General features: G+C 44.2%; 10 protein-coding genes, 1 long non-coding RNA gene, 1 other non-coding gene and 3 pseudogenes across 21 annotated transcripts; 7 read left to right on the forward strand and 8 right to left on the reverse strand.

Moving 5' to 3' along the window:
* Positions 1 to 3,622: 3,622 nt before the first annotated feature.
* On the reverse strand, positions 3,623 to 4,774 carry LOC122699677 (protein mago nashi homolog). The gene has a single exon (XM_043911921.1). It carries the CDS (start codon positions 4,751 to 4,753, stop codon positions 4,307 to 4,309), a length of 447 nt encoding a protein of 148 aa, XP_043767856.1. The 5' UTR covers positions 4,754 to 4,774; the 3' UTR covers positions 3,623 to 4,306.
* Positions 4,775 to 13,133: 8,359 nt separating this feature from the next.
* On the forward strand, positions 13,134 to 18,797 carry PTPMT1 (protein tyrosine phosphatase mitochondrial 1). Of its 2 annotated transcripts, XM_043911999.1 has the most exons (4): positions 13,148 to 13,632; positions 13,747 to 13,827; positions 16,351 to 16,542; positions 18,462 to 18,797. In XM_043911999.1, exons 1-4 carry the CDS (start codon positions 13,255 to 13,257, stop codon positions 18,618 to 18,620), a joined length of 810 nt encoding a protein of 269 aa, XP_043767934.1. In that variant the 5' UTR covers positions 13,148 to 13,254; the 3' UTR covers positions 18,621 to 18,797. The 2 variants fall into 2 exon arrangements, with proteins under 2 accessions (XP_043767942.1, XP_043767934.1); XM_043912007.1 differs by lacking the exon at positions 16,351 to 16,542 and having other exon boundaries at positions 13,134 to 13,632.
* Positions 18,798 to 19,144: 347 nt separating this feature from the next.
* On the reverse strand, positions 19,145 to 23,982 carry KBTBD4 (kelch repeat and BTB domain containing 4). 3 transcript variants are annotated; one of them, XM_043911935.1, is made up of 4 exons: positions 23,746 to 23,982; positions 22,215 to 22,835; positions 21,187 to 21,293; positions 19,145 to 20,755 (listed from the first exon to the last, which is right to left on the reverse strand). In XM_043911935.1, the coding sequence occupies exons 1-4, from the start codon at positions 23,912 to 23,914 to the stop codon at positions 19,895 to 19,897; spliced, it is 1,758 nt and encodes a 585-aa protein (XP_043767870.1). In that variant the 5' UTR covers positions 23,915 to 23,982; the 3' UTR covers positions 19,145 to 19,894. The 3 variants fall into 3 exon arrangements, with proteins under 3 accessions (XP_043767870.1, XP_043767887.1, XP_043767879.1); XM_043911952.1 differs by having other exon boundaries at positions 23,666 to 23,786; XM_043911944.1 differs by having other exon boundaries at positions 23,616 to 23,754.
* NDUFS3 (NADH:ubiquinone oxidoreductase core subunit S3) lies at positions 23,913 to 28,755 on the forward strand. The gene is made up of 7 exons (XM_043916241.1): positions 23,913 to 23,979; positions 24,090 to 24,155; positions 25,476 to 25,573; positions 25,780 to 25,929; positions 27,042 to 27,167; positions 27,285 to 27,404; positions 28,588 to 28,755. The coding sequence occupies exons 1-7, from the start codon at positions 23,913 to 23,915 to the stop codon at positions 28,753 to 28,755; spliced, it is 795 nt and encodes a 264-aa protein (XP_043772176.1).
* A 10-nt stretch (positions 28,756 to 28,765) lies between these two features.
* Positions 28,766 to 32,258, forward strand: FAM180B (family with sequence similarity 180 member B). Of its 3 annotated transcripts, XM_043912019.1 has the most exons (3): positions 28,766 to 30,101; positions 30,892 to 30,962; positions 31,170 to 32,258. In XM_043912019.1, exons 1-3 carry the CDS (start codon positions 29,966 to 29,968, stop codon positions 31,563 to 31,565), a joined length of 603 nt encoding a protein of 200 aa, XP_043767954.1. In that variant the 5' UTR covers positions 28,766 to 29,965; the 3' UTR covers positions 31,566 to 32,258. The 3 variants fall into 3 exon arrangements, with proteins under 3 accessions (XP_043767954.1, XP_043767972.1, XP_043767963.1); XM_043912037.1 differs by lacking the exon at positions 30,892 to 30,962 and having other exon boundaries at positions 28,766 to 30,095; positions 31,105 to 32,258; XM_043912028.1 differs by lacking the exon at positions 30,892 to 30,962 and having other exon boundaries at positions 29,965 to 30,101.
* A 477-nt stretch (positions 32,259 to 32,735) lies between these two features.
* Positions 32,736 to 37,903, reverse strand: C1QTNF4 (C1q and TNF related 4). 3 transcript variants are annotated; one of them, XM_043911968.1, is made up of 3 exons: positions 37,201 to 37,900; positions 36,901 to 36,963; positions 32,736 to 33,880 (listed from the first exon to the last, which is right to left on the reverse strand). In XM_043911968.1, exon 3 carries the CDS (start codon positions 33,873 to 33,875, stop codon positions 32,895 to 32,897), a length of 981 nt encoding a protein of 326 aa, XP_043767903.1. In that variant the 5' UTR covers positions 33,876 to 33,880; positions 36,901 to 36,963; positions 37,201 to 37,900; the 3' UTR covers positions 32,736 to 32,894. The 3 variants fall into 3 exon arrangements, with proteins under 3 accessions (XP_043767903.1, XP_043767911.1, XP_043767920.1); XM_043911976.1 differs by having other exon boundaries at positions 36,901 to 36,967; XM_043911985.1 differs by lacking the exon at positions 36,901 to 36,963 and having other exon boundaries at positions 37,201 to 37,903.
* A 7,778-nt stretch (positions 37,904 to 45,681) lies between these two features.
* Positions 45,682 to 47,954, reverse strand: LOC122699731 (annotated as a pseudogene).
* Positions 47,955 to 57,194: 9,240 nt separating this feature from the next.
* Positions 57,195 to 74,327, reverse strand: MTCH2 (mitochondrial carrier 2). Its single transcript, XM_043912063.1, has 13 exons — positions 74,048 to 74,327; positions 71,597 to 71,681; positions 71,336 to 71,442; positions 67,541 to 67,567; positions 67,284 to 67,346; positions 65,724 to 65,781; positions 65,420 to 65,471; positions 65,015 to 65,074; positions 63,700 to 63,793; positions 62,699 to 62,746; positions 61,992 to 62,059; positions 60,508 to 60,583; positions 57,195 to 58,658 (listed from the first exon to the last, which is right to left on the reverse strand). The coding sequence occupies exons 1-13, from the start codon at positions 74,132 to 74,134 to the stop codon at positions 58,572 to 58,574; spliced, it is 912 nt and encodes a 303-aa protein (XP_043767998.1). The 5' UTR covers positions 74,135 to 74,327; the 3' UTR covers positions 57,195 to 58,571.
* A 19,492-nt stretch (positions 74,328 to 93,819) lies between these two features.
* Positions 93,820 to 123,164, reverse strand: AGBL2 (AGBL carboxypeptidase 2). 2 transcript variants are annotated; one of them, XM_043912086.1, is made up of 18 exons: positions 122,659 to 123,164; positions 122,363 to 122,498; positions 122,025 to 122,088; positions 120,822 to 120,956; positions 117,523 to 117,576; positions 116,387 to 116,572; positions 114,960 to 115,025; positions 110,790 to 110,943; positions 108,127 to 108,909; positions 106,479 to 106,635; positions 104,170 to 104,296; positions 103,306 to 103,406; positions 102,134 to 102,264; positions 100,380 to 100,446; positions 98,878 to 99,000; positions 97,905 to 98,009; positions 96,567 to 96,656; positions 93,820 to 94,579 (listed from the first exon to the last, which is right to left on the reverse strand). In XM_043912086.1, exons 2-18 carry the CDS (start codon positions 122,396 to 122,398, stop codon positions 94,406 to 94,408), a joined length of 2,553 nt encoding a protein of 850 aa, XP_043768021.1. In that variant the 5' UTR covers positions 122,399 to 122,498; positions 122,659 to 123,164; the 3' UTR covers positions 93,820 to 94,405. The 2 variants fall into 2 exon arrangements, with proteins under 2 accessions (XP_043768021.1, XP_043768012.1); XM_043912077.1 differs by having other exon boundaries at positions 114,960 to 115,067.
* LOC122699753 lies at positions 113,079 to 119,414 on the forward strand. Its single transcript, XR_006342668.1, has 3 exons — positions 113,079 to 113,353; positions 114,616 to 114,782; positions 118,956 to 119,414. It is a non-coding gene; the product is annotated as an uncharacterized LOC122699753 (long non-coding RNA).
* Positions 123,165 to 124,548: 1,384 nt separating the features above from the next.
* Positions 124,549 to 155,681, reverse strand: FNBP4 (formin binding protein 4). Of its 2 annotated transcripts, none has more exons than XM_043912119.1 (17): positions 155,353 to 155,681; positions 154,255 to 154,353; positions 151,200 to 151,336; positions 150,539 to 150,722; positions 149,796 to 149,943; positions 149,572 to 149,692; positions 148,044 to 148,379; positions 147,244 to 147,454; positions 143,791 to 143,915; positions 142,682 to 142,786; positions 141,355 to 141,488; positions 140,175 to 140,362; positions 134,998 to 135,311; positions 134,730 to 134,874; positions 133,996 to 134,342; positions 129,581 to 129,738; positions 124,549 to 125,630 (listed from the first exon to the last, which is right to left on the reverse strand). In XM_043912119.1, exons 1-17 carry the CDS (start codon positions 155,582 to 155,584, stop codon positions 125,579 to 125,581), a joined length of 3,036 nt encoding a protein of 1,011 aa, XP_043768054.1. In that variant the 5' UTR covers positions 155,585 to 155,681; the 3' UTR covers positions 124,549 to 125,578. The 2 variants fall into 2 exon arrangements, with proteins under 2 accessions (XP_043768054.1, XP_043768045.1); XM_043912110.1 differs by having other exon boundaries at positions 124,549 to 125,602; positions 155,353 to 155,679.
* A 10,869-nt stretch (positions 155,682 to 166,550) lies between these two features.
* Positions 166,551 to 209,625, reverse strand: NUP160 (nucleoporin 160). Its single transcript, XM_043912133.1, has 36 exons — positions 209,481 to 209,625; positions 209,099 to 209,210; positions 205,174 to 205,384; positions 204,416 to 204,638; positions 202,229 to 202,307; positions 201,811 to 201,925; positions 200,975 to 201,133; positions 193,318 to 193,395; positions 192,943 to 193,040; positions 190,455 to 190,539; positions 188,859 to 188,927; positions 187,136 to 187,219; positions 186,677 to 186,847; positions 185,642 to 185,741; positions 185,212 to 185,377; positions 184,625 to 184,752; positions 184,372 to 184,532; positions 182,697 to 182,830; positions 181,762 to 181,832; positions 180,722 to 180,881; positions 180,043 to 180,112; positions 179,354 to 179,452; positions 178,497 to 178,616; positions 177,941 to 178,036; positions 177,752 to 177,846; positions 177,558 to 177,654; positions 177,359 to 177,464; positions 174,459 to 174,619; positions 173,186 to 173,246; positions 172,260 to 172,370; positions 171,968 to 172,091; positions 170,955 to 171,056; positions 170,165 to 170,306; positions 168,893 to 169,018; positions 168,205 to 168,309; positions 166,551 to 167,521 (listed from the first exon to the last, which is right to left on the reverse strand). Exons 1-36 carry the CDS (start codon positions 209,578 to 209,580, stop codon positions 167,432 to 167,434), a joined length of 4,209 nt encoding a protein of 1,402 aa, XP_043768068.1. The 5' UTR covers positions 209,581 to 209,625; the 3' UTR covers positions 166,551 to 167,431.
* Positions 171,631 to 171,703, forward strand: TRNAM-CAU. The gene has a single exon. It is a non-coding gene; the product is annotated as a tRNA-Met (tRNA).
* On the forward strand, positions 192,296 to 192,608 carry LOC122681425 (annotated as a pseudogene).
* A 12,022-nt stretch (positions 209,626 to 221,647) lies between the features above and the next one.
* On the forward strand, positions 221,648 to 223,105 carry LOC122699770 (annotated as a pseudogene).
* Positions 223,106 to 285,416: the final 62,311 nt, after the last annotated feature.

The following is a 285,416-nucleotide window of genomic DNA, read 5'->3' on the forward strand; positions in this document are numbered from 1 at the left end:
TTGCAAAGAGTTGGACAGGACTTAGTGGACAACAGCAAATAATGCTGATATATGATCTTGTTAATAGTTTTATGTGTAACTTACTGAAAATATCTTCCATTTATAGACCATTACAGCTAATAGAAGGTTGTCATATGTTGCTGTTCTTCAGTTGCTCAGTCATATACACTACCACAATTATTTTTGTATTTGTCTCCCAGCTGCTGTAGATTGTAGAAACCTTTTAAGCAGAGAATCTTTTCCATTCTTTTGTACACCATTGAATCATCCAGATATCCTTTGTGTTTCACCTCCTCGCCTCCTTCAGGTCTTGACTTAAATGTCACCTTCTCAGTTGGGCCTTCCCTGACTACCCTATTTCAGAATACACACACATACACCCATGTTTCCAATCCCCCTTCCTGCTTTGTTCATAGTGATGCTTCCTAAGGCCCACTTGACTTCACCTTCCAGAATGTCTGACTCTAGTGAGTGATCACACCATCGTGATTTTCTGGGTCATGAAGATCATTTTTGTACAGTTTTTCTGTGTATTCTTGCCACCTCTTCTTAATATCTTCTCCTTCTGTTAGGTCCATACCATTTCTGTCCTTTATTGAGCCCATCGTTGCATGAAATATTCCTTTGATATCTCTAATTTTCTTCAAGAGATCTCTGGTCTTTCCCATTCTATTGTTTTTCTCTATTTCTTTGCACTGATTACTGAGGAAGACTTTCTTATCTCTCCTTGCTATTGTTTGGAACTCTGCATTCAAATGGGTATATCTTTTCTTTTCTCCTTTGCCTTTCACTTCTCTTCTTTTCACAGCTATTTGTAAGGCCTCCTCAGACAGCCATTTTGCTTTTTTGCATTTCTTTTTCTTGGGGATGGTCTTGATCCCTGTCTCCTATACAATGTCACAAACCTCCGTCCATAGTTCATCAGGCACTCTGTCTATCAGATCTAGTCCCTTAAATCTATTTCTCACTTCCACTGTATAGTCATAAGGGATTTGATTTAGGTCATACCTGAATGGTCTAGTGGTTTTCCCCACTATCTTCAATTTAAGTCTGAATTTGGCAATAAGGAGTTCATGATCTGAGCCACAGTCAGCTCCCAGTCTTGTTTTGCTGACTGTATAGAGCTTCTCCATTTTTGGCTGCAAAGATTATGATCTATCTGATTTCGGTGTTGACCATCTGGTGATGTCCATGGGTAGAGTCTTCTCTTGTGTTGTTGAAAGAGGGTGTTTGCTATGACCAGTGCGTTCTCTTGGCAAAACTCTATTAGCCTTTGCCCTGCTTCATTCTGTACTCCAAAGCCAAATTTGCCTGTTACTCCAGGTGTTTCTTGACTTCCTACTTTTACATTCCAGTCCCCTATAATGAAAAGGACATCTTTTGGGGTGTTAGTTCTAGAAGGTCTTGTAGGTCTTCATAGAACCGTTCAACTTCAGCTTCTTCAGCGTTACTGGTCAGGGCGCAGACTTGGATTACCATGATATGGGATGGTTTGCCTTGGAAATGAACAGAGATCATTCTGTCATTTTTGAGATTGCATCCAAGTACTGCATTTCGGACTCTTGTTGACCATGATTGCTACTCCATTTCTGCTATGGGATTCCTGCCCACAGTAGTAGATGTAATGGTCATCTGAGTTAAATTCACCCATTCCAGTCCATTTTAGTTCACTGATTCCTAGAATGTCAACATTCACTCTTGCCATCTCCTGTTTGACCACTTCCAATTTGCCTTGATTCATGGACCTAACATTCCAGGTTCCTATGCAATATTGCTCTTTACAGCATCGGACCTTGCTTCTATCACCAGTCACATCCACAACTGGGTATTGTTTTTGCTTTGGCTCCATCTCTTCATTCTTTCTGGAGTTATTTCTCCACTGATCTCCAGTAGCATATTGGGCACCTACCGACCTGCGGGTTCCTCTCTCAGTGTCCTATCTTTTTGCCTTCTCATACTTTTCATGGGTTTCTCAAGGCAAGAATACCGAAGTGGTTTGCCATTCCCTTCTCCAGTGGACCACATTCTCTCAGACCTCTCCACCATGACCCGTCCGTCTTGCATGGCCCTTCACAACATGGCTCATAGTTTCATTGAGTTAGACCAGGCTGTGGTCCATGTGATCAGATTGGTTAGTTTTCTGTGATTGTGGTTTTCAGTCTGTCTGCCCTCTGATGGAGAAGGATAAGAGGTTTATGGAAGCTTCCTGATGGGAGAGGGACTGAGGGGGAAACTGGGTCTTGTTCTGATGGGTGGGGTCATGCTCAGTAAATCTTTAATCCAATTTTCTGTTGATGGGTGTAGCTGTGTTCCCTCCCTGCTATTTACCTGGGGCCAAACTATGGTGGAGGCAATGAGGATAATGGTGACCTCCTTCAAAAGGCCCCATGCACACACTGCCACAGTCAGTGTCCCCCACCCTGCAACCGGCCACCGCCGACCCACGCCTCCGCTGGAGACTCCCAGACGCCCACAGGCAAGTCCGGGGCAGTCGCCTGTGGGGTCACTGCTCTTCTCTCCTGGGTCCTGGTGCACAAGGTTCTATTGTGCCCTCCAAGAGTCTATTTCCCAGTCCTGTGTATGTTCTGGCATCTCTATGGTGGGGTTAATGGCGACCTCCTCCAAGAAGGCTTATTCCATACCCAAGTCGGCTGCACCCAGAGCCCCTGTCCCTGCGGCAGACCACCGCTGACCTGGACCTCCGCAGGAGATGCTCCAACACCGTTCTGCCTCAGTCCCTGTGTGAACAAGGTTTGTTTGAGCCCTGTGAGCATCTCTGGTGGCGTCTACGGTAGCTTTCTCTACTTTCCTCTAGCGAGGGCTCCTCTCTAGTTGAGGTGCACAGGCTGCTCGTTGCGGGGGCTTCTTTTGTGCAGCTCAGGCTCTAGGCGAGCAGGCTTCAGTAGTTACAGCGCTCCGGCTCAGTCCCCTGAGGCATGTGGAATCTTCCCCGACCGGGGATCAAACCATCCTCCCCTGCATTGGCAGGTGGATTTTTCAACCACTCTGCTACCAGGGAAGCCCCTTTCAAGTCCTTTAATTTTAGTCATTCTGGGGCAAGTGGAGTGATATTTTATTGTGGTTTAATTTTTTTTCCCCTAATGGCTACATATATAATTCTTATTGACCATTTGGATACTTTTGTGTGTATGTGAATTGCCTATTCAATCTTTTTTCTCTCTCTCTCTTTGTTCTGCTTTTTGTTTTTTTTTTTTTTTGGTTTGGAGGAGTTCTTTACATATTTTAAATACAAGTTTCTTCTCAAATATATGGGCTTCCCAGGTGGCTCAGTGGTAAAGAATTGGCCTGTGATGCAGACACAGGAGACCTGGGTTCGATCCCTGGGTTGGGAAGATCCCCAGGAGACAGGAATGGCAACCCACTCCAGTATTCTTGCCTGGAGAATCCCATGGACGGAGGAGCCTGGTGGGCTACAGTCCAGGGGGTCGGCAAGAAGAGTCGGACTCAACTGAAGCGACTTGGCATGCATATATATATATATACAAACATGCATATATATATATATACACATGCATACACACACACACACACACACACACATATATATTTTTCCAGTCAGTGACTTGCCTTTTACTTTCCTAATGGTTTCTTTTTTTTTATAAATTTTTAGAGCCGAGAACTCATTTATTTCCCACAGATATACAAAATATGTGTATTGTGAAATATGGGAATAGGCGCATAATAAAAGATGTGTCTAACTTTGGATACTGACTTTACCTTTGTAACCCTGAGGAAATCACTGCTCACACAAAAACATTTAAATGTGAATAACCCCTAAGGAGTTTGTGACAAACATAAAAAATCCAAAAGCTTCTATAAACAACTTCTATGAGCACCAAAAAATTAAATTCCGTCAGGTGTGGCAGAAACAAGGGGAGATCTACAATTGCTTTTAAACAGATGGGAATCTGGCTACATGTTTCTACATAAAAGACCCTCTGTCACAGGATACACCTTCTAGAACAATTTTCATCTTTAAAATGAATCAGAGATCTGGCCTCCTGAAAGACCAAAAGCACTCTCCATCCAGGCTTTGATGTTTTATTGGAGCAAAATTTCAATAAAAGGTGGCTTTTATTTACAGAGTTTAATGTGTGCGGTGACTGCCCAATCCACTTGGACTCAAGTGAAGATAAGCATTAAGCCTGCTTAGATATTGTCTTCTTTTCAATTTGCATACAAAAGTTTGCTTCACATTCATAAAAACCCCAATATTATAAATGAACAAATCCTCCCTCACCCACCCCTTAATTAAATATAAACCCAGTTTCAAAAAACATATAGTTTAGATTGGTTTAATCTTGAAATGTAATCCAATAAGACTAAACACTAAACACTTCAGGTCCTGTACCAAATAGTAAAATACTCGAAGGCCTTCAGGATCCTTTGACTGATTGACATCAATAAGAGAACCCATTTTTGATGTGGTAAAAGAAATGTGCTCATCTGCAATTACAATTTCAAGCTCCTGTCGGCCAACCCTGTCAGGAGGAGGCCACAAAGCATCATCTTCTTTTGTAATTTCACTGTCATCAATAATTCTCTTCAGTTCTTCCATTACACGCTTGTGTACATAGGCCTCCTTTCTGATCATGACATCATTTTTATAATTGCTGTTGTTGGCACATCTAAGTTTTCCGTCCGGCCGAAACTCAAACTCCAGAAACTCATGTCCAAACTTGCCCTTGTGCCCTACGTAGTAACGCAGGTAGAAATCGCTGGCCATAGACATCTTTGTCCCCGAAAAGCCCGCCGAAGGCTAATGGTTTCTTTTGATGAACAGAAGTTTTAGATTTTAATGAGAACTTTTTATTGGTCTTTATTTAATGACTGGTGATTTCTGTGTTCTGTTGGAGAAATTTTTGTTCACCCAGGTCATGAAAACTTTATCCTTTATTGTTTTCAGTCTCTCACATATATATTTTGATCCATTTCTAATTTTTGTGTAGAGTATGGGATCTATTCTTTTCTTTTTCTTCCATGCAGACATCCAGTTGATTTGGCACCATTTGAAAAGACCATCTTTTCCTTACTGAGATTTGCAGTGAAGATGTTTTTTTCATTAACTTTCATATATTACTGGTAGGAATGAAAATTGATCCAACCACTTTGGAAGTCTGTTTGACTGTATCTACTAAAGTCAATGGGCTTCTCTTGTAGCTCAGCTGGTAAAAAATCCACCTGTAGTGCGGGAGACCTGGGTTTGATCCCTGGGTCGGGAAGATCCCCTGGAGAAGGGAAAGGCAACCCACTCCAGTATTCTGGCCTGGAGAATTCCATGGACTGTATGGTCCAAGGGGTCGCAAAGAGTCAGACAGGACTGATCAACTTTCACTAAACTCAAAGAGCTAAATGACTTTATACCCCATGACGTGGGCAGTTCTACTCCCAGTGCAAGTGAATACTTATTCTCACCAAAAAAAAAAAAAGGTTTGTAGTACCTTTTTTTTGTAGTAATAGCCCAAACTGGAAATGATAGATAAATGAAAAATAAATTATGGAATATACTTACAACAGGCTACTTATATAGCAATGAAAAGGAACAAACCACAACTGTATATAACAATATGGATGAACTGCACAGACATAAAATGGAGCAAAACAAATCATAAGAAAAGAGCATATATTGTATGAGTTTATTCAACTGAAATTTGAATATGGGCGAAAAAAAATAAGAAAAGTCAGAACAGTGGTTATCTTTGCTAGGGAGAAGGCACTGACTACTGATTGGAGGGAGCTCCAAGGAGTCTTCTAGAGTATTGGAATGTTTTATATCTTACTCTGGGTGGAGTTCACATGGGTGTGTAGATATGTAAAATTTATCAAGCCGTACACTTAGAATTTGTGCATGTTCTATGGCTAGGGAGGGTAATAACAAACCCATTAGACAGGCCGGCAAAAAAACACGCAGTGCAGAGGCACAATAGGAATAGTGACAAACGTGAGATGTTCAAACATAACTCACGAATAATTAAGGTATTCTAATTAAAACTGTGTATTTTTTTTACTGTCAGAATGGGAAACAAACTAAGTAATTTTTTTTAGAAAACTTCTTGGCCATATCCCAGGGCATGTAGGAATCTTAGTTTCCAAACAAGGACCAAACCCAAATCCTCTGCCATAGAAACTCAGAGTCTTAACCGCTGGACTGCCAGGGAAGTCCTCTAAATTAAATAATTAAATTTAGAAGGTTGTTAAAATTGTGGGGAAAAAAAACAACCATACAACAGGCACTCAATGTATACAGATATAGCAATGTTAGAAGAAAATTTAACAATAGTTATTAAAATTAAAAATAGTCTCTCAGGCATCCCTGGTGGCTCAGTGGTAAAGAATTCCCCCGCAGGGAAAACAGATTCAGTCCTTGATCCAGGAAGATCCCACATGCATCCAGACAAGTAAGCCCAGGCCACAACTACTGAGCCAGAGCTCTAGAGCCTGTGAGTAGCAATAAGAGAAAGCACTGCAGTGAGAAGCCTGAGCACCTAGAGAGTAGCCCCGCTTGCTGCCCCTGGACACGGCCTGCAAGCTGCCCTGAGGACCCAGCACAGCCATCAGTGCAGTTCAGTCGCTGGGTTGTGTCTGACTCTTCTGCTTCGCCAACTCCCAGAACTTACTCAAACCATGTCCATCGAGTCAGTGATGCCACCCAACCATCTCATCCTCTGTCGTCCCCTTCTCCTCCCGCCTTCAATCTTTTCCAGCATCAGGGTCTTTTCCAATGAGTCAGCTCTTTGCATCGGGTGGCCAAAGTATTGGAGTTTCAGCTTCAGCATCAGTCCTTCCAATGAATATTCAGGACTGATTTCCTTTGGGATTGACTGGTTGGATCTCCTTGCAGTCCAAGGTACTCTCAAGAGTCTTCTCCAACACCACAGCCATAAATATTAAAAAAAAAAAAAATTCAATATAGTTTTTTGCCCAAGCTAATTAAGGGCTGGGATTCACAACCCAAGGGATGAATGGATAAACAAAATGTGACCAGGCGCCTCTGTCCATGGGATTCTCCAGGCAAAAACACTGGAGTGGGTTGCTGTGCCCTCCTCCAGTGGATCTTCCTGACCCAAGGATCAAACCCAAACCTGTATTTCTTTTTTTTTCTGAACCTGTATTTCTTAAGTCTCCTGCATTGGCAGTCAGGCGCTTTACCACTAGTACCATCTGGGAAGCCTATATGTGTGTGTGTGTGTGTGAATACTATTCAGCATTGAAAAGGAAGGAAATTTTGACACCTGCTGCAGCACAGATGAAACTTGAGGGCATTATACTAGGTGAAATAAGTCTGTCACAAAAGGACAAATGCTATTTGACTCTACTTACATGAGGTACCTAGAGTACTCAAGGTCATACATAGAGACAGAAACTACAGTGGCGATTACCAAGAGCTGAGGGGAAGGAGACATGGGGAGTTTGTTCAATGGGTAAGGAGTTTCAGTTTAGGAAAATGAGAGAAGTTCTGGAAATGGATGGTGGTGATGGTTTAACAACAATGTGAATATAGTCAATGAACTGTACACTTAAAAATGGTTGAAATGGCATATTTTATAGTATGTATATTTGGTATAGTAAAAAGAAAAAAAAAGTTGGACTTCACATTGCAACTGAGTAATGCACCTACATTAGGATAGGTTAAGCTGTTGTAACAATTAGACCTAAAATAAATAGCTGAAACAAATTAGAAATTTATTTCTCTCTCCCTTCACAGATGAGAGCAGATATTCCCAGTTAGTGGGAGGATGCAGATAGGTGGCTTTTACTCTAAGTAGTTCTTAGTGACCCAGATTAATGGGGACTCTGCCACCTATAACTGGTTCCTGGCATGATGATTCTAGCCGTCATCACTGCTATTTCATCTCACAAGAAGAGAATAAGGGTATGGGAGAGATTTGTGGAGGATTTATGGACCAGATCTGCTGGTCCTCATCAGTGTATACATCACTGGTGCTCACCTTCCACTGGAGTTAGAAGCAAGTCCTGTATCACCTCTCATTCTAAGGGATATTGGGCATACGACTGCTCAGACATTGGGGGAAAAAAGTGAATAAAGTATTTTGGGGACTTTCCCTGGAGGTACAGTGGTTAAGACTCTGGGTTCCCAATGCAGTGGCGTGGGTTAATCCCTGGTCAGGTGAGATCTCAAATGCTACACCGCTCAGCCAAAAAAAAAAAGAATTTTGGTGGACAGTTTCTAAAAAGGAAAAAAAAAAAAATCCCTGGGGGAATATGCATATGAGAGTGGTTTTCTCTGGACCTGAGACTGCAGCAGACATTTACTTCTTATACTATGTAATTTTGAAGTGCTTGCGTTTTTTATAATAAGCATGTGTTACTATTGTAATCAGAAACTAAAAAGCAAATCCAGGGTGGAGAGAATTAAAAAAAAAAAATTTGACTACATAAAAGGTGAAACTACTTACTGATACATTCTTAATAAAAATGGAAACCAATCTAAATTTCCATCACAGGAGAATGGGGGGATAAATGATGGTATAATCATATAATGGATTATTAGTGAGCAGGAAAATTTAATGAATAGTACCTACACACAACAATGGGGTGGAATCTTTAATGAGAAAGTCATACAAGATTATCTGCTGGATTTATCATTCTCATTAAGCCCACATTTATGCGGTAAAAACCGTAGGTTTTATTTTGAAAACACTTTTTAAAAAGTAGCAAGGAGGGCATCATGAACCCCCAGAGAACATCATTTTGGGGCTTCTCTGGCGGCTCCGGGGTGAAGAATCCGCCTGCCAGCGCAGGAGACGTGTGTTTGATCCCTGGTCCAGAAGGATCCCAGGTGCCCTGAGGCAAGCGGGCCGGTGGGTCACATCTTCTGAGCCTGTGCTCTGAAGCTAGGGAGCCGCAGCTGCTGAAGCCGCTCGGGCCCATGCTCTGCAACAGAAGCCCGCACAGCACGCCTGGAGAGGGGCGCCCACTCACCACAACCAGAGAAAAGCCCGGGCAGCAGTGAAGACCCAGTACAGCCCAGAGTAAACGTAAACTAATACAGTTAAAAAGAACATGACTCCAATTCAACAAGGATTCATATTTTGCCATATTTGTCTAATCCGTCTTTTTTTCTTGGTGCAGTATTTTGAGGCAAATCCCACATATGTCGTCTATTTCTACTTAACTTTAGTAAGCATGTAGTCAATATATTTAGAGACATTTTCTTACATTGTAACAACACCATGATGACATCAACAAGTTAGCAGTCATTCTTTGGTATTATCTCAGTCCATAATTGATTGTCTCCTTATTTCAAAAAATGACTTTTAATAGCTGATTCGTTTGAATTAGGATCTAAACGGTTCAAGTGTTTACTTCTGGTTGTCTTGCCTCTAGGACTCCTAATCTGAGGTAGCTGCTCTCTCATTCTTTTTTTTTCTTTTAAATTTTCATTGGAGAATAGTTGATTTACAAACTTATATTAGTTTCAGGTATACAGCAAAGTGAGTCAGTTATACTCCCCTCTCCCTCCTTCTTTTTTCATGTTTTGACTTGTTGCAGAAACTGATTCAGTTGTCCCTGCCAAGTGTCCCAAATTCTGGATTTGTCTGTTGCTCGCCTGTGATGACCTTTCACTTACCCTTCTATCACCTAGGGCTTCCCTGATAGCTCAGTTGGTCAAGAATCTGCCTGCGATGCCGGAGACCCTGGTTCGATTCCTAGGTGGGGAAGATCCGCCTGGAGAAGGGATAGGCTACCCACTCCAGTACTCTTGGGCTTCACTTGTGGCTCAGCTAGTAAAGAATCTACCTGCAATTCGGGAGACCTGGGTTAGATCCCTGAGTTGGGAAGATCCCCTGGTGAGAGAAAGGCTACCCACTCCAGTATTCTGGCCTGGAGAATTCCATGGACTGTAGAGACCATGGGGTCGGAGTCAGACACGACTGAGCGAATTTCACTTTCACTTTTCTATCACGTGTGTGTGTGTGTGTGTGTGTGTGTGTGTGTGTGTGTGTGTGCACGTGTGCTCAGTCGTGTGTGTGTGTGTGTGTGTGTGTGTGCACGTGTGCTCAGTCGTGTCTGACTCTTTGCGATCCTATGGACTATAGCCCGCCAGGCTCCTCTGTCCATGGAATTCTCCAGGCAAGAACACTGGAGTGGGTCGCCATTACCTACTCGGGGAGATCTTTCCGATCCTGGGATCAAAGGAGAGTCTTTTGTGTCTCCCGCATTGTAGGCGGATTCTTCACCACCATGCAACCTGGGAAGGCCTTATCACCTCCATCTCCTCTAAATCAACTTTGCCCTAGAGGCCTGGTAAAAGTCAGGCTTGACTTTTTGGAGGTTGGTACTGTGAGCGTCACACTCACTGCATGACATCTGGAAATGTGATGTTCAGGTAGGTTGTTCTGATTTTAGCAATGCAGAGATTTATCTGTGGTTCAGGTAAATCAGCCTGATCCCTCCATGGTAAAGTTTCCTATCGTCACCTTATCTAATGCTTTTATACATTTGTGACCATTGACAGTATCAATTATTTCACTAGAAATTGCAAAATGCTGTCTTTCTAATCCTATCTTTCCTTCCACATTTATTGGCTGAAATGCACAATCCTGAGTTTCTAATTTCATTATTCCTTCCATATGTATTTACAGGAAGTCTGCTGTAAATAACTTTCCCTCACCAACTGGAAGTATTTGGTTACCCCAAAATACAGTTTATACAGGAAAGGCAAGAGAAGTCAGAAATCTTCATTGATATTGTCCACTGACATATCCTAAGTATTGGTATGTTGTTTGGAATATATAGGACACTCAGTAAATATTTTCTAATTGAACGGGAATCCATATATTGGAATATGATGTGCTTCTGAAAAGAATGAAGAAAATGTACATCTATCTGTATTGACATAATACTTATAAATAATGTTGAGTGTAAAAAGTGGGAGATAGAACAATAGGTATAGGATGAGTCAATTTTTATAAAATATATATATTCTCAATGTAGCAAAAATAGGATTAGTGGATGAATGTGATAAAACAAACAGTAAAATGCTAATTGTTGAGTTTGGATAGTGATTATATGAATTTTCCCTGTTGAATCTATTTAGTTTTTTGTTATGAAAATGTTCATCGCAAAATGTTAGAAAAAGATAAGTGTGTAAAAATCTGTATTTCTGAAGGGTGGGTTTGGGGATAAGGATGAAACTTTATATAGAGCAAAACTTCTAAACTATCTTTTGACACAGTAATTCCACTTTTAGGAACCTATCCTAATATAGTAATTCTAAATATTAAAAAAAGTAGAAAAAATTTTCATGTTGAAAATATTTTATAATAAAATGTGGAAATATCTTGAATAATAATAGAATGATCACATTATGGTATAGTAATTAGGTTCGTTATAAATGATAAAAATAATGTAGTAAATTGAACGTGCTTATAGGGACTTCCGTAGTTGTCCAGTGCTTAAGACTCCCGGCTTCCACTGCAGTGAGACATGGGCTCCATCTCTGGCCAAGGAAATAAGATCCTACACACCCCATGGCAGCAGCCAAAACAAACGAATGAACAAAGAAACATGGTGATACAAAATTTTACCAAAATGACACCAGTGATTTTTAAAATGGTGTACATAAATCACATAGCATTATTATATGACTCCAAAATTCCATGCTTGGATAGGTATCCAAAAAAATGAGAACATAAGTCCACAGAAAAACTTGTATAGAAACAGAAAGTAAATTAATAGTACCAAGACCTGGTCGGGTGAGGGAAAACAGGGAGTGATTATTCTAATGGGTATAGGGTTTCTTTGGGGGATGATGAAAGTATTCTAAAATTGATTGTGGGGATGGTTGTACAACTCTGCAAATATACTAAAAGCCATTGAACTGTACACTTTAAATGAATAAATTGTATGGTATGTGAATTATATCTCAATAAAACTGTTATAAAAAATGTTAATGATAGCACATGGAAAAGAAAGTTGGAAGGAAAAAATGTGTTTGAGGAGGTAGGGTTATGGGTGATTAAGTTCTGCTTTCCTCTCTGTTCCAGTGGTTATTCACATGTGTCATCTGTACAAGGAGATAAGCTGCTTTAAAAAGCACAAGATGCAGAGAAGGAAATGGCAACCCACTCCAGTATTCTCGCCTGGAGAATGCCAGGGAGAGAGGAGCCTGGTGGGCTACAGTCCCCGGGGTCGAAAATAGTGGGACAGGACTGAACGAGAAAAAAAAAAAAAGCACAAGATGTACTTTTCAGAGTGCTATTTTACTATAAATAATCAGTGTGACAGCTATTCCTCTTGCTTATTTGCAGGTTGTAGGTTTTATGTTTATCATAATATATTTTTTAACCCTCTATTTATTTAATTTTTGGTCTAGCCTATGCAAGGCTGTGGGATTTTATTTCCCTGACAGGGATGGAACCGGTGCTCCCTGCACCGGGAGCGCGGAGTCTTAACCACTAGATCGCCAGAAAAGTCCCTATGATAATATTTTTAATATTAATATATTTTCATAAATAGAACAGATATCACTTATATCTATTTTTCATTTTAAAAGACCCTGATGCTGGGAAAGATTGAAGGCAGGAGAAGGGGATGACAGAGGATGAGATGGTTGGATGTCATCACCGCCTCAATGGACATGAGTTTGAGTGGACTCCGGGAGTTGGTGAAGGACAGGGAGGCCTGGTGTGCTGCAGTCCATGGGGCCGCAAAGAGTCGGACACGACTGAGTGACTGAACTCAACTGATACCCATTTTTCACTATGTATATGTATACACACACACACATACTTACTGCAGTTTAGTTAGGAGGCGGAAGCCAGGAGTTCAGGCAGATGTGGGGATGGGGTGGGAAGGGCCGGACGAACCCAGGTCTCCTATCTGTCCAGGATCTGGCCCTTCTCCTTACTATCCCTTCGGCTCTCGACTCCCCTTGGCAGAGAGCCTCTTCCCGGTCCTGTCCCGCCCTCCGGTGGGGTCACCGTCCCCTCGCTCTGGCCGGTGGTTGGCGAAGGTGCCCCAGGCTCACTGGCCGGGGTCACAGTTCCACCCGCAGGGGTCAGGCCCCCCACCCCCTCCTGGAGTCACAGCCCCTCCCTCGGGAGGCGGGGGCTCAGTAGCCACAGGCCGGGGTCACAGTTCCCCACACGCGGTAGACTCACAATCTCGCGCCCACGGGACGGGCCCTCCCTCGGCCCGGGGCCCCCTTTCCCTCCCGGGAAGCCCGGGTCCCTCCCCCGGGCGGCCGGCGGCTCCTCCTCCCGAGCCATGGTGTGGGTCCCCGGGGGCCCCGGCGGTCCCGACGAGTCCCCGGGGGCCGGGCCCGAGGTCGCGACCCTCGAGAGGCCCGCGCTGGTCGCGTCCTCGCTGGCGGCCGCGGACGCCTCGCCGTCCCCCTGGCCCTGCCCGCGGCCGCCCGCCTCCTGCCCGGCGGTGGGCGGGTCGCCGCTGCGCCGCGCCGGCTGGGCCGGGATGGCGGCCGGCACGTTGCTGGAGGCCGGCCTGGCCCGGGTGCTCTACTACCCGACGCTGCTCTACACGGTGTTCCGCGGGAAGATGCCCGGCCGGGCGCACCGCGACTGGTACCACCGCATTGACTCCACCGTGCTGCTGGGCGCGCTGCCGCTGCGGAGCATGACGCGCCGGGTGAGCCGGGCCGGGCGGGGCCGGGCCGGGCCGCGGCGGGGCCTGCGCGCCCGGCGAGCGCCGCCCGGGCCTCGGCCGCCCGCCCCTGTCTGAGCCACCTCTTTGCCTCGGCAGCTGGTCCAGGACGAGAACGTGCGCGGGGTGATCACCATGAACGAGGAGTATGAGACGCGCTTCCTGTGCAACTCCTCCAAGGTGAGGCCCCGGCCCCGGCGCCCCGCCCGCCGCCCCTGTACCACTCCGGCGTCTGGGCGAGCCGGAGGAGGTCGAAGGGAGGCTGTGCTGTAGGTGACCTTGCCCCAGACACGGGCGTCCCAGGCTTTCTTTTTTTTTTTGCCTCCGATGAGCTGGTCCTGCGGCTGGACGGGATAGAAACTAATTTGTCAATTAGAAATTGATGTGAAAGGTATTTCACAGTAGAGTTGCCCAACTTTGATTACTCCTTTGTGCACACGTGTATTCTCGGTTTTGGTAACTCACATCAGTAACCAGAACTGAAAGGCAACGTTTCTTTTTTGGCTACGCCTCGCAGCCTGTGGGATATTAATTCCTCAATCAGGGATCAAACCTGCGACCCCTGCAGTTGGAAGGGCAGAGTCCTAACCATTGGACCGTGAGGGAAGTCCTGAAAGGCAACTTTTCTCTGGCTTGCTTTCATTCATTCAACACTTCATGGCACTAAGTATGGATCGGACACTGTTAAGATATTCAAGACGAAGGCCCTATAAACTGTAAAAAGGAAAGCCACCCCCAATCCCTGATAACTGTATCATAAAACTTTGTAAAAACTGCACAGAATTCATTTGGTTTTGATTTGAGAGAATTTCATTTATATGTTAGAGATGATAGGGGAACTCCAAAGCATGGTCTTAAATGAAGTTCAAGCCTAAAACCTAGTTTTCATTAGATGTGAGTGGTTTTTTTGTGGAACTCTTCATGATGGTTATTAGGTGTTGTCCTGTCTTTACACTGTTTGACGTCTATTAGCACTGCACAATTATCTTCCCTGTTTACTGTACTGATAGAGCCTAATGAACGTGCAGTTATTTCAAACCATAGATTTTTTTTTGAAATCTAAAAAAATAATTGACTTACATTTAAAATCTATTGATCAAAAAAAAAATCTATTGGTCAGTGATGAGATACATTTTTAAAGAATAGATAGCAGTTCCTTGGATTTCCCACAGAACTTTGCCACAGAACCTCAGGAGTTATTAGCCAAGATGTGTTATTGGCCTCAGTGTGGTCAGTCTTGTGGAGCAAGCCACAGAAAGTGCTTGGTCTCTGGGTGTGAGGCATCTAGATCTGCTATCTTATCCCACTAGCCTAGAGAAAAGAAATCTCCAAGGCAATGGTTTTGATATTTTAATATGGCTAAGCATTATCTAGCAGTAGTGGTGTTAGTCACTCAGTCATGCCCAACTCTTTGCAATCCCGTGGACTATAGCCCACTGGGCTCCTCTGTCCATGGAATTCTCCAGGCAAGAAGACTGGTGTGGTTTGCCGTTCCCTTCTCCAGGGGATTTTCCCGACTGGGGGGATTGAACCCCGGTATCCTGCATTGCCACCTGATGTGGAGAACTGACTCACTGGAAAAGACCCTGATGCTGGGAAAGATTGAAGGCGGGAGAAGGGGAAGACCCTGATGCTGGGAAAGATTGAAGGCGGGCTGAGAAGGGGATGACAGAGGATGAGTTGGTTGGATGGCATCACCGACTCGATGGACATAAGTTTGAGCAAGCTCCGGGAGTCGGTGATGGACAGGGAAGCCTGGCGTACTACAGTCCATGGGGTCGCAAAGAGTCGGACATGACTGAATGACTGAACTGAACTGACTGACTCCTGTATTGCAGCAGATTCATTACCGTCTGAGCCCCAGGGAAGCCCCAGGGAAGCATTATCTGACAGTCTGTTAAGACAACACATTCCTAGGTACAACCCCCCCGAGATTCTGACTCAGGAACTGTAAATTACGGCCCAAGAACTTGAATATATAGCAGGCTCCCCAAGTGTTTGATGTAATTGATGTGTAAACACATGCTGCCAGATTTTGCTGTTTTTGGTTAATTTTGTGAGCTGTATAACATATTGACCTTCATTCAGCTAAACAGATTAATAACAAGAAGTCTACCTGAGGTCTTAAAGCAAAAAAAAAAAAAAAAAGTTGCCCAGTTTGCCAGAGGCCTTATTTCTTCGGTTGGTTCTTTTCTTCCTTCTAGGCAATAATATTGCACTAACAAAAGTAGGTGCATTATTTTAATTTTAAAATAACTCTTATTTTCTACCACATATTCCTCTCCAAAAAAGTGGTAAAAAAGAGAAGACTTCTGGGCAGAGAAATAGAAGGCCTTGCAAAATGTAGTAGTCGAATCCTGCAGTGGATCACTGCACAAGTGCCACGGTCATGCAAAAAAACTGTTAGGCAGCTTTTGTAGATGAATTTTATACAGTTTGTATTTTGTCGATAAAGATTCAAATACTAAGAACACTTTAAATCTTGGACATAATTCTAACTCAGAAGCATTGTTGTTGTTTGATGAAAGACCATGTAAGTCAGTCATTTTAAAGACATTTCTGAAAGAAGTTTCTTTGTAGGCAAACAGTATACCGAATATATTACCTTTCTTGTTGCTTTGCTGTCTCGTGGGAGTCCATCTTCCTACCACTCACATCAGGCTTTTTTCATTTTCTTTTCTGTGCTGGTGGACCTGGCCCCAGGAGTGGAGGAAAGAGGGAGTGGAGCAGCTGTGGCTCAGCACGATAGACATGACAGGAGTCCCCACCCTGTCCAACCTCCAGAAAGGAGTCCAGTTTGCTCTCAAGTACCAGTCGCTAGGCCAGTCTGTCTACGTGCACTGTAAGGCCGGGCGTTCCAGGAGCGCCACCATGGTGGCCGCGTATCTGATTCAGGTAGGAAGGGGCTTTCTGGACTGGTGCCCCCCCCCACCCCCGCCCTTGTTGCTAAAAGCAATCTGATTTTTATTTTATTAAATTTTTATCTTGTGGTTGCACTGGGTCCTTGCTGCTGCCTGCAGGCTTTCTCTAGTTGCTGTGAGCGGGGACTGCTCCTCATTGAGGTGCACACGTTTCTCACTGTGGCGGCTTCTTTCTTATTGCAGAGTGCAGGCGCTGGGCCCTGCACACTGTGCTTGGGCTTCACAGATGGCGCTAGTGGTAAAGAACCCAGCGGCCAAAGCAGGAGACATTAAGAGACCTGGGTTCGATCCCTGGGTCGGGAAGATCCCGTGGAGAGAGAATGGCAACCCACTCCAGTATTCTTGCCTGGAGAACCCCATGGTCTGACCCAGGCCAGAGGAGCCTGGCGGGCTACAGTCCATGGGGTTGCAAAGAGTCGGAGGCGACTGAAGCGACTTAGCATGCATGCACAGGCACTAGGGCTCCGGGCTCTAGAGCGCAGGCTCAGTAGCTGTGGCTCTTGGGCTTCGTTGCTCTGCATCACATGGAATCTTCCCGAACGAGGGATCAAACCCATGTCCCCAGCATTGTCAGGTGGATTCTCAACCACTGTACCACCAAGAAGTCCCTCTTTTTACTTTTATTTTGGCTGTGCTGGGTCTACATTGTAGTTCATGAGCTTCTCTTGTTGCAGGGTGGGCTTAGTTGCCCTGCAGCACGTAGGATCTTAGTTCCCCAACTGAGAGTGTATCCACACTGCCTACATTGGAAGGTGGATTCTTTACCACTGGGCCACCAGGGAATGGACTGGTCCCCTGTACAGCAATCTCCAATCTCCTGGTGGACCTGGCTAGAAGGAGCTGTGTTCCCAATTTTAGGCCGTTGGGAGGTGGAAAACACCTGAAATTTGCTGACAGGCTGACCTCTGGCTTTGCCACCTGCCACCTGGGTGACCTTAGGCAAAAGTGGGTTACCCTCTCCAATGCTCAATTTCCTCAAACTAAATGTGTTACAAAACTCAAATAAGAACTATGTCAAACACTGACCTAGAGCAGGCACTCAAAAAATGGAATTGCCAAGGATGTAATACAAGCAAAAGGCTAGAAACATTTGTTATAAATGGCACGTCAGGAAATACAGTGCTGTAATAACAGTGCTGATCACAGCTCTAAACAGTGGCTCCAACAGAATCTTGCCTATCAATTTGTTAGGATTGGCGGCAGGGATGCTTTTAAAAATAAATGGCCTGGCCTTGTGTTACTGTGGCCTGGTGAATATATGATTTAACAATACTAAAGTTTTGGTCATCAGGAGTCTGTTTTGCTGGAAACTGGGGTGTCGGGAGATATTTTGGGCCAAGTGGGAATTGAACCAGCAGACTAAAAACCGACTTTCTTGGTTGAGTTCTAAACAAATAAGTATCTTGAGGGCACGAAGATAGCCCTCCTCGTCAAATTTTAAAAGTACTTTTTTCAAAATAAATAAATAAATAAAAATAAAGTACTTTTTTCTAGCCATGGTGACAAGTTATGACATCAATTGTGTACTCTTTCTAGGAAACTCTTGTAACCAACAGCCTAGCTCAGAGAGGGTATCTGGTAGGCCTAGGCCTGTGTGAATTTAGGACCTCAGCTTCCTGTGTTCAACCTCCTATTTCCAGAGTTTGGCAGAATAAGAATTAGGTAGAAAGACTGACTTGCGTCCCCCTCAACCCACCAGCCTGCTGCACAGAATAATGGGACTGACTGACTGAGGGGGCTAAAGTGTTCTCCCACTTAGAATATGTGGGTCATGGTTTTTGTTGTTGTTTTTTTTAAAGAAATACTGAGAGCCCTTGAGCACCGGTTATCAGGTCAAGGACCCCTTAAATACCTGCTCCTTCCTTTCTCTGACTTCCCAACCCTGCCCTTCAGGTGTACCACTGGACTCCAGAGGAGGCCATAAGAGCCATCACCAAGATCCGGTCCCACATCTACATCAGACCTGGCCAGCTGGAAGTTCTCAAAGAGTTCCACAAGGTGACCACTGCAGGGGCGGCCAAGAATGAGACTCATCACACGTCACTGACATGACGCACGTGGGTTAGGAAGAACGCAAAACAACGCTGCTTCCTACAGAATGAGAATGTTTAACAGGACCAAAGGGGCTGAAGCCCAGACTTGACATAATAGAAATGTGCTAAGTGATGGTTAGTTTTGCTCCCTTTGTCTTGTTTCATTTTCCTGAAATAACACTGTTGTGTGGCTAGATTTAGCGTGGCTTCTGTTCATGGGGCATGGGGAAATGGGACCGGGCTGAGGGCTTATAAGATCAAAGAAACCTGTCATGCACCTGATGTTGTGCCTAATATTTAGCTCCGTAACTCAAAGACATTGAACACTAGGAGAAGTGGAGAGAAATATCCAGCCCCGGCTCTTCCCCACTGTTGAAATCCTAATCCACTGGCCTTATGTGGCTGTCCTCACGTTTGGAGCAGTCATCCTGTCTGTAGCCAAGGACGCGTGGGATTCAATCAGTACTGCGACTTAGAGATGTGTGGGTATGTAGTCAGTTCCCCTGAGGAAGTCACCCCTTTAGAATTCAACACACACACATATCCCTTCAAAAACTTTTATTTGTATGAACAGTTCCTAGCTCTTGATTTATCTTAGAGCTTTTAAAAGAGTAGAGACCTTATATATTTGAGTTTGAAAAAAGTTTCTGCTATTAACCAGAAATAATCTTTTCTACTTCTTTCTGGCTTACTCCTTGGAATAAGCCAAAAATAAAACCAAAGTGTAAATTTTCTGATGGAGAGATGAAAAACAATAGACGGCACATCCTGAATTCTAGGGTAGACTCTTGCTGGTGAAGGACACCTTCAGTTTAGTCCATTTTTTCCAAGCAACACCTGAAGGAGAACTCTAACACCTAATTCTTTGTAGAATGACCAACGAGCCACTTTGCAGGCTACAGGAAAAAAGGGAGGCTGGGCATCTTTCCTTCTGTCCTGGGATCAGGGGTGCTCCTATTTAACATTCATTAGGTAGAGAGGGGAGGCTGTGCCTAGGGGTGGAGAAGAGGCTGGCTCTAAGCGATCTGTAGTGAGCGAGGCTCAAGATTACAAGGGGATGGCGAACAGGCTGGCCGACTCTCAGTTCTAGCAGCCAGCTGAGCAGCAGCAGTCTAAAAAGCCTCAGACAGAACACTCTTTTAGGAGTTCAGGGAAGGGCTGAGGCTGCCTTTCTAACATGTATCAAAAAGTAACATAATACCCGAGTGGGGGGGCCTCAGGGGACTTTGACTTTGGATGGGGAGGTGTAGGAGGGGGGGAGGGTAAATGCCAGCGGCTCCTGCCTCAACAGCCTTAGGCCAACACGAACTGCAAATTGGTCAGCAGCACCTTGATGCCTCTGGTGACAGTTACAGCCGAAGTGGCAGGGTCAAGCTTGTAGGTGTTGGCATCCCCCTTTTTATACCGGTCCCGGAACACATAGATGCTCCCGTGACAGCTGGCAATCTTCCAGAGGGATGGGGCAGAGCTCCAGGCCTCGGGAAGGCAGAGCCGGGTGAAGCTGTCCAGCAGGGGATTGTAGCACACCAGGGAGTCCCCTTCGGCCACGATGAACACCAGGTCCTTATGCACGGCCGCGTGCATGCGGCCCGCAAAGGGCAGCACGTAGGGCTTCACGTGGCACTTGTCTGTCTCTGTGTCAAAGCACTGGATGAGTCGGGATGGTTTGGTAAAGAAGTCCAGGTCATTCTCCTCCCCCCCCAGTAAGTAGATGATCCCGTTGAGGTTGGCACCAGCGGCCCCTGACACAGCCACCTCTAGCTGGGTTGTCTCAGTCCAGACGTTATCACCCACCCGATAATAGATTACTGCATTGGAGAGGGTATCCTGCAGTGTCTTGCCACCCAGGGAATATATGGCGTCTTTCCCAGGCACAGACACCAGGGTGTGCTGGAGTCGGTCTCGGGGCAAAGGCGCACACCACTCCCAGTCCACGGTGGCATTGTTGCACTTCCACATGCGCCGGGGGATGGACCCGCCCACCACGTACAAGTCTCCGCCATGCTTGCAGGCTGCTGTGATCTGGTGGCACAAGCTGTTTTGGCCACTTACACTGATGGAGTCATCTTCCGCACAGTGTAAGGACACAGCCAACGAGTGGGTACGAGATGACTCTTTCCCGATCAGGTAAATGTGTACATTCTCCCCAATTTCCTATTGGCGAAATTAAAGTTATAAATGGTATCTACCAGCTCGAGACTGAAGGCGCAGCTGAGATGCGTACTCGGATGGCCCCAGACCACACCCTCGTATCTTGCTCTGACCTACTCCCTTCTAGTTACTGTGACTCTCCTCTGATCACTGTCTTTCAGGCACCTTATGTCGGGACAGAAAACCTGTTACACTCATCCTTCCAGCTTTTTTTATAACTATGATGACTTGGTGCTTTGGTCATTAATGCAATGATGAAAGTAGTTCTCTCAAGGAGCTTTGGAGCCCGGAGGCTGCTGGCTTCTAGGCTCACATATGTAACCTCCACCCCAGCTCTTATCAACTTTAAGCCAGAGACTCAAAGAGGCCAAGCTGATAGATGGCTGGAATGCAGGGTTAGTATGGTGTCCCAACCCTAAAGAAATCTGCCTTACCTTCAAGCTAGTCCTGAGTGACTCTGAGAAAGCCTCTCTTTCTTCTTTATTAAAATTGATCCAGGCTTCTATTGCCTCTGTTGGGTTCTGGGAACATGGAACTCCATCTGCAAGAGTCAGAGGAAAGGTATGGTCAATGGCAGTCTGAGGATCCACAAGGGAAATTTAGAGCCAGTGGCTTTAAAAATGTGAATTTCTTTGTTAGACTATCACCATGTATATATGTACGTGTGTGTATGAGAAATTAACCTAAAATTGCCCTGCTTTTTTTCTTAATCAAAATGGATGACTTGATATTCTCCTATTTGCCATGGAAGCAATCTACTAGGCTACAATGCTCACGCTTGAAGTACAGTTATACCTCACCTGCAGGTTAGGATTGTTACCTAAAAGTTGGCCAGTCACTTGAGAAGCTTCTTATTTAGGTGTCTGACTCTTTGCAACCCTATGGACTGTAGCCTGCCAGGCTCCTCTGTCCATGGGATTTTCCAGGCAAGAATACTGGAGTGGGTTGCCATTTCATACTCCAGGGGATCTTCTCAACCCATGGATCAAATCGATGTCTCTTCTGTCTCCTGCATTGGTAGGTGGGTTTTTTTGTTTTTTTTTTTAACCACTGTGCCACCTGGGAAGCCCCTAACTATCTTGACTCACTGTCAATTTACTCAGGTAACCAGTCCCACAAATACATGCAAAGTATAGAATGGATGAGAACACTAATGCACAAGAGAGGTTAGAATATAAATGCAGGTAGCTCCTCACTACCTTTTTGGCTAAGGGCAGCCTTTTTTTTTTTTTAATTAGATATTTGCATATAATGTAAAATGCTGCTTTAGTTTCCTAATCTCTTCCTCTGGAAGGGACTCTGTCTCTAACTACTAAATGTCAACTCAATCTCTCTCAGAAGGTATCTAAGTAAATTCTTATCAAGAATAATAATGTAAACGAATGCCAGGAGCCTGAGGGTACCCTTGTCGTCACTGAACACCCGTGCGGCTGGGGCTGACGTCCCCCCTCCCTCTGCTTACCCGAGATGATGTCGGTGAGCAGATGGTGGGGCAAGTGAAGGAATTCCTCCGTGCTCTGCAGCTGGGCCAGGTGGGCCTTGGCGCAGTGCTTGGCAGCGGTGTAGAGCTCAGGATCGCTGTGCCGATCCGCCAGCCACATCACCTGAAGGCAGTTGCCCACCTGCACTGTGCGGGCCAGAAACCGAGAACATTCCTCAAAGAGAGATGTCAGCTGATACATGTCTGACACCTCATAAATCTCCTGCAGCTCCTCAGCCCGGAGTTTCACCGTCCCGTGGTAGATATAATCAACCAGGAGCTGGAAGACGGACTCGCTGACATCCTGCAGCACAATCACCCGGTTGTGGGCCTCCTTCAGGTTGGAAGTGAACATGGACCGGAAGAAGCAGCTCTGAGCCGAGAGGACCAATCGGTGGAGCTGAAACTCCCGGCCTTCCACGGAGATGGTGACATCAGCAAAGAGCTCTTCCTCCAAACACAGTTTCATGATGCCCTGAGCCACACGGCCTGAGTGTGACCTATCTTTGAAAGTGTAGTTCACAAAGTAGTTCTCGTCCATGGATGCTCCAGGTTCCTCTGGTGATTCCATGGTGGCAGCCAACTTCTCTCTCTGCCAGCTGTCTGTAAAAGAACACCACTTTGAGTAACTTAAGGAAGCCACAGTCTATGAATCTAACTGTCCAATTCAGGGAGAGAGAAGGGAAAAGTGAGGAGGGCACGGTCGGCCCAGATTAGCCTTAGTCCTGGCCCTGCTAATGACAACTCTGATGATCTCCCTGAACCAAAGCTGGGCTCATTCTCTCACAGTGACATCACATACCTAATAAAATCAAGATTTCCTACGCCAGGTATTTCCCTGAGAAAACACGGAAAACTCCTTTTCCATGATGTAACAAAAGGCTTGGTATTTAGGTCAACATAGAGAGCAAGGGACTGGAGGAGGCCTGTGACTTTAAAAAGCCCAACCAAACAACCCCTGGACGTAAAACTTGTGAGGCTCCGGGCAGCAGAATCCGACGAGAAGACCCCTAACGTCCTTGTAGCCAGGCTCCTCCTCCCTGGCGCAGGGAATCCAGACCTTACAATATGCGATTCAGCCTGGGACATCTCTCAACTCCCCATCTGCTCTTTTCTGAGCCTCTCCCTGGCACTTCCCTGCTCGCCCTAATGACTCCCCAAGGCTTCGTCCCAGAACGCGAGACGGAGCACGATCCGTCTCCGGCAAGGGGCCAGAGGCGGCCCATCGCCACGTGCAGTGTCCCCGCTCCACCTGGAGTCGCCCGGGAAACGGTCGCCAGGGAAACCGTTCTTCTCTTCCCCTCCCCCTAGCCTGGCCCGCCGGCCCTCAGCAAAAGCCTAGCTCAGGGAGCGAGGGAGGGGTGTGGAATGTGGAACCCAGACCTCTCGTCCCTTCCTCTCCTCTCATCCGACTGGTTCTTTAGGATCCTTGCCTTCTCTCCAGCCTCTGTCACACCAAGCTAGCGCCACATTCGCCTCACGGTCTCCCCACCTGCGGGCTTCGCTTTCTCACCTGCCTTCCCTCCTTTCATTCCGAAGCCCGGGACCCGGAACCTCTGCTTCTGGCCCTGCGTCCGCCAGGAAGAAGGTCTGATGCACACTTCCTCTTCCGGTCCGTGCCCTTGGGGGCTCCGTGTCCTAGGGGCCTGGCCTCGGCTGCCTGGTGTACATCCGGGAAACATGGCGGCGGCGGCGGCAGCTCGGGGCTGTTGGCAGAGGCTCGTGGGGTCCGCGGCGCTGGCCAGAGGTGACCAGTGGGCAGCTGGCTGAAGCCCGGGGCGGGAGCGGCGACGCGCCCAGCGCAGGGAGTCCCTGAGACCTCATCCTGCTCTTCGGTGTCTCTGTCTTCCCATGCAGTGGCCGGGAGACCCTCGGTGCTGTTGTTACCGGTGAGGCGGGAAAGCGCTGCGGCCGACACGCGCCGTGAGTATGTGCGAGCCCGGCCCTTCTCGGGACTGCAGGCGGGGCCGCGCTCATTCCCTTTGTCAGATGTTTGCCCTTGTCCTGGCCTGTCCTTCTCTGCGTCCTCCCGGCAAGCCTCTGCTTGTCCTTGGAGAGCTGACTGCAAGGGTCCTCCTTGTGTCTTGGGTCCTGTTACGGCCGTGTTGCCGCTTGTCCATTTCTGTCTCTGTCTCTGATTAAACTGTAAGCTCTTTAAAGTGAAAAGCATAAACTCTGGGCCTCTGAGCCCTATTATAATAGTAGCTTACGTTAATTGAGTGCTTACTGTATGCACGTCACTTTGCTAAGCGATTAATGAATGATCATAGTTCTCACAACAGTCTCAGGAGGTAGATAGTATTATGCTCTTCTACAGTAGAGTAGGAAACAGTTCAGAGAGGTTGACCAGGATCACAGCACTAGAAAGTGATAAAGCAGGCCTGCCTGCTGCCAAAGGCGGAGAAAAAAATTACTCTGCAGCCTACGATTTGTAGTTGCTCTCGTGATTCAGTGTTGCACGAATGAGTGTGTGGAGATAAGTTCCAGTCAACATAAGCCAACCGGGAGTCAGGAGACCTGACATTTCCCCCGTTCTGGGCCTGGGTTTCCTGGTCTGTGCCAAAAAAAAAGGTTTCAACTATATAATCTGTGAGGACTCTTCAGCCCTGAAGTTCTTAGTTTGAGAACTTGCTATGAGCCAGATGTTAAGGAGATACAGAGAATCATAAACATTCTAGTTCTCACACTTAAAGAGCTCCTGGTGTGGTAAGAGAACTGAGACCCATGCTGCTTTAGCAGAATTGCAGGCATTGAAAAGGAAGAATAAAAAAAAAAAAAAAAAAAAAGAAAAGGAAGTGGAGAAGGAAATAGCAACCCACTCCAGTGGAAAAGTCCATGGACAGAGGAGCCTGGTGGGCTGCAGTCCATGGGATTACATGACTGAGCATGTGTGCACAAGGGTGGAGGGAGATGGGCTGGTAGCAATAAACTGGTAGAACTTTAAAAAAAAAAAGAAAGAAAGAAAAGGAAGAACCATGGAGTAGTTTTGAGAAGAAGCAAACACCCCAGCTGCAGTAATAGGTGAGTCTCTGTGGATCGTGTAGGTAGCATTTTCCCAACGTTTTCATCACTTCCTGTTACGTGGAAGAGGAACTTTCTATCTTCACCTTTCTCAGGGTTCTAGAGGGAGCCCTGACTGGGGAACAGCACGCCTCACGAGCCCAGGACACTAAGCAGGGCTCAGTCTGCAGGGCTGACTGCTGCCTTCTACTTTCCTTTTCAAAATATGCCTTCTCCTTCCAGCCACTGTCAGACCGCGGAATGATGTGGCCCACAAGCAGCTCTCAGCTTTTGGAGAGTATGTGGCTGAAATCCTGCCCAAGTATGTCCAGCAAGTTCAGGTAATATTCATTACTGGTGTTTGGATTCAGATCAAGAAAGAGCCATATTCTCAGGGCATGTGGGAGTGGGTGGCCTGGAATCAAAGCACAGACTCCTCCATCCCAACTTGGCCTTCTCTCTCTGCCTTAAACCAGGAGATTCCAGCTGAAGTTGCCTGCTCCGTCTGTAGCTTTGTTCCCTCTCCCCTCCTGTTCTGTGTCGGCAGGTGTCCTGCTTCAATGAGTTAGAGATCTGTATCCATCCTGATGGGGTCGTCCCAGTGCTGACCTTCCTCAGGGATCACAGCAACGCACAGTTCAAATCCCTGGCTGACTTGACGGCGGTGGACATCCCCACCCGGCAGAACCGTTTTGAGGTCAGTCAGGAGATGTGAGGTTTGGAGTGTGAAGGAGGGAAAGGGGACAGAGGAGTTTCAGGGTGACAGCTGCCTCTGGGAGCCGTAGCCGCCTTAGTTTCAGTTCAGGTCAAACAAATACAACACAGCAGTGAAGGTGGGGCCTCTGAATCAGGCAGACCTTGAGTTTCAGTTGTAGCTTTGCCATTAATAAGCGGTGTGACTTCAAACATTTTGTTTGGTCTTTCTGAGCTTTAGTTTTTCTGATGTGCGAAATAAGTATTTTAAATAAGTGTGAAACCACCCATGGGGTGGCTGTGAGTATTCATTGAGATAGTTCAGGTAGATTGCTAGTACACAGTAACGTCTCAGTACATTTAGCTGTTGTTACTTACTCGTCACCTACTTTTTTGCCAGATCCTGGGATCGAGCGAGAAGTAACACCCAATACCTGCCCTCCAGAAGTGCCCCACACTCTAGTGAGGAAGGACACATAGAACAATTTACTGTTGGAGAAGGAAATGGCAACCCACTCCAGTGTTCTTGCCTGGGAAATCCATGGACAGAGGAGCCTGGGGAGCTGCAGTCCATGGGGTTGCAAGAGTCAGACACAACTTAGCAACTAAACCACCACAAAGTAGATACAGTGACTGTTACTTACCCTCCAGAAAAGCCTATGGAAACAAGAGATTCAACATACTGATGTATTTTTTAAAAAGTTTACTGTAATAGGATAATTCATGGGATGTTGTAAGAACATAGGAGGGGCACTTAGCCCAGTCTAGAAGGCTTTTATGAAGGGAGAGAGAAAGTTTGTGCTGCCTCTTGATGGATAATTAGGAGATCAGGTATTGGTCCTGTGGGGGGTGGGGTGGCGGGGAGGAGGAGTTGGGAGACATCCAGTAGTGTGAGCAAAGATAAGCATGCCGACAGGCTGAGCTATAGCGTGGCTTAGGCATTTGCAAGTGGTTGTGAGTAGTGGAGCATCTTGAGGTTTTGAGCTTCAGGACAGAAGGCAGGTTCACAGGGTGGAACTTTATCCCCTCATTATTATGGTCCCACTCAAGGACTTCTGTCCCAGACCCCTAAGCCTGTGGTCATCTTGGTCCTCTGGCTGCCTCCATTCTCCCTAGATTGTTTACAACCTGCTGTCTCTGCGCTTCAACTCGCGGATCCGTGTGAAGACCTATACGGATGAGCTGACGCCCATTGAGTCTTCTGTGTCTGTGTACAAGGCAGCCAACTGGTATGAGAGGGAGGTGAGTTACTGGACATGGTGGACCCTGCACCTGGGCCAGAGTTGCAAAACTGACTGGGTTCAGCGGATGCAGTGCAGCCCCTCACCCCTGTGATGGCCAGTTGCTTCCTTTTTCTAGATCTGGGACATGTTTGGAGTCTTCTTTGCTAACCACCCTGATCTAAGAAGAATCCTAACAGACTATGGCTTTGAGGGACATCCTTTCCGGAAAGACTTCCCCCTGTCTGGCTATGTTGAGGTAGGAGTCTTGGAAGTAGGCAGCAGGCTTGAGAGGGAGGGACTGGTAGGGATGTTGGGCAGGAATTATGGCCAGTGGATTGTGGTGGCTTAAGAGCATCAATACTGCATTCTATCCAAGCTCCACTCTGACACAGTTTTCTTATCTGCAAAATGGGAGCAAGAGTAGTACTTAACAATAGTAGATTTGCAGTAAACTAATTGGTGTGTTTAAAACTGGTGTATTGTAAATGCTCGACTGTTGTCACCCCTTATTTTAATGGTTTTAATGGTCATTTTAATGACCGAGGCAGATCTGAGGACACAGTTTGTCACCAAGATCTGAAAGTAGAATATCTTTTTACCCTGCTCTGGATCTCTTGAGAAGGCAAGACACTAAATGTCCAGCCCTTGAATTTCAGTGCTTTATTCACCACTGCTATTAACCATTGGAGGTTATTAGCAGGAGGTTATTAGCAAGAAGGTGGTTTATTGTATATATACATGGATGGTTTTGTAGCAAAGTAACTTTTTAGAAATGTTGAGATAGTGGCAATCGAGCCCTTTCTCTTTAGTATCCAGATGCTTCTGTTTTCTTAATATTTAGCATGGTCCCATTTGCAGCAGCTGATTGTCCTCACCTTATCCAACAGATTTCCCAGTAACAAGAAAAGTCATGCCAAGTTTACTGCCTTGCATCTTGGCAGTGATAATGCCAAGGCAACAGGGCCTTAACTTGAGTGCTTGTCAGCTTAGATTTATTCTTTTCAGCCACTGACTTGCTCCCTCATCTTGGTTAAATGCTTACCGTCAACTTAAAGGGTGTGTGGAGGGAATTCCCTGGCAGTCCAGTGGCTAGCATTCCATGCTTTCACTGCCATGGGCCTGGGTTCGATCCCTGGTCAGAGAACGAAGGTCCCACCAAAAGGAGTATGTGGGTAGGTGGGCAAGGTGTCTTCTGGTGGAAGAGGAGCTCAGAGCGCAGGATGTGGGGGTAATGGCAGAGCTTGAGGTAGAGGCCATTTGAGACGGTGGTTGGATTGTGACCTAGTGGGTGACGCAGATGAGGTTGGAGCCTTAAAAGAGGCTGGGACAGGAGTCAAGGACAGAGGAGTAAAGGGGCTGCAGAAGGCTTTGGGAAAGTGGGCCTTTCGTGGCTGTAAGAGGCTTTCCTCAGTGCTCACACCTGCCTTTTTCTTCTCCAGTTACGCTATGACGATGAGGTGAAGCGGGTGGTGGCCGAGCCGGTGGAGTTGGCTCAAGAGTTCCGCAAGTTTGATCTGAATAGCCCGTGGGAGACTTTCCCTGCCTATCGCCAGCCCCCTGAGAGTCTCAAGCTTGAAGCCGGAGACAAGAAACCTGAAACCAAGTAGTTTCAGGGCAAGCATGTGTATCCTAGAAAGCACCTTATCTGTAATTGAGTGTCCCTGTAAATAAAATCCTGCTAGACTCACCACTTTCTGCGTGCTTCCCGTAAGTAGAAGTGAAGCTTGGACTCGAGAGGAGGGAGGTGCAGGCAGGAGTTTTGCTGACTCCCTTAGAGAGACTCTTCCAAACCAGGAATCTGTTTCGATGGAGCTAAATACTGCAGTTGCAGACAGGGTGACTTGCACGCCTGGATATACTTCTGAGAGATCCTGGAACTGAAATGAAAGTTCTCACAGTTCATAGGGCTTAGGATGGGTGTGGCATGCCTCTCCTGAGAACTGGAGGCGTCTTGGCCACTGCTGGAGAAAGCCCCTTGTCACAGCAGACTGGTGGCAGCTGATGGGTCCAGGGGCCTGTGAAAATAGGGCAACCCCCACCTACCCTCATCCTATTCAAACCACCACAAGGTTCCAAGAGCCAACAGCCAGAAACAGGACAGGCTGCAGCCCGTTTTGAACCTTGTGTCCTGCAACCTGACCGCGTCGTGCCTGGGCTAAGGGAATTTTCCTGGACTCTGGTCTGAGCTGAGAATGTAAACAAGCAAAGGAGGGTCCCAGTCTGGGGCCAAAGACAATCAGGAGCTGCCGATCTGTTGCCAGGAAACTACTCCCCATTCCAGCCAGTCTGGGGTCTGCTCAGCCGCTGGCTGAGTGCCTGAGGGGGAAGAGTTCTCTGCCTGTCCAGGGGCCACTCAGCCAGCCCACCAGGCAGCTGGAAGATCAGGCTTTGCGGCTGTTGTTCTTGGCTACTGATGGGCTTTCTGGAGGCTGGGCCAGGCTGGACTGGACTGAGTGTCAGAGGCTAGACTCAGTTGCAGAGTGTTTTGGGGGTGAGGACAGATAGTGAGGTAGTCTTACTGCCTGGGGTCTCACCTACCTCTTTGGGAGGGCTAAGCCTGAGCTGTTTGCTACCAAATGCCTTTTTCCTATTAACTAAGCATCCCGCCCATCTGGGCAGGAATAGGCTTAGGGCCTGACAAGCTGGGAGCCAGGCTCCTACTGCCAACAACCATTCCACATTTCTCTGGGATGGAAAGAGCCCCTAGGAAGCCAGAGCCAGCCCCTCCCTGTTGAGCTCTGAAGACCGACACGCAAGGCAGGGAGCAGCTGGAGCAGTCTGCAGTGGAAAGTTGGAGCCCCAGTGCGTGCCAGGCGGATGGAGGTGCAGAGAGACGCTGGGGAGAAGACTCGGAGGACCTGGTGGGGCATGGCCGGGACAATGAAGTTCCTGGCTTGGCTGACGGTAGCCATTTGCCTCCTCCCTGGGGTGACTACAACCTACCACCGTGCAGGTACCCGGGCCTTGGGGTGGGTGGATGGGAGCTAAGGAAGGCTGCTGGCTGACGGCAGTCACACTTGGTCCTATCTAAGCCCAGTAGGGCTTAGAAACTGTGGGTGTGATAGCTGCCAGGCTGACCTGTGCTGTGGAGTGGGGGACGGAATGGTGTGGGCCTCCATCAGAACCAGAAAGGTCCAGGTGAAGTGAGGGTGGTTCGCCCTAGGTGCTCTCAACAGGCCTTGGGCTTATTCCGGCTGATGTACAAAGCTGGACCTCCTAACTTGCCCAGGGCTTAGGACAGACATTCCAAGGGTTAGGCAGCACCCCAGAGAGATGGAGCTGCAGCAGACACCCTGCTTTGCCTAGCCTTCTGTCTTGCACACAGTCACTTACTGAGGGTTGGGAAAGGACTAGGTCCTTCTCAAAGGGGTCTTCACCTTTGGGGAGGGTCACTGGCACTGTTTCAGGTCACGCTGTCCCCAGATGATGAGAGGGAGGGGTAATGGGAAGTGAAGTGTCTTGTGACTCGTTGGCCTGGAGCTCTTGGCCAGGAGAACTGCAGAAGTTCAAGGAGGAGTCCTGGACATTTGCCGAGGTGGTATCGGGGTTTGGGATGATGTCTGGGAGAGTGACTGTCACTGTGCGTGTGTGTAGGGGGAGGTGGACATGGGGTAGCATTCCTGTTCTTTTGTAGACAGAGGAACTTCTGGGCACCCCTACCAGGCAGCTCAGGGCCACTCTGGGGATGCTAGGGTGTTCAGGGTGGAGCCTGGCAGCGCCCTGACTCCTCTCTGCTGCCCCAGGGCAACCCATGGACAGCACCCGCGTGGGAGGTGGTCTGAAGGAGCCAGAGGCCCCGGAAGTGATGTTCGAGGTCTTTCCTCCAGCCTGGGACATGGGGGTGGGAGTATCCAGAGGTCCCTGAGCGCAGGGTTGGGAAGGGGGATGCCTCAAGCTAGGGCTGCTGGGGGAGGGGGCAACCCAGCATGGGTCCCACTGCCTGCTTGCAGCCCCAGCGCACTACTGCTCGCTGACCTGCTCCCTCGGCCCCAGCCCGCCCCTTACGTGGCTCCCCTTGCAGCTGCTCTGGGCGGGGCTGGAGCTGGATGTCATGGGGCAGCTGCACCTCCAGGACGAGGAACTGGCATCCACACGTCCAGGCCGCCGGCTCAGGCTCCTCCTGCAGCACCAGGTGCCCAAGGACTTGGAGGGCGCTGAGCAGCGGCTGCAGCAGCTCCAGGACCTGCGGAAGGGACCTCCTCTTAGCCCTTGGGACTTTGAACATCTGCTCCTCACAGGCGTGTCCTGTGTCTACCGGCTCCATGTGGCTAGCGAGGCCGAGGAGAAAGGCCGCTGGGCCCAGGTCTTCACCCTCCTGGCACAGGAAACACTCTGGGACCTGTGCAAGGGCTTCTGCCCCCAGGGCCAGCCCCCTTCTCTGGGCCCCTGGGCCTCCATTGCTGACTCCCTCCCCTAACCCTCCCCTTTTGCCTGCCATCCCTCCTTCCCCCTCTCCCCCCCACCCCCACCTGAGCCAGACCCACCTTTGGCAGGGGCTTCCATCTGGCACCTGGTTCTTCCCACTGTGTTTGGGTCTCTGGGCTTGGCTTGTACCCTGGACCCCAGCCTACCCCTCCCCCATCTTCTTCCCTGGGCCCAGGTTCTGGGTCCCGGACCCGCACGCCCAGACCTAAGGGCAGGACTTGCAGGCAGTGTGTGTGTGTGTGTGTGCTGGGGTCAGGGTTGAGAAGTGTGTTTAAGAAAGAGATGCTGAAACGGAAGCTCCCAAGCAAGGCCAGGTCAGACCCTCCAGCTCCTACTCCGGCAGCCCGAGAGAGGCTGAATCCCCAGGTAACTTCTAAGTGCCCAGGCTTATGTAGACACCTCTTTGAAACCCAACCGAGGCTCTGGGGGTCCCTAAGTTGCCCAGGTATCCCATCTGGGCTAGGAGAATAGACTGGACGTTTTTAGTTCAATCTGTTCAAACAATTGGGGGAAGTGGGTGGAAGAACATTATCTTTTGAGGGGCAGGGAAGTGAGAAATGTTTTTTTGGTCCATCTCAACAAGGCTCAGAGAACAGGGTGAGGCTGGGAGGAGACTGAGGCTGGCTGGAGTGGTCCTGACCCTGTGCTGTTCGTCCCATAAAATGTAATGTTCTGGTCTCCTGGAGCCCTGTGTCGTGTGTCAGATAAGTTTGTTAACCCCGACTCTGAGCAACCCCCCCTCCCCATCCTGGGAAGGCAGGAATCAGGGCAACCAGATACCCGCTGCTCTTCCCGTTTGCCACGCCCGTACTGGGAGCCAGAGTGTACCGTTTCCTTGAATCCCATATCCCCAGTGAGGCCGCGGGGTGTTGTCCCTTGTCACAAAAAAGGAACCAGATGGGCCTTAAAATTCACGCCGGAGTTCAACGGGGAAGAACTATAGGGACCGAGCGGAAACGGACATGAAGGGGACGCCCACGCGGAGTTAGACAAGCAGAGTCCAATCAAATTCTCACCTCCTCGCTCGCCCAGGGAGAATCCTGCCCTTTGCCTGCCGACCCCCCACCGGGGTGGTCCCTCTTTTCCCGCCCCGCCCGAAGACAACAGCGTCGGGCAACAGCGTCGTCGCAGTGAGGACAAAGCATAGCGCAGGACCCCGGCAGACAGGCGCCGGCGCAGGCCCACTTTATTGGCAGAGTCCGCCACGCGCGGCGGGCCGTCATGCTCGCGCCGGCGGGGCGTTCGGGCCGCGGGTCCGGGCTCAGCATGCATGCCCCCCACCCCACCCCACCCCACCCCGAGCGGCTCTCCGGGTCGGGGTTCAGAGCTCCGGCGGCCCAAGGCCCGGCGGGCCGGCGGGCGGGAGGTCGGGATACACCAGGAAGCCGGAGAAGGTGATGTACTTGCCGTGGTTGCTGTAGGCGCCGTAGCCGTCGCGGTCGTGGCTGAGCAGCCAGACGGCGTCGCCGCGCCGCAGCGCCAGCATCACGCTCTGGCTCTGCATCTCGCGGCGCCGCGACGCGCCGTCGTCGTAGATCATGGCCTGCACCTCGTCGCGGTTCTTCATCAGCTTCACCGACAGCGTCTTGCGCGGCAGCTTACCCAGCGTGAAGGAGAAGAAGTAGGCGCCGGGCAGGCGGCAGCGGAACACGCCGGCCGCCGCGTCGAAGTCGCCGCCGATGTTGACCAGCTCGGTGTCGAAGGCCAGCGGCCGGTGGCGCGGCCCGGGGCCCGCGTCCGAGCCCACCAGGCTGCGCGTGCGCGCCGCCGAGAAGGCCGAGCGCGGCTCCGCGGACGCGGGCGGGCCCCCGCGCGGGGGCGCGTCGGCGTCGGCGTACACCAGGTAGCCGCTGAAGGTGGCGCCGGGCGCGCCCAGCGCGTACCGCGGGGCGCCGTGCAGCCGCAGCCACACCGCGTCGCCGTAGTCGAGCTGCAGCATGGCGCTCTGGCTGGCGGCGCGGTGCGCGCCCGGCCGCCGCTGCTCGTCGAAGGCCAGCGCCTGCACCTCGTCGCGGTTGCGCACCAGCATCACGGACAGGCTCTTGTGCGGCGCCTTGCCCGCGGTGAAGGAGAAGAAGTAGGCGCCCGGCACGCGGCAGCGGAACTGGCCGGTGGCCGGGTCGAAGTCGCCGCCGACGTTCACGTACACCTTGTCGAAGGTCACCGCCATCTCCGACGTGCCCTCCAGCGGGGTGGTGCGTGCCGCCGAGAAGGCCGAGCGCAGCTCCGCGGACCCCGAGGCCGGGCCCGGGGCCCCGCAGGCCGCCGGGCTCAGCAGGCCCAGCAGCAGCAGCAGCAGCATGGCACCTGGGACGGGAGGCACGAGGGGGACGGAGACGAGGGTTGTGGAGGGGCGGCGGGGGGCCGGGTCCCCCTGCACAGCCCTGCCTTCATCCACAGCTCGGACTCCTGGTTTCCTGCACAGCAAGACTGGCTCAGAGGTTCTCACAACTTAAGTAGGCCTGGGTGTCACCTGGAGGGCCTGTTAAAACACACACTGTTGGCCCTCACCCCCGCCTCGCCTGGGATGTGCTGTGCTTAGTCACTCGGTTGTGTCCGACTCTCTGTGACCCGTGAACAGTAGCCCACCCGACTCCTCTGTTCATGGGATTCTCCTGGCAAGAATACTGGAGTGGGTTGGCATTTCCTTCTCCACTCGTCTAGGATGAGGTCTGAGAATTTCCATTCCATTCACAGGTTCCCAGGTAATGCAGAGATGCTGCTCTTCTAGGGACCACAGTTTGGGAATAATTAGATTAGATCAGTGACTTTTTCTTCTTCTTTTTTTGTAACCACCAAACCCCTTTGTGTGAAATTTCGCAGATACAAGTGGAAATGCTCTGGCTCAAGGGTCCTATAGCCCTGCTGGGTTTGCCACATCCCCTCCTCCTTGACAGCCAGGAGCCCTGGAAACACAGAAGGTGGTCAGGAGGTCCCAGGGTTATCTTCAGCTTTCGATTGGCTACATTTTCCTGGTCTGTTCCATGGCCGTTAGCCTCACTCAGGCACTGGCTGTCTGTACTGACACCTTCCTTGATGGCTGCTGTTTAATTCCCCATCTTGGCAGGAAATAGCTGCTCCCTGACCTGACTCATTGGAAAAGACCCTGATGCTGGGAAAGATTGAAGGCGGGAGGAGAAGGGGACGACAGAGGATGAGATGGTTGGATGGAATCACTGACTTAATGGACATGAGTTTGAGTAAGCTCCGGGAATTGGTGATGGACAGGGAAGCCTGGCGTGCTGCAGTCCATGGGGTTGCAAAGAGTAAGCGACTGAACTGAACTGACCCGTTTCCTGGCCTCTGACCCAGTCAAGGGTCAGCTCCCACAGTGGACCTCCGGAATCACCAGGGGCCCTCCTTGCCTTTTTCTGACCACCTTGAAGAGGTCAGAACAGTTGGGTTTTGAGGTAGTTCCCTCCCCCCACAAACTCAGAGAAGAGAAAGGGGCTCTTCTGGGCTTGGGGGTTGCTCCCTGAGGGGAAAGAGAGAGCCAGGGGCTGCTGGGGATACAGTGGGAGAGCGGTTCCAGTGGGCTTCAGCAGGTCTGTGAGGTCAGCAGCTCGGTTCCTCAGCAGGAGCAGCTGGGTGGACAAGACTGGCAGCTAAACCTGGGCTCAGGTCCTGGTGCTACTCCTCTGCATGCTGTGAAACCTTGGGCAGGTTCCTGAATGTCTCCAGGCACGGCCCCTTCTGTATAAACTGGGGGAGGATGTCTGCCTAACAGGCCTACTGAGGATGCTCTGAGATAGCAGGTGTGAGCACCTCTGTGGGATGGCAGTGCAGTCAGTTGATTTTGGGGGAAAACTGATCTGATCAAGTGTTTTTTTTAATCTAATTTTAAAAATTTATATTGGAGTATAGTTGAGGATCAAGTTCTTGACATTACGGGTTAAGGTTCAGTAACCCTTACCCCTGGAAGCTTGGTGAAGGCACTACTTGACTCAGAGGATCGTCTCTCAGAAGATAGGGAGATGCTTCCTCCGTAATGCTTCCCAGTAGGGCACAGGCTTTGGGGACTGAATTCCCCGAAGCCCTGTCGTGGAGGCAAAGCGGGAAAGAAACCGAGCTGGCAGCAGCCTCGGATGTGGGCTTCTGTAGGAAATGCCCTGGGCGTGCACCTTTGTGTCGCTTAGAGGTGCTGGGGGCTGCCAGGAGGACTGCCGGGCGCAGGTGCACAGACGCGCTGCCCTCGGCAAGGACGCCCCCCTGAAAGGAGGTGGGCACTGGAGTGCGGCCCGCATCCTGTTTGCCCAACTGTGTGGAACCGCTGCACCTGGGGAGACTGCCTTTTTCTGCTTCTCGGAAGACCCCCAAGTCCCTAGCCCAGCTGAACACTCTCCTTCCAGAGACAGTACCTTTTCTCATTCTTACAAAGGTGCCCCGTGGGCTAGCCAGTCCCCTTGATGAGGGCAGGGGTGCGGGGAGAGGGGCTCCCTGCAGCAGTGAAGATTACATCTCAGTACTCATCGCGGTCCCTTTCACAGGGCGCTTTGGACCTGTCTGGTGTCACAGCTAACCTGCAAGACGGGTGGGCCCTCTCCCGTTTTACAGGGGAGAAAGCTGAGGCCCAACCAGGGGAAGTGTTTTTGGCCCAAGGCCACCCATGGAGCCCTGACGCAAGCCTTGGACGGAGGTCTTTTGGCTCCAAATTCAGTGTGCTTTCCTCTCCACCCTTTCCTTCTAAACATAGACATGTCCAGCCAGCCTGTTATCTGCCTCAGTTTCCCTTTTTGCAAAAATAGGAGGGGAAAGAAGTGGAATGAGTCTTGGGATCTAGGGGTAAGGGGGAAGAAAGCATAAACCAACCAAAAAAACTAACGTTTTTGTCTCCTGGGAATATGGGAGCATCGCGGCTCTTCCTGACCCTGCGGCTCTCCTAGCGGGTCTTGCCCCGGGAGCAGCCGCCCACTGGACCCTCGGTAGTCTCCCTGCTGCGCCTGGGGCACCCTGCCAGCGCCGGCTGGCCCTCCTGTGTGTTCGGTACCCGGCTTCCTTTCTGCCCACTGCCCATTTCTCAGACCCCTAGGTCCCCATCCTCCCCTCAGCCCCCTGCCGGAGCAGGTCAGAGGTGAGAGGCTGTCAGGTGGGCGTCACAGCTCCAGGGAAGGAAATGGCTGTTCTGGCTTCGTGCAGGTGAGGCTCAAAACAATCATCTTCAAAGAGAAAAAAAAAACTAGGACACGGTGCGCTGGACAGAGCCCCGGAACCGACCGTGGAGGTGCAGCCATGCCAGGCTAGGGGGATTCCAGAGACCCCTCCCAGCGAACCCCACTCCCCAGACACCCCCTCCCTCAAGCTCTGCTCAAAGCGCCCTCTCCACCTACCTTGAAAGCCCCCCGGGCTCCCAAGAAGATGAGTCCCCCTTTCACGGAAGAAGCCAATTAATCCTTTCTCATTAAAAAAAAAAAAAAAAAACCCTCAGAAAATGGTACCTTAGACCCTCTCCCCCCCAGACCTCCCTTTATCCGTCCTTTCGGATGAAAAGCCCATGAGCCTCTTTCATGAAAGAAGCTCCCAGATCCTCCTTTTAGGGAGAAGAAAAAAAAAAAAAAAAAGGACTCAATTCCCGGCCCCCGCTTCCCAAGGAGAAAGCCTGGCTTCCCGCGCCCCAGAGCAGCCCTCACCTGGCTGGGGGCGGCGGTCGGTCGGGTTCGCTCCGAGCCCGCGATCGGGATGCGGGCGGGCGCCGGGCTGCGCACTGACCGCCCGCGCTGCGGCGGGGCCGGGCCTGGCGGGGGCGGCGGCGCCGGGGGCGGGCGGGGCGCGGGGACCCCGGGGTGGGCGCGGGGCGGCGAGGGAAAGAGGACTGCTGGAGAGCGAGCCGCCGGGCCCGCGCGGGGAGAGGCGGCGAGAGGCGGGCAGGGGGAGAGAGGGAGGGGCGCGCCGAGGACCGCGCGCCGAGAGCCGGGGCTCAGGGGCACCGCACGGAGGCCCCCCGCGCGGGCCGCGCGAGCGCCGGCCTCGCCCTCCTCCGTGACCGCCCTCGGGCTTCAGCCTCTGAGTGTGCAGAGCAGGTAGCAGGAATCCAAGTTAGCAGATGGGGAAACTGAGGCCGAGGCCGACACCCCACCCCCGCCCCCAGCCCCGGGGTGGCTTGGGACAGTCTAGAGACCAGCCTCCTCCCTGGTTGGAGGAGAGGGGGCTGGAGCGGGACGCGGAGACTGGACTAGCCTCGGGGCTGCAAGGGCAGCGGAAGGGGAGAGTTCGGTGGGGACAGACGTCCAGGCTCGGGGAGGTGGGGGGGGGGGGCGGTCTGCGGGAAGAGAAGGATAAATGGGTCAGTGCGGCCAGGAAAGGACGGCTTACAGTGCCCGCGCTTTCTTCCTCAGCTCCAAATCGGAAAAGGCCCGTGGTTGGTTAGGAAGGAAGGAGGAAGACCAAACCCCCAGGCATCAGAGGGTCAGCAAGGGGGGGGGGGGGGGGGCCCCCGGGGAGGGGGCGAGGAAGGAGGGTCCTTGTAGAATTGCCTTGTGGCGGAAAGGCTGCTTTCACAGCATCTGCAAGGAGGGAGGGGCTTGAGAAAGGCGATGGGAGGCCTCAAGGGGCCGGCATGAGGGACACTGACACCCCGCCTAGCTGGGCCCCGGTGGGCAGGACCCAGCAGGACCCCGGGGCTGGGAGCAGCTGTTGGCACTCACCGGGGCCCTTCCACAGCTTCCGCCCTGGCCTCTGAGCCCACCTCCAGGAGGTTGCAGTCCTCTCCTGAAGGCAGTGCTGGGCGTGACCTGCTAGCCACTGGGTAGAGCCTGGCGGAATGGATGGTGGTGAAGAGCCCCACTCCCAGAACAGAAACAGGAGCCCTCGGACTCAGGAGGCCCAAGTTCTAGTCCTGGCTCTGCCCCAGACTCTCTGTGGCCCCCCTGTGCTCTGGAGCTCTCCTCCTGCAACTGTCAGAACCTACAGGACCCCAGTTAATGTAACATGGGTTAGTCCCCATGAAGGTGTTGACAGTGATGATGAATTCATTAATATTCTCCAGGTGTTGAGGTAAAGATGAAGTGAATGGATATGTATCTGAACAGAAAGGAATGGATGGAGGCATTTCAGGCTGGGCATGGGGTATTTGGGGGAACACAGAATGAAGCATCTGTCTAGCCTTTCTATCCTTTGTCTCCTCACCAGCCTGTAAAGGTCTGGGAGGGGTGTGGGGAGAGGTTTAGGAGGGCTGGGGAAGACCTGAAGCCCATCTGTGGCAGCCACGACCCTTCTTAGGGCATCAGTACCTCTTCTGAACCAGGAGGTTGGGGTTGCCATCATGAAGGTGTGTTTTGAAGGTGTGATTCCGATGGTGGGAGGGCTGGGAAGAAGGCAGGACTCTAGAGGTGGAACAGCTAAGCCCAGTGGGGCTCTGTCTCAGGCTGAAAGCCATTTTGATGCTCCCTGGGTCCATAAAACATCTCACCAGAGGAGTCGGGGGGTTGGGGGTGGTGGTGGAGACAGGTGGCTGTGGCAGATGACAGGAGGGTTCAAGGGATGGGACAAGGTGGAGGCCACTGGCAAGGAGAGATGGAGGAGGAGGATGCCATGTACTAGCGGGCATCTAGGGGGTGGGGGTGCCCTGGAATGGAAGTTAGGGGGCAGCAGGATTCAGAGCAAACAGCCCCAGGGCTTGGCTGTAGTTCCTGCCTGCTCCAGCTTTGTCCTGGAACAAGTTGGAGCAACACAGTAATAATTTTCATAGCAAGTTCCTTTCACTGGGTGTTGCACATGCTACCAGTGCCCCTTCTCAAGCCCCCAGGTCTACGTGGAGGTCACCTGCTGGCAGCTCCTGAGCTTGCTCTGTGTCTCTCCTGAGGGATTCCCAGCTATGGAAGCGAGGGTGGGGCAGGCAAGAAGTGGAAAATTAACACCCTCCAGGGTAACCCTCAACAAGGAGGGTCCAGAGTTAGCAAACAAATCCTCTAGCTTTCAGTCCCCCGAAAGTGGGACAATCCTCAATTCCCAGGCGTGTTCCAGTCTCAGACTCCAGCAGAATGGACCGAAGTTGTCCATGGGGAAAACTTGCTTATCCCTGTAGGCTTTGCTTGCTTTTTTTCTTTTTTCTCTTTTGCTTGTTTTCCTCTTATCTCACTTCCCCACTTGCTCACCCTGCTCTGGGATCACCTCCTAAATAAACTACTTGTATCCAGATCTCTCAGGGTCAACTTTTGGGGGATCTCAAACTGAGACAATGAACCAAAACTGTTAAGTGCTTTTTCACTTCACCCACTGTCTTAAATATTTAATTCCTAGTTATCTATGACCATGCTGTGAGTGATGTGGGACCTTAGTTCCCCGACCAGGAATGAAACCCATCCCCTGCAATGGAAGCATGGAGTCTTAACCACTGGATCGCCAGGGAAATCCCCTTATTTACTTACTTCACATCCTCTGAAGTAGATGTCACCAGCCCAGTTTCACAAAGGAAGAGTAAAGAAGTCAGTGCACAGAGAGGATTCGAAGTCAGGTTGATCTAGCTCCAAAACCCAGTCCTTGACCACTACCCTCTGCAGCCTCCCTAATTCTTTGATCCTCTCGGGGCCTTATTTTTTCATCTGTAAAATGAGGAATGAGACTTGGAGTTTGAAGGGAGGCAATGTACCCAGTGCCTCCTGCACCTAGGCCTTGTCAGTGAGATGTAAGCAGAAATTATTAGGAAGGACTTCCCTTGTGGTCCAGTGGTTAAGACTGTGAGCTTCCATTGCAAGGGGGTGTGGATTAGATACCCAGTGGGGGAACTAAGATCCCCCATGCCTTATGGCTTGGCCAAAAAAAAATAACAACAAAAATTATTAGGAGAGAAAGTGGTTTAAAGGGACTGATGAGGCCCACTCTTTTTGCCCTCCCTCTTCCCTTTTCCCAGAGAAGGCAATGGCGCCCCACTCCAGTACTCCTGCCTGGAAAATCCCATGGAGGGAGGAGCCTGGTAGACTGCAGTCCATGGGGTTGCGAAGAGTCAGACGCGACTGAGCGACTTCACTCTCACTTTTCCCTTTCATGCATTGGAGAAGGAAATGGCAACCCACTCGTGTTCTTGCCTGGAGAATCCCAGGGATGGCATAGCCTGGTGGGCTGCCGTCTGTGGGGTCGCACAGAGTCGGACACGACTGGAGCGAATTAGCAGCAGCAGCTTCCCTTTTCCTGGGATGTATGCGTGAAAGCTGGAGCTCCAGGTGCCACATTGGGTCAGGAGACAACAATGAAATTTTCTGAAAGTGTTAATTAAATAGGGTACTCAGGAGGGAGCTGAGATCCTGCTTTCAAGGAGCTGATCATTTAGGGAGAGTGGCGGGATTTGGATATAAAGAACCACAATAGGTAAAAAGAGATCAGTACCAGGAGAGAGGTGCAGAAACACCACCTGGGGGAATCAGGGTGGTGTCACAGAAGTTATTTCTAAATGACGGTGAGGATTTTACATAGTGCTGATAGAGGAGTAAGGGAATGGGATCCAGTCTAAGTTAAAAGTTTGAACAAAGGTATGGAGGTAGCATAGATGTGCCAGTGTGGCTGGTTGAAGAGGGGTTTGTGAAGGAGACACTAGGGCAGATGAGGTGTGTGGGGCTTAAATGCTGAGCTAAGGAGCTCGGTTTAACCTGCAGCAGGAGGGAGAGAGCCCAGAGCAGTATATTAAGATTATTCCAGCCACAGAGTGAAAGGCAAGAGACAGAAGAGGCAGGGAGATCTGAAAGAATCTACCCCAAGTGTCCAGTCTGAACCATGCAGGGTTAGTAAGAAAGGAAAAGGGAAGAAACAGATGGAAGAGAGACTGAGAAGAACTGCAGAGACAGAGGGCACACACGCACCCAGGCTCACAATTTAATTAGCTTCTTGGTTTGCCGGTGGATTACAGCGGAATTAGCAGAGCTCAGAGTCGAGGGACCTTGCTGGGAGTTGAGGGGAAGCTAATGAGAAAGACAACAACAAGCCCCAGGGAGAAATGAAAGGGGAAGGATCATTAGCCAAGCAGAGAAGCTGGCAGGAGAAACAGATGTCAGGGCGCTGAGTCCCTGCCTCCCTGGGAGATTTCAGCCTTCCGGGGCAGCAGACGTTCAGAGCTCCCGGGCGGGCGGGCTGCTAGCCCCACTGCCTCTGGCTCCAACCCCTCTGAGCACTTAGTAAACAGCCGGGCAAGGGGGAGTTGGGAGTGGCTGTGAGGAGCAAGTTCTTAACTCTCTGTTGGCCCTTTTCCCAGAAGCAGATCCCTATGGGGAGGTCGAGGCCTACTCCTGACTAGATGTGGCAAATTCCATTTTCCAAAGATGCTGTGACGGCATCTCCCATCCCACCCTGTTCTTACACTGGGACCACGCCACTACCCTCTAAGAGGAGGAGTTGGGTTCACCCGTAAAAGGTGATGCTGCTTCTGTCTGGTGCTCTCCCTCTTGAAATTCATGCTTGGAATCCAGCCGTCATGATGTGAGAAAGCCCAGGCCGCATGGAAAGGCTGTGTGTGGATGTTGTGGCCAACAGCCCGAGGCAGGCCCAGTTACCTAATTTGCAGGGTCCAGCGCAAAATGGAAAGACGGGCTTTTTGTTCAAAAATTAAGAATTTAGGTGGTGATAACAGCCTTACACCAAGCCTAGAGGCTACGTGTGGGACTCTGTAGCTGTATAAAGCATCCCGTGAAGCTGGCCCTGGCCCCAGCTGAGGTTCCAGCATCCACTCTTTGCAGTACGAGGGCGGAAGCCTTCAAGATGACTCGGGGCCCAGTCACTGTCTGACGGCAGCTGCGGAAGAACTCCGAATGGGAACCACCTGGCTGACCCAGCGCACTTTCAGATCCACTAGGGACAGAGCTGACCGTTCTAAACCAGAAACTCTGGAGTTACTGCACAGCCTTAGATAGCTGGAACGCTGGGGGAACTAGAACGTGTCACAATCGGACTGAAGAGGCAGGACAGTGACTGCGTTTCTCTGCGAACCCAGGCGCCTTATCTGAGCTGTTGTTTCCCGTCCTTCTCGGCCCACGCTGGCAGGGGGGCTGGAGGCACAGGTGACCCACACCCCACCGAGGGCCCTCTCACTATGGAAGATGGTGGAGCGTTCTGAGTTGAGTTCTCGGTTTCTTGAGGTTAAAACCACTCCAACTTTTACAAGTTATTTCCTCTCCCTGGGTCTTGGTTTCTGTGGAGGTACACTGAAATGATTTCCTAATTTAGGGCATGTGAGTCTCTGGAGGGAAAACACGGAGGACCTGGTAACTAGAAGGTGAGGGCAAGTAAAGAAACGGGAGGAGTCAAAAGCGTTGACTCCACCTCTTTCGCTGGCACCTGGGAGGACACAAGGGGAGAGAGTTCAGCCTGCATCAGATGATGACTGGCTCCACTTTGGGCACTTAGATCACACTACCTTTCAGGGCTGGAAAATTGGGGGGGGGGTACTTACATAGTGTCATTAATTAGGTAGAGAATATAACTATGCAGGAATTGACTAGATGAACACCAAAATATTTAGTTATTTATGGTGGATTTAGGGATATTTTACTCTGTAAAATGTTTTCTATTTCCCAAATTTTCTACAATGAATATCTAGTCCTTTCACTTGAAAAGTAATTTAAAATATCAATAAAAATTTTAATTTCTTTCAAATGTATCCAAATACATATTGGAATTGGAATATTATAAAAGAGGGAGTTTAGAGAACACACATGATTTAATAAACTGTATGGCAATGACTAGGCAGCCATCTAGAAAGCTTTAAGTTGGATCCATACATCATATATGCATATATGTGAGCATGCTCAGTCATGTCCAACTCTTTGAGACCCCACGGACTGTAGCCCCCCAGGCTCCTCTGTCCATGGGATTTCCCAGGCAAGAATACTGGATTGCCATTTCCCTCTCCAGGAGATATTCCAATACATCATACCTGATACCAAAACAAATTCCAAATAAATCACATATTTAAATGTAAGAATGAAACAAAAAATGTACCAAAAAAAAATCAAGTCATATTAAAAAAAATTTCAGAGTGAAGTTTGAAGTATGACATAAAATCCAGAATTCATTAAAAAAAATATAAGCTTTTTACTATAGCTTAAAAGGAAAACATATTAACATAGCAAACTGCCAGAAGCAAAGTCAAGACAAACTACAAACTGGAAAATATATTTGTAATTCATAGCACAGAGAGCAAATTTCTTTAATATATAAGAGCTCTAAGAAAAGACAACTCAGTAGGAAAGTGGGTAAAGGGTATAGCAGTTAATAAAAAAGAAAATACAAGTAACTCAGAATAAGATGCCATCCTTTTTTTACCTTTCAGGTTATCTAAGATCAATAGGTTTATAACATATTCTGTTGGTGAGGAGGTGGAGAAACATTCATACCCTTTTAGTGGGATGGTCAACCGGTACCACTGGATAATTGGACATTATCTACCAAATTTTAAAATATGCATGACCTTCAACTCTTTGATTCTATTTCCTGAAAAGCTGTTATTCTGATATATACCCACATCTGAAATGACATGTTATTCAGAGCAGCATTGTTTGCAATAACAATAGAGGACCCATCCAATAATTTCTGAGACATAGAATACTAATAACTCTGTTTATAGAGGAATGAGGAGTCATTTTGCATACTGATATGAAATAATCTCTAAGATTTACTATTAAGTGGAAAAAACAAGGTGTACATTTGTTTTGAGGCGATTGGTATGTAGCTGAAATAAAGTCCGGTCAAGCTGTAGTCATTTGAAGTCTTTCAAAGATGCTTTATGCATCCCCTCCACAAATCATGGATTACAGCAGCTTCATTCTACATGTACCTTTTCTTTTCTCCCTCACATTCACTCCCCAGTCTAAAACATTATTATTCAACTCTTGGCTGTCTCTTTATTTTGGGCTTTCTACATGAGAGTCTTTCATCTCCTTTATGTCTTAGCTTGAGTATCACCAAATGAGATGATATTTCCTAACAACTTGTCTATAACCCAGTCCTAATCCCATCACCCCTAAAAAAAAAAAAAAAACAAAAACAGCAAACCACTTGCTATTTTCTGTTTATTCGTGGCATTTGTCATTTCTAACGTATCTTTCATCTATACACTCTAAAATATGACTTCCACATTAAATATTTGTTGAATGAATGCTGGTTAAGTCTTTTGCTCTAAAATCCTCATGTGTATTGTTTGAACATTTTATTTTGTTGCTGTCGTGTAAAATCTGAACTCTAGTACAGACTAGACTACTCATCAGGCTTTTTTTCCATAAGTCTGCTCCAGCTGTACTTGGCCCTCAAAGTCATACCTTGTTATAAATGGAGAGAAGACAGTTTCATGGAAGGAAATAATTTTACCTCTTTTGCTTTCCCAAAAGATGACCTCTTTTCTCCTCTGACTCAAATTTCCTAAAAATTTATTTTTTTTAATCCAGAACTCCATTTTTCCACTGACGCTTTCCTGAAAGAGTTCCCCTGAGTTTCCACTTAAACAAGAAGAGTTTAGGACCAATCCATTGCAATATATTGGAAAATGTTAAATGTTATGCATTTTGTATTCAAGACTTACTTGAGAATTGCTTTAAGTTCAGGTCACCATGCTGGAAGTGTTATAGCTATACTGTGAATTATTATAATAACTTTTTGTAATTCTAATGTATAAAGTAATAGTTTATTTTTTAATTTTTTTTATTTTTGAAATTTAAAGAAAAAATTTATTGAAGATCTGAAAAACAATTAACTTTTCCAGAAAACTGTAGCTACAGAATGCATTGTGTCTATCATGTTAAAACGTGCATTGGACACAAATACAAAAACCATGAAACAAGCCACCGTTCTTCAACAATCTGAGCAAAGATAAAATGCCTAAGGAACAACATGGATGGATGACTCGCAAAGGATGGGCTCTTTACTTTAAGCACCATAAAAAAAAAGGGGGAGCACAAATGGATGAGTGTTCAGTTACATACACTGAATTGAACCTTTGGCACTAGGAATCAGAGCATTCTGTCATATAGCATTAACACACATTATAAAAGTGCGCAGTGTCAAAGGAATAGAAACCACCAACGTTCAAAAGCAGCTTTGTCAACGAAGCAATAAAACACTCTACAGTATGTCTCTCTGTTGTCCATCACTGAATACACTGGTAGCAACTTTGAAATGAAAAAAAAGAAAGAAAAGGAGCTGTAACTCCTTTTATTTTCTCTGTTTAAAATCAAACAGAAAACAAACATCAATTTTGTTATACACGAACATTTCCAAAGTACATTGTTTGTACAAGAGAAGGACTAAGAAACAAAAAGGTGTTTACAGAGATCAAACATGGGTGGCTGCTCGCGCCTCACACGGCTTTCCGATGGTACTCAGGGGGAGCCACTCCATAATCACTGGCACTAAACAAAGTTGCAGAGTTCTTTGCCAGGTATTCTAGGAAATCATGAAGATAATTCAGTAATAAAGCAAGGCTCTTCTCATCCAGAGGCGTGTAGGCCAACATTGCTCCAATTCGTACAGTCTCAGGAGATGTGGCGCCCCGTACACCTGGGACATGGGTGCCTCAGGGTGGTCCGCAAGGATCTCAGCGTACTGTAGCCTCTCAAATTTGTAGAGCAGTTGAGTGCCCAACATCACATTGAAGTACTCCTTTATCCCGGCCACAACCTCACTGACTGCATACTCCTTATTATCTGTGTTTCCTCGTGATTTCTTGTAATTTGCATAATCCTCTAGGATGGAATCCACTTTCTTCTTGGCGGGAAGATAGAAGAGCTGTTTTTGCCGGGTAATTAAGTCCCCGTCATCAACAAGCCATGGCTTCAGTTCTTCAGGAATCTTGACTTCAACTCTGCTCATAAATGTTTCCTCATTTTCAACAGTAGGATCTATTCGAGCCCTCTTCTTGCGAGGAGGCTGAGGTGTTTCACTGATGCTGCCACCATCTCCATTTCCAGGTGTCTTTTGTTTGTTCTTTTTTGTTTTCACTTCAATATTTTTTTGCTGTAGCCCAGCAGTCTTCTTTCCAGGGGCAGCCCCTCGCATCTTCCCCTCTGCATGCTGCTCCTGATTGGCTTTTTGAAGTTCTCTCCGATTTTGTAAATTGGTATCCACATACTTGAGTACTCTGCTTTCCGGAACCCATTCATCCCAATTTTTATTCCAACCACTGTAACGGATGAAGTATTTGACCTGTTTATCCTTTACGGCAACTTCTACACACTTTGCTTCATACAGAAGAGGCCCATGGAAGCACAGCACTCTCTCACCCTCCCGGGATTTAGGCTTCGGGTCCTGTCGGCGCCATTTACAAAAGATTCACCGCTGCCGCCGCCTCCTTCTCCCGCCACCCCTGACTACCGACCCCTACTCTCTACCCCGCCCAGCTCCGCACCGCCAACTCTACATCCTGGGCCCGGTTTAAAGTAATAGTTTATTAGGCGAGAGAGATCCTTATGACCATTTCTGAGTATACATTGGGTCTATATCTTTGAGTAATGAATCGAACAGGTTTATGAATTATGAAATAAATATTGTTTTAAGGAAATAAAGTGTACAGTATGCTACCATTTCTATTTTTTTTTAAAGTATGCATTTGCTTTTTTTGTGCATAGAATACCTCTGAGAGAATCTTCTAGAAACCATTAATAGCAGTTGCCTCCAGGCAAGAGTAATGGTTGTAGGAGAAAGACATGCTTTTAACTGTTTCACCCTTTTGTACCTAAAATTTAAAAAGGTAGGGAGAACCACTATCTTTTTAAGCAGCTGCTGGGCTCCTGCTGGCTCCTATTCAATCTGAGGTCAGCTGAAAGCCCTCAGCCTTTTGCATATGCACCGTCAAGCCAAACTGCCTTCATCCTGTGCTAGCGCAGCTGATTTTTTAAAAATACATATAAACGCAGGTCTTTCCACTTCTTTCAAATTCACCCTGTTAGTTTCAGCCCATTGTTTCAAGATATTTTAGGGTCTTGATTCTGACATCCAAATATTAGCTTTTCCTCCCAATAGTGGTGCCATCTGCATTTCCAGTGTGACAGACACAATTAACCACTGAGCTGACCAGATGCAGAATCTAGAAGCATGAAATTTAAGGCTTCTCGGATTTACATCAGTTGAATAACCAACTTGAGGGGAGTAGCACACCGGTTAAATGGGCTAGAAGTCCACCAGACTGGGCAATCTAGGAGCAGTCACTGTTTTCCTGGTTGTCTCCTCAACTGAAAGACATTTGATGTCTAACTGGAAACAGGGTCCAGTCTGTCCAAGGAAATGTTCCTAGCGGCTTTCCAAATAAACAGTAACAAACTGGATTCCTGTTGGTATTACCTTGTTTTTGGTGAAGGTATCAATTCTTTTCATTTCTTGTTGTTCAGTCACTAAGTTGTGTCCGACTCTTTGCGACCCCATGGACTATAGCAAGTCAGGCTTCTTTGTCCTCCACTATATCCCAGAGTTTGCTCAAATTCATGTCCATTGAGTCAGTAATGCTGTCCAACCACCTCATCCTCTGCCACCCTCTTCTCCTTTTGCCTTCAGTCTTTCCCAGCATCAGGGTCTTTTCCAATGAGTCATCTCTTCACATCAGGAGGCCAAGGTATTGGAGCTTCAACGTCAGCATCAATCCTTCCAATGAATATTCAGGGTTGATTTCCTTTAGGATTGACTAGTTTGATCTCCTTGCTGTCCAAGGGACTCTCGAGAGCCTTCTACAGAACCACAACCCACAATTTAATTCTCTGGTGCTCAGTTTTCTTTATGGTCCAACTCTCACATCTATACATGACTACTGGAAAAACCATAGCTTTGACTATAACCACCTTTGTCAGCAAAGGGATGCCTCTGCTTTTTAATATATGTCTAAGTTTGTCATAGGTTTTCTTCCAAGGAGCGTCTTTTAATTTCATGACTGCAGTCACTGTCTGCAGTGATTCTGGAGCCCAAGGAAATAGTCTGTCACTGTTTCCATTTTTTCCCCATTTATTTGTCATAAGTGATGGGACTGGATGCCATGATCTGTTTTTTGAATGGTGAGTTTTCAGCCAGCTTTTTCACTCTCCTTTTTCATCTTCAACAAGAGGCTCTTTAGTTGCTCTTCATTTTCTTTTTCTAGGTGTTCTCAAACCCAGTTTAATTATATAAATCCAGTTCATTATATTCTAGAATAAGTTTAGGGATTCACCTGAAGTGTGTCACCTACAGTTTCCAGAATCTACCCTTTTCTCTTTTGTAACACCAGGACATTCACAGCCTTTGGGCACTGGGGGCCCTTTCCTTTCTGCATGGCTTTCTCATGTACATTGGCAAGGGCTCCAGGATCTTCTCTGCAAAAGTGTAAAACCTTGGAATTTGCAACTCATTTTTTTTTGGCTGCACCACACAGCATGTGGGATCTTAGTTCCATGAACAGGGAACTGAACCTGTGCCCCCTGTGTTGGGAGTGCGAAGTCCAAGCCACTGGACCACCAGGAGTCTTGCAACTTTGTTTTAAATGGGTGCCTAGGTTTCAGTCAGTTCAGGTCAGTCACTCAGTCGTGTCAGACTCTTTTCGACCCCATGAATCGCAGCACACCAGGCCTCCCTGTCCATCACAAACTCCTGGAGTTTACTCAAGTCCATGCCCATCGAGTTGGTGATGCCATCCAGCCACCTCATCTTCTGTCGTCCCCTTCTCCTCCTGCCCCCAATCCCTCCAAGCATCAGGGTCTTTTCCAATGAGTCAACTCTTCACATGAGGTGGCCAAAGTACTGGAGTTTCAGCTTCAGCATCAGTCCTTCCAATGAACACTCAGGACTTATCTCCTTCAGAATGGACTGGTTGGATCTCCTTGCAGTCCAAGGGACTCTCAAGTCTTCTCCAACACCACAGTTCAAAAGCATCAATTTTTCAGCGCTCAGCTTTCTTCACAGTCCAACATCCATACATGACCACTGGAAAACCATAGCCTTGACCAGACGGACCTTTGTTGGCAAAGTAATGTCTCTCTCTTTTTTTTTCTGTGATGTCTCTGCTTTTTAATATGCTATCTAGGTTGATCATAACTTTCCTTCCAAGGAGTAAGTGTCTTTTAATTTCATGGATGCAGTCACATCCGCAGTGATTTTGGAGCCCCCCAAAATAAAGTCTGACACTGTTTCCACTGTCTCCCCATCTATTTCCCATGAGGTGATGGGACCAGATACCATGATCTTAGTTTTCTGAATGTTAAGCTTTAAGCCAACTTTTTCATTCTCCTCTTTCACTTTCATCAAGAGGGATTTTAATTCCTCTTCACTTTCTGCCATAAGGGTGGTGTCATCTGCATATCTGAGGTTATTGCTATTTCTCCCAGCAATCTTGATTCCAGGCTGTGCTTCTTCCAGCCCAGCATGTCTCATGATGTACTCTGCATATAAGTTAAATAAGCATGGTGACAATATACAGCCTTGACGTACTTACTGTCTTTTCTCTGGAGTTTGTTTCCTCTACCCCACATTTTCTTGCCTCACTCCAGTTTAGAAATGCTCTTCTTCGATGAAGAGTGAAGAAAATCGGGGTTGAGTATTCTGCTTTCCAACAACTGCTAACCTGACATCTTCATCCCCATCCTCTCTTTATTCCTCTTTCTCTGAATGTAACCAAGAATGTCTTTTACTGTCTCCACTCTTTCAAGTCTCAGCTTGTCAAGGACTTCAACCTTCCTCCTCTTACACCTGCCTTTGGGTTTGTGAGCCTGTCAGGGAGCTCTCTGCACAGCTCTGCTGGTTTCTTTGGGTTTTCTCCTTTTCCTGTCCGAGGATTTTCTGCAGATGAAAGTGTTAGTCATTCAGTTGTGTCCGACTCTTTTCGACTCCATGGACTGCAGCCCGCCAGGCTCCTCTGTCCATGGGATTCTCCAGGCAAGAATACTGGCGTGGGTGGCCATGCCCTTCTCCAGGGGATCTTCCCCACCCCAGGGCCTGAACCTGGATCTCCTGCATTGCCGGCATTCCTTATCACCTGCACCATCAGCGAAGATGGGCTGTCCTCATTTTCTATTGCAGAGCCTCCTCTCTCTCTGGTGCCACATTCCATTTAAATCTCTGAACGTGAGATCCTAAGTTTTCTCTCCTTTTTTGGTATTATTTTTTATTCATTGTCTCACCCACTCATTCCACGGCCGACACGCGCCTCCTCCTTCCTTCACCTGTGCCGCGGATCCTGTGCCACTGGCAGCGCCCGGCGGCTCAGCAGGTAGCTGTGCAGGCCTGCGGCTGGGCGGGCGGAAGGGGGCTCCGGAGGGCTCACCTGTCAGTCTCACCTAGAGGCTCCTCCAGGCTGGCATTCTGCTGCGTGGAAAGCACGCAGGATTCGGAGTCAAGCGTACCCAGATCTGAATTCTAGCTCTGTCCCTTCCTAGCAAACTCTTTGTCTCTGAGTTTCCATTTTTCTCACTTGAATAATGGGGATATTATGGAGTTGATGGGTGACTGAGGTAACTACACACACACACCACACACCCCCAACCCCCACTAGGCTCCTGGTTTTCACAGCTGCCGTTCCTGGCGGACTGTGCCGCTTCCATCCCCTCTCTGGCCGAGCAGCAGCAGCGTGTGTCTGTGCCTGGTGAGCCCTCCTGTGATGACGAACACCCCCGTAACCCTTAGACCCTGGAGTCTGCAGATACGGAGGGCCGACTGTTCATGGATTCAGTGAGGCTGACTCAGATGTGGCCATCCCCGAGATGGGATGTAGAGCACTCCATCCCCGAGACATACCGAATGGAAGGGTTTACAGATGGAACTTCCCTAAGAGATCTTTACTCTGATATTACAAGCTCTACGACCACGTGAATGAAGCTGCCATCTATCACCTAGTTGCCGAGTGGAGTGAGCCTGTCTGAGGGAAACCAGGCAGAGGCGGGCCCCAGGGATACGGCCCGTGGGAGTCCTGAGGCCTTTGTTTGCCTCCAACAGATTAACCACTGGCCATTTTTGTTGTTTGAGCCAATAAATTTCTTTCCTTTTTTTATTGGCTGCACTGGAGCTATGTGGGATCTTAGTTCCCTGACCAAAGACTGAAACTGCACTCCTTGCATTGGACTCGAGGCATCTTCACCACTGGACTGCTGGGGAAGTATCTAAATCCCATCTCTTCACTAAGCCAGTTTGTTGGGCTTGTGAGTATGCAACCATTATATACAATGATATATATATATATATATATATATATATATATATATCTACATGGTTATAAAATCACAAGTTCTCTCTCATCATTTCATTTTACCTCCTTGTTTAAATCAGTTCCCCTATTTTTATGTAGAAAAACAGAACTCCGTATATGTGCATGGCATATTAGAAATTCTCCAGGCTTGCAGGCCCAGATCTGGATCCTGGCTTTGTCATTTATCAGCCTTGGGCAAACCAGTTAAACCTGAACTTCACTTTTCTATCAATAAAACGGGATTTTTTTTGTTTATATGGCTGCTTTATGGGTTGAAGCTAATGGATATATGGGCATATCATGTTGTAGGCCACCAATAAACGCTCTATTATTAGGTGGTAGGTAGGGCTTCCCTGATGGCTTCCCTCAGTGGTAAAGAACCTACCTGCCAATGCAGGAGACACAGGTTCAATCCCTGGGTCGGGAAGATCCCCTGGAGAAGGAAACGGCAACCCACTCCAGTATTCTTGCTTGGAGAATCCCATGGACAGAGGGGCCTGGTAGGCTACAGCCCGGGTTCACAAAAGTCGAACCCAACTTAGTGACTAAACCACCAGCACCACCTTACACCATCTCAACAGCTTTTACTCCGTACGGCTGTCTATAGGGGCACCTCTTTCCAGGCGACACTCTTAACCACCATGGTTTCCAAGTTGATCATGGCCTTGTCCAAGGAGAGTGCAGAAACTTTTGGGAAAAGATGAAAGATGAGGAGGTGGACAGGAATTTGAAAGCTCAAATAGTGGAGGAGAGATGAACTTAGCCTTTTTAAAAAACATTTGCAACTGCAGAACTCTACACCCACTTTCTATTTATAAATATCCTCATCTCCCGGCTTGGCTCCTCCTGCACAAGACTCCAGCGGAAGAGAGCAGACACGAAGAGCAGCTGCGAGCCAGGTACAAAGGCGCAGAGCAGAGGAGGCTGTAGGAGGAGAGGTGCCCGCCTGACGTGGGTCAGGTGCGGGAATTCAAGGATTCTGGGGCAGTGCGTCTTAGGAAAGTTACGTCACAAAGTCTTTGGTCCCTTGCCGAAAGCCTGCACAGGCAGAGGCACCTTTTCTCCATAACCGGATCACGCCACCGAGCTCCAGCTTTGCTGCCTACTGTCCCGCGCTGGTGGGGGGAAGACAAGCTAGAAGGCCGCCGCGGAGGTGACGCAGCGAGGCAGCGGGGACAAAGGGAAGGTGACAAACTCGAGGCACTTCTGAGAATCCAGCCCCGACTTCTGAGAAGAGGGAGGGTGGACGGGGCTCGGCGTCACCTCCAGGCTTTCAGCTTGGGAAACAGGGTGATCAGGAAGCGCGGAGTAAAGTCTGAGAACGCGAGCACCAGTGCGGGCTCATCAGGGAGATGGGCTGAAAGGTCATTGAATCTGAAGATCCTGAACAAACATTTACTGAGGACTGCGTGTTAGGGACTGTCCTGGGTACTTGCAATAGAGCAGAAAAACAGCACTGAAGAAATGTGAGGACTGTCAACGGAGATGCAATTCCACTTTCCCTCAACTCTCGGCCTTCACTAGTTCTGTGGCTTTGCCCAAATTATCTGTACTTGTACAATATCACCTTACCTTCTAAATCTTAAATAACCACAACAGCTACCACATTCCAAGTAGTTACTGTGACACTGGACTCAAATCTTTGCTCCTCTAGTAAGAGGAGCATTACCCTACCCTCATTTTAGACATGAGGAGCTGGAAGCTTAATACATTCAAATAACTAGTCCCAGGTCACAGGGCTGCTAAGTGACAGAGGTGGGAATTGCTCCCCTCTTGCCAACCTGCCCTCCAAGGACCAGCTCAAAGTCCACTCCTCCATGGAGCCTTCCCCGAGTTCCCCCCAACAGGATGTGAGCTTTTCCTCTTGTGGATCCCAGGGAGCTTGGTTTCAACTTCTAGCACATTCTGCCTGTCTGACAGGCATCACTACAAGTGTACCAGGGTTTGCTTTTCTTTGGCCTCAAAGAAAAAAAATGGAGTGTGGGACCTTAGTTCCCCGACCAGGGATCAAACCTGTGCCCCCTGCACTGGAAGCATGGAGTTTTAACCACTGGACTGGCAGGGAAATCCCAGGCCTTGGTTTTCTGCACATGGTTCTATTTAATCCTCCCAGCTTCCCTAGTCCTGAGGCTCTCGTCAGGAAGGCCAAGGGGGACACTGAGATTGACTGAACTCTCCACTGCCCCCGAGCAGGGCTTCGCACAGAGTGACTGAGGGCTGTATTTATGAACTCTCAGTGCGATCCCCTCAGGGGAGTAAGGGTGAGATGCTGGATTCCAGGAGGCGGGGAGCTGTCTGAGGTGAGGGGCGGCTCTGTCGTTTCCGTCTTCATCCTCCTCTTTCCCTTCCAGCCAGAGGACACTCACCAGCCTCTGGGGTGCCAGCAGGGCAGGGCCGCAGGCAGGACGGAAAGTCGGTGGGCACACTCCTTCTTGTCCTTATCTCACCTCTGGCTCTTCGTACTACTCAGGCTGGAAATAAAAACTGCAAAGCCTAATAGATTTTTCCGTGGAAATGTGACATTACCAGGAACAGTCAGTCCATTCTTCTGGCTGCCTGAGGGAGGCAAAAACTAGTGCTAGAAAAGGTTCTTGTCCCAGGGGGCTTCTTGGATGTGGGAGGTGAGCGGTTTGCTTCACTACTTACTCCCCCTCTCCGGCAGTTGGCAAGTCTTCAAAAACTCCTCCAGGTCACATTTTTGTTTCTCCCCCCTTTCCAAAGCACTGTTCTTCAGCCATTTTGGTGTGTGGTACTTAATCTGAATCTATTTGGAAACATTCTTTTTCGGGGTGGTAGTAAGTTGGTTCCAGAACAACTGCGGTTTTTAAGACAAAATCTGGCTAATTGATCCCAGACAGGAGACTGCGGCCTCGACTGCAGAGGAATCCACTTACGTGAGCAAGGCAAATGGGCTTTTCAACATTTCCTCTCACGACAGTGTGTTTGGAAGACCTGCCTCCCCAAGACAGCTTGGGAAGGCAGCAAAGAGGAGGAAGCTGACTCATATGGACAAAGTTGGTGGGAAGGGAAACAGTTGCTTTAGAAAATTAACTGCTGCTACTAGCCAAGATATTCTTCTGAAAAGATTTCTTTTTTTGGGGGGGGGGGTGTTGGTGGCAAGAGGACTTTTCATTTGCAACTCTCTCTAGGACAAAAATCAGAGCTCAAGATTCTGATTCTCTCAAGTCTGATGAGACAATAAAATGAGGGATCAATAGAGGGACAAAAAATGAGACTTTTCATTTGCAACTCTCTCTAGGACAAAAATCAGAGCTCAAGATTCTGATTCTCTCAAGTCTGATGAGACAATAAAATGAGGGATCAATAGAGGGACAAAAAATGAGATGTCATATATGACAACCTTAACCCTAAAAATAAAAAATCTCTCCAGAGGAGATAAGACACACATCTTTGTCTACATTCAAGAACAAACTTCTGAGGAATTCTCTGGCACTCCAGTGATTAGAACTCTGTGCTTTCACTGCCGAGGGTGCAGGTTTGATCCTTGGTTGGGGAACTAAGATCCCAGAGTTACATGGCTCCACCAAAACAAAAAACAAAACAAAAAAAAAAAAAAGAAAGAAAGAAAAAAAAAAAAACCACCCCAAAAGTCCAAAGATACAAATTACTATGGCACCTAGGGAGGCAGCATGAATAAACCCATTCAATAGGCAAGTATGTTCCAGAAGAATCCATTGAAGGAATTCCCTGGTGGTCCGGTTATGACTCCATGCTTTCACTGCTGATGGTCCAGGTTTAATCTCTAGTTACAGAACTAAGATCCCATGAGCCGAGGGGAAAAAAAAAAGAATCCAGTGAGGAGCTGACATGTAAATAAATCACTTTCAAAAACTGTTATCCTTCAAATGGAGTAGGAGTTCCAATACACTGAACCGATGTACTCATAGGAATAAATCTGTCCCATACAGTAAGTGTTCCATCTGTATAAATCCCAATAGCCTAGAAAAGTAACGGTCATCATTTCTATCTTCAGTTGCTTCACCTATTTATCATTCTGCAGAGGCAAAACACCAGGTCTCTTCTGAATGAAGACCATTTTACACTATTCTGCAGAAGGCTTTTTTCTTTGGTTCACTGATTTGACTAAAAGGGAGGGCACTTTTCCTCAGACGGATGAATCTCTTACCATGAGGTTCACTGGCTACTTTTTCTCAGCATTTCATTGCTTCTATGAAGCAGCAAACACACCTTGCAATTTGACTCAGGTTTGAATTTGGCTCTGAAACATACTAGCTATATAATTCTGAATAGCTCCTTGAGTCTCATTTTCTTTATTTCTAAAGTAGAGACACCTACTGTACCAATGATGATGAGAAGTCAAGCTTACAGGACAGGCGCGCCAGTCACTACCACTGTTCTCCTCGTTTCCCTTCTCTGCCACACATGGCAACTTAAACTGACCAAATTCATGCACTCTCACTTCACCAGCTACACTTTTCCTATAAAGCCCAGGGAGGCTGCTGTTTCAGTGGGCCTGTTTTAAAGGGATAAATATAATTTTTTCCGACAGATTTTCACATCAGAGAGAAGTGATGCCACTGCTGGGTAAGCCCTGAACTATGTGGGGTGTGGTCTCTCTTCTGTCAGTTTAGTTGGCAGTGTCATTACAAGCCTTGGGGGAGGAGAGTTTGAAGGCAAAGATCTTGTCCAGCTGGGAGGACTTAAGAGAGACTTCAGAAAGAGATGACCCTAGAACTGAATTTTACCATACAGGGAACACTTCAAAGGGGAGAGGGAAAGGACAACGTTTCCAGAGGAGGAAATCATAGCAAAACTACAGTATGTTCAGGTAACGTAAGAAGCTGGGATACAGGACTAGGTTTAAGTTTCTTTCATCCTGAAGTTGTCTGTATAGCCTGGTACTTTTAAAGCACCCAAAGTTCCAGGAAACCCCACATTCTCTCCTTCAGCCAAGCTTCAGTGACCAGCACACTCCCCAGAAGGAATATTTCCTGGCAGCTTAGCTCAGCCCTGCCAAGGCAAACCACCTGTACCAGTTTCACAAGTACAGCCTACAAGATAATCCTTATCTAGGTTTACAGGATTTACATGAGAGTCAGTTCATTGTTTCTTTTGGGTGTATCTTAAGAGTACCTACCTACCTGTATTTACTAGCCCTGGAATAAACTTCTGAATATGTTAACGGCTTATAAAATTTTCATGGAGGACCACAGATGTAGTCCTCTTGCCTGAAAAATCCCATGGACAGAGGAGCCGAGGGGGCTACAGTCCATGGGGTCACAGGGAGTTGGACACGACCGAACAAAAAGCAGAGGTGTAGTACCCTTATCGGATTTATAGCTTGGATGCAGTGAGATGGATCGGCCGGTACGTTGATTAATCCCAGGCCTCGGTGAAATTTTTCCACAGCCCAGCTTTCATAGGCAAAAACCGGAGCCTTGGCGCCCTCTGGAGGCAGACTGGTTCTCATAGTCAGACAAGCTTCCCAACTAGGCAGGTGTGTGTGAGGACAGAAGCCACAGGGTCATAAACATGGCAGTTTCCTAGATCATCTTTACTTGAAGATTTTTTTTTGGGAAAAAAAAGTAGGTAATGCAAAACATTTTAATATTAAAACAAATGCAGATAATATTGAATAGAATATAAAATTTACATTACTTTTTGAAACAAAGAGACATCAAAGACATTTCAAGGTAAGCTACTCACGAGCTTCAGGCTATATTCTTAAACTCGGGGTGTGGGGGTGAGGAGAGGAGACCCTGCATGCTCAGTCTAACACTGTGGATGCTGCTGCTTTGACGGGAAGTAGCGAATTCTTCTGAGAAACAGCAAATGAAGTGTTTACTCATTTGGCAACAACCCAGTGGATTATTTAAATAAGTAAAACCAAATGCTTTCTCATTTTAAGAGCATTTTAACCTGCTTGGAAAAGGCCTGAGTAAAATAAGAGCTTTATGTTTGAGTGGAAATTTATTTCCTTCTAAAATGATTTCCCCCCTACTATGAATGTTAACATGCCTAACTGAGGGTATGACATGCGAGCTGGTCAACAGTCAGACATGAGGTTACAAGTACACCTTCCAAGGGTGTCATGAGGAATGAAAAACAAACTACTCACCTTCTGCAATGACAAAATGCAAACAAAATAAAAAACTGAACAAAAGATTATATACAATTAGAACTGTATAATGATGTAATTTAGGGACTGTCAAGGCTAATGCTACAGTATTTGCTTTTCATATTTCATATGACATTAAGAATTTCTTTGAGGGGCGAAAAAGGAGCCATTACACCTCCTTTCCAAATCCTGCTTATTCTCTGTAACTGCCCTTTTTTCCTGTTGGCAACACAATTTACTGCTCTGCAATAACAGCGTGCAGCTTTTCCAGGGTAGGTTAGCTGTGCACTGTCCTTTCTTTGAGGTATGAGAAACAGTGTTAATTAAATGTGCTAAGAAGAATATGCTGGGAGGCAGATTCCAGTGGATGCTGCTGAGTTTTAAGGTCTACCAAAGAAAAGGTAGTTTATAACTTCCAGTATCATCTGCCTTATTCATTTTCTTAAGTTTTACAGAATTATTTCTCTTTGTTCATGGAACTGTACTCTCTTCATTTTACAAAGCCTTAAATTAAGACTCAAATCGCATGACAACTTGCCAGTACCTTTAGGTAAATGCAACTTCTTATTTTAAGTAAAATAACCTGGAGTAAAAATGTCCCATTTGAAGGGGAGTATCAGTAGTAAATCATGTGCTGGGAAAAAGAACAAAAAAGGCAGACACCAAACACCTCCATTTTCCCAAGATTAAATGATTATTAAAAAAGCGCGCCACACCGTATAGAAATCAACATTCTCTCCCATAATTCTGTGCGTCTGGGACTATAGAAATGTCACTGTCCCTGCCCCACATCTTCAAATTAACATTCTCAGGTCACAACAGTAAGTCTTCCCAAAAGGGACCTTCCGGAAAAACAAGCTATTTCCTCGGCTCATATTTCCCTGAAAGAAAAATAAAATAAATACAAATAAAATCTAGTGTGAAAATGAGGTCAGCTAGTCCAAAGCAGCAGAGACATCCAACTGGACATATTTCTGAGAAACAAAATGACGAAAATGACCAGACTATCACTATGGGGCAGCAATGTGCCATCTCTGACACAAGCTGAGCCTCTGTGGAACTAACTACCATTTTGACACGTGGATAAAGGCAAGTATTTCTCATCTATTTAGACAGATATTCCCAGTCCAGATTCTGGCTCTGCTATTTGCTAGTTAGCTGGGCTATCAAGTGCGTCAATTCATCAAGTGTCATGAACAGTCCTAACACGTAGTAAGCGCCAGCTTGTATTTGTATTTTTTTTTCTTGGCTGCATGCATGTGGAATCTTAGTTTCCTGATCAGGCTTGGAACCTGTGACCCTTGCAGTATAAGTGCGGAGTCAACCTCTGGACCACTGGGAAAGTCCCCATGTCAGCTTTTATTTGTTTTGAATGGAACGGTCAGATCTCTAGGAAGTACTTATAAAATCTTATAATTCAAGTAGTCATGTTATGAGTTTAATTGAGCACACTCTAAGTTAGACAGCCTGAACATAGATCCTGCTCTCCCAAATACAGGCTGTGTGATCGTGGGTTACACAACTGGCATTATTTAACTGTTCAAAGTCCCAGTTTCTTCATATGTGAGGTGGAATGGTAAAGTATAGTCTCTCTCCTCACTAGGTTATTTTGAGGGTTGCATGAGCTGAAACCTGGAGAACTCTCAGCATGAGGCCTCGTATACAGTGAATGATCAGTAAACATGTGCTGTTGTCTTAAGCACTTAAAGGATCAACTATAAAGTGTCTGATACCCTAATAATTTTCTATTTGGTTTCCTTCTATAGCAGCGGGTTGAATGTTCATGTTAGGTCTGTCTGGAAACCATCCAAGCGTCCTGGCCTGGGCTCCCAGAGGGGCTTGTCGGGCCCACTGAGCAAAAGCCCCCCAACTCAGGCCTTTGCATTCAGAGTTCAGGCTGGGAAGCCTGAGCCCAGGAACAAAGGCCTTTCTCATCGGTGTCACCAGCGCTATGAGAGCATGCAACAAAGAGCTTCCTCATACACTTCCCTCCACAGTCCTTTACAAAGTGCTTCCCACTCAAAAACAGCTTTCAACTGATGGCCACTTTAAGTGATTCCATGTTAAATTTAGCGCACAGCCACTCATCATTTTGGTTCCTATTAAAGCTCTGCCTAGACTGATCAAGAATTTTTGGTTAAAAAAATAAAAAATAAAAAAAGAATTTTTGGTTGGAGATGACCTACCCCATAGCAAAAAAAAAAAACAAAAAACACAATAAACTGGAATCTGGACACCGCATCCACTAATGTGACTATAGAAGTAAAAACAGCTCTGCTGACATCAGTGTGACAAATAATGTCGCAAACAAGCAACTATTTCTCAGCTTTTCTAAATATATTAGAAAGTATATTTCAGAATATATTCTGAAAAGTTACAAGAAGATGAGGTTGGAAAAAGTAATATGAAATCAAGGGCATCATTTTAATAACCAGAATAACTGACTGCCCAGGCCTTATTTATAATTTGAATGTAACCACTCAAATGGGTTCCAGATCACATCCAGGAATTCTTCCTTCTTCATTACCTCTCCTGATGATTTCTAAGCAGCATATTTTACAACTATGCCAGAGTGATATATGGACCACTGAAAAGGATATATTAACTGGTAACTAAAGGATAACTTACAAGAATTAACCTGGGATCCCAGAGACTTCTAAGAAAACAAGCAAAAACAAAACAAAACATGAGGGGAGAAGGAGGGAGGGAGGGAGGGAGAGAAAGAAGTACCTCTTTCTGTAGCAGGCACCAGCAGTCTATCCAAGAAGAATATATTGGGGCATAGGGAGGGCATCCACCAGCAAGCCTGAAATAGAGACAGAGATTAGTTACCGAAGTCAATATTTATAAAACCTTCTCTCAAGACCTCAATAGATCTTGGTCAAAATATTCTGCCTGGAAGGTTCCTTGAGAAGCAATTTTAGCAGTTCTGTAGAAACAAATTCTATTGGCACAGGGGAACGACTGAGAATCCAAAACAGATCCCACCTTCTTACATTTAGGTTTTGAATCAACACATAAAGAGAAACTTTATGTATTTTCTAAAACATCTAGACAGAAATTCTAGAACACAGTAATTATATGATTAAAGAGCATTTAAAACTATGTGGTGTTCAAAAGACTCCGAACATGACAATGGATGGTGGTGTGAAACTGTGGTGACTCCCTGCTCTCACTCAGGTGTAACTCCTGCCCACGTCTTCTCTGAAAGTTAGGCACTGAGTCGTGTCTGACTCTTTGTGACCCCATGGACTATAATCCACACCAGGCTCCTCTGTCCATGGGGTTCTCCAGGCAAGAATACTGGAGTGGGTTCCATTTCCTTCTCTAGGGGATCTTCTTGACTCAGGGATCAGACCCAGGGATCAAACCCAGGTCTCTCGCATTGCAGGTAGACTCTCCTGACTGAGCCACCAGGGAAGCCACTTCTCTAAAAAACTGCAAATAACAACAACACACTTAACTCATCCTTCAAGCCTGCTCTGGGCTACAAAGTGGCAGCCGATCCACAAATCACAAGACAAAGAGAATATGGCAACTGCTCAAAATGCTACACAGCTACCAATTTGATACCTTATTTGAAAACAGTGACATGTCTAATGGCATACTGTGAGGGTACCCTAGTGGAACAGAACTAAATCAAGAGGTTAAAACTTCTGTCCAGCCTGGTAGTCACCTGGCACCTGGAAATCAGTGGTGTCCACCCCCACCCGCGCCCCTCCTTCCCAGTCAATACATGAAAGGTCAAGAAACTTTCCATTTTCAACCAAATTTTCTACTTTTCTTACTTTAAAACACTTTTTCCATGAAGCCCTGATGAAAAACAGGTACAGGTTGTCATTCAATCCCTAACATACCTTTCATAACGTTCATAAGACAGGATAAGGATTTAGTATAAAGGAAAGATGTGAAAGTAATCTGATCATTATTCCACTATTTTCAGAAAAGAACCTAGACTACTGGGCAAGTACACACTATTTATAAGTACTTGAGAAATATTATTTGTACCCTTCTCTATTTCAAAACAGGATATGAAGAGACTGCTTATAATATAAATTGATGGCATTGCTGGTGTATGGGGCAGACAGAAAAAAATTAGGAAATCTATTCATAGCATCACCTGTACTGATCCTCACCAAATTTCTACCAGGACTGCTCTGCCTGTCAGGCATATAGGCAACCAACTACTAGGATAAGAAATGCAAGGCACTTACCCACAGTTGTTGACAGCCATAAGATTAGAGACAAGCACAAAGGGATAGGTCAACATACTGGCAAAAAACTGTAAAAGAGGGAAGAAACAGCTAAGTTATTAAATCATTCCTAGTCTCTCCCATTTTTCTCCTTCCTCACGCTCAGTCCTAGCGCCACCGTGCTCAAACATGCCAACACTGCTTTTGCTTTCTCTGTATCCCAGGTTAAGACTAAATTACACACTTTTGGGTCTGGAGATATTTCTCCCCTTACCATGCAACCTTTTAACCAACGGTCAGAAGACTCTTACTCTGTGACTGAGCCTCATTCAAATGCAACTGAACTTCAACATTTAAAACTAAGTACAATAAGCATTTCAAAACAGCCCTGAAGAAAACAAGAAAACATAAATATCTTTCCAAACACAATGGAAGCTACTTCAAAAGTCAACCACTAGAAGACTCCACACGATCGAAGAGACTGACGTTTTCAGCATCCGTTCAGCAGGACACAGGAGGAAGCAGGGGCAGGTCTGTGCTGAGAAACGCCCACTGACCCCCATGAAAGGGGACCAGCACCAAATGATGTGGGCTTGTTACTACTGTCACTGTGATGCAGGGATTCTGGGTTATTCACACCTCTGACCAAAAAACAGTAATGACACGTTCCAAATTTCAAAGAAAACAAAACTACTGCTAAAAGGTTAAAAGAATGTTTAAAAACTTACTCCTGTGACAGCTTGGGAATAACTCTTCATTTCATTCATGGTGGAAACCTATAATAGGAAGAAAGCCTTTATCAGAACAAGTGAGAAAATTAAGCTGATATTAAGATCTAATTATCCCAAAATCAAAACAGTCTATTTCTCAATTCAAGTTCTTTGACAACCTGAAAATTAATTTACAGGATGAAAACATAAAAGACTGGCTAGGAGCATAAAAAGGCAGTGGTCAAAATGATCACCCTGACTCAACATTAATAGGCAAGTTCATATAAGACTAGGAGGCTAAAAAAAAAAAGAAAAGTCTAGGATGGCTTCTAGGTACTAGAAAAAAAAGCACCAGGAAGTGAGATTGGGAACCTTTTCCCATGTCCTAGAAATACAACCCCCGGAAACCACGTTGATGGTACTCTGAGGGCCAAATCACTCCTTCTGTGTACACCCAGCTGCGTCCCAGATGCTGTGGGGAAGATCAGTCTCTATATTCAAGTAACCAAGCGCATGGATTTTTGGTCCTACCTCTGGCCTGGGTGTGTTCTCGTTTCCACCATGCTATGGAACTCTCTTGTGTTCAAAGAGGTCTACAGCTGCTGAGGCTGCAGAAACATGACTTTTAGGGAAAGCTTATTCTCACCCCACCCCGGCCCAGGCTGAAGTTTCCAGAAATCCCAATATAAGAGTCCCCTTAGCACTTCCAATTAGATGAAACACCTGAATATACGATAGAACTATCCTGCTTCATGGTGTCCTCTAACATTAGGTATCAATAAAGAAGCGATCTCCTTGTAGACTCTTACGCTCACCCTGCCACACCCTTTCCAGGTGCCTCTCTCTGTGGTAAACATCGTAGATCATTCCATTAGCCTTCAAAAATCGAACTGTTAATATTTAGCTGTATAATGGGGAGTCTCATTTAACCAACTGCCATCTTACTGTAAAGCTAACCTAGCTGCCAGGTGGGCACTGGGAAGTCAGCACCAGTGCATCTCATCAAGAGCCCAACCTACCCCACTATCCAGTGCATAGGTATTGACGAGGTAGGCCAGCGAGTTACAGAGCCACAAGGAAATGATGTCACCGAGGAGGCGAGGAATGAGGCCCCTGCGTGAAGAAACAATGAGAAGAAGAACCAAGAGATGTGACCGGTTGAAGGATGTTTCACTCATTTATATTTATTTATATAAATCATATAATTACTTATCCTTCAATTAAAAAATAAATAAATAAAAGATTTTAAAACATTCTAGAGAACTAAAAGGAACCGAATACCAGAACATAACCAGTTCATTCTAATTAATATAACTGTTCTTTACCAGCAGAGCCACCAGGGAAGCCCAGTCTAATTAATACAACTGTTCTTGAGGCTAATCTCTAATGACTTGTATTCTCATTTTTAAAATGAGAACTTTAAAGCCTACATACCTCTAAGCTGTGGCCAATGGCTCAACTTACTATTAATAACTATAATCAGGGAGGCAAATAATTTGCCTACTTCAGAGAAGAGACTTAAGTATGATTATTGCTAGACTACTTGATATCCAAATTTGGCCATGCAAAAGATGAGAAAAATGGCAAAATGAAAATGGCCCAAACATGGACACAGGTGAGAGGCATCAGAAAACACACTTCCGGCCTAGGTAAGCTAGGCGAGGCGGTGTGGAACGATGGGACAAATGTTACCTCACAGACTGAAGACCAAGGATTAAATGCCACTTCTACCACTTATCAGCAAATGAACTTCCCAGAGCATCAGTTTTGTTTTTTTTTAATCTCTAAAATGAGAATAACAATAGCTATCCTGTCTATTGCCCAGAATATTTATGATACTCAAGCAAAAACCAACGATGTAGAAACACTAAAAATTAAAAAAGACCACTTAGTTAATGACGCAGTTTTTGTCATTAACAGAACTAAGGTAGTAGCCTAAGTTCTTCTAAAGTAAATTCAAGGGAAAGAACACAGTACACAAACATACTCTGAGGATAAGAAAGATACCTATTAGATAGCTTTCCACTTTTCCAAACTGAACTTTCCTCATTTTATCAACTATATAGCAACCGAGAACTTACCATGAGGGTAGAAACTTGGAATGAATTTATTTATTAAAAAAACCTCTCCTTTCAACCATTTCAGATGTGCAGAGCAAAAGTTTGAGATCTCTTACAAGACCATTTAAGTCAGAGGGGCCTAAACAGAGTTTAACAGGAAATAAACCCAGAGAGTACATTTTCCCTGAGGCTGAAACAAGGAGTCATGTCCTCCTCCTCGTTAAAGCTTCCTACTCACACAAAAATCACACCCACAAATCAGTAATTTACTCACGCAAAAAATCCAAGGATGCCCTCTTCCCGATAGATGGTTGCTATGGAGTCGCAAAGCCCACTAGGTTTAGGAGGAGGAAAGGTGAAGTGCATTCAGGTTACAAGGTTCAGTTACCACCCTGGACAAGGCAAAATTTACACCCCACCCCTCCCCTTTCTGCCTCCCTCATTCCTCAAAGACAGATGAACCCAGAAACACAAGGGGAGGTACTGCTATCTCAGGGTGTAGTCACATGGAGTCAGGGCGAATTCTGGCTTCAGTGGGGTGTGTGTGTGTGTATGTGTGTGTGTAGGTCAAATGATATAAGATATATAAATCTGCTTTGCAACCTCTAAGGCATCACAGACATGTAAAATATTTGGCATCAACAGATCTCCTTGAAGACTTGAAAACAGAAATACTTACCAGTACTTGGATTCTCTGCCAATGAATTGTACCATAGATCTCAGAGTGATCACTAAAGAATACAGAGGAAAGAGTTTTAAGCTACATCCAGATAAATTTTAATAGCCCTGAAAAAAAAAGAAGTTTTGCCCATCTACAGACACTTTTGGTATCTGGATAAACTGGATAAAAACCAAAACAAGCAAACCAAAAACACACAGGCAAGACACTTTAGTGAACTCTCATGTCAACCTATGGAAGTAGACAGGAGATCATGATACAGAGAGAGAAAAAATCGAATTTCAGTTGTCCACTGCAAACCTACCATGGAAGGGATGTGTGATGAGAGTCGCAGCAGAACGAGCCATCATCTCCCGAGTTGTCTAGAAACAATCAACACACACACTTGTGAAACCTGAATATGTGCCACTTAGATTCCTGCGAGAGGTCACGCGGGCGGACACCGTAGAGTGCCAGTGCTCCGGAGACACAGCACTCCTGCCCTTCCCAGAGTCAGCATGAGTAGCCCGAAGAGGATGCAGTACGACACGGTATCATTCCAGCACAGCTTTCACTCAGGGATTTCAACGTTATGTCTCAAAATTTCTCGGTAAAGCAGATTTCTATCATCATCTCGAAGAACAACAAAAGCAAAGAAACCGGGAAAGGGATGTCCCTGGTGGTCTGGGCTTGAAACGCAGGAGGGGTGGTGACCTAGCTGGGATGAACTGTGAGGACTGTATGCAGATCATTAAGTGGCCCTCTCACTGTGAGTGATCTCAGAGACTCTGATATCTACACTGGGCAAATGTCAGGCTCTATTTAATCTACACCGACATCTTGAGGACAGCAGAACAACTTTGGTTTGGTTTGTCGACCACAACCCTATAACTAACTGCGCAGTATCCTGCAGCTCCTATGTTTATCTCAGTTTATCTTTCTTATCCAGGATTCTGTAAAGAGGTTAGTAAAAAAAATTCAATCACAATACATGGAGGTACGTTGTAAATATAGAAGGTCTGCCATTCATTTTTGCACTTAGTTAAGAGATCCCTCACCTCTACTCTAATGGTAGTTCTAAGAGCCACAGGATGAACTAAATGAAGTTAAGAAAATATAAAACATATTTATCTCTGTGCTCCTTGCTCAGTCGCTGCTCAGTCGTGTCCGACTCTTTGTGACCCCAGGGACTGTAGCCCAGCAGGCTCCTCTGTCCATGGTGTTTCCCAGGCAAGAATACTGGAGTGGGTTGCCATCTCCTTCTCCAGGGGATCTTCCCGACTCAGGGACTGAACCGGGTCTCTTGAGGCTCCTGCACCAGAGGGGGGTTCTCTACCACTGTGCCATCCAGAAAGTCATGATACATGTTTCTGAAGGCAGCTTTTACTGAAAATCATGACCTTACTATAGACAATTAGATAATGTCAAGACTAAGAAATAAAAAAGAGTATTATTAAGTTAGGTATGCAACCAACTCCAATGGCAGAAGACAGGGGTGGGAAAAGAATGATGAGGGTATTTCAAAGTCAGAATGATGCTGTAAAAGCATTTCTAGATATACAATGTCCAACACACGCAGGACCTCGGCTACTATATTACTATATGTTAACACTTTCAGGCCAGAGATTTTCAACTCTTATAAGAAGTTTCAATAGAAACCTCTTCAATATTAAAGATGAAATGAGTGGGCAAAATATGTTTCCTTGAAATGCATCAACTCCAAACAGCAAGCAATGCTTTTTTCTCTCTTTCTATTCTGCATGCAGTAAAGCCCATATTAAATCGAAGGTTTAATTTCCCTTGGAACACTGAACATACAGGCCTGATGATCCTGATTCCATAACTGCCACTCCGCTCTGATTTAGACAGATCATAATCATCTCACCTCCTTGATAACCCGGTCAAAGGAAGATGAAACTTCTTTCTGTACATTTCCAGATCCTGACTCCTGGAAATCAAAATGAAAGATCACTATCGTGATGGTTTTCAACAGAACTGGTCAAACCGGTGGCCACCCTGTATAAAAACAATCTCCACGATGAAAGGAAAGCTGACTGCTTGTCCCTTTTCCTAAAGAGGACAAAGAGCAGCAGAAGCTCGCAGGGAAAATGGGCTCAAGCATACACATTGGCTTCAACATACCTCAGCCTTGTCACACTCCTGGTAATGCTACAAAGGAAGAGAAAAGAAAAGAATGATTAGGTCTATCACAGTGTCACTGAGACAGGACATAAAAGGAAAGCCCTATTGATCGGCAGAAATTAAAATGGTTGATTTTTGGGGGGGCGGGGGCTGTAAATTTACCATTAACTTCTACTTCTAATTAACACTTGGAAATATTAACATTAACACAAGTGTCTTTAAGACGATCCTGTTAAAAAAAAAAAAAGACGATCCTGTTGCTAAGTTTAACACACTGATTGGGCAACTCATAAAAAAACTCATATTTAAGAGAAGAAAAAGAAGGGACTTCCCAGGTGGTCCAGTGGTTAGGACTCCACGCTCCCAGTACAGGACCCGGGTCCTGATCAGGGAACTAGATCCTCCCGCTCCAACTAAGAGCTCGCATGCTGCAAGTAAAAGATCCCACATGCCGCACCTAAGACTAGGTGCAGCCGAATAAATTAAATAAATATTTATTTATTTATTTTTTACTTATTTATTTTTTAAACAAATATTTAAAAAGAAGAAAAAGGAAAACAAAACTCCAAGAACATTATTTACTGAACACACACTAACAAAATAAACTGGTAAAAACAGTGCTTCCCAGGCAGTGTTAGTAGTAAAGAACCTGCCTGTCAATTCAGAAGCCCTAAGAGACACAGGTTTGATCCCTGAGTCAGGAAGATCCACTGGAGGAGGGCATGGCAACCCACTCCCAATATTCTTGCCTGGAGAATCTCACGGACAGAGGTGTCTGACAGGCTACAGTCCACGGGGTCGCAAAGAATCACAAACAACTGAAACAACTTAGCACACAGTCTGAGGACTAAGGCCACGGAAAAACTCAGGTGCAATACCAAATTAGGGCAAGATGCTTTCCTTCCCTGTACAAAGAACAGAGAATGGGCACTAAGTCCGAATAGCTAAACCTGCCTCACTTTTCCTTTTGAATTTGACTGTTTCTGAGCCAAACAAGAGAGAAGATGCTCTCTCAACTCTGGCAAAGATACATGAAACTGCCAGAGCTTAGGCTGCATTGGAAGAGGAAATATTATTTGTGGGAAACAGAAGATGGGCTAGGTGAAATATAAGAACCAGACAACTGACTTCCTAGACATAATGAGGTTTAAAAAATAGACACTCGTCTTTTGCAAAAAGAACTGCATTTCTTAAGAAGAAAATCAGAGGGAAGAGAACAAACATCACAAAGTGAAATGATGGTTTTTGGCCAAATTCCAGATCTTTGGCCAGAAATTAATTCTAACAGTTTCAGGCATCTTTAAAAATTCTCATTTCTAGACTTAGGTTTTCACTGTTAATAAAATTTTCAACCGTCTCTTCTACATTATCCTGAACAGATTTCAATGTAACTCTTGTTCAGATAAACAGAACTCTTTCTAACAGAGTCTGAAACAGCTCCGTCAACCCTAAACTGGTCTTTCTTCTCGACCGTGTAAACTGCTTTGGTTCTAAGTGTAGCACCAAGACCCTGTTCTGTTCACTTGGCCCCGTGTGAACACATACTCTGGGTACCTGGCTACCTCTTAATCTAACTTTTCCTTTACATAAAGGAACTTGAGTAATTCAAGAGTAATTACAAGAATAATTCCACTCTTGCTCTAAGTCTACACATTAACCTCTTTGAACTAGATGACAACTGTTTTCCCACGTGAAAACTTCCCTGGAGGTCCAGTGGTGAAGACTCTGAGCTTCCACTCCAAGAGGCATGGGTTTTTCCTGGTTGGAGAACTAAGATTCCACATGGTGTCTGAAGCACAGATTAAAAAAAAAAATCTAAACCTCACTTAGGTAACAGCAACACTTTCACTGCGCCAGACAGTGGTGTGGCTGGAAAACAGAGGAGTAATCCACCAAAAATATCAGCCCATTAACACTCCATCACTCTGACCCACGTCAAAGTCACTCAGCTGTGTCCGACTCTTTGCGACTCCATGGATTATGCAGTGCATGGAATTCTCCAGGCCAGAACACTGGAATACCATTTTGGGTGACCCTGACACATTGGCCACCCAAAATAGTGGCTCATCAGTCCACAGGCATGATCACAAGAGTAAGTATAATGAATAACAAAACCGCTTCCACAAGAGGAACTGACTGGAAAACCTCTCCAAATCAATTCAACAAAGTCTGAAGAGAATTTAAAACCCAAGCTAATCAGCATGAAACTGTTCAACAAAATCTTGATTTGCTCATCAAACGATAACACATTTTTATCCAGTAGAACTGGGGAACCGTTAAAGCCTACTTTAAAAAGTGCATGGAGGACTGTACTGAGTACTGCTTGAAATAAACAGTTTGTAAATATTTGGAATTGAACACATCTGATATATAGGTTGAAACTACTACATAGATTTGGTTAGCAAATACTGCTACACTTTTAAGAACTAGAGCACAGAAGGTAATATATCTTTGGCGCCAGTGGGAGACGGAATAATGAACAAGAAAACCTATTAATTTTATATTCTCAACCCTACTCATACTGAACAACCTTCCCACGAACTGTTCTAAATGGTACAGAATTTGTATGTACAACATCTCTACAAATATACCAAGAGGCAACTCTGCCGACCTACACTGTAACTGGTGCAACTGAAACAAGTACAGTCAAAGGATTTAAAGCTAAAAGAAGCCAGTAAAACAAAAGGGTAACTATGAAAGAAATATAATCGTGATGTTTTTAAAAACACTTTATGAAACAACTCAAACACACAGAAAAATTAAGGAAACGATTCATTACCTCTGCAGCACCTTCTAAGCTTAAACAGATGTTAACATTTCGACCTTTCTGCTTAAAATTTCTTGCCTTTGTAAAATAAACTGCCACAGATACAGCTAAAGTTCCACCCTTCATTTCCTTCCCTCTTCTCAAAAGTAACCATTACCCTTGTAGTCAATGCACACACTTGGGTGAGGTTTTCTTTAAAAACAAACATTCAAATTTGCGCACTATAACACAAAAAGAAAGAGTGCACAAAATACAAATGCACAGTGGAATAAATAATTAAATGGCAAATATCCACATAGCCATGGTCCAGATCAGGGAAAATCATTCCATTACCCTCGTATCCCACACATGGTCTCCCTTCCTCTTCCCATAAACAAACACTATCCTGACTTTAACATTTATCTTGTTAAGTTTAAAAAAAAAAGTTTGTCACAGAAAATGTTTTACTAGGAGTAACACTAGGAATAAGAGGAAAATAAAATCAGAAATGTATGTTTTAACCAGTTTCCTTCGTCTTTTGAAGAAATAAGATGAGTTATGCATGAATGCTTAGTCTTTAAGTCAAGTTTGACTGCAACCCCATGGACTGCAGCCCACCAGGCTCCTCTGTCCATGGGATTCTCCAGGCAAGAATACTGGCGTGGGTTGCCATTTCCTTCTCCAGGGGATCTTCCCGACCCAGGGATTGAACCTGAGGCTCCTGTCCCATCTCCCCCATTGCGCGCAGATTCTTTACTAATGAAGGAAGCCCCAAATAAGCTATTCAGGAGCTCAAATAAGTGCATTTAATTTCTACTCAGAACACCTGGTCCAGAGGAAGCTTGTGTAGATCAAAATCAATTATTTCATTTTAGTCAAATTCTCCTTGCTTCCCAGGAAAGAATTAAGAATGAGTATTTCAAGTACATGTTTTTCAAGAGGAAGAAAGGCCATGGATATAAATATATCTTTGCAATTGCTCTTAATCTGTAGGACAAACTGTAGTTAAAAGTAATCTAAATCTATGGGAAGATGGATTTTCTTATTACCTGTAAAACTTTACCATGGACCACAGTTCCAAGGACGCCTGAACACAGTCTTGGAGTTAAGCCTGTGAACAATCCACGCTTCCCATCAATGCTCGCAATGTGCTGAGCTAAGAACACAAATCAGAGATTTACACTCTAGCTCAAAGAAATGGTCACACAGAAATTTCAAGAAAACATGCTTTCTATACATTTTTTTCAGTGACTCCTGCCTATCACGCTTGCCAATGTCATCCAATTCTAAATAAATCAAAAGACACTCACCATAACAAAAGAGACCAGGAAGTTGACAGACTTGCCGCCCAAAAATATTTCGTCCTACTGTTGGAGCAAGAGGCTCATATCCCACCTTTGAAAATAAGAGGATATATCAATACTAGGCGACATTCCTAGGAATGCCTGGGTTGCAAGGTCTTGAATAAAGAACAAATTTAGAATTACAATTTTTAACACAAGTTAAAATGCAGTGTGTGTTTTCCAAGACAGTAATGAAGTTATCACCCCTGTTCTTGTTTTTTGTCTTGTTTTGTTTTAAATTTTGGCACTTGGTTAAGACTGGTTTCAATAAACTGCAAGTTTTCTTTTGGTTCACATTCTACAAAAAAAAACCATGTAGCTGAGATAGACTAGTATTAAACTGAAAACAGAATAAGGGGATTTTTGTGTTAAGAAAGCTACAGTTTACTGAGGATGCACGAAAGTATTTTCTAAAGAAAATCTAGCATTTTTTTTTTTTTTTTAATATTTGGACAAAGTGAGATGACTAAGCCAGTGTCAACTTCATATTTGGCTAGCAAGACAAACCACTCAAAGGCAAACGCAGATACAGCTTGATAATTCATTTGGGAAACAATTATAAACTAAGTCTGTATTAAAGGAGCAGACAGTCATGAAAAATCTAATGAAGGCCATTTTAGAGTTAATTTCATCATGTTATCTCTACAATATGTTTAGTCTTTAGTGCCAAAGAGATCCTCGAGTGAATGAATGCTGTTGGACATGGTCTTGACTCTCTATTGCTGTGATTCTCAACCTGTTCAATTGAAGAACTCCAGAAAGGCTCACAGTGCAACTATTTTTAAAACTGAGTATTTGGGAATTTCACCAAAACCCCTGAGACACTTGGCAACACAAGGATGTTGTGCAATCAGGATTAAGGAGTTTCTGAGGCAACAGTTCTGATTGTCACTAGAAAACCCTGCCTCCTGGATAATGACTGAGTAATGGGCTTATACCAGATTTATGGCAAAATGCTTTCATCTCAGATACTACCTAGCTAAAAATGTGCCAACTCTGTTTTAGATGTCAGAGTACATTTCAAAAATTTGTTCTTTTTGTATTTTTTGGCCACATTATGCAGCTTGTGGGGATCTTAGTTCCCTGAGCAGGGACTGAACCTCGGCCCTTGGCAGTGAAAGCGTGGACCTCCAGGGAATTCCTTTTGTTCTTAATTAAAAAAAAAAAAATTTATTTACTTGGCTGTGCCAGGTCTCAGCAGTAGCACTCGGCAATCTTTGTTGTGGCATGCAGGATCTAGCTGCCTGATCAGGGATTCCCCAAGTGGGTCGGGTGGGGGTCTCCAAGACTTAGCCACTGGATCACCAGGGAAGTCCCACTGTTCTTAATTTAAATAACTCATTTTACAATGGTTTTTATTTACAGGTTCTGAATCCTCATGGGTCAACATGTTGTATGAATGAGTATCATAAACTGAAAAATAAGAAATGGGGACTTCCCTAGTGTCATGCCTATTTTTGACAGAACGGTGGGTGGTGGGGACAGGGCTTCTATCCTTGGTACCATGCATGATGTAATGACCTCAACACTCAACAAAGTTTCAAAAATTAAAGACCTGTCCAGGGAAATCTAGAAAGGCAATTGAAAACACTATCATCAGTTAAAACCTGGCATACCTGCCTGTGAATAGAAAATACCCCTTAAGAATTATTTCACAGAAGATTAGAAACTAATATATATACTTAAAACTCTCTAACAAAACTTTCAGCTGAACTGATGTCCAGCTCTGACAGATGGGATTTTCACTGTCATGAGCCACATGGGCTGCTGCTGGAGAGCGCTCAGTGCATCCTTCCGAAATTTGACTCAGCAACCACTTGATTATCACTTCTGAATGAGCTCCTTGTATTTCTCTGGGTATCTGGTGCTAAAATCTCGGAACAGAAAAGCAGCAATAATAGTAGCAAAAAAAAAAAAAAGAAGAGGAAGAAGAAGAAGAGGAAACAAAAGCTAACAAAACGTAGGCTCCCCTTAAATCTCAAATTTGTCTTTAACAGATTTCACATCTTGCGTTTGGGCGCGGGGGACAAGAGAAGAACATTCATTTCAGAGGAGCGGAGGGGGTAAAGGTTGGGAAGACCTTGGCGGCGCCCGGCCAGGATCGACCTCGGGGAAGAGAAAACAAAGTTCACAGGAGCCAGCGGGCAGGGCAAGGCAGGGCGGCAGTTGGGCTACCGGGAAAGGAGCGGGCCTCACGGCTCGGCTGGAAGGCGAGACTTCGGAAAGGCCCACGGGTAGTGGGAGCTCCGCGGACGACGGAGTCGTCCCTGCGGGGAAGGAAGGGGCGAGCAGCAAAGAAGGAGCAGCAGCATCTCAGGAGACTGAAGGCCCGGAAGGCTGGAGCCGGTCCTCAGGCGCCCTGGGCAGCGGCCACCCAACAGGGCGCCGAACGGGGGAGGGAATGGCGACAACTCATACCTGGATGAGCACCTTCACGTACATGAGCGGCTGGGACAGGATGGTGAGACCGGAGCCCAGGAGCACCTGACTGGCCGCGTCCGCCATGATGGCACCCGCGGACGGACAGACAGACCGAGCCACCAAGCGACCGAGCCGGTCCCGGGTCACGTGCCAGGGCCGCCGGCTTCACTGGCCCGCCCGCGGCGCGCGCGCACGCACGCCCCGGCGCGCGCGTCCCCGCCCACCGCCCCGCCCTCAGAAACGGCAGGCGCTCGCGAGCCGGCGCAGACGTCGGGGCGGGGCTTACGGCCCGGGCGCACGCGTCCTGTGCTGGGATTCCCCCGCCCTCCACTAGGAACAGGCCATTTCTCCTGCGCTTGCGCATGCAGAGAGCTTCCGGGTGAGAAGAATGGGCGTGGCAATGGGGCCTGACCCTGTCGGCCAAAGCAAGGTCAGATGAATGAAAGGAATTGTAACTGGGTTCTTCGATGCTCTTGCCTCTGCACTTGAGCTTTGGGGATCAGCAATGTAAGGTCCAAAGAATATTCAGCGTCAGAATCATAAATAATCTCAGTTCAGTTCAGTCGCTCAGTCGTGTCCGACTCTGCAACCCCATGGACTGCAGCACGCCAGGCTTCCCTGTCCATCGCCAACTCCCAGAGTTTACTCAAACTCATGTCCATCGCGTCGGTGATGCCATCCAACCATCCCATCCTCTGTCGTCCCCTTCTCCTCCTGCCTTCAATCTTTCCCAACATCAGGGTCTTTTCCAGTGAGTCAGTTCTTTGCATCAGGTGGCCAAAGTATTGGCGTTTCAGTTTCCGCATCAGTCCTTCCAATGAATATTCAGGACTTTAGGATGGACTGGTTGGATCTCCTTGCTTGCAGTCCAAGGGACTCTCAAGAGTCTTCTCCAACACCACAGTTCAAAAGCATCAATTCTTCAGGGCTTAGCTTTCTTTATAGTCCAACTATAAATAAACAATCTAATGACCAGCAAAACCTAGAGGAGTTTGAATAATGAACCCATCAGGGGGTTGCTATTCATGTACTCATTCATTCAATGTTAACTTCTCCGAAAGGCCTTCTCTGACCTTTATTTAAATTTAACACCCCCCGCCCTTTATTCCTACCACAGCATGTTGTAATACTTATACTTATCTGGAATTTATCTTTTAATCTCCTCCACCAGAATATAGACCCCCAGTGAGTTCAGGAGCCACGACAGTTTTTGATCCTTGTCTAGCATTTCACATATGAAATGCTCAATAAATATTTATTGTATAAACGAACAATTACTTCAGTGACTACCAGGCCACAGGTTATTAGGGGAAAAAAGAAAAACAGCATTGCCCTCAACCTTTCAGTCCCAGCTCACACTTTCTAAATCAAACAACACTTAGAACCTGGCACAGAGAAGGAAGAGGAGACTTGAATTTCAGTCGTGGTTCTCCTTTGTATCAAAATGATTGGAAGGTCATTTTATCTTCTTCTATTTTCAATTTTTGTATCTAAATCTAAAACTACTACCTGCCTCTCAGGATTATTATGGAGACTTAAATGAAATTGTGCATAGGATAAGATTTTTAAAAACTGTATATTGAAATCCAAATGTTAGTTTTAATTAATACTGTTCTGTACTCAGCACGGTGCGAGGGAGGCAGTTTACAGAGTGGGAGGGAGAATGGACTTGGAAACCTACGGTCCAAATTTCACCTCCACCAATTATTAACTGTGTGACCTTAGGCTGATCACATGATGTCTCTGAACCTTAGAAAAATGAGTATAGTATTATCTACTTCATTCCGTTGTTGTGAGAACTGAATGAAATGACATGCCTACACAACTTGGCACATGAAAATATAATATCAAATTGTGATTTTTTGAGTTGTAACACACAAGTTGATTCTAATTAAATCCAGAAACTGTTTCAACATCAAAACAATTAGTGTCTTAACAACATTGTCTAACCAGAGGACGTTTGATGTCTAACGGTAGAGACCATTTAGCAAGAGGACTTTTTTTCGGATTTTCTTGAAGTGTAGTTGATGTACAGTATTATATGTTACAAGTGTACAACATGGTGATTCACAACTTTTAAAGGTTGTACTTTCTGGTTTCCCTGGTAGCTCAGCTGGTAAAGAATCTACCTGCAATGTGGGAGACATGGGTTCGATCCCTGGCTTGGGAAGATCCCCTGGAGAAGGGAATGGCAACCCACTCCAGTATTCTTGCCTGGAGAATTCCATGGACAGAGGAGCCTGGCAGGCTACAGTCCATGGGGTCACAAAGAGTCGGACATGACTGAGCAACTTTCACTTTTCACTTTCATACTTTATTTGTATGAATAGTTATTGGGCTAGGCAAGCTTTTTGGCCAGCCCAATATTATAAAATATTAGCTCTATTCCCTGTGTTGTACAATATATCCTTATAGTTTACTTATTTTATACATAAAAGTTTGTACCCTTAGACCCCTGCCCCTACTTTGCCCCTACCCCCATCGAGTGGACTCTTCATTCATGGATTTGTGCGTTAGTGGTGCCAAGAATGCATGTTTGCCTCAATGATGTCTGTGGGCACTAAGAGGTACAGAGACTCTTGCAAGAGTGTGAGTGTGTGGTTGAGTAGGGCTGGTGCGGGCTGCTCCACCATGTTCTCCAATGGTGTAGGGTAGAAGCCACCCATGAAATTTTGGGAAGAACCTGTAGAGAGGGAACTAAAGTCAGTGGCATAAATAAGAGAAGTGCAAAAGTAGACAGCTGAGCTGCCGTATACAGCTCCCCAAGCTGTGCACTGCACGACTCCAAAGAGTGCCGTTCTCAAGGACTATGATTTAAATGAGTGGTGTTGGACTTGCCCAGGGGTTCAGTGGTTAAGACCCCACACTTCCAATGCAAGGGGTGCAAGGTTCAATCCCTGGTCGGGGAACTAAGATCCCACATGCTGGAGGGTGCAGTCAAAAAGTAAGATAAATAAATAAAATAAGTAAATAAATGGTGTTCCCAATACAGTTCAATATGGTGACCATATTTGGTGACCCGTATTCAGGTGGTGAGAGGAAAAAGTGAAAGGAGGCAGAGATAATTGGGAAAGGAACAGACCTAGAACAGAAAAGAGTCACTGAAGTCAAAGGTTTGGAAAAGAAAGGAAGTGAGTCATGTCAAAAGCTGCTGAGAGATCTGTAATAATAATGAATGAAAACCAGAGAAAGATTTGGGAATTTGCCGGGTAAAAGACTCCTGGGGTGGAAGGCAGTTTGAGAGCGATCAGAACTCCGGTCCCTTTTTTCCCATTTTCCACATCCGCTTCTTCCACTTCGCTAGTTGACAATCTTGAGCGAGTCATTTAAACACTTTGTTTAAGTCGGGGTGAATAAACCCTCCTGCGCTGGCTCACTGTGATAAATTTCAAAAGCTACCTGGCATTTCCCTATTCCCCCTCTCTTTTTTTCCCTAGCCTTTATCACCTTCTAAAGAATTACATAATTAATTTTAAAACTTGTCCCTTCCCACCAGATACTAACACATGAGCTCTTCTAGGAGGGCAGGGATCTTGTTGTCTTCTTTGTTCACTGCCCCACTCTCAGTGCCAGGCACACAGGTATTCAGGAAGTGTTCGTCAGAATAATTATTCCAGTGGAAACCTCTGGAATTTACTGGACAGTGAGTGTGTCAGTTTCCTTCCCACTGGATCACCAGGGAATTCTCTCTGTTGGCTTTTCAATGGGGAACAGACAGTAAATGGGAAGCCCACTTGACTAGGAGTCAGAAACCCAGAAGTGCTGACCTTATTAATAACATTTCTTTTATGACCTTGGGTGCATGCCCTTTGCCAGGCTTGAGTTCTCCCATCTGACAAAACCAGGAGGCTGAGGAGCTCCAGTATTCCACGCAGGTGAAGATCTCTGAATCCGTAGGACTTTGGCAGAAGACGAGTCCTGGGCTTATGAGAGGGTGAACAGGACAGCAGAGATGCCATCCTGCTTCTTTCCCAAGACTACCCTCACCTGCAGGAATGGCTTTCCAGCCCTACTCCTCCCCCTTCAAAGAGGAACCATCCTCTCCCCGAAGCTGATCTTGCTCTCTCTCCAGCACTGACACAGTCAGAGAAAGACAAGAGGGGGGTCTTTTTCTATGCCTCTCTTTTTGGAGAAAGAAAACTTTCCCCAGATTCCTTCCCTGGTAGACTGCTCATAAATCACTGGGCAGAAGTGGGTCACCTGCCACCTGCTGACCCAGTGGTTGGCTGGGACCAGTGATTCTCAACAAGTGTTGATTTTTGTCCCCTGGGGGATATTTGGCAATATCTGGACACAGCAATAGTGCAGCTGTTGAGAAATCTTGGCTTAGTCTAAGGTGTGTTATTCTTTTAAATTCTCTTAGATTCAATTTGATAATATTTTATTTGGGATTTTAGAATTTGATACAATTGATACTCACAAGTGTGGTTTGTCTGTAATTTTCTTTGTGTGTGCTGGTATCGTCATTTGGCATCAATGTTATACAATATAGTATTTTTTTTTAAGGTATTCTTTTTTAGGGCTTCCCTTATGGCTCAGTCAGTAAAGAATCTGCCTGCAGCTCGGGTAGACCTGGGTTCGATCCCTGGATTGGGATGATCCCCTGGAGGAGGGCACGGCAACTCACTCCAGTATTCTTGCCTGGAGAATCCCCACGGAGAGAAGAGCCTGGTGGGCTACAGTCCATGGGGTCGCAAAAGAGTTGGACACAACTGAATACTAAGCACACACACAGCACACATTCTTCTTTAATCCTCTACAACATTTAGAATAACAATTCTTAAAGTTTTCGTAGAGTAACCCCATGAAACTCTCTGGACTTGGTGCATTTGTTTTTGGGGTGGGGGGAGTTGCTTTCTGACAACATTCCTTATTTCTTTTAAAGTACTTTGTTCTAATTTTCCATCTCGTTTGATAATTTGTATTGTCTAGAAAATTATTTCATCCATGTTTTCAAATTCAATCACATGGAGCTAAGCAAAGTAGCCTCTTATGATTCTTTTTTTTTTTCAGTTCCTACACCTTTTTTCCTTTTCATATTCTTTTCCATTATGGTTTATTATAGGATACTGAATATAATTCCCTGTGCTATACAACAGGATCTTGTTGTTTATCCATCCTAAATGTAATATTTTGCATCTGTTGTTCCCTAACTCCCAACCCAACCTTTCCTTATTCCCCCTCCCCTGGCAACCATGGGTCAGTTCTCTAGGTCAGCAAGTCTGTTTCTATTTCACATAGAAGTCCATCTGTGTATGATTTCTTCTCAGTATATGCAGAATCTGTGGTTATTTCCCATTGGAACCATCGTTTCTTTGGTGCCTTTATATGCGCTCTCTCTCTTTTTTTTTTTCCTGATTAGGTTTTCCAACATTTTAATTCTTTCATTGCTCTTTTTTTTTTTCTCCCAAATGATCAGTATACTCTTGGAAAATCTCAGTAAGGGCAAATGAAAGCTCTTGAGACTGGCAGATAAATAGAAAAACAAAATTTTTTAAAAATGTTTATTTGGCTGCACCAGATCTTAGTTATGGCATGTGGGATCTAATCCCCTGACTAGGGATTGAACCTGGGCCCCCTGCATCGGGAATGTGAGTCTTAGCCACCGGATCACCAGGGAAGTCCAAAAACAAAAGTTTTAATACAGGAGACAGAAAAGCTAGAAAGAAGAGAGTGCTATCAGCTTGCTAGAATCAGAGCCCATACGCGCAACTCAGAAAGACAGAAGACCATATAGCAGAGTGAGTGGCACTTAGAATTCTTCTCACGGCAAAGAGAGAAAAAATGTTTCTGCAGCCTACCTACTACTTGGGCTTGCTTTAGAGATGACCAACATGGCTATTTTTAGAGCCAAGCTTGCCTGTATACAGGCTTTTCTTGTGTAAGAATATGCATTTTGTCCTCTACTGTTTTGCCCGTCCTTGGCCACTGGTGCTAGTAAGGCTCATGAAATTAAGGAAACACGCTGAACTCCCTGCCAGGTTATGAGGGTTCGTTACAGTTCAACCAGCTCTCAGACATATAGACTGCTTTCTGTTGGTCTCCCAATTAATCATGTTTATTACTAACTGCAGTAATTCCTTCCATCTGCTTTCTTTGACTTCATTTAGTTGTTCTAATTCTTTCAGTTAGATGCTGTGTTCATTGTCTACTGCTACCATTATGAATCACCACAGATTTGGTGGCTTAAAATGATAGTTTGTTATCTGACAGTTCTGCAGGTCAGAAGTCCAGTAGGAGTGGCGGATATCAGCTCTGGGTCCCACAAGGTTGAAATCAAGTCATTGACCCACTGGGTCCTTATCTAGAAGCTCTCGGGGAGAAGTTACTTCCAGGCTCATTCAGGTTGTTGGCAGAATTCAAATTCAGTTCCACATGGTCATAGGACTGAGGTTCAATTTCCTTGTTCACTGTTGGCCAAGGGTTTGTCTGAGCTTCTGGAGACTGCTAACATTCCCTGACTTCATCTTCATAAACTGGCAATGATGGATCCAATCTTTCTCATCCTTCAAAAATCTCTGGTCTCCTGACTACTAGGGTTTCCCTGGTGGCTCAGATGGTAAAGAATTTGCCTGCAGTGCAGGAGACTTGGGTTCCATCCCTGAGTCTGGAAATTCCCTGGAGAAGGGAATGGCAACCCACTCCAGTATTCTTACCTGGAGAATTCCATGGACAGGGGAGCCTGTGGGGCTGCAGTTGATGGGGTCACAAAGAATTGGACACCTGAGTGACCAACACTTCCACTTTCTGTCTACTGATCTCTTCTGCCTCTTATTCTACCCCATCTCTCTGATGAAGTCTTCTTTTTTCCTCTTCTAATTTAAGATTTCATGTGATTATACTTGACCTACCTGGATAATCTGGCATAACCTCCCTATTTTAATGTCAGCTGATTAATAACCTTAATTCCATCTGCAAAACCCTTTTATAGCAGTACCTAGATTAGTGTTTGATTAAATAAGCAGAAGATGGGGATCTTGGGGGAGACTTTTTCTTTGGGCCACATGGCATGTGGGATCTTGGTTCCTTCGACCAGGGATCAAACCTGTTCTGCCTGGAATGGAAGCGCAGAGTCTTAACGACTGAACTGCCAGGGAAGTACCACTGGAGACCTTTAGAATTCTGCCTACTATGCATTGTTACCCTTGCTTCATTCATTGTTACCTTTTGTGTTCATTACCGTAAGAATTTAAGTGCGAATTTCCTTTCGAACACTGCTTTAGCTCACATATTCTAATACGTCCTTCAGTAGTTAGAAATTTTGGTTTTGATGATTTTTTGACAAAAGATTTGCTTGAGAGGAATGTTTGATATCTGAATGGCCGATCTAATTCACGGATTGAAATTTTCTTTTAATAGACAAATTAGCCAATTTACATTTCTTGATACGACAAATACTTTTGGTCATAGTTATATTATTATGTTTTATAATTTTTTTCAATATTAAAAAAGTGTTTACAACTTTAAAAATAGGTTTTTTGGATAGCTTCAAAATAAACTTTTACTATATGAACTATTTTTGAGTGTGCATAGGTATATTTGAAAGGTTCTGTTGTATGCACATGAAATAAATTTATATTCATTGTTTTCCCTTCTCCATCTCCATTATCTTTCTTACTTCTAGATCCCATATAATTGTATTCTTGTATTTCACAATATACAATATATATACAATATAACACAATTGTATTATTGTGTTCACACATAGTACCCCTAGTGTTCATATTTATATCTTTAAATATACTTAGCACTTGATTTATCAACTTTACATTTCTTTTTATGAAATCAGCATCATCACAGTACTTTTCACGTTTACTCCTTCTCTCTCAACTATTATTATAAATATAATTAACATATTGCTAGGTTTGGGAATTCCCTGACAGTCCAGTAGTTAGGACTCTGCGCTTTCACTCCTGGGGGCACAGGTTCAGTCCCTGGTCGGGGGACTAAGATTCCACCAGCCGTTTGGCCAAAAACATATTGCTAGGTTTATAATATTTTCATTCCATTTTATAATAAAAGGCATTCACATTTTTTAAAGTCGCAAGATTAGAATAAAATAAAATGGCTTTTATATTCTCTATGAGTTCTTTTGGTGACGTTGTCTCTATTCATCTCTTGGTTGACTCAAGTTCATTTTCTAGTAGATTTTTCAAAAAAGGAGTATGGAAAATATATTATATATATTTATTATATATGCATATTAAATAATACATATTAAAATTTTAATCTTTCTGCCTGGATGCCTTACTTTCACCTTGAATTTCAATAACTTCACTAAGGCATGCCTAATTTTTGTTGTTGTCATTAATTTTTCTGAGAGAAGGTATGATCTTTCACTATGCAGATTTTTTAATACTGGTAGATCGATTCAATTATGTCTTTTTAAAAATAATTTAAAACTATGTTTTGAAAGTAGGTTATAAAGCAGTGTGTAGAATATGATCTTATTTAACAAAAAACCATTTTTACAAAAGATTTGAAAAGATTAAAAATAATTTGTTAACTATGATCATCTCTGGGTGACAGTGATATTGTGTTTTTATTTCCTTATTATTGCTTAACTGATTCCTTAATTATCTGTAATAAACCTATATTTTTTTACAGTAATAAAAGGCATAAAGGGGACTACCCTAGTGATGCAGCGGCTGAGACTCTGCGCTCTCAATGCAGGAGGCCAGGGTTTGATCCCTGGTCAGGAAACTAGATCCCACAGGCCACAGTGAAGATCCCATATGCTGCAACTAAGACCTAAAGCAGCCCAGTAAATAAACATTTTTCTTAAAAAAAGGCATGAAGGGAAATCCTCTCCAGGGCTTTTGGGAAGGCTTTCCTAGCCATCACCAGTGATGTCAAGTGGGCAGCAAGTGCTCGTGACATAACATGATGAGAAGGGCACTTCGCCTCTATGGCATTCTTTCTAAAAACCCATGAAAGTGAAAGTCTCTCAGTCCTGTCCGACTCTGTGCCACCCCGTGGACTGTATAGTCCACAGAATTCTCCAGACCAGAATACTGGAGTGGGTAGCCTTTCCCTTCTCCAGGGGATCTTCCCAACCAGGGATCGAACCCAGGTCTCCTGCACTGCATGTGGATTCTTTACCAACTGAGCCACTGGGGAAGCCCAAGAATACTGGAGCGGGTAGCCTATCCCTTCTCCAGGGCATCTTCCAGACCCAGGAATTGAACCAGGATCTCCTGAATTGCAGGCGGATTCTTTATCATGTAAGCTACCAGGGAACCCAAAAACCGATAACCCCAATCAAATTATAAGAAAAACTTTAGACCAGCCCAACTGGAGGAACCATTCTACAAAACACCTAACTGGTATTCTTCAAAACTGTCAAAATCATGAAAAATAAGGAAAGACTGGAAAAGGATCACAGACCAGAGGAGACTGTGGAGATAGGGCAGAGAAAAGCAATGCAATGTCTGGATTGTATTCTGGAATAGGAAAAGGACATTAAAGCAAAAACTGGTGAAATTACAGTGAAGTCTGGAGTTCAGGTCATAGCAACGTACCAGTATTTTGTTGGTTGTAATGTACGGTAGCATTAGGGGTACTGGAACCGAGTGAGGGGTTGTAAGGGAACTCTACAGTTGTGACTTTTCTGTAATTAAAAATTAGTCCAAAATAAAACGGTTATTTTAGGACTTTTCTGGTGGTCCAGTGGTTAAGTATCTTCCTGCCAAAGCAGGGAACCCAGTTTCAATCCCTGGGCTAGGAAGATTCCACGTGCTATGAGGCAAATAAGCCCTGCCCACCACGACTACTGAGGCCACGCTCTAGAGCCCTCAAGCCACAACTAGAGCGCAGCCCCCGCTCGCTGCAGCTAGAGAAAGCCCGCACGCAGCAACAAAGAGCTCAGGTCAGCTCAGTTCAGTCGCCCAGTCGTGTCTGACTCTGCGACCCCATGGACTGCAGCACGCCAGGCTTCCCTGTCCATCAGCAACTCCCGGGAGCTCACTCAAACTCGTGTCCGTTGAGTTGGTGGTGCCATCCAACCATCTCATCCTCTGTCATCCCCTTCTCCCGCCTTCAATCTTTCCCAGCATCAGGGTCTTTTCCAATGAGTCAGCTCTTCACATCAGGTAGCCAAAGAATTGGAGTTTCAGCTTCAGCATCAGTTCCTTCCAATGAATATTCGGGACTGATCTCCTTTAGGATGGACTGGTTGGATCTCCTTGTTGTCCAAGGGACTCTCAAGAGTCTTCTCCAGCACCACAGTTCAAAAGCATCAATTATTTGTTGCTCAGCTAATGCAGCTGAAAATAAATAGGCAAATTAAAAAAAAATTTTTAAAGAAAAAGAAAGACATCCAGGGACAGAGGTTCTTTCACTGGGTGTTTTTGGAACTGGGGGTTTGCCTGGATTTGCTATAGCCACACAGCTATAGGGCAGAGTTAACTTGAGAACAAAGTTGTCACCAAAGGTGACAGATGGAAGATGCTAGGGCCTGGGTCTTTGATGGTGCCAGTGAGCTGCTGAATAAATCAAGCACTCCTGGAGCTGCCTGACATCTAGACTGACTGTATGAAGTAATACTGTTTTGTTTGAAATTTGTTTTTCCTCCTGTGGGCTGTGGTTGAAATCATTGTAGTTGGGAAAGGCAGCTGAGTAAACAAATTGGTACAGTGAGGTGTTTCAGGTGCAGAGGTCAGAGTCTCTAGGAGGTGAAGGAAGAACTGGCAAGTTCTGCCTTCGAAACAGCATCAAAACAGTTTCGCAGGGTAAGTTACTATTTGACTTGGTCTTGAAAGGTGACAGGTGTTTGCTAAGTAATGAGGTGAGGGCATGGTATGCAGGGATCTGGGAGGGGCAGTTAATGTTCCTAGAGAATCACAGGGAGGCTGATGGGGCAGAAGGGCCATATCAGAGATGGACCCCTGCAAGGAGGACCACCATGATCAGACGGCCTTGTATTGAGTTCATCTTAGCCACTCTGCCAAAGTTTGGATGGGAGACCAGGTTTAACAGTGGAGACACTTTGAACCCATGCATACATCCTGCTCCTCATATTTCCTTCTAAATTTAGCCTCCATTGATGATTCTTGCCTGATCCATTTTCCTACGGTGGTTGTGAAACGTTGGTCCCATTTCCAGCACTCCATCTGCACTCACTGGTTGACTCTTGGCATTCATTCTGTTGGGTTGGTCAAAAAGGTCATTCAGGTTTTTCCGTAAGATATGGAAAAACTTGAACAAACTTTTTGGCAACCCAATACTTTCTTTCTCTTCTCTCTCTCTCCCTTTCTCGTTAATATGAAATCATTGATTCCTGATTTTTCTAATGGGTTATTATTTATAAATGTCCTTAATCATTTTGGTACCTAATATCCCCACACAACAAACTGTGGAAAATTCTTAGAGAGATGGGAATACCAGACCACCCTACCTGCCTCCTGAGAAACCTGTATGCAGGTCAAGAAGCAACAGTTAGAACCTTTGGACTGGTTCAAAATTGCAAAAGGAGTATGCTAAGGTAGTATATTGTCACCCTATTTATTTAACTTATATGCAGAGCACATCAAGTGAAATGCCAGGCTGGGTGAATCTTGAGCTGGAATCAAGACTGCTAGGAGAAATATTAACAACCTCAGATATGCAGATGACACCACTCTAATGGTACAAAGTGAAGAGGAAATAAAGAACCTTTTGATGAGGGTGAAAGAGGAGAGTGAAAAAGCTGGCTTAAAACTCAACATTCAAAAAACCTAAGATCATGGCATCTGGTCCCATCACTTCATGGCAAATAGATGGGGAAAAAAGTGGAAACATTGACAGACTTTCTTTTCTTGGGCTCCAAAATCACTGCAGACAGTGAATGCAGCCAGTAAATTAAGACTTTTGTTCCTCAGAAGAAAAGCTATGACAAACCTAGACAGCATATTAAAAAACAAAGATATCACTTTGCCAACAAAGGTCCTTATAGTCAAAGCTGTGTATGGAGAGTTGGACCATAAACAAGTCTGGGTGCCAAAGAATTGATGTTTTCAAATTGTGGGGCTGGAGAAGACTCTTGAGAGTCCCTTGGACTGCAAGGAGATCCAGCTAGTCAATCCTAAAGGAAATCAGTCCTGAATATTCATTGGAAGGACTGATACTGAAGTTGAAGCTCCAATAATTTAGCCATCTGATGTGAAGAGCTGACTCATTGGAAAAAAACGTGATGCTGGGAAAGATTGGGGGCAAAAGGAGAAGAGGGCAGCGGAAGATGAGATGGTTAGATAGCATCACTGACTCAATGGCCATGAATTTGAGCAAACTCTGGGAGATAGTGAAGGACAGGGAAGCCTGGCGTGCTGCAGTCCATGTGATTGCAGAGTTGGACACGACTTACAGACTGGACACCGCTACCACCACCTAATAACCCAGATTTGGCTGGTGGCAGCCTCTTCAAGCTGGCGCCTTTCTCTTGTGAAATGCTTCCTAATATTACTAATTTTTTAAGTGCTGTCTTACGTTTTGGCATAACAAAATGTTCTAGGCTGCTCATCTCGTATTTGTGATGTACTAGCCCCTGGAATCAGCCATTTCTCTAATGAACCCTGATTCCTATAAGTGCGAAATGGTATGGAAGAACAAATCTCAGTGCAAAATACGCTTATTGCTAACGAGGTGTGTTTGGTTTTGGACCCTCCTAGCAGACACAGCTGAATATATATACATGTGAATATACATACCCATACGTATTTTAGAAATCATGAATGCACACTGATATCTCCAATTCCAATCCATTTCCACAAGGTTTTTTTTTTTTATCTGTTTGTTTCCTTCCATTAAATATTTGTATGTTTCTTCTTCCAGAGTAAAAACTCTGACTCTTAAAGTATCAACACATTTATTGATTGGCCCAATCACATAATATATCAAAAACAGTTTCAGAACCATTTTGCCAGTACGAGTACATAGACAAACCTGCAAAAAGGGTTCACAATTCCTTTGCCGTTTTCTCCCTACCCCCCGCCCTCCAGCACTTAGCTTCTTAACCACTTCTTTCTAACAAGATTGTTTGCGACGGAGCTTCCCTGGTGACTAAGGTCGCAAGGAACCTGCCTGCCAATGCAGGAGAAGCGAGTTGGATCCCTGATCTGGGAAGATCCCACAGGCTGCGGAGCAACTAAGCCCGGGAGCCAGAGCTACTGAGCCCGTGGTCTAGAGCCCCGAGCCCCAAGTGCTGCGGCCCGAGCACCGAGAGCCTGTGCTCCACAAAGCAGCCACCACCGTGAGAAGACCACGCGCGGCAGCTCGAGAGGGGCCCCCGCTCTCTGCAGCTGGGGAAAAGCCTGCAGAGCAGTGAAGACCCAGCGCGGTCAAATAATAGCATTTTTAAAAAATTCCTTTAGAAAAAAGATTGTTTGCTGGAAGGGGGCAGGGCACTTGAGGAAAGGGAGGAGGTGTGAAATAGCCACGGAGGAGGAAGGGAAAGAGCTCTTCAGTTTCCGAGGCTGGAGGAGACCCATGAGCAGGGGCCCCGGTGCACTCGATGCCATTCTTCCTGCACCATTTTGGCAGCCTGGGTGTAGGAGCAGAGAAGACAGATGGCCGGTGCGGGCAGGGGGGTGGAGCTGGAAGGAGCCAAAGCTGGGGACCTCCCAGCTGGATGTGCAGAAGGACGGAGGGTGAGGAGTCAGGTGCGCTGGCAAGAGAGTGGTTGACGTAATGCACCCTGGGCTCTGGGCTGCATGGGGAAGGAAGAGAAGCAGAGAGAGTGAGAGAGAGAGGGAGAGAGAGAGAGAGAGAGAGAGGAAGGGCAGTGGCTGAGAAAGTGTTTACTGACTTCTGATCACTGAATCCAATGGCTCAGGGGACTTGTGGGAAAGCCGGCTTGTGCCAGACTTGGTGGGGACAGGATGGGAGGGGATCTACTTAGAGCAACCAAGATCTTTGTTTCCCCAAGGACCAGAGGCCGTTGAGAGAGGGTCTAGCTGGCCCAGGCCAAAGAGGGATGTTGTTTCAGGCACCTTACTACAACCCCTGATCAACAGCTGGGCGAAGTATTCAAACCATCATGATTTTGTAAAATATGAAGTTACTTTAGGGATCATTTCACTTGGACCGTCACTTCACTTTTCAGGTCAGAGAACGAAGGTCCAGAGATGTTAAGCAATGGTACTCCCTCAGCCCCGAGCCTGGGTGGGACTCAAACCCAGGTATCTGAAATTTCAGTTAGCGGCTCTTTCTAACCCATGACAACATTCTAGAGCTACAGCAGAACATCTTAGTGGCGGTCTGTTCCCACCTGGGCTTGGAGCACAGGAATGGAGTCTGACACATCACTGCCCTCTCTGGGCTTCCTCAGTCACTGCTCACTGCATTCTTTCTGATCAAAGAGTCTGGGGGAAGAGACTGTGTCTTAGGGGAGGACCACCAACAGGAAGCTGGGATTTTCATGGAGCATTATTTCTTTCTATATTCTGAAGGGTCTTCCTTTCTTTTGACCCTTCCAAAGCAAGAATTACTCTGGACACATGGTGCACACTTTGTCAGTAGGGCTTTGTCTACAAACATACTAATTGAATAATGCCTTTCTGAATCTAATTTCCCAAGAAAGCTTGTTTCTCAGAGACCGCACGACTCAGCTGCACCAAGTCAAGGTGAAACACACTTAAAGGGGAAAATAAATTCCAAGCTTCTTTTTAGCTGATCAGGTGGCATCAAGGTGAGGAAAAGGGGTAAAGTTGTCAGACCTCGGGAGGCATTCAGAGATGAGCTCATCTTCCCCAGGAAGATTCCACTAGGAATGGATGGAGATATCACTGGTGGGATGCAGTTCAGTTAGGCCAAGCCAGGCCATACAGGTTTATCTTCATTATTTACAAAGGCCAGAGGGGGCTTTGCAGCTTCAAAGGCATCCTGTGCAGAAGGTGCAAGTCTCTGCACTCTGGAAATGTTGCTGCTCTTCTAGGTAATTAAGACAGAGCTAGTCTGAGAGAGCAGCCTGGAAAACCAGAAGTTAGCAGTTCTATTTCCACAAAGCAGAGCCTTTTGTGTGACATTTTTGCCAATAGCTGGGGTCCAACCTGCTGACAGTAGGGACTTCCCTGCTGCTCCAGGGGTTAAGACTCTGTGCTTCCACTGCAGGGGGCGCGGGCTCAATCCCTGGTTGGGGAACTAAGATTCCACATGCTGCACAGCCAGAAAAAAATAAAAAATTTGGTGACAACATCGTTAAACCAGTGATCAAGGGTGGTTTCAGAGTGACTGGGTGCCAGAATTCTCAAATTCTTGCACTATATTTGGGCCACACCACACGGCTTACAGGATCACAGTTCCCCCATGAGGAATCACACTCGGACCCTAGCAGTGAGAACTCCAAGTCCTAACCACTGAGCCACCAGGGAATTCCCAAGTCCTTGTTCTTTAAAAGTGACAAATGGAAAAAACACCTAGAATTCTTGCTTTCAAGGGAACTCATGTCTATACAGAGTTGCAGTGTTTAATGGTCCATCAAGAACCCTCTAGAGAGTAGAGTAATGGTTACTGTGATAACCTCACCTCATGAGACTTCTCCCAATGTTGTCACATCTCAAAAACAGAAAAGGGGTACGCTGCCATCAGATGGTAACAGGAGCTCAGCTGTAACCACATGGTCCAAAAAGTGAGGCTTCGAAAGAAAACCTGTTCACCTGAAATCCATTTTAAATCTTAAAAAAACTACTTGTTACTGACTATGCATTCAGTTTACAAAGAAAAAGTATACTCAAAAAGCATGAAATAACAAAAAAGAAAACCAAGTATAAAGCACATTATTATTTTTCCCCATATCCTTCACCTTTGTTTACAACTGTCCAGCGCAGGCTTTTTTTCCCTCCTTTTTTTTAAATTGGAGGATCACTCCTTTATGTTCAGTAAAGTCGATCTTGTTCTCTGACCCAACTAAAATGCTGTTTTTCAACTTTTCTCTCATTTCATTCTCAAGGTGCATTCTTAAGAGGTCAAGATGCTTTGAGGTGCTTCTCCTGCACCCTGAGACTTACCATGTTCACACAGAATTAATCACCGGCTTGTCATTTCGCACTTTCTCCCCAGAGTCATCTCTCCCAGCTTCCTATCAAAAGTGGAAGGAGAAACGACAGGCACGGAGGCTGGGCTGCTGCAGCACGTACATTCCCTGGGGGGCACTTTTTCTTAATCTAAGCAGGAAGATTTGCCCCTCTTTTCTAAAGAAAACAAGTAGCTGCTCCTTTCCGGAGCCGACTGTGGGCTAGGCGGGGCCCAGCACTGAACTGCCATGGTCCTTGGACAATTATTGGATGTGGAAGCTGTGCCTGGATGACATCGGGATTCTCTCCTTTTTGCTGGTTTGGTATCTTAGCAGCCAAACCACAGCTCTCAGGAAGCTTTTCACTCTCAAAAAGCACTTCTAAAAATCTGATCATGTATTCTGACTTTTTATTCCAAAAATATCATACGGGGGTGCTTTTCTAAAATTCAGTCAGTTCAATTCAGTTGCTCAGTCGTGTCCGACTCTTTGCGACTCCATGGACTGCAGCATGCCGGCATGCCCCACAGGGAATGTATATGCTGCAGAGAGACAGGCTTCCCCATCCATCACCAACTCCCAGAGCTTGCCCAAACTCATGTCCATCGAGTCGGTGATGCCATCCAACCATCTCATCCTCTGTCATCCCCTTCTCCTCCTCCTGCCTTCAATCTTTCCCAGCATTAGGGTCTTTTCTTATGAGTCAGTTCTGCACATCAGGTGGCCAAATATTGGAGCTTCAGCTTCAGCATCAGTACTTCCAATGAATATTCAGGACTGATTTCCTTTAGGATGGTCTGGTTTGATCTCCTTGTTGTCGAAGGGACTCTGAAGAGTCTTCTCCAACACTACAATTCAAAAGCATCAATTCTTCAGGGCTCAGCTTTCTTTATAGTCCAACTCTCACATCCATACATGACTAATGGAAAAACCAAAGCCTTGACTAGACAGACATCTGTTGGCAAAGTAATGTCTCTGCTTTTTAATATGCTGTCTAGGTTGGGTCATAGCTTTTCCTCCAAGGAGTAAGCGTCTTTTAATTTCATGGCTGCAGTCACCATCTGCAGTGGTTTGGGAGCCCCCCAAAATAAAGTCTCTCACTGTTTCCATTGTTTCCCCATCTATTTGCCATGAAGTGATAGGACCAGATGCCATGATCTTAATTTTCTGAATGTTGAGTTTTAAGCCAACTTTTTCAGTCTTCTCTTTCACTTTCATCAAGAGGCTCTTTTAGTTCTTCGCTTTCTGCCATAAGGGTGGTGTCATCTGAGTATCTTGAGTTTATTGATATTTCTCCCTGCAATCTTGATTCCAGCTTGTGCTATATATAAGTTAAACAAGCAGGGTGACAATATACAGCCTTGACGTATTCCTTTCTCAACTTGGAACCAGTCTGTTGTTCCATGTCTGGTTCTAACTGTTGCTTCTTGACCTGCATACAGATTTCTTAGGAGGCAGGTCAAGTGGTCTGGTATTCCCATCTCTTTCAGAATTTTCCACAGTTTGTTGTGATCCACACAGTCAAAGGCTTTGGTGTAGTCAATAAAGCAGAAGTAGATGTTTTTCTGGAACTCTTTTTTTTGATGATCCAATGGATGTTGGCAAATTTGATCTCTGGTTCCTCTGCCTTTTCTAAATCCAGCTCGAACATCCGGAAGTTCACGGTTCATGTACTGTTGAAGCCTGGCTCGGAGAATTTTGAGCATTACTTTGCTAGCATGTGAGATGAATGTAATTGTGCAGTAGCTTGAACATTCTTTGGCATTGCCTTTCTTTGGGATTGGAATGAAAACTGACCTTTTCCAGTCCCGTGGCCACTGCTGAGTTTTCCAAATTTGCTGGCATATTGAGTGCAGCACTTTCACAGTATCATCTTTTAGGATTTGAAATAGCTCAACTGGATTTCCATCACCTCCGCTAGCTTTGTTCATAGTGATGCTTCCTAAGGCCCACTTTACTTCACATTCCAGGATGTCTGACTCTAGGTGAGTGATCACACCATTGTGATTATCTGGGTCATGAAGATCTTTTTTGTACATTTCTTCTGTGTATTCTTGCCACCTCTTCTTAATATCTTCTGCTTCTGTTAGGTCCATACCACTTCTGTCCTTTATTGTGCCCATCTTTGCATGAAATGTTCCCTTGGTATCTCTAATTTTCTTGAAGAGATCTCTAGTGTTTCCCATTCTTTTGTTTTCCTCTATTTCTTTGCACTGATCACTGAGGAAGGCTTTCTTATCTTTCCTTGCTATTCTTTGGAACTCTGTATTCAGATCAGTATATCTTTCCTTTTCTCCTTTGCCTTTAGCTTCTCTTCTTTCCTCAGCTATTTGTAAGGCCTCCTCAGACAACCACTTTGCCTTTTTGCATTTCTTTTTCTTGGGAATGGTCTTGATTACTGCCTCCTGTACAATGTCATGAACCTCTGTCCATAGTTCTTCAGGCACTCTATTAGACCTAATCCCTAGAATTTATTTGTCACTTCCACAGTACAATTGTAAGAGATTTGATTTAGGTCATACTTGGAATGGTCTAGTGACTTTCCCTATTTTCTTCAATTTAAGTCTGAATTTGGCAATAAGGAGTTCATGATCTGAGCCACAGTCAGCTCCCGGTCTTGTTTTTGCTGACTGTACAGAGATTCCCCATCTTTGGCTGTATTGACCATCTGGTGATGTCCATGTGTAGAGTCGTCTAGAAATTAACTTTTAAAGTTAATTTCCTCCAATTTTTAGAGTTTTTTAAAAGTAATTTTTAAAGTTAATTTTATTTGTTCCAAGTAAAATCATCTGGAACAAAAACAAGTATTTCTGAACAACTTTCAAACAAGATTTGCCCTGAACAGTTTGTTTTGGGACTTGTCCTTTAATGATATCCTTTTAGGAACAAAAAGTGGGGTTTGTGGTGGGGTGATTTCTAGATAGAATGTTGACTAGTTGACTAATAGTTTCAGGGGGTAAGGTGTGGACTAGAAGAAGGCCATTTGCAAACTCCTATGTAAAAAGCAAGGGCAGATAGTCTGCCTAAAAACACATACACAGTGTGTGTGAGGGGTTTTGGGGAGGTGGGCAGTATATGGGAACTCTCGGTAGTAAAATCTTCAGTTTCTCTATAAACCTAGAACTGTTCTCAAAATAAAGTCGCCTGGACTTCCCTAGTGGTCCAGGGGTTAAGAGTCCACCTGCCAATGCAGGGGACGTGGGTTTGGTCCCTGGTCTGGGAAGTTTCCACGTGCCTCGGGACAACTACGCCCAGGTGCCACGACCACTGAGCCCGCGCACCCTAGAGCCCATGCTCCGCAGCAAGAGGAGCCCCCGCGATGAGAAGCCCATTGTCCCCACCAGAGAGCAGCCCCGGCTCTCTGCAACCGGGGACAGCCCACGCGCAGCAACAGAGACCCAGTGCCGCCAGCAATACACATGCAAATAAGTAACATAAGAGTCGACTGATTGAAACAGAAAGAAAGACACTGCCTCTGGGATTCTAACAAAATATGTTGCCACGTGGTTCTAATCTCTAGTCATCCAGGTAGTGGTGGTGGCTGAAAGGATTTAAAAGTGATAACACGAAACATACTAGGAAACTTTTAACCCAACATAAAAGGAAACAGGTAAAGTCAAAACAGGAAGCCTGGCATGAACTGGAGCGACCCTTCTTAACACGACTCCAGCACGTTGACATGACAGGCCGTAATTGGCAGATGGGGCTTGGTGCCCGCCAAGGACGGAAAATCTGAAGTATCTATTCACACAAGATTACGCAGTTAACCACCAATCAAAGGGAATAACTTGTGGGACAGAAAGAATTTTAATCAGTGGGTTAAAAAACTTACATAACCACGCTGAGCATAATATACGCAACACTGACTTCCAGGTAATAACATGAGTTTTTTCCTCTGTGTGGGAACACCTCACCCTGAACAAACCTGATATACCACAGCCTGACTGATCATTTGTCACTAGGAAGCTCTGACGCAAGACTTTTTATTTAATATAGCAAACTCCCAGAGTACGTTTAAAACAGTCTGCTCTTTTAAAGCTTCTTTGCACATAATTTTAAAGAGAATATATAAACTGAGGCATATCTGTGTTGTCGTTTCACGAGCACACATTTCAATTTCTTATAAGGGAAGCTTCTGGATACATCACAATAAAATTTCATTTCATGAAAAAATAATTAAAGTGGTGAGGTATGCATCCTGAGATCCTACGCACAGTGTAAGCTCCTGGGGTGAGGGTGGTGCATGATGGACACACAACACAGAATACAACCAGTGAATGAAGTTCCTGAGCACACAAATCCCTTCGTTACGAAAAGCGCCTAACCCAAAGCACAGCAAGGCAGAGCCTGTGTGGCCTGGCCCGGGCGCTCTACGGGTAGGTGTAGATGTGCAAGGATGGGTAAGCCACGGCGGTCCTGTGGCTCCCCTGTGTGCCAGGACATCTGCTCCTGGACCAGCTCGGCTTCACGGGTTGAGCTGGCTCTTGGCTGGGGTTGGTGCTTCTCTTTGGATCGCAAGATACTGTAAATCCTGGCTTCTCTTTCTGTGCAAACAAGACAGAAGAGTTGAATCACTTTGTGCTGCAGTTCCTAAAGTTATAGTTAGGACTGGGGCTGCTGTTACAAGGAGCGAGTGAGAGGCAGCTGCGTTTCTCCTCAAATACCAAAGTAGCCGACATTGTTACAGGGCAGAGGTGAATCAAGCATTCACCCTAGTCCCTGAGATGGCCAAAGAAAGGTGCACAGGTGATATCTTAATTGCTCCGAGAAGCTCAGGGATTGCATTTTATAAGCTGTTTAGAAACATAACACGAAGAAACAGAACCTGATTTACAAGGTTGGAGACTGCCCAGAGTTTGTAAACTCTTATCTGACATACCATGGAAGTTAAATGCCTACCTCTCTGTTACAGAAACATTAAACTAGAAATTTAAAGGACAATCAAGTAGAAGTCAAGGCTTGGGTGGCATTCAGCTACTCTACTGGGTTTAAATGATGTGTAAATCCCAATTTACATGTTACAGCCTAACCAGCCTGTTTCAGCAGAGGGATGCAGCTTCAGCCACCGATAGGCATCTTGCAGTGGATGCTGTGTGAGGAAAGGGGACAGTCATCACTTATCAGCGTGGCAGGACAGGATCCTCTGTGACTGGGCTTTATCTCCACCTCTGTTCCCACTGCTATGTTTCTGTGGTATCATGGTGGCTGGACTGTCTCCCTTGTTACCCCTCCTAGAGGATCATGGCCTTAAGGAGGGCTCATGTTATACAGTCCTCAGAGGGCCCCACATGGTTGGATCTTCATACGATACTGATGGGTAAATGCGAGCATCATTCTCAGAACCCGCAGGCAGCAGGCTTGAGAACATGGCAGCGATCTGACCTTGAGAAGCCATCCATTCTGTACCTATGTGTGTATGCATACTAAGTCCCTTCAGTCGTGTCTGACTCTGCAACCCTATGGACTTTAGCCCGTCAGGCTCCTCTGTCCATGGGATTCTCCAGGCAAGAATACTGGAGTGGGTTGCCATGGCCTCCTCCAGGGGATCTTCCTGACCCAGGGATCGAACCCGCATCTCTTATGTCTCTTGCGTTGGCAGGCGGATTCTTTACTGCCAGCGCCATCTAACTTCAGTAATCCAGTGGTCCCCAATTTTTGCTCCATCTGGACACATGTGAGCAGCACTTCCCCAGAGACACAGCCAGGGTTATTTGAAACCACTGTTCACCAGCTGTTTCTCCATTTTTTTCTCCTCCCTGTAAGGAAGAATGGGGCTTCCCTGGCGGCTCAGTAGTAAAGAACCCACCTGCCTATACAGGAGACATAGGTTCGATCCCTGGGTCAGGAAGATCCCCCAGGGTAGGAAATGGCAACCCACTCCAGTATTCTTGCCTGGGAAATCCCATGGACAGAGGAGCCTCGAGGGCTACAGTCCATGGGGTCACAAAAGAGTTCGGTACAACTTAGTGACTAAACAACGAGGAAAGAATACGCAGGTACAAATGAGCGAGAGAGATGTTATGACAGGGATAAATACGAATTCATTCAAACTTATTCTTTTAAAAAAGCGAATCATTCACAAACCTCTGTACCGGACGGTCACTGTAAGTGGATGTGAGACGCCCCTCACAACTGATGGTGGCGTTCCAATTTGTTAACATTTCCTGGGTTGAGAACCCTGCATTCACTACCACTTTTTACCTCAAGTGTTGCCGTGGAGTTACAAGATAATAGCTGCCTAACAAATGTTCACTGAAACAAGATGAAATTTGCCATGGCAAGTGTTCAGCCCTGGGTGAGCTTCCTCAGTCCTTGTGGCCTTGTGGGCTGTGCCCCGGGCTGCTCTGGTGTTTGTAGCCAGAGGAGGCAAACCACCTGAGATGCTCGCCTTAACAGAACAAGTCCACAAAGACGACGCTGTGTGGACTGTGGATCACCACCCCTCCTAATCATATAATACATTTGAAAAACAAATAAAATTAACTGTGGGCATATACATATACACACACACACATACATTAGGTGAAATACCTGTATTCTGCCTTTATTCTTAGTCAAAATCAAGGTGGTCCTATGTGTTGGGTCCAGGGCGGTGCTCTTGCCTCTTCTGTTTAGCTGGGACTAAAATAAAGGAACATATTCTCACTAAGTTTTCCACTTGGACAAGTGTGTGACTGTGTGAGACACACAGAGGACTTTTTAGCCATGCATGTTGATTCCTTACGGTACTCTCACTTTGAAAGAGAGGCAGAATGCAAATACAGTAATTCAAAGAAAAGAAGGAAACTAATACTCGCTGCATGCCTACTACGTGCTGGGCACGTCACACATGGCTTCACGTAGGACATTCCCGACACCCTCACGGTGTGGATACCACAACCCCGACGTGTTAGACGCAGGAGCGCAGCCCCGGGGTTAGGTCACCGCAGCGGATGGCGCCTGGGGCTGGGATGTGCCGGCAGGCAGCCCGCACAGCGTCTGCTCCCGCCGCTGCCACGCCGGCCGCTGAGGGCCGTCGGGTACTGGACGCCGGTGGCGTGCTCTGCCCGGGCTCCGCGCGGTCACGCTGCGGGACCTCCTTCTCTCACCCTCGCCCACGGGGCAGCGCTCCGCACAAGGACGGCCTCTGCACGCTCTTTGGCCACTACTGCACCCAAACCTAACTTACACACAGAAGAACCGAGGATTTCGTAGCCACGCTCCCAAGCACTAAAGAGGTGGTCGGATCTGTCCCTTCTGTTTCCTACCGCATCCGACCCTGGACGTTAACTTCCTGCTCGCTTGTTAAAACCCCCAGCAGACTCCAGGGTCCCTGAGGCAGGGAGGGTGTCTCGTTCAATGCTGCCCTCCCGGCGTTCAGTAGGTGGCCGGCAGGCAGTACAGCTTGTTGAATGGACGGATGGAGCGGCCCGCAGCCTGCTCTTATGATTTGGGTATAAAAGCCACAATTCACCAATGCGTGTATCAGACTTCAGTGGTGTCCAATCCAAGGCAGTGTCAGTGTCCCCACCAATGCTAACGTCCCCCTGCTCCCAGCTGCACCCTCAGGGTGACGGGGGCGATGCCATTCTTCACCCTGCGGGGCAGATGCACTAACTGGAAAAATCAGAGCAACTGCGTGACACAGACTAAGAACAGGACAGAACAGAGAGCCCAGGACGGAAGAGTTTTCAGGAAACAAAGTAAACATTTGAGGTGATGGGTGTGTCGCTCAACTAAATGGTGACAATCCTTTCTCAATGTATATATGCATGTTGTGTGCGTGCATGTGTGTGTATAAAATCACATTGTACACTTCATATTACCAAAAAAAGTTTGAATAACTTTTCTATGAGTGAGTTAAAAAAAAAAGTCAGGCAAAAATAATACCTTATTCAATCGTGGCTTTTCATTTTTTATCACTGAAGAACTGGCATTCTCTGAAGTTCTGAAAAAAGCAGGATGCTTTTGCAGAGAAGGAAATCCTGCCCTTTCCTAGAAGGATTGGAAAAAGAACAGTTTTCAGTTGCTCTGTTACAATTAATCTACTCACAACAGCCCCAATTCACCCAAGGGCAAATCTCCCGGCTCTGAAGGCATTTTCATCTTCAGAGGGCAGGGGGTGAGGCGTGGGTGTGGCTGTGAGGACGGAGGTACCCAAGTGACCCTGGCCGGCACCAGGCCTGACCTCTCACCACCCAGCCACTCGGGACTGGCTCTTGCCGCCACTTTTCCGTCACTGCCTCCTTCCTCTGCAAATCCAGACTTGGTGGGCTCCTGCACTTGCTGTGCTAGAGGCCAGCGGAAGGGCCAAGCTGAAATATGCTCAGGGATGTCAGAGGACCCAGGTCAGTCGTGTCCGACTCTTTGCGACCCCATGGCAGCACGCCAGGCCTCCTTGTCCATCACCAACTCCCAGAGTTTACTCAAACTCATGTCCATCGAGTCGGTGATGCCATCCAGCCATCTCATTCTCTGTCGTCCCCTTCTCCTCCTGCCCTCAATCTTTCCCAGCATCAGGGTCTTTTCAAATGAATCAGCCCTTCACATCAGGTGGCCAAAGTATTGGAGTTTCCGCTTCAGCATCAGTCCTTCCAATGAACACCCAGGACTGATCTCCTTTAGGATGGACTGGCTGGAACTCCTTGCAGTCCAAGGGAGTCTCAAGAGTCTTCTCCAACACTACAGTGCAAAAGCTTTTCCTTTTGAGGACCTGGGTAAGAGCTCTGAAACCCACATAGAAAACGCCCCTCTGTCCCATTTCCCATTCCCTTTCTGGTTTAGAGGAAACCTCAACTCTGTCCTGCACCCGCTGCGGCACGCTCTGACCAGACAGCAGACACAGGCAGCAGGGCCTTCTTACTGGGGCGTCTTCAGTTATCTCTGAGTCCGGCATCAAAGTATTTTTCTGATACTGTTTGTTTCGCTGTTTTCTCGACTTAAGTGGCTTTTTTTTCTTCTTATACATCATCTTCTTCTGATTCAACTATTTCAGAAAGTACAGAGAAATTAGCCATTGAGGGTTGCAGAGAGACATACACCCATAGGGAGCACTCTTTTCACACAATGCTCAAGACACCATTGCTGACCCGGTATGCGGGCCCTCACAGTGTGTTGAACTGTTGTTGGTTTGGAGAACCAAAAACCAGTTCAGTTACCTCATTACTAGAGACCCCTCCCCACTTAACGTACCTAAACCCCCTACTATAGATATACTGCCAAAGGGGCACCTATACCAATAACCAAGTATCTGTGATATAAATGTGAAAGCACTTAAGGTAATATACATCACTTAAGGTAATACTGGCGAGTACATAAGGTAATACTTAAGGTAATATATATCACTTAGGGTAATATATTACTTTAAAATTACTTTTTATTTTAAAAAAAAAACAAAAAAAATTACTTTTTATTTTAAAGTATTTTAAAATAAAATAAGTATTTATTTATTACTTATTATTAATATTACTTAATTACTTTATTAATATTAATTTAAAATTACTTTTTATTTTAAAGTATTTTAAAATAAAATAAAATAAAGTATTTTAAAATAAAATATTTTATTTAATATTTTAAAATTACTTTAAAATATTACTTAAGGTAATATATATCACTTAAGGCAATACTGGCGGGTACAGACGATACTGATTGAAGGCTGTAGGATCAGCTGATACAGTTTGTCTGTCACCACAAGGCAGCTTTAATAATTAAGCAAATGAAGCTTGGGACTAATTTTCCAGGTACCCATGGTGTGGTGAAGCTTATTCTGATGCTGCTGTAAATCTAGCTGAAGAAATTATAGGGTCTAGTCTGATATGGCTGGCTCATCTGACATAGCCTTAAATTCATCCTAGGATGAAGATCTTTCTTAATGCAACTAGGAAATCAAGTGCATAGTGAACCACAACAAATATTTTGCTGTCTCTAAAGCCCTTATAATATCTATGTAAAAAACAAAGTCTGTGAATAGACAGGGCAAAAATATCACTTACTATATAGAAATATAGAAAACTACCTAAGATCATGTAAACAAAAACACTTTTCAACACTTTTTAAAATGTGTGGGTCGTTTTTAACAACTTCTATCTCTTAACGTGGTTTTCACTTTAAGTTAAACATTTCCCCCTCACTTTTTGTTAATTTTGCAATATACCTGGAGCCCTCACATTTTTCCTCTCTAGGTTTTAAAGAAGAAAGTTACAAAGGACAGAAAGAAGGCCTCCAGGGCAGGGTAACCAGTTAGGATGCTATTGCTGTATTTTCTGCAGATCTTGGGATGGTTGAAAACTCCTCCAAACTGCTCAGGAGTGTCAGGCCTTTTTTTAGGCTGCTACTTCCTGGGTGTCAGAGGCTCTAAAATCTCACCTCACTTGCTATGTTCAGTAGGTGAGCAGGGAGGCCATCTGAGAGGGAGCTGTCAGAACCGCTGGTGCTGTTTCCAGAAGGAAAGGAAAAGGGAAAGATTTGTCATTAATGTCTAGGATGTGTAACACTGACCAGAACAGGGGCACGGGGTGAGGACACCTGGTCTGCTATTTGCCCGCAATGTGTATTTCAATTACTAAGAAATCAAGACAAGCCCATCCTTTCATTCATTGCAAACACCTCCAGCATGCCAGGCAGTGCATCAGGCACAGGAAACAGAGATGACCCGTGTGGCAAAATAAATACTGGCCAGATGGACAAAGCTGCCCTTGGCAGGGACTGTGAGAGGCTGTGGGATTCTCTGGGAGCAGCCCGAGAGAACAGCAGGGGGCTGTGGTTTGTCTGAAAGCGGCAGCTTTTTCCAGAGCGCACAACCTGTCTAGTCAGTACCAGCTCAGAGAGCAGGTATGTGACTAGTTACTCTTTAAGAATGGGTTGAAAATACAAATAGATACATTTAATAACAAAAGATCTGTAGGTCTCAGATTAGGAGCATTACTCTTAACGCCCCAAATCCCCCTTTGAAAGTTTCAGAGGAACTTTCTAGACTGATCTGAAGTCCCCCCCACCCGACCCCGCAAACCGTCCTCCCCCCATTTCTTCACAGGCTAGGATGGATGAGGACTCAGACACTCCATCCCTTCTCCCCTCATCCTGTCCTTGGTTGCTGTGCCGCGCTGTTTTCCCCTTTCCTGGGGTGTGGCTGGCGAGAACTGCAAGCTGTGCTCTGTGACACGTCCTCCGTATATGGAAAACGTCTCAGGCACAAAACTCAGACCTCCTGGGAAAAGGCCAGCATTCCCAGCCGGTTCGTGCTCCTCTCCCTCCCACCAGCGCACAACGAGGAGCCCTGCAGCAAAGCAGCGGAAGAAAGCCCTCGCTCCTCTCTTAATTCCCAGCTCCCTGTTCTCACAGCCTTTTCCAGTCTGAGCAGCAGCCTTTGAGGCCACTAGAGAATAGCCTCTGAAGTCCCTTTTGGAGATAACACAAAACATGAACAAAGGGGATAGAAGCGTTAGATGCGGTCGCCCCAGAAGATGTCTAAAACCAGGTGTGTGCACACAGACACAGCTCACACGGGGCTTGCACACGCAGCCCGCTGTTCTGTGTGATGCTGTGAATGAAGAGAGCCCCACGGAGGCTGGTGCTGAGGCTGACAGATTGGATTCAATAATTCTTCACTAAATCCATCAGGGTATCCCTGCTGAGCCTGTAGGGATGCAGTCAGGATGCTTTTGAGTCAGTCGCCACTGGGCCTGACGTGTAGCAGTTGATATGCAGGAGGCATTTTGTTTTTGAGGCTGAAAGTGAAGAGGCCTTGGTGCAGAGGAACTTGTGAGTCAGGCAGAGGCTCCCGGGAGAGTGGGAGAGGTGACACGGTGAACGGGACGCCCTTCCTGGCCTGATGGTCTGGTTTTTAAGGTTCCTAAAGAGACTTCTGGGAGACTGAGTTGGCAGAACTACTTTGGGGCCACAAATCAGGGCTCTCGAACCCTTTCCAGAGCCGAGAAGGGAGGCTAACAAAGATCAGGCACTTAATACCTAGTTGTTGAAAGAACAAAGTGTATCTAAGTGTGCCATGATTTTATTCAATACTTTGCCTCTGAGGTTCAAACCAACACAACAGAGCAAGCAAGACAATAATTTAAAAAAACAGAACCTCTCTGCTTTTTCTTTGAAATGAAGTTTGTTACCTGGATTCAACGTCAGACAAAGAGATGTCACTCCAGCTTCTTTCTAAATCCATATCTTGTCCAAGTTCCTTGAATTTCTTATGGATTTCCTGTTGTAAGAGCTCTTTAAGCTCTGCCAGACACTGCATGAACTATGGAATTGAAAAGAAATGCTATTCTTGATTATTCATTTATTTATTCATAAACTAAATCTGCTGAAAGGCACTTTGTTTATTTCTGGGGACATAAGGATGAGTAAACTGTAACCTCTGCTACTAAAGGCATGTTAACAATAAATTACATGAGTGGTGGGAACAGGCAGAAGCATTTTTAGGGAAGAATGTCAATGAACACTGCTTTAGCCATTCCCTTGGTTATAGTTAATAATAAACTTCTTGAACAATGCGAAGGTCGGATTTGCTTCATTTTTTTGAGTGGCAAAGAAGGAAAAGTTAGAATGGGGTTGTTCAGATTTTGGCCTCTGGCAAGTCTGATTTAAGAGGCCCTATGCTGAAGCCAAATTCTCCTTTATTTTTTTATTGAATCCAGAGTGGTGCATGTCACATGTTCCCAGGATGGACATTTCAGAGGGGGCATGAGAGATGAGTCAGGGACCATGAGTCCAGGCTCCCTTTTAAGAAGGTGAACAATAAAGGGAAATAGAAATAAGCTCCCGGAAAAACAAGGCCAAAGGAAGCCTCTGCTTGTGATTTAGGATGGGGGCAGCTTGAGAACATTTGCAGTTGGGAAGAAGAAGAAAAGGGAAAAAGAAAAAAAAAAACAGGCCCAGAAAAGAGAAGAGGTAATTAATAAGGCAAGACCTCAGGGAGACCACAGGGGAGGCTGGCCAGTGCAGCGAGGGCAGGGACAGTTCTGGAGAGGAGGAAGGACACCCGCTTTTCTGAAACAGGAGGGAGGGAAGCAGGCACTGGCGCCGCCGCAGAGAAACCCAGAGTGAGGGGGAGGTGGCTGCTCGGAAGGGGCGCGTGGCCCCCGCTCCCGAGGAGGCACGAGGTCGTACCGTCGGCTGGGAGCGTGCAGACTGGGGCTTTTCTTACTTTCTTTGATTATAAAAACTTCAGAAAAATATGAGGAGGAAAATAAAGATCACCTGTGACCCCAGTGGGCTGACTGTGGACCCGTGTGACGATGACCACAGTGACATCGCCACATGTCTGGAAGCCCATTTTTACCTTGGTTCGGTCAGGATCACAGAAGTCGAGGAGGGTGTCACAGACATGGTAACCCAGGGATTTCAGATCCTCAGTGGTAAAGTGAGTGTCTCTTTTACTGCCTGGGGACAAAAAAAACCCATAGGACTTCTTATTAAGTCTTCATGAGCAAATGCAAATCTAATTTATGAATATCTCATTAAAAACACCACCTCTGATTCTAGAACATTATGCTTCTGGTCAGGGTCTCTCTCATAGTCTATTTCAGGAGAGTCTTTGACAATGATCAAGTTCACAATCATGATGCCTAAATTACTGAGGTTTTACTTTGTGATAAGCACTAGGCCAAATGCTTTATGTACACGATCTCATTAGTACCTGTAATACAAGTACTAATATTACCGCCACTTAAAGGAAATTCAAAGGGCTTCCCAGGTGACTCAGTGGTAAAGAACCTGCAAGTCAAAGCAGGAGCCGCGGGAGACTTGGGCTTGATCCCTGCGTAGGGGAGATCCCCTGGAGGAGGAGATGGCAACCCACTCCACTATTCTTGTCTGGAGAATCCCATGGACAGAGGAGCCTGGCGGGCTACAGTCCACGCAGTCGCAGAGTCAGGCTGACTTGAGTGACTGAGCATGCACACGACGGAAACCCAGAGTCAGACCCGCCGTATCTCCAGGCCCCGAGCAACCACTGTGCTATCCTGCCCCGTCAGTATGATACTTCACACTCGTATTTTGGGTTCTCAAATTTAGCATTAAAGTGCAGACAAGAAAATCTTCTAGCTCAATTATCTCCCCAACATTCAACGGAATTTCACCTCGCCAGTGCTTGCCTTGGCTTCCTCTTGCCATAATGGCCCGTGATCTACGAAAGACAGCTTACCCAGGGTGGACCCGCCAAAAGTAGACTCCATGGTGTAGCTGTTTAGGATTCCCATCCGCCACATCACAACTCGTCCTGTTCCTTCTTTGCACTTTTGGACTTTAAAGTTACAACTGTGAAAAGAGAACTAAAGAGAAATCCAAACCCTCTGTTCATCATAAACTGGCAAATGTAAGATGTCTAAAATTAAAAAATAAATAAATAAATAAAATTCACTAATATGGTTAAAAAAAAAAAAGGAAGTATCTATTAGCTTCTAACATATGCTCCATAAAATACCAAGGGGTGTCATAGATATTACAGAGGAAAAAATGAGTTCTGCAGTCATGTTGGTCGGGGAGATGCAGGTTTAACCCAATTAAACAGGCCTTCTCTGCAGGACCTCTCATTTAACGTGTTATTGTGGACTGGGCCTCTCACTAGGGGAGAGAGTAGATTCTAATTTTCATGGCCTGTTAACTCTTCCTTTCCTTTCCCACCTTCCCCAGGGACATTCTGTAAGACCAGGGTTCTTTGAACAACCTGTTTGGGAATGCTGGCTTACTTTAGTATCCAAGGTACCAGCCAGCATGAGATTTATTTTCTACCTTCCCCACCTTCAACCCTTGGATCTAGAACCCTTATCCTCTATCTATGATTTGTGTATGCCTCACCCTATAACCTCTGCCCGGACTCGCCCCACCTCCTAACACTAATGTGGTCCTAGTTTGGAGTTCAATAGCCTCCATCGTATTTCATGATCACCCCCAACTCCTTCCTCATTTGGAATTTGTAAACATATATTGGGTTGGCCAAAGAGTTTGTTCAAGTTTTAGATACTGGGTTCTGGATGCAATTTCATTTGAAGAAAGAAAGAAATTCCTGGAAAAAATAGGAAGATTAAAAAAAGAAAAGAAAGAACGGAGGCAGGGAGGGAAACAGGGCAGAAGGAAGAAAAGCTTCCTTTTTCTTTTTTAACAAGTAAGTCACAGATATAAAATATCTGTCCTATTTATATTTTTTCCAGTCTCACTGCACAGCTTGTGGGATCTTAGTTCCCTGACCAGGGATTGAACCCAGGCTACAGCCGTGAAACAGCCAAGTCCTAAGCACTGGACCCCCAGGGGATTCCTTTGTCCTATATCTTTTTTGTTTGATTTCTTCAGGACTAATTATTTTTAAAGGGACGTTTTTATTCCTATTCGATTTATTTTGGCTGCACCAGGAAGCATGCAGGATCCTAGATCCTTGATCAGGGATCAAACCCTTGCCCCCTGCAGTGGAAGTGTGGACTTTCAACCACAAGACCACCAGGGAAGTCCCTGTCTCCTATCTTTATGTGAGAGAAATCTGCACTATCACTTAAATACTTTTCTAAACCCAATTTAGCTTCTTCTTTCCAACGCCAGTTACACTTTGTGACTCTACTGATGATGTTGAAAACCAACTTCTAAATCAGTGCAGATACAACTGTCACAGAGCTGTCACTCAACCAACTACTAAAGACTTTTAAGTTGTTTTTATTAGTCCTCTACTGTCTTAACAGTTATTTGTGATCTTGTATTACATAAATGTTTCTGTAGAGGCTCATATAACATGAGCGTTTTGTTTGTCTTTCAATCCCTTCTTCCACTGCCAGCCACAGGATGAAAGATGGCAGAGAATTCTACCTGTTAGGAGTTTGAACTTATACCCAGGGCAAAGCAGCCAATAGCAATTTTAAAAAAATCATCTTTATGGAGATATTATTCACATACCATACAATTCACACATTTAAAGTACACAATTCAGTGGCTTAAATATATTCACAGAGTTGTGCAACCATTACCACAACCTAAGTTTAGAATATTTTCATTTCCCCAAAGAGAAACCCAGGACCCATCATTAGCTGTCACTCCCCACGCGACCCTCTCTGCATCAGCCCTAAGCAATCAGTAACCCACCTTCTGTCTCTATGGATTTGCCTTTTCTGAGTATTTCCTAGGACAGAATCAGATAACATGTGGCCTTTTGTTTCTGGCTTCTTTCACTCAGCATAATGTGCTCAAGGTTCATCTGAGTCCTGGTGTTATCACTGCTCAGTTCTTTGTACTGCCAAATAACATCCCATTGTGTGGATATACTACATTTTATTTATCTTTTCATTGGACAATAAATAATACAGCGTCATTCTTAAAGCCACAATTTTCTAAAGTCTTGGAGTCCAGCTCTCTGGGATTTACCCAAGATAATGAAGAGCAACAAAGTGGCAAATCAGACATTGCATATATGAACGGATGAGTTATCCTTCTCCCTTAGTCAGTGGACAGGAAATTACCTTTCGTGCTTACCTTATCTGGTGCATTTTTGCTTAACATTAAAGGAAAGACTCGCTCATGAAGCCAGAACTGGCGATTGGTGTTATTGCAACCATACAGGAAGATGTTATTCTTCCGGCTGTGGCCATGGAAATCACAATACAAGAGAATCTCCCTTTCTTCAAGAAGTCTATGGGGGGTGCAAACAAAGGACCCAGTGGGTATACAAAGGCATGAGAATAGTCAAGGATCCCTTGGAGTCTCTTCCTTAAGCATGTCTGTTGATACTTTCCCTCCTAAGAAAATTTCAGCCCCTAATGACCTTCACAGGACCCCCAGCCCCATCTCAAACGACCCCCAGGCCCATCCCTGATGGAAACGTGCCTCCAGCACTCTCTGCCCTGCTAGCCACGGAAAGCAGAGATGGGTAGGCCTTATGAAGGAGAGGAGAAAATCCACTGAAAGAAAGCCGCCCCCCCCCGGTGCAGACCAGTGGAAAGAGGGAAACAGGCAGACAGGGGAAAGAACCAAAGACAGCCATGGTTTCTCACATTCCAGGGTTAGTTCCTCTAAGACTCAGCTCCTGTCTCTGGATGACCAGGACACCTACTCAATCTTCCAAACACAGTCACCTTCTCGGTGATGATGGTAACAATGCCACATCTTTCACATGCAGGGGACTGTGCTAAGTAGATAACATGCATTATCTCATTTAAGCCTCACAGTAACCACCCAAAGTGAAGCGAAGTTGCTCAGTCGTGTCCGACTCTTTGCGCCCCCGTGGACTGTAGCCTACCAGGCTCCTCCGTCCACGGGATTCTCCAGGCAAGAATACTGGAGTGGGTTACCATTTGCAGGTATCATTAGCCCCACTCTACAGACAAGAAAACTGAGGCTTCCGTGGTCACAGTAGTAAAACCAGGTCTCAGAGCCAGGCCTGCCCAACTCCAATATACACTCTGAGCCATTCTGCCTATCAACCCAAAGCTCTTCTCAGCCGTTCACAGATACGGCGAGAAGGTGCGTGAGTCCACATGTTCTTATGTGCTGCAACTTCAGGTCCAGTGAAACGGAAGCGCCTTTAAGGTGGGTGCTATTGTATCATTAGTCTTCAACTACTTTTACATTGGCTTAGAAAATGCAAATTGATTTATTATTCTTCCTTTCTAAGAGGATAACAAGGAGTTCAGACTCTGCAACCAGAGAACTCGCTGTATGACCTTGGGCAAGTTTCTCAGCTTTTCTGGGCCTTCACTTCCTCATCATATATAAAATGGTGACGTGGACTGTGCCCACCTCGCAGGGCGGACGTGAGATTAAACGGGTCAGGCGGGAAGCACTGAGGACACTGCCTGTTGTACACAAGAACTGACCAATGGTTAGGTACTATTATTATTATTACACAAGTCTCATCACGAAGACTTACGGACTCCCTGACTTTTGACCTTTTACATTCAATCATTTCACTTATAAGTGAAACACCTCTAGTGAAATACTGCATGTTTAGTTTCAATCCAAAGATAAGACATGATTTTAAAATGTGAAAACTACCAAACCCACATGGCTGCAAAGAGAACATTAAAGACTGTCCCCCAAACAATTCCTGCCTCCTGTGCCACCGGAAAAGATCGCACACATCAGATAGTGCTGACCGTGTAAGACCAACGGAGAGAAGCCTCACCTCTTGATCATATTCCTGGTGTGCCAGATGCAGGGGAAAGACTCCTTCAGAATGGTTTTATAATGCCGGTTCAAGTCCCTTCCAGCCAGCGAACACCGATAATTCCCCACGATCACTCCGTCTGGATTTAACATGGGGACCACTTTGAAGATAAAGATATCTCTGAGGAGCTGAGCATCTGGGGAGTTGCTCAGGATGAAGTCCAAAAAGCCTTTCATAATCCAGGAGCCGTTACTTTCCCCAGGGTGCACGCGGGCAGTCAAGACCACAGCTTTCTTCGCAGCTGCCTCTTGAGGGGTCCGGGCTGGGTTGGTGATGGTGAGCAGGTAGACGGTGTTTCCTGCGAGGCTCCTACATAAGGTCCGGACTTTGCAGAACTGAGATTTGATGGGGCTGTTTGCCACCGACAGGAGGAAGCACTGCAAGTCAGTGTACGTGTACGGGTAGAAGTGTGCAAAGAAGCAAGTGTCCTGGTCATGCGGAAACTGAACGGTCCACGTGAGACAGTAAGAGGGCTGCTGGCCGTCCCCCGGGGTGCTCCTGTAGTACTTGATCTCGTTCCCTTCTCTCCGCCAGCCAATGCTGTGGGTGCTGGCATCCAACTGGGAGTACATGAGCGGCTTCATCCCTACAGTGTAGAGGCTCTTGGGTTTCAGCAAGTTGACGATGGTGAAGCGATAGGTGACGTCTTTCCTGGTGTTCTGAACTCGAAAGTAAAACCACTGAGTGTGCTTGTTTGTGTAGAGGTCAGTTCTCAGGGTGAGTTCATACTCATAGGTGTTTCTGTAACAGAGAACACAGAAGCATCTCTCTGTAGCTCCACCCGCCCCTCAAAAAACAAATGCTGCTTTCTCCTGATAGAAACAGATCTTGCTACAACAGAAAAGCCTGCTGGAGCAAACATTTGTTTTCTATTCTCCCTCATTTTCCAATTCATGTATCAGGCGAGCAGGAACTTGGGGAAAGGAAACTCATTCGGAGAGGGACGGGAAGAGCCTCAAAGCTGACACCGCTGCACGGCATGCTGGGGAGCGCCGCGACCTCCCTGGTCTCTTTCAAGAGCGTCCAACAGCAGCTTCTAAGCACTTCAGCACCTCTCTCTGAAGTGCAGTGACCAGCAGTGAAGCCAGAGCCAGTGCTGGACGTTAGCTCCTTTCCGGATATCATCTCTGCGAAGAGACCTGCAAGGCCTCTGTGCTGTCTTTATATATCTGATCCTCACTTATTTAAAGGTGAGGGGACATTTTTGGAAAGCTTTCACCTTGGTGAACTTGCAGAAGACCACATACAAATGCCAGAGACCATGGAAAGATACTCATCCACAAGCATAACTCATGAAGTACGAACTAAAGGCTGTCCCTTCCGCCTCCCTCTCACTGGCATTCCAGAGCTGGGAAACAGGCACTCTCACATGCCGCTGATGGGGACTGAAATCATGCTAGGAGGACAACTGGACAAAACCTAGCATTATTGAAGTGATCAAACCCTGACCCAACCATTTCATGTCTAGGATTTGTCTCATACCACCACCAATATTTAAAAATGCGAATGCATAAGGGTATTCATTCATTAAGCCAAAAATTGTAAACATCTTCATTTCCCATCAGTTGGAGAAAAGCTGAATAAGGTACAGAGGATCCATACGATAGGACAATATGAGCTACTAAAAATAAGGAGATACATCTGTGGTATGGCCATAAGAAAACATTTAAAATTTATTAAGTGGAAAAAGCCAACATGCAAAACAGTATGTATTAAAAAAACCCAAACAGTATGCATACTGTTTTTTAAAACATGTAATCTGTATATATTACATCTATCCAGAGAGAAAAAAGTGAATGCATACACACAAAAATTAATACATATAAACAGTTGCTGCATCTGGGAGGTATGATTATAGGACTTCAACTTTTTATGTTAGGTATTTATTAAGGAGCTTCCTTGGTGGTTCAGCGGTAAAGAATCCACTTGCTAACATGAGAGATGTGGGTTTGATCCCTGGGTTGGGAAGATCCCTGAAGAAGGAAATGGCAACCCACTTCAGTCTTCTTGCCTGGAGAATCCCATGGACAGAGGAGCCTGGTGGGCTAGCAACTAAACAACAACATTTTTATTAAGACTGTAAAAAGTTAATGAACAGAAACCCTAATTAAATAGAATTGGGAGACCAGAACGGGGAGCTCTCAAGCCCTACAATGACAGTGGAGCCCAACAGGAAGAACTCTTCTTCCTGGTAAAGATGCAGCCAATGACAAGCTAGGAACCTCTTGTCGACTACAGCCTCCCGACTTCCTTCTCCTCTCAGTTAGACTGTTCTCCCTCCCTGCATTACAGGGCTTTCGTGGCTCCCTGTGGCTGCAGACCCCGAACTGCAGTTCTGTCGCTCTTGAATAAGGGCATGTTTGCTGGAGAAATATCTAACAGTCTATTTCAGGTCCATAAAGCAAATGTGAAATGTGCACTAATTTATTTTGGATAATTTTTTTTCCCCTGGAAGAAAACATGAGTCACAATTATTTCATTCGTCTTCATTGTCCTCACCATCATCTCTCATCACCTTTCTCTTTTACAAAAACACTCCTGACTCCTTAACATGACTCCTGAAGACACGTCTCAGTCACTTCCGTCCTCATCCCTTTGGGAAATTCCTCTCTGTTACTCACACTCTGACAGCCTTCTGCAGGTTCCCACTCTCAAACCTTGATTCAAACAGCAGAGTATTATCTTCTGGTCCTTGTAAGGAGACAGAGAGTTCCTTGATAATTCCCCGTTTGCCTCCCACTCTGGAACTGGTAAAATAGGAATCTTCGGTGGGCACTGTGGATGAGATAGATATATTCAGTCCAAGTTCCACTCAGAATCCATTTATCCAGTATATGTTTATTAAGCCCTTCTGTGTTCAGCACTATTCTAGTTTAACAACAAGGGGTATTTAAATAAGAAATTTCTATATTCTCAGTAGTCAATGGCTTTGCAAGTGAAGCAAGTAATTATTTAACATTCACAGACTTCATACAATCTTGCATCACTTGTATGGATAATTTCACTTTGCAATTATTTTTTATTATACTTGCATTATGTGTCAGATGTTAGCAATATCTACCAATCAACAAATGATTGACATCAACAAAGATCCTGACCACGGGGCAGGATAGATACATGCATTAAACAAATAGAAATACGTACAGGGCCTGCTTCTATAAGCAGGTACTTCATTAGTAGATATATTCACATTATGACTTTTGCTTCTATATGCAATCTTGTCACTGTGGAGACTTAGAGAGTAAGTAATTTGGATAACAAATGAAAGCAAAGGAGAAAGTGAGTATAAAATGGGAGTAAAAGCACGGAGGAAGTAAAAGCAGAGAAAGCAGCAAGAGTACATATAATCCATTTAAAGAGCTGGAGTTCCATGTTGTTCAATCTTTTCAAGGAACCATAATCAATGTACAGACCAGCAACCAGATGTCGTTAATATAGGGATTTCAATATTTTCTTGAGTCTCTTAGGTAACATTAAAAATGATCCAATTCATAGCCCACAGTAACATGTCTCAAAAACAAAACCTCTTTCTTATTTAACCCACAACATTCTTATAGCATATAGCATATATGCTTATGTATATATGTGTGTATATATATATATATATGCTTATATATATATATATGCTTATGTATATATGGTATATAGCATATACCATATATAGTCTTATAGCATATAGGACTCCTCACTCAACAAACCCCCAGATTCTCCCCAGAGCCCCATCTTCCCGGTTTTCAGTTTCCTCATTCCTCCAGTAGGGTGGGCTTAACTCCACTTGATGAGTCCAAAGGCAAGATCAAGACAGCTGCCACAAATACGTGTTAACAGGACAATCCACAAAAACTGTCGTATCAGGAGAAGGAGCTCTCAGCGCCAGGGTTTCTCCCTCTGTAGAAATACGTCTGGATAGAACCCATGAGGCAATGGGGATGCACGGTCATCTGGTTTACTGAAAATGACTACAAGGTCACCCACAGGTAAAACAGGCTCCACGGTAACACAGGCTTATGATACCAAGAATTTCTTGAGGTCCTAGGAGCGATACATCCCTTATTATTTATAACTCAAGTCATCTGATTTACAATCTCAGATTTTATTAAAAAAATTTTCTTTACGTGGACCATTTTTAAAGTCCTTATTGCATTTGTTACAGTATTTTTTTCTGTCTTCTGTTTTGGCTATGAGGCACGTGAGAGCTTAGCTTCCCAACCACAGATGGAACCTGCACGCCCTACGTTGGAAGGAAAGTCTCAACCCTGGACTGCCTCGGAAGTCCCCGATCTCAGATTTTAGTCTCCCACACTCTCCTCAGACGTTCCATAAGGTGGAGCTAGGTAGTTGCTTTATCTTTCCTACCTCACTGAATATAGTAAGTTTTGCCAAAACAGTGAGATGAGAGTCCAAAATCAAGGCAACTGGGAGCAGAGGGTGTATAACCACATCTCAGATGGACCCTCTCTGCTAAAAGCCGCTCATTTAATTTTTCTCATGGTAGGAATGTAGACCCATTGCAGCTTCCTCTTTCCTATCTCTTGCTGTTTCTTAACCCCCTCTCCGCGATTTTATTAACTGACATTCCATTTCTACTAATTACACTTGGTACATATTCCTCCTCTTAATAAAATTGACTTCTCTTCTGACCATTTCTATCTATTGATTCACAGTTCTTCAACATGACATCTCCTTTCTGCCTTCAAGGTTACGATTACCAGCTGCTTCACATCCTCCCCAGCACTTGTTACTGTCTCTACTGTCGTTACGGCTGTGTTAGTGAGTCTGAAGTTGATTCATCCTTTCCGTAAATATCTTTTTATCAATAAATATCCAATATCAGTAAAGGATATTGAACAGAGGGAATTCTCGACTTCCAGTTTTCAGAACGCTATCATGGAAGGTTGGATTTTGCCCAACGCTTTTTGTTGCGCTGACTGAGGCGACTGTGTAGCTTTTTTCCTCTTTGTTCTATCAATGAGGTTTGTCACACTGGTTTTCTATGTTGACCCACCCTCGGCTTCCTCTAACAAGTCTCTCCTGGTCACGGGGTACAGTCCCTTCAATATGCTGCTGAATTTGGTTTGCTGGTATTTGGTTGAGGATTTTTGCGTTTACATTCATGAGGAATACTGACCTATAGTTTTCTTGCGATGCCTTTGTCTGGCTTTGAATACTGGCTTCACAAGAAGAGGTAGGAAATGTTTCCCCTTCTTCTGTTTCCAAAGTTTTTGAAGAACTAGGGCTATTCCATCTTTAGATGTTCGGTACAATTCAAATACATCCTGTTAAGCCATCTGGGCCAGGGAATTCTGCCCAGGAAGACTCTGAATTAGTAATTCAGTTTCTTTGTTATAATCTATTTAGATTTATTTCTTCCTGAGTCAGTTTTGATAATACATGTTTTTTTCCCAGCAACTTTTCCTCTTCGTCTGTGTTAATTTGCTAGCTTAGCATTACCTTATAACTGTTTTGATCTCTGTAGAGTTGGTAGCTGTGTCCCCTTTCACTATTTTGATCATTTGTGTCTCCTCTCCTTTTTCCTTGGTTGGTCTGACTAAAGTTTTGTCAATTTTGTTGATGTTTCCAAAGAACCAACCCTTGGTTTGATTTCCTAACGTTACTTTTCTATGTCACTGACTTCCATTTTCCTCTTTATTATTTCCTTCCTTTTGCCCGCTTTAAAAAACTTCTTTATTTACTTATGGCTGTGCTGGACTTTTGCTGCCACACACAGGCTTTCTCCAGTTGCGGTCAGCAGGGGCTGCTCTTCCCTGCGGGGCGGGCTCCTCGCTGCAGTGGCTGCTCTCTGCAGGGCCTGGGCTCTAGACCACAGGCTCAGCAGTTGCGGCTCACAGGCTTAGTTATTCGGTGGCATGTGGGATCTTCCTGGACCGTCAAACCCATGTCCCCTGCATTGGTAGGCAGACTCTTAACCACTGGATCACCGGGGAAGTCCCCTTTGGCTCACTTTGGACATAGTTTGCTCTTATTTTTCTAACTTATTATTGTGGAGGCTTAGGTAATTGATTTGAAATCTTCCTTTTTTTTAAATACAGGCATTTAAAGTCGTTAACTGACCGTGCAGTGCTTTAGCTACATCTCATAAATTCTGATATGTGGTTTTATTTTCAATCAGTTCAAAATATTTTTGAACACTTATGTTCTTTAACCTGTGGGTTACTTAAGAGAAATGTGTTATTCAATTTGCAAATATTTTGTAGATTTCCCAGATTTCATTTTGCTGTTGATTTCTAATTTAATTTTGCTGTGGTCAGAGAATATATTTTGTATGACTTCAGTCCTTTTCAACACATTAAGACTCGCTTTATAACCTTATGTATGGTATATCCTGGGGAATTTACCAGGTACCCTTGAAAAGAATATGTATTTTGTTCTTGGGTACAGTGTCTAGCACATTTTTATAAAAGACATGAATTCTACCAATTAATGCAGGAAACTACAGCATAAGTGACAGTCATACACACATACTGCAAAGTACTCACTACAGTACAGGAGGTGGAGAAAAGACGAGCAATTCCCCAAAGATCCAACATCTGATTCTCAGGAAGAAGAACAACAGAGAAGAAGATATGAAATGGACTCAGAACTATTAAGAAAAGGTACTATCATTTTAAAAAAGTGACTAAATATTTAAAACTGATCAGTTATGAATTTCAGGGCTATCACTCAGTTTACCACTAAACTATGGATTTTTAAAAATCATTTTTATTATAGAAAATATGTTTATTGTAATTTGGTCATGATTAATTACTCACTGTTTGGTGTGATAACAATACCTGAATCTAACTGATAGACAATTGTGCCTTTTTCTTCTCCTACAATTTCTGGTATCTTTTCATTTCCTGTAGGTTGATAGAAATATTCTGGTTGAGGTGGAACCCATTCTGAAAGAAGGCATTGAAAAAGTATAAAATAAGAAATAATATAAAAGGTACTTTATTAGAACTGATATAATAATAGTGATCATTCAAATGGCTAGTCTGGTTGAATCAAATCAAATTCCAATCCTAAGTTTCCAGTGTGTTTGTAAATTAATCTTGCTTCTTTCTATAAAGACTATGGAGAAATTTTTAACAAAAAGCATAAACAACAGAAGTATAAGACTTAAAAATAAGCCAGAAAGTTGGTGCAACAACTCTATAAAATGTGTCCCTGAACTTCCAAGTCAGGACAATACGATCAGCTACATTTTTCTTAATACTATAAAGGAACAAGTATACCAATTTCTTCAGAGGAAACAAGGTTTTTTCATTAACACTCAGTTCTGAAAGATTTCTCATATGGGACTTGGGCAACTTCCTGCCATTTTAAGTACAGGAAGCCACTGATGAAAGCCAAGGGCATATAAAGACACAACTTAAATTCAACAATACATAAAAGAATCATACACCATGATCAGGTGAGATTTATTCCAGGGTTGCAAGGATGGTTCAACATTCACAAATCAGCCAATGTGATAAATCACAGTAACAAAATAAAGGATAAAAATCATATGATTATTTCAACATGTGAAGAAAACACATCTGAAGAAAATTCAACATCCTTTATGACAAAAATTCTCAGCAAAGGGGGTACAGACAGATCACCTCAAAATAATAAAAGCCATGAATGTCAAGCCCACAGCTAACATACTCAACAGTGAAAAGCTGAAAGCTTTTCCTTTAAGATCAGGAGCACAAGTATGCCTACTCTGACCACTTTATTCAACACAGTACTGGAAATCCTAGCCAGAGCAATCAGGCGAGAAAAAGAAATAAAAGCTCTTTAAATTGCAAAGGAAGAAGTAAAACTACCACTGACATATATTATATATAGAAAGCCCTAAAGACTCTATCAGAAAACTGTCAGAACTAATAACAAATTCAGAAAACTTGTTAGAACTATTAACAAATTTTGTATTTTGCAAAATACAAAATCAATACACAAAATTCCGTTGCATTTCTATACACGAATAATGAAAGAAAAATTAAGACAACATTCTCATTTACAACTGCATCAAAGAGTAAAATACCTATGGATAAATTTAAACATTAGTGTAACTTTTGACTTTAGGGAGTGTGGATCAGCTTCTCAGAGCTTAAACATTTCAGAGTGAGCTAACAGATAGTGAATCTGTCCTGCCTTGTACTTTAGTATGCATAGAACTTAAAACTATAATACAGAGTATCAGAACAGTAAGGCCATGACACTTCAGTCGCATTACCAATATGACGAATGCTCTCCTTGATGACCTCACATTCTATTGGCCACCTTGGAGCCTGGAGCAGCGCGTTTCCAGAGAAAAAAGCAAAGAGATCTTGGGGTTCTCTAAGGCGCGGGTTTACTTCGCCAGTGTCATCATAAAGAAGCTGTCTGCTCTTAACAAACGGTGAACTCAGCATAAGAGAATCTGCCAAAGGGAAAGGTAAAGGGTGAACAGTTTCCTTTCCCTTTTGAGGAACTTTTACTGCTCAACTGTAACAATTAAGGAATTTTAAGCCTTGTATTAAAATATCATTACAGATATGCAATCCTATGACATCTTTCTCCTTCAAAGAGATTTAGTTTAGGCTGACAACATCAAAATCATAAAATGTTGAGCTAAAATTCCCGTGTAGCTCTCAGTAAAGAATCTGCCTGCAGAGCAGGAGGCCCAGGTTTGATCCTTGGGTTGGGAAGATCCCCTGGAGAAGGAAGTGGCACCCCACTCCAGTGTCTTTGCCTGGAAAATCTCATGGACAGAGGAGCCTGGTGGGCTGCAGTCCATGGGGTCGCAAAGAGTCGGGCACGACAGAGCGACTAACGCTAACACTTAAGCTAAAATTCTGCTCTAGTCTATTAAGTACTTACATGTAAAGCTTTAGAGTAAGTCAGAAGAAACTGGTTTTTGTTTGTTTGTTTGTTTTGTTTTGCTTTTTAAATCAAAGTTAATGGGATGAAGACATTTCAACAGTGGGTTACAAATAAAAGTTACTTAATGTATGTTATTTTTGTCTAGAGAGAAGCAAAAAAAAAAAAAACCCAACTTTCAATTCGACCACCAGCATTTTAGGAAAAGAGGACATAAAACTTTAACAACTACAGTGTAACAATCTACAAATTAAATTTCAAATTCTTGCTATAACCATTCAAAGGACAGAGAGAGACTTAGGAAACAGAGGATGGAAAGAAGAGTAAGAAGGGGAAGAAGTGGGAGGAGAGCTCTTAGGAAATAAAGAAGAGGGAAAAAAGGGAGGAAGAGAAAGGTTTCAAGAAGAAAGGGCAGGGGAAGGAAAGGCTCCAGGGGTGGCAACTCCCAGCTCTGGCGGGGAGAGCAGGGAGAAGAGTTTCCGTTTTCTGGTGTGGAAGCACGTGCGATACCTCTGCTCATGGCTCCTATCTGTCTGTGCACAGTTGAGGGTAGACAGGTAGGCCCTAGAAAGAGGAAGGAAAAGGCCTGGTTTGTCCTACGGATCTTTCTTTCCTCTGTCCTTTTTCCCCTATCCCTTTCCATCCCCCCACCTTTGGGTCCCTGCATTTCTATGTCTAAACATTTCCCCCACTGTTTAATGGTGACAGTGCGGGGAGGCAACAAACATTTGAAAAGATGGTAAAGCTACTCAATCTCACTCAAAGAAATGTAAATCAAAATGACACGAAGATATCAGTTTTTTAGCTAATAGAGAGGAAAAACATTTACCTGTTTTACACTCACCCTGCCAAGGGTGTAAGTAAACAACTACCCTCAGAACTTGAGGACAAGGCAAATTTGGTGGAATCTTTCTGGACAGCAAATTTGGCAGTGTCCAGTAAGACTTAAAACACACTAACCCTTGATTCAGCAATCCCACTGCTAGGAATTACCTTACAGATTTTCTTACAAAAGCTCATCAGAATATATATGTAGAGATACTCCCTGCAGAAATGCTCAAATAGTAAAAACGTGCAAACAACCAAAGCATCCATCAAAAGGGAAGTTAAAATAACTATGACATATTAATGAGATGGAAAACTCATTAATAGGTATTATTTAATAGGTAGGTGCTCTCAAAAAGAATGAGGTAGATATTTTTTGTGCTCCTAGGGAAAGCGTCTATTATTAAAAAAAAAAAAAGCCAAAGTAAAGATAGTATAGAGGATCCTCTATGAGCAATCAGAAAGAAAAATATATAGATACTTGAGGGTATAATTTTTTTCCTGAAAAAAAATGATTACAGTAGTGGTTATATTAAGGGTGGGGCTGGGAGAGCTCTTAATTTCCTTTTGTGTTTTTTCTACCGTTTGAATTTTCTAACCTTTATGTATATTTTCTTTCTTTCTCTCCTTTCTTCCCTTCTTTTTCCCTTTTTGAAACAAGTATATTGTAACTCATTTCTTTTTTACTTCCTTTGTACTTTTCTGGTTTAAAAAACAACACAACAAAAGAAGAAAAAAGGAAGAAAAACAAAAAACAATAAATGCTCTGCTACAAAGACAAAGAAAAATATCTTCCTCACTCCAATGACCAAAATGGGGGTGGGGGTGGCAAGGTGTCAGGTTACCAATTCTACTCTAACTAAAATTCATTTGCATTGTTGTGTTACTTCTGTAGCTGGCTTTGCATTTTATGTTTTTTTTTGTTTTTTTTTTTTTACTATATTTAGACAGGCAACTGTTTTTACATATGAAGACAGGCAATTGTTTCTTATTAATGCTATTTCACGCATCAGTACATGGGACAGGAGGAAACCGAAGGTGGGTGGTTGGCTAGCTCCTGAGCCACCCCACCCTGACAGTCTTCTTTGCTCAACCATTGCCTTTCTACTCCCTGCCAGGAGCTCTGGGACACAGAATGGAAGAGCCTTCCGAGCAGAAGGATGAACAAAGATGTAAGATACATATTTGAACATGAAAATGGAACTGCTGCATCAGAGGTTAAGTACCGTCACATCTCCCTCCGATTGCCAAACTGCCATCCTAAAACAGTCCATCTGGGGCCTTCCTGGTGGCTCGGGTAAAGGATCCGCCTGGCAATGCAGGAGACACAGCTTCCGTCCCTGCTCTGGGGAGACCCCACACGCTGCAGAACAAGCAAGCCTGTGGGCCACAGCTGTTGAGCCAGGGCTCCGGAGCCCGCGAGCCACAGGGACGTAAGCCCTCCCGCCCTGGAGCCCACGCTCCGAAACAAGAGAAACCCCCACAGGGAGAGGCCCATGCACCGCAACTAGAGAGGAGCCCCCGCTTGCCGCAACTAGAGAAAAGCCCGTGCGGTGATGAAGATCCAGCACAGTCAAAAAAATAAATAATAATAAATAAAAATTTTAAAGCCTATCTATTCACAGTGTGGGAGGGTGTTCTACCATCTCCTGACCTCTACTAGGTATAATCATAAAAATATTTTTGCCCAAGTCTCATAATTTACAACATGATACTTTGACATACTGATTTGTATCTTTAATTAGGGGTGAAATTGAGCATCTTTTCACAAAGCTTCCTGACTGTGTTTGCTTCTCTATGAGCTCCTTGCTCATGTCCTTTGTCCATCTTTTCTATTTGGTCATCTTTTATATATTGATTTGTAAGAGTTATTTTGTTAAGGAAATTAATCCTTGGACATGCCTGTGTGCTCAGTCGTGTCCAACTCTGCAACCCTAGGACTGTAGCCCACCAGACTCCTGTGTCCATGGGATGTCCCAGGCAAGAATACTGCAGTGGGTTGCCATTTCCTCCTCTAGGGGATCTGACCCAGGGATCGAACCGGCATCTCCTGCGTCTCCTGCACTGCAGGCGGATTCTTGACCGCTGGCCACCAGGGGAGCCCACGTTGCATGTTGCATTGACTGCTTTTCTATGAACTCCTTGTCCGTTTTTCTATTTGGTCATCTTTTGCTTATTGACTTGCAAGTTATTTTGTTAAGGAAATTAATAATGGAACTTTTTTCTAAACATAAGGTTTTGCTGTAAAAATTATCAGTGTTCTATTTTATGGCTTTTGGGTCTTATATCATTCAAAGATTTTTAACTAGAAAAGGGATACAATCAGATTTGCACATAAACAGGAAAAAAAAAAAAACACCACTGTGTGGCAAGTGGATTGGAAGATGGCATCATGGAACCAGAGAGCAATGAGAAGGCTGTTTCAATAGTGAGATGATGGTGGCTGGGGTGCGGAAAGGGGCATGGGAGGAAGGACGTGCAGTAGAGGGAAGTGAATTGATGTTTGGTTGGATATGTATTGAGGGAGAAATTCAACTGCGTTCCTACCCTTGGATTCTAGAAAAAACTCGTGGAATCCCTGTAAAAAAGTTAGCTTGGATTGGTTCCCACCACTCCTATGCAAAGAGCCTCAACAAATATATCCATCAAAACTGCATGAAAAAAATCAACATGTTACTCTTGACCAAAGAGTTTTAACAAATTTTCCAACAATGTGGAGGAAGACTATGCAGAACACACAGTAGTTTAAACCTACAATCCAAAGCACATCTACAGAATATTTTTTTTGTTTTGTTGTTTTTCTTTTCATTTAAAAATTTTCTTTTTTTTTTTTTAAGATAGAACATTTCTGAGTGATGTCAGAAACAGTGTCCAAGGATGCTCCTCTGGCTTCTCCCATGCTAGGCCACGTTCTCCTCCACCCCGGGAGCAGCTGCTCAAGGCACCAGGGGTTCTAGGGCCATACGACACTGAGTGCTACTCACATAGATGCTTCTCCTTTTGCAAGCGGTCCGGTGTCAAATCCTCTCTTTTTCCAAAAGAGCCACTCAACAGGTATCGAGGATTATTCTTCCAAACATGCTGGTGCGTAGCAGAGTTTGGTAAACTGCCTCTCTGAGCTAAGAACAGGCAGTTTAGTGAAAGATGCTGAAGGCTAGTTCGTCACATCCAACATCGAGGTCAACAACCAAACAATTACTACTAGGAAACTTCCTTCTAGTCACCACCTGCCACACCACAGGCCTTTACAACCAATATAACCCATTTTCCAAAGAGGTTTCACGTTCCAACTTATGTGAGTTAAACATATAATTTTCTCCATTTCATGTTGAGGAGAAGACTGGAGAGGCATATGGTAAAGCAGAAAGGAAGGGCCAGGGGAGGCAGAAAGAAATCAGTACTTCTACGGCCGAGTCGGGGCAAGTCCTCGGAGTGGGAGTGAAGCACTCAGAACAAGAGATGCTTTGTCCTGAGGGCTCTGCTGAATCTGGCAACCTGGGAATTCGGCTTTCAACAAGTCAGTGATCACTTACCAAATGAAACAGGTAATAAGAAAGTTTAACAAGACAGAAATAAAATCAGTACAAAAACCTAAATTTTATTTCTAAATACCAAGAACAAAGTTAGAACATCAAAATTTTAAGATACCACTTATAAAAGCATACACATAAGCAGTTCCATGAAAACAATTTATAAATTTTATTGGAAGACATTAAGAAGGACCTAAGCGAATTAAGAGAATTAGAAAATACTATTAATAGATCGGAGAATGTGCTATTGGAAAATTCTCATTTCTTGTCAAGTTTGATCTATAGATTAAATGCAATCCCATTTATTTAAAAGCATCACATGCCAATTCTAAAATTAAATAAAAAGGTAAGGTTAGCCAAGACACTTCTGAAAACAACAATATGGGAGGACATTTCTTTCCAGATATCAAGACTATTTCAATGCCATGTCATGTCATTAAGAAAGGGTGGTACTGGTTCAAGGACAGACAGACAGACCTCTGTATAAATGGACACTCAACAGAAGTGACAGAGCATATCAGTGGGGAAAGGAAGTACTTTTCATTAACGCTGCTCAAAAAATTCGACATTAGTTTATCCAAGCACAACTCTAAGTTGACCCAACAATTTACTTCAATGACCCAGGAAAGGTGACGCTGGATCAGAACGAGATATTACCTTTATAGTAGCCATAGTACTGGAGATGATAGCGCATAAAGTCTTCATAGGGATCAGGAAGAGTCTGTGAAAGGACAGACCATCTCAATCAGGAAAATGTTTTCATAATAATCATTATTATAACAGCCTGCTATAAGAGTAATACTGACTCTTAACAAAGGTACACAAGCATGGTCTCAGAGGACGCCACACCTGAGAACTTCTAAAAACAAACCATGTGAAAGACATTTGTGCAAATTATTCTACCTTTGGGATCAAGATCTCTAGCCAGAAAAAGGTGCCACCAGAATATGCCTTCTGAGCTAGCACTGGGTTTCTGGAGAGGGGTGGGTACCGACCTCCTGCTTTAGCTCTGTTTCCAATGTTGGGAACATGTTACTTCTGCATGGTATGCTGAAGACCAGTCAGTGACACCCGCATCCAGCAACAGCCCCTGCCCAATTTCCAAAAGGGCAGTTGATTACATAGGAGGAGCTAAAATAAACCAGAGCAGGACAACTGGAGTCACCTATCGACAGTCACTCCCGTCCCCTCCCTCTGCTCCGCAGCTCCCACGCGGCACCGCTCCCTCTTCCCTGCCAACCCAACCTCTCATCAGTTAAACCAGGGCCCGCCATGAGGCCCGGGTGGGCACCTGAGGAATCTGGGAGGGCGGCCAGTCTTCCGACCTCCTCCTTCCGAGGCGCCAGGCCCCCTGTCGGCTCCATGCTTCTTCTCCGGGTTGAGGGGGATGCCCACCACCAGGACGCCGCTGGACAGTGAAAGAAAAGGGGAGGGGAGTCCGGCGGAGTCGTCTCGGGGCGGGTGGGAAAAGAAAGGTCAGGGGCTCCGAAAACGGAATTCAGGGTTTCGGGGTTTCCGAGTCACGGAGAAGGTGGTGGAGGGCAATTTCCCGGAGTCTAGGGATGGGGCGTAGAGATTTCCTGGGAGGCCAGAGGGAAGGGTGCCACCGCCTCGGCGCCCCGGACTGTCCGGGGCAATAGGGGTTGGGAGCGGAGCCGGCCGCGACAGAGGAGCCTGAGTGAGGCGGGGGGCTCACCACCCGCAGGCAGAGGCCCCGCCGCGCACCCGGCCGAGGACGCGCTCGCGGAGCTCTCGCCAAGCCACAGCTTTCGGCTGGGGCGCCGGTAGCCTAGCAACCGCGAGCCGGAAGCGGGAAGGCGGGGCGGCTTGGCGCTTCCGGGAGCGAGGCCCCGCCTCCGAGGAAGGGGGTGGGGAACCAGGGGAAAGTGGAAGACTGCAGTACCAAAGCTTTGTTGTTACACTTTTCATTACAGTATTGCAGCCCGGATTGTTACTTTGTTACTCTCTCATTACAGTATTGCAGCCCGAATTCTTACTCTTTTCACTGGAGTATTGCAGCCCGGATTCTGGGGATTAGAAATTGCGTTGATGGGGGCTTCCTTGGCGATCCTGGGAAGGAAATGGCAACCCACTCCAGCATTCTTGCCTATAGAATTCCATGGAGAGGAGCCTGGCATGCTGCAGTCCAATGGGGGCTCAAGAGTCAGACACGACTGAGCGACTAATACTTCCACTGTTCCTTTCCTTGGCGGTCCAGTGATTTATTTAATAAGAGACCGCGCTTACATTGCAGGGCACAGGTGGGATCCCTGGTCGGTAGCTAAGGCATGCTCCATGGGGCAGCCAAAAAGGAAGAAAAAAAAAAACCAAAAAGCTGTTTCTCAGCTCTAAGAAAACTGTTGGGTATTGCTCAAAGGGAGCTGCTTCTCCTCTTTCACCTTATATTTCCTCCATCCCATAGCTAGAATTGAAAAATTACCTTCTGCGTTGAAAAATACAAGAAAACAAAGTAAAACCCACACCTTGGCTTATCAAATTGTCAGATTCAAAAAAATGCTTCTGGTCTGGCAAGTTAGGGACAAAGACACTTAGTCCCTGTCAACAATTCCTAGAAATCTGGGCAACTGTTACGCAGTGAAAAGCAAAAGCTTTAATGACTAGTCAATAGCCCTTTTTTTCCAGAAATGTGCTCTATGCAAATGACAAGAAAAACAATTTATATACAAAATGGTCACCCCGATTTTTGTATAAATAAAAACCAACACACAAGTATACATGACACTGATTAGGCAGTTAGCTGCATATAAATATACTGGAATAAAATTTTAACTACTGTTGTCTTTGGTTAACTTTACAGGACTATGAGTATACAGGACTATGAGTATATGTAACTCTTGTAGCTAGTGAGAGTATAAAGCATCTTTTTTTCCAGAATATTAACCACATTTTGTCATTTCCAGGATTTAAGTAGGCTAAATACCAGCTAATATCATAGACCACAAGCTCCAAAACTTAAGTCACACTGTATTTTCTGGTACTAGAGTCCTGTTTTTCTAACTCCATCCTCCCACCCTGCAATGGGCTCAAGATCCTGACACTCTTCTGAGAGCTTCTTCAATGTCTGCCTTACACCATACCTGGTTAGAAAAAACGACTGATTTAAAGTCTTGGTGACATCTTCATGGAGTAACAGGAAAAACAGGAGCAAAAGGATAACCAATCAGAAGTATAAAAAAGGCTTTATTAGTGCATATATACAAATTTACAAGGTCAGAAACTGGAGAAATACAAACAGCTTTAAAACAATTTGCTTTTTCTTCAGTTTAAAGTGACTTTTACCTGATTGTGATACAATAGAAAGTACAGAACAGTAAACTGCTTTTTTAAATACTGGAATTTTATGGAGAATACATTCACATATAAATGGGAGGTGAACTTTGGACCAAGGTACAGCAATGGAGACACAGCAATACATACAGTGGCTCGTTACATTTACTTCCAAGTGTGAGGGGGAAGTCTCAAAGACAGGAACACTTGCTGCTGCTGCCATATACTGAAATTTATATGTCACCTAGTATGTGCAATGACTGAGCTATCTTTATCAGTTCTAGAATTTGTGAGAAATACTCTATAAATTTATAGAGTGTGGCTGTCTGTTAGCACGACATGAACGAGTTTGTATACCTCAGCACTTCGGGGGTGGCAGACTAAGAGGAAGAGGTCAGAAGGAAATTCCTATAATCCCAGTTAAGCAAGGTAGATAGAGCTGCCTTCATAATTGCACTTGTTCTGAAGAAGGTAATGAGAGAGAGAGCGCCACACTAGAACTACAAGAGGCTCTATTAGGCAGGAAAATCCTTCCCTTTTCATCAGTGAGTCCTCTACACAAGTGTCATTGAGCCACACATCCAGACTGATGAGGATAACGTACCTAACATGCTGAGTTTGCCAGTGTGAGAATACAGGCAGCCAGGTCAAATAGTTCAACCACCTTACCTTTTGGCAAAACAGAAAAACGACACTTCACAAATGTGGGAGTTTTGTATGCTCTTGCCCAGGAAATTCATATGCTCTCCCTCATAACATTTATAGTTTATTGACAACAGTAAAACTGGTTAAGACTCTGAACTGAACATTAAAAAAAAAAAAAACAACCAGTACACAGTAACAAAAAAGTAAAAAACTATGTGTTTGGAGCCATTTTTCGTCTCTTCAGTCTTGCTCGCCAATCTTCAGGAAGAGCTTCAAAATTAGCATTTCTCTCTGCCATGCCGCTGTGAAAACAATACACAGATTACGTCACTGAAAAAAAAAAAAGGATGGAACTGTTCATTTCCTAGCAAATAAAAACTAACTAAACCTGAAAATTGGATCTATCGTATCTATCTTCATGAAAAAGTTTCAAATTTCTCAGCTGAGTACCAGAATAGTTTTCATCAAATTTCTTAATTGATAGGTCAACCAAACACATACAAAATACTCTGCTCTACAGTTCTATTTATATGTAAGTGCATATTTATTTTTATGTCTCCCCAGTAACCATTAAAGCTACACTGAAGGAAAATAACACATGCTTGTAGAAGTATTTCTTGGCTCCAAGGAGTTAGGAGTCTTTATCCTAGATTTATTTACCTAACCTCTAAGAAGATATATTTAACCCTCAACATACCACCAGGGATGGGCAGACCTAATGTTTCTGAGATCCTCTTTTCATTAGTTCTAACTACCATTGATCTCTCACGGCTTATTCAAATTCAATGGTTTAAAAAACTGATTAAAACTCAAGATTCACCTGGCAGGCTACAGTCTATGGGGTAGTAAAAGAGTTGGACACGACTTAGGGATTAAACAACAACAATATGCGATCTGTTCATAGGTAAACCACATAGTACGCTATGATTTAAACAAAAAAACCAAACTCAAGATTCTTGGGAATTCCCTGGCTGTACAGTAGTCAGGACTCTCTGCACTTTCTGTGGAGGGCCCAGTCAGGAAACCAAGAGCCCGCCAGCTGTGCGGAGCAGCAAAAACAAAACAAAACTCAGATTCTATCTTGCAATAACCAAAATGAGTGCATGAGACCCTTTTATAAATCTAAAATAAGATAAATTACAAGATCTTTGTGACTTCCCATCATTTGAAATAGTTTGCTATTTCATCACTGTAGGAATTAATCATTAATCAATTCCCAGCAATACTAAAAAGGACTAAAATAGTAAGAAAACTCAAGAATAATGGAGTCATCTACACAGATGATACAAAAGTAAAACTAAATTAATACCATCCTGCAGTTTTCTTCCTGCGTTGCCCCAAATCATGTGCATCACCTTTCAAGGAAGTAAAGTCTGGAGACAACATCTTCATAGTCTCCTCCTGGACAGCCCCCAATATTATATAATTCAGATGAATACAGAGAGATAGCAGCACTGTACATTTAAATTGTGATGATAAAATTGACTGGATTAAAAAAAAAAAAAAAAACTGACTGGATAAGTAAAATCTCAGGCTATGAGTGTGAAGGAGACCATAATCTAGATGAATTTTCTTAAATTCAAGATTAATGAGTGAACAATATATAGGTCAAAAAGGAAATACAGTATTTGCGTTAAGTTTTCACGTTTTATGCTGCTGTAGGCTAAAACCAGTTGAGCTATTTCAAATCCTGAAAGATGATGCTGTGAAAGTGCTGCACTCAATATGCCAGCAAATTTGGAAAACTCAGCAGTGGCCACAGGATTGGAAAAGGTCAATTTTCATTCCAATCCCTAAGAAAGGCAATCCCAAAGTATGCTCAAACTACCGCACAATTGCACTCATCTCACATGCTAGCAAAGTAATGCTAAAAATTCTCCAAGCCAGGTTTCAGCAATATGTAAACAGTGAACTTCCAGATGTTCAAGTTGGTTTTAGAAAAGGCAGAGGAACCAGAGATCAAATTGCCAACATCCGCTGGATCATCGAAAAAGCAACAGAGTTCCAGAAAAACATCTATTTCTGCTTTATTGACTCTGCCAAAGCCTTTGACTGTGTGGATCACAATAAACTGTGAAAAACTCTGAAAGAGATGGGCATACCAGACCACCTGACCTGTCTCTTGAGAAACCTGTATGCAGGTCAGGAAGCAACAGAACTGGACATGAACCAACAGACTGGTTCCAAATAGGAAAAGGAGTACGTCAAGGCTATATATTGTCACCTGCTTGTTTAACTTACATGCGGAGTACATCATGAGAAATGCTGGGCTGGAAGAAGCACAAGCTGGAATCAAGATTGCCGGGAGAAACATCAATAACCTCAGATATGCAGATAACACCACCCTTATGGCAGAAAGTGAAGAGGAACTAAATAGCCTCTTGATGAAAGTGAAAGAGGAGAGTGAAAAAGTTGGCTTAAAGCTCAACATTCAGAAAACCAAGATCATGGCATCTGGTCCCATCACTTCATGGGAAACAGATGGGCAAACAGTGGAAGGAGTGTCAGACTTTATTTTTTGGGGCTCCAAAATCACTGCAGATGGTGACTGCATCCATGAAATTAAAAGATGCTTACTCCTTGGAAGGAAAGTTATTACCAACCTAGGTAGCATATTAAAAAGCAGAGACATTCCTTTGCCAACAAAGGTCCGTCTAGTCAAGGCTATGGTTTTTCCAGTGGTCATGTATGGATGTGAGTGTTGGACTATAAAGAAAGCTGAGCGCCGAAAAATTGATGCTTTTGAACTGTGGTGTTGGAGAAGACTCTTGAGAGTCCCTTGGACTGCAAGGAGATCCAACCAGTCCATCCTAAAGGAGATCAGTCCTGGGTGTTCACTGGAAGGACTGATGCTGAAGCTGAAACTCCGGTACTTTGGCCACCTCATGGGAAGAGTTGACTCACCGGAAAAGACCCTGATGCTGGGAGGGATTGGGGGCAGGAGGAGAAGGGGACGACAGAGGATGAGATGGCTGGATGGCATCACCGACTCGATGGACATGAGTTTGAGTAAGCTCCAGGAGTTGGTTTTGGACAGGGAGGCCCGGCGTGCTGCGATTCATGGGGTTGCAAAGAGTCAGACACAACTGAGCGACTGAACTGAACTGAAGCTAAAACTTATTTGATCAAGTTCATAAGCGGGACAAATGCTAAAAACATGTGTGCAGTGGCTAGAGAGAAACATATTTTAGGAACAAAAATTTCACTGGAAGACTATTCCAATTGGTGTTTATGGATCTAAAAATGAAAATGTTTTGAATTATGAAGCAAAGATGGCTATCGTCTCTCTCAATTTTTCTTTTTTTGCCACACAATGTGAGATCGTTCCATGACCAGGGACTGAACTTGGGCCCTCAGCAGTGAAGGTGCACAATCCTGAGCGCTGGGCTGCCAGGGAATTCCCTCAGACATTTCTGTAAGCACTGCATTTATGGGTGCTGCAAGTGCAAGCAGCAGAAGTAACGACACGCTGGGACCTGCCGGAGATGAGCCTGAAATCTGGTGTCATATCAGTATGCTCCAGGTGATGAACCTCAAGGGAGCAACTGGTCACACTAAAAAGAATGTTGCTCATTTCAGTGTGTGCACCTTCAAAACTCATGAAAACAAAGAATAAAAATTTAGGTCAGCTATATTTAAATTCTTATTAAAAGTTGGTCTCTTGGAGCGACATGGTAAATGGGGATGACTATTTTCCCCTGTGTGCTCAGGGTTAAGACAGTTCTTTGCCTAAGATGAACAGTTAGTGCCAAGTATTACAACTCTGATGTCTTTGAAAAAGGCTAGACTGTAATTTTTATAGGAAAAAAAAATTTCTATGAATTAAAAACTGCTTGGGCTAAGTCTGTAAAGAAATCAGGGCTATGACTTTAAGAACATGGGGGCTTCTGTGGTTGCTCAGTGATAAAGAATCTGCCTGCCAGTGCCAAAGATACAAGTTCAAATCCCTGATCTGGGAAAATCCCACATGCTGCAGAGCAACTAGGTCTGTGTGCACCGCTACTACTGAGCTGTGCTCTAGAACCCGGGAGCGGCAGCTCCTGAGACCTGTGTGCCCTGGAGCCGGTGCTCTGCAACAAGAGAACCCACCGCGAGGAGAAGCCCGTACACGACAACTAGACAACAGCCCCCGCGCTCCGCAACTAGAGAAAAGCTCCTGCAGCAGGGAGACCCAGCACGTGAAGAAATAAAACAGAAGCAACACTTCGAGAACACAGTGGTTCTGAAATCACAGCTACAAGCACCGCCACCTGCCCCATCTGAGACCTCGTTCCCTTTACCTGACCAGCTGCTGCTGTTTCCACTCTTCAATGCGCTTCTGTGCGGTGGATTCTCGGTCCTCTTCACTGGAACTAGAGTTTTCCTCCTCATCTAACTCACGCTGGATACTCTGCCACTTCTTTACCAGAGATGGCATTTTGGTTTTACTTTTCTTTGCCTGTAACAAAGGTTAAAGGTCAGAAGGAATATAATACATAAAACAAGAGAACAAGTCCCTCACATGAGATCAAGATCTCTTCCTTAGTTCTAAGGAGTACGTGAACTTCAAAATTAACCAAACACAAGTACCATTCTAAATTTTTGCCAAAAATAACTATAAATGGGATATTTTTTTCTTAAGAAAACAAAGAAACTATTTTAGTCAGAGGATAATTACAACATTGTGATGGTTTTCGCCATACGTCAACATGAACTGGCCACAGGTATACACGTGTCCCCTCCTTCTATAAATGGGGTATTTTATGAAATCAGGTCAGAAAAATCTTCTTTAGTCTCATTCCATGGAATTCAAAACTCTTGTTCTTATCTGCTCAGAATTACAATGTACCCTTTTATGAGTTTAAATGGATGTAGTGTTCGCATCAAGTGAAACAGTGCTGAGAAACAAATGATCAGCTTTCTGGAAAGAGCAAGAGAGTCAAACGCGACTACTAAATGTGAAAAAAGGCAAAGAGGAATATTAAAACATTAATTATCAGATCAGTTCTAAGAGAAGATACTACGTACAGTTCAGTTTTGTCCTATTAGCTTACCTTCAGTTTCTAAATTGCCTATAATAAACACAGAATCTCACAGTTAAGAAAAAAGCCTTGTGATATTTGATATATATATACAATATGGCTTGCTCTATCACTACCTTCAGAGTTCTGATCAATGGCACTCTAGCAAGATGCCTTCTCTGACCACACTACATGAAACACTACCGCCTCCCAAAGCCCACTCACTTTCAGTCCTCTGATACTTTTTTCTTCATTACATTTTTAAACGTTGAACATATATTTGCTTATCTGTTTCTACAACCCAGTTGCCCCCTACCCTCTCCAAGCCCACCAGAAAAGCTCCACAAAAGCAGAGATTTTGTTACTGAATATGAAGCTCTTGAGAGAAAACTTGACAGATAGTATGTATTCAAAATAAACCTAATATTTGTGATTAGTTCTCTGAATTTAGAGAAACATTATATTAGACACTGATAAGAACTAACTTTCACCCCTGTGTTTCTGAAGACTTGGCCGAGTCACACTCTAAGTATGACCAGCAGGCCCTCGAGTGGCCGGTACGAGGCAGTGCTGCACTCTTAGAGGTCTACGGACAGTGGCCCAAGCTGTTTTCCCAGCCTGCAGTTAGAACAAACACACTCCGTGATTAACCACCCCAAAGAGTTCGGAAAACAAGCTTAATCTTTTCAGTCTTTTAAAATTACTTGGCTCCCTGGATCAATACCCTATTCTGACTGTCAGTAACAGGTTTTTAACCTTCTGGGGAAATGCCCATGTAAAATGCTTAAGCCTTCTGCTCCACACACCTTCCCACATTCCATTCTGTTATTTCACCTGTAGTTCAATCTGACCCACTGCATACACACCCTTCCAGTAAGCTCCAAACACAACCTATTCTGGGTTAGAATGCAACCAACTGAGTAAAAAGTAGTAAGAATAATGGTCACTATGCATAGAGGGCTCACTGCAGTACAACCTCTCACCATATTTCTGCAACTATGATTAGAAACAACACAGACCTAGGTAAAGTCATTGTGGTTTCATTTTGACTTCCATACGATTTTGTAAATTCGAAGTGTATTTGATTCCTATCTGTCATGGGAAAGTAAGTTATGTTTTAGAAGTCAAGCATTCATTGTTTGTCATGTTCAAAACCATGGATCCAGAGTTGCACTGGCTGTTTGAACACATTTTTAATAGGGGAACCTTGTAGTCAGAGGAAAAGATTAAATGGCTAGAAGTCCTTTTTTTCTAGTAAACTGTACACAAAACCTCAGCAAAAAGATTGAAAAAATATATAGGTCTCAGATATTCTTGAAATCAGGTATTTCAAGTAAGTACATATCTTGCATTTTAAAAAATGGCCTGTAACACCAAAGAGATTCTGAATCACTGCTTTCAAATAAGTCCATAAAAATGACATGTTAACGCAGAATACCAGATTTTCGAAACTATTATTAAGGGACTTCCCTGATGGTCCAGTGGTTGGGAATCTGCTGTGCAATGCAGGGGACACAGGTTTGATCCCACATGCTGTGGAGCAACTGGGCCTGCGTGCCACAACTACTGATCTCACGCGCCACAATGGAGACCTCATGTGCCGCAACTGAGGCCAACGCAGCCAGACAAGTAAGGAAACATATTTTTTAAAAGCTATTATTTATATGACCGTAAGAGCATGACTGTCTAAAAAAATTACTTGAATGGAGGTAGAGATGATTCTCTCTCTTGGAAGATGGAAGGATGAGCGGTAAGGAAGGCTTCACAAGAGAAATGATTCCTGAGCACTGAACATTCTAACCTTGATTATGTAAAGAATGAACAGTAGTGGGACTGGTAAACAAAGACAAGACTTGTAGGTGGTCAACAGTATGCTGGCTTGGGAGAACTGCATGTGGTACAGTTAGTTGGACAACAATCTATTCAAGACATTACCCTGTCACTGTTGATTTTTTATAACACTTCATTTTCAGATAATTTCTGGAACCATGGTACCAGCTTGGACAAGTGAGTCAATCCAGAAATACTCTATTTTTTGTGTAAGTCAAACTTCTTCAAGAAGGTCCCTTGGGACCATGTAAAGCAAAGAATTTGCCCCACTGACCCCTGGAGCAAAAGACGACAGCTGAGACAGTGGAGCAGCAGCACGGGGAAGGAAAAAGCTGATGAGAAAGTTTCTTTAGGTGATTTAGGGGATTCAGAGGGTCCGTGAGGGTGATGTCAGAAAGCTGGCAGACTATGAAGCGCCAAGCTCTTGCTTATCCCATGGAAACATTATATAAACAAATAAGAAACGGACTAAAATGGTTTTGTGGGAACTCGAGAAACCAGTCAAAGATCTGCAGCAACTAAGAGAACAGCCAGTCGAGAAAAACCTGCACTAAGAACAGCAGGAAGCTTTGTGGCATGTTTGCTTGCCCTTGTTCCACGCTCTCCCCAGTATGGCTGGAGCAAAATGGCCCAATTCTCAGTTCCCTCCCTCCAGATGGAAGGAAGTAAGTGGGATGTCTGAAATGTTCTAGACTGTGGTTGCCTTAGGGACTGGTTTCAGTGTTGTCCGACTTCAAGGTCAGCCAGGAATGGTGGTATATTTTGGATCTCAGGTTAGAACCCATGAAAGGCAGTAGCAGGAGGTGCGGCCTGTGAAAACCACAGGGGACAGAAGTCATCTGGACAGTTGGGGGCAAAAGCTTCTGTGCAGAGGAATACAACAGAACATAAAAAGCTCATAGAAGAAGTGTGAAATCCTTAGGGAAAGTAAAAGTTAAATATACAAGAGGAATGGAGGAAAAAAAAAAAAAGAAAAACAACCACATACAAGTCCATATCCAGGGAACACATATGCCTAGAAAAGGCCTGAAAAGATTTTTGTACCTTCATGCTGAGTGCATTGATGAAGGATGCAAATAAAAGATGCTGAACATACTCACTCACTAGAGAAACAGAAATCAAAACCACAATGAGATACTGCTTCATACCTGCCAGGACTGGTATGGTAACTTTCAGAAAATGGCAAGTAACTAGTGTTGGTGAGCCCCTGGAGGTATTAGTGCCCCCCTGAACACTGCTGGTGGTAATGTAAATGGCTCAGTCACTGCAGGAGAATGGTTCCTCCAAGAGTTATCAACAGAATTACCATGTGCTCCAGCAATTTCACTTCTACTAAATACACACACACACACACCCCACCCCCACCCAAAAGAAACGGAACAAGCACTCAAAATGCATGTACTCACACACATATTTACACAACAAAGAGGTATAAAACAGCCGAAATGTCCATCAAAGGATGGATGGATAAGCAAACTGTGGTACACACACACAGCAGAACATTATTCAGCCATAAAAAGAACAAAGTACTAATAAAAGCTACACATGGATGAACCCGGAAAACAGTGTGCGAAGTGAAGGAAGCCAGACGCTGAAGCTGACACACGCACCACTGCAGCGTGGGTAACCTGGTGGAGATGGAAAGCTGACCGGCAGGCCCCCGAGGCCAGGGGAAGGGGTACTGAGGTGTGCTGCCTAGTGGGTACAGGCGCTCTCTTTTGGAGTGATGAAAATGTTACGTAACCAGCGAGGGGGGTGGTTGCACCACAATGTGAACATACAAAATGCTACTGAATTTAAACTTTAAATATCACCTCAACAGAACAAAATTTTTAAATGAAAATTTAAAGAGTTATGTACTCTACCTTATCTTTCTTTCCTTTTTTCGTCTTCTCCGGTGGTGGCATTTTGGGAGCTGGTGGTGGAGGAGGAGGAGGAGGGGGAGGAGGAGGAGGGGGAGGTGGTTCGATAATGGCAGTGGTGGGCACAGCAGCTCGGGCCTGGACCGGCTGCAACGCGGGAGCGGTCACTGCCAGCGGCACGGAACACTCAGCATAGCCCATCAGCGCAGAAGCCGATGCCAGGCCTAGGTAATTTGACTGCAGGCTCACTCCTCTGGCCTGATGGCCCATTCCTGTTGCTGGATGGCTAACTGCTATCGCTTGGTGTCCAACTCCTGCAGTCTGGTGTCCAACCCCTGCCGCCTGCTGACCTAACACAGAAAAAATAAGGATATTGTGACAAAGCCAAAAACAAGCAAAAGAAGGAAAAGGAAAGTGGGAGTTAGATTATCTACAAAATGATTCCAATGTACCTTCCCCCTTCAGAAAAACCAAAACAAAAACTAGTCACATTTTCTGGTGGCAAAACATGAATTTCTGAATGTTTTAGCATTAAGGTACTTAACATCAAAATCACTGTTATGTAAATGCACAGAAAATAATCTGGAAGGATGTATGTCAAACTGTTAACAGTGGTTTTCAGTAACTGAAAGAAATGGCATATAAACAGTCTTTGCAGTGAGAATTATTTAATTTATGACATCTAGTTCTGGAAACAAAATACACCGATGAAAACACACTTTAACCACAGTGCTGACCTGTAGCTACAGGTGACTGGCTGTAGAGGACTGGAGAACTACCAATGGTGGCTGACCGCTGAACTACTACGGTACTCATCTCTGTAGCTTTCCTCTTTATTGCTTTAGTGGAAGGAGAACTAGAGATGGTAGAATCGGCTGAACTCTGAAACGAAGAGATTCTAGTCAGTGGCTAAAGGCCCTGGTTAAGTAACTTCTTCTGAAAGAAAACATATCAATCACGCCCCAGTGCCCCAAACTCTTCCGAATGCCAAGCGGCAGTACTCACCTGGCTGGTGATGACTGTGGCCTGTGCCGCGGGTTTCAGTGGAGTGTCCTCCTCTGTGCCTGGAGCAGGCGGCTCCTCACTCCCCTCGTCTTCCATCTCCACCTCCTGGATCTCACCATCTTCCACGGGCGGAGGAGGGGGAGGAGGGGGGGGAGGAGGGGACTCGGGGGGTGGCGGCGGAGGGGGCGGCATCTCCAGAGGTAACGGAGGCTGCAGCACAGGCACATTTGACTGAAGGACAGTCCAGAATGGAGTGAGTGGCATGAGTGATGAAGAAGATACTTGGCCGGAAAAGGACTCTTTACAAAGAGAACCTATGAAAACAAACAGGAATCAGGGAAACAGCAAGACTAAATCTCCCATGAACTGACGCTGACACGTCCCCCAGACATCTGTTCTATACTGATGTCACTGAAATATTAAACTCACTTCAAAAATTACTTCCAAGGAAAGATAAATTCATAGACTTTACAGTTAGCACTTGCCCAAGCTGTGTTACACTAGTCTTGTTTTCTGGGTCCAGATTTATGGCTGAGTAAATGAGGCACATCACATTAACTCAAAGAGTAACTCAAATCATCTGAACCCGAAGTTTTTTATTTCAAAGATACACAACTAGAGAAGGCAGTATTCTGGGTCTTCTTTATCTCAAAAGTGAAAAAGTGAGTGAATGATGTGCATTTGCAATATTAACTCCACATGTTTTATTTTTAGTGAGCTAGGTAAGTGATTAAGGATTACCTAGAGAAGCACCCATTCAAAACACTCACACAAATTCTACCCATTTCAATTAATCTGGGTTTATACTAAGCTTAAAAAATTCCATTTGCAAGGTGATACTGTCAACCCTATCATTCCTTCACATCTTTGTGTGAACTACTCATTTGCTAAATCACAGCAACAAATCCAGGAGGGTAATTTTTTATTTCAGTGATGATAAAGGGGAAATTAGAGAGAATGAATCTTCAAGGTAAATGATGATTAATAATAAATATAACCCAGAAAAGAGTTGTCTGAAGATGTGGAGAATTTGAAATTGCTGCTGAAGAAATGAGAGCTAAGGAGCTGCAAGGTTTGCTTCCCTCAAAAGCTGCGGAAGTCACAGTTAATGACTGTCCCCTCTCTGCCGGGAAAAGCTTTAAAGATTATAGAAAATAGGAAGATATACTTACTTGTAGCCTTCCCCATCCCTCTTTATCGTCAATAGGGAAGTTTCACATTATTTGGGACTATTAGATATATATCCCAGGAATGCTGAAGGGGATTTTCTCCCTAAAAATCATAGAATTTAGGAGTAGAAGAGACATGAGAAATCATCTAGTTTAACCCTCTCTCTTTAAAGGTAATGAAACCCAGGAGGGAAATGACTTGCCCAAGAACACACCGCTCTGCGGCCAGGTCTGCCCCCTAGTCTAGTGTTACTTTTTTTGCTAACGCTGTATGGCTTACGTGCGGGATCTCAGTTTCTCCACCAGGAACTGAACCCAGGCCGCAGCCATTAAGAGCCCAGTACCCTGAACACTGGGCCACCAGGGAACTCCCTACTGCTCTCGTGGAGCAGAGGCCCAGAAGCCGTCACCTGTCAAATGTCATGGTCAAAGCAGCAGATTAAATAAAGACTCTATCATAAAAGGCTCCAGAATAAAGATAAGGCCTTTTACCTTACTCTGCACAAAATACACCACACTGGCACTCAACAATGTACAACTAAAGCCATTGTGAACCACCAGGCTTTTAGACCAGCTTCAGTTTTTATGGAACAGATACATTATGTAAAAGACTTCAAGAACATGATTCACATGACTATTCTAATTATTAAGAAACTGCTTACTACCAAGGAAAAGGGAACTGAAAAAATTCACCAGAAAACAAGACTGCAGTTTTCTAGCTACAAGACTTCAAAGGTCTCGTTAACCTTTACATTGCGGCGTATCTAACACAAATGTTTACACTAACTTTTAGACAGTCTGAGTATGGGCAAGCAGTCTACTTTAGAGTTCATCAAGATTACATAAGAACTAAGGTAATAAGCACGGGATTATAGCTTATTAAACTTCCTTTTACTAAACCAACCACAATATGTGGTAGGTAAATAAATGTGTCAGATTTATATATTAGTAGGTTTCTCATCTAGAAGCATAATGCAGCACTGATACTTTTATGATGGTGAAAGTGCTATGTAGAGGAAATCAAGGAAACACAGAACGTTTAAGATTAACAACGTGGCTTACAACCTTCAACAAAGTTTTAATCAGCAGTAGCTGAACTCTGTGTAAATATGAAACACACTAGACTGGATAAATTTAGATCACACAAGCAGCACTTTTACAGTTAATGCTTGAATCCTAAACTTTTACTCAAAACATAAAAACTGTGTTTTAACATTGATAATTATCTTCTTTAGCTTAAATATAAAAACTTCCAAGAAATGATAGTTTGAATATCCATGTCATATTACATAATGCCTCTCTTCATTTTTAAATTTAACCCAGTAGGTGTACTTGCCATTTACGAGAACATTAAGTTTGAAGTCCAAGGAGAGATTAAAATGGTATATACGTAGCTTTCAGGCTTCCCTGATGGCTCAGAATCCGCCTGCAATGCAGGAGGACCCAGTTTCAATCCCTGGGTCAGGAAGTACCCTGGAGAAGGGAATGGCAACTCACTCCAGTATTCTTGCCTGGAGAATTCCATGGACAGAGAAGCCTGGCGGGATACAATCCATGGGGTCGCAAAGAGTCGGACAAGACTGAGCAACTAACACTTCACTTCACTAAACTTTTAAAGTATTAAGCTAAAAGACAGAATCCCGTGGGGATACAAATTTTTAATTCCCCAAGAACATATGTTTTTCTATGCGTCTTAATTTCTATATAAACAGAAAGGCAATCTTGCTTTCTCACAAAGGCAGGCTTCCTTTATTGTTTTCCTATATTTCCCTCAAAAGTATTATTGCTTAGTATTTTGAGGCAAGAGGGCAGTTTATCAGTTTAAATCAAGAAGCTATTATACAAATAATAGGTCCATGGAGACTTTTTGGTTAAGCAGCAGAAACCTGCTTTAACCTGACAAAAGCCCAACACTCAAATATGTTGGATACCCTCAAATTGGCTTATTTTAGATATATAATGTCAAGTTCAAACATGGAACAATGAAGGATTAAAAATGAGCAGAACTGTGAAACTTCCTTACTCCTCAGTGGAGTTTTTCTACATTAAAAGATGATTTTAACCACTGTTGGGTTGACAGAAAGCATACATTATCAACTTTGTTTATAGGCTTAAAATAATGATTGGCATTGCTCTCCAATTCCAAAGACCTCAGTACAAGACTTGGATTTTATTTAGACCACGTTTTTCATATGGTTTTAGTAGTTCCTAATCAAGAGACTGAGAATAGGGACTTCCCTGGTGGTCCAGTGGCTAAGACTCTGAGCTCCCAGTGCAGGAGGCCCAGGTTCGACCCCTGGTCAGGGAGCTAGATCCCACATGCTACAACTAAGACCCAGAGCAGCCAAATAAATAAATAAATAAAATTAAAAAAAAAAAAAAAGAGACTGAGAATATATTCAACAGAATAATATACGCTGTTTTACCAGTGGCATTTTCCTTGACCAGATAGTAGCCAACTGTGTGTGTCATCAACAAAGGGAGAAAAAAGTATTTAACTCTAATGTGTTCACACAACACTTAGCACTGGCAATTCTAGAATATTCAGCTTTGGAATACATACAAAAGGACATTAAACAGTGGTCAAGAAAAGAATCACCAAACCAGAAACACCATCAAATCTCTTCAGTTCACTAACTACTAAAAAGTAAAAAAAGAAAACCAAGTTACTAGATATATCTATCATTGCTACCAAAAGAATGAAGAAGTAATCTAAAGAAAATCTCTTCATGAAAAGGTACACCTTGTAACAAGGTATTTTTCCCCCTGAAATATGAAGTAGAATACCGCTTTTTTTCCAATGTTCTAAAATTATCACTGCTGTCATTCATGTCTTTTTACCTTGAGTGACTTGATAGGGATTCTCAGGATTCTTAGGTTACTTAAGTTAACAAAACCACTGGTACATGCCCAGTTTCATCTGGCATACAATCAGAACTCTTCTACTGGGACTGGGGAGCCAGCAGACTATAAAAACATCATTTTTGACAGGCAGAGGACATGAGAATACAGCTCTTTACTCCCCATATTACACAAAATTTCTTTTTATCCTCAAAGGTTTAAGACTTAATCAGTTATATACATATTTTTCATATTCTTTTCCATCATAGTTTATTACAAAATAGCAAATACAGTTCCCCAAAGTTTATGACTTTAGAAACCATTCCATACACTCTTACCTTAATATGACAGCATTTAAACAAATATCTAAGTTTTTTAGATCAAACGGTTGTTTGTTCACCACAGTCTTGACTATACTTCATTTTCTACTTATTTTTGTCATTCCAAGAAAGATGGACTTACAGAAAAAAAAAGTGTCTTCTCCCATAATGTGTAAATCAAGTGATGGCTCCTCAGATTCTCAGAGTAACCGAGAAACTATTAAAGTCTTTCTTTTTAAAATTTGTATAACCAAACTGAAGTTCCTTAAGAGTACTTTAACTGGACTGAGCCACCGTGAGTATTTTATACTAGAAGAGATGACTTGCAACGATCAATTATTCTGCTTCTCTGAAACAAGCATGGTCCTAATTTCACAGTGTTTATTCACATCACTTTGGTTTGTAACAAACATACTTCCTAGGAGACTAGTGGAGTAGAAACATGAGGTTGCAAAATCAACAGACTAAATATTTTATAAAAAGGCAGAACATATCTCTTATTACTCCACATAAACACTGACAATTTAAATATCCAATTCCTTACCATTAATTAGAATTCCTGTTATTGGAAATTCACAGCTGTCTGTGGCATGACAGAATAGTTATAGGATAGAATTTTAAAGTCACAATACACTGGCTCATAATTTTATTTTTTAGCCGAGTATGGTATCAATAATATGCTTATTTCCGACTAACACTACCTTTAGTTTCTCAGTATAAACCCTGTGCTAATTTTTTTAGTTAGAAATTCACGACTATATTTTCTTCTTTTGTATGTTAATACAAGTCTTTTTTTTTCTCCTCTACAGTCATCTCTCTCCAGTTAATACCAGGTACACTGTCCCACCTGTGGAATTCTCAGAAGATTCTGCAGAATTTGAATCAGTGCCAGTTTTGTCTTTCAAGCTCTGCTTAGGAAGAGTCTCGTCTCTACTTTCTTGGGCTTGGCTTTCTTCCTCTTCCTCCTCACCATCTGGGAACTCCCACTGAGACTCGCCCGACTGTTCGTTTACATAGAAATATCGTCTATGATCCCTAAATTACAAGAAAGAAAACACATGTTTTAAGACCCATTTTCCTACAAAGACACTTCCATTTGGTCCTGTCCCAGGACAGCAGTCTGCTCTCACAGGGACGAACCGCTTCTTAATGGACTGCTATTCACAAAGGCAACAAAGAGCTTTGACAACTGAGGATGGAGAACCAAGGATAACTCAAAGCTATTTGCACTGCCAGCAGCTCTGTGAATACAGCCCTGAACCCTCTTACTCCAACAGATGACTGAGAAAAACACCTCTCACATGTTGTTTTTTTTTTTTTTTGCCAATGCTTAACAGGGTTTTCAAGTTTCATTAGTGAAGGGACTCAATCTCCTAGAACACTAAGTTCCCTTCCAAAGAAGAGAACAACGAAGTTTGCGAAAGGTGACTCTTCCCCTCTTGAACCGTGGAATTCACATTTCATACTCTTGATATCAAACACAGTGAAAGCTAAAGAGAGGGAGAGGATCTGGGAGCTGAAAAATAAAAGAGCAAAGATTTCAAATAACGAAAAAAAAAAAATCAAGAAAAGCCAAATATAAAAAGAAATGTTTTCATCTGACCTGCTGGCAGAAGATAGTAATCTTGTTCTTCATTCACATCTTCAGCCACGAAGCTTTCCTTAACTTCACCGAGGTTAATCAGGAGTAGTTGCTTCCAGAGGTCCTGTAAAGCGCACAGAGCTCTCGCATGCGCTTAACCCCCAAGCCCGCCCTACTCCGTGCAACAACGCTCTGGAGTAAAAACCAGCGTGGTCCATCTTGGGAAAAAATCCGTTACACGGCACACTGTGAACACTGCCTTTGTCTCTCCGCCGTGTGGCCGGCCCACGCTCTGGGCGTGCTCGCGGGGCTCTGCCTGCCCAGCACCGCTAAGGCCGCTGCTCGCAAGTCTCCAGACAGGCTGTCAGGTCGTCAGGTGGTGGTGATCACAAATCAAGTCTGAGATGTCAAAGGTGAAAGGTGAAAAGGGGAGAAGAGTGCGTACCTGTCCCAGTGGCAGGACCAGCCTTTAGGAGTGGCGTTTATTTCATATTGTTTTAGCTGTTCTGCGGCATCCTGAAGTTTTCGTTTAAGGTAGTTTCCATTAAGAGCCCCTTCCCGCCAGTCCGCAATCCGAGTCTAAAATCAAAGAGCAGCATAGGTTAGAGACATTCTTACGTCAAAAGGAAGAGGAAAAGGGACTTAAGTCTTCTGGTTCATGACTATATACTCTTGGCAGGAGAACTGACCAAAGAGGAGGAGAAATCCCATCCTAATTTCATAAAAAGTCTTGTTTGCTCTGTAGAGTTCTGAAAAATGAGACTGGAACCCAATACAGCCAAAGCTCCAACGTCTGTGAAAATGAGTAGCAGTAGTTTTGTTTTTCCCTGTGAACTATATTAAAATGGTTCCCCAGTAACTTTATGTTTTGGGTAGATACTTGATTCAATTAAGTAATGTAATAAATAAATAAATTGGGCTTCCCAGGTGGTGCTGGTGGTTCAAAGAAAAAAAAAGTTCTGCAGGGGAATGCAGGAGATTTAAAAAACATGGGTTTGATCCCTGGGTCAGGAAGCTCCCCTGGAGAGGGAAATGGCAACCCACTGCAGTATTCTTGTCTGGAAAAGTCCATGGACAAAGGAGACTGGTGGCGGGCTACAGTCCATGGGGCCACAGAGAGTCAGACACAACCGAGCACACACGTGTGATTAATCAGAATTAAAGGTTTAGTTCTTAGGGAAATCAGCCAACTTCCTATAGGAATTCCTTACCTAATCCTAACCTGCTACTTACTGTAAAGTACACAGGTTACACACAGGATTCGGAACTTCTTTTTAAGTAAGTCTACGGGAATTCCCTGGCAATTCAGCAGTTATGACTCCTCCTCTTCACTGCCGAGGGCCTGGGTTTGACCCCTGGACGGGGAACTAAGATCCCACAGGCCTCAGGGAGAGGCCAAATAAAAAAAAGTCTATAATGCTTTAATACTTAAAAAGTACACTCAATATTATGGGGGTCTCATCATTATGAATAGAATTTTAGTTTCTTACAAAAAAAAAAATTAGAATATACGCCTATTGAAGGGAGTTAAGTATCATCCTTACACACAAACTCTCAGTTATTTATTTCCATGATTATGTTTTGCTTTGGCTAAGACAGTTTTTCTTCCTGCGTTGGCTGTTCAAATATTTATCAAGATTAATAACTTAAATTTAGGATTGAAACATAAATAAGACAGATTCCTCACACAAAAAGCATTTCATTCAAACACTGACTGTTTATATAGATATATATGTATTTTTCTGACTTTATATTAAGAATGGCTTAATTACCTCAGTTTGTAAAAGCAGCACATGAAAGTTGGAGATGGACTGTCTATTAATGCCTAAAAACTCAAATTTACTTGTCAGGGTATTTGCCAGTTCTCCAATCTGAAACTGTAATGCAGGAAAGAAAGAAAGTAAAAATTAAGAGTCAGAATATTTTAAGTAAAGTCTTTCATTGTTCATTACAGATACTAGAAAAATGGATCTGCCTATTAGGCCTTTCTCACATACTGCAACTAGTTATGTAGAAGATAAAATCCTAACTTATAGTAAAATAATTCACATAAAAATTATGTGAAGAAAGAAAGAATAAATAATGATGCAAGGTCTAGAGAAGCTGGATGCACTATCTACTCTGAAACCATATGGAATTTGAAAAGAGATCCTAAATGACATAACTTCTCCATATCGTCCAAACCATCACTCATCCATTACTGCTTGTACTAGCCATACACTGAACAAAACGAATTCTCCCAATTCTACCTGCACAGTTGTAAAACTGTACACAGTTGTACACAGTAACTTTTTAAAGTTAAAACAATAGGCAAAGTGGTTTTTCCAAAAGACCACACTTAAAGAGCCACATACATACTCGGTCCAATTCTTCTCATGACATTAGGAACAGAAATGAAAATGGAACCAAACGTGCCTTTCGTCTAAGGGAAAGCATTGGGTTGGTCACAAAGTTCGTTCTGGTTTTTCTGTAAGCTATTATAGAAAAATCTGAATGAACTTTGTGGCCAACCCAATAGTTCACGCAGGTTAAGTTTTTATTTAAATTTGTGACTTTAGTTACTTCTAATGCTTCCAAACTATACAGGCCTATATTTGACAAGCTACTGCTTTCCAATGGAGACTTACTTATAAGTAGTTAGCATTTAGAATTTATTTTTAGATTTTCCTACATCAAGTCAGTCTCCTTATTTCAGCCTTAAATATAACCTTTTCACTCAACCAAATACATGATTTCTATTTAAAGACAGCAAAGATTACTTTTTTACTACTTCCCAGAAGAAAAGTTTACTACTTTCTAGGAAAAAAAGTAGTCAGCCTATTTAAAATGGTTGGCCAATTAAAAATATTATTTGTCAAGTTGCATTAAGTAATGTACATACTTTCAAGTCCTGTTCTTCTTCTACTTTAGGTACTGTCTGTACTTTTAATTTTTCTGGAGATTCTTCTGCTTCCATCTCTTTGTCTGAGTTTTCATCTATTTTTTCTGAATTTTCAGCACCAACTGCTGCAAGAGAAAATATGTGAAATTAAATCAAAATGACCAGGAGGGGGGATCGGGATGGGGAATACATGTAAATCCATGGCTGATTCATGTCAATGTATGACAAAAACCACTACAATATTATAAAGTAATTAGCCTCCAACTAATAAAAATAAATGGGAAAATAAAAAAATAAATCAAAAGGACCATAAACGAAAAGGTCTTACTCTACAGCGCAGGGGATTATATTCCATATCCTGTGATAAACCATAATGGGAAAAAAAAAAAAAAAAAACACCATAATGGAAAATAGCAAGAAAAAAAAAAAAAAAGAATGTCTACATGTATATAATTGAGTCACTTTCCTGAATAGGAGAGGCTGACACAAAACTGTACATCAACTATATTTCAAAAAAATGTAAAAAAAAAAACCCCCACCAGACCAGTACTAAGAGTCCCAAATATACTTTGTTATCCCTAAAGCAGAGATATCTGAAGGTTATTAGTGATCTCCTTTACCTATGTTTTCCTCACATGTTAAGGAAGCCCTAATGACTTACCAACCTACTGTTTTTATAAAGCCAAAAAAAAATTATTCCTTTATAGCAGGGGTCCCCTATCTTGAGGGTCTAATGCCTGATGATCTGAGGTGGAGCTGATGCTAATAGTAATAAAGTACACAATAAATATAACTTGCTTGAATCATCCCGAAACCAGTCCTCATCCTCCCCGCCCCCAACTGGGTACAAGAAAAAATTGTCTTCCACAAAACAGTCCCTGGTGCCAAAAAAGTTGGGGACCACTGCTTTATAATCACATTTCTTAAAATATATCTACATATAGGATTTATGTGTTTTATCACATTACCCAGAAGTTTATTAATCTTTTCTGAACTTTTTATTTTTTTGGTCACACCGAGTGGCTTGTGGGATGTTAATTTCCTGATCAAGGATCAAACCTGTGGTCCCCTGCAGCGCAAGTGCAGAGTCCTAACCACGGCATCACCAGGGAAACTCCTTTTCTAATCTCTTTCAGAAACTCATGGCTTCAATTACTTATGAAAGCTAAATATCAAACCTGGAATATGTGAGGATTCTTTATCAAGGGGGTTTTGATAAATAGGGTTTCAAAATCAGAGCAGCGTATTAAGCTACCAAATTACTCCCTTCTTGGTTAACACCTGTAGACAACCTTTATTGGACCTACTCATTCCTTTGGTTGGCGCAGTCTGTTGGCACTGGGAATCTCCAAAAGAGAACAGGTTTACCACGTATTTAAATTGACTAAAAGTTCATAAAAGATATGAACTGTTATGTTTGCTTAACACCTGCTTATCAAACTAATCCATATACTCAGTATAAATCAATCTCTCATGAGGATCACAGATAAAAAGAAAAAGAACAAATTTGAGTACCCTTTCTTAACTTCGGTTAGTCTTTGATCTAAAGAAATGTGACTTTAACACCACTCTCAACAACTTTCATAAAAAGTCTGAAATTCTGTATTAAGTACTAAACCTTATCATACAATGGCCTTCTTCTTTTTATTTGATCATTAACATTCCTTCTGCATTTTCAAATTGTCTAAAACTAAATCTTTCTACTCTCCCATTGACTAGTTTCTAGTTTATTTATATATCAGATATCTTACATTTGATGACAGGTTTAAGAATTTAACAATTTCAAAGAATTGCTAGCGCTCTAAGATATGATTATTTTGGAGGGCAATTAGGCAGGATTTATCAAATTAAAATGCACATACCCCCCAAAAAAAAAAAAAAAAAAAAAATGCACATACCCCTTAACCTAGCACTGCATAAAGACATATGTCCTAAGATGTCTGCTAAACTTGATTTTAATTGTGAAGTATCGTCACTAATGAGTATAATATAAAGAACATGAGCACTCCAGTAACCACAAGCCAGCTTAATAGAAGACCATTAGGAACACCTTGAAGCTCCCTGTGCCCCTCTCCCACAACGCTCACACCAGATGCACCCTGATGATGTTAATAAGCGCCTGTACTTTCATCATGGATAGATCCTGAAGCACAATAGTTTTGCTTCTTTTCCAATTTACACATGGAAATTCTAACATATGTATTCTTCTGTGGCTTTTTAAATCCAACATTATTGTTTCTGATGATAATTCATGTTGATGCATGTAACAATGGACCATTCACTTTTGACTGCTATTCTGCATTCAATTTCAAAAATACATCACAATTTATCCACTATTCTTTAGATGGACATTTGAATGGCTTATACTTTTTAGGGATAATATAAATGCAGTATTACTTTTAACAGTGAAACGAGGATACAAATGGCTATCAATGCGGGAAGAGTTAAATGAACACATCTATAACACGCAGCAGTGAAAAACAATTTTCATGTTGTTTAACAATATGGTTAATCTCACCTATGTTAAAATTTACATATGCCCACTGTACACACACAATCACAAACGCACATAAAAAATAAAAGAGAAAGTCTAGAATATATGGAGACAAAAAATACAGAAAATGGACCTCAGAGTAGGGAATGAGAATAGTGAAAAGACGAAGGAGGGAGACGGGGCCTTTAGAATTCTACTTTATATTCTTCTGTATGGTTCACTGGAAAGAAAAATTCAAACAAGGATGTTTGCATTTATTTACTACCTATATTTTTGTTTCTTATTATTTTAAAATCATAACGTATAAGGTATCTTCTGCTTGGTACGCTCAACTAGGATTTTGGTGATTTAAACTAGTCACTTCTGGTAACAGATTGGAAGAATGCAGCAGGTTCTCTTCTCTCTTTCCCTGAAGATAACCTGGGTCCTCAGGACAGTACCAAACTACCTACACATCCAACCAAAGACTGGCCAGCCTGGGGACACCCCCAGTGGTTCGGGGGCAGGTTCCATCCCTGGTCAGGGAACTGGGATCTCACATGCCCCAGGGGCGACCAAGCCCTCAGGCTGCAACTAGACAGCCCATGCGCCACAATGAAAGATCCCTCATGATGTGACAGAGACCAGAAGCAGTCAAAAAACAAAATTAAAAGAAAGATAACTGTATCACGTGATTAAAACAAAAGGGAAGGAGGGACCCAATCTTATTTTTTTTGTTTTTGAGGGAGAAGTTATCTCCAGTCAACGGCGACTGCACAACCCAATGGATTCCAGCCTCTTGAATTCTTACTGCTCCATTAGAGGTGGAGCAGGAAAAGGCAGAAGTTTCCTTCCCCATATTTCCCTAAAAGGGTAGAAGTGCTACACCCTTCTATTTGCTCCAGAGGGAACAAAAAAAGGTAAGAAGGATTGCTCCTCTAAATCTTTCAACCCTCAAGTTTAATTAAAGCACCAATTACCAGTTTCTCCATTTTCTGGAGTCTCTCGTCCAGTTTTGCTAGAACTCCGGCTGGTAGACTCTGGACTGGTTGCACGAACAAACATCTTCCATTTTCCTCTTTTAGACATAAGTCTACGCATTCCATCTTGAGATGCTGGCTGGCTTATATCAGAACATGGACTAGACCCTGACACACTACCATCTCCTTCCTCCAAGGCTCGCAATTCTGCCTACAATGAACATGAAAACAGAGTGTCATTAACTGTTTACCAACATTTATTTGTGAGTAGCAAGAATGACAGCCGTGCGTTTTTGGAATTTAAGTACTTTGTGGACAAGAAGTATCTCTTAATACATCTCTCCATCAGGACTGAGCATTAAGCTCCACATTCTTTCGCTCCTCTTGCCCATGGCATTTTCCAGGGAAGAATACTGGAGTGGGTTGCCATGTCCTACTTCAGGCGATTCTCCCAACCCAGGGATCAAACCTGAGTCTCCTGCACTGGCAGGCAGACTCTTTACCACTGGGCCACCTGGGAAGCCCAGCCGCTCGCCACAGCTTCAAATTTTTCAAAAGGGGGACGCTTTGAAGTTGTATTACTGTTACACCACCTGTTGAGACTCTGCTTCACACTCAGGGCATCAGTAGATCAACTCCAGAGTTCAGGTTTCTATTTCATAGGCTTAAACATCTCTACATGAAAGGACAAGAAAAAGAGCCCCCCTGCCCCGCCAATGGCATAAATGGAGCACAATGATCCCAGAGTACGACAGTTCTCAAGGAAGAAAATATATTTAATAAAAACACCAAAGACTTACTTTTTTCCTTTCCAAAACCAGCTCCAGCTCAAGGGTATCTTGTTCTTCTTCCTCTTCACTTTCTCCCGACTGAACAACACTGCAAAGATCCTCCTGAGTAGGGTCTTCCACACTGTCCAACAGAATTTCCTGTGGCTTTACTACTGCTGCTTCTTCTGCTGTACTTGTTTCTTTCTCTTCTGAAACTGGCTCTACTTCTTTACAAATTACTTTTCTTCTCCATCTCTCTTCTTCCTCTTTTATCCCCTCAGGCAGTAGCGGAGCAAGCAGTGATGCTGCCACCCCTTTCTTCTCCTCCTCATTATTTGAGAGAGCCTGAATTCCTTCATTTACTTCCTATAAAGAATAAAATCTCGCTTAACTTTCAAAGAAATTTCACCTGAATATACAGTTTAACTCTTAACGCTAAAAATGACCATAATTTTCAGTCACTGGATATTCTTCAAAACCACTGGCTCCCCTCAGATTAGTACATGTTTGTACCATTTTCCTTACATGTGTGTAATAGAAATAATGTTACTTTAGGCAGGCAGTATTATTGTTCTGGGTGGAACTCAAACATATCTTTTCTCCTCTGTATGTCAAAGGACTACTGAAAAACAGAAGCAGATTAAAATAAAATCCTAACTTTGTCAGTTCAACATGTAAATGGATATATCTTCATCTTCCTCTTCTGTATGATGAGATAACTTCACAAATATGCTGTGAAGGTGATTGAGAGGTAAGTGAAATTATTTCGAAAATGAAATGTGTGATTATATTTCAAGTGTTTGCTTCCTCCACTGGGATATTTACTCTATCTCCCTCTAGAGTTGTACAGATTATTTTATAAAAGCATTTTTTTTGCTTTTAATGCTTTATAAAAGCATTTACACCTCCCATCATTTAAAAATTCAAGATAAATTAAAATTCAACACATACACACACACACTTTCTCTCTCTCAGCATAATACAACTTACTTTTCTTATTGATGTGGCTATAAAAATGCTCGTTTCACTATCAGCCTTTTTTTTTTTTTTTTCAGTTCTACCACTTTATTGCTACCAACCCATTTCCCTCCACCCTCATGCACACATGCTTAGTCATGTAATCCCATGGACTTCAGCCCGCCAGACTCCTCTGTCCATGGACTTTTCCAGGCAAGAATACCGGAGTGGGTTGCCATTTCCTTCTCCACTATCAGCCATTTTTAAGGTAGCCAATCTTTGTATTAAAGTTAAAAAAAGAGTGGAATCCCCAAATCCCTGAAGCCCTCCCTGCCTGCTTAGCTGCTCCCATTTCCTTCACAATGACCCAAGGGACCTCTATGGCACCCTAAAGCTCCAGAAGAACCACTGAACTGGGGAACTGCTACAAATATCACACAATAAACAGAAAAAGATTAAGTAAAACACCAAGAAACAAAATGTATCCTGTTTCACATCTATGTTACAAAATATTAACAGAAGGGTAATATATCTGTGACAAAGTAGCATTCAAGCTCTTCAGATTTGAAAATAAGCATCAGAGGTGAGCTGTAACACTGACCTTTTTAACTTCTCGCTTGGCTATGACTGGTCCACTTTTACTACTGGAAACAGAAGTATTTTTCTCCTTAGCATACATGTCAGTATTTACCACAAAACTAGCTTCAGCACCTGTTACAGAACTAAAAGAAACATACTTAGCAAACACAACAGAAGGCAAACATCAGCAAAAGATAAGGCTCTGATTTCCTTCTAGGTTAACTTCTTTTTCAAATCTGTTCTTACCTGGGCTGGTAATGTTGTAATCCTTGTACCTGAGTGGCAAGATACTGGGGTAATTCCCAAGTCACTTCATTTGTTTGTGTGTTCCAATAATAATAGCATCCTGTGTTCTCATCCCAGACCTCCTGCCAATCTCCCATCTCAATTCCAACTGGAAGAAAATAAAACAAATGTTAAGCAGTAGGTACTTCTGCACAATTCTGACCTTGTATCTCAAGTCATAACCATCTAACCAGGGTTTCTCAGCCTTAGCCCTGTTACCGGGCAGGACAGTTCTGTGCTGTGGGGGCAGTCCTGAGCAGTATTCAGCAGCATCCTGGCCCCTACCCACTGGATGCAGCGATGCCCCTCCCACCGCCCTCCACTGTGACAATCAAACCCTGTCCAGACACTGTTCAGTGTCCCCTGGGGGGCGACTCCTCCCTCCTGAGCTGTCTTTGCAAACATGGTTTAAAAAAGCAGTTTGATAGTTGAAAGATATATCGCAAACCCCAAAAGACTTTTAAAAATAATGGCTTTTATTATTTATGGAGTATAATCTGCCACTGGTTAAAAGGCAAACAATCATCTTCTGATAAAAATATAACCGAGCAGTTAGTTATTTTTCAAGTACTGTATTTAAAAAGCCAGAATTCTAAAGTCTGGGGCTAAGGTATATAGGCTTTCACCTTTGGGAGCCTCAATACCTAGAACAACTTTAAGAACCACACTTCAGGTTTCTTTAAAACTCAAAGACTCAAGCTTACCTCCTGCCAGTGAACACTGGGTATCATACTGCCACCCTGCCGTCTGGGTTGAGTCCATCCCATTAGGCGTAGTGGAAGAAAGGGCAGGTGACGATTCCTTTGGCTCTGGCCGGGGTGGAGTTGGGGGTGGAGCAGAAGCTGCTCCGGGAGCCGCCGGCTGAGGAGCTGTTATTGCATCAATTTCCTTCAGGGTGAAAACAACAAGCATTAATGACGTGAAACCCAAAAAACGGCAATAATGAAAACAAACAAACCAACCCTCCACCGTACAGGGTTTTGACTCAAGAAGCTTGAGTCTCGGCTTCTCAAGTCAAAATTCTCCTCTCCTCCATTTTTGTCCTTACAACTGGCACAAAAGGAGAAGTGAGACAGATGGGGAGGGACTAAAGAAGAAGAGTGGAGTGGGAGATGCAGACTGACAAGTGGGCTAGCCGCTTGAAGTTCAAATCCTAAAGTGGCTTCACTAAGTAAAAATCCAAATACAAAAGACCCAGAGGGATGGGATGGGGAGGGAGGTGGGAGGGGGGATCGGGATGGGGAACACATGTAAATCCATGGCTGATTCATGTCAATGTATGGCAAAAACCACTACAATACTGTAAAGTAATTAGCCTCCAACTAATAAAAATAAATGGGGGAAAAAAAAAAAGGCACTTCTAACCGCTAGGAAGTTGGCCAATGTACTATCAATATCAGTTGACTGGTTTCCATTTGCTTCCTTAGACTGTGCTGGTTTTTCTGAAATATCATTCTCTTCATCATCACTGTCAGCATAGGCACCAAGCAAGCACAGACCTCCTGGGAACAGAAAGGTAAAACAGCATTTGTAACAATGCCAAAGTCCCAGCAAGTATCCAACAGAAAGTAGGATTCTTTAGCTATTTAGTTTACTTACAGAACCTTAAGAAATCTGAAACTAACCAAGAGAGGTACAAAATAATTATGCACTTAGAACTAATAAAATCAACCTGCATAGCAATTTGACATCCTTCTCTTTTTTTTTTATCCTTTTCAAAATATGTGCTCAATTACTCAACTACATACTCCCTCTGTCAAAATAACACATAATATATATCCTGATTTTAGAATCTGTTGATTTAGGTCTCTATCTCAAACAAGTAAATCAACTAGAGTTTAGTAAATGAAACAAGGAGATTTTTCAAAGTGGAAAACAAAGCTCTTTTCAATGATTTTCTCCCCTCAAACAAGTGATGAATTGAAACAGGACATAATATGCTATAACCAAAACAAAGAAAACAAAAATCACAGCTAAAATATTAAGTATGGCCTCTGTAATGTGGCAATGCAATTCCCTTCTTAAAAAAAAAAACAAACAAACCTGAAACTTTATTAGTTGATCGATATTTATTGCTCTAATGTTACAATTAAGTGAGCACATATACTCTTTATATATTTTATCACAATAGGCACATGAACTAAGTTTAACTTGACTTTTCAGTTAATAACAGGATTAAATTTTCCAGTGTTTTGGAAACTGAAAAGATTTATCAGGAGATAAAATCTAATTTTCTTTGTTATAATTCCATAAACAAATTCATAGATTCACCTAGGTGTGAATAAAAATTGCTCCATTTATATACAAAAGTTCACATTCAATACTTTAGTCACATAAATCATGCCTTCATTATTTTTTAGTATATAGCTAAATTGTTACACTACCAATTTCCAAAATATTAATTTAAACTGATTAGGTAGATTTTTAAGTGGATATTTATTAGACAGTGTCTCCCTTTTCTGGTTTCTAAATATGTTATATCTTATTTGGTGATTGGGGGGGCGGGGGGACGGCATAGATACCAGTCAATTTTCCACACTTCCTGAACAACAGGTAAGGGCAAAAACTATGTAAGACATTTCTGTACAGAAAAAATCTGCACCTTAGAATTCAGCACTGATGGGTTTCTGGGGGAAAGCAGAGGACGGGAAATTTATATTTTTACATAGAAACCCTTCTTAGTTTAGAGACAATAATAAACATTGGCTTTAATTCTATATACTTTGGTAAAAGGTTCCAGCCAGGTGAGCTGAGGGGAATTTGGATAACAAAATTCAGCCAGGGTAATTACCCAGGCTTAAAGTGGGTCTTATAAGCAATACGTTCACCCAAGGCTCCATTCTAGTCTTTTTCTCTTCAATTCAGAGTTTTTCATACTATATACATAAAATCTCTTCCAAACTCTTGAAAACATAATGGTATCTCCTAGTTCTGAAATTTCTTTCACAACCTGTTTTACCTTTCCTGTGTGTGTGTTAGTCACTCAGTCATGTCCGACTCTTTGCGACCCAATGGACTGTAGCCTACCAGGCTCCCAGGTCCACAGGATTCTCCAGGCAAGAATACTGGAGGGGATTGCCATTCCCTTCTCCAGGTTACCTTTTCTAATTCACACTTCTTTTTTAAGTGGTAAATGGGGCATGGGGAGGAACAAGCATCTATTACTTCAGGTACATAGTACAAAAAGTCCCTCAAATTCAGAAGACCAAAGTTATTACCAATTATAGAATATTTAGTATGAAAACACACTTTAATCTCTCAAGATATACAAACAGTAGAGAAAACAAACATTTTCAGCACTTGTGGGTTAGAAATTTATATGTTATTCAATTTAATCATCAAAACAACTTAGGGCTGAAAGATCTGTTTCACAGATGAATGATGTCATGAGGTCTTAGTATGAATGCTAGAGTGGTGATTTGAATCCAGGTTTGTCTAAAAAACCACTGTTGCAAATATTCTTTCATGCTTAAAAAATATTCAGTAAGAGCAATTTTCAGTTGTGCAAACATTTGCTAGGTACCAATCAAAGCAGTCTGTTAAAGAAAAGGACAAAAAGACATTGTTAGCATTCCCTAAAGAGTGCCAAAATACTGGGGAAACCAGAAAACAAGTTATAAAATAGCATTAGTAGGATAAAGAAGTTGTGGTATATATATATACACAATGGAATGTTACTCAGCTATAAAAAGGAACACATTTGAGTCAGTTCTAATGAGGTGGATGAACCTAGAACCTATTATACAGATTGAAGTGAGTCAGAAAGAGAAAGATAAATACAGTATTCTAACACATATACGGAATCTAGAAAAATGGTACTGAAGAATTTATTTACAGGGTAACAATGGAGAAATAGACATACAAAATAGACTTATGGACATGAGGGGGGAGAGAGGGGAGGGGAGGGTGAGATGTATGGAGAGAGTAACATGGAAACTTACATCACCATATGTGAAATAGGCAGCCAATGGGAATTTGCTGTGTGTCTCAGGAAACTCAAACAGGGGCTCTGTATCAACCTACAGGGGTGGGATGGGGAGGCAGGTGGGAGGGAGGTTCAAAAGGGAGGGGATATATATGAACCTATGGCTGTTTCATGTTGAGGTTTGACAGAAAACAGCAAAATTCTGTAAAGCAATTATCCTTCAATAAAAAATAAGTCAAGAAAACAGCATTAGTGGGAAAAGTAGTAGAAATTAATTTGGGTAGAGAGAGACAAGAACAGCAAATTTTACACTGGTTAAAGTTTATACATACAATGACAAGCCCTCACAAAGATGTTAAATTTCCATTTAATGGGAGTATAAATTTGCAACATTGAAACATTCATCAAAACACCATATACAAACACAATTTGATCCTAAAGAAAGATATTGTAGAAAATGAATAAAAAAAAAAAAAAACCACAACACAACTATACCTGTTGCTTTAACAGCAGTGGGCCTGGTGGTCATGACTGGTTTGGGAGGATTCTGAACAACTCTGGGAACCTCCACCACCACCTCCTGTTCATCTGGATCTAAAACAGCAAACAAAAGCAAACGACGTCAGATGACCGAACAGAGAAAAAACTACACAGGTGACAAAACAATCTCTGACGTGACTTCTCTAGTCTAGATTTCATCAATTTCAAACAACGTGGCTCTAACCCCTTACTGACCCAAATAACTGAGAGGCGAGAAACACAGCTAGAATCTTCACTTTGCCCAGTGGCGTTAACATTAAGAATGTGAACATCATATATAAAAATTATCTGAAATAATCCAAAGTTAAAACACATACACGCACAGGTTAAATTCTCTCCAGGTTAACCATACGGCTTTTACTATAAGCATAACTAGAGCATTTTCCCCCCAAAGTGATCTTTATTATTATTATTATTCTTTTTTAGCACCTGAAATGGTCGGGGCTTTTCCGGCATCTGGCCCCTAAAGTAATTCTGTCTGGTTCATCTTAGTCCAAGTACCATTCTGGGGATAAACACCAGTAAGTGGGAACCCACGAGCTCCACCTCTCCAGGAATGTTGCGGAAACCTGCCAACTAGGAGGGACTTACACTTAAGTTGGCCTAACAGAAGTATAGTTACTTCTAAAGCGTCTCTCTCCATTTCAACAAAAACGAAACGAAAAGCACACGACGTGTAGCAAACGGCAGGTTCCACCGAGGTCACCGAGGCTAGGACGCGGAAACGCACCGTCTCCATTTACCCCGTGAAGTTATTCAAAACCGAGAGCAGACGGTGAGGAAGGAGACTGGGCGGCCCGGGCCAAGCCCTGCACCCGAGATGGCGCCTCTGGGTCGACTCCGTCCGAGCGCACACGGCTGCGCGGCCCCTTCCGCCCCTCCGGGCCCACAGCCGTCCTGCCCGTAGGCCCCGCGCAGCAGGCCTCGGAGGACGCCGCCCGCCCGTGCTTCTCGTTCCTCGCAGGCCCAGTCTGATAGACCTAGGCCGCAACCCCCGAGCTCGAGTTTCGGACTGGCCCCACCTCGGCGCCAGGGCCCTCGCGCACACTTTACCTTCTGAGGGCGAGTCTTCCGAGGGCGCCGCGGCGGCAGTCACCGCGGTTGTCGTCGTCGACACCGCTGCCGGGGCCGGCTGGCTGGGCGCCGCCGCCGCCGCCGCCGTCGAGTCCGGTTCGGCGTCGGGTTCCGGCTCCGGGTCCCTGCTCGGCGTGCTGCTCCGGGGACCTGGCGGAGAGAGCTGCAGGATGGGCCTTCGGCCTGGTACCGCCCGGGACTTCTTCCCCATCGCGAGCCCGAGCGCGAGCCGCGAGCGTCGGACAGCCGAGAGGGGCGGGCGCTCGGCGCGGCGATGCGTAATCAATATTCATACGCTGCGACACCGCCTCCTGCAGGGATCCGCTTTTAACCGGCGGAGCGCGCGCTCGCGCAAGCGCACTGGACCTGGTGTGCTCTTATGGCCCCGCCCCCAGGAAGGGCGGGCGGACTTTACCCATGGGGCTAGGCGATTGGTTATTTTGACACATTGACGGAGCCGTGAGCCAATGGAAAAGGAAAAAGGGTTAGCGTCAAGCCAATAGTAGGGAAGAGTGTAAGTTTAGACCCGCTTCCAAATTACGTCATGCTCCACCCATGCGTTTTTTGCGGAGTCTTTTCTCTGCTTCCTTGTCCTCCATTTTGAGCCCGTTCATGGCTGTGTTTCTTATCGTTTGTCATCTAGGATGCTATGCTGCTTTCCTGGTCTTTCCCGTAGTTTCGCCTTGTTTATTGGGGTTTACTTTGGGTCTAACATTGAACACTAAGTAAAATAGTGGGTCTCTTATGGTTTTGTAAAATTTTTCTTGGAGCACAAAGATGATGCCTCATATTGTTGCTTATCAGCTGAAAAAAAATCACTTGACGCACTGCATAGGAGGAAAGAGCCTAAATTTTTGCGATGGGTTTCAGGAACTTTCCCAATCTAGTCGCTTTATTAGGTTTAATCTTTCTTTAGCACTCTTTTCTCCCCTGCCCGGGCTAGCTGGAGTAACTACTGCATCACCAGGCAAAATTGTTTTCCTTCCTTAAGACCCATTGCAGGGGTTACATCTCTGAATCTTTTTATCTCAAGGCTGAGTTCCTCACCAGCACTTAACCTACCATTGAGTTTAAGAAATCCAGGGTTCATCTATAAAAGAGGAATAAGATCTATAAATTAGAAATAATGGTATAGATATCTATCCTGTAAGGTTGTGAAAATCAAATGCAGTCCTACATATGAACTGCTTATATGGTACCTCACACATAATAAGTCCTCAATGTTACAAATTAGAGAAGACTCTTGAGAGCCCTTTGGACAGCAAGGAGATCAAAGGAGACTCTTGAGAGTCCCTTGGACAGCAAGATCAAACCTGTCAATCTTAAAGGAAATCAACACTGAATAGTCATTGGAAGGGCTGATGCTGAAGCTGAAGCTGGTATACTTTGGTCACTTGATGTGGAGAACTGACTCACTGGAAAAGCCCCTGATGCTGGGCAAGATTGAAGGCAGGAGGGGAAGGGGATGACAGGGGATGACAGAGAATGAGATGGTTGGATGGCATCACAGACTTGATGGACATGAGTTTGAGCAAGCTCTGGGAGTTGGTCATGGAAGCCTGGTGTGCTGCAGTCCATGGGGTCACAAAGAGTCCAACACGACTGAACAGAACTGAAGAATTACAGTGGTATATGTTTTTATATCCCTAGTGAAGTCACTCAGTCGTGTCCAACTCTGCGACCCCGTGGACTGTAGCCTACCAGGCTCCTCCATCCATGGGATTCTCCAGGCAAGGATACTGGAGTGGGTTGCCATTTCCTTCTCCAGGGGATCTTCCTGACCCAGGGATCAAACTTGGGTCTCCCGCATTTCAAGCAGACACTTTACCCTCTGAGCCACCACGGAAGCCCAAGGGCCACTCAATTCTTGCTGGGGCATACACTAATAATTTGTAACATCGAACACTTAATGTGTGACATACCATGTAACCAGTTTATGTGTAGAATTAACATTTGATTTTCACAATAACCATATAGGATAGATATCTATATGGTTATTTCTAATTTCTAGATCATATTCCTCATTTATAGATGAACCCTTGGATTGGTTGTTCAGTACAAAAGCCATGAAAGCAGTGACTCGTATGTTTTGTTCCCTGGGTTGAAATGTACTTTCTGGAACATAAGCGCTCAGAGTTTTTGAATGAATATAGCACATGAATATATGAAAACTTGACATAAGTAGCACTTTTTTCCCCCCTTGCCTATGGGAGGAATAACTGGATTAGAGTGTCTTGAAGTTAGACTCCCAAAACTTCTGAAAAATTAACAGCTAGAAGCAGGGGAATATGCTGTTGTGAAGCTGTCACCAAAGTTTATTGATTATTATTATTTTGGCTGCACTGGATCTTCATTGCACCTGCAGGGCTCTTCATTGTGGAGTGAGGGCTTCGTTGTGGTGTGTGGGATTTTAGTTCCCTGACCAGGGATCAAACCTGTGCCCCCTGAATGGGGAGTGCAGAGCCTTAGCTGCTGGACTGCCGGGAAAGTCCCTGCCACCAATTTTCTGGTTTATTTCTCATTTATTTCTTAAGAGAAACACTGAAATGTGGTAGTTGTACATCGGAGTTTTGAAGCCAAACATTTGGATGTAGCACCTTCCAGATATAATTGCTAGACTTTTCTTAGCATCCCTAAACTTGCTTTTGTAACTGTTAAAATGTGTTAGTACTCATAGGGTTGTTAATCATAATTTTAAGCTCTTTGCATTGGGCCAGGAACAAAATAAGCAATTATTATATAGTAGCTAATATCATTATTTTTTAATTAATTATCTTTGGCTGCCCTGGATCTTCCATACTGCATGCGGGCTTTCTTTAGTTGTGACAAGTGGGGGGTTACTCTCTAGTTGCAGTGCATGGGCTTCTCATTCCAATGACTTCTTGTGGAGTACGGGCTGTAGGGCAAGCGGGCTTCGGTAGTTGTGGACAGGTGGTAGGCCTGGCTGTCTCTTGGCACATGGGATCCTCCCAGACCAAGGATTGAATCTTTGTCCCCTGTGTTGGCAGGCAGACTCCCCACCACTGGACCATCAGGGAGGCTGTTTGGTAGCTATTGCTAACATTAATGAGGTAATTTTGTTTATACAAATGTCCAGATCCCATTATAAAACTAGCTGGAACCAGGTTGAGAATATGAATTAAACCACAATGCATAGAAATGTGAAAGGCTGTTTTCCTTGGGGGAAATTGCCAATTCTGGAGGTAGCTGTTACTGTTTGTAACTAGGGTTCTTAACCCTGCCTGTCCAGAGGTGGGGATGGTTTAGGATGATTCAAGTGCAGTATGTTTTGCTTTCCTATGAGAATCTGAATGCTGCTGCTGATCGGCCAGGAGGCAGAGCTCAGGTGGTAATAGCCATAGGAGGCCGTGGCTGCAGATACAGATAAAGCTGCCTTTACTCACCGGCTGCTCACCCCTGGCTGTACGGCCTGGTTCCTCACAGTCCACAGACCCAGACAGGCCTGTGATCGGAAGGCTGGGGATCCCTGATCCAGAGAACATTAAAGCAATGTAAGAATCTGGATCAGTGGTGGAAATGCAGGGCTGATACCAATTTTCCTTTAAAAAGCTCTTTAGATAATTTGAATGCTTAGCCAGGGTTGAGAACCACTGCTTTTAGAGACATATTTTGCTGTTTTGGGCCTCACAGGTGGTATTCGGAGGGGGAGAGGGGATTCCCTGGTGGTGTAAAGAACCTACCTGCCCATGCAGGTATGAGAGATGTGGGTTCAAGGCTTTGGTCAGGAAAATGACAACCCACTCCAGTATTCTTACCTGGAGAATCCCATGGACAGAGGAGCCTGGTGGGCTATAGTCGGTAGGGTTACAAAGAGTGGGACGTGACTGAAGCGACTTAGTAGGCAGGCACTCATGAAGGTATCAGGATCTGAACTAGGGATGGGTGAACCATGCTTAATCAGGTTTACTTTTTAAAGGGTTAAACAAACAAGAATATGTGAAAGAGACCTGTGTAGACCACAAATCCTAAACTACTTATTATCTGGCTTTTTACAGGAAGGTTTGACTATGTCCTCACAGAGTGCATAAACATAGAGTTACTCCCTTTAAAGAAAAATCAGGCCTGATCCTTGATCTCCAAGGGCATAACCACCTCAGGAATTACTGAGGATATTTTGGTTGTGGTGATGATATTGTTTCAGTAAAATCAAATTATCAGGATTTACATTTGACAAGTAAAATACCCATTATCACAATTGGTGGGCGATTCCTTACTCTGTATTTGATGTTATTTCTTTTTTATTAATAATTAAAAAAAAATGTGGTATGCACTGGGTCTTCATTGCTGCATATGGGCTTTCTCCCGTTGCTGTGAGCAGGGGCTACTCTTCATTGTGGTGCAGGGAATTCTCACTGCAGTGGCTTCTCTTGTTGCAGAGCACAGGCTCTAGGGCACACAGGCTTCAGTAGCTGTGGCTCAATAGTTGTGGTGTACAGGCTTAATTGCTCCGTGGCCTGTGGGATCTTCCCGGAACAGGGATTGGAACCCATGTCCCCTGCATTGGTAGATTCTTTCCACTGTGCCACCAGGGAAGCCCCTGATTTAGTTTTAAAAGCTGACCTTCCTAATCCATATTAAAACTCTAGCTGTTGGAACTTCCACAAGAGGTATGCTGCAGAGAGGGACTGTGCATAGAGGTGTCCCAGCTTCAGTTCATTTCATTTCAGTTCAGTCGTTCAGTCATATCCGACTCTTTGCGACCCCATGGACTGCAGCACACCAGGCTTCCCTGTCCATCACCAACTCCAGAAGTTTACTCAAACTCATGTCCATCAAGTCGGTGATGCCATCCAATCATCCCATCCTCTGTCATCCCCTTCTCCTCCCACCTTCAATCTTTCCCAGCATCAGGGTCTTTTCAAATGCGTCAGTTCTTCCCATGAGGTGGCCAAAGTATTTAAGTTTTAGCTTCAGCTAAATGAATATTCCAATGAATATCCAATGAATATTCAGGACTGATTTCCTTTAGTGTGGACTGGTTGGATCTCCTTGCAGTCCAAGTGAATCTCAAGAGCCTTCTCCAACACCACAGTTCAAAAGCATCAATTCTTCGGCACTCAGCTTTATAGTCCAGCTCTCATATCCATACACGACTACTGGGAAAACCATAGCTTTGACTAGATGGACCTTTGTTGGCAAAATAATGTCTCTGCTTTTTAATATGCCATCTAGGTTGGTTATAGCTTTTCTTCCAAGGAGCAAGCATCTTTTAATTTCATGGCTGTCACCATCTGCAGTGATTTTGGAGCCCCCCAAAATAAAGTCTCTCACTGTTTCCATTGTTTCCCCATCTATTTGCCATGAAGGGATGTGACTGGATGCCATGATCTTAGTTTTCTGAATGTTGAATTTTAAGCCAACTTTTTCAGTCTCCTCTTTCACTTTCTTTTTTTTCTCCCTCCTTCACTTTCATCAAGTGGCTCTTTAGCTCTTCACTTTCTGTCATAAGGGTGGTGTCATCTGCATATCTGAGGTTATTGATATTTCTCCCAGCAGTCTTGATTCCAGCTTGTGCTTCAGCCAGCCCAGCTTCAGAAGCATAGAATAAAGTTTTAGGGTTGTGTTTATTCATCTAAGTTTTATTATATAAAAAAATTTATAAACAGAAATGTCAATTAAGTAGAGACCAGGACAGGAAGCTATCACACCCTGTGATGGTATCCCAATAGGAAGAAGATTCCTCTTCTTTCCTGGTAAGGACTCATCCAATGAAAAGCCCTGTGCTCTCTATTTACTATAGTTCTCCCAACTTCTTTAGAAAAGCAGCTACGGGGTCTTCCTAGTGGTCCAGTGGTTGAAACTCTGCTCTCCCAATGCAGTGGGCATGGGTTCCATCCCTGGTCAGGGAACTAGATCCTACGTGGGACAACTTAAGATCCCCTGTGTTGCAACTAAGACCCAGCATAGCCCCACTCCCTCAAAAAAAGCAGCTACTTCCCTTGCCCTGAGGGAACTTGCATGTGGCTTGCCAAAGTTGCAAGATCCTGTATTGCCAATTCTCTGATGCTTCAGAATAAACTCATCTTTGATGGAAAAATAACGGGGCAGAATATTAGTTTTAGGTCAACAATCCATTCCAACTGAGCATGTCTTGAGCAATTCAATTCTGAGGATAACCCCTAGGACCTGGCATCAGACACCACAGGTTTAAGTGCTCAGTGTCTCAGAAAGCAGTGTTAGTCATTCAGTTGTGTCCGACTCTTTGCAACCCCATGGACTGTAGCCCGCCAGGTTCCTCTGTCCATGGGATTCTCCAGGCAAGAATACTGGAGTGGGTTGCCCTGCCCTCCTCTAGGGGATCTTCTCGACCCAGGGATCAAACCCAGGTCTCTTGCATTGCAAGCAGCTTCTTTACCAACTGAGCCACCAGGGAAGCCTTGGTGTCCCCAGAACTGCCCCTACATTAGAGGTCAGTTTCAAGGGAGACCCCCATGCCACCCACACTTCTGGTTGGTTACATAATGAGGTTTCCACAACTCCCTCAAATTTTATAATTCTCTAGAACCATTCATGGAACTCAGGAAAGCACTCCAGTTAGGATTTCCGTTTTACTATAAAGGATACCAGGTGAGGTCTGAGAGGGAGCAGAGAGTTCCCATATTGCTGCTCTGTGAAGTCAGCACGTCTCCCTCCGAGCACATTGTGTTCTCAGCCCAGGACGTTCTGTTCAGTCCTGCTGTCTGGTTTTCACTTGATTACACAGTCGTGGTTGATTGGCTTACTGGCCACTGTGACTCAACTTAATCTCCAGTCCCCCTGGTCCAGTCTTTCCAGGAGGTTGTGAAAGTGAACGTCACTCAGTCATGTCTGACTCTTTGTGACCCCGTGGACTATACAGTCCATGGAATTCTCCAAGCCAGAGTACTGGAGTGGGTAGCCGTTCCCTTCTTTAGGGGATCTTCCCAACCCAGGTAACCCACATTGGAGGCAGATTCTTTACCAGCTGAGCCACCAGGGAAGCCCTCATTTTATTTATAAGTGAGCAGTTAAGTGAAGAAAACCAAAGAGCCTCTTGATGAAGGTGAAAGAGGAGAATGAAAAAGTTGGCTTAAAACTCAACATTCAGAAAATTAAGATCATGGCATCTGGTCCCATCACTTCATGGCAAATAGATGGGGAAACAATGGAAACAGTGAGAGACTTTTAATTTTGGGGCTCCAAAATCACTGCAGATGGTGACTGCAGCCATGAAATTAAAAGACGCTTGCTCCTTGAAAGAAAAGCTATGACCAACCTAGACAGTATGTTAAAAGGCACGGACATTACTTTGCTGACAAAGATCCGTCTAGTCAAAGCTGTGACTACTATTTCTAGTAGTCGTGTATGGATGTGAGAGTTGGACTGTAAAGAGAGCTGATTATCAAAGAATTGATGCTTTTGAACTGTAGTGTTGGAGAAGACTCTTGAGAGTCCCTTGGACTGCAAGGAGACCCAACCAGTCCATCCTAAAGGAAATCAGTCCTGAATATTCATTGAAAGGACTGATGCGGAAGCTGAAACTCCAATCCTTTGGCCACCTGATGGGAAGAACTGACGCATTTGAAAAGACCCTGATGCTGGGAAAGATTGAAGGTGGGAGAAGGGGATGACAGAGGATGAGATGGTTGGATGGCATCACCGACTCAAAGGACAAGAGTTTGAGTAAGCTCCGGGGAGTTGGTGATGGATGGGGAAGCCTGGCGTGCTGCAGTCCCTGGGGTTGCGAAGAGTCAGACACGATTGAGTGACTGAACTGAACTGAAGTGAGCAGTTATGGATGATCAAGGGCTCAGACTCTCCTCTAGCAGCTTCCTTTGCTTAAGCAAAAGGGAAAAAGGGAAAGGAACACTCTCATACAGAGGTGGATGTCACCAGAGTGAACCCCGCCATTCTGGAATTGAGGCCACTGGGAAATACAAGCAAGCCCGAGGGGCTCAGAGACCTGTGTTGGTTGGGACAGGACACAGGCAGTCAACATCTAGGAGCAGAGTCAGGAAACCTGCGTTCAAGTCCTGTCTACACTGTGCACCGGCAGCAGAAGCCAGGGCAAGAGGCTTTACGCTGCTGACCTTTGCTTTGTTTATAAACATGGGGTTGTCTCTCTCTCAAAGGATGCTGGCAAGATTAAAAGAGATGTTTGCAAATGTCCTAAAACTGTACACACAGCACTCAGCAGGCCTTCAATAAATGGTACCTATCATATGCTTGCTTTAGAGTATATGAAACACAGCAGTGTTTTCAAGTTCTAAATAAACACGAAGCTAGTGGGGATAAGAGAAAGCAAAATGAATGCAGAGCTGGCTAGAATCAGAGAAGGAGGGGATATGTAGGAATTTTAGAAACCACCCAAGCTACTCTTTGTGCCTAGCTTTGATGGAACCTCGTGTGTGGTGGTAGAAGGAAAACTAAAGAGATCCCTTTAATTTTATCTTGGTCAAAATATTTTCATGAAAATTTTATTTTTTGTGCAAAATCATTGAAGGAAAAACTAGACTTTGTTGAAGGAAACGAGAAACAGATCGTTTTTAGGCTACCGAACATCATCAAACAAGCATCATCTTTCAAAAGCCCGTGGGAAGTGTTTGGCTTTCATTATGGTCTCACCTAGCAAAGGTGACTGCCCTCTATGGCAGGGCAACCTCAGAAATAGCGCACACTATTGAGATGCATTGAGCAACTCTGACGTTGGCTTTAAGTGTCTGTTTTGCTGGAAGGGAGAAGGGAGGGAAGGATGAAGGAGCAGAGTATGGAGTCAGGGGTCACCTGGGCCATTTCCCATGCCTCTTCCCCAAACTCCAAAGCCCGTGATTACCCTGGAGCATCTGCTAAACATCAAAAGTAAGGAAACGAGTTTTGAAGATTTTTCTGCTTCCAAAAAATACATTTTTCTCTCCTGAATGATCCCTGTAATAACCCTAACTTTCTACCTTTCCTACTCTGTGGAAATTATCTCCATGGCAAAACTAAATTGTGCAATTCCACTCATATATAAGACTTGTTTTTCTCTCTGCCTGGTTCCCCTGGAAACCTGAGTTATATCTGCATGTCTGAATTTCACCCTACCCCCATCAACCAGCATTCAAACATGACTCCTCTCAAAAGTCACTAGCATGCACTGATGTTTCACGTATCTGAACTGGGCATTTTAACTGCATACACCTAGAAAGTAAATAATCTTACTGTCACTTGGATTCAGAGGATGAGGAGGAAACTGGTCTGTGTTTCCATTGAGGTAGCCAAAGAACATTCACATGAAGAGACAAAGCGAGGGGGACTGGCCAGAGTGAGGGCAGTATTTGTAGAGAAGCTGCGTGGCTACCACACAGAATCCATGGGTCAGTAAATGACTGGGGACTCACTGTGACAGCTTCAGAAAATAAATAACGTGTTCCATCACCACCTATGCTGAAAGGCTGGCTGTTGGGCAGAAAGGGGAAGGTTGGGCTGGCCCAAAGTTTTAACCCCATGTTCACCGTCACAGGATGGATCTTCCTAGGGACTATCCCCATCCTGAAGCTATCTAAGGCCCCATTCAGAGTCACCTTATTAGCATAACAAAGATTTCTTTCACTCAGGGTTTCTCAAGGATTTATAAGCTATTTGCCAGGAATGGGGACAAAGACCAAATATATTTTTTGTTATATCACATTATTTGACCTTATGTGTTCCATGGAAGTTCATTTAAATCACGAAGACTCATTTACTGGAAGAAATACCTTTTAGTCTATAGAAACCGGCAGAGGTCATGTGAGCAATAAATTGATCTTTTGATGATGGTGTTCTAAGCAGACACAGGTATATTCTTGTGGCTTAGGGTTAATGATGAGCTACTGATTATATTAAAAGTAATACAGGACTATCTTTGTTTTCAGGTACAAAGAGCTCTAAAGAGTAAAAGAAATTTTAGACCTTTCTATAATATATACTGTGTTCTAGCAGAAAAAAAGAAGTATTAATCAGGTTGACGTAAATTAGGTTAACTGTTACCTAGAATGTGTTCACTGATGGACAGTTTTGTAGAACAAATCAGCTTTGTTAGATCACAAAAAGAACGGTTAGTACGAAACTGTGTGTTATATATATTTTCTATTATTAATAGAAATGATGCTTGCTTTTATTGTCACAGGCTGGAAAAGTGTAACCTTATTTGTCACATTTTGTTAAATTTTTTAAGAACTATGAAGTTTTCTTTCAAGAGTCGCATGTTTAATGGTGCATACTATGCCAAGTGGCTTCAGTCATGTCCATCTCTTTGAGACCCCATGGACCGTAGCTCACCAGGCTCCTCTGTCCATGGGATTCTCCAGGCAAGAACACTGGAGTGGGTTGCCTTGCCCTCCTCCACGGGCTCTTCCTGACTGAAGGATTGAACCCACGTCTCTTATGTCTCCTGCGTTGAAAGGTGGGTTCTTTACCCCCTGGTATTTAATGGTGGTTAAGTACTAAAAGGGAAGGGAGTCCTTTTAATAAAAATTTATAATCAGAAACTTGTCAGAGCTGGAAGAAACAAGGAAAGATAATGCTATTAATACATCACATGGTCCAGAAAACAAAACTGCAGACTCAAAAGTGATGTGAAAGGTGAAGTGAAAAAAGACTGTGCGCACCTTCTTTCTGCTCTGGTTAGAAATCAAAGTGAGGAAGGTAGAAGAAAATGGACAGAAGAGGTGGTCAGTGTCTTATGAACTGATACCATGGAAACCACTGCTTTGATCAACTATACAAATGAGCAGCTTTCTGGAACAGGGCCAGTCTTGAGCTACTTCTCCTCCTCCAGAAATGGTTACAACAGGGTTTGATAGTTTTCAGACTGCAGGTTATCATCCATTAGTCACTCATGAAAATATAATAAGTGAGAAAGCTTTCTCTTGGTTATATATGTATATACAGGTCAAAATGTATTTTGTGCTACAACCGGAAGTCACACATTTATGGAGTTGGGAGGGCAAGGCCACTTGCAGCCCGTAACTGCATCAAACACTTCACATTAATCATGGTAGAGATGACGGGAAAAAAGAACCATATATCGCAATATCTACAATAACAGTACCACAGGGAAACTCACATTGTTATTTAAAATATATAATATAAATATGATATTGACAGTATAAAAATTAAATGCTTATGAGAAACTCAAGAAAGGTCAAAGGGCATACAAGCAAGTACTATACAGATAGTTTCCTTAAAAGATAAATTTTAATATACAGAATAAAATTCAAGAGTTTATTTTTTCATGTTTCCCCAAATTTGTGGCCATGAATGCCTCTAAATCTGACCAGGAGAGTTTATATTTTGGTCCAATACATTATTAGACTACCTATATGATCAAGTCCAGCTTGATTATCATAAATCATAGCAGTTAATGGAATTTACCTGGAAAATATTATTTTTATAGATGACAAACTTTCAATTTTTTCTTAGCTAAGAGTTTATTCCACTTTAGCCTCAGAACCAGATTCAAGATATCTTCCTTAACAGCTGGTCATCATGTTGGGGTTAATCTAGGAAAATTATTTACTACTTTATTGAAGGTCATAAAAAAAAAACTCCACAATAAATAATGAAAAGAGTACGTAAAATCATTAGCCTCTGTCTGCAATACAGAAAATACATGTCAGTTCTGGACCAAAATAATTCCATTGATATACAAAAAGCGATCGGGAAGAATGGAAGGATTTGCACTGACTGCTTTTGGTGGTCAGCTACAACAAACCAACAGCCCTCAGCTATTTTGGAAAGTGAAGGTGGGGTTTAATTTGCAGATAAAGAATGTCTTCGGTAGTTTAAAAAAATATAACTCTAAAAAAGCTTGTGAATCATATAAAAAAGCAGCTATCTGAGACCAAGGTTGAAACCCAGAAACTTGTGTGTTAGCACCACCAGCAAGCACAGGTCCTGTGACTCATCTGCCCTTCTCCCCTGTGCAGAATGCAGACTGGACGGTTGTACACATCATTTATAGGTATGAAAACCGGCCCAGAGTACAGGTTTCCCGTAGGGTAAAGTCTCAAGCCCGAAGAGGCACCAAGCGGTTACAAAGCCTGGGCAACTGTTTAGGTCACAAGTTCCGACGATACAGCAAATCCCGTGTTGCCTTATCAACTTTTTGCTGGTAGTCCTCCAATTTGTCAAGTATCTTCTGGGACAGCTGCAGGGGAAAAGGAGGGAACTGTTAGAGAATAGGTCAAGGACTGAAAAAGACTACAGTTATCACTTTGATGTCACCAACCAGATGTCCCCTGATAAAGCTGTTAGCCACTGTGTTTCATTTAATCACTGTTCAGTATAGGAGTCTGCTGTGTGGCTCCATTGCTAAAACTGGACTTTTCTATTATATACAATACTCCAAACTTGTTTTCTTCATGAATTTCTAAATATGCAAATCATACCAGTATTTTTAATAAAAGCTTTATTAGCTCCCGTCCCAGGACCAGAAAGCTTGTATGTGATTTAACTAATCATTTCATAAAGGGGTGGAATTCCCTGGTGGCTCAGACGGTGGAGAGTCTGCCTGCAATCTGGGAGACCCAGGTTCGATCCCTCGGTTGGGAAGATCCCCTGGAGAAGGAAATGGCAACCCACTCCAGTATTCTTGCCTGGGAAATCTCATGGATGGAGGAGCCTGGAAGGCTATGATCCATGGGGTCGCAGAGTCAGGACATGACTGAGTGACTTCACTTTCACTTTTTCATAAAGGGACTGGGCAGCATGTGACGGGCAATGAATGGCTTCGGCCCCCTCATAATCCCTGAGAACCAAAAGAGCAGGCTTTGCAGCTGCTAGTGCAAAGACTTACATAATCTAAGGTGCCTCAGGAGAGGACTTACTCACCGCGATGTTGTGACTGTTGGCAGTGTTCTCTCCCAGAGCCTGGAGAAGCTGATCAATGGCAGAGTATGGGAGCCACACCATTGGAGCCGTGGCGGACAGTGGGAACTGAAAGGAAAAATATCTACTGTTTGAAGAAAATCTGAAAAGTGGACCCTTTCTTCCGGGTGGTTACTTCCACAGGATTCAGTAACATGAAACGCTTTTTTCACAAGAAATTGTGTGTACACGCATGCACACACACGTGTGCACATAGGTACATGATCGGACCCCTCCCCCCAACTCTTTTCAACTGGGGAACTAGGCCTTTTCTTAGTTAAATCAAATGCATATTTTATTTATTTTTAAAAATATTTATTCATTTATTTGGCTGCACCAGGTCTTAGTTGCAGCATGTGGGATCTAGTTCCCTGACCAGGAATCGAACCTGGGCCCCCTGCATTGGGAGCTCAGAGTCTTAACCACTGGGCCAGCAGGGAAGTCCCTCAAATGCATATTTTAAAATTCATGTCATCTTTTATCTTAAAGCAGGCCTAAGGCCAATTAAGGATAAACAACAAAACTCTTCTCTAAATTGTTAATGAATGACACTGTTTCCAGTCTGAAATTTAAATTCAAGTTATCTGGAAAAACCTTTGGAAAAAGAAAGTGTGATAATACAGAATTCAAAGAAATGTGGAGACAAGCCTACCTCAATTCCAAAGTACTGATGTCCTTTTCCCAGTACAGCGTCCACATATTCTGAAACCAACTCCACAGCTTCTTCTAAAAGGTCATAGTTTAAGTACAGACGGAGCAACTCAGCTGCATCAACTTTCTGTAAAAAGTCAGTGGTCAAAAATCTTTACCTGTTTCCATCTAACCTGGGCACTGACCAAAGGATGTTGAGTGTCTGATTCCCTGGCATTTATACTTTTATTTATAAATAGACAAACACCATGGTTTGCTTATCTTGGGATGAGGGTTGGATTCCTAAGAGCCTAGTTACCTCTGGGCACCTTGCGAGGCCCTTTCTGTTAAGTGGCCTTCTTCACCTGTTCTATAATCTAAGACACATTTTCATTCTGTCCTACTTTGTTTTGACAGCAGTAAAAGTCAACAAAGCTTCCCAGAAATGCTGAGTACCAGAGACAATATAGTCACATTAATTTTAAGAAGAATCACCAGCTTTCAATGCTTGAATTATATTTGTATTAAACTCAGGGTGACAGAGAAATGAATACAGCCTCAGTTAGGACGGTTCTCCTAACTACCCCAATTATGCTTTCTATATTCTGATTTGATCACAGTCTTAGCCATTACCAACTTAGCTGCCTTCTCTACTTTCTAACTTAAGAAAACAGATTAACTTTCTCGATTTTAAGCTTTGTATTCTTTTTTTCCTATTCCTCCCAATGTATATCAGAAACAGTAGTCCTCAAATTTAGGCATGCATCAAATCAAATTAGGACCTTGTTAAAAATGTGTATCCTAGATGTTAACTCCAGGTAATTTGATTCTGGAAGTCTTGGATGGAACCCAAGAATCAAATATTTCAAAGAAGCCTCCCATCCAAATAATTTAATGCAGGTGGCCCAAGAACCCAATTTTGATAAAACCTGAAAGAAACACTGTGGCAGTATTTGAAAACTATCCCACCCACTCCTGTGATTTCTTGAGTAACGAACAGTAAATGCAGTGTTCCACATAAACTCTTTGTTGTAAAATAGATACTCATTGTTCATTGGGCACACCAGCACATATTAACTTAGTCACCAACCCAGAGAACTTTAAATCTCACACCCAGTACTTCATAGGGACTGAAGCAAACTGTTCTTAATGTTTTTAGCTAAGATTAAGAAGCTATAAGTATCTGTCAGTATATTTCCATAAACTATCACTTTTTCTTTTTAATCATCTCATAAAGTTATTCAGGATGATAAAGACCAGGCTCCTACTCTCTACAAGCTAAGGTACCACTCACCTTGTAACTGTTTATTAGCCAGTTAGGCAGAGGAACTCCATGCGATAAGAGCTTGTTGATTACACAGTGGTGATATAAGTTATTCTGGACTTTGTACCTTTCCAGGTAAGTTGATAATAGCCGCCAAGCTTCATCTGTAGCACTTGATAAAAAGAGAGGACTTGTGAGTTCCAGATTCTTAATAGATAATTACAGTACCATTCAAAACATGTATTTACAAGGAAAACAATCTTTAGACATAACGAATTGACAATACAGCTAAATGATAACTAACATTAGCAGGGCCAATGTGACTTAGGGGTAGCATTAGAAACTAGATGACTTGGATTTTTGTATTTCCCAACAACCACATATGAACTCAACAATTCACTTTACTTATTTGTTCCAGATTTCTAAAACAAGGTAATTGGCTCAGACCCCTGTTTCCAAACCTGACCAAGCATTAGAATCATGTAGGAGTTCTGATTTAGAAGATTAGGGTGATATTTTGTAATTTGTATCTTGATAGTAATTCTGGTGTGAAATTAGGGGCTGAAAAATAATATCCAAGGACTTCATAACTGTAAAATGCTATAATTCTAAAAAAGGACTTCATAATTGTAAAATGCTATAATTCTAAAGTGCTAATACAAATTAAAGTGCATAATACAAATTACAGATGCAATTTAGGGAAGGGAAATGTACTGAGGGTTGTTAGAGAAGGACTCCGAAGACACTGCAGTGCGTTCGGGTAGACGTTATTGGGTGCGCTGGGGAAGGGCGTGAAGGGTAAGCCCTTGCAGGGCTGTACCTAGACTCCTTAGTGGTGATGACTGACGAGAGCTGGTTGGCTGCCAGCCAGGCCCAGGCTTCGGCTTGTGCCGCCTCTCCTCCAAACTGCAGCTTGATGCATCTGAAATGAGAATGGTTCCACCGACAGCAAATCAACTTGCTGAAATGCACACTGTTTTGCTACTAAACCTGGAGATAAGACGACAACTTTAGGTCCAATCTATTGCTGAACTCCCTGCCGCGATACTGGCTTTCCCTCTCCTCACAGTCAGATAACTGGATGACCCACAAGGCCATTAGGAAGGGTTGAGAGATCATTTACTTACAAGAGAAAACTGATGATGAAAAAGTCTGAAAGTTTATTTCTAACTCACAACTTGACCAATATTTAGGTATGACGTAACATCAATAAGAAGTACTTTTAAACAACGTTTGTGTGGACCAAGAGATGTCCTAAAGGAGTGAAGAGAACACACATCTCGTCTAAGTGGACACACAGGTTATCTACTGTCATGTGGGCATGTGGGCTTGGCAATACCAGATTTAACGTCTCAAAATATGCTATAAACCAAGATTAACCCCCACCCCCACCCCCCGCCACACACAAATCTAACAGTCAACTTCCAAAAAAAAAAAAAGTCCAGATTACACAAAAACTTCTTTGAAGTTGGCTTCTAAGATACTGGCTTGGGACTTCCCTGGTGGCCCAGTGGCTAAGACTCTGCACTCATAATGCAGGGGGCCCCGGTTCAAGCCCTGGTCAGGGAAATAGATCCCACATGCTGCAACTAAAAAGTCCTGTATGCTGCAATGAAGACTGAAGATCCCACATGCTACAATTAAGACCTAGTGCAGCCAAATAAATAAATAAATATTAAAAAAAAAAAAAAGATACTGGCTTGTGTGATGACTGCTTCATACTAAGCAACAGTGAAGTAAATAGAAAATTAAGAATATTTTAGAAATTTAAGACTAGAAAAAATTAGACTGTGTTAGGAAATTAAGACTATAGAAAAGCAATTTTATACATACTTGAAAGCAAGTCCTTCAAAGACTGGCGTTAAGGGAAGCTTAAAAGTCTGACACAGTGATATGGCAGTGTCAAAAAGGCCAGCCTGAACCAAGAGAGTGACCATCTCCTCTGCGGATGAACTTCCTGTGGAAGCGGAGAGAGCTATTCAGTGCGACCAACGCGACACGCAAATGAAGGAACCCAAAGACGCGCCCTTGGTGAATGCCCAGGATAGCGACGGCGCGCTCCACACGCGCGTGGCGCACGTCTGCGGCCCGGTCCCAGCGCCTGCTGCGGGCGCCCAACGCCCACCTGCGACCGCGACCGCCGCGGGGTCGTGCTGAGCCAGGGTGAGGCGCGTGCGGGCCAAGGAACACTCTTTCTCCAGACCTTCCAGTTCCAGGATTTCAATCTGTCTGTTCGCTGTAAGCCAAAGGAAAACACTGTCAATTCCCAAAGCGCAAAGGAGGCGCCTGTTGGACAAATGCAACCCGTCAGTTCCCACCAAACACCAAGTCACCTTTAGTTTAATTTTAAGAAGACGGGGTGAAAACAAGGGGCTCAGTAAAAGAAACAGCCCTGCTTCACTCTAGAGCCGAGTCAAGTCAAAGCACTCTTAATAACAGCTTCAAGGAGGCACTTGCAAGGCATTTTACATATAATTTCAATTAACTCTTACAACTGTGAAATACTGTCATCTTTATCAGTAAGGAACATGCCCAAAGTGAGAGGCAGAATTAAAACCAAGTGTGTCCAACTCTAGAGCCCAGTCTCTTTAAGGAAGGAAATCATGATCCAAGACTGCGCTCCCACTGCAGGGGATGGGGGTTCAACCCCTGGTGGGGTAACTCAGAGACTACATGCCTCGGGCACCATCACGAAAAAAAGGAAAAAAAGAGAAAGGAAATCACGCCTGTACAGGGACACTAAAGGAACCTAATTTAAAAAAGTGTACTAAGCTGACTTGAACACAACAAGCAACAAACATACACACACTCTTTTTTAAGGATTTTCATTTCACACACAGGCATACAAAGTTTTCGAAGGTCAACCAGACAGAATACTGATAAGAAACTTTACCATATTTTAACAAAGTAACTACCATACATATATAATATACTATAATATGATTGTTCATGCTATAATAAGCACTATATAAAAAACAAGTAAATATAAATACAACTAGTGTAACAATTAAGTGCCATTCAGCCAAAGGCGGCCTGAGATCCCCGACTCACGTGGGGCAGCTGTGCATTCTCCATCATGATTCCTCTTAGGGGATGCTCCAGGGCGATCATACTGAAAGGACAAAACAAGAGATTTAACTGTGAAAAATCAGTATTTTATTTTAACATCATTAGCTATGATCCAGGGCTTTCATGCTTAAATTCTCTCAGTGTAAACTATGTCTATTTCAACTAGCACAGCTCTTCTCACAAAGTTACAGGAACTTCTAGACAAAGAACTCGGCTCACTTAGCTAAAATTTTACTGAGTCCAAAGACACTGATTTGATGTCCATATAAACTACCTGACTTTCCTTGGTTTACAAAATTATATTCTCCACTCATAACCCTGGAAAACAGAACAGTATATGCAGGAACTATACAAATAGCTGGGAGTACCCCATCAGCATGATAAGAGAAACTCAAGGTTCACCACCTTTAAAACAGTAACAATACATTCAATTAACAAAAACGAATGAACTAAAAACAGCTAGCATTTACTGAGCACTTTTCTGCAGCCCAGGCACTGTCAGTATTCTATGCAATCTTACGCGGGTTACCTCATTTAATACCCAAATAATCCTATAAGGTAGATATTATTATCATCATCATCCCCATTTTATGCAAGAGGCTAACTGGATAATAAAAGATACAGTAATTTGCCTGAAGTTAGGTTGTCTAATTCCAAAACCACTCTGTAATACTTATTCAGAGAACTGATGATTTTGAACTGTGGTGCTGGAGAAGACTCTCGAGAGTCCCTTGGACAGCAGGGAGAGCAAACCAGTCAATCCTAAAGGAAAGCGACCCTGAATATTCATTGGAAGGACTGATGCTGAAGTTGAAGCTCCAATACTTTGGCCACCTGATACAAAGAGCTGACTCATTGGAAAAGACCCTGATGCTGGGAGAGAGAGAAGGCGGGAGGAGAAGAGGACACAGAGGATGAGATGGTTGGATGGCATCACCTACTCAATGGACATGAATTTGAGCAAACTCTGGGAGATAGTAAAGGACAGAGGAGCCTGGCACTCCGCAGTCCATGGGATTGCAAAAAAGTCCGACATGACTTAGCAACTAAACAATACTTATTCCTACAGTAATTCTGAACTTGGAAACCAAAGGGGGTAGTAACATAAAACAAATGAATCGCTGCAAAAATAGATTAAGTTCACAAATATCCCAGTGGAAGTTTTAAATGAAATGAAGCAAAATGAGGTATTTTCAAAGGACCAAACAAAATAAGTTAAATGATCCCCAAATTCCAGGATACAAAGTTTTCATACCACTGCACCAGATGCTGGCTGAACAATCCACGCGTATTCTGGGCGAATAAGTCGTAAGCAATTAATAGCAGCCAGGTAACAGTTGCCTTGCTTCTCAAGTCCCCGGATAGTTCGAACCTCTCTGCCAAGACGCATTCCATACTCAAACATCACTGTGCCAGCTATGAGGCAATAACAGATATGAGGATTTCAAAAATGTGTCTCTTTAGAGACACAGAGAAAATTTGTCACACTTACCAAATGTTAAAATTAAAAAAAAAAATCAAGTTTAACTTAAAATAACAAAAAATCACGTGTTGCTAAGAATGTGGAAAAATTGGAACCCTTGTATTGTGCTGGAAGGAATATAAATTGGTATAGCCACTAAAGAAAACAGTTCTTCAAAAAATCAGAATTACTTTATAATTCACCAATTCTACTTTTGGGTGTATAAACCACCCCCTCCCCCCAAAAAATCAACTGAAAGCAGAGTCTTAAAGAATTATCTGTACATCCCTGTTCATTGCAGTGTTATTCATAACAAACAAAAGATGGAAACATCCCAGGTTCCATCAAAATTGTTATCAATACATCCATACAATAGAGTATCATAAATTCTGATGGATGCTACAACATGGATGAACCTTGAAGACATTATGCCAAGTGAAATATGCCAGTCATAAAAAGTCAGATGCTAGAGGATTCTGGTAGCCAAATCTGTTGACAGAGAGTGGAATGGTGGTTGCCAGGAGATGGGGAAGGAGGGAATGAGAAGCTGGTGTTTAAGGAGTATGGCTTCCGTTTGGCAAGGTGAAAAGAATTCTGGACATTGGCTACACAGTCATGTGAGGGTGCTTACACTACTAAACCTGTAAAACGGTTCAGACAGTAGTTTATGTCACATGTACTTTACAACCCCCAAGAAAGGCAGGGGGAAAAAAAAACGTTCTGCAAACATCTAAAATGTTTCAAGGTTAGATACTACATACCCGGGTAGCACAGAACACCAGCTCGGAGAAATAGCTTCAGTTCTGTGGCCACCTGTGCCCACCCAGGATCTGAGTGTCTGTTCAAGGTCATAAACGCTTTTTTCGGTTGAGTCGCATGGCATGTGGGATCTTTGCTCCCCGACCAGGGACTGAACATGCGTCCCCTGTGTTGGAAGCTTGGAATCTTAACCCCTGGATTGCCAGGGAAGACCCCCAAGATCATACTCTCATCGCTATTCTGAGACAGCATGGGACTCCAGAAACTAAACAGATTTTAAAATTCTCTTTCAGTTTTCACACCAAATCAAACTCTTTTTTCATTTTCATCCCAACAAATACTTTTGACGTTTTTGTCAGAAAGACAGCCTTGCTCCAGAAAGATCTGAACGTTAATCCAGCTAAACTGGTCTTAATCAGGTCGATGGATGCTGTCACTGTGAAAGCAGTGAGATATCTTGAATTGTCTATTCTGCCTTCCTTGTATTATTCAAAGAAGACGCAAACACATTTTACCATTAGTAATATTAAGAGCATGCCTATGAACTATTTCCATCTATTCTTTCCAATGAAAATCAATAAAAAATCTAAAAAAAATTCCTGAGTGAAAACAGTATAAAAAGGTTAGTGGTTCCAAAGTGTAACCACAATGATTATCTTGTAAAATATGATCTTAAAACAGACATGTAATCCCTTAATTTTAGCTGACCTGATAAAAGATCTCATTGTCGTCAAATAAATCCAAATTCAGAAACATTCTACAGAAATGATTGGCCCGTTCTCTTCGAACATATCAGTGTCATCAAAGGCAAAGTAGGGCTGAAAGAATGCTCCAGATTAAAGGCGACTAAACAGACAGGACAATTAAATTCAAGACATGATCCCAGATCGGGGGGGAGGACAGCAAGAGGGAAATGTACTATTAAAAAAAATCACCATGTTTGGCAATATTTAAATATGAATAGCATGTCAGATAAGAGCACTACATCTACATTTAGTTCACAAAATTAATTATTTTCTCAATTTGCAGTTATATAAGAAAATGTCCTGGAAATGCATATGAGGTGTTTATGCATTGAGTCATAATGTCCATAACTTAGTCTCTAAAGGATCAGCAAAAGTAAGAGAAAAGAAAGGTCAAAGGCTTTCCTGGTGGCTCATTGCTAGAGAATCTGCCTGCCAATGAAGGAGACATGGGTTCGATCCCTGGTCTGGGAAGATCCCACAAGCCATGGAGCAATTCGAAGCCCAACCACTGAGCCCGTGTGCCCAAGAGCCTGTGCTTCACAACAGTGAGACGCAATGAGAAGCCCAAACACTGCGGTCGGAGCGTGTCCGCTGCTCACCATAACTATAGAAAATCGGAAGGCTCAGCATAGCCAAAAATCAATCAATCAGTAAATCAACAACAGCAACAACAAAGCAGAAAGAAAGGCCAAAGGCAAAGTTGTACCGGAACTTAAAACCAGCCCTAAGACTCAAGGTGCCTTTAGTGAAACAAAGCTTCTTTGATAATCAGATGAAAGATACGCACAGAATGCCATCTCAATGGCAATGCTTCAAGAATGTTCTAAAATGGGAGAAATAGCTTTTTTTTTTTTTTGCTCCACCGACCAGCTTACGGGGATCTTGGTTCCCTGACCAGGGATTGAACCCGGGCCCTTTGCAGTGAAAGCATGGAGTCCTAATGCCCACTGGACTGCCAGGGAATTCTGGCAGCGAAGTGTCTGTCTCTAAGGCTAACAGGTAATCTACAAAGAGGTGAAGCAAATCTTGAACTTAAACATAAGTTCCCCAAATGCTTGTAGAGAACACTTGTCCAGTGGTAAAAATAAGGTAAAAATTACATAAGTCAAACAGATAATCTTTTTTTGTAATGCATGAAACAACTGATTAGGTTGCCTCCCACAAAGATGACATGCTTCAAGTGCTCACCCTTCCGGTAATTGTGACGATAAATGTGAAAGGCATACAGAAGCTCATAGTAATTGTGAGTCATGAGGTCCACAGCTCTTGCCCGTGATTCAATTATTCCCACCACCTAGAGGAGGGGAAGCAGTCAGATATCAACGTTAACAGCCATCATGACAACCACCAGAATTGCGTCCAGCCATCAGTGGATAAATAAGATGACCTCATTATGCAGATTCACATAGGGAAACTCCACGAGATCCTGAAGTTGGGAGCGTTCACAGAGAACTACCACCAGCTGCCGCAGACAATCCAACTGCCTAGAAGGAAAGAAAGGGATACAAATGTACATTTTCCTTGTGGGTTACACAGGGCTGGTAAACTGCCTCCTCTAAATAAGATCATGGGTTTGCTTACCTGCTGGAGTCAGGGATTTGGGTTAAGGCTTCATAGGCTTGGCTATTGTGACCTAGATCCAAATGATGTTTGAAAATACATGTCCTTAATGTGGCCTGAGTGTCAAATACGGGGAAACAAGAACAGAAGTTAAGATACCACACCCGTGATAAAGCTCAGGGTAACAAACAGAATACAGTTAGTCCTCACCTGACTTTTCCAGTCATCACCTGCCTCAGTTATTGCTGATGTGGCCAACTGAATAACCAGTTCAGGCAAACCTACGACATCCAGCAGACGCAAAACCTAGGGAGAAATGTAAGAGCACTTCAGATGGGAATACAATTTATTTCATTTCATGTTTTGGCTTCCCTGGGGATCCAGTGCTTAAGAGTCCACCTGCCAGTGCAGAAGACAGATTCGATCCTGGCCCAGGAAGACCCCACATGCAACTAAGCTCGTGAGGCACAACCATTGAGCCTGCGCCCCAGGGCCTGTGCTCTGAACGAGAGAAGCCGCTGCAGTGAGAAGTCCCAGCCCGACCAGCAGAGCAGCCACTGCTCGATGCAGCTGCAGAAAGCCTGTGAGCAGCTACGAGGCCCCAGGGGCGTCAAAAGTAAACGATGCTGCGTGTAGTTCTTGAGCTATACGGTAGGTCCTTGCTGTTCACCCATTTTATATATATGTGTATATCCTTTATCTGCCTCCCCGCCCCTATTACATTTTTACCCAGGGCGCTGTAAGAAGGACCAAACCACGCCAGCACCTTATCATAATACTGCAGCCGGGGGGCGGCCACAGTCTCTCCATCCTCTGAACGGACCAAGCGGTCTAAGAACTCCTCTTTGCCCACTTCGGACGCTGCCTGGCAGAAACATTCCAGAGCCTGGAGGAACAGAAGGCGATAAAGTGAGTATAATAGACTGCTCCACTTCCAGATACTATGAGCCAAGAGTTCTTGTACCGAGGAAAGCAAAAAAAAAAAAAAAAAAAAAAAGAAAGAAAATTATTTAAGTAAGTAAATGACTGCATTTACTGTTTGTTTTATCTAAACTCTCTCTGATGCACTATTTAATATTTTCTTTAATTTATCTACTTTTTAACTTAAATGCTGCTAATTAGAAAGCAAACTTTAAGAAGATATTTGATGGATACCTATGATACAGCAACTATAGCACCATGTTAATTTTTGTAGAATCTGAGTGGGGGATTTAGTATGAAAGTCTCTGGACTTTTCTTTACCTCTGAAAGTTTACATAGTAGGATGTCAGGAAAAAAATCAGAAATGTAAACTACCATAATGGGAAAAAAACCAGCATAAAAAAACGTGCTATAAAAACAATGTAACTGAGAAATAGTTTAGTCACAAAAACGTATCCCTAAAAGCACTGCACAGGGGCAGGAGGGTTTTAAAGTATTCTTCTTCATATTTTCCTGTGTCCTAAATAACCTGTAAAGTACATGGAGCTAAACGGCCCCCACAGGCAGATCATGCCCCTTACTGGCACTATTAGTCTTCTTCACCCTTATCTGGAGGATTCTATGCCGCCAGTCCCCTCCCTGAGATGGAAACTGAGTATCCTCCTTGCACTAAAGTTTGCTCATCTTTCAAACGCAGTTTACCTTCTGCCCCTCTCCCGTAACCAGGTAACACCGTCCCAGCATAAATCGGCAGGAACCAACGTTGACTTGACACCACGGATGCAGCAACTGAATATAATCCTTAAAGGCAAAAGAGATGGTTTCCGATTAGAGAATAAATATCCCTTAAGGAGATATTCATTTCCATGAATATCTCCTTCAGAGGGAGAGAAGATAGTGGTCACTCAACACAAAAGCAGTATTTTCAGAAAGCATCTGAAGGTTAAAACCAAATCCTGTTAATCTATTCTTAAACTATTAATATGTTATTAGACACTTTAAGAAAGCAAACAGGACCCTAATAAGACTATCACATGAAAACAAACACACACTTTCCATCTTGGCAATTTCCCAACTTTTGGTATTTACTGGCTCAACGGACTAGATTCCAGTGAAGGATTTATACGAAGACAATATGTTTTCTTTCTATAAAGAGAACCCAATAGAGAGAATTAACAAAAAAGTACTTTATAAAACACTGTGTTAGGAATGATACTGCCAAGAATGAAGTAAAGAAAATCTCTCTGGTGTATGTTTCCGTGTAATCCAGTGTAAATTACTGTGGGTCTTATCAGCCTAATTAAAATGCAGGAAACATTTACAAAAAAAAAAGTTCTAGAAATCCCATTCTTTACAAGAATAACTGTCCTGAAATGGTCAACGGTACTCACCTGCAATTGTACATACTGACAATTTCCCATCAAACATTCTAGAAAGAGACAGCCAGGATTGCTAGGCCATCTAATCATTGGTTTAGGAGATTCTTTACTGCTTTGGTAAAGCCTGAATATACACACTGGGCATCTAAGCTCAATGAAATGGCTTACTGATTAAAAAGGAGGTAAAGAGGAGGTGGCACAGCAGATGCTCTCCCTGCGTAACTGTGCAGCTTTAACACCAGACACACACGGTGGGGAGGCTGCGTACTGGGGGTCTGGTCACCTGGATTAGAATGCAGCTAACAGCGAACCGAAGCACGGGCTTCATGCCTCGGTGGTCACTTCTAATTTTAGCTAGTGTACTGCCCAAGCATACTATGCCAATGGATACTCAGTACCCAACACCGGGCTTGGGATACAAAACCATTCAATAAATATCTGATAAATGCATGTTTTAAAAGCGATCTAGGTATTAACTGTGTGTGCACCAATAAAATCTGGCTCAACCCCTGAGCAAAAAAACAAATTAAAAAAAAAGGGATACCTGAAAATAACTATCATTTCTTATTGGGATGGGGGGGTAAACATCCAACCTCATTATAATTTTTCATTACACAGGCAGAATATTCCTGAATCTTAGACTATTTGGATAGAAAAAAACCTTCCAATTAGCTTTTAAATGAAAGGATACAAGAGCTGCAATAAATAATTGGTAACTGCGGTGATCATCTCTGGCCAGTTCAATCCAGTTTGGCTTAGAGGTGCCTTTGGTTGAGAGAACAGATGAGATATAATGTGTTTTCTTGCAACTTCTTGGAAGAATAATTCCACAATTGTCTGAGGGCTAGACACTTAAAAATAAAAAGTTTTAACAGTCACCAACTTGTGACAGTAGTATAAATTTTCAATTAAGACAGCCTACCAATTCATTTTACACCTGTAACAAAGGACATTTGTTATTTAAAAACATAAAATGCATCATTGGTATAATCAATGGCAATATAAATAAAAGCAATCTGTAAACTATGAAGTACTATATAAATGCAATAAAAAAACCCACTAAATAAACATGACAGTCAAGCTATTTCTCTAGAAGTGTCTCCAATATAGTCCTAAGATTCTAAATTTTACACCAAAACACAAAATAAATTCTCCAGAATGGTTCTCAAGCATGAGAGAGGACTCCTTTTGAATATTTGTTGATGAAGACAAGATTATAAAAGTCATATGATTAATCAATGGAGTGTCAGTATAGAATGGAAAAGCGGTTGTACATATGTATATGCGTGTGTGTGTGTACCATATATATATGGCTTCCCAGGTGGCTCAGTGGTAGAGAATCCACCTGCCAATACCAGAGAGATGGGTTCAATCCCTGGGTTGGGAAGATCCCCTGGAGAAGGGAATGACAACCTATTCTTAATAGTCTTGCCTGGGAAATCCCAGGGACAGAGGAGCCTGGGGGGCTACAGCCAATCGGGTCACAAAGAGTCGGACACGACCGAGCACACACACATGCGCATATATCCAGGCAACACCCTTCATTTATGTCTGACCCGGTACTACTTGTCACAACCGGAGAGGTCTCAGGACACAGCGTGCTTACACCCTCTCAGACGGAAAGCACAGGTGAGGCACCTTTTCTGAAGCAAAGGTGGCAAAAGACCACTTTAATGAACACGCAATAACGACCAAACTTAAAGTCAAATGCATGCACAGTCCAATCCTTACCAAACTTATTTGCCGTTAAAGCACCAGAGTCAGTTAGTTCCAGTACTGATAAATGTTGAAGATTAGACTCCCTGTGAGGAAAGGGGAAAAAAAACAAAAAAGTTCAATATATTTTCCTATGCTAACATTACTTCAACAAGTTAGCTGATTAAAACACTGTCAGTTTCACTAAGAAATTACACACGAGCGCTGCACTGAAAGCACAGAAATGCCTGGAAAACGAGCTGCGGCTTAGACTGTTGCCCATCGTGTGACCCAGTGATCCTTCAAGGAGAAGCCAGCAGGAGTTCCTCAGGCCTCCACGCCACGAAAAGCCTTCCCTCGCCAGAAAACAAAGTGGCTTATCTAACTGAAACATGAGTCTTTTAGGTACACATTAAATCTTCTTTCTTATTTTGGTTATAAAGAATCTCAGTCTACTCTTAATAATTAGCATATTTTTGTGTGTGGCCTAACTTTCTCTGTGACCTCATCTTTAAAAAAATAAATTTATTTTTAATTGAAGGATAATTACAATATTGTGCTGGTTTCTGCCACATGTCAACGTGAATCAACCACAGGTGTACAAATGTCCCCTCCCTCCCACTCCTCACCCCGTCCCACCCGCCAAGGTCGTCACAGAGCACCGGGATGGGTTCCCTGAGTCATAAGGCAAACTGACCTCATCTTCTTACTTTGCTTTCCACAGGATTTGTCTTTACATTATTCATACACACATGTAATAATACATATTTATTGCTTTCATTCTTTTTTATATTATTTTCATTCTTATAACTTGCCTTTAACCTTTAGAAAATGGAGTTATCTAAAAGCTCTGAATCTTAAAGGCATATAAGGCTACAGCATAATATTTAATTTGCTTTTCTATCAGACAATGGAAAAAAATAATTAAACTCACAATTTATTTTTAAAATAATCAGAACACTGAAACTCACAATGTGTCAACTGGAACATCAGTTGCCAAGCACTGACTTCCCCACTTAATGAGGTAATAAGACAAGAGTAGGGGAGCTGTTCGATGCAGTAGGTCTTGCTGGGCTTGAAAGAGCTGGCCAGCTCCCAAGATCACCTATATGTCATGGGTGGGTGGGTGAGACAGTAAATAGCATTTAGTAATGATAACCCTTAGGTTCAGGTGGCAGTAAAATAACAAACACAGTTACAAAGGGCATACATAAAAGCAACACACCTATTACATTTTGGGATAGCAGGCAGCAAAAGGATCTACCCACTTAACAGTACAAAATAATAAAAAAGAGCTCACCAGGTCACAGGAGCTGATGGTAAAACAGAAAACAGTAACAGAGAGCTTAACTTTCACCAAATTTGTAGGTTCAGGACTCAAGAAGAGGAATAGGGAAATCTAAGACATTTCTTAATCTTCTGGTTTTGGGTAAAAATAAGTATGAGCATTAGAGGAAAACTTGACAAGAATATCATTAGCCTTAAAAATGTGTGTCACTTTGGGACTCCCTGTTGGGCTGGTGGTTAAGACTCCACGCTTCTACTTTAGGGGCATGGGTTCAATTCCTGGTCAGGAAACAGACCCCACAGGTACCTGCTATGACTGGATGCAGCCAAATAAATAAATATTAAAATACAATACAAACTCAAAAAATGAAACAAAACAAAAAACAGAACCACAAGGGGAATTCCGTGGGGGTCCAGTGGCTGGGACTTGGGCTTTTACTGCCAAAGCCTGGCTTCAATCCCTGGTCAAGTAACTAAGATCCCACGAGCTGTGAGGCTAACAGACAACTTTCAGGAAAGGGTCCTGCTTCTCCTTGGTGGTCCTGAACCAATCATCTTCCGGAATGTTTTCTCCTCATCTTTTACCTGAAACTTTGCCATTAGCTATGTACTTGAGTTAATAAATTCAAATTTAAAAAGCATAAATACCCCCGGGAGCTCCAAAGGGCATTCAGTTATTTATATATTAATATGAATTAGTTTAATCAGATTGCTTCCTTGTCAGGCTCAAATGAGTGAGATAAACGGGCCTTCTGATGGTGGGCAGAAAGGTCAACTTTGGAATGTGAAACATTCAAGGCGGGGAGGAGGGGGAGAGCAGGACAGCTCTCTGGCAGGACAGCAGCCTGGCAACAAGAGCCTGGTGGCTTCAAAGACTAGGATGGAAACGGAGGCACAGAATGGAGCGGGGAGGACCCCAAAACACACTCTGCAACTTCAAAACTGCTTAGGGTAAATCCTGTACAGTAGAAGTAGAGAAGGTCTTTTTCTCTTTCTTCCTCTCTCTTCCATCCTAAATGGTACCCTGGGATCACAGCCAGAGGTGTACTAGTAATACGACATTTTGGTAGAACCATCCTGGAAAATTATCCCACCATTATATACACAAAGGTTAAGAGTAAAACACCCTGCTTCATATACATTCTTTTTTTTTTCATATACATTCTTAATCTGCAATTTTCGGCTCACTCATTCTTAAATCAACACGTATTCGCAGAGGACCTTCGAAGGGCTGAGCATGTGGGACAGAGCAGTAGACAAAGACAGGCGTCCCTGTGCTCTCAGAGCTGATGTTCTGATGTGCCTGCAGGTCAAGACAAGGTTTCAGATTTTACGAGCTTTCCCTCAAGTAGTACTTACCGCATCTCCTAGCCTCATTAGGAGCTGCTGTAAGATCAAAAGGTCTCGGCAGATGAGGAAGCGTGTGCTGGCGATTTTACACACACTTCTGCACACGACATGCCCCGCTGTGCTACTACCGTAGAGCTGAGAAAGATTCATTCGAATATTCAAAGGCTGAGCTGTGAATTAAAAAATAATAATAATTAAAAAAATTTAACTGTATTATTGTTTTCTCTAAATCAAAAGGTGTATTTGTTGCTTTGTCATTTACCTGGATTGAATCCCTTTTCCATTTCTACTTCTGTTTCATAATCCATTTCCCGTATTAGAAGTCCAATGGCATGGATCGGGTTCCTAATCTCCTGTAGTTTACTACAAATATCCTCCATCACATTGTCTCTATAAGGAAGTTAGAAAACTATTACCTCTGAGAATGTATATGATAGATTCTTTACGCCCTATAAGGTAAATGCCCTATCAAACAGGAAAACCAGCCATATAATACAGGAGTGAAGTAATCACTCTGGTATACAAGATACTTTCATGCCATGTAGCAAATTTTCCTTCATTTTTTCCAGAAATGACAGGCAAAATGTATCAGAGAAAATACGTTTACATTTTAGAATTTACAGCTCAGTTCATAGCTAATAGCTAGACCATAATTCATGAGTCTGTTTCCAGACTTGAATTCACGTGTTAGATTTTCTGTTTAAAAGCTGAAACAGCTACTTAGAATCATGGCAACTCACTTTAAGCGACTACTTTGTACATATCTGAATGTACATTTAAATCTGATATTGACACTAAGAATTGCTAAATTTCCATTAGGAAATGGACTTTACCCTAAATTCTCCTTACACATCAATAGTGATCAAATCTTCCAGAATCTGTTCCGCAGCCTTTTCTGGAGACTGTAGGTTGTAACAGCTCATTTCCATCATTACTGACATATCCATAGTTACTGACTCTCCAATCAGCCGAAGGCATTTTATAAGACACATGACATCCCGAGCAACATCCACGTCTGTAAGAGAAAGGTGACGTTCATGTCTCAGGTCAATGAAGAGCTGCTAGTTAATATTATACTAAAAAAATTATTAACAATAAATGACAGGTAGCTATCTGAAGTCTTGGAGATGCTTAGGCCTCTTCAGCTTTTTAAAAAATGTAGAATGAGGTACACTGACCAGGAAAGGTCACAGTGGCAGTTGTTTTTTCTATCTGTTTGAATGAAAGCATAGGGCTTAAGGAGAAAGGAGCTTCAATGGGACATAATAATCACTCTTACCATCAGATATGGTTGTCTCATCCTCTGTCAAAAGATTCTCATCAGGGAGGAGATACAAATGATCCACTAGGGAGGAAGGCACAAGGAAAGACAGGTACCCCTGCAAGTACAAATCTTCCAGTTATATTATTTTCTCAGTGAGTGTTTAAAGGTATAATAAAGTAGTTGAGACCTGAATCTTATCATGAGGAGACCCCAGACAAATCCAAACTGAAGGACACCCTACCAAGGAACAGGTGTAGCCTTCAAAGACGGTCAATGTTGGGACTTCCCTTAAGAATCCGCCTTGTGATGCAGGGCACAAGAGCTGGATTCCTGGCGGGGGAGCTAAGATCCCACGGGGCTTGGAGCAACTAAGCTCTCGTACCACAACGAGGGAGCAGGCATGCGGCCACAAAAGATCCCATAGGACGTACCTAAGACCAGATGCAGCCAAATAAATAAACATTTTAAAAAGTCAGTGTCATGAAAGACAGAGAAAGGCTGACAACAGTTGCAGATTAAGTAAAGATACATGACAACTCAATATATGCAAGATCTTGAATTGGATCCTAGATCAAGGAAGAAAAATTCTAAGCACAACTAGTAAAATCTGAATATATACAAATATAAAAATGCCCGATGTTGAAATTGTGCTGCAGTTATGAAAGAATGTCGCTGTGCTTAGATACATGCTAAAATATGTCAGGGTCAAGGGGCATGATATTTACAACTAACTCTCAAGTGGGTCAAGAAAAGCAAATGAAAGTTAATAAATGGTGAATCTGGGTGGAGGGGATATAGAAGTGCTTCGTGCTATTCTCGTAACTATCAAATTAGGAATCACTTCAATGTAAAAGATGAACAAGATGCAAAAAAGTATAAATAGTGCAGAAGACTATTTAAACACAAATTAACTATAATTTTGAGGATCCCCCGCCAAGAGAAAACCCACCAAAGTCCTAAAAGCTAACTACAATATACAACAGACACTACATTCTGAAAGACCCATTGAACAGCCTATAGGAGTTCTTCTGTGGGTTTCTGCTGTCTTACTTTCTTCAACAGGCACACCATGTTTGTGTGTGGATTCAAATGCAGGGCAAGAGGATGAGAAAGGGCTTCTTGATACTGAAGACAGCAGGCATAGAACTTGCACCAGAATTCCTGCTGTAAACTTCGGAACTCTTCCTGGGAAAATTCATACTCTGTTACACTTCCCTGGAGCTGGCAAAGGAAAAAAAGAAAAAGAAACTCTTGATACCATTTGGGATATTTTCTTCCACTAAACATAAATGTTTAATATCATTTTATTAAACTATAGGGAGGTGAATATTCCTTATGTATGTATGCCACAGACTCTGTAAATACGTATCTAAATCTTTAAGTAAAAGTTTTAGAAATTTGTATTTCTTAGTAACAAGGTCCAATGAACAATTTGAACAATTTCTCAGTACCAATCTGCCCCACAGTGAGATGAAAGAAATTGTTTTTCTTTCTTTAATCAAACCTCACCTCACTTTCAACAGCTAAAGTAACTTCTTTCTTTAGTTCTGTCCAGGAAAGGTCTAAATTCCTCTCAGCTCCTCGACAGAAAATCTGAAAAGAGACACAAAGAGACACTTTACAGTACCACATAATACTAAAAACTAAATGAAAAATGCTCCAGAAGACATTGAGGCAATATATAACAATACAATAAACACTGGACATGCCTGAAATAACATATTTACTCTTAACATTGTGCAAATAATTTCTCATTGTGAGATCACAGCAAGTTGAAATAGCTTCTATAGTCCAGGATAAACTATAAAAACTCATGAACCCGCAAGAATTATAATAGGGTACATTTGGGTCATGACAAAAAACAAAAGGAAACATAACGTCTACTGCTCAGCTGGGAGGAAGATGTGACATGATGCCAAATAACATCCTGACAGGCACAAAGGTGAGCGAGAGCAGTGATGGAGGTAGGCCACTCTGCTGGGAAAGGTTCTCCTAAAGTAAAGCTTGTGATCGGTGCCTTACTGATTAGTCAGCGTCTCAGCCTGCAAGAGACACCATGAGAAATCGTACATTTGATTACTGTTAACAAGAAGGGCTGATGTGATGAGAGAAATAATGCCCTAGAAGTAAGTGATTGTGTTATGGTGGAGTTTTATTAAAGAGAAAATAGAAAACACAGAATAGCCAGATATTCAAGAATGTACCCAGAAGAAAAGTCAAGCATCTGGAAGCCACATCACCTGGGAGAAAGTTAAGGGACGGGGTGCATGGATTCTGGAGAAAGATAACATGGAAAATGCTTAAAAGACTTGAAGAGCTGCTTTATAGAAAAGAGCCACGTTCTATGAAGTTCCCAAAGAGAGATGCCACCTAAATGATCGAGGCTTAAATCTGATCTAATACTTGGATGAACTTTTCTCTGGCTGCACCACACGGCCTGTGGGATTTTAGTTCCCCAAACAGGGATTGACCCTGGGCCCCAAGAGTGAAGGTGCCGGGTCCTAGCCACAGGACTGCCAGGGAGTACCCTGGGACAAACTTTCAGGTGGCACAGTTCTGAATGAAAAGTCACAGAGGAGCAGCTGAGATGCCTGTCACTGGAGGCAGAGACAACTAGAAGCTGGCTAGCTGGCTGTCAGAGAAGCCTCGGAAGGTTATTTCTGCTCTGTGTGGGAGGTCAGATCAGAAGAACCTGAGGGGTTTTTTAATTCTGAGTGATCATTTCAAATTCATGAAGCTAAGTGGCAATTTAACGAAGTCTAAGTGACTTGCATCTCTTATACCCTGTAACTCTGAAGCTTAGATTTTTTTAAGAGTTTTCCTGAACCTGAACCAAATCAGACCTTTGCTGTACTAACAAGTGTAAAAACAGTACCAGCAAACCTATCCAAGAAAACATTTAAAATTTCTTTCTAGTATAGAGAGTATATGCCGTGTAGTAAGGTATGTTTTTATAATGGTGTAGGTACAAGTTTCTTCTTTACTATTATTATGCTTCACTGGTCATTGGGAAAGTGCCTTTAATCCTCTCTCCCCATTGGGACTCTTGGTATTCTTATGGAAAGAACATTTAAAAAAAATTACAATAGTATTTATAAACACCTGTGTATATAATTGTAAAACTATGCTGGGGTTAGTATGTACAAAACAACAAAAATTAATAGTAATTATTAACTATATAATGATAGCTATAGGAGAGTGTTAGATCAACATGAAATATTTTTTCACTGACCTGTAAAGCTTTACATAAGGCTGCATTAATGAATCGCCCTGGTGTAAAAAGACTCTGCAAATACATCTCCTGTTGGAACATTGAAGCAAGAGTTAGCATCATTCTAAAAAAGATAAAATTTGGGATAATTTGAATGAAGAATCTAACATATTAAAACTGAAGTCTGCATTTCTATTACATGAACGTGGAAATTTCGCCCTCTGCATAGAGCAGAGTGGCGGGAGCAGTCACGTATTTTCACACTGAGAGTGAAGCCTGTAGCATCTCTGAATCCACGGGATGTACTGCACTGAGAACGCTGTGTTCCTCAAGGAGCACTTCAGTGGGTCAGCTTATCAAACGCCAATCTTAAAGGTGAAGAGTTCTTACCTAGGTTATCAGTCATAAACACCAGCAAGAGAACAATTAAACTAAGCTGGTTTCTACACCATTCACAAAAGGCCTCATTTTACGGTTCAAATATGAAAGGAAAGGAACCAATTATTAGAACAGGCATTATATATATAAAAAAACAAACGAAACTGCAATAAGCTCTAACAAGTGGGGAAATGAAGTAGGGAGAACAAAATGGAAAGTCTCATATTGTCTGACTATTCTGATCAAATTTTATAAACCAGATTTGCCAATAAGTAGCAAATCTGGTTGACCTTCATTCAAGTTTCCTTCCTTCCACTCAGGTTCTGGGGGATATTTATAAAACGACCAAATGGAGAAAAACAAGAATTTCAAAAAATTAGCACGTGATTTTGACTTTTAGACACAAGTTAAGTGCCAAAAAACTCTTGGGATTAAAAATATAGCAATATTCAATTTCAGGTACTCAAAATGGGTTTTCCAATCCTACCAAAGAGTTAACGTCTCAGACCCAGAGCCCATAATCTTTAAGTTCATTTTAACAGAAATGCATCAAGTTTTTCTTCCGTTTACCTTGAGGATGTCCCTGAAAAACAGGGAGCCTGGCCTGTTTTGCTCCCTGCTGCACTACCTTTTATACTTGTGTTCTTCATAGTATATACCTCTATGAGAACTTATCTTGTTTCTAGTTTTTGTTTCTATGCATCTATTCACATGGTTAGTATAGTGGACAGAATCCATTTCCCTTTCTTTTACTAACAAACCCCTTACCTTTCTCTGAAGAATCACTCCTCCTATACCCACACCCAACTGAACTTCACTCTCCACGATAAGAGGGTCCAGGCTGGACATGTTTCTCATGCCAAGCCAGAATATTCTATTCCTTCCGATCAGGGTGACCATGTCAGGAATAAGCACATAACTCCAGTCAGCCCAGGGTCAACTCCATGACCTGGAACAGAAGCTCTCTCTTTTCTCTGGAGTTGCTAAGTTCACAGAGGTAAGCTTGCTTAGAAAACCTGCCCAACGATGAACCCCAAAAGGAGGAAAGCAGAATAGAGACAAAGGAGAGATGAAGCCCTAAAGGCATTATTCCAGCCATGCCAGTATGTTCAGCTCAAAGCAGTTTGAGGTGGGTTTCTTTCATCTGCAGCTCAAAGAGCTCTGCTAATACAACTGGTTCTTCTCAAACTGATGATCAGGGTAAATCATCTCCTTATATAAAACTTTAGCGTTGCTCACTCTGGGGTCTTGATCATCCCGGATGACGATTTCTTCCTCTGGCAGAGGCTGCATAAAAACCGGACTCCACTGACCTGCAACATTACTACAGAGCGAAAAAAGCCCATCAGTCCACGTGAAGGTGACAAATAAAAACGAAGCTTACGCGGTGAGCAGTATCTGGGCAGGGAGGATCCCATCGCTGACCTCTGCAACTACTGCTTGACCAATTCTATTTTTTTCTGGCTGCACCAGGCAACATGTGGAATTTCCCTGACCAGGGATGGAACCCATGCACCCTGCAGTGACAGCATGAAATCTTAACCACTGGACCACCACGATGGATTCTCTTTAAAATAGTTTCCAAAAAAAGAAACTCATTCATAGCAGAGTCTGGATCATAGAAGTGCTCTTACTTCTTTTAATAGGCATCTTCCTGAATTAAAACTGTAAACACAAATCTAAAAATAATAGCTAACTTTCATTCTATATTTACCACATGCTACACCTTCTGCAGTGTAATTCTAGATATACTTCATGTATCTGCTGAGTTGCTCAGTTGTGTCCAATTCTTTGTGACCCCATGGACTGTAGCCCGCCAGGCTCCCCTGCCCACAGGGACTCTTTAGGCCAGGATACTGGAGTGGGTAGCCTTTCCCTTCTGCAGGGGATCTTCCCAACCCAGGGATCGAACCCAGGTCTCCCGCATTGCAGGTGGATTCTTTATAATCTGAGCCACCAGGGAAGTCCAAGAATACTGGAGTGGGTAGCCTGTCCCTTCTCCAGGGGACGTTCCCAACTCAGCAATCAAACCGGGGTCTCCTGCATTGAAGGCGAATTCTTTACCAGCTGAGCTGCCAGGGAAGCCCACACTCCATGTACGGGATTGATAACTTATGGTAATTCTTTGAAGGATACACTGCCCTCATTTTAAGACATCAAAAGTGAGGTTTAGGCTATCTCACAGCTAGTAAGTTGGAGAACCAGGTTTCAAACTCACCCAACACTGGATTCTTTGCTTTTTTAACCCACTTTGCCTGAATGCCATCTATAAGGAGTACTCTCTATTTTCTGAGGTGTGGTTCAGGGTCAACCTGGGGGCAACCATTCTTAGAATTCTATTCTAGAATATGGGTCATGAGGGACCCCTTGGGTACAATTACTTTATAGTGGACTCTTGAGCAACATGGGGGGTTTACAGGTGCTGACCCTCCAAAAACCCAGGTACAGCTTATTCAAGCAACTGTAGATTGAATAGTACTAGCGTAACTACTGTGAAAAAATCAATGTATTAAGTGGACCCCCAAAATTCAAAATCCATGCTGTTCAAGGGTCAACTGTAGTTCCAGGAGCATCAAAATATGATCCAGGGACCCTTCACACATTTCAGGAATTATACAAGTGTCTGATTCAAAACCGGTTCTTAAATGTATTTTGTAAGTGTTAAAAATCTTAAAATGAATATCATGTAAATAAAAATAACAGACATACCAAATAAAACTAATTATTAGAGATTATCAACATGTTAAATTGTGTTATAATTTTATACTCATAAATACTGGTTCTGTTATATATTGGAGTTCATTATCTTTAGAGGAAAAAAAAAGGGTTTCCTGTTTAAAAAACAAAGTTTGAGAAGCACTGTACTTGTAGAATCTACTCCTCATCTTAGGGTGAGGACAGTGAGACCTCAAAGGGGCTGCAGTGACTTTTGGAAGATGTGGGTATCAGAAACGGCCTTTGCTGAAAAGCAAAGGAAATGTGCAGATTACAAGTATTTGAGATCTTTCTCGCTCCCCGGCCATCTTGGAGGCTGCCCTTGGCTGGGGGCATCCCACACCTAAGGCAGGAAGACGGTGAACATGAAAAAGTCGCGGGAGTTGCTCAACTCTAGGCTCCAACCCGTCATGAAAAGTGGAAAGCAGGTGCTGGGGTACGAGCAAACACTGAAAATGATCAGACAAGGCAAAGTGAAACTGGCCATCCTTGCCAAGTACCCAGCCTCGGGGAAATCTGAAGTACAGTACTATGCCACATTAGCCAAAACAGGCCTCCATCGCTATAGCGGCATTAACACAGAACTGGCAGAGCACGTGGAAAGTACTAGAGTATGCACACTGGCTATCATGGGTGCAGGTGACCCAGGTCATGCCAGGACAGACTGGTGAAAAGTAAATCATGTACAACTTTTCTTTAATAAAACCAGCCAGAGCTTGTTTGAAAAACAAACAAAAAAAGAAGTATTTTTGGATATGTGCTATCTCTCCCAATAAAGATGGTATATATACATTTTCTTGGTGTCATTCCAACTCTAAGAATCCCTTTTCTGCCCTAAAACCATAAGGTAAGAACACAAAATGAAATAGAAGGTATGTCAGAAAATAGGCAAGCCCAGGGCTGAATCCTTTAAATGCAAACATCTGACTTTTGTCCAACACAATGAGCTCCCTTCTTTTCTCAGTATGACTTTGCCTGGGGTAGGTAGGATGACAGAGGAGAGGGACCGTACTGTTCAAAGTTGATGTATTTCACAACTGTCTGGTTCTCAGCGTCGTGCCACAGGGCCCAGATGTCCGTAGAGGTTAAGGCAAAGTCAATCAGTGTCTCCTAGAACGAAATGTAGGGAGAAAACAAAAACAGGTTAAAATAAGACAGAAAAGGTACTCCTTTATGGTGAATTAAACTTGTATAAGCAGGAGAGGTAAAAACATGAAAACAAAAGATGGTAGGTACCATGTGAACCTGGTAAAATCCAAATAAAATTTTGTCTGGATGAAGTTTCATTAAATATTCCACTTTAAGATTATAATCCCATTACAACAGTTAAGTTAGCCAATACTTTTTTCCTGTACTTGTGTGATAAGCAAAGAATAATTTAATCTACCTGAGAAGTGAACAGTGAGGAGATGTGATCTAGGCTATAGCGGTTATTCTCAGCGCTCACCAACTGGAAAACGCAGAACTGTTAAAACACAAGTTGCTAAGTTAATACTTGAAATAACCATCAAGCCATTTTTCTAAGCAAGCAAGACTTACAAGCATTCAAAAACCAATTTTTAAAAAAATATGTGGTAAAATATACGTAGCACTTACCATCTCAACTATTTTTAACTGTACAGTTTAGTAGCATTAAGTACATCTATACTTGTGCAATCAATCTCCAAAACTTTTTTTCGTTTTTCAAAACAAACCCTGTATTCATTAAATCCCCCATCCCCCCTCCCCCTAGCCCTGGCAACCAGCATTCTGTTGTCTGTCTCTTTGATCTTGACCACTCTACCTAATGGCATCTGTCTTCTAGCAGCTGTATTTTCACTTAGGACAATATCCTCAAGGTTCATCCATGTTGCAGCATGTGTCAGAATTTCTTTCCTTTTAAAGTTCAGTAATATTCCATTTTATGTAAATACCACATCTTGTTTATCCATTCAGTCATCGACGGAGATTTAGGTTGCTTCCATTTTGCGGCTGTTGGGAATATTGTTGCTAAGAACGTGGGTGTACAAATATCTTTTCAAGACCCTACTTTGAATTCTTTTGGGTATATATCCAGAAGACGAATTGCTTGATCATACGGAAATTAAGGAATTGCCAAGCTGTTTCCCATAGTGGCTGTAGCATTTTACATCCCCACCAGTAACGCACAAGGGTTCCAACGTCTTCACATCCTCCCTAACACTTGATATTTACTATTTCCCCCCGCCATGGTAGCTATGCTTGGGTATGAGGTGGAATCTATGGTCAGAAACCTATTTTTATGCTTTTACCAAAAATAATTTAAAACATACACATGATAAAAATCAACTCGAGTCAATCTTCACTACAAACAAACACCTATAAAACAATTCATGTTTTGTATTTAACTCTACTGCCAAAACAAAAAAGATCTCAAACTCAAAAATATTCAATGAACACTATTTTAAATAATTTTTTGACAAAGAAAATATACTATAAACTAATAAGAGTGATGAAGATTCTATCCTGGTAACATAAGCAACTGTTCACAAGAAGCTTTAAAAAAATATATACAGTGATTCCCTTTGAGAGAAAAATAGTGTATGAAGTATGAGAAAAATATATAGTGGTCACATTCACTCCAGCCTACAGCTATATTTTACAGGCTACATATCTCAAATCACTAGTGAGACATGAATCAACTTAGTAGGTCTCAACCGGCATTTAAGAAAAAAAAGATTAAGAGTTTATCAGTTCATCACCCATGGTGAACATGTTTCATGAAGACTATTTTCTGTTTTATGTCCATCACCACATAAGGGTACCCAGATAGCAATGTAAAACATCTTGTATATTCCAGCCAAAAAGTTGGAAAAATGCTGGTCTAGTGCAGTGCTTCTCAAACCACTTGTGGTAAAGGAACGAAGGAATGTTTTTTTAATTTTTTTTTATTTTTTAGTCTGCTCCAGACTAATATTCTTTTGTTTTTTTTTTGGGGGGGGGGGGGCGGGGGCTCCACTGGGTGGCATGTGGGAATCTTAATCCCCCAAGCAGGGATTGAACCTGCGCACTCCGCAGTGGAATTGTGGAGTCTTAAATCACTGGACCGCTAGAGAAGTCTCTCAGACTGATACTTGATATACAGAAACCATGCGTGTCTGTGGCAATGTCAAATCACTTATAAAAGCTTCTGTTCTCTCAGTTTCTCCATTTATTTTACTGCAAACTAGTAACAAACAATTTGTGGCCCAGGACCATTCCACAGACCACACCACAGGTCTATGGCACTTCTGTTTGAGATTTTTATTAGTGTCCTAGATGGAAACTATTATTGCTATTATTTAGTGGCTAAGCCCTGTCCGACTCTTTTTCAACCCCATGGACTATAGTCCACCAGGTTCCTCTGTCCATGGGATTTCCCAGGCAAGAATACTGGAGTGGGTTGCCATTTTTTCCTCCAGGGGATCTTCCAAACCCAAGGATCAAACTCATGTCTCCTGCATTGCAGGTGGATTCTTAAGCATTGAGCCCAAGGAAGCCCAGATGGAAATACATATGGCATAATATAACACTGAGGACATGATGCTGAGAATGATTAAATTAATGCACTTAACAGAATTAGTCTCCAAAGAACCAAAAGAAAACCAAGAAGAAACAAATGAAACGAACAGGAATGGATGTAAACTACTACAGAGATTAAAACACCAAAGAGGGCTTCCTTGGTGGTCCAGTGGTTAAGAATCTGCTTTGCAATGCAAGGGACACCAGTTCGATCCCTGGTCCAGGAAGATCCTACAGGCCTCAGAGCAATGGAGACCATGCTCCACAACAAGACACGCCATCACAACGAGAAACCCACGCATCGCAGCCAAGAATGGCCCCAACTCACCCCAACTAAAAGAAAGCGGTGGGCAGCAACAAAGACCCACCATAACCAATAAAATCTGTAAAAAACAAAAGCAAACTTCAAATGTGCAGGTCAGGGAGAAAAAAACATTCTGAAGAGAGGTTTTTGTTTAGAAAAAGGAAACAAAAAAAAAGGACCTCAACTTCATTGTACTCTGAATAGGCACACCAGCATTACATGGCTGCTAAAGATAAAGTGTATCTGATTTTAGGCTTCATTAACAGAACCTTAATGCTTAAGCCAAGGAGGTAATAGCACTGCTCAATTTGACCCCAACCCTAGAATAACACACTTAATCTCAGTCTAATCTTTAGAGCAGAGGTTCTTAAAATGTGGTCCACAGACACCTAAAGGTCCCTGAGACTAATTTCAGGGGGTCAGTGAGGTCAAAACCCTTCACAGTAATTCTACATTATTTGCCCTTTTCACTGTGTTAATATGTTGACTGATAATGCAAAAAAGCAACAGTGGGTGAAATTACTGATGTCTTAATGTGACAGTGGCACCAACCTGAATACTCTTTCACGATAAAAATTCAACAGGCTGGGAACAGACAGGAACTTCCTCAGCACAAAAATCCACAGCTAACATCATCCTCAGTGGTGAAACACCCAAAGCTTTCCCTCTTAAACTGGGAATGAGGCAAGGGTGTCAACTCTTATCACTTCTATTCAACACTATACTGGAGGATCTATCCAAGGAAATTAAGACCAAAAAAGAAAAGGCACATAAATTGGAAAGGAAGTAATAAAACTATCTTTATATGTTGCTGTCCTATAAATAGGAAGTCCCAAGGATTCCACTATAACACTACTAGAACTAAAAAGAGTTCAATATATATAAAATCAATATAAAAAAGTGAATTATATTTCTGTAAACCTGCAGTGAGGAACCTGAAATGAAATTAAGATAATTTCACTTACAATACTATCAAAAGGAATAAAATATATAGGAATAAGTTGATTTAAAAAAATCCTGCAAAACTTGTATCATGAAAACTATAAAACATTATTTAAAAAATTAAAGACAATCTAAATAAATGGAAAAGCATCCCGTGTTCATGAAGCAGAAACCTTAATATTGCTAAGATGGCAACGCTCCTCCAATGTGATCTACAGAGTCAACAAATCTCTATCAGAGTCTGTGAAGTGGCAATAAACATACATGTCGGTCTCTGGCTCCTGACCCTGCCTCCTAAAACACCTGCGGCCTTCTGAGTGGTGACAGAGGTGTCAGGAGCATCTTCTGTTATAACAACTGGTCTCTGACCCTGGTTCCCGGCAGACTCCTAAATCCCTGTGCATTTCCTGAGTGACAGGAACGCCTTTTGTTCTAAGAGCTGACTCCTGAATAGCTTCAAGATGGCAACTGGTCACCAGAAAGAGGAAGCCTGAATAGAATCTTGAAACTTTCAGCCCTGACCCGTTTTCTAGAAGAGAAGAAAGGCCACTGGGTTAATAATCCATCATGCCTATGTGATGAAGCCTCTGTAAAAACCCCTATCCCTATGGGATGTGGGGAGCTCCCAGGCTGGGGAACACAACCATGTGCCGGGACGGTGGTGTGCCTCAATGCCTTGAGACCCTTCTGGACCTTGCCTACCTACATCTTCAGCATTTATTGTATAATAAGCTAGTAAACGTGAGTGTTTCCCTGAGTTCTGTGGGCCATTCTAACAAATTACTGAGCCCGAGCAGGGGGTGGCATGAATTAAAAACCCAAGGACAAGTGACTTCTCTCGTGGTCCAGTGGTTGAGATTCTCTGCTTCCAATGCGGGTGCATGGGTTTGATCCCTGGTCAGGGAACTAAGATTCCACACACGTGGCAACTTGGCCAAAAAGGTAAAAAATGAAACAAAACAAAAAAAGAACCCAAGGAGGTAAGAAGAAGAGTCTCCATACTGGGCAGTAGCCTGGCTTCGGGCGATGAGCACGAGCCAGGCGAGGGGGCGTCCACCTATGTGGAAGGCCTGGGGCAGGGTGAAAACTCACGCAGGACGAGGAGAGTGTCCACACGGAGTGCCGGCCTGCACTGGGGACTAGAGTCCAAGGAGATGAGCAGGTTGTCCACCGCATGGGGGTGGACTAGCGCAGTGTCAGCGCCCGAGGAGGTGAGGAGGGCATCCACGTGAAAGGGCAGCTGGACTGGGACTGCTGTGGTTTAGTCGCTCAGCCATGTCTGACTCACGGACTGCAGCATGCTGGGCTCCTCTGTCCTTCACTGCCCCCGCAGTTAGCTGATGGAGAGGGACACCAGAGCCCAACAGGAGTGAGGAGGGGACCCAGACAGATCAGCACCCAGCATGGGGAATCAGAGCTCCAGTGGAGGGAGGAGGACAAATCCGATCTCGCTGGAATGTCACTAGGATTAAACGGATGGTATGTGTAGTGCATGAGCCCAGAGGAAGCACAGTCCAAGCACTTGCTGTTAATGTACATAAAGGGCCCGGCACCGTGCCAAACACACAATATCCAACAGTTTATTTATTTGGCTAGGCCACAGGGCTTGTGGGATTAGTTCCCCAACCAGGGATCAAAACCTCAAACCCAGGCCCTGTGCACTGGAAGCTCAGAGTCCCAACACTGGACTACTAGGGAATTCCTGTGGTTGTTTATTATATGATTATACCACTGTTCAGTTCAGTCGCCCAGTCGTGTCCAACTCTTTGTGACCCCATGGACTGCAGCATGCCAGGCTTCTCTGTCCATCACCAATTCTTGGAGCCAGCTCAAACTCATGTCTGTTGAGTCGATGATGCCATCCAACCATCTCATCCTCTGTCGTCCCCTTCTCCTCCCACCTTCAATCTTTCCCAGCGTCAGGGTCTTTTCCAATGAGTCAGTACTGCGCATCAGGTGGCCAAAGTATTTAAGCTTTAGCTTCAGCATCAGTCCTTCCAATGAATATTCAGGACTGATTTCCTTTAGGATTGATTGGTTTGATCTCTGCGCAGTCCAAAGGACTCTCAAGAGTCTTTTCCAACACCACAGTTGAAAAGCATCAATTCTTTGGTGCTCAGCTTTCTCTCTAGTCCAACTCTCATATCCATACGTGACTACTGGAAAAACCATAGCTTTGACTAGACAGACTTTTGTGGGCAAAGTAATGTCTCTGTTTTTTAATATGTTGTCTACGTTGGTCACAGCTTTTCTTCCAAGGAGCAAGCATCTTTTAATTTCATGGCTGCAGTCACCATCTGCAGTGATTTTGGAGCCCCCCCAAATAAAGTCTCTGATTGTTTCCACTGTTTCCCCATCAATTTGACATGAAGTGATGGGACCGGATGCCACGATCTTAGTTTTCTGAATGTTGAGCTTTAAGCCAACTTTTTCACTCTCCTCTTTCACTTTCATCAAGAGGCTCTCTAGTTCTTCGCTTTTGCCAAAAGGGTGGTGTCATCTGCATATCTGAGGTTATTGATATTTCTCCCAGCAATCCTGATTCCAGCTTGTGCTTCATCCAGCCCAGTGTTTCTCCTGATGTACTCTGCATGTAAGTTAAATAAGCAGGGTGACAATATACAGCCTTGACATACTCCTTTCCTGATTTGGTTCATTTGGACTGGTTCCAAATGAACATAGAACTGTTGTTCCATGTCCAGTTATAACTGTTGCTTCTTGACCTGCATACAGATCTCTCAGGAGGCAGGTAAGGTGGTCTGGTATTCCCATCTTTTTAAGAATTTTCAACAGTCTGTTGTGATCCACACAGTCAAAGGCTTTGGCGTAGTCAATAAAGCAGTAGATTTTTTTCTGGAACTCTTGCTTTTTCCATGATCCAATGGATGCTGGCAATTTGACTCTGGTTCTTCTGCCTTTTCTAAATCCAGCTTAAACATCTGGAAGTTCATGGTTCATGTACTGTTGAAGCTTGGCTTGGAGAATTTTGAGCATTACTTTACTAGCATGTGAGATGAGTGCAACTGTGTGGTAGTTCGAGCATTCTTTGGGATTGCCTTTCTTAGGGACTGGAATGAAAACGGACCTTTTCCAGTCCTGCGGCCACTGCTGAGTCTTCCAAATTTGCTGGCATATTGAGTGTAGCACTTCCACAGCATCATCTTTTAGGAAATGAAATAGCTCAGCTATTCCAACACCTCCACTAGCTTTGTTCGTAGCGATGCTTCCTAAGGCCCACTTGACTTCACATTCCAGGATGTCTGGCTCTAGGTGAGTGAGCACACCATCGTGATTATCTGGGTCATGAAGATCTTTTTGTATAGTTCTTCTGTGTATTCTTGCACCTTTTCTTAATATCTTCTGCTTCTGTTAGGTCCATACTAACAGAAGTTAGTTTCTGTCCTTTATTGAACCCATCTTTGCATGAAATGCTCCCTTGATATCTCTATATTCTCAAAGAGATCTCTAATCTTTCCCATTCTATTGTTTTCCTCTATTTCTTTGCACTGATCACTGAAGATGACTTTCTTATCTCTCCCTGCTATTCTTTGGAACTCTGCATTCAAATGGGTATATCTTTCCTTTTTCTCCTTTGCATTTAGCTTCTCTTCTTTTCTCAGCTATTTGTAAGGCCTCCTCAGACAACTGTTATACCATTGTATTGTATCCTAAATATCTCATCAATATACAACAGCTAATGTTTGAATGGTGAGCAAAATTATTTTGGAAAATTAACTTCCCTTGCACTACTTAATAACACCTACATCCTGTTCACAACTCCATGTTTTTCACTCGGACTTTCAAATTAGCTCTTTCTTGTTTAGTTTTGGTTAACCTATCCTTCCATGGACTTCCCTTGTGGCTCAGCTGGTGAAGAATGTGCCTGCAATGTGGGAGACCCTGGGTTCGATCCCTGCGTTGGGAAGATCCCTTGGAGAAGGGAAAGGCTACCCACTCTAGTATTCTGGCCTAGAGAATTCCCTGGACTGTATAGTCCATGGGGTTGCAAAGAGTCGGACACGACTGAGCGACTTTCACTTCACTTTCCTTCCACGTTCCTTTAAACTCTCTGCTCCCTTTCATCCTGAATTTTCCTTTAAGGTCTTTTAATTCACATATTAGCACAAAAAGTGGAAGCTTTTTTTTTTTTTGTGGAAACAATGCAAGATACATCTAGAGGCTGATGAGAAGAGCTGAAAAGAGACTCAGTGAGTCTGTAGCTATTGCTCCAGGTCAGTACACACAGAATAACTCAACATGTGTCTAATCTGTTTCATACCTGTCCTCGCTTTGGGGCATGCAGGTACACTCCCAGGTAGAGCCCCATGGAAGGGGAATAAGCAAGTCGCAGTTTGTGTCCAGTCCCAGCAGTGAGCCGGAGATCTTTATTTACGGGGACAAATTCCAGCATGTCAGCCACCATCAGGCACATTTGGTCCTGCCAAGAAAAGATTTAGTAAGTGGTATTAAAGAACATTCAAGACGGAAAAAAAACTGCTTCCCTTTTAAAAGAATGCAATTCCATCATATCATATCTAGCACTATATGTAATTTATCTGCTGAAAGGCCCTACAGGTTTTTTTTTTTAAAAAGGGCTGAGATGGAAACATTTCTTTGGTCTGATAGATAAAATCATCAGCTGTTTTGTATTCAAAAGTTGAACATTATTTTACCAACTTGCATTTTATTTTTTAAAGTTTTCATTAAAAAAAAAAAATTTCTGGCCACACTGTGTGGCATGCAGGATCTCAGTTCCCCAAGCAGGGATCAAACATGCACCCCCTGCATTGGAAGCACAGAGTCTTAAACAGTGGACCACCAGCGGAAGCCTCTCAACTTGCATTTTAAATCCACATTTGTCCTGAAGTGAAGAGTATACTTTGTACTACTTCAAGGTTTCTGTAGGACTTAATTTTCCAAAACAAAAATACAAAAATTTAGGGGAGAAATGTATGAAAAATAGAGTTAAATGAAACTGTCTGAATCTGGAAATGGCCCATCATTTCCAAAGTAAGAGATCTGCTCATCTTTACAAGAGGAAACAAGATTTACTTCACTTTCTCTACAACTCGCAATCCTATCTTGACTTGCAGCAAGTACAAAGGCAGCACCTACCTTGTAAGACCACATTCGCAGCTTGTGATCCTGACACAGAGCAAAGATGAAGGCGTCGTGCTCCACGCAGTGCACAGCAAGGCTGAGGGGACGGGCTGAAGGCCCCTGGTCACCTCTGCAAACGGGAGGCGCGCGTTAGAGGTCTACCGGTGCCAACCACCTGATCATCAGAGCTCGCAAGTCAACAGATAACTTAGTGAAGGAGCGGAAGGAGCAAGAGTTTATAGGCTGGTATGAGATGACCACATTTTCTGACTCATGTCCAGTTACTAGGATAGATGGAATGCAACGTTGTGTAGACCCTTCTGTCCAGTATGTTTATTTGTCTTGGAGTCAGGCTGGAAGCACTAATCACTGCTGGCCGGGGCAAAAGATCAGACTCTTGGGCCCTCTGACTCGCCGGCTGGAGGCCACTCACCTGATGGCTGTGGGCATCCAGCCTATGAGCAGGCGCTGCATCACCGAGCTCTGTCTCAGCTCCACGACTGACACCACCCCTGCAAGAAGGAAAACAGGCCAGTGGGCCCCAGGGCACCTTGCGACCACACTCGGCGAAACCCAAAGACAAGAGCAGGCAACCGTGAACAAGGCATTTATGATGGGCACGCTTTCTATACCAAGGAAGTCTTAGGCTGTACCTTATCCATAGACATTTCATAACTAAAATATTCTGAATAGTTACTGGATCAATAGCAACAGCACTTTTACATTCTAGGGGGGAATTTTTGCCATTTACAAATGGTAACCCATGTTGCTGCTCAGAAGCAGCACTTCATTCTTTCCAAAGCAACACTGGGCACCTGTCCTGTGCTGGGTGCAGTTCTAGATGCGAGAGACACAGGAGTAAATACAACAAATGAAAAGTCTTTTCCTCCTGGACTGAACATTCCATTGACAGGAAGTGAGAAGCAGAGACAGTTAAAGTAAACAGAATGCAGTAAGTAGAAAAAAAGAAAATGCAGAAAGGGAATAGTAAATGGGTGGAGGGGGTAGCGTGCATTACAACTTTAAAAAGTGGTCAGATCACCCACTGAGAAAGGACCTGAAGGAGTTGAGAGAATGAGCCACAGTGGCAGCTGGGGAGAGACTATCCCCACCAAAGCCTTGGAATCAAGACTGCCGGGAGAAACATCAACAACCTCAGATATGCAGATGACACCACCCTTATGGCAGAAAGCAAACAAGAACTACAAAGCCTCTTGATGAAGGTAAAAGAAGAAGAGTGAAAAAGCTGGCTTAAAATTCAACATTCAAAAAACTAACATCATGGCATCCGGTCCCATTCACTTCATGGCAAACAGATGGGGAAACAGTAGAAAACAGTGACAGACTTTATTTTCTTGGGCTCCAAAATCACTGAGGACAGTGACTGCAGCCATGAAGTTAAAAGACGTTTGCTCCTTGGAAGAAAAGCTATGACCAACCTAGACAGCATATTAAAAAGCAGAGACGTTACTTTGCCAACAAAGGTCTGTATGGTCAGAGCTATAGTTCTTCCAGTAGTCACGCATGGATTTGTGAATGGAACATAAAGAAGGCAGAGCACTGAAGAATTGATGCTTTTGAACTGTGCTGTTGGAGAAGACTCCTGAGAGCCCCTTGGATGATCAAAGGAGATCACACCAGTCAATCCTAAAGAAAATCAATCCTGAGTATTCATTGGAAGGATTGATGCTGAAGCTCCAATCCTTTGGCCACCAGATGTGAAGAGCTGACTCACTGGAAAACACCCTGATGCTGGGAAAGACTGAAGGCAGGAGGAGAAGGGGACAACAGAGGATGAGATGGTTGGATGGCATCACAGACTCAATTGTAAGCAAGCTCTGGGAGATGGTGAAGAACCGGGAAGCCTGGTGTGCTTCAGTCCATGGGGTCGCAAAGAGTTGGACACAACTGAGCAATTGAACACCATCAAAGCCCTTAGGCAGATGTGCCTGGTATGTTCAAGGAACTGCCAGAAGACATGCGGCTGGTTTGGAGAAGGAGGGGAGAAAGAACGAGAAAATGAAGTTAGAGAGGCAGCAGGGCGTCACCATGAGGACGCTGCGTTTATTGGAGTGAGATGAAGAACAGCCCTAACCTAAGGGCTTCGAGCAGTGGAATGGCATGACTCAACTTAGGTTTTAAATGTACTGGTCTGCCTGAGAAGTTTCTGCAGAGGACTAAGGACAGATCTGGGACGATAATTAGGAAGCAAATGCAACAGTTCAGGTAAGAGAAGGTGGTAACTTGGAGCATGGTAGCAGCACTGAGCTTCCTTGTTTCAGTTAAACTTATTTTAGGTGCTTAGTTACAGCACTTCAAACTGAAGATAGACATCAGTCAACTCATCTCTACTAAAGGCCTTAGAATAGGCCACTTCACAGTTATCTGTTTTCCCATATTCCAGTAAGCTGCAGTTCCTCACTCACTGTATAAAATCCCACTGTCTTGAGAAAACCTGTAAAGTGTTAGGGACTCATTAGGCAAGCAATAATGAATAAACATTTCAGGGTGGTTTGGTGGCAGTTCCTGCACTGGATAATGGCCTTGGACTTCTAACGTCTGTCTTAATGCCAGCATTTCTCTGTTTAAAATTAAATCCGTGCTGCATTCCCGTTCTTACCAGGTATGTCATAAGGAGGTAGTTTAAGAACAAAGATTCCCCCAGAGGCAGACGGGAGAGCAAACAGAGCCCCCCCATCATTGCTCAGCCAGGCCGCTGAGGTGGCAGAACTGGGTGAGAGGCCAGGGACTGCCGGAATTAACTGATAGTTGCAAGGATCCCTGAAATCAACTTTTCCGATGTCAGTGAATATTGACTGCATCTGACTTTCGATTGCCAACTCCTGTGGAGAAATGAAAAAGAAAAATCTGTTAAAAACAAAATAAACTAGATTTTTCTCAGTTCCTCCCAATTGCTATCAATGTTTTTAAAGTAAAAAACTGTTGAGCCGAAAAAGGAAGCTGTTCTTTTTAATGCAACTATTTTTGCAACTTAAAATGTATTTGATCATTTGAAATAGTAACCAGGAAAGTATGAGGCTTCCCCAGTGGCTCCTCAGGAAAGAATCTGCCTGCAATGCAGGAGATGTGGGGTCGATCCCTGGGTTGAGAAGATCCCCTGGAGGTGGAAATGGCATCCTGCCCCAGTATTCTTGCCTGGGCAATTCCATGGACACAGGAGCCTGGCAGGCTATATTCCATAGGGTCGCAAAAGAGTCAACTGTGACTTAGTGACTAAACAACAATAACATGAAAGTATGCTTGGTTAGAGCTAGCAAGGAATCCATCCTTTCTTCAATTCCAAAGGACATTGCTTTAATACTAAATTTGTGACCGAGTAACTTGAGAAATAAAGGACATTATACTTAACCAACTTACACTCCTATACATCCGGGAAGGGTGTGGTAAAAGCAACCTATGCACTGTCTGATTGGTTAATATCAAGATTATCACATGATTCTGAGTCTCAGAGACATGAACTCCTCCGGGTAGAAGGACGCAGTTTTGGAATTTGAGGCGAACTGCATTATTCAACAGATTGATGTCCAATGACTCTTCCACCAGCTCCAATGTATCTCCAGAGATTTTCCTATTAAAAAGAAGAGACATTTGTAAAAAACAACAACAAAAAGTTTACGCTTTTCTTTCTGATTGTTGCATGGAAATGTACGACAATAGTTTTCAGGTGAACTCTCCTAATTCAAAAATTTTGGATAAGCAAACTCAAATCAATTCTGACATTCCAAACCACATTTGTATAGTCTACAAAACACAGTATTATAGACAATTCAACTATTATTATATGATTCTCTGTTAAACGGAGACATTTCCAAACTTGATAGCACGTTTAGAACAAAGTGTCAAGTCGCCTCAGTTCAGACTCTTTGCAACCTTATGGACTGCAGCCCTCCAGGCTCCTCTGTCCACAGGATTCTCCAGGCAAGAATCCTGGAGTGGGTTGCCATGTCCTCCTCCAGGGGGGATCTTCCCTACCCAGGGATTGAACACAGATCTAATTTGTCTCCCCTATTGGCAGATGGGTTTTTTACCACTAGCGCCACCTGGGAAACCTTTAGAACAATAGTCAAGTCAATTAAACTCCACTAGGATTAAAATTCACACCACACACTCACACCTTATAGTGTAATGTGGCCTCTACATATAGTTACTATAGCATCAAACTACACTGATCTTATAAATGTGGGTGTTTCCCTTCTAAAGCTTCCTCCTGCTAGGAAGCAGGGTAGACTCTGCCTCACGTACATCTCTGCTAGGTGGTAGCTTCAGAACCATAGAATGTCCTAACTAGTGTCATCTCATCTACCGCACTACCCGAATCTACTCTCTGTCAGCCGTCTTCTATCTCCGGGATCTAAGGCCTCATGATCTGAGGTGGAGCTGATGTCGTAATAACCAAGGGCAGAACAGATGTAACGTGCCAGAATCTTTCTGAAACCAGTCCCCCCACCCCAGGTCTGTGGAAAAACTGTCTTCTGTGAAACTGGTCCTTGGTGCCAAGAAGGTTGCAGACTGCTGCTATAGGTGATCACCTTTGGTTTAACAGCTTGACTGACAATAATTTCTAAATCTGTATCTTATTCAGCCCACACTCTCCACTCACCTCCTGACTACTGCCTCAAACTTGCACTTGTATAGCAGGGATCTCAAACTACACCTGTCCAAAACAGAATTCCTGGACCCAGAAAACCAGAAAAAACATCCACGTCACCTGTACTTTTTTTCCAACTCATGGATGGCGTCTCTATAACTTCCAGTTGCTCAAGCCAAAAATCTGGGGTTCACCCTTGAATTTTTTCTTTCTATATACCCTACATCTGATCTGATACTAAACTCTAACGAAATCCCCTTCAAGACCTATCCACGATTAGAACATTTCTCCCAGCCTTGACCACCATCAAACGCATTCTAAGCCACTACAGGCTTTGGTGTGGATGGTGGAACCAACTGCTACCTGGCCTCCCTGCTCCCACCCCTTCCTACTGTGCTCTCTACTCAACACAGCAGACAAGCCATCGTTTAAAAACACTGTTATTCATAGTATTTCTTCACTTAAAACCCTCCTCTCACTCAAAGTAAAAGTCACAGCCTTAAAATAACTGACAAAGCCCTAATCTGCCCCTGGGCTACCTTATTCCTCTATCCCTCATTCTCCCAAGAGGCAGACTTCTGGCCCTTTGCCAGTCTTTGAAAACAACATACAAGCTCCTGTCTCAGGATTTTTGCCCTTTTTCTTCGAAGGCTCTACCTGAAATTTCACCCCTCGAGTACCCTTATTTCCTCTGCTCAAATGTTAACTTATCACTGGGTCTTGCCCAATTACCTTACGTGAAATATTAAAAATAATAATTCCCCTCTCCCCTCCCAGTTCTCCATTCCACATATCACCTGATGAACTATTGTTTTTGGGGATTACTGTTGCTGATCAGCTCCCGCCGAGAGCAAGGACTGTCTGCTTTGTTCCCTGCTATGTTCCCAGTCCCTAAACATTCACTGGAACACATTGTGTGTGTGCAAAGTCACTTCAGTCTGACTCTTCGCAACTCAAAGCCCTCCATAGCTTGCCAGGACCCTCTGTTCATAGGATTCTCCAGGCAAGAACATTGCAGTGGGTTGCCGTGCCCTCCTCCAGGGGATTTTCCTGACCCAGGGATCGAACTCACATCTCTCGTGTCCCTGTACTGGCAGGTGGATTCTTTAGCACTAGCGCCAGAACATGTCAGGCACTCAAAAATATTTCTGAAATCAATGAGATTTGCACCTCTAACATGGGTCTTTCTTCTGAGCCTATAAATTTCAATGCCTACTTGACATTGTCAAAGAGCAACTACACAGACACTTTAATAGCACGTCTAAAAGAATTACTTAACAACTCTCCAAAACCCCTTTTCTATATCTTAGAAGATGGCAATCCTGCAGGATATCTGGTCAGTCACACCAAAAGACAGGAACTTGTCCTTGCTTCCTCCTTTTCCCTTAGCATCCTGTATCCCATATTCAATCTATCACCAGGTCCGAATGAAGCTACCCTCTAAGCGTATCTTGAATCCATCAATTTCTGTTTTTCTAGCCACTCCCACAGCTGAGTCACCAACGTCTTACTTGGTCCATCATAAAAGCAAACTGTTCTTTTGTATTTTACCCATCCTCCCCAAATCTACTTTGCACAAAGTAGACTGATTAGTTTAAAATGTGATTTTCATCAGGTTAGTAATCCTTTATAGACTTTCAGTGACTGCTCAACATACTCAGGATAAAATTTACCATCTTGGGGCTTCCCTAGTAGTCTAGTGGTTAAGAATCTGCTTGCCAACTCCTGGGACACCAGTTCGATCCCTGGCCTAGGAAGACTCCACATGCTACGGAGTAACTAAGCCCATGCTCTAGAGGCTGTGCTCTGGAACAAGAGAAGCCACCGGAATGAGAAGCCCGTGCACTGGAACAAAGACCGAGCACAGCCTGAGGTCCTTCATGATGAGTCCAGCCCAGCTACCTACTCTCAGCATCTCTCACGTCCTTATCCATTTTGCCCATTTGCAGTGAAGCCGCACACATCTTCAGTCAGTTCCTCAAACCTGTCAAATTCTTTTCACCTGGTGGATTTTGGAGATAGTGATCTCACTTGGTCAACTGCCCCCTCCTGCGACACCTTGCCTGGCTAACCTTTCACCCTTCCAATCTCAGGTTAAATGTGACTTACATTAGGCCTTCCCAGCCCCACCAATAATACTTGGTCTTCCCATTAGCCTCTCAAAGCCCTATTCTTCTCCTCTGTGGCAAGTATGAAAAATCTGTATTGATATACCTACATATGAACATTAGCTTAACGCCTTTATCTTTCTCAAAACTGCCCCATGAAAGGTACATCCACTTCTATCCTTACACTGCCACACCCTGCATGATGAAAATGGCGATTGTTTTTGTTAGTCACTTTGTCCCCAGGACACCTAGCAATGCCTGATAAGTAAAGGCTCAAACACATTCATAGAATGAAGGAAGCTATAAAGCACTACAAATACATCATGGGTTCATGTTTAAAACCTGGCCTTTGGGGCTTTAGCCCCTATGCTACATTTCTGCTGCTTTTAGTGTTGCCTGGGAGGATACCTCTTCCAGAACTCTGGGTCTCCTTAATTCTCCACTGATTAAGACATAAATAGAAAGCAGTCTTTCTTTTCCTGTCCACAACCACTTCGGAAAAAGAATGACACCTTAGGGCCAGCCACGAAAATTCAGCCGCCGAACGACCCGACCTTCCAGAGGGTTTGCCAAAGAGAGCACTTACCAATGAATGAATCTGTTTCTGGTGACGGAGAACAACTTGCCACTTTCCACATAGTAGAAGCCTCCCGCGCTCTCACCGTATTTCACGGCTCCGGCCGCTGCATTTGCAGTTCCTGCAAAAGGTGAGTGGTCAGCCTGCACACGTGGTTCTCTGGGGATGACAGGGACTGAGGTCGCTGAGAAAGCAGAGGGGGACGGACTGACAGCGCATACAGAATGAAAGGGAAGGAAAGAGGAAGAAGCAGGACACTAAGGTCGCTTTGATTCCTGTGCTAATAGGCATGTGGGCTCAGAAGGGTAACGGGGGGGTTAGAGATTGAGGAATCCATAGGAGAGGCTCGAGGGGAAGGTTCGGATCGCGCTCTACTGGGATGCTGCCGTACCAATGCCGCAAACGGTGAACTCCCGAAAGTGCCTCGGCCTTTCGCGCTCAGCTCCGCTGAGTTCCACGAAGCTCCGTTCCACGGCTCCCGCCGCCGCCATCTTCCCGCGCCGCCGCGAGGCCCGACGGGACACCAGCAGGGCCGGGCGGGTGTCGTCACTTCCGGGGGGCGGAGCGGGCGGGCAGGTGGGGAAGCCCCTAGAGGTTGAGGGCTGCCGGATCCTGCGTTGTGAGGCGTCCACCGAGTTAGCTGGAGACCAGGTGCGCAGGGAGGGAGCCGAGGGAGAAAAGGCTAGGGGAAGCCTGCCGACTCTGAGGAAACCTTTGCGTGGCCCGCTAGGACGCCCCAAGGGGCGGCGCCATTTTTCCCGGCGGCCTCGGGGCAGGGGGCGGGGCCGGGTTTGTTTCCATTTTAAAAATGCCGGCGCGGGCTGCGGGTCCCAGCCTGCCGCGAGGGGCGAGGACCTGGGAGGCCCGACAGACGGGCGACCTCTACTGGGTTTCGAGCGTGCGGTCACCTCTCCGTGCGTCGTCGTGTCTGTCAGTGAATCTCCGCTGTCTCCTTTTATTCACCCTTAAGCGACCCTTGGGATGGGGTGGCGGGTGATGCGGGCGGGGGCGGTGAAGGGCAGAGTGCCCTTTTGTGTTGGAATTTTTCCGAGAGACTGTATACGTGTATTTTTGTATAGTGAACCGTAATGTATTCAGGTAAACATTGATGTTGCTCCCTGCTGGAATTACCTAAATGCTGCTCACTTGCATAGGTGAAAGGAATTTGCCGTTTCTTCCATTTGTGATTTGGGTGTTTGGAAGATACTCCGACTTCAGTCATATGTAGGGTAGAGTAGGGGGCTTACCCAGTGGCTCAGCGGTAAAGAATCCACCTGCAATGCAAGGAGGGAAGGGTTCCATCCCTGGGTTGGGAAGATCCCCTGGAGGAGGTTATGGCAACCCACTTCAGTATGCTTGCCTGGAGAATTCTATGGACAGAAGATCTGGTTTGCTGCAGTCCATGGGGTCACAATGGGGTAAGGTTGTCCATGGGGTCACAATGGGATTAAGTTGTTCATGGGGTCACAATGGGGTAAGTCCATGGGGTCACAGTGGGGTAAGGTCCATGGGGTCATAATGGGGTAAGTCCATGGGGTAAGGTCCACCTTACCTGCTTCCTGACAAGTCTGTACGCAGGTCAAGAAGCAGCAGTTAGAACTGGACATGGAACAACAGACTGGTTCCAAATTGGGAAAGGAATAGGTCAGGGCTGTGTATTGTCATCCGGCTTATTTAACTTACATGCAAAGTACATCATGCGAAATTCCTGGCTGGATGAAGCACAAGCTAGAATCAAGATCGCTGGGAGAAATATCAATAACCTCAGATATGCAGATGACACCACCCTTATGGCAGAAAGCGAAGAAGAACTAAAGAGCCTCTTGATGAAAATGAAAGAGGAGAGTGAAAAAGTTGGCTTAAAACTCAGCATTCAGAAAATGAAGCTCATGGCATCTGGTCCCATCCCTTCATGGCAAATAGAGAAACAACGGAAACAGTGACAGACTTTATTTTGGGGGGCTCCAAAATCACTGCAGATGGTGACTGCAGCCATGAAATTAAAAGACGCTTGCTCTTTGGAAGAAAAGCTATGACCTACCTAGACAGCATATTAAAAAGCAGAGACATTTCTTTGCCAATAAAGGTCCGTCTAGTCAAGACTATGGTTTTTCCAGTAGTCATGTATGGATGTGAGAGTTGGACTATAAAGAAAGCTGAGTGCTGAAGAATTGATGCTTTTGAATTGTAGTCTTGGGGAAGACTCTTGAGAGTCCCTTGGACAGCAAGGAGATCCAGCCAGTCCACCCTAAAGGAAATGAGTCCTGAATATTCATTGGAAGGACTGAGGCTGAAACTGAAATACCAATACTTTGGCCACCCGATGTGCAGAACTGACTCATTGGATAAGACCCTGATGCTGGGGAAGATTGAAGGAAGGAGGAGAAGGGGACAACAGAGGATAAGATGGTTAGATGGCATGACTGATTCAGTGGACATGAGTTTTAGCAAGCTCCAGGAGTAGGTGATGGTCAGGGAAGCCTGGCATGCTGCAGTCCATGGTGTCGCAAGGAGTCAGACATAACAACTGAGCTGAACTGATGGGGTCACAAGAGTCAGACACAACTGAACACAGCACAGGGTAGGGTAGATGTTTGATTTTGGGGGAAAATAGTCCTTTGCAGGGGGAAAAGGTGTTTTTTCCCCTACTAGTTAACATTTGTTAAGCACTTCTGTTTCTCGTTATTACCAGTGACTGCACCCCTTCACTGGCATTCTGTGTTTCATTCCTCTAACTGCTCTTCACTGTTTTTCCAGCTCACTCCTGCTAGTGAAATGGAGCAGGACCCTATGCTCCTTACCATATCCTCCGACTCTGTCCTCTGCCTGCCTGCCTTTTGACTGTGGAAAACTTTAGTCATAGAATAAGTTTAATCAGAGAAGTGAGAAATGCAGAAACGAAAACAGTCAAAGGAGACTAAATAATAATGTAGTCGTTAAGCGTAGTCAAGGACCTTTAGTTCTTTCTCAAGGGCTATAGATACTATCCTGAGCCATATCCTGTGAGCTGTCTTACAGATACTAAAGCACCAGGTGGAGAAGTTAATGACATGATGACAGACTGTACCCAGGACATGAGTTGTCACAATTCCAAGAATTGGCCACAAAGAAATGAGAACAAAGGGACCCTGGAACTGAAGATTAACTGTACCGAAAACAATCAAGGTGATGCTGGTTAGACCACTGATGACCAATCTGCAGATGACTGTTAGAGATGACTGTGCTGCTGCTGCATATAGCCACCGCTCCCCCACCCTCTGTCTATGAAAGCTCTCACCCCATTCCTGTGGAGGGGCTGGGGGGAGTCGGCCTTTGGACAGATGTCTGCCACCCTCCCGCACAGTTGCCAGCATCTGAAATAAAGCAAACTTTCCTTGCCACCAACCTGTCCTGTTTGTTGGCTTTTGAGCAGTGAGCAGCCGGACCCCACAAACTCCTTTCAGTAACACCAGGACACCTACTCTAGCAGTGCAGTCCCTCCATCCCATCTGCAGTCCACTGTTCTTTAACCTTCTCAGTGCCCTTCACTTCTTGCTCTTCAGACCTGTTTGCCAGGGGACTGAAAAGAGTCTTGGGAAACGAATTTGCTTTGGGGGAGAAGGAACCTGTTACAGTCTAATGCCATGGGACCTACCTGTAGTGGCAGGGGAAGCATTCTGGGTGCAGTGTGATTTATCTCCCTCCCCACTCTCACTGGACTTAACTCAGGCCTGTGGAGGCAGAATCGGGGACTAGAATGAAAAAGAGACCAAGTTCCTTACCAAGTCTATGAACCATTAGGGGCTCACAGGTGTTGCACTGAGACTGCTCTCATGGAGAGAGCCACCAGTTCCGCCCCCCCCCGCCCCCCACCTCCCTTCCCAGCCAAATGAATGAACCCAGAGCAGTTTTGCCCATTTAAAGGCTTTCCAGAAATCTGGTGATCAAAGGGGTGGAATGAGTACTTGGCAAGAGCTGGGGTTTAGTGTAGCAGGGGTGGTCCCCAAAGGAGACTGGAGCCTATCCAGTACAGCATCTCTTTGTCTGGAGGAAGAGAGTATTTTAATCCCTTAAAAAAAAAAATTCAAGTATAGTTGATTTATAATGTGTTAATTTCTCATATGCAGCAAAGTGATTCAGTTATACATAGGAAAAGTGAAAGTGTTAGTTGCTCAGTCGTGTCCAGCTCTGCAACCCCATGGACTGTAACCTGCCAGGCTTCTCTGTCCTTGGAATTCTCCAGGCAGAAATACGGGAGTGGGTAGCCATAGCTTTCTCCAGAGGATCTTCCTGACCCAGGAATTGAACCCAGGTCTCTGGCATTGCAGGCAGATCCTTTACCATCTGAACCAGCAGGGAAGCCCATTATATATATACATATATATATATATATATAAAATTATTCTTTTCTGCTATGGTTTATCACAGGATACCGAATATAGTTCCCTGTGCTATACAGTAGGACATTGTTGTTAATTAGCAATTTTAAACAGTTGATAGAGTACTTGTGCAATTTACAAATGGATTATTTCAGAAGCAGATTATTTCATGAATATAGAGATCCCCTGAGGATTATTTCATGAATATAGAGATCCCCTGAGAACCCTCAGAAATGTTTGAGGGACTCTTCAGCAGGGACTGAGAATCTGCCTGAGTAGGTGGGGGCAGAAGTCAGTAGAATTTGTTCACTTTTTTAATGTAACTGTGCTTTTACCCATGGGATGGGGAAACCTGAGTTTTGCGCTGTATGGTAAGAATTTTCTATTGCTGATTAACAGATTACCACAGATTTAGTGGCTGAAACAATACTCTCATCTCACAGTTCTATAGAAGTCCAACAAGGGTCTCATGAAGCTAATACCATGATGTCTGTAGGGCTGTATTCTTTCTGGAGACAAAAAAGAGAATCTCTTTTCTTGTCTTTTCCAGCTTCTAGAGGTCAGCACATTCCTTGGCTGTCGATAGTCTTCTTTCATCTTCAAAGCCAGCAATGCCATCTCTGTCTCTGATCTCCAAGAAAGGTTCTCTGCATCTAAGGACTCATGTGGTTAGGTTGAACTCACTCAGATAATCCAAAGTAATCTCTGCATCTCTAAATACATAAACTTAATCACATCTGCAAGGTTCCTTTTGCCACGTCAGGTAGCATAATCACAGGTTCCAGGGGTTAAGGTGTGGACATCTTTCTTGGGAGGGGACATTATTTATGATTTATATCATAAATTATATCATGTTCTAATTTCATTCTCGTCATATCCCTTGTGACGTAGTTTATCCCTGTAAGGTAGATGACTTTTCTGAGGCACCTGTTAAAAATATAGTTTCAGTCTATTGGCATTACTTTAAGCTAGAATTCAGTCTTAGCATTGCTCACTAATAAGGACAACCAGATATAAAGTGCCTTCTCCTGAGATGTTATATGGGAGACCTTTTGTTTATGTCAGTGACCTCTTTCTTGATCCAGAGACTCAAAGCCTTTGATCTTACACTATGGCCATTGGGCACTTCCAACAAGAAATGCGCTTGGGGGGGTGTCAACCAGGACCCAGAAAGACTCTGAGGGACTGCCACTATCGCCCCAGGGATTCAGGTACTAACTGAGGTTTGGAAAGGTGGGTCCTTATAGGCTCAACTCCAGCCCGCATGGACGGCCCCTACCCTGTAATACTTTCTACACCTAAAGAAGTTGTCCTACCCATCCCTCTTGGTTCCCCCTTTTTATCCTTCCTGTCTCCTCCTCTTGGTTGTGCCCTGTGCAAAACAGGGCTTGTACCCACCACCAGTCAAGAAAAGAATTGAAATGGGCATATGCTCAAGGCCAGTTGACAGTTGCAAGTTATGTGACTATAGGCTCTGTTGTGCATGTCTTCCCATAATTCAGTCTATTATAATCAGATGTATGTATGTACAGAATATCAGTGAACCCTTAGTGGGCTCCTAGCTGCCTGAGTTTACTTGAGGAAGCCCTGTGGTTAGTTTGTATCCACTGTTTACCCAGGGTGCATATGCAGGAGTTGGAAAAGTCTCTGTGGTTATTTTTGTAGCATATCTATGAGCTCTCCTGGGTGTGTCTGGGATGGGGTTTAGAGATCAGCTTGCATCCTGTTGGCTAGGCTAGCCACCCCTGTTGCTCATGTCTAACTGTCTGATATAAAATGAAGGACACATTACCTCTAAAGCATCTTTTGTTCTTTTGGCCACACTCCCGGGCTGGCAGGATCTTAGCCCCCCAACCAGGGATTGAACCTGGTCCCTCGGCAGTGAAAGCATGGAGTCCTAACCACTGGACCACCAGGGAATCCCCTGTAAGGCAGTTTTAAACAACTTTCTCTTTTTTTTATGATTTTTTTTTAAATTTATTTTTTGGCTGTGCTGAGTCTTTCTTCCTGTGTGGGCTTTCTCTAAGTTGTGGTGCTCGGGCTTCTTATTTCAGTGGCTTCTCTTGTTTCAGAGCATGGGCTCCAGGGCACACCGGCTTCAGTAGTTGTGGTTCTTGGCTGTAGAGCGCAGGCTTAGTAGTTGTGGCACATGGGCTTAGTTGTTCTGAGGCACATGGGATCGTCCCAGACCGGGGATCGAATCGGTGTCCCCTGCCCTTCAAGGCAGACTCTTAACCACTGGACCACCACGGAAGCCCCTCAACTTTCTTAAGATAGTCTTCACATATCGTAAAATCCCTGCCTCAAAATTGTGCCATTCAGTGATTTTGGTATATTCATATAGTCGTGTAATAGTCACCACAGCCTCATTTGGGAACATTTTTATCACCCCTAAAAGTCATTGACCATTTCTGCCTCCTCAGCCCTTGGAAACTACTAATTATACTAATGTTTTTATAGATTTAGCTATACTACATTTATGTATTTCCCCTGGCAATCTTGATTCTAGCTTGTAACTCATCCAACCTGGCATTTCACATGATGTGCTCTGCATGTAAGTTAAACAAACAGGATCACGATAAACAGCCTTGATGTACTCCTTTCTCAATTCTGAATCAGTCAGTTGTTCCATACAAGGTTCTAACTGTTGCTTCTAAAGAACCTCTGGGTAAGGGTGAAGAAAGAGGAAAAAGCTGGCTTAAACTCAGTATTAAAAATACTAAGATCATGGCATCAGGTCTCATCACTTCATGACACATAGAAGGGAAAAGGTGGAAGCAGTGACAGATTTCCTCTTCTTGGGCTCTAAAATCACTGTGGATGGTGACTGCAGCCATGAATTAGAAGACAGTTGCTTCTTGGCAGGAAAGCTATGACAAACCTAGATAATGTATTGAAAAGCAAAGACTCACTTTGCTGACCAAGGTCCATGTAGTTGAAAGGTTGTTGCTAAAACCACGAAAGACGCCGGGATTCTTGGCTTCCGGAGGAGAAGAATTCAATCCAGGGCCAGAGATGACGCTTGATCGCTCAGAGCTTTTGTGTAGTAAAGTTTTATTAAAGTATATTCTGACATAGATAGCAGAAGAGGGCAGAAAGAGTGCCCCCCACCCCTTAGTCTTTAGCTGCATGGTATACAGCTACTAACAGTCTGCTAATTAAAGAAAGGAAGTGTCTCAAAACTCAGAGAATGGCACCAGGCCCCTCACCCACAAGATGCATTTTGAAATAACCTTGTCACCTGGTGAGTCATCCTGGGCCATAAAACCATTGACATGAATCTTGAAGAAAGGCAGATTTCCATACAAATACATCGTTTCATTAGCATAGATTAGGAGAACAATGTATGAGTGTAACATACTGGTTTGTCAAGTCGATTCTGAGCCTTTAGGCAGAACCAGAACGAACTTGAAGACAGATTCTTGGGTAAATACATAGCACATTAACATAGCTCAAGACAAACATTTCCATAAGAAAAACCGCATTGGTTAGCTCAGGGTTTGAGAAAAGTTAAGTTCAGGTGGAACCAGGTATCATTATGGCCACACAGAATTTTAAGAGAACCCTCTTTTTATTTATTTATTTTTATTTATTTATTTTTTTCCTTTATTTATTTATTTTTTCAGTGGGTTTTGTCATACATTGATATGAATCAGCCATAGATTTACACGTATTCCCCATCCCGATCCCCCCTCCCACCTCCCTCTCCACCCAATTCCTCTGGGTCTTCCCAGTGCACCAGGCCCGAGCACTTGTCTCATGCATCCAACCTGGGCTGGTTGCATCTATGGTTTCACCATAGATAATATACATGCTGGAGAACCCTCTTTTTAAATTTGTATAGAGAAGGGGGAAAAAAAGTAACACTAGTTTGTTTCCTCATGCTGCTTAAGAGAGAGAGAAAAAATGTCTGATGCTTGCAGCCTACTTCCTCCATTTGGAGACCCCTGGCCTTCCTGCCTGTTACCCTCTCATAGTCAAGGCTATGGTCTCTCCAGCAGTAATGTACGGATGTGAGAAATGGATTGTAAAGAAGGCTGAGCACCGAAGAATTGATGCTTTTGAACTGAGGTTCTGGAGAAGACTCTTGAGTCCTCAGGACAGGAAGAAGATCAAACGAGTCAATCTTAAAGGAAATCAACCCTGAATACTCCTTGGAAGGACTGATACTGAAGCTGAAGCTTCAGTCCTTTTGTCACCTGATGTGAAGAGCTGACTCATTGGAAAAGACCCTAAAGGTGGGAAAGATTGAAGGCTGGAGAAGAGTGCGACAGAGGATGAGATGGTTGGATGGCATCACTGATTCAATGGGCAGGAACTTGGGCAAACTCCAGGAGATGGTAAGGGACAGGGAGGCCTGGTGTGCTGCAGCCCATGGGGTCTTGAAAAGTCAGACTTGGCAACTGAACAACATTATTTATGTATACACATACATACACACACATCAGTTGCTGGACATTTGGGTTATTTGCACTTTTTGGCTCTTATGAATAATGCTGCTACGAACATATGAAGTATTCTTATAAATATATTTAATTCATATTGTGGCAGGCAGAATAATGCCCCCCGCCCCACCAATATGTCTACTTCCTTATCCCTGGTACCTGTGACCTTACATGGCAGGACTTTGTACTATATATGAGTACAGTACAGATCTAGAGATGGAAAGGTGAGCCTGGATCATGCAGGTGGGCCCTGTCTAATCACATAGTCCTTAAAAAGAGAGAACGCTTCCCTGCTGAGGTCAGAAAGAGACGAGAGGATCAAAGAAATGTCAGTTATATGAAATGACTGGCATGTAAAGGTGGAGAAAGGGGGTCATGGGCAATGAGTGTGGTCAGTCTCCAGAGGCTACAAAAAGCAGGCACAGATTTTCCCCTCGAGTCTCCAAAAAGGAATGAAACCCTGCACACCCTGATGTTAGCTCACTGAGTTTTGCTCTTAGCTAAAGGGAGCTGCCTGGCCTATGGTTATGCCCCCTGCTTCCAATGAGTGGTCAGTGTGGGGAGTGTGAAGGTGTCACCCCCTGGGTTGGATCTGGAATGACCCTGAAGGACCATCTCCATTCCAGAGCAGTGAGTGGAAATATCTGAGGCTTCAGCTTCTCTTCCTGCCCAGTCCTGCCTCTCTCTGTCCCTTCAAGGTGCTCGTTCTGAGAGCACTCTCCAGCAAACATCCTGCATGCAGATCTCTGCCTCCGAGTGTCTCCTCGGGGAATCCTGCAGGAGACGTTCACTCACACATCAGCTCTTGTCTGAGGATGTGCAGCCAGCTGGGAACCAGCAGGGAAAAAGTAGTTGCAAAGGGAGAATCTTTCCGAAATTCCAAAATTGATGATGCAGTACTGGAAAGAACCTCAGCTGGGCGGTAGAAGACTGGGGTTCAAGGTCTAGCTCTGTCCCAGCTCACCTCTTGTCACTTGGGAAGTCCCCCCAAGTCACTTAAGTCCCCCAAGATCAGACAGAGATCTCGGTTACTTAGGAGAGGGTCTTGTACTCATTGATCAAGCTCTTTCCTGGCACTGAAGCTCTAGTGTCTGTGGTCTGAAAGTCAGAGGCTGGATCTTCAGCTTCATCTCTCCTTAATTTCAAAGCTCAGAACTGAGCCCACCCCAGGCGCTCCCAGGGTCTGGGGACTGGCGTGTCCTCCCTGAGTCACACAACCTGTGACCTTTGTGCGACTTAGCACAGACAATGATAATTTCTTAGGTACTTGTCTATCACAATGCTTTCCATACACTGCATTTTCTCACTCCTATGATGTATACTTAAAATTTTTTATGCATAAAAAAACACAAAGATTAAAAATTTTGTTACATAGTAAATGGCTTAACAGAAAAATTAATAAAATACTTTAAAAAATAATAATGTGTCACACAATCCACATGCCTATTTAATGTAGTCATGTTTCTTTTTTTCTTTTTTCCCCAAAAAAAGTAGTTGTTCTTTCAATATGGCGAAGTGGAAACGCCTTGAGCTTGCCTCTTCTCATGGACACACCAAAATCACAACTAACTGCTGGACAGCCATCGATAAAAAAGGCCGGAACCTGTCAAAACAGATCGTCTGCATCTAAAGGCATAAAGAAGAAGCCACAGTGAGAGGGTAGGAGGGGTGTACCTGCAAGATAATCAACCCCTTGTCACCCCCGTGGGTGGCCCACCCACTGAAAAATAATTATATTACAGAGGCTCTCCCACAGGAGTGAGTGTCCTGAGGCCCATGTCAGGCTTCCTGACCCGGGGTTCTGGCATTGGGAAGAGGAGCTTCCCAGAGCATTAGGATTTGAAGGCCAGCAGGGCTTAATTGCAGAAGTGCCACAGGGCCGGGGGAGACAAAGACTTAACTCTTAAAGGGATTGCACAAAATCTCCTGTGCGCCAGGATCAAGGACAGTGATTCCACAGGAGCCTGGAGCAGACCTGCCTGCTGGTCTTGGAAGGTTTCCCGGGGTGGTGGGGCGCCGCTGTGGCTCCTGCTGGGGTCCAAAAGCCGGTGGCAGATATTTGGGGATGATTCTTCTGCATGAATGCTCCTTGAGGCCAGCATCTTGCCTGGGTCCTTAGCAGCAACACCTGGCCCCACTCAGCAGCCTGTAGGCTTCAGAGCCGGATGCCTCAGGCCAGACGACTAACTGGGCAGGGACATGGCTCCGCCTGTTAGCAGACAAGTTGCCGAAGGACTTCCTGATCCCAGCCACCTCTGGACACGCCCCCCAGACACCATCCTGCCCACCACAGGGCCAGGACCCAGCTCCACCCACCCATCAGCGGGCATCAGCTCTTTCCACCAGGAAGCCTATAGAAGCTTCTAGACCTGCCTCTCACCCACCAGGGGGCAGAAACCAGAAGGGAGAAAACTACAGTCCGGCAGCCTATAATCTGCAAATGGAGGCTAGACCCTGCCCTGGGACTGCTGGCCCCTGGCCCTTGGGTGATGAGAGAAGAGGGCACTGCTGCGACCCATAGGACGTCTCCTACTGAAGGCTGCTTCTCCAAAGTTGAGAAACACAATTAAACCAAAGTGAGGTGGCAGGGGAATCTCTTTCAGATAAAGGATCAAGATAAAACTGCAGAAAAACCAAGTGATGTGGAGATAGTCTACTGGAGAAAGAGTTCAGAGTAATAGTTGTAAAGGTGATCAGAGAACTAGGGAGAAAAATGGATGCACAGATCCATAAGTTAGAAGGACTTTTTAAACAAACAAAGTATAAAGAACAACCAAAACAATGGAACAATACAATAAATGGAATGAAAAACGCACTGGAAGGAATCAATAGTAGAGTAAATGAAGCAGAGCAGATTAGTGAGCTGGGAGACAGAGTAGGGGAAATCACTATTGAAAAGCAGAAAACAGAAAGGAATGAGGACAGTTTAAGGAACCTCTGGACTGACATTAAGCACCCTAAGATTCACATTATAGGGGTCTCAGAATGAGAAGAGAGAGAAAGGGTCTGAGAAAATATTGAAGAGATAATAGCTGACAACTTCCCTAACTTGGGAAAGGAAACAGTCACCCAAGTCCAGGAAACACAGAGAGTTCCAAACAGGATAAACCCACAGAATACACCATGACACTGTAATCTAAATGACCACAATTAAAACTAGAAGATACTAAAAGCAACGGGGAAAAGCAACCAGTAACATACAAGGGGACTCCCATAAGGTTATCAGCTGGCTTTTCAGCAAAAACTGCAGAGGAGAAGGGAGTGACATATGTTTAAAACAAAAACTAAACAGTATCTGTCAGGCAAGAGCTGCTGTAAGGACGTAAGATGGTGCCAGTAAAAAGCGGGTGCCAGCTGGTGGTTCCGCTGGGGTCAGCAGAGCTCAGACGCATCATCGTGTAGGCGGCAGCACGTTCGGAGTGGTGGGCAGGAAGATTCCGGACCGGCATCGGGTCGTGATAAACTGTATTGTCCCTGAAGGGGGAAGTACAATCGAGCTACAGAGCCCTTCCATCCAGGGCGGGACACTAGGCAGGTGTACAGTCTCAACTTTGGCAGCAAAGAGGAGGCCAGTGTCTTTGCAAGTGCCCTGATGCATGTCTTGCTGCTGCTGCTGCTGCTAAGTCGCTTCAGTCGTGTCTAACTCTTTGCCACCCCATAGACGGCAGCCCACCAGGCTCCCCCATCCCTGGGATTCTCCAGGCAAGAACACTGGAGTGGGTTGCCATTTCCTTCTCCAATGTGTGAAAGTGAAGTTGCTCAGTCTTGTCCAACTCTTAGCAACCCCATGGACTGCAGCCCACCAGGCTCTTCCGTCCACGTGGTTTTCCAGGCAAGAGTACTGGAGAGGGGTGCCACTGCCTTCTCCAGATGCATGCCTTAGAAGTGTTGAATTCATAGAAACAGGGCCAACGTTGCTTCGGCAGAATTCCCAACTACCTGCCCAAGTTCACAATGGCCCATCACAATTTGGAAATTCAAAGAAGGCAGCTACAAGCCCAGCAACCGTAATAGGAGCTGGCGTGGGAAAGGCTGGAGAGAGGAAGAAGGAAAAGGGCGAGATTGAAGAGGGAGAGGCTGGGGAGGGAGCGACTGAAACAGGAGCAGCTGGAGAGAGAGAAGAGGGAACGTGGGGATCACCTGGAGCAGGAGAGAGAGTGGGAGAGGCTGGAGAGACTGGACCTGGAGAGGGGAGGGCAACAGCGGCAGGAGCAGCTAGAGAGGGTGCGAGGGCAGAGAATATCAAATGCCGCCGCCTCTGCCTCTGTGGAGAGTCCTCTGCTTCGGAGCCAGGCTTGCAGGCAGCCACTCAGGGCGTTGCCATGGGGCCGCCTGCACCCCCAACCACCCCTCCACGCCCCCCACCAGGTCCTGCCCAGGCATCAGCCACACCCCCTCCTCCCCCGGGGTCCCCTCCACCCACTCCTTTTCCGTGCTCAGGGCCTCCACCTCCCCCACCACCCCTTCTTAATCAAGTACCCCCTCCTCCTCCACTCCCTCTTCCTGCTCCTCCCCTCCCTGCATCTGGATTTTTTTTTTTTTCTTTCTGGGATTCACGTCTGAAGACAATCGCCCTTCAACTGGACTTGCAGCTGCAGTTGCTGGCGCAAAACTTAGCAAAGTGTCATGGATGGAGAATGCTTCTTTCCAAGCGGAGGAAGTTTGGTGTGAATTCGGCCTCATCTAAAGGAGATAACGGGTCGTGGAAATAGACCCCTTCCTCTAGAGGCTACTGATTTAGTAAAAGAAATGAGTGCCCTGCTGGCCAGGAGGAAAAGAAATGCTGAAAAGGGATCCACAGTAGAAAGAGAACAAAAGGAGGACAAAACCGAAGATTCAGAACCTGTGACTCCTAAGGCCTCTTCAATAAGTATGCCTGAACCTACAAGAAAACCTTGGGGAAGAACAAATACAACAAATGGCAGCACGCCACCTGTTGTTTGCAGATATGATTCTCCAAAGAAAAATCAGATCTTTTTGACCACAGGCCCTATGATTCATTCCACAGACCAAACTGCACCCTGGTCACAGGGCAATGCCAGCAGAGTCCAGATGGAGCACCCGGACTAGGACAGAGGAAGCAGGACAGTTTAGATGAAATGAGAAGAGAATTCAGCCAAAAGAAAAGCTCATTGATGCAATCAAGCCAGAAGTGAGCAAGTCAAATGCTGCCTAGGGAAACAAACTAAGGAGAGATAGGACTTTAGTCTGGAGAGAAACAAAAAACACCCTGCAATGAAACCTTTACATTTTGTGAGCTGTAAGATGATGGAGACAATCAGTTGGAAAGGAGGGAAAAACCAACCTACTTACATACTTTGAAAGCCTTCAGATGTTACTACTCTGGATGTTTCTCTCCCAGTTTGCTGCTTTTTTTTTTTCCTGACCTTTATAGCAAGATGGCGGAGAAGGCAATGACACCCCACTCCAGTGCTCTTGCCTGGAAAATCCCGTGGATGGATGAGACTGGTAGGCTGCAGTCCATGGGGTCGCTAAGAGTCGGACACGACTGAGTGACTTCACTTTCACTTTTCACTTTCGTGCATTGGAGAAGGAAATGGCAATCCACTCCAGTGTTCCTGCCTGGAGAATCCCAGGGACGGGGGAACCTGGTGGGCTGCCGTCTCTGGGGTCACACAGAGTCGGACACGACTGAAGCGACTTAGCAGCAGCAGCAGCAGCAGCATACCAAGATGGAAGACAATCGTATAGGAGTTCCTGTATCAGTTATGCAGAAAATTCGAAACCCATCAGGTGAGATCACCGTGCAGTGAAATATTTTCATGTCAAGACAAAATCGCACATTTTCCATAATCCATTGCTAAAATAAAGAAGAGAGGGCTTCCCTGCCGGCTCAGTGGTTAAGAATCCGCCTGCCAATGCAGGAGATGGGTTTGATCCCTGATCCGGGAAGATCCCACCTGCTGTGGAGCAACTAAGCCCATGTGCCACAACTACTGAAGCCCGCGTACCCTAGAGCCCTTGCTCCGTAACAAGAGAAATCACTGCAGCGAGAAGCCCCAGCACTGCAACTCGAGTTAAACCCTGCTTGCTGCAACTAGAGAAAAGCTTGAGCAGCAACAGAGACCCAGCACAGTAAAAAATAATAAATTATTTTTTTAAAAAGAGAAAGACTTGAGAAGTTTTTTTCAGAGAATGTTGGTGAAGAATTTAGCAAGTTCCAACCACAACAAACAGTAGCCCCCACCTGCTGCAACTGGAAAATGCCCACACATGGCAGCGAATACCCAGCACAGTCAGAAATAAATAACTAAATAAATTAAAAAATTTTTAGCAAATTATGCTATTGTAAGTGTTTCAGGTTTGTCTTCCTATCATATTTGATGTTGCAATAATAATTAAGATCAGCCCTATGTAGGTTAAGATCATAAAATACAGAATAAGTGGAACTGTATATGCTTTCAGAGGGTGATATTTATAAGAAAGTGTCCTAAAAATGATTTGTCCAGAGTGAGGAATTTTAGAATGATAGGCAGTCTCTCAAGTTTAGTCCTCATGCAATTTCATAGATTCAAGCATAAAATTCATCCAGAGTTAAAAGATTTAGATGCCTTCCTAAATTATTGCAGTGCTTTATCAAATGTATGACTCCTACAAATATGAACCAGTGGTCAAATGTAAAACGGTATATTGTAGGTTTGGGACTTCCCTGCTGGTCCAGTGGTTAACAATCACCTTGCAATGCAGGGGACGAGGGTTCAGTCCCTGGTCTGGGAGCTAAGATCCCATCTAAACCTGTGAGTTGCAACTATTGAACCTGAGCACCTCAACTAGGAAGTCTACCACTGCAACTAAAGATCCTGCCTGATGCAATGGAGACCTGATGCAGCAAAACAAATAAATGAAAATAAAGTGTTTAAAAAGTATGTTGTAGATTCATTGTAAGTTTTCAACCTTTTTTAGATTTATGCATGTGGACATGTTTATAATGTAATTACAACCACCACAAAATTAGCTTTTTAAATTGCACACCGTACTGCATGTCATACTAATATGTAGTGACCTTTTCAAGGCCTTGTCATTGTTTAGTTGCTTAAGTGACGTCTGACTCTTTGCGTCCCCATGGACTGCAGCACGCCAGGCTCCTCTGTCCTCCACTACCTCCCGGAGTTTGCTCAAATTCACGTCCATTGAGTCGGTGATGCTGTCTAACCACCTCATCCTCTGCCACCGCTTCCTCCTTTCTCCTTTTCCCTTCAGTTTTTCCCAGGATCAGAGTCTTTTCCAATGAATCAGCTCTTCTGATTTTAGACTATAGGGTGGTTGCAAAAATAGTATTATACAAAGAGTTTCTGTACACTATTAATCCCTAATGTTAACATTTAACATAACCATAGTACAGTTACAAAAAATAGAATTAAAAATGGTACAAAACTATAAACCAGGTGTTTGCAAGCTTTTGCTGTAAAAGGCAAGATAGTAACTATTTTAGATATTTGCCACTACTTTGTAACTCCAGCATTATAGCACAAAAATAGCCATAGACAATATGTAGCAAATGAGAGTATATCCAATCAAACTTTATTTCAAGGACAGGTGGCAGGCCAGATGAGACCCATGGGCTGTGTAGCGGGCTAACACCTGCAGAGCTGCTTTTAGATTTTAAGTTGAAATACTAGTAACAATGATGACAGCAATTAAGTTCACAGAAATCACTAGATAAAGGGAAAACAGTGAGGGGCTGTGCATATACTTTTCTTCTAATAAATAAAATGAGACTTAGATGGTAAGAAGAAGGAACTAGCTACTCTCCTTACCACCATGTGTGTGCCTGTATGCGTGCAAGCATGATTGTGTGGGCACTCAGGTGTGTGTGTATAATCCATTCTCTTTTCTTTGAAGCTTCTAAGATTAAAACAGGAGAAATCCTGTAAGCTGCAATGATAGAGTTTTTTTGAAAATTTAGGAAGTCAGAAATTTTCCAGGCCCTTCATTTTGATTTATGCTTGAGTTGTTTTGTGCCTTATTTGCAGGCAGCAAGTGTCAATCAAAACTGAAGATTGAACACGAATGTTCTTTTGCTTTGGGTGCACTTCCTTTTTAGAGTTTTTGCCTCTCTGCTATTTTTACCATACTGTTTCATTTAAATTTCCTACATGCCACCTTCATTTGTGCAGTTGAAGTAAAATTGCGATAGGAAAATGTGGTTGTTAAATTGATGGGACATCCTCATTTCCCAGGAATCCAGGAATTATTGGGTTTTTCCCTATTTTTATCCATATTTTATTTTTACCTGTTCCCATCACATCTGTAGTTACCCAAACCAGTCAACTGTGTAAGATCAGTTTAGTGGGAAAGAGACTCTCATTTATGAAAGAATGTGCTGAGTCTTAGAAGAAAACATTGGTCTTACGTGGATCTCAATCTGGAATCCACAAATGCTAGTAAGTCAACTTTTAAATGTTTTAAAGTTAAACCCACACTGACATCATAGGAAATCCACTGAGAAATGTTTTTCTAGGCTGAACACCTGTTTCCCCTTAGTCTCCCCCAACAGAGCGTGTACATGTTATGACCATGCGTGCTCAGTCGTGTCCAACTCTTTGTGACGCCCTGGACTGTAGCCCACTAGGCTACTCTGTCCACGTGGGATTCTCCAGGCAAGAATACTGGGGCAAGGATGCCATTTCCTTCTCCAGGGATTCTTCCCGACCTGGAGATCAAACCCAAGTCTCTTGCGCCTTCTGCATTGGCAGGTGGGTCCTTCACACACTGAGCCACCTGGGAATCCCAGTGTATATGTTAATTATCTTCATTTTACAGTCACTGCTCTCCCACTAGTGTATGAAGATCACCTAAACTGTGTGTGTTGCATTCTGAATGTTCCTAGTTATGTATTAACTGCAAAAGATTTTCTGGGTTAACCTGTCACTTGAATTCTTTGGCTACTATTGAAGATGAAGTCCAAAGAACTCTTTTTTGCCCCCAAAGAACTCTTAAATGACATTCCTCTGGGGGCGGTTATTTTATAGAAATTAGCAACCAGCACCTGTATCTGTGCTGATCCCATCTGGGAGACAACTTGTAAAACTAAAGAATCATTTGATGCAACAGCCAACTCAGTGACTCAAAACCGAAGGTTAAGTTTAAAGAAAAACTAGAGGATGAAAGGCAATCCCGAGGGAACTCATTCCAAGCAATCAATCATTGTGCCTCTGTGTGTGTGGAAGGCACTAGGCGATTGCTTTGGGACAGGCTGGCAGGTCCCAGACAGCTCTCCTTTTTGGGAGACAGTGATCTGAGGGAGCAGAATCTGGCAAGAGGCCAGTAAAAAGCAGCAGTAAAGAGCTGGGGGCATTTATATTCCACCCCCTCTGGAGTCAAGGCTTCCCCGGTGGCTCAGTGATGAAGAATCCACCTGCAATGCAGGAGCTGCAGGAGACCTGAGTTTGATCCCTGGGTTGGGAAGATCCCCTGGAGGAGGGCACGGCAACCCACTCCAGTACTCTTGCCTGGAGAATCCCGTGGGCAGAGGGGCCTGGGGGGCTACAGTCCATGGGGTCGCAAAGTGCAGGACACAGCTGAAGCGACTGAGCACGCACAGTGGAGTCAAGCCTGCAACTTGGGGAATTCCCTGGCTGACCAGTGGTTAGGACTCGCCTCTCTCACTGCCAAGGGCTGGGGTTCACGTACCAGCATCATAGGCTTGTGGGACTTCTTCAGGACACGTAAGATGGAAACAGAAAGCTTACACACAACAGGAAAGGGGTCGTCTCACTTGATTCCGGTGAAGCAGTTCAGCTGTCTCTCACACTGCAGGCACACGAGGAAAATTCCGCCTTGGGTCCAGGGCAGCTGATCAGGCAATGCTTCTGCTGTCTCCTACTGGAGCATCCTTTCTGGACTCAAACTGAGCCTGGGACTGTACCGGTTATGTAAATTTCATCACGAAGATTCTTACATCTTTGGATGATGGTTTTCCTGTAACTTTTCGAAGTCCACATCTAACATCTTTAACCCATTTCCAAGCTGTGTTTGCTCCTTTTATTTTATTTTATTTTATTATTATTTTTTTTTTGCGTTTGCTCCTTTTAAACTTCAACCTGCAGCTCTCTTCTCACATCTCCGTAGATGCTGAAGAAAGACCTGGTATCTCAGCGAGTCCTCTGAATTACAGTTTTTAACTGAGCTGTCTCATTTTTCCTCTTATTTTCAACATTCATCAGAGCTCTCAGAACTTAAAAGTTCCTAAGAAGTGTTTGAAAGAATGACTAAAAGTGAATAAATGCACATGTACATTCTTAGAAAACTGAAATATTCTTTTTGGTGTGGTTGTAACATAAATGGGGCTTCCCTGGTGGCTCAGCTGGTAAAGAACCTGCCTGCCAACGCAGGAAACGTGAGACACGGATTCAATCCCTGGGTCAGGAAGATCCCCCAGAGGAGCAAATGGCAACCTGCTCCAGTATTCTTGTCTGGAAAATTCTATGAACAGGGGAGCCTGACAGGCCACAGTCCCTGGGGTTGCAAAGAGTGAGACACAAAGGAACACACACAGACACACAGACACACATACACAGACACACACAGACACACACACAGACACACAGACACACAGACACACACTTAAATGGAATTATGTTGCCATCTAGTGGTGAGGTGATGACTTCATTTAGAAGTAAAATGCAGAGTGTTACTAAGATTGTTGTTTGTACAGCATGTTTTATTTACAAATACTTTCATAGGAAAAATAGTTTTATTGCTTGACACTGTTATCTTGGTTTACCTTGGGAATGTCTTGATTTGCCAGATCACCACTAAGTAGAAGAGTATTATGAATTGAACTTCAAAGCAGATTTTCCTACACTAACTGACTAGCTATTCCTTCAAAGAAGAATTCAGTGGTTGAAATAAGCATGGGAAGTGATGACAAAGTACAACATATTTCTTTCTTTCAAGAACTTTTCAGAGACATTAATAGGATAGTGTGCTTTGTAAAACTCCAAGAGGGCCTTACACATAATGTGTTTCCCAGATTCTGTGCTCTTTTCATTGGAAGGACTGATGCTGAAACTGAAGCTCCAATCCTTTGGCCACCTGATGTGAAGAGCCAACTCATTGGAAAAGATGCTGAACCTGGGAAAGATTGAGGGCAGGAGGAGAAGAGGGTGACAATGGACGAGATGGTTGGATGGCATCACCGACTCAATGGACATGAATTTGAGCAAACTTCGGGAGATAGTGAAGGCCAGGGAAGCCTGGAGTGCTGCAGCCTGTGGGGTTGCAAATACTCGGACATGACTTAGTGACTGAACAACAACAAATACCCTTTAGAGGGAAAAACTCACTGGACCATTGTTCTGTGGGGAAAAAATTGGGGGAAATGCTGTATTTTCATTTTCCTCATATGTTAAAATATCCAGACTTTTCATTTTGTTGTGGTGGGTATGGGGACTTCTTGTTTGTATGGAAGCATCTTTGGGCTTACTGAGGTATGGGAAAATTCACTAAGATTAATTTACTACGTTTTATCAAAAACAGAAAGATTCTAAAATTAAAAAAAAACCTATTACTGCATAGTGTCTTCCTGACTACAAAGCCTGTTTTGGCCTTCATGTCCATGTTCTAGACACAGTGAATTCAAGGCTCATTGTAAGGAGTCAGTAGTCATGCCTTACATTTATAAGGATCCTAGTTAATTTTTCGGTAATAGTTTCTTTAAAAAAAAAAAAAAAAACAGTTTATTCATTTTCAGCTGTGTTGGGTGTTTGTTGCTGCTCCGGCATGCCTCCTCTGGCTGTGGTGAGTGGGCTTCTCTCGGTGGGGTCTTCTCTTGTGGAGCTCGGACTCTGGGGCTTGTGGGCTCCCAGATTCTAGAGCACAGTCTCAATGGTTGTGGCCCATGGACTTAGTTACTCCGTGGCGCGTGTGCTCTCCCCAGATAAGGGATGGAACCTCTGTCTCCTGGATTGATAGGCAGATTCTTTACCACCGATTGATAGGCAGATTCTTCCCACCAGGGAAGCCTGGTCATCATTTAATTGAAATTAGCATCATTTCACATTGACTACTTTTTACAAAATCTACTTGGGTTCTAGGAATGTGGTTTCCTGCCATGCATACAGTTACTTTCATTAATAGCTGTTAGTGATAGCAGAATGACTTGGGATATAACCACATTGCAAATGACTTGAGATTTTCTATTTCTGCTCTTTTTTTTTTAAAATTATCTTTCACATATGTGTTGCCACATTAATCATAGCAGCTAAATTTCAAATTCCTGGCAGTAGCTTCACTTACCCTTTGTTTATTTAAACTTGCAGTCTTGACTGTATGCCTACATGTGCGGGTCACTGGGCTTAGACAGATTCCTGAGGGTATAGGCTCTTGCAGTCAGGGGTCTTGTCTGCCTCATTTTCTGTTGTATCACTGGTGCCTGGCATGGTGACCAGCACTTCCTCAGTGTTCATGAAGTATTTGTGGACAGAATAAAGCTTTCACACACTCAGGTTTTGAGACTCTCCTGACTGCAGCCACAAAATTAAAAGACGCTTACTCCTTGGAAGAAGAGCTATGACAAACCTAGACATCGTGTTAACTAGACAGTATATTAAAAAGCAGAGACGTCACTTTGCTGACAAAGGTCTGTATAGTCAAAGCTATGGTTTTTCCAGTAGTCATGTACAAATGTGAGAGTTGGACCATAGAGAAGGCTGAGTGCCAAAGGATTGATTCTTTCAGATCGTATTGCTGGAGAAGACTCTTGAGAGTCCCTTGGACTGCAATGAGATCCAACCAGTCCATCTTGAAGGAAATCATCCTGAATATTCATTGGAAGGACGGATGCTGAAGCTTCAATCCTTTGGCCACCTGATACAAAGAGCTGACTCATTGGAAAAGACCCTGATGCTGGGAAAGATCGAAAGCAATAGGAGAAGAAAGTGGCAGAGGATGAAATGGTTAGATAGCATCAGTGACTCAATGGACTTGAGTTTGAGCACACTCCTGGAGATAGTGAAGATCAGGGAAGTCAGGCGTGCTGCAGTCCATGGGGGTCACAAAACGTTGGATATGACTTAGCAACTGGACAACAACAGCAGTTTAATAGAGAGACAAAGGAGAAATAACAGTAAAATATGCTAATTAATATAAAAGAGATATGTATCAAAAGGAGAAAGAGCATTCCAGGCAAAAAGTCTTAAAAAGCGTGGAGAGACCTGGAGTAAGAAGGCTGGGCACCTTTTTCGAGAGCTTTTCCTTTCTTATCGAGGAGTTTCAGTTCAGTTTAGTTCAGTTCAGTCGCTCAGTCATGTCCGACTCTTTGTGAACCCATGAATCTCAGCACGCCAGGCACTCCCTGTCCATCACCAACTCCCGGAGTTTACTCAAACTCATGTCCATCGAGTCGGTGATGCCATCCAGCCATCTCATCCTCTGTCGTCCCCTTCTCCTCCTGCCCCCAATCCCTCCCAGGAGGTTTACTTAAATGTCTTTTCTTATAACTTAGTGCTTAAAGTACTCTATGATACATTATCATTGTAGATTTGTTATAATAATTTTATTGGATCTCAAACCAAAACTTTGTAAACAGTAAAAAAAAAATTTTTTTTGAAAGGTTGATGTGACCCCAGTATAGAGAACCTTAATATGTGTGGGCCTTGATCAAGCAGAGCAGACATCACTGTAGGCTTGGTAACTCATGGGGAAACCAGGCTGACATTGTAAGTTCTTAATAATTGCCCCAACATGCTGTCTAGAATTTTGAAATTCTCCCCAGGAAACCCCCAGAGCAGAGCCCTGCAGGAGAAGCTTCTTTTAAAAGCAAAATTGTGGAATAAGCGAAGTGTGTTGGTGACATCTCACTTCCCTTTTCATGATTTCTTTCTACCCACTTAGGAAACCACCATGATTTCAGATAGCAGGGCCTTCTAATGGCCTCTGAAAGCATAAAGTTCCCACCCAGACCTGATCTTCCTGGGCTTTGGATTTATCCTTGGGGACTATTTGTTTCCCATAAATTTCAATATGTTGTGATTCATTACATGCTTACTTAAATGTTAGTTTTATATCTTTGTAAGAGCTTGCATGTATTATTTAATTCACAAAAATCAGGGAAAAAAAAAAAACAACCCTTGCTTGAACCATCTATCCTGAGTTTTGCTTCTATGAAGTGTGCTGTGCCTATTGAAACCAGCACTGGAAATGATCTGACATGAATTCACCTGAGATGCCGATGATATAAAAGCTTAATAAACTGCCCTTCCCAGAGGTATGGGTCCTGCCACACACATCGCCTTAACCCACGGAGCGTTGTCACTCTTTTCTCTCTTGTTCATCTTGCTAATCACTTGGGGGAGTCCTTTCCTACCTCATTGTTGTTTCAACATAGTCATTCAGACAGCTGCTACCAGTTGATGGGGATTGACATGTGATACATAATCAATTCACCATCTAATTCAAAGGGACCGTGGAATTGGAGGCATCAATAAGGAACCAGATGTTTCGGCAGGCTCAACAGGGACAGTTAAGTCATTTCAATAAAATATGATTAATATTGAACTTCAAGACCAAGATCAAAGCTGATTCAGTACACGGGACTTTCCTGGTGGTCAAGTGGTTAGGGATCTGCCTCGCAATGCAAGGTTCGATCCCTGATCTGGGAACGGAGATCTCACCTGCCGTGCAGCCGCCAAGCGTGCAGGCCGCAACTACTGAAGCCTGCGCACTCTGGAGCCCAAGTGCTACAACGAGAAAGTCCATGGGCCATACAGAATACTCCAGATGATGCAACGAATATCACAGGGGCTGCAACTAAGACCCAACATTGCCAAATAAATAAAAAAACTCTTTTTAAAAAGCTGATCCTGTAAAGAGTTTTATTTGCATGTACATGCAATAAGTAGCCCAGAGCTACTTTTTCCTGTAAAAGCACACACACAGTTAAGAATCTAGAGATTCAGGTTTCTAAGTATAGATTCTTATTTGAATCCAGATTCTTGCGAAGCTGCACCCACTTCAGATGCTCCTTTCTCCTTCTGTCCTTCCCCAGAACCTCGGGGGTGTCACGTCGTCCGTTGCTCCGAGATCATGGGCAGTGCCTACCAAGCTACGCACGTCTTGGCCTCTTCCACCACAAAATACTGACGGCAGTTAATAACCATCAGAAGACATTGCCATCCGTCTAATTCTTTTCTTCTTTCATCTCCTCCCGTGAGCTCTCTAACTCGATCTCCTGTTCTATTCCTTCAAAGAGTAAAAAGGTTCAAACCATAAAAATAGAGTTCTAAGAAGTATGACCCCTTCCTCATTTTGCCTGCCAAGTTTCAATCTGGTGCAGGTGCTGACAGACGCTTATAGGCAAATAAGTCATTTCCATATCGCTCAGGAAGGACGTTCACTGACCTGAGTCAGGGTCAGGACTTTGATTAGAGGCTCTGGTTTGAGGTCAGAGGCCAGTGCTTTTCTAAATCCCAGACTTGAGTATTGTTTTAACTAGCTTTTGTCATCACCCAAACCCTGCAAGAATGTCTGGAAATTAAATAAGTCAAAAATGACTGTAATCTTGGGCTTGGCAGAGCTTCTGCAGGCAGCCACACCGCACCCAGGGACTGTTTATACTTCTCCTGCATCCTCTAGAATCCTGCTTACGCATCAGTTTCTATTGAGTAACGGTGTGCGGAGCCAAGTCAGGAACGGTCAAGTTCCTTGTCTGCCTTCTTGGTCTGGTCCTGACACTGGCCCCTGACAATGCCAGGCTCGGAACTATTTGTTTCTGAACTCCAGCCAAGAAGTCTAACAATTCTCTCCCTTCCTCTCCATCGCCCTCTTCATCCTTACCCATGCCAAGTCTGGGATTTTTCCTTGTCTAGAGGCTATATAGGCAAGGAAATGAACTTTCTTGGGATATGACAGACCACTTAGCAGAGAATGTGCCCTTTGTTCTCATTTAAATGCCTTTTCCTTAAATGACATTTCTTAGGCTTCTGCAGATATATCCGCACTTAGCTACTTAATTTCTACAAGGTACCTGTCAGACACCAAGAAGTAGGGGCTGGAATTCCATTTTTTTTTTTTCTTTTCCTGATCAGGAAGCAGTGGCTCAGAAAGGAAAACTGATATGCCCAAGGACTTAGTCAAGCACTTCTTTTAGTTGTGTCTGAGTCCATTCTTTAATTTTATTTAAAAATCCTTTCAGCTTCCAGCAACCATGTCCAAGACAAAGGAAGCAAACACTTACATTTACTTAACAGAAAAAGACACAGGTCTGAGTGTTGACTCCAATTCCACCATGAGTCAGAAAATTTAATTTCATTTGGACACACCCAAGGACAGCCCAGCACGGATAAGCGTCAACAGGGAAATGGGTTCTACTTCCCACTGTTCACTTGCCACTTGACCTTGGGCAAGTCACTTCAGGCCCCTGGACCCCAGTTTCCTCATCAGTAAAGCAGGGCAGCTGAGTTTCACGATCCCTTTGATTTCCTTTCAGCTTCAAGAAGTCTTGTTGTTCAGTTGCCCAGTCACGTCCGACTCTTTGCGACCCCATGGACTGCAGCACACCAGGCTTCCCTGTCTTTCACTGTCTCCTGGAGTTTGCTCAAACTCATGTACATTAAGTCAATGATGCCATCCAGCAATCTCATCCTCTGTCGCCCCCTTCTCCTCTTACCCTCAGTCTTGTCTAGCATCAGCATCTTTTCAAATTGGTCACATAGGAAAAAGCTGAAATAAAGACATAAGGCTAAGACATCTCTAAGAACTCAGCCAAGCATCTACATATAAAAAAACACTTTAAAAGAATAATCTCTGGGGGAAAAAAAAGAATAATCTCTGGTAAGTAAAAATATGTGTTCATTTTGACTCAGCAATTTCACTTTGGGGGCTTTATCCTAAGGAAAGAATCAGAGATGTGCTTCAAGATACAAGAATGACTATCACAGTGTTTGTCTGTTTGTCTGTTTTTAATAAACTTTTAATTTTAGGATAGTTTTAGACTTACAGAGAAGTTGCACAGAGAGTATAGTTGTTGTTTTAGTCACTAAGTCATGTCTGACTCTTTGGACCCCATGGACTGTAGCCCGCCAGGCTCCTCTGTCCATGGAATTCTCCAGACAAGAATCCTGGAGTGGGTTGCCATTTCCTTCTCCAAGATAGTGCAGAGGGTTCCCATATAGTCCTCCTCTCCCATTTCCTTTATTAGTAATGTACACTAGTATACTAGAATACACTTATCACACCTAATGAACTAATATTGATACATTAGTAACTAAAATCCATACTTTAACCGCATTTCCCTACTTTCACCTTATTTCTTTTTCTTGTTCCAGGATTCTGTCCGGAACACCACATTACATTTAGTTGTCACATCTCCCTAGGTTCCTTAAGATGGTGGGAGATTCTCCCATCTTTCCTGATTCTTGATGGCCTTGTTAGTTTTGAGAAGCACCGGTCAGGTGTTTTGTAGAATGTGTTGATTTGGGTTGGTTTGATTTTATTAAAAAAAAAAAAATCATGAATAGACTAAGGTTCCTGGGAGAAAGATCACAGATGTGAGCTGCCTTTCTTGTTACATCGTATCAGGGGTATCAGCTGTCTACCTAATGTTTTCCAATGATGTTAATCATATAGCAGGTAGTATTTGCCAGGTTTCACTGTGCTATTTTGCTTTGGCTGTGCCACATGGCTCGTGGGATCTTAGTTTCCTGAGCAGGGATTGAACCCAGCCAGCCCCTCTGCAGTGGCAGTACAGAGTCTAACCACTGGGTCACCAAGGAGTTCCCTCACCGTGGTATTTTTTAATAATAAAACTTTTCAATGATAGGTCTGTAGACTTCCTAATGGCAGGGACTCTGCCTGTTTCACTCACCACAATGCACCCAGTGCCAAGAATAGTTCTGATACATAGAACACATAGTTCAATAGATAGAATTGGTTGAATGAGAAGAGATCTATTTAAATAAATTAATTTATGCAATAAGACAGAATACTAGCAGTCATCATAAATGTTTGGTGACATGGATAAATGCTAGTGATAAATTCAGTGGACAAATAGGTTAAAAGCAGTCACTATACATTGTATTTTCTATAAACTGTCCACAGCCGTGTGTGGGTAGAGGATTAGACTACTACTGTCAAAATGTTAACAGGGGTCATTAGTTACTGCTGGGTGGAAGGATTAGGGGGATTTAAATTTTCTGCCTTGTTCAATATTTTCCAAAATTTCAACAATAAAAATGAAGTTTTTCTGGAAATCAGAAAGAAACATACCACGAAAATGGAGAGAAGTTTAAACCTTCAGAAAGATCCTGGAGCAAGAAAAAACAGATGTTCCAATACAATGCCCAGCAACCACATTATTTAGTCATGTATTAGTATTTGTGAAGGAACTGAAATTAGTGGTGCAGCGCGTAGAGGGTGTTGTCCTCAAAATTCTGCAGTTTCTAGGAAACTAGGCACCATCTGTTTCTGATTTAGGGCATTAGAGTTGCAAGATCATGTGCTGTATCTTTGTTACTCTCATAACAAATTGTTTAAAGTTAAAAAAAAAAAGAAAAGGAGTAAAGAGCGCAGAATACCAGAGTGAATGGCGTTATTGTATGGTTTGCTTTCTCCTCTCTGGGGCTTTGCATTTTAAAAACACATGTTGTGGTTTTTCTGTGATTATCTCCCCACTTCCTGTGCTGTGTCTCCCTTGCTGCAAATATCCTTTTGTAGGGTCATGCTTTGCTTGTATCTCCCATGCACTGTCTTCCTTCATATTCGCTAACTTTCTCCAAGCTTCCACTGTATATTTTTTTTTTTTCTAATTTGTATGAGTCCAGTGGTATTTATTTTATTCTCCAACAAGATTTTTAGAACCCTGGTTTCAAATCCTAGTTCCGTCTTTTATCAGCTTTGTGATTTGGAGAAAGTTGCTTAACCTCCCTGAGTTTCCCCCTTGGAAACTGGGGGACAATATTATGTACACACTGGGTGTGTTGCAAGGATTGAATGAGATTTAATGTAACTATGTAGAGGCTCAATCCTAGTGCTAGTCATAAACAGGGCACTTCACCGTTGGTATCTGTTACTTCCTTTCCCCCTTCTATGCATGCTCTGTACTGTGTCTCTCGCCATCTTTCTAAAACACATATTAAAGGATCAAGTCCAAACTTAGGCTTTCAGGGTCCTTTTCAAATGAGACCTAATCCATCTCATGGGCCTCACTGTCTTCCAGGAATGTTCTGTATCCGCATTACACCCCAGGCACATTGGCTGTTGCCTAAATACATGGCACTCTTTCTTCTCTGCTTGCCTTTACACATGCTGTTTTCTGGGTCTGGAAGTCTTTTGTGCTCCTACCTAAGAAATGGTCTTTGTGAAGCCTCTGACAGCTTGAGGCCCCTACGCTCCCCTCCAACCACAGTCGTTTGTTCAGAACTTTATTACTGCAACTCCTTATTCAAGTGTCTCTACCTGTCACTCACTCATGCAGCAGTCATCCGGCCCCTACGATGTGCCAGGCACTGAGAATGCTATTAATAGTTGCATTATAGATTCCATAAGTACAGGGGTCTTGTCTGATTTCTCCCTCCCCAGGGCTTAGCACAGGAGAAAAGCAAACAGTGTTTGTTTGTTCAATATCAAATAAAATGAGAGCATTTCGTTTTCAATCATCAAATCGAAAACCGTAACGCTGCCAAGTACTTCCTGGTTTGCCTTTTAAAGGCAAAGATAAAAGACACATATTTTCTTTTACATGTAACATATTGTTACACTTTTTTTTTTTTTTTAAACAATTCCAGGGGGCTCAGAAATATTCCCTTGCTTTGAATGCTTTCCATCTGGAAAAGTTTAGCTAATTAAACCAAAGACTGCAGATGAGTTGGCCCCATTTATCTCCAAGGGATGAAATCTTTTTCTCTCCAGAGATTCTTCCTCAGACAAATACCAAGGGTCAGTGTTATTTTTAGTAACATATAGTTTTGAAAGTCTTAAAATTTTTTTTTTTCAATTTCTAAGTTTGGTAACACATACTTTAAAAAATCTTTTCATAAAAAATATTAAATTTACTAATAAACTCTAGCCTGTACAGAAGCATTTCTATCAACTCTAGATTATGTTGAATTACTATAGTGGAGGTTAAGTTAGCCATTAATCTACTAACAAGAAGTTAGAAAAAAATGCTTTCTCTTTCCTTTTTTTGGTAAATGCAGGATTCCTGCTGGTGAAAATATTCTGTGCAGACTGAGTGGTGATTCAGAGAAAGTTATTCTCATCATTTTGAGGGGTTTTCAATTTTTGATGGTGATTTGTCACTATTTCTGTGTTTTCATTCTTGCCCTTCCCCTCTTCCCTTCTCCATCTTCTCCTAATCTACAGCACAAATGAGCCTTGCTTTCTTGAATGAATTTGGATCCTCATACACCCCACAGGACAATTATGAAAATCATGTGCCAATTACATGCTGATTTCTTTAAGGTTCAAAGTGAAAATGCTATAACTTCACACAAACAATAATTAAGAAATGGCCACAAAAGCTGAGTTTTGTTGATATAAATTAAAACAAAATTTTTTTTTCCAACTGGAAATAATTTGTCCATCTCCTGGGTTATATCATGAGCTTTAAACCAATGGGCCCTGATAGGGAAGAGCTACCTCAGGTTTTAGTGAAAAAGATACTGTGCAAACTTTGATAGTGAATAAACCAAATTTCAGGGCTAATACTGCCGTCTTTGACAGGCAATGTCAGCATGCACAGTGGATTCAACTGAATTTCATAAAAACTAAAAACCAGTAAAGAAAGTCAGTGTGGGCCCAAGAACCTGTTGAAGTTCATCTGGCCCTGTGTGACCGAGGCCCTCTATCATACCCCTGCCTGGGGCTGCCCTCCCAGCCTTTCTCAAGGCTGACCACCTCCTTTCCCATTCTTCTCCTGTGGGAACAAAAGGCATCTCCCCCCCCCCCCCCCAAAGCCAAAGACTGGGGCGGGGAGGGGGGGTGGCTGTTGGGCTTAGTTTCCTTTTAAATTTATTTACTATTTTTCTGACTGTGCTGGGTCTCTGTGCTGCCCACGGGCTTTCTCTAGTTGCAGAGCTCAGGCTTCCCACTGCAGTGGCCTCTCATTGCAGAGCCTGGCTCTAGGGTGCACAGGCTTCAATAGTTGTGGCGTACAGACCTAGTTGCCCCTTGGCGTGTGCAGTCTTTCCAGGCCAGGGGTTGAACCCGTGGCCCCTACGTTGGAAGGTGGATTCTTAACCACTGGATCACCAGGGAAGTCCTAGCTGTGGAATTCAGATGACTGAGTTTAATGAGACACACAGGTTCTGTGGTCATCACAGTCCCAAATAATAGATTGGATCTAAGCCTTAGCTCTTGAGTAGTCTTTGACATTTCTGTTGTTGTTCAGTCGCTAAGTCGTGTCCCGCTCTTTGCAACCCCACGGACAGCAGCACGCCAGGCTCCTGTGTCCGCCACTGTCTCCCCAAGGTTGCTCAAACTCATGTACATTGAGTCAACCATGCTGCCTAACCGTCTCATCCTCTTTGGCATTTCACAGTGTCCCAAAAGCCTGAGGGCCAGCACTGGGTACTGTTGTCATTCCTCTTCTCTCAGGCCCTGCTGGAGGTCATTCCATCCATCCTTCATTGCTGGGTGGTGTCAGAGGAGGTTACCCCAGTTTTGTAGACTCAGGTAGAAATATCAGTGCTTCTATCTTGGGCTATGGTATTGTAAGGAGGATCCAGGCCATTCTTCACTATGCTTTGAGAAGATGTTATTAGGATACCCTCCACTAAATTCCTTCGGAGTGATCCATGGGATCCTCAGTAGTGTTAGAACAATTATGCTGTGCCTATGCAGTTGGTGTGTTTATCCTTCAGGGACCCTGTGTGTTTTGTAATTCATCACTTTTCTCTCTTGTGTTGAATACCAGGAGGCTCCGAGCCAACTTTTGTCTCATTGATAGCAAAGACTCCATGTCTTGCATCTTACTTATACCTTTGCTTTCCCTCATGTTTCTTATTTCAAATTTATTTGATATTCCTCTAAGTGTTTGCTTCTCTGGTGGCTCAGATAGAAAAGAATTTGCCTGCAACGCAGGAGACCCAGGTTCCATCCCTGAGTCAGGAAGATCCCCTGCAGAAGGGAATGGCTACCCACTCTAGTATTCTTGCCTGGAGAATTCTACGGACAGAGGAACCTGGCGGGCTACAGTCCAGAGGGTCTCAAAGAGTTGAACACGAGTGAGTGACGAACACTTTCATAGTGTTTGCATTTTTATAAGCAGCCTTAAAGTCTTCTTGCAAGAAAATAGGTTGCAGAAAATAATAAGAAATAAATAAGAAAATAAACATTTGTGGGTAGGAAAATTCAGAGAAAATTTCTTTCAGGCAGCAAACCTTGATAGGATTTAGGACTGCCACCATACGGTATGGATTATGTTAGAAAAGTCAACGCCCCCTTGAGCACCATGGCATTGCCTATAGCATGGATAAATATGACCATGGATGTATGAATTACAGCCTCAGGGGTCATTGAATGAATGGAAAAGCAGGGGTATAGGAAGAGAATGTCTTAAGTTGATTGTTGAAAAAGATGAGATTCTCTTGCAGGAGAAAAACTCAAGTGACCCAAAGGAAGTGGTTCACAGAGGATGAAAACAGACAGTGGTGACAGAAGGCTAAAGATGGCGACCCAGAGGGAAGCGGGGAGTGCCAGGCAGAAACTAGAAAAAATAAAAACAAGTAAATCCACATTTGTCGAAAGGCGAGTACAGAAGCCGTCCAAACCAGGGTCACAAGCTCCCAGCAAAGTAGCTAGAATTTCTGCTGATGAATTGAAGGAAATTTGCAATAAGGAAAAATACACCCATCTGAAAAGAAATCCAGTTCATAAGGTCAGCCCAACCCAAAACAACATCAGTGAACAGGAATTTCATTCTCTGAACAATACCAATCTTAGAGCTACTGTGGCCAACTCATTCCTTTCTAAAGGGCGCACGGGTCACACCTATTTTTGTCCTGAAAATTCTACAGAGAACTTTTGAAAAGAGGCCTGCACAGTTAGGAATCCTCAAATAAAAAATGCGATTGTGCTTCCTTGTTCAGCTGCAGGGTGGCACATGTCCCCTTTAATATGCTGGCAATTCCCAGCTTCACTAAAACTGCACAGATGGGCGCAGTGAAACTGCCAGTTACCTTGCACACAGAAAGTCTCTCAGGGAAGGGAGACAGAGTCGCGTGGTAATATTTTACAGGGAAGTGCTCACGGCCTCTGTGTTAGTCGCTCAGTCGTGTCTGACTCTCCTCGACCCCATGGACTGTGTAGACTTCCAGGCTCCTCTGTCCATGGAATTCTCCAGGCCAGAATACTGGAGTGGGTAGCCATTCTCTTCTCCAGGGGATCTTCCTGACCCAGGGATCAAACCCAGGTCTCTTGCATTGCAGGCAGGCTCTTTGCCATCTGAGCCACCAGGGAAGCCCTTATAAGGACAAATGAGTAATACCAGCCTCATGGATATGATGATCGTAATAATTACACTTGTTCATACTGACGTGGTGCTTGCTATGTACTGGACCTGGTGCTAAGCATTTACACATATTAACTCATTTAACTTAATCCTCTTAACAGGTAGTCACGTAAGATGGCCCTAGAGAGGCTTTCCCATTTTCAGAATGTCTGAGTATGTATGTCTTATTGCCATACACTAGGTCAAAATTTCCCCTGAACTTGAATATTTATGAACTCCTTCAAGTTCCTTGGGCAAGTGGGTAAGGAGGTACCAGATGGCCTATTCAGTGAGTCCCTGTCTGTGCCTGTGCTGTGCTAGGCACACATTCCATTGTACCAAGTCTCTTCAGTCATGTCCGACTCTTTGCGACCCCACGGACTGTAGCCCGCCAGGCTCCTCTGTCCATGGGATGCTCCAGGCAAGAATACTGGAGTGGGCTGCCACGCCCTCCTCCAGGGGATCTTCCCGACCCAGGGATCGAACCAGTGTCTCTGATGTCTCCTGCATCAGCAGGCGGGTTCTTAACCGCTAACACAACCTGGGAGCCAACACATTACATCATCGAATCCTTAAAACAAGCCTTTGAGGTGGTTTCTGTTATTAACCCCATTTTACGTTTCGCAGGAACTAATTCAGAAAGATAAAGTACACTCAGTGCCTGTAAATCCAGACTGAGAGTGTCAACTGGATTTGGCCATGTGGAAGTTGCAGAATGGTGTAGGGTCACCAGCAGGTAGAAGAATGAATGGGTGGTGAAGGAGAAAGATGCCTGGAGAAGCTTGGCTGTGCTCAAGAGTGGGGAAGTGTTATTTATCGAGTGTTCCCTGTGCTCTGACATCATGAGATGCCAGGGTGAAACAGAAGAGCCAGCAGATGTGGGCTTCTGTCCTCAGGTGACTGACAGGCCAGCAAAGAGAGACAGTCCACAGATTTATTCAACTTGATAAGAGCTAAAAACACAAGTGGAGGGTGGTGTGTGTCTATTACAGCAAGATGGCACCTGAAGACGGGAAGGGAGGCGGCATCTCTGAGGAAGTGATGCTAATCAATTTCATATCCCCCGTGGGTCCGCCTTCAGGGAGCGAACACCCTGGCCCTGCTGACGTGGGCCTTTGGGTCCCCGTGGAAATTTATTGTGTGTCAGCTCCGTCACCTGGCTTCTAGAACCAGCACATGCAAATGGAAGTCATTTACGTGTGCTCAAAGTATACTGGCTACACCTTAAAGTAGGAGCTGAGCCTCCCCCACTAAAGTAGTCCCACATAACCCCAGAGAAGTACTTAATTCACCCTCTCAAACCAGCCTGCCTCTGCAGTCTGCCTCTTGTTCCTCTTTGACCGTGGCTTCCATTTGTCTAAATCCCCCTGCTGGTGAGGCTAGCTGGTGGCCAAGGTTAGAGGGTCTGAATGTGAGAATACCCACGTGTGTGTGCGCGGGGCCTTCTCTGCAGGCTTCTAGCACCGCCTGTCATCTGGGTGAGGAGCAGGGCTGGGTCTGGGCGGAGGTACTGAGGCGCAGAGGTTGCCGGCCTCACCCCGGAGCAGCGATGCTTGAGCTCCTAGAGTCTCCCATTCAAGCTTTCTGTCTCCTTTCTCTCCTGTTCAATTCCAGTTCAACGGCCAGATGGGAGGTCGACTTATGACCTTGGGCAAGTTACTTAACCTCCTTGTGCCTCAATTTCCTCCTCTGGAATATGGAGATAATGAAAGTACCTCTTTTAGGGAATTCCCCGGTGGTCCAGGGGCTAGGACTTGGTGCTTTCATTGCCCAGGTTCAGTCCCTGGTTGAGGAACTAAGATCCCACAACCCGCGTGGTGTGGTCAAACACACACACAGTACCGGTTTCAGATTAAGTGAGAAAATTCATATAAAGTACCTTGCATAGTTGCTAGCACATAGTAGGTGCCGGGTAATTGTTAGCTTTTATTATTACTATTAACGGTTGTGTTTTCTCGAGTTCTGTTATGTTGTGTTTGAGTCTTAGCACAGCTAGCCAGAGCCTACTATTTGAAGTCTACTGATGGGCTTCCCTGGTGGTCTAGTGGTTAAGAATCTGCCTGCCAATGCAGGGGACATGGGTTTGATCCCAGGTCTGGGAAGATCCCACATGCTGCAGAGCAACTAATCAATTACTGAAGCCCACACGCCTAGAACCTGTTCTCTGCAACAAGAGAAGTTCCTATTCTTTGCAATTGGAGAAAGCCTGTGTGCAGCAACGAAGACCCTGCACAACCAAAAATAAAAGTAAATAAATAAATCTTGAAAAAAAAGTGTACTGTTGAATAAATTGGCATTTTACTTTTATCCATCAGTCTTAACGAACTTAGCTAAAGTATGTCTGACCCTAAGAGCTGAAGCGAAAGCTGAGAAGCTCTGGGTTCGGACGACGAGGTGGAGTCAGCCTTGGCTTGGGACACTTGCGCCAGAGGCATGAGCCTTCTTGGAAGTCAGGTTGCTGCCCTCCCTGGACACGCCCAACCTCTCCATTGTTCTTCCATTGGAAATTCCGGCATTCTAAGGCCACTCTTGCTTTTTATATTCCAACCAGAAAAGAATGTGTTTTAAAATACAGTAGTACCTATCAGCCAAAGGTTTCTAACTGTCTCAAGAGTTTGAGGAGATCTTTTTTTGTGTGTTATTTTTGAAGAAAAATTCACAACTTAGGCTGCTGATCAGCCCAACTGCAGCCAACTGTTATTTTCTATTGGAGTATAATCGCTTTACAATGCTGTGTTAGTTTCTGCTCCACAACAAAGTGAATCAGCTATTTGTATACAGATATCTCGTCCCTTTTGGACCACCTCCCACCCCCCATCCCACCCCTCTAGGTCATCACAGAGCATACGTGGAATCTAGAAAGATGGTTCAGATGAACCTATTTGCAGGGCAGGATAGAAGCACAGACGTAGAGAGCAGACGTGTGGAAGGGCCGGGGTGTGGGGGGACAACCTGGGAGAGTAGCGTCAGCACGTGTACACTGCCTCGGATAAAACGGCTGGCTCGTGGGAAGCTGCTCTACACACGGGGAACTCAGCTCAGAGCCCTGGGGAGACCTTTGTTTCCCCCGCCGCTCTCCTGCTTGACTTGGTGGGCCTCCTATTGTCTTCCTTAGCAAGGCAGCGCAGTGCTGAGTGCCAGAAAAGGCCCAGGGGAAAACCCTCTGCCAAAATGCAAAATCAGAGAGAAAAAAAAATAAATAAAAGCAATGATTTTGGAGCAGACTGGCATCAACTGTGAGCCCAGTCTGCCATATTTACTTTTTCTTAATCTTAATCTAAAATAACAGAGATAACGTACACAATAGACTTTCTAACTTGCCACTTTTCCCTTATCTTTTTTCCCTTTGTGAACCTAAGACATCATGTTCTTTCATACAATCCCTCAAAAAAAAAAAAAAAAGAAAAGAAAGAAAAAAGCCTTTGGCCATTCCATTCCCTGCTGCCCATGGAGAAGGACAGACTCTATCTGATATTTCAGCTGGAAGGCAGGGTGGCAGATTCTTTCCAATGGGGTGGCGACTTCCTCCCTACTTTCAGAACACACCCCTTCCCAAAAATACGCCCTCCGGGCTGAGCAGCACAAAGGGAGCTCTCGGCGTCAGCAAATGCCCACATCCCTTCCTTTTCCTTTTACACCCAGTGGCCTGAGAAGGGCACAAGAGTTTGGGGGAATCCACACCACAAATGTGTGTGTAGCCCCTGTGGGCCTGGAAGCGGCCTCGCTCTCCTCTTACCCTCCTGGTCCGTCTTCCAAACCAGCCGTCATAGGTGGTTTGGTTGCTCAGTCGTGTCTGACTCCTTGCAACCCCATGGACTGCTGTCCTCCAGGATCCTGCATCCTTGGGGTTTCCCAGGCAAGAATGCTGGAGTGGGTTGACATTTCCTTCTCCAGGGATCTTCCCGACTCAAGGATTGAACCTGCGTCTCCTGCACTGCAGGTGGATTCTTCACCGACTGAGCTACCAGGGAAGCCCATGATAGTGATTGTCCTAAAACCCAAATCTGATCATTCCATCTACTTAAGAACTTGCTATGGGCTTTTGGCCCAGAGCAAGCATTCTCAAACTCCAGTCAGTGCATGGGCCTGTGCATAGCTGACTATGAAAGAATAGTCTTTAAAAAAGGTTGTTTTTACTCTTCGGTGGTGCCACGCAGCACGTGGATCCTAGTTCCCCGATCAGAGATTGAGCCCAGGCCCCTTGCATTAAGAGCATGTATCGTCTTAACCATGGGACTGTCATGGGACTCACAGAATGATCATATTTAAGATATAGTTTCTGAAGTTTGGGATAAGACCTGGGATTTTGCAGATGTTAGTTTGAATTCTTCAGATTGTGAGTGACAAAAAGCCATCTCAAACTAGTTTAGGTCAAAAACGGAATCCGTTATTTCCTCGGGAGTTCGGGGATAAAACTATCTCAGTGACATCTGGGGGTTTAATCTGTAGGCATGGCTGAGTGACGGCATGGACAGGTCGGTGTCGTTGAGAGAATTCATTGCTTTCATTTCCCAAGAGTGAAGGCCCTCGCTGGGCCGGGCCACCTAGGGAAGCATGAGATTTGGCCAGGAGGCAGGGAGAGGCGAACCAGAGCCCTTACTGGGGCTTTTGCAGGAAAGGTAAGGCGGGGTAGAGTAACCAGCTTGGGACTGGCTAGTCTGAATGATTCTTCTGGGCTTTGGGGCACAGCAGCTGTTCCTAGGTGTCTGATATCTGGCCCTGCGTTGATCTGGGTCAGGGAAACAATGGTTTTGTGTGTGTGAATTAGATAAAGCAGGTGATTTCAGAGTATGAGCTCTGGATCTCAGAGGAGATGTAAACAACTCCAGCTGTCTAATGGATGCCAAATAGACAAATATAGAATCTAAGAAAACACGACAAGAACTGGCTCCAGTAGGAATGGATCCAGAGCGGTGTGGTCTACAAGGCTGCCACTAGCCATGTGTGACTGGCAAACACTTCAAATGTGGTTAGCCGAATTGAAATGGGATGTGAAGTACAGGCTGGCTTTCAAAGACAGGGCATAAAAAAGAGAAAACCATCTCGTTAATGATCTTATATATTGATGACACATTGAAATAAAATTTTGGAAATGTTGAATTAAATACAACATAGCATGGAAATTCATTTCCCTTGCTTCCTTTTACTTTTCCTAACATGGATGCTGGGAACTGAAGATTGCATATGGCAGCTTGTATTTTGGAGTAGGAAATGGCTACCCACTCCAGTATTCTTGCCTGGAAAATTCCATGGACAGAGGAGCCTGGCATGCTACAGTCCATGGGGTCGCAGAGAGTTGACTGAGCACAGCGCAGCTTGTATTTATGGCTCACGCTGTGTTTCTATTGAACAGCATTGATCAAGATCAAATGAGGTCCTCTCTGTCTCCCTCTCTCTTTCCATAATTCAACTCTGCTCCCTTCTGATATATTTGGAGTTCATTCTCTCCGACTATCAACTATCTTTCCCTGTGTGTCCATGGGAAAATGACTGATGGAAGCTCCCGGCTTGTAGAATTCCAGCTTCCTAATGCTGTCTGAAGACAGGCTTTCTTCCACTGTTCATACATCAGTCTCTGAGAGAAAGACTCACTGGCCTGCTGATGTCATATTCTAATCCCCTTAGAATGCTTCTGTCCAGGGAAAATTTCCTGTATCAACCACTTGGTTTTCGTGAGATGTAGTTTGTATCCCCTCATCCCTGCGCTTTTACACGTGCCAGTCCATCAGCCTGGAATACCTTTCCTTCTCTCCTGCCTGGCTAATTCCTAATTCAGCCAGATTCCTCATGATCTAGCAGAAATATGAAGCTCTGCTATCTCAATCATAGCACTCATTGCTTGTTTTTTCTTTTTTTAATTCTTTTGATGTGGGCCATTTTTGAAATCTTTATTGAATTTGTTAAAATATTGCTTCTGTTTTATGTTTTGTCTTTTTGGTGGTTAGGCATGTGGTATCCTAGCTCCCTGACCAGAGATTGAACCCGCACCCCCTGCATTGGAAGGCAAAGTCTTCACTACTTAGGGCTTTTAATTTTTTGCTTTCCTGTCTCCCCCACTGACCTTTAGCCCCTCAAAGGCAGGCTCTGTCTTCTATTCTTTCATTTGGCCCCAACAGAATAGTGGGCACTCAATAAACAGTGGTGAAATGAAGGTGATCTTGTTCATTACAAGCAGCAGGCAAAAGATAAAGGTTACTTCTCTACTTTATATTCTGTATTGGCTTTGTATTGCTATGGAGTGAACTGCCACAAATCCAGAGGTTTAAAACAATACGTTTATTGTCTCATAGTCCCGTGTTTCAGGAGTCTGGCATGGTTTATCTGGGTCATCTGCTCAGGATCTCGTCAATCAGTAATCAGCGTGGTAGTTGATCTCCACAGTCTAATCTGCAGACTATATTAGGGAAGAATTAATCTCCAAGACCGTTCAGGTGGTTTTGGTAAAATTCATTTCCTTGTGATTTTTTGCATGGTTGAGGTTTCTGTTTTCTTGTTGGCTGTAAACTGGGGCCCCTCTTTTTCTTTCTATCAAAATTAATTTTTATTTTTGTGAGGCTGCCAGGGTTAATACCATGACGGGCGGCCTGGACCTAAGTTTTAGCTTCCCCCGAAATGGTAAGATTCCCTACCCCCATCAGGTAACCTGGAGCCAGCCAATCAATATGCGCCCAGTAAGAACAAAGGGAGAGCTGAAAAGCCCGCGAAAGTCTGTACCGATAGAATTACTTTGCAAACATGTAACCAATCCGCTTAAGCCAGCTACCAACCGCTTTTGCATATCTTATAAATCTGTATAACAAGCTTGAGCTCGGCGCTTTCTGACCCTGCACCACTGTGATGTTTGTGGCAGAAGGCCCTGGCTCGAGACAGTAATAAACTTCCCTTTTTGCGAGTTACATTGTCTTGGAAGCCTTCTCTCTCTTCCCGCTCGGGGATTCGGACATCGGGCATAACATTTGGGGGCTCGTCCGGGATCCCTTGACCGGGAGAAGGGAACGCTTACAGGACAAAGGGGAAGGATAAATAATCCCCAGAGCTCAGGACAGGTTGAGAGAATGAATCGGACCCTAAAAGAAACTTTGACAAAGTTGGCAATAGAGACTGGCGCGGACTGGGTGACCCTCCTCCCCTTTGCACTCTTTCGGGCACGTAACACCCCTTATAAGCTGAATCTTACTCCTTTTGAGATTCTGTATGGAAGACCCCCTCCTGTGTATCCTATTTTCGAAGGAAAATGTCTGCCACCCCCTACTTTGGGACAATTCCAGCAAACTCTGATAGCATTAAGTAAGGTGCATAACCATGTTTGGAAATTGATTCGAGAGATACATGAGGGCCAAAACAAGAGGGCCCTCCCCTCACATAATATTAGCCCAGGTGATTGGGTTTGGGTAAAACGACACCAATCTAAAGTATTAGAACCTAGATGGAAAGGCCCTTATGTCGTTCTCCTTACCACTCCTACCGCTGTCAAGGTCGACGGGATTGGACCCTGGGTTCACTGCAATCACGTGCGGCAAGCCACATCGGAAGAACAGGAAAAAGCGCGAGCAGAATGGAAGGCGAGTCCTCACCCGTCAAATCCTTTGAAACTGAAACTCGTCCGCTGGGAGGCCTCCTAATTCTCCTGCTGATGGCAGCTCTCATCGACCCAGGAGCGACCAGTCATAACCCCCATCAACCTGCTAAGATCACATGGAAACTCAACGACGGGCAAACTCATGAGCTGCTCAATGAGACCTCAGGAATCCACCCTCCAAACACCTGGTGGCCGGACCTGAACTTCGACCTCTCAAGCCTCTTCGCAAAGCAGGACGGTCTCTATGATAAGTACTATAGGGATGGGATAAAAAACCATAGGTTGGGGTTTTGGGCTTGCCCGGGCTATGTAAAAAATAACTGGAAAACCTGTGGTGGCATAGAAAGCTATTATTGCAGGAGCTGGAGTTGTGTGACCTCTTGTGATGGACCCCAGAGGTGGGATGTCGGAAACAGAGATCTAGTTAGCTTCACCTTCAAGGACCGTAGACACCAGGGGCCTCAGGTACGAGTACGATTTAACCAGGAACGGGCGAAAAAAGAAAACCGCTGGACCTCAGGACTGACTTGGGGTTTTCAGCTTCACGTAAATTGGCCCGGCCCCTACCCAGGCGAGCTTTTAATCATTAAACAGGTTATTGAGCCGGTGCAGGTACATAGTTTAGGTCCCAATCTGGTCAGAGCATTACAGGGGCACAAGGCGACCCCCAAGCCAACCCCCTTCAGACCAAGCTTGCCAGGAACATTTAACATCTCCTCTACCCCGCGCCTCAGAGGCAAACTGACAGAAACCCCTGGCCCTCTGGCTGTTACCATTAGCTCAGCAATTCAGGACCCCCTATGGGCCTTAGTGAATGCAGCCTTTACGGTCTTAAACCATACCAACCCTAATGCAACCCAGTCCTGTTGGCTTTGTTATAATCTTCACCCCCGCTTCTATGAGGCCATAGGCCTCAATGTCTCTTACCACTTATCTTCAGGCCAGAACCGACCCCCATGCTGATGGGAAGAACGCAAGGTTGGCCTCACAATGAACGAAGTTTGGGGACAGGGACTCTGTTTGGGCACAGTGCCACGTGATAAAACTTCCCTCTGTGCCCGGACTATTAGTAACCTACGCTTATATGGCAAAAATTGGATTGTGCCAGAGGTTGGGGGCTGGTGGATTTGTTCACATACTGGGCTAACCCCATGTTTAAATGTGAAGGTTTTTAACCAGAGTCAAGAATTCTGTGTCCTGGTTGCTGTAATGCCAAAAATCTTATACCACTCTAAAGAGGTTATGTACTCACATTGGGACCGAGAATTGCTAAGACAAAAGAGAGAGCCAATCAGTGCGATCACCATGGCAGCCTTGTTCAGTCTTGGGCTGGCAGGAGCAGGGACAGGAATAGCTTCACTATCTCTGCAAGGCCAAGGGTTTTCTTCCCTACGAGCCGCCATAGATGAAGATATAACTCTCATAGAAGAATCAATCAGCCACTTAGAGAAGTCTCTGACTTCCTTGTCTGAGGTGGTCTTGCAGAATAGGAGAGGATTAGACTTGATTTTTCTCCAACAGGGTGGGGTCTGCGCGGCTCTGGGAGAAGAATGTTGTTTCTATGCAGACCATACAGGAGTGGTAAGAGAATCTATGGCAAAAGTAAGAGAAGGGCTGGCGCAACGAAAGAGGGAACGGGAGGCCCAACAGGGATGGTTTGAGTCTTGGTTTCAACGCTCCCCCTGGCTGACCACCTTAGTTTCCACCCTCCTGGGCCCGCTCATAGTGCTATTATTAACACTTACATTTGGCCCTTGTATTTTAAACCGGCTAATGTCATTTATTAAAGAACGTCTAAATACCATTCAGATTATGGTATTGAGGCAGCAATATCAGATGGTAGCCCAGGATGAAGAGAAAGATTCCTCTACAGGAACAAGAAGACAGGGGGGAATGTGAGGCTGCCAGGGTTAATACCATGACGGGCGGCCTGGACCTAAGTTTTAGCTTCCCCCGAAATGGTAAGATTCCCTACCCCCATCAGGTAACCTGGAGCCAGCCAATCAATATGCGCCCAGTAAGAACAAAGGGAGAGCTGAAAAGCCCGCGAAAGTCTGTACCGATAGAATTACTTTGCAAACATGTAACCAATCCGCTTAAGCCAGCTACCAACCGCTTTTGCATATCTTATAAATCTGTGTAACAAGCTTGAGCTCGGCGCTTTCTGACCCTGCACCACTGTGATGTTTGTGGCAGAAGGCCCTGGCTCGAGACAGTAATAAACTTCCCTTTTTGCGAGTTACATTGTCTTGGAAGCCTTCTCTCTCTTCCCGCTCGGGGATTCGGACATCGGGCATAACAATTTTTAATTGGAGGATAATTGCTTTACAATATTCTGTTGGTTTCTGCCGTATGTCAACATGAATCAGCCATAGGCATGTTTATGCCCCCTCCCTGTTGAACGCCCCTCCCTGGAGCTACTCTTTACTAGAGGTTCCCGCAATTCCTCCATGTGTGGCCTTCCCCATAGGCTCTCTCACAGGGAAGTCCCTGGTGGGCCAGTGGTTAGGACTGGTACTTTCACCGCTGGGACCTAGGTTCAGTCCCTGGTTGGGGGGCCTACGATCCTGCAAGTTGCTATCTCACACTACGGCAGCTTATTTTTTCCAAGCCAGTAACAGAGAGTGAGTCTCTCTAGAACGTGCTTTAGGGGTGGAAACGTACACAACTGTAACTCTAATCACATTTTTAGTTCTACTGGTTACAAGTAAGTCACAGGTCCTATCCACACCCAGGGCATGTCCTCCACAATTAGCAGTGTGACTAATGAGAGTCTGCTTTGTACCAGAAACTGTACCAGGCACTTTGCATTCCTTATTTCATTTAATCCTCCGTAGGAGATGAGTACTATGAAAGCTGTTTTAAGACTTGGAAATTGAAGCTAAGAGAAATTGGTTTTGACTTGTTCAAGGTCCTCTCCCCCACCCCCTGCCACCAGTACATGGCAAAGCTGGGGTTCAAACTCATATTTGATCTGAAAAGAACCTTCTGCTCTTTGAACCTCAACTTTTAAATAGTTTGCCCCAGAAACATTTAAAAAATCATCCTCTTCTTCCTCTTTCTCAAGGGTCACAACAGAAATAGGAAATGCATGTCAGAATGAAGTCTTCCTGCGAAGAGAGACTGTTCAGATAGAAGCTGGCCATTCTAGGAAACATTATGTTCCAGAATTAGGGCCAGCTGCCAAAGCAGGGAATGAGACCTGACCTGGATTTTCTCAATGCTATTTGACAATGGTTATAAAATAATACCTCATAGTTATATACTGAGTTATCAATTGTTGTCTCATTTGATTCTCAGTGTCCCTGTGAGTCAACCAGGGCAGAGATTTTGTGTAGTATAGAGATATTGTTTTTTGTTTTTTTTTTTTTAATTTACCTATTTTAATGTTTGGCTGCGTGGGGTCTTAGTTGCAGCATGTGGGTTTTCTCTAGCTGTGGCAGGCGGGCTCCGGAGCACTTGGGCTCTGTTTATGGTTGTGGTGAGATGGCCTGGTAGTATGATCTGAGTTCCCAGACCAGGGATTGAACCTTTGTCCCCAGCCTTGAAAGGTGGGTTCTTAACCACTGGACCACTAAGGAAGTCCCCTTCCATATTCATTAAAAAAGAAAAAACTACTTATTTTTATTTTTGACTGTGCTGGGTGTTCATCACTGTACGGGCTTTCTCTAGCTTCAGTGCTCAGGCTCCCCATTGCATGCAGAGCACAGGCACTCGTCCCGTGGCTTTGTGGGATCCTTCTGGATGTGGGATCGAACCCATGTCTTCTGCATTGGCAGGTGGATTTTTTTTTTTTACCACTGAGCCACCAGGGAAGCCACAATTCCATATTCTTAAATCTTCTCCTTAAGCAGGATTTTAGACGGCTGCTTGATATTCAGTTCAATGGATCTATTCTTCCTCACTCTAAAATGTTTCCTTAATTTTAGCTATTAGGTTTCTCCTTGTTTTTCACTGTTATAGAAAGTATTGTGAGAAACATCTCTGATGGTCAAAAATGTCCTCTCATTATGACAGAGTCCCAGAGAAGGGATGGCAGATGGCAGCCTTAAGGGTCTCGGTGTATACAGAGATATGATTATAACCCCCCACCTTTTAGGCGCGGAGACAACCTTAGAGTGAGACTTGCCCAAACTCTCCTGGCTCATAAATGGATAGTGGAGGCTGGGATGCAAATGTTCGGCTTCCAAGACGAAGTTCTTCCTCACAACCGGCTACTCACGGTGTGCTCCATGGAGCAGCAGCATTGGCAAACTCGGGGAGAATGCTGTGTTGTTCAGTCCCTCAGTGGTGCCTGACTCTGCGACCCCATGGACTGCAGCCCGCCAGGCTTCCCTTGTCCTTCACTATTTCCTGGAATTTGCTCAAACTCAGGTTCACTGAGGCAGCGATGCTATCCAACCACCTCATCCTCTGCCACCCTGTTCTCCCCCCGCCCTCAATCTTCCCAGCATCAGGGTCTTTTCCAACGAGTCAGCTCTTTGCTTCAGGAGGCCAAAGTATTGGCGCTTCAGCTACAACATCAGTCCTTCCAAGGAACACCCAGGACTGATCTCCTTCAGGATTGTCGACTGGGTGGACCCCCCTTGCCGTCCAAGGGGCTCTCACGAGTCCTCTCTAGGGCCACAGTTCTTCGGTGCTCAGCCTTCTTTATGGTCCAGCTCTCACGTTGGTACATGACCACTGGAAGACCACAGCTTTGACTACATGAACCTTTGTCAGCAAAGTGATGTTTCTGCTTTTTAATATGCTGTCTAGGTTGGTCATCGCTTTTCTTCCAAGGAGCCAGTCTCTTAATTTTATGGCTGCAGTCACTGTCCTCAGTGATTTTGGAGCCCAAGAAAATAAAGTCTGTCACTGTTTCCATTGTTTCCCTATGTATATGCCATGAAGTGATGGGACCAGATGCCATGATCTTAGATTTTTGAATGTTGAGTTTTAAGCCAGCTTTTTCACTCTCTTCTTTCAACCTCATCAAGAGGCTCTTTACTTACTCTTTACTTTCTGCCATTAGAGTGGTATCATCTGCATATCTGAGGTTGTTACTTCTCCCAGCAATCTTGATTCCAGCTTGTGACTCATCCAGCCCGGCATTTCTCATGATGTACTCTGCATATAAGTTAAATAAGCAGGGTGACAATATACAGCCTTGATGTACTCCTTTCCCAATTTTGAACCAGTCTGTTGTTCCATGTCCAGTTCTAACTGTTGCTTCTTGACCTGCATACAGGTTTCCCAGGAGGCAGGTAACGTGATCTGGTATTCCTATCTCTTTAAGAATTTTCCACAGTTTGTTATGATCCACACAGTCAAAAGCTTTAGAATAGTCAAGGAAGCAGAAGATGTGTTTTTGGAATTCCCTTGCTTTCTCTATGATCCAACGGATATTGGCAATTTAATCTCTGGTTCTTTTGCCTTTTCTAAATCCAGCTTGTACGTCTGGAAGTACTCGGTTCATGTACTGTTGATGCCTAGCTTGAAGGATTTTGAGCATTACTTTGCTGGCATGTGAAATGAATGTAATTGTGTGGTAGTTTGAACATTATCATTGCCCTTCTTTGGGACTGGAATGAAAACTGACCTTTTCCAGTCCTGTGGCCACTGCCGAGTTTTCCAAATTTGCTGACATACTGAGGGCAGCACTTCAACAGCATTACCTTTTAGAATTTGAAAGAGCTCAGCTGGAATTCTATTACATCTACTAGCTTTGTTCATGGTAATGCTTTGTAAGGCCCATGTGACTTCACACTCCAGGACATCTAGCTCTAGGTGTGACCACACCATGGTGGTTTTCTGGGTCATTAAGATCTTTTTTATATAGTTCTGTGTATTCTTGCCACCTCTACTTAATTTCTTCTTCTTCTGTTAGGTCCTTGCTGTTTCTGTCTTTTATGATGCCCATCCTTGCGTGAAATGTTCCCTTGGTGACTGCAATTTTCTTGAAGAGATCACTAGTCTTTCCCGTTCTAATTGCTTTCTTCTGTTTCTTTGCATTGTTCACTGAGGAAGGCTTTCTTATCTCTCCTGGCTATTCTTTGGAACTCTGCATTCAAATGGGTATGTCTTTCCCTTTCTCCTTTGCCTTTTGCTTCTCCTCTTTTCTCAGCTATTTGTAAGGCCTCCATAGACAAGCACTTTGCCTCCTTGCATTTCTTTTTCTTTGGGATGGTTTTGGTCACTGCCTCCGGTACAATGTTATGAACCTCAGTCCATAGTTTTTCAGGCACTCTGTCTGCCAGATCTAGTCTCTTGAATCTGTTCATCACCTCCACTGTGTAATCATAAGGGATTTGATTTAGGTCACACCTGAATGGTCTAGTGGTTTTCCCTACTTTCTTCAATTTAAGCCTCAATTTTGTAATAAGGAGCTCATGATCTGAGTCACAGTCAGCTTCAGGTTTTTTTGTTTTTTTTTTTTTTACTGACTGTATAGAGCTTCTCCATCTATGGCTGCCAAGAATATAACCAATCTGATTCATTGTTGACCATCTGGTGATATCCTTGTGTGGAGTCTTCTCTTGTGTTGTTGAAAAAGGGTGTTTTCTGTGACCTGTGTGTTCTCTTGACAAAACTCTGTTAGCCTTTGCCCTGCCTCATTTTGTACTCCAAGGCCAAACTTGCCTGTTACTCCAGGTATCTCTTGACTTCCTACTTTTGCATTCCAATGCCCTATGATGAAAAGGACATCTTTTTTTTGGGTGTTAGTTCTAGAAGGTCTTATACATCTTCATAGAACTGTTGAGCTTCTTCTGCATTAGTGGTTGGGACATATACTTGGATTACCTTGATGTTGAATGATTTGCCTTGGAAATGAACTGAGATCATTCTGTTATTTTTGAGATTGCACCCAAGTACTGCATTTTGGACTCTTGTTGACTATCAGGGCTACTCCAGTTCTTCTAAGGGATTCTTGTCCACAGTAGTAGATATAATGGTATCTGAATTAAATTCGCCTATTCCCATCTATTTTAGTTCACTGATTCCTAAAAATGACAATGTTTACTCTTTCCATCTCCTGCTTGACCACTTCCAATTTACTTTGATTCATGGACCTACCAGGTTCCTATGTAATATTGTTGTTTACAGCATCAGACTTTACTTTTACCATCAGACACGTCCACAACTGAGTGCCATTTCCACTTTGGCCCAGCTGCTTCATTCTTTCTGCAGCTATTAGTAATTGCCCCCTACTCTTGCCCAGTAGCACACTGGACAGCTTCTGACCTGGAGGGCTTGTCTTCTGGTGCTATATCTTTTTGCCTTTTCATACTGTTTATGGGATTCTCTTAGCAGCAATACTGGAGTGGTTTGCCATTCCCTCCTCCAAGGGACAGTCTTTTGTCAGGCCCTACCCAAGATCCTGTGAATCAGAATCTGCATTTGCACCATCCTGAGATGCCTATACATACATTAAGTGTGAAAGTGATGCTTACAACACACCCTCCCCTATAATCCTGTGAAAAGCTTTAAAATGAGGCATAACACCAGTTTCTCCTCAGCTTTGAGACGTCTCACATTTCCCCAAGGGCTGTTTGCAGTGTGCCCTCCTCATGAAGGGATTTGTTCCTTTCCTTGCAAACCATCAGATTCTTTTTAAAAAATATTTTTTTATGTATTTGGCTGTGTTGGGTCTTAGCTGCGGCACACGGAATCTCTGTTGCAGCACGCAGGATCTTTTTAGTTGTGGTGTGTGGGATATAGTTCCCTGACCAGTTGTCGTACCTGGGCCCCCTGCATTGGGATTGCGGAGTCTTAGCCACTGGACCACCAGGGAAGTCCCAAAACATCAGAAATCTTTAACTTCATCTTATCCCTGGATACGGCCAAACTCTCCTGCTCAGAATCAGACAAACAGCACTTTGGATACTTTTCAGGAAGTACCATGGCGAAGGAGAAAGGGCACGACACCAGGAGTCCTGGTCCAGATTCCATGATTAACAAGCTGGGTGACTCTGGAGAGCCTCTGAATCTTCCTTGATTGAATTAGATGCAGTGGTGAGAATATGCTTTGTGTATCATAAAGCTTTGGGTACATCTGGTTGGGAGCCTATATTTAGACATCATCTTCCTTGTGAGGGAAATAATTGTGTTTAGACTAGATGATCCTTGGGGCAAGTATTCAGAGGACCAAATCCTTCCGAGAAAGTCTATTTTAGGTAGGATTCCGCCTGTGCTCCCCAGGAATATAATGACAGGGGATTATATAATGAGTCAAATCAGAATGGGTGAGAGTGAGAGCTTGGAGTAACTGATCTTCAAAGTCCCTTTAAAATCTAAAAACATACACTCTTCTCCCATTTCGATACGAAAAAAGAATAAGAATTCTAGCATCAGCTGGTTATTTTATGCAACTACCTGCTTTCAGGAAAGAGAGAAACTATTCTATTCTTTAAAAATTTAGATTTACTTCAAGTCTCATTCCTGAGATTTAAATATGTCTTCTTGTATGTGAGTCAATTAATTTCACTTGCCTTGAGCACATTGTGCAGAGACCAGGTTCAGGTCTTCCCAATCAGATGTAATTACTGAAGTCACCGATCTCTGGTCTGTTTTCCTTTTTCCTCTCTACGTATTACCTTTCTTGGAGGAAGGAAGTTAAAAGCTTTACACAGTCTCTCTGTTTTGTAACCACATTTCTCAAACTTAAGAGTTGAGCATTGTGATGACTAAATAAGAGGTCTGATTCAGCTTCTTGGAAAAACACATAGTTAAAGGAATTTATGTGTCACACGTAGCAGATTTCAGAAAAAATGGTCAATGATGGCCATTAACCCTGAACATCACCGTCATGTCCACAGAAAAAGGAACCATATTTCTGTGACTAAAATCTAAAACTTCCCTTTTGTTTTACTGTATTATATAATCTGTTTTCTTAAAATAATTCAGGTTATATTTTTTTCTTAGAGCTCCTTGGATATGGGGGGGGGGCGTGTTAAATTGAACTTTTTGATATTGAGAGGTCAGTATTTCTAAAATCTCCAGGTTCTGAGAGGGAGAAGCAAGGGGAACAGAGAATATTTCGATTACTTTCAACAGCAGGATATTTGCACAAGCACCTATTACTTAATACCTCTTACTAGGTACGGATGGGAAACTAAGCGCTCATTCATTTTACACGTATTTGGTGAAAGCTTCTTATGTGTCAGACACACCTGGAGATCCCAGGTGAGAGACATGGCTCTTGCCTGCAAGGGGCCTCGAGTGCAGTGGTGTGCTGGGTGTTGGAATAAGGGTACCCACGGGGTACTACAGAGATGTCAGGGACAGAAAATTCCTCCAAAGGGGCTGGAAATAAACTCCCTAGAAGAGGTGTCCCTTGGGCTGAGGAGGAGATAGTGAGGGGGAAGAGGGAGGGAAGGGTGTTCCATTCAGAGGGAACAGCAGAGGCAGAGAGAAAAAAAAAAAAAAGCAAAGTGCAGAGGCAACCGAAAGCATGCCAACGAATGAAGCATGACCAGATCATGCAGATATGTAGAAGATTGAGAAAGATGCAGGAGATACAGGCAGGATCCAATGTAGCACTTGCCGAAATAAACCCAGGCAGACCGAGCCAAAGTCTTCACTGTATAAGGCTTCAGAGACTGGAGTTACTTTACAGGCACTTTAGAAATCATGCCTGTTAGGAGGGAACTTTAGTTTGGTAGGAACTCCCCTGGTGGTCGAGCGGTTAAGACCACGCTTCCAATGCACGGGGTGCAGGTTTTATCCCTGGTGGGGTTACTGAGATTCCATATGCTATGCAGCACAGACAAGAAAGTATATTAAAAAAAAATAAATAAAAGAAGGGGGGGGGGAAGAAGGGGGAAAAAGAAAGAAAGAAATTCATCGGCACTACTCCAAAAGTAGAGATTATCATTCTTATTTTGCCTAGACTTACTTTTCTTTGTGTTTTCCTTTTTCTTTCCCCCTTTGAGAGCAACTGCTTCATCTCTCTTTGGAAGAAAATAGAGCCTTAGCACAGGCAATGTTTGATTCAGGGCTCATTTGATCTGGTTGATTCAGGAAACAGATGCATCCTCTTGGTCTCTGCACAAATTGTTGGGGTTTCTTTTTTTCTTGGTTTCACCAAAGCCAGATCTATGTCTCGATCAGCACAGAGGAAAAAAGTAATTACCGAAGTATTAGTGTGATTATTATTTCCTGATATGAACTGCTGCATTCTTTACTAGTATCTGGTTCTCTCTCTGGGCTGGAGTCAGAACATTTAAAAACAAACTCTTCTTGGGCAAAGCCTGTACTAATTATTTTTTAACCTCGTTTGCATTAGAGAACTCTTTGAACATTTAATGAAAGAGATAAACCCTCTTCTCAGAAAAATTCGTTTTCTCACACCTACGCAGCACAACAACAGTTTTAAGAAGTTCACAAACTTCCTGCTGCCCCTGGGATCCTTGAGGAAGCTTAGACCCTGGTTATAAACCTATGGTCTCTACAGTCAAGAATAAAATGGAAGAACCGCTTTTTAAAATTGGACTGTGACTGTTGTCTGTTAATTCTGGCAGGACGTTCCCAGTTTATTCTGGGAAGTCAGAATAAACCTAAATGGCATTGGGCACAGTTGCTCAAGCCTCTGCTACAGCCTTGATTCAATGGGTGGAACTCAGCTTCCTCAATGTCCCCACCTCCATGCCAACCCAAACACAAGCGAAGGTCCCAGAGGAGGAGGGGGAGCCGGAAATCACTTGAGACTTTTAATTTTCTAAAATTATCACTCCAGACTTTTAGTTTCCTAAAGTTGTCTCCCCGGCCTTGGAGTTAAAAGAAGACCTGGTTTTAATCTTAGTGCTACCACTTTCTATTTATGTCGTCTTGCCAAGTCATTTACATTTTTCGAGTATCAGCTTCCTCATCTGTAAAATGGGGATAATTTTAACACCTACCTCTCACGGCTGTTCTGAGGGCTGAGAGAGATAACAAAAGTGAACGTATCTACCAGACATTTGACTCATAGATGGTGCCTGACAAACGTTAGCTGAAATTCAATTCTTCTAGGGCAGAGCAGGACCTTTTAGAGACTCCTCAGTACTGAAAAAATTATGGTGGAGGACTTCCAGCTTCCTGTCTGGCATGTAAGGAGCTTAGAAGTTAGTGCTCTGTCATAACAACAAGTAAAAAGTTGAACAAACTGAAAAAGAAAAAAACAAACTTGTCTTAGATCTGTCAAAGAAATGAGGTCACAGGGCAAATCACCAGACAGGTGAGTGGATACAGAGACTCACAACTTCCGGGAGCAGAAGCCAGCCTGCGGTGCGTGTGCGCTCAGTCGTGTCCGACTCTGCGACCCCACAGACTGTGGCCCGCCAGCCCGCCAGGCTCCTCCATCCGTGGGATTCTCCAGGCAAGAGTACTGGAGTGGGGTGCTGTTTCCTCCTCTCGGGGATCTTCCCAACCCAGGAATGGAAACTGCATCTCCTGCGTCTCCTTTGGCAGGTGGATTCTTTACTACTGAGCGGCCTGGGAAGCCCAATAATGGAAAAACCTGAACTGTAACTGAAAAGTTGCTGAAAGGTCAGTGTGGACAAGTCTGAGAGTTAAGAGCTCCAGGGGGACCCAGCGATAAGGGGGCCTCCGCACTGTTGTACCAGTGTTTCTCCCAGTAAATATTGGAGAATAGTACTCGTAAGTCCAGCAGGTGGAGGGGGAAAAGGAACCACTCTGAAATATGCTAGAGCGTTCTGTCCTTAGCAAAACCTGCCCTCAGAGAAATTATTTCATCAGAACTTAACCTACTGGGGTTTTACCAGAACCTAACTTACCTTGGGGAAAGGAAGTACCTAACTCTAGCCTCCTCTAGCCTCCCGTGTGGGAAAAGGGAAATACGTAACTCCAGTCCCTCCAGCCGTCCTGGCCCAAGTAAGATGGGGAGAGGGGTGGGCGCTGAAAGCCTTGGTGCAGTTCTCAATCCATGGCCGAGGGGCACTTATGCCGGCTGTGCAAGGTGGGTTCAGTGCTTGAGAATCAGTTAATGTAAGCCGTCGCGTGAACAGACTTAAGACGAAAAATCACATTATTATATGAATAGATGGAGAAAAAGCATTTGACAAAATCCAACACTTGTTCACAATAAAAACTCTTGGCAACTAGGAACAGGGAGGAACTTCCTCAGCTTAATAAAGAACATCTACAAAAGCCTCCATCTAGTATACTGAATGGTTAGAAACTAGAATTTCCACTAAAATCAGGAATAAGAGGGGGATGTCCTTTCTCACCTATGTTTTCAAAATCCTACTGTAAGTCCTAGTTAATTCAGTAAGACAAAAACAAGGGGGGGGGGGTAGAAATAATAGGCATACAGATTGGGAAGGAAGAAATAAAACTGTCTTTTTTAAGCAAATGACATAATTGCCTATGGAAAAAATCTGAAAGAATTGAGCAAAAAACTCATCAAACTAGTACGTGATTATAGCAAGATCACAAAAAGACATGGAGGAAACAAACGCATAGTACTAAGTGAAAGAAGCCAGTCTGAAAAGGCTACACAGTTTGGTTCCAGCTCTGTGACATTCAGGAAGAGGCAAGACTATGCAGACAGTCAAAGGATGGCTGGGGTTGCGGACAGGAAGAGGGAGGGACGGGCAGAAGGCAGGGAGTCCTTTAAGACAGTGAGACCATTCTGTGCATACTGCAGTGGTGGGTACATGCCGTTATGTGCGTGTCCAAACCTACAGATTAAAAAACCTCAAGTGAGTGAGCGAGGGAAAGTCACTCAGTCGTGTCCGTCCAACTCTTTGCGACCCCTTACAGCACCGAGAGTGAACCCTAATGTAAACTATGGACTTTAAGTGGCCATGATGGGTCAGTCCAGGTTGACTGACTGTAACAAATGTACCTCTCTGGTATGGGGGATGTTGATGGCGGGGAAGCCTGTGCTTGTGTGAGGACAAGGGGGCATATGGGAACTCTGTGCTTTCCACTCAACTGTGAACCTAAAACTGCTCTAAAAAGTAAACTTTATTCATTTTTTAAAAAGAAAAAAAAAAGTGGTCCACTCCTACAAGTAATTTGAACTAAGAACAATATATAATAAACCTCAGGTAAATACTACTTTTTTCTTATGATGGCATTGGAGCTTTTTATTATTTATTTTTTTACTAAACATTACTTTTTTTTGGCCGAACCATGCAACTCATGGGATCTCAGTTCCCTGACCAGGGATTGAACCTGGGCCGTGGCAGTGAGAGTCTGGAATCCTGACTACTAGGCCATAGGGAGCTCTTCAGAGCATTTTTTTTTTTATCAGGCATTTATAAGCAGGAAAGCATACATTAATTACGTAAAAATAGTTTTCAAACAGTAGAGTAAGTCAGCGTGTTGTCATTAGCAGTGGCCAAGGAGGGAAAGGGACGGCAGTGTGGACGCTCCTAGTGGGTACGAAGGTGGAACTGTGGTTCCCCAGAATTTTTTAATTTATTTTGAAATTTTATTTGCTTGTTTTGGCCGTGCCGGGTTCTCACCGCTGTGCACCGCCTTTGTCTAGTTGCGGCGAGCCCGGGCTACCTTGCAGCCGTGCGCGGGCTTATTGCAGCGGCTTCTCCTGCTGCGGAGAACAGGGGCTCGAGGTGCTTGGGTGTCAGTAGTTGTGGCTCCTGGGCTCTAGGGAGCGTAGGCTCAGTAGTTGTGACACAGGGGCTTTGTTGCCCCGAGGCATGTGGGATTGAACCCTGGCCAGGGATCAATTTAAAAAAAAAACATCAAATTTGTGTGTGTGTGTGCACCTGTGTATGTGTATGCGCCTGCCATGCTGGTATCCTAGGAGCATGCTTCGTCTTCCAGCTGGGTAACCCAAGCGCTGAATTCCCCAAGTACACAGCTCAAGGTCATGATCAAGGATAGCAGGAAGGAAGAATCTTTTGGGGCTGTGGGCATCGTTGTCAGGGTCAGAGACACCAGAACAGTTTCCTCTGAGGGTTCATGAGCAGGACTCCCGCCCCTGGGTCACTCTCCTGGCCAGGCCGCCTCTTTCCTTTTCAGCCACACAGTTGGATCAAAAGTACTCAGACAACCCTGTATGTGGTCCATCCCTCAGATGTGTCGGTCACCTTACTGCTCAGGTGGCCTTTCTCTTTCTAAAGCAGAACTGAAATTTCACCTGGGCAGTCAGCTTGAGTAACCACAGAACTTTCATTTCCTTGTTATCGTAGGGAGAAAGCTCTGAACGTTATTTCACCAAGAGAAACTGAGCACTGGGGGAGGAGGGAGCTCACACCTGTGGCTCCTAACCCAGCAAATGCTTGGAATCACCTGGGGGAACTTGTGATGGTGAAGTTCCTGGCTTCACCTGAGAGCTGCTCTGGGCACGTAATTTCTTATGTGCTCAAGTGTTTCTGGTGATCTTCTAGGCTTGGGATCCACTGGGGTAGAGCAATAAAGCTACTTGTCCTTTCCTGGCCAAGAGTATTCAGTCTTCCTTAAACTGGTCACACGTTTCATGCTTTATCATCTTTAATCACATCTCCCTCTCACTGCTCCTTTCTATAATATCTGCAGATTCCTTTATTATGTCACTTATGTGATATCTGATGTGATTTTTTCCTTGACCACGTGACCTCCTTATGGCAGAGATCAGGCCTTATTCATCTGTGTGTTTTCTGTACCCAAGGTTGCCACGTATAGTTGAGCAGGTCATTCACCATGCAGAGGAGCTTAGTGTGAAGGTAAGTGGGGTTGAAAGTGGTTCTGAAATCTAGCCACCAGGTCATGAGCCCTGATTTGACCTCTGACTGTCTAGAGGACAGATGCTTTTTCTCATAGAACTAAAGGTGCTCTATGGGCTATTGCTGGCCCTGTCTGCACCTATGAAGAGCATCACAGTAGTATTGCAAAACTTAGTATATGCTGAGCACCTGTTCCAAGAAAGGCATGGAGTTTAGTGTTTTTGGTAGAGAGTAGGTGATTAAGTGGTATTTGTTAAATTGAATTAAAAGCCTTCTTGGGGTTTCCCTGGTGGCTGAGTGGTAAAGAATTGGCCTGACAATGCAGGAGACACAAATTCAATCCCTGGTCCAGGAAGATCCCACGTGTCTCAGAGCAATTAAGGCCGTGTGGCACAACTACTGAGCCCGTGTGCCGAGAGCCTGTGGTCTGCAGCGAGAGAAGCCGCCGCAATGAGACGCCTGTGCACCGCACCTAGAGAGGAGCCCCTGCTCGCTGCAACTAGAGAAAAGCCCTTGCAGCAATGAAGACGCAGCATAACCTAAAATAAAATACATGAAATAAATTTTTAAAAAAGCCTTTTTGCTCATCTCTGTCTCTTGTAATCTCATTCTTTAAGGCCCTGCCAAATATTACTTCTCGGTGAAGTCTTCCTCCAGCCTCAGTGCACTGCTCCTAAGAGACACAACAGCACCTGGTCTATATCGAGAAGAGCACCTTCTGTGGTCTTACATTGACGTTGGTGTCTCCCACTACCCAGTGAGCCCCTCGTAGGCAAAGGCTACCTTACTCAGCTCCTAGATCCTAGACATCATAATGAGGATCTATTAAGTGAATGAACACCCCACCCCCAAGTGTCTCTTTAGACTTGGGGTTTCACTGGATCACATGAAGATGCCGAGGCTTTTGACTGCCCTGGCGGTCCAGTGGTTAAGATTCTGTGTTTCTCCCTAAAAGGGTGTGGGTTGAATCCCTGGTCTGGGAACTAAGATCCCACATGCCATGCAGCATGGTCAAAAAAATTAAAAAATACAGGCGCTTTCATCCCTATCACCTGAAACTGGAAGCAAAATTTCAGAAATTAGTGTTAATTCAACTGATTATATACATGTCTGAATATGTATGTATTACCTATAAGTACTTATGAGCTTCCCTGATAGTTCAGTTGGTAAAGAATCTGCCTCCAATGCAGGAGACCCCAGCTTGATTCCTGAGTCGGGAAGATCTGCTGGAGAAGGGATAGGCTATCCACTCCAGTATTCTTGGGCTTCCCTTGTGGCTCAGCTGGTAAAGAATCTGCCTGCAATGTGGGAGACCTGGGTTCAATCTGTGGGTTGGGAAGATCCCCTGGAGAAGGGAAAGGCTCCCCACTCCAGTGTTCTGGCCTGGAGAATTCCATGGACTGTATAGTCCCTGGGGTCGCAAACAGTCGGACACGACTGAGCAACTTTCATTTCACTTCACTTCATATGTATGCATGTGTGTGTACATACATGTGTATATTAACATCAGCTTTGTGGGTAGCACTGGGCCAAGTTAAACAGTTGATTGGTAGACAGTTCTACTGGTCGCTCATGCTCTAATGATATTTGAGTATATATATATATTAGGTTACATCTGTGTGTCAGAAGTCTGCATTTTGGTTTCATTGATACAGTAGACAGTTCTGGAGTTGCCCCCTGTCTGAGATTTAAAAATGAGCCCTGACCTAAGCTGATCTTTCTCTGGTTTTCCAGGAGAGAGGTGCTGAGGAGGGGGGTCATTTCTATAATTGCATGAGTTCCTTTTCAATGATCTACACGGATCCTGAGATGTGGAACATGAGAGTAGGAAATGAAACATACCCAATTCTGGTCAAACTTGGGGACACTCTTAGGAAAGCTCAGTGTCCACTTTTGGCTCATCTTTATTGATGAGATCAATTTGGCTGAGGCGTACAGGGCTCTGGAAGTCAAAAAAAGCTCAGGATTCTTCTGTTTTTTGTAGCTCCTGATAAATGAACATATGAAGACAGTATAAAGTAGTGTAATACACACTGTGGTACATTTAATATATAAAATATTTACATTTAAAAAATTAATATTTTACCCCCTGTCCCTTGGACTGCAAGGAGATGAAACCCGTCAATCCTAAAGGAAATCAGTCCGGACTATTCATTGGAAGAACTGATGCTGAAGCTGAAACTCCAGTACTTTGGCCACCTGATGCAAAGAACTGACTCATTGCAAAAGTCCCTGATTCTGGGAAAGATTGAAGGCAGGAGGAGAAGGGGATGACAGAGGAAAAGAGAGAGTTCGATGGACATGAGTTTGAGCAAGCTCTGGGAGTTGGTGATGGACAGGGAAGCCTGGTGTGCTGCAGTCCATGGGATCCCAAAGAGTTGGAGACAACTGAGCGACTGGACTGAACACAACCCTCTAAAATGTAATTTTACAATGTTATTCACAAGTTATGGCAGAAGTTCTAAAGCAATATTAATTCAAAGTAGACTCTAAATGCCACAGCCCAAAATCAAGTGTAATTCCACTGATGTAGCACAGTAGTTCTAAATGTAAGTTCTTTTTTGTGTGCTTGCCTGCTAAGTTGCTTCAGTTATGTCCAACTCTGTCCGACCCCATGGACTGTAGCGCACGCACCAGGCTCCTCTGTCCATGGGATTTTCCAAGCAAGAATACTGGAGTGGGTTGCCATGGCCTCTTGCCAGCGGATCTTCCCAACCCAGGGATTGAACCCGCGTCTCTCATGTCTCCTGCGTTGGTGGGTGGGTTCTTTACCACTAACATCACGTGGGAAGCCCGTAAGTTCTTTTGCAGATGAGGCCAAAAGTGAATCTGAGGTCTTTGTCAGTGTAGGGATTTGGATTAGATGGCTCTCATCTGTTCCCCCAACTTGCCTAGCATCAAAGGGAGAACGTAAGGCCTACTCTAGGACCTGTTTATTGAACTGATGCATGCTGAAGGTGCCAGGCATAGGGACTCTCACTGATGGATTCAAATTGCTATGAGGACATCGAAAAGGGCGCAGTGGGTGGACAAGGATGGGCTGGGTGAATGGAAACCCTGACCATTCAATACGCACATTTTCTTGGTCTTCCACTAGAGCTGAAAAGGAAGTAGAACTCATTTCAAACTCAGGCACAGTTGGGAAAGCACAGCGTTGGTCTTAGAGAGTCATTTGGACTTTGGGGCCAGGTCCAGTGCACCCAAGTGCCTCCTCTCAAGTTAGATGTTACATACAGAGAATGGAATATGCCATGGCTATAGGTTACAGTTAACAAGGGCAGTTTTCCAGCAAATCAAGTCCTTGTTTATGCACAATATTTCCTCCTTTGGATATGAAGTCATATCTTCTTTTCTGGGGCCCTAAGTCTACCAGAAGAGGAAGGGACACTTGGCAAATTTTGAGGTCAAGTAGATGGAGAAAGGGCTTCCCTGGTGGCTCAGTGGTAAAGAATCTGCCTGCCAAGCAGGAGACACGGGTTCAATCCCTGAGTCAGGAAGATCCCCTGGAGAAGGGAATGGCAACCCACTCCAGTATTCTTGCCAGGAGAATCCCATGGACAGAGGAGCCTGGTGGGCTGCAGTTTATGGGGTCACAAAAGAGTCAGGTATGACCTGGCGACTAAACAGCAACAAGATGGAGAAAACCCCTGTCAATGGGAGAATTTGCAGACCTGTCATCATGGGTAGTCCTAGGCTGAATCCGGATCCTGGAATCAGACTGACCCATGACCCTGGCCAAAGATAAAAATCAAGGGGAAGACAAGTTAAATTTATATTGTGGACAGGGGTCAGCAAGCTTCTTCTATAAAAGGCCAGAAATATTATGTTAGGCTTTGTGTGCTATACAGTGTCTGTTGCAATTATTCAACTCTGGCATTGTAGCATGAAATCAAGTGAATGCGTGCGGCCATGCTCCAATGAAATTGTCTTTCCTAAAACAGGTGGTAGCAGGCTTGGCTCACGGATCATAGTTTGCTAACTCTTACTCCAAACTATCGCAGACAGAAAACTGTGCACCTTCAACAAATTTGTTCTTACCGTTTAGTCGCTAAGTCACGTCTGACTCTTTTGCAACCCCATGGACTGTAACCCGCCAGGTTCCTCTGTCCATGGATTTCCAAGGCAAGAATACTGGAGTGGGGTGCCATTTCCTTCTCCAGGGGAATCTTCCCAACCCAGGTGTCTCCTGCATTGCAGGTGGAGTCTTTACCACTGAGCCACCGAGGAAGCCCTTCAAGAAATATCAAGTCTAAAATATGATCAAAAAGTAAAATATGATCAAAGAGCAATGTTGACTCCATAAAAGGGACCCCTAGATTAAGTGTGCTTGAGTCTCAGATCTATTATTTACAAGCTATGTTACTTTGGGGAAAACACATAACTTCTCTCATATTCAGGCTTCTTATTTGTGATATGGAGATTGTAAAACCAGCTCTGCCTACCCTAGGAATATTGAGATGCTCAAATGAACTCTAATGCATCAGCAGAAAGAAACATTAATTTGTATTAGTATAGAATTGCAGAAACACCTCATTCAATCTTTAGTACCTGCCCCATATTGGCACGCAGAATAAATTTATGAACTTTATAAATGAAACAGATAAAATATTTCCTTCTTTCAAATCAGTATAGTATTTGAATAGACTGGACAAATAGAAGCCTGCAGTGAAATGATTGGAAACTAGGACAGGAGCCATTTAAAATTTGGAGTTTAGCTGCATTTGGAGAGCGTTTCTGGACCCACTTGCCTAAATGACTTTGGACATGTAGAGAAGAGCTCCCACCAGAATATTACACACACATTTCCAACTGCACTCAGATACATTGGAAGTGTTCCATAATCAAGGGAGGGTTTTCCCTCAGGCCTTTAAACATTTCTCATCAGTAATATCCTCATTGCAAGAGAATCCTGTCTTGAGTACCCCAGGGACAGCCGCTAGTTTCGACACTGTATCCCGTGGTTGGACATGACCACTGCACAAACTTCTCAGACTCATGATACCAGTTTGTTAAGAAAGACAGGGGTCTGTTTAGTGTGTTACAGACATGTCATTGCCAAAATAAAGGTTCTAGACAACAATCTGTCATGAATACTACTGATGCCAATAAAAAGAACATGAAGGAAAAACCTTAACGCTTGTATGATATGGTTGTATCCTAGTCCCGTTTGTCTGTCCATTTTGGAGGCAGCAGAGAATGGTGGAACGAGTGTGAGCTTTGGAGTTAACCAGACTTGTGTTAAGATCATAATGACAGCATGTTAGTTTTGCGGTCTTGCATGGTTTACCCAATCTCAGGTTTTTTTTTTTAAGAATTCATGTATTCATTTTTGGCTGCGCTGGGTCTTTCTTGCTGTGCGTGGGCTCCTCTCTAGCTGCAGCGTGCGGGTGTTTCATTGTGGCGGCGTCTCTTGTTGCAGAGCACAGACTCTAGGGCACGCGGGCTTCAGTAGTTGCAGTACGCCAGCTCGGTAGTTGTGACGCTCGGGCTTAGGTGCCCCTCGGCAAGTGCAATCTTCCCAGGCCAGGGATTGAACCTGTGTCCCCTGAATTGGCAGGCGGATTCTTATCCACTGTACCACCAGGGAACTTCTGCGTAATCTCAGTTTTACATCTCAAGACTATTGTGAGAATAAGACAAATCAAAGTAAATAAAAGTACCCAGGAAGTGTTCTGGGGTCCATTCTCCAGGGGGAGAAACATTCTGAGATGTGGGGTTGTTGTGGGCTGGGTAGCCTCCCCCAGAAGGGGCTGTGACCATGGGCTTCTTCCAGCGTTTTGCCTTCTGCTCCTTATATGCAGGGTCAGTGAAGATGAAAAACATTCCTGAGAGTGGATGAAAAGCATTCAGGGTATGATGTGGGGGAATGTTTCTGGACACTCTTAAAAGAAATGACCGAAAGATTAATGGGCAAGAAGAGAGGCCCTGGGTAACCATCCCAGGGAAAGAAGCCACCACTAATGACCCTATTGTTTCCTTTCAACATTTCCCTCTTTAGCTTCTGTAATAAGGGTTTTTCTGCACGGAATGCAATGCAGTTGCTTTGGGTAGTGATTTGAGAGTGTGGTTTACCATCTGGGAGAATAGACTTGAGAATTAGACTACCTGCTGGGCAGGGTGGTTGGCTTCTGAGTCTCCACTTCCTTATTCCTGAGGATCACAGGCTTCATTCTCTGTGTCTTTTTCTTGCCTTCTGGCTTCTGCTTACACAGAGCTTCTGCCTGCTCATCACTGCAGTTCACTCAGGGCTGGAAGGCTAATTACTGGGGTCTCTAGGAAGAACTTTTCACTTTGGAAGCTGCCAGACAGCCTATGGTTGCCTGCCTATTGGTCAGTTGCCCACCCCAGGTCCAGTCAGCACGGCCAACAGGGAGACAGGGTAGACATGGTCACAGAACGTAACTCAGGGTTGGCTGCTAAGCCAGGGACTGTGGACATGGCCATTCTCACCGAGGATTGTGGGTAATGATGTAACCATGACTGATGCCCAGGACAAAGAGGTGAGACAGAGAGTTTAATGCAGGGTAGACAGTGGTAGGACTTCCCAGGTGACTCAGTGGAAAAGAATCCACCTGCCAAGGCAAGAGATGCAGGAGACTTGGGTTTGGTCCCTGGGTTGGGAAGATGCCCTGGAGAAGGAAATGGCAACCCACTCCAGTATTCTTGCCTGGGAAATCCCATGGACAGAGGGAGCCTGGTGGGCTACAGTCCATGGAGTTGCAAAGAGGCGGACATGACTGAGCACACACACGTGCACATATGCACAGACAATGGTATAACTGCAACATTAATAAAAGAAATGTTGAAAAAGAGCTTTATACGTTCAGAGGAGAAGGAACCTGCTTTCTAGTTAGGAGAGTCAGGAAAAGGCTCCATGGAAGAAAGGGGCTCCAGAGCGTCTATTACCCCAAGGCAGTCAGGGGTCATCCCTGGACTTGAAGGCTGGGGTCAGTCCTACCCAAAACTTCATGACTGGAACTTCAGGGAGTTCTTACAATGAATGCACCCCATCCCTCCCCCAAGCCTGGCCACAAGCATTGATTAAAGGATGGGGGTATGACAAAAGTCAGGCCTGTCACGGACAATGAAATCTACCAGGAAACAGATGTTCATCTTCTCCGCCGAACGTGACGTGGAAGCATGTGGTCTCAGAAGACCCTGGTGGTTATCTTATGGGCACAAGGGGAGAGACTTGTGAGAACAGAACCCTCACTGGGGAAGTAGAGCTGGGAGATAGAGACAGATAAATAGGGACAGAGAGAAAGCGGGACAGAGGGAGAGGAACTGGGTCTTGGGCACATCATTTTGGGAACATCCGGGGAGCCGAGGGCAATAGTGAACAAGACAATTCACTGAGAGCCCTGGGAGTCCTGGCGCAGGGGCGTCAGCACTGGAAAGGCAGAGTGGAAAGAGAGCGTCCACGTCTTGAAGGGGGGATAAGAGGCTTTTTTTTTTTTCTTCTATAGGCAACAGAAAGATACTGTGATATGAGTGGGGTTGTGGATAAATACATCAGCAATGTGAGTGAAATAGATTGAAATGGTGAGAGGCGGCAGTGGAGGAGCCATTGAGAGTCTATTGTAATAAGTTACCCCAGGCGGCGCAGTGGTAAAGAACCTGCCCACCCATGCAGGAGATGCAAGAGACACAGGTTCGATCCCTGGATTGGGAAGATCCCCTAGAGTAGGAAATGGCAACCCATATCTTGCCTGGATAATCCCATGGACAGAGGAGCCTGGCGGATGACAGTCGATGGGGTCACAAAGAGTCAGACACGACTGAGCACGCACACACACAGAGCAAGTGGAGTGAGGCTGAAAAGAGGAGAAGCGTGTGCAAAAAGAAGACCGAAGATTCAGGGGCTCAGAGTGAGGTTCTGTCCCTTTCTAAAGGCTGCCTGAGCCAAGGAGGGCGCCTCCCAATGCTGGAGGCACAGCTTACCTCAGCTCCTGGAAGAGCTCCTCCAGGACAGCAGTTTATCACCACAAAAGATGGGTGGACAACCGATGAGATGACAGACTTTCTTAGGTCAGATTTTTGTCACAGTGCAAATGGATCATGACACAACTTTCCAACCTTGAGAAATAGCCTGTGGTGTTGACTTATCCGCATACTTCAGGACCTATTTATAGAGGAAGCTGGCAAAATATTTGCAAAGGGGCTGGCACAAAACATGCACACCCATTTGTTGAGATTAGAACTTTTTTCTCTAGCTGCATGACTCTGGTAAATCACCCTCTCTGAGCTACAGTTTACTTAACTTAAGAAAAAAAAAGGAAGAAGAAGGATAAAGTTTCTTCCTGGGGTGGGAATCCTCACCTCATGATCTCATAGGAAAACTATTTGCCAGTTCCTAATGAATAACAGGTAAAATAAATAAAAATATGAAAAATAGCACATTACAGGTAAATGTGTTTCAAACCTCCCGTCTTTTTTCTCTCCCTTCTTTTCTTCTTTTCTAGGTACACTTTGCGTTGACAGGCTGCCCATCCACAGGTACTATCTGTGTCGTCACAGCTTGTTTGATAGGTTTCCTTGCAGCTTTTATGATTAAATCCGTAGATTCTGGTACCATCTCCATCACAGAATTGGGATGGCCTCTCTTGCCCTGTGTTCTGTAATAGTGGACGAACTAAAATGCAGTATTTGATTATGATGATTTGCTTGAGGAGCTAAAAAAGTATCCTTGATTGGTATTAGTGGGGGGGGGGGGTGCTCCACAACAAGGGACCGTGCGTGTGGCAAGCAGTGTGATCGGCGTCTCCAGAGCAGGGGGCCACTTCGTGGACCACAGCCTTGACGTGGCCAGCGGGCTTGCATAACTCAGTGAAGCTATGCGCCTTGCTGGGCAGCGCCACCCAAGACTGATGGGTCAGAGTGAAGAGTTCTGACAAAACGTGGCCCGCTGGAGGAAAGAACAGTAAACTGCTCCAGTGTTCTTGCCAGGACAACCCTGTGAACAGTGTGAAGAGGTCCAAAGGCCCCCCGAAGGCTGGAAGGTCTCATTTGCTCCTGGGGAAGAGCAGAAGGCAGTTAGCAATAGATCCAGTAAGAAGGAAGCAGCTGGGCCAGAGTGGACACAACACTCAGCTGTGGAAGTTAGAGAGCATCACCGACTTGATGGACGGAAATCTGAGCAAACTCCGGGAGACAGTGAGGGACAGGGGAGCCTGGCATGCTGCAGTCCATGCGGTCTCACAGGAACGACTGAGTGACTGAACAATAGCCGGGAGCAGGGGGATAACGTGGATGGCTGGAATGCAAGGGAAGTGAGGAGGGCCCTGGAAGAAGCACAGACGAAGCCCTGTGGCCAGGGGAGAGCCACTATCACGGAACCGGTGTCATAGATCTGTCAGCAGTTCTGCCACTTCTCCTCCACTGCTTCTTGCTGAATGCTTACATGTGCTAAGTGTTTGTACGATTTTGTTCAATTCTCCAAATAACCCTCATAAAGCATTACTATTGTCCTAAGTAAGCATAATCTGTCAAATGGACTGGTGAGGAGACTGAAGCTTAGGTCACCTGTCCAAGGTCACGAAGACAACTAGTGAGTGACGGAGCAAGGACTTGAATTTGTGCTTTAAAAATTCTAGAGCCCACGAGTTTAACTCTTGCCCCAGATTGCCTGCATTGAGATTTCCTAGGAAGAGCTCTCTTATCTTTTCTTTTATAGGCACATGATTTATATCACCCATCTGGAATGGGATGGAGTGAAAAAGGGGATTCGGGAACTATTGTCTCTTCAAGATTACTCAGCTCTTTGATTTCTCCCCTGGGAGCCATGCTGACTGTCAGCTAGAAAGTGCTGGAAAAAATTAGATTGCTCCAGTGTGTTCACGTGTATGCAATTTATCATTTCTAAAGATAAGGCCTAAAGAGACCTCACTGCATCATATTTCCTCCAATAAATGAAAGCAGAAGGACATCTGTTTAGTATTTGAGACATGCACCTGGCTCACTTTGGTTAAAAGAGGAAAATAAGTATTAAAACATAGTAGTCCAAGGAATGACTCCCTCTGGGCTGGCTTGCTCTTTGCTTTGAGTATGGACCTCAGCGGCAATAATGTAAATTGGGGGCTGCCAGGAAAGGATGCCTTTGCTCTTGATTAATTGGGAAGACTAAAGATATCCAGAGGAGAGGGCTTTGGTTCCCTTCTAGGGTCTAACCTTTCTAGGTCTGGATCTGAAGCTTAGAAAAAGCGCTGAGAATCTATCAGAGGGGGAGACAGAAGGAGAGGTGACCTCCTTCATGCTGTGCTGTGCTTAGTCGCTTACTCACGTCTGACTCTGTGCCACCCGATGGGCTGCTGCCTGCCAGGCTCCTCTGTCCCTGGGGACTCTCCAGGCGAGAATACCGGAGTGGGTTGCCATGTGCTCCTCTAGGGCATCTTCCCAACCCAGGGATTGAACCCAGAGCAGGCAGATTCTTTACTGCCTGAGCCACTGGGGAAGCCCAAGAACACTGGAGCGCAAGGCCTACCCTTTCTCCAGGGGACCTTCCCGATCCAGGAATCGGACCGGGGTCTCCCGCATCGCAGGCGGACTCTCTACCAGCTGAGCTAGCTTCATACGTTCCTTTAACTGTGGAGGACACTGACACCCAGTGTGCTGAATACGGCCGACTGCCCCTCCAGACCTTCTCTTCACCCTTTTCCACTCTGCGCTGCATCCTGGGGGGCTGCTCTAGATGTACTGTATCACTGGGTTCCCTTATTCTGTAGTCTCTGGTTTGATTAGGCCAAAGGGAAGCACCCACAGATCCAAGGGCAGGAGGAAATCAAAGTAAAGGTGTTTAAAAAAAATTCATATTTATTCATCTGGCTGCACCAGGTCTTAGTTGCAGAACGCAGGATCCTTAGTTGTGGCATGTGAACTCTTAGTTGCAGCATGTGGGATCTAGTTCCCTGACCAAGGACTGAACCCAGGCCCCCTGCATTGGGAGTGTGGTGTCTTAGCCACTGGACCACGATGCTCGGGCGCCCTGAGTGGGCTGCACCCCTCCTCTGAGGGTCACAGCCTCCCATCTGCCTCTCAACGCAGCTGCTGTCTCTGATCCTGGTGACTGCTTCTCCTTTTGCCCTTTCACGGCCAAGCAGAAGTAAAGCCTCCTTGGGGCCACTAACCTTGAGATGCCCACTATTCATTCATGCACATATCTTTGTAAATAGCCCTGTTATTACACTCTAATCGGATTGCCGGTTTGGATGTGCCATCTGTTGCCTGGTGGGACCCTGACTGATACACCCAGAGAGGTTTAATGACTTGCCCAAGGCCTCAGGAGGATTTGATTATGTACCGGTACGTGTTAATGAGAAGGCATAACACTGGCCTTTCATATAGTTTATGAAGCACATTCATAACTATAATCTTGGGTGCATTAAACTTTCCACTTAGAGACTAGGAAATTGAATCTCAGAGAAGAAGAAGGGGTTTTCCACAGCTGGTAAACATCAGAGCCATCCTCAAACCCTATGCACGGGCTCTGCCAGTCACACCGTGGTTTGTCCACAGGTCAGGGCTGAACCTCTGATTCTTCATTAGCACAACTCCAGGAGGAGCATCAAGGGAAACAAACAAGACCAGAGTCCCATTTTCCAGGCCCAGAGCCAATGATGTTACATACACAGTCTAACAAGTTGTGGGCTCAGTGGTGAAGAGAGTGAAGTGAAGGCGCTCAGTCGTGTCTGACTCTTTGTGACTCCATGGACTGTAGCCTACCATGCTCCTCTGTTCATGGGATTTTCCAGGCAAGAATACTGGAGTGGGCTACCATTGCCTTCTCCAGAGGATCTTCCCGACCCAGGGATTGAACCCAGGTCTCCCACATTGTAGGCAGACGCTTTACCATCTGAGCCACCAGGGAAGTCAGTGGTATCATCCCTGTTTTATAAAATTCATTGTATTTTAAAAATTTATTTATTATTTTTGGCTGGGCTGGGTCTTCCTTGCTGCACAGGCTTGGCTCTAGTTGAGGCGAGTGGCGGCCGCTCTCTCGGTGCCAGGCAGGGGCTGTAGGGCGTGTGTTGTGTGGGCTCAGGGGTTGCGGTTCCTGGGATCTAAAGCTAGTTGGGGTGCACGGGCTGGGGTGCCCCGCGGCTGGTGGGGTCCTCCCGGACCGCTGATTGAACCTGTCTCCTGTGCTGGCAGGCGGGTTCTTTACCACAGGGCCACCAGGGAAGCCTCACCTTATTTTATAGATGAGGAAAGTGGGGCTCAGAAAGCTGAATATCTTACTCGAAGTCACGCAGCTGGGAGGTCCCCAGAGTTTGAACCCAGGCCCCTCTGCCTGCTCTTTCCACCACCCCTGCCGCCTCTTTCTGCAGAGATGTGGCTTTCTGAAGGTCCCGCAGGCTGCAAGCCTGGCACACCCACTGTATTTTCTCTCATCAAACCAGACCCAGCCTGGCCTTCATACTAACCCTGGGACCTTAGCCTGGCTTTCCTGTTGGGCAACCAAAGAGGCTTTTGTGGATAAATCATGATAGAAAATGGAGTGGGGCTGATTAACAGCGAGAGATAACAAGGCGAGGCCAGGCCAGCCCTTTGTCTGAGACAGCCTGGGAAAAATGCAGCCAGGGTCTGGACCGCCTCTCCGGTTCCTGCTGAGAGGGTAGGGGTGCCAGAGGCAGTTCTTCAGCTTTGACAAGCAACCCTGCCAGCAGGGCTGAAGGGTCCACCTCACCTATCAACTTAGTAGCAAAAAAAAAACTTCCCGGGACCCACTAGCTTTCATGACACAAAAGAAGAGTCAAAGGCTGTTGTTGGCTGAGCAGTGCCCTGGGGTCACCTACTCTCTGTGTGGCCTTAAAGGCTCACTTTCCCAGGTTGGACCCCGGGGACCTTATCTGAAACCTGGAGGAGATGGGTGGATCCAGTGTTCTGCCACTGTCTTCCCAATTTATCCTTTGTGAGTTTGGGAGTCTGGGGGAGAATGTGAGCCTTCCGAGACCTCCCCAATCACGCCGCCTCCCTTGGCAGGACACCCAGGTAGTACCATCGATGGATTTGCATCAGTCAATTCACATTTTCCCTACTGACTCACATCCACAAACAGCTGCCCCAAACCAGGCAGTGGCCTGTGGTCATGGAGGGCGCAGGACTAGACTCAAAACTTTATCTGCACAGCATTTTCACCAGCCAGCAAACCTCGAGGGGTGTCTGTTACCATCTTGGGAAGTAGTGTAGCTCAGGAGCTGGTCCTGCTTCCCCCTACTTTTCAACGTTGCAAAGCAGACCCTGGGGTGCTAAATGACTTTCCCAGGACATCCAGTTCCCTGGTACTGGAATGGGGCCTTCCCCATGCACAGTACTGTTGTCACCCAGGAAAATCATTCCTGGGCTTGATGAGAGTCTCTGTTTGAAGTTACTGCTTTTAAGTTTAAACAGACGCGATAAACATCCAGCATACGGGGGAAAACATAGAAAATGTAGATAAGCAAAGGGAAGAAAATGAAATGGGGTGGTTTGATGCCCTGCCGTTTTGGCTTAAGCAGTCCTGGGACTTTGTAAGATGAACTGGAGCCTGGCTTAAAACCCAGCAGAGACTGCACTTCTTGTTCTTATTGGCAGGTTCACGGGCTAGTGGTCACTCTGCTTTCTGTTTTGGGAGGGCCCTTGGCCAGAGTTTTCTGAGTACTCAACCCAAGCCAGGCAATGAAGCGATCACCAGCAGACAGAGAAAGAGAAAGTGTTTCTCTTGGTTGAGTGAGGTGGCGGCTCCTTGGTGATACAGCACAGAGGGTTGCGTGGTCCCCAAGAGAAGTGAGTAAATCTATAGAGACATTTGCTCTGTGGGAAGACTTGCTTCCCTCTAACACCCACTTTTAGAGGGTGGCCCTCCTTTCACAGTTCCTAAGAAATAGCTGCTTCCAGATAATTTTGGCTGAAGACTGCGCTTTCTATGAGCAATTAAAAAAAACTCTGTTCAAGAGTTAAGACTTAGAACTTCAGAGTGTCTGAGCCCAGAAGGACCTTACAGCCTATTTAGTCCCAACCAGCTTATTTAACACATGGGGAAACTGAGGTTTAGAGATAGAAACTGGCTCACTGCATGCCATATGGTAAATTATCAGCAGTGCCAGGCCTAACATGTAGGTCTTCTCATTTCATTCTTTGTGCCAAACATCAGTTTCAGACACATGGGAAATGTGTTCTCAGCCACTGTAGGGAGTTAGGGTTTATGTGTAAGTAATTAGCCTTAGTTCTGGAAACAATAACATGTGTGTGTTTGTTGGTCCGTCATGTCTGACTCTTTGTGACCCTATGGACTGCAGCCTGCCAGGCTCCTCTGTCCCTGGGATTCTCCAGGCAAGAATACCGGAGTGGGTAGCCATTTCCTTCTCCAGGGCATCTTTCCAACCCAGGAACTGAACCCAGGTCTCCTGGATTGCAGGCAGATTCTTTACCATCTGAGCTACTCAGGAAGCCCTATAAACATGACAATAATGAGCTGAAATTTATCCAGAGCTTGTTATATGCTAGCAATGTTATAGTCATGATCTCATTTCATGTCCATGGTAACCTATTACCATGTTATTATTCCAAGTGTTTCACATGAGAAAACTGAAACTTACGGGGTGACATTACTAGCCCAAATTCACACAGTGAGCAGATAGCTGAGAGAGGATTAGAATTTAAGTCTGATGTCTCCACCTCCCTAGATTAACATAAAATGATCCTGCAAAGTTTGGTCTGAAATGAGACACGACTTTCAAGCGTCTTTTTTCTTCATATCTGAATGTTTTAGTAAATCTATACGGGAGTGTGTTCAACGGTTTAAAAGAAGTAGTTCTCAAGCTCTAGTGGGCATCAGAGGGCTTCCTGGGTGGCACTACTGGTAAAGAACTCACCTGCCAATGCAGGAGACTTAAGAGAGAGAGTTTGATCCCTGGCTGGGGAAGATCCTCTGGAAGAGGGCGTGGCAACCCATTCCAATATTCTCACCTGGAGAATCCCATGGACAGAGGAGCCTGGTGGGTACTGTCTACAGGGTTTCAAAGAGTCAGACACGACTGAGTAACTTAGCGCGCACACAGTTGGGCACCTAAGGGACCTTCTGAAAACCTGGACTGCTGGCCTCTCCCCCAGAGTTCCTAATCCACCATATGTCTGGGGTGTGGCCTGTAGATAGGAAATTTTAGCAAGTTACCAGGTGACGCTGATGGTGCCGATCTGGGGACCACCTATAGAGAGTCATTGATTTAAAAGAATCATGAAAAGATTTTGCGTCAGCTGCCTTTTCTTTCGCTAGGTTTCATTTCCCAGATAAATACTCAGGAACAAAGCTACTACATCTCACTGAAAGAGCAATTTGTCAGGAGATACAAGAAATGATATTATCCCTTGATTTCCTAACTACCCCCTCAAAAGAGTTGGTGAGGGGTCTTCAGTTGGGATGAATTGTCAGGAAGGCTAAAGATTTAGGCTAAAAAGCACAGGAAGTGAAGTGTTAGTCACTCAGTCCCGTCCAACTCTTTGCAGTCTCATGGACTGTAGACCGCCAGGCTTCTCTGTCCATGGAATTATCCAGCAAGAATACTGGAGTGGGGTGCCATTTCCTTCTCTGGGGGATCTTCCCCACCCGGGGATCGAACCGACTCTCCTGCATTGCAGGCGAGCCGTTTATTGTCTGAGCCACCAGGGAAGCCGAAAAGACACAGGCTGCAGCAGCAAAAACGAACAATTTCAGGCATTTCTTCGCTCCAAGAGGGAATCTTTTTTTTTTCCCTTCAGTTTTTCGGCTGTGCCCAGCAGCAGGTAGGATCCTATCTCCCCAACCAGGTATCACATCTGTACGCCCTGCTTTGGAAGCAGGCAGTCTTCACCACCGGCCCGAGGAGCCACGGAAGCAGTCTTCATATGACTGACGGTCCTGAGGGAGAGATTGTGAGTGGCTGAGCTTAGGTCACATGCCCATTCCTGAGCCAATCACTGTGGCCAGAGAAAGGGGATGTTCTGATTGGCCAGACCTGACTCCCACCAGGCCTGCTCCTAAAGCACGAAGTGACGTGGACTTGTCGAAATAAATTCCATCCAGGTGCAGAACCTTGGAAAGGAGTTGGGAGTGGTCCCCCCTGGAGGAAGCCTGGGGATGAGGACACAAGAAAGAAGGGTAAATGGATGCCAGGTGCCACACCCACCCACCTTTCTCGTTGCCAAGCAACCTTTTACCTACTTCTTTCCTCCAGAGTTCTCAGCGCACAAGGGCTGACTCCTCCGTAGATGGAAGAGGGCCAAACCCAGGAGGCCTTGAGTGGAAAGAGATCTAGGCTGGAGATTGGGGTTTTAGTCCTGTTCTGCCACGAACTTCCTTCCCTCTGTGAGTCTGTTTTCCTGTCAACGGTAAAATGAGGAGGCTGGATAGGAGCTCTGTGGGCGCTTGCAACTCTAATAGGCTGTGGTTCTGGGCAGTGTCTTAGGCAGCGGGGCTCTCCCAGTTGCCTGTCTCTTTCTCAGAGAGGAAGGCAGCTTTCCCTGAATGTGGGCAGTGCCCGCCGTGAAATGACCCAGCTTTCTAGAAAGAGTTTTGACTTTGGCATCAGACTGACTGACTCCTCAATTACCTGTGTGACCTAGGAAAATTAGATTAACCTCTCTGAGCCTTCTTATGTGCATGCATGCGTGTTAGTCGCTCAGTTTTGTCAGACGCCTTGTGACCCCATGGACTGTAGCACGCCAGGCTCCCCTGTCCATGAGATGCTCCAGGCGAGAATACTGGAGTGGGTTTCCATTTCCTCCTCCATCTTATATAAAGTGATGTTAATAATAATGGCCGCCTGGTCTCGAATGTTGTCCAGAGAATGAGAAAGTGGACATGAAAGTGCTCTGTAAGCCCCCGAGCACCATGCAGACGGAGGATTTACCAACCCAGGGCTCTTGCCTCCTTGGCCAGTGTGGTTCTGGGACCCAGTGCTCTGAGAAAAAGTGAGTGCCCACATTAGTGAGCATGAGCCTGTCCATAAGGCACAAGTCTGCTACTTATAGGGCATTTGTCCTCAACCTTGCTATTCTGCCCATGAATACCATATCAGGTCGTAAACTGAGGCAACTGGGAGGTTGGAGTGGGGGTAAAAGGAGGAGGCTGCTGGTCATTCCAGATCTCGCAGGGAGAGTCTGTCCTGGAGTCTCAGGTGGGGGCCCAGGACCCAGTGACTCACAGGAGGTAGGAAGCCAGGTCCCGCCCTTCTCTTCTGACCATCCTGTCCCTCGGAGTGGGCTTTTTGACGAAGCCTCCCTCTCACTTGTCTAGTGGGGAGTGAGTTAGCCATCTCTACTCTATGATATCTCGCAGTCATCTCAAATTAATGTTCAGAATCGCTTTCTTAATCTCGATGCCCACCCCTCAAATCTGTTTTCTCCTGATTCAGTAAATGTCATTTACAGCCATTGAGTCTCCCATGTAAGATACCTATTGGTCATGACCCTTCACTCCCATCCCCCAAATCCGTCATCACATCCTGTCTATTCCCCTTTTAAAGTATATTTATTTGCACTGATTTCCACCCTCCCACCCCATTCTCACCACTCACACACCTATCTGAGACACTGTCATCGCTTACCAGCAACTGTCTCCTAACTAGTTTTCTCCCTCGGGGTCTCCTGCCCCACCTCATTCCAGTGAAAGGGGACATACGTCAGCTACAGTGACCTTGCCGGAATGCGAATCTGATGGTATTCCTGTCCCTCGTACTAGTCTTCAGAGACTACCCGCTGCGTTTGGAGTAAAAGTCAAGTTCCCCAGTGGGGTCTCTCCAGTCCTACAGGACCTGGCCCCTGCCCGCTTCTCCAGCCCAAGTCCCCGCTTCCTCACTCTCCCTGTTGTTCTCTGGCCTTTGTCCAGTTCCTCAGCAGGCCAGGTTCCTGCACATCTCAATGTCCTTTCACAGGCTCTTCCACTCTGCCGTCTCCCCTTCCTCTTTTCTTCACACTTTAGCTGCTTCTGTTCATCCTCCAGGTCTCAGCCAAAGGGTCACATTTTCAGAGAGGCCTCCTCTAATGACTCTATCCTAGCCCCTTTACCATTCCTCATTGCCCACCAGTTCTTATCTCTCAGCAGTATGCTTCCTCTGTAGCACTTACTGCAATTCATATCCGTCACTGTGTTCACTTAGTTGCTTGTTGCCTAGCTCCATACACTGTAAGCTCGTGAGTCAGGGGAAGTGCCTTCCTAGTGTATGTCTAGCACCTATTTGCTCAGTAAATATTTCTGGAATGAAAGGACAAGTGCAAAATTTAGAGGTCTTGTCCTTGTGTCTTCTTCAGAAGATTTTCCTCAGAGGTGTTATGGTGTGAACCAGTAATTCTTGGCACCCTGTGGAAGCCAGGAATAAAAAGAAATGCTGGCAATGTCTGGTTGTACCCAAGTTGTTGGACTGGCCGGTCCCTTGACCTTGACCTTGCCCTTCTCCTCCTGCCTGTCTACTGTCGCAAGTACCTGGACCCTCAAGCTCTCCTAAAATGGCTTTCAGGAAAGGATCTGATAAACCCAGGTATACTGGTAAACAAGAATGTGCTCATAGGAAATCGGACTTCCCATTTGGCACAGTGGTAAAGAACCCGCCTGCCTGCCAATGCAGGAGACTCAAGAGACGGGGGTTCGATCCCTGGGTCAGAAAGATCCCCTCGAGTAGGAAATGGCAACCCACTCCAATATTGTTGCCTGGGAAATCCCATGGACAGAGGAGTCTGGCGGGCTACAGTCCATGGGGTCACGAAGAGTCAGACACGACTGAGGGAGCATGCACGCATGCAAGAACAGACACTATATATTTCACAACAAACAATAAACTAGAACACGTGAGATGGCAAGGACTTTTCTGACACTTCCTGCAGCACTGACGACATTAATTTGTGGGGTCTGGTACAAAATGAAACTGTGGGCTGCTTGTTAGGCGATTATCAAGAATGCCAAGACGGTGACCGCAGAGCATTAAACCACGCACGCCCACGGAGACGGCCTCACATGCTCACTGCCTCCAGGGACAGGTGTCCTGAGCGTGGCCCGCATACCCACGGAGACGGCCTCATGCGCTCGCTGCCTCCAGGGGCAGGCCAGGAGATCGGTTTGCATTCTCTGAGTTGGCCCTGATCTTTCTGGATACTGTGGCTTCTCAGAGACCGTTCTCCCGTCAGCTCAAGGATGATACTAACTCTAGACGGCACTCTGTCTCTTAGTAGCCAGAATATACCAGGCCCACAAGAGGCCGCTGCCACCTCTTTACCCCAAATTTCCCCCAGACACCGTGGTTTCAATTAAGCCAGTTGATTCGGAGCAGAGCCAAGTTTATTTTCTCTTGTCTAGTAGTTTAAGGAAGCAGGAAGGTCGTTTTTGTAAGACTGCCTAGAAGGTAAACACGATGACGTGGTCGCGTCTGTGTACACGGACACTCTGGCATGCAGGGGGTTTCTGCTTACTTGTCCTTCACACACCTCCAGTGAGCTAGTGAGACAGCTTCTTCAGGGGCCCAGCCTCCAGGAATTTGGCCTTATTTTAGTGGTAGGGGGAGGTAGAGAGAGGAAGAGTGAGGGCAGGCCCAGGGTTGAGCCTGTGGATGAAAATGGGAGGCACCCTGGTTTACATTTCCTGAAAGTCACAGGGGAAACTCTGAACTGCAGTCATCAAGTGATTCACTCAATCTATATTTTAAATAAATATAGTTATCAGTTTGATTGATTTTATTTTTGAATAGGTAATATATTCTTATGGTTCAAAACTCAAAAGTTAGAGACAGGTTTATGGTGAAAATTCTTCCCTGTTCTACCTCTAAGCCACCTCGCCTTCCTGAAGGTTGTTGCTATATTAATCACTAGTTTTTTGGTACCCTGGTAGAAATACTATTTGCATAAACAAGAAAATACAAATACACGGCCTTTCTCTCTCTTTTTTCCTCCCCACCATTAGTAGCGTATTTTAACAGTGTCCTGTACTTTGCTTTTTCCCTTAAGATCAGATTCAGGAAAATATGAAAACTCTAACTTAAAAAGATACATGTACCTCAGTGTAAATATTTGCAATAGCCAATATATGGGAGCAACCTAAATGTTCACCGACAGAGGAATGGATAGAGAAGACATGGTGCATATAAACAGTGGAGTATTGCTCAGCCATAAAGAGGAATGAAATAATGCCATTTGCAGCAGTTTGGGTGGACCTAGAGAATACCAGACCAAGTGAAGTAAGTCAGAGAAAGACAAATACCATATGATAGCACTTATATGTGGAATCAAAAGAATGATGCAAATGAACTTATTTACAAGACAGAAATAGACTCGTAGACGTAGAAGACAAATTTAAGGTTACTAAAGGGGAAGGAGAGGACAGAGATAAATGAGGAGCTTAGGATGATCAGATACACTATGTAAAATAGGTTAACAACAGGGACCTACCATATAGCACAGGGAATAATGTTCAATATCCTGTAATAGGATCCCAAAAGGAATATATGTATATATATCTGAATCACCTTGCTGTACACCCAGAACTATCATAACATTGTAAATCAACTATGATAAAAAAAAATTAGATTCAGGAAATCCTTCTGTCCTCGTTCACAAAGAGCGTCATTGTTCTTCCATAGGTATTTGAGGTATCCTCGTTTACCTAAATGTCTATAACCAAGTAGACATTTAGGTTCTTCCAGTCTTTTGTTATTATAAACCATGGGGTGATGAATTACTTTGATAACTGAGGTTCAGAGATTCTCTTGGTTCTTTTAAGGTAAATAAAAATCAGATTCACCCTCCTAATCTCATTTTGAAGTCACTGTGAGTGCCTTTGTAGGCATGTGCCTTTGTAACTTTGTTGGATACTACTATTCAGCCCTCTGTGGACTTCCACAAATATTTACTGAGTGCCCACTTCAAGCCAACACTGTTGCAAAACCCAGGGGGTTACTGCAGTGTCCTGACAGATCCTGCTCTTCTGATGATACCGTTTACTTGTGGGCCAGTGACCAACTGGAACCCAAATGAATGAATAAGAGAATTTTGGATAGTGATCAATGCTGTGGGGGAAAAAAAAGAAGTCAAACCCAGGTGGTGTGATGGAGCATGTGCAGAGAACCACTGAAATGGGGACCAAGCGTGACTGCTCTCAGAAATCTGAACTGTGCTTGAGGGGACAGTTCCAGAAGAGGTAAAAATAAACCCAGCACTGAGTCTGTGTCGTATGTGGAGCTCTTTCAGACGTTCCCCATCCACTGGTTCCCTAAACAGCAGGACTGCGTTTCTCAGGGTGGAGAGGCTGGAGGCATTCTCTTCTCTCTCTGTTTTTGCAACAGAGAACATAATCTTCAACTGTCCTCTCCAAGGAAGGTTGCCTCTCACAGTGACGAAGACAGACCATGCTGGGATAAGATCCCTTCCATCCAGGGATGATATATTTTTATTCTTTATTTATTTTAGGGTGTGCTGGGTCTTTGTTGCTGTGCAGACTTCTCTCCAGTGATGGCAAGTGGGGGCTGCTCTCTTGTTGCAGAGCACGGGCATGTAGTGTATGGGCTCAGTAGTTGCAATTCCCAGGCTTTAATGCTTAGTCGCTAGTCGTGTCCAACTCTTTGCGACCCCAAGGACTGTAGCTCGCCAGGCACCTCTGTCCATGGGGATTCTCCAAGCAAGAATACTGGAGTGGGTTGCCATGCCCTCCTCCAAGGGATCTTCCCAACCCAGAGATCAACCCCAGGTCTCCCGCATTGTGGGTGGTTCTTTACCGCCTGAGCCACAAGGGAGGGCTAAACAGTTGTGATGCATGAGCTTTGCTGCTCTGCAGCATGTGGGATCCTCCCAGATCACGGTTTGAACTTGTGTTTCCTGCATTGGTAGCTGGATTCTTCATCACTGAGCCC

Source organism: Cervus elaphus, chromosome 1, assembly GCF_910594005.1.
Source record: "Cervus elaphus chromosome 1, mCerEla1.1, whole genome shotgun sequence".
NCBI classification, from domain to species: Eukaryota; Metazoa; Chordata; class Mammalia; order Artiodactyla; family Cervidae; genus Cervus; species Cervus elaphus.

Bases quoted from the DNA above. Each gene is read 5' to 3' on its own strand.
- FAM180B (XM_043912019.1), top strand. From the start codon at position 29,966: ATGGAGGTGCAGAGAGACGCTGGGGAGAAGACTCGGAGGACCTGGTGG. The intron at 30,102-30,891 runs GTACCCGGGCCT...CTGCTGCCCCAG, and splicing joins TACAACCTACCACCGTGCAG to GGCAACCCATGGACAGCACC. The intron at 30,963-31,169 runs GTCTTTCCTCCA...CTCCCCTTGCAG, and splicing joins CCCCGGAAGTGATGTTCGAG to CTGCTCTGGGCGGGGCTGGA.
- NUP160 (XM_043912133.1), bottom strand. From the start codon at position 209,580: ATGGCGGCGGCGGGAGCCGTGGAACGGAGCTTCGTGGAACTCAGCGGA. The intron at 182,831-184,371 runs GTAAGTACTACT...CATGACATATAG, and splicing joins TAATGAGGCTAGGAGATGCG to GTGATCTTGGGAGCTGGCCA. The intron at 180,113-180,721 runs GTATCCTTTCAT...ACCAATGATTAG, and splicing joins AATTATTTATTGCAGCTCTT to ATGGCCTAGCAATCCTGGCT.
- AGBL2 (XM_043912077.1), bottom strand. From the start codon at position 122,398: ATGTTCCCAACATTGGAAACAGAGCTAAAGCAGGAG. The intron at 102,265-103,305 runs GTAAAAATGGGC...TCAATTCCATAG, and splicing joins GTGATCCTGACCGAACCAAG to TTCATGCAGTGTCTGGCAGA. The intron at 96,657-97,904 runs GTATTATTTTTG...CCTTTATTTTAG, and splicing joins AAAAGCCACGATTGAATAAG to TCCCAGCTAAACAGAAGAGG.
- LOC122699677 (XM_043911921.1), bottom strand. From the start codon at position 4,753: ATGTCTATGGCCAGCGATTTCTACCTGCGTTACTACGTAGGGCACAAG.
- PTPMT1 (XM_043911999.1), top strand. From the start codon at position 13,255: ATGGTGTGGGTCCCCGGGGGCCCCGGCGGTCCCGACGAGTCCCCGGGG. The intron at 13,633-13,746 runs GTGAGCCGGGCC...TTGCCTCGGCAG, and splicing joins TGCGGAGCATGACGCGCCGG to CTGGTCCAGGACGAGAACGT. The intron at 16,543-18,461 runs GTAGGAAGGGGC...CCTGCCCTTCAG, and splicing joins TGGCCGCGTATCTGATTCAG to GTGTACCACTGGACTCCAGA.
- MTCH2 (XM_043912063.1), bottom strand. From the start codon at position 74,134: ATGGCGGACGCGGCCAGTCAGGTGCTCCTGGGCTCCGGTCTCACCATC. The intron at 71,682-74,047 runs GTATGAGTTGTC...TTATTTTCAAAG, and splicing joins ACGTGAAGGTGCTCATCCAG to GTGGGATATGAGCCTCTTGC. The intron at 63,794-65,014 runs GTGAGTAAATTA...TTCTTCACGCAG, and splicing joins GGCATCCTTGGATTTTTTGC to GGGCCTCATTCCTCGCCTCC.
- NDUFS3 (XM_043916241.1), top strand. From the start codon at position 23,913: ATGGCGGCGGCGGCGGCAGCTCGGGGCTGTTGGCAGAGGCTCGTGGGG. The intron at 23,980-24,089 runs GTGACCAGTGGG...CTTCCCATGCAG, and splicing joins GTCCGCGGCGCTGGCCAGAG to TGGCCGGGAGACCCTCGGTG. The intron at 27,405-28,587 runs GTAGGAGTCTTG...TTTCTTCTCCAG, and splicing joins CCCTGTCTGGCTATGTTGAG to TTACGCTATGACGATGAGGT.
- FNBP4 (XM_043912110.1), bottom strand. From the start codon at position 155,584: ATGGGGAAGAAGTCCCGGGCGGTACCAGGCCGAAGGCCCATCCTGCAG. The intron at 134,875-134,997 runs GTGAGTACTGCC...TCTTCGTTTCAG, and splicing joins CCACAGTCATCACCAGCCAG to AGTTCAGCCGATTCTACCAT. The intron at 134,343-134,729 runs GTCAGCACTGTG...TTTCTGTGTTAG, and splicing joins CCAGTCACCTGTAGCTACAG to GTCAGCAGGCGGCAGGGGTT.
- C1QTNF4 (XM_043911985.1), bottom strand. From the start codon at position 33,875: ATGCTGCTGCTGCTGCTGCTGGGCCTGCTGAGCCCGGCGGCCTGCGGG.
- KBTBD4 (XM_043911935.1), bottom strand. From the start codon at position 23,914: ATGTTTCCCGGATGTACACCAGGCAGCCGAGGCCAGGCCCCTAGGACA. The intron at 22,836-23,745 runs GTGAGAAAGCGA...GTTCTTTTACAG, and splicing joins AATGAAAGGAGGGAAGGCAG to ACAGCTGGCAGAGAGAGAAG. The intron at 20,756-21,186 runs GTAAGGCAGATT...TTTCGCCAATAG, and splicing joins CACTCAGGACTAGCTTGAAG to GAAATTGGGGAGAATGTACA.